General features: G+C 37.5%; 20 protein-coding genes across 28 annotated transcripts; 11 read left to right on the top strand and 9 right to left on the bottom strand.

Annotated features, from left to right (window-relative positions):
- Positions 1-1,643: 1,643 nt before the first annotated feature.
- Positions 1,644-2,235, bottom strand: LOC128864681 (uncharacterized). Its single transcript, XM_054104434.1, has 2 exons — positions 2,013-2,235; positions 1,644-1,934 (listed from the first exon to the last, which is right to left on the bottom strand). The coding sequence occupies exons 1-2, from the start codon at positions 2,049-2,051 to the stop codon at positions 1,644-1,646; spliced, it is 330 nt and encodes a 109-aa protein (XP_053960409.1). The 5' UTR covers positions 2,052-2,235.
- A 1,513-nt stretch (positions 2,236-3,748) lies between these two features.
- On the top strand, positions 3,749-7,803 carry LOC128864683 (uncharacterized). The gene is made up of 3 exons (XM_054104435.1): positions 3,749-3,876; positions 4,453-4,661; positions 7,732-7,803. The coding sequence occupies exons 1-3, from the start codon at positions 3,831-3,833 to the stop codon at positions 7,801-7,803; spliced, it is 327 nt and encodes a 108-aa protein (XP_053960410.1). The 5' UTR covers positions 3,749-3,830.
- On the bottom strand, positions 7,114-18,410 carry LOC128865250 (protein daughterless). Of its 2 annotated transcripts, none has more exons than XM_054105393.1 (2): positions 17,974-18,410; positions 7,114-17,326 (listed from the first exon to the last, which is right to left on the bottom strand). In XM_054105393.1, the coding sequence occupies exon 2, from the start codon at positions 17,231-17,233 to the stop codon at positions 15,077-15,079; it is 2,157 nt and encodes a 718-aa protein (XP_053961368.1). In that variant the 5' UTR covers positions 17,234-17,326; positions 17,974-18,410; the 3' UTR covers positions 7,114-15,076. The 2 variants fall into 2 exon arrangements, with proteins under 2 accessions (XP_053961368.1, XP_053961367.1); XM_054105392.1 differs by having other exon boundaries at positions 17,740-18,410.
- A 2,802-nt stretch (positions 18,411-21,212) lies between these two features.
- On the top strand, positions 21,213-21,971 carry LOC128863124 (active regulator of SIRT1-like). Its single transcript, XM_054102082.1, has 3 exons — positions 21,213-21,386; positions 21,476-21,702; positions 21,756-21,971. Exons 1-3 carry the CDS (start codon positions 21,320-21,322, stop codon positions 21,879-21,881), a joined length of 420 nt encoding a protein of 139 aa, XP_053958057.1. The 5' UTR covers positions 21,213-21,319; the 3' UTR covers positions 21,882-21,971.
- A 135-nt stretch (positions 21,972-22,106) lies between these two features.
- LOC128863123 (uncharacterized) lies at positions 22,107-62,911 on the top strand. The gene is made up of 10 exons (XM_054102081.1): positions 22,107-22,478; positions 31,784-32,287; positions 32,377-32,698; positions 35,630-36,696; positions 37,896-38,655; positions 38,726-38,814; positions 59,922-60,036; positions 60,109-60,494; positions 60,602-60,876; positions 62,129-62,911. Exons 2-10 carry the CDS (start codon positions 31,796-31,798, stop codon positions 62,187-62,189), a joined length of 3,567 nt encoding a protein of 1,188 aa, XP_053958056.1. The 5' UTR covers positions 22,107-22,478; positions 31,784-31,795; the 3' UTR covers positions 62,190-62,911.
- A 4,293-nt stretch (positions 62,912-67,204) lies between these two features.
- On the top strand, positions 67,205-77,932 carry LOC128863791 (tetraspanin-6-like). Its single transcript, XM_054103138.1, has 5 exons — positions 67,205-67,793; positions 67,883-68,071; positions 68,136-68,324; positions 74,920-75,048; positions 77,607-77,932. The coding sequence occupies exons 1-5, from the start codon at positions 67,707-67,709 to the stop codon at positions 77,760-77,762; spliced, it is 750 nt and encodes a 249-aa protein (XP_053959113.1). The 5' UTR covers positions 67,205-67,706; the 3' UTR covers positions 77,763-77,932.
- On the bottom strand, positions 77,806-111,276 carry LOC128863790 (G-protein coupled receptor Mth2). Of its 2 annotated transcripts, none has more exons than XM_054103137.1 (7): positions 109,690-111,276; positions 84,546-84,734; positions 84,213-84,278; positions 84,052-84,130; positions 78,779-78,957; positions 78,321-78,707; positions 77,806-78,252 (listed from the first exon to the last, which is right to left on the bottom strand). In XM_054103137.1, exons 1-7 carry the CDS (start codon positions 110,675-110,677, stop codon positions 78,107-78,109), a joined length of 2,034 nt encoding a protein of 677 aa, XP_053959112.1. In that variant the 5' UTR covers positions 110,678-111,276; the 3' UTR covers positions 77,806-78,106. The 2 variants fall into 2 exon arrangements, with proteins under 2 accessions (XP_053959112.1, XP_053959111.1); XM_054103136.1 differs by having other exon boundaries at positions 84,213-84,468; positions 84,550-84,734; positions 109,690-111,275.
- A 7,932-nt stretch (positions 111,277-119,208) lies between these two features.
- Positions 119,209-122,273, top strand: LOC128862785 (ATP-dependent RNA helicase DHX33). The gene is made up of 4 exons (XM_054101524.1): positions 119,209-120,366; positions 120,436-120,511; positions 120,573-121,358; positions 121,428-122,273. Exons 1-4 carry the CDS (start codon positions 119,447-119,449, stop codon positions 121,827-121,829), a joined length of 2,184 nt encoding a protein of 727 aa, XP_053957499.1. The 5' UTR covers positions 119,209-119,446; the 3' UTR covers positions 121,830-122,273.
- A 439-nt stretch (positions 122,274-122,712) lies between these two features.
- On the bottom strand, positions 122,713-133,596 carry LOC128862786 (uncharacterized). The gene is made up of 4 exons (XM_054101525.1): positions 132,812-133,596; positions 127,537-127,692; positions 123,234-123,531; positions 122,713-123,151 (listed from the first exon to the last, which is right to left on the bottom strand). The coding sequence occupies exons 1-4, from the start codon at positions 133,301-133,303 to the stop codon at positions 122,934-122,936; spliced, it is 1,164 nt and encodes a 387-aa protein (XP_053957500.1). The 5' UTR covers positions 133,304-133,596; the 3' UTR covers positions 122,713-122,933.
- Positions 133,597-144,318: 10,722 nt separating this feature from the next.
- LOC128864239 (uncharacterized) lies at positions 144,319-145,794 on the top strand. Its single transcript, XM_054103805.1, has 5 exons — positions 144,319-144,541; positions 144,599-144,742; positions 144,866-144,994; positions 145,065-145,595; positions 145,665-145,794. Exons 1-4 carry the CDS (start codon positions 144,429-144,431, stop codon positions 145,546-145,548), a joined length of 870 nt encoding a protein of 289 aa, XP_053959780.1. The 5' UTR covers positions 144,319-144,428; the 3' UTR covers positions 145,549-145,595; positions 145,665-145,794.
- Positions 145,795-145,820: 26 nt separating this feature from the next.
- LOC128864240 (translocon-associated protein subunit gamma) lies at positions 145,821-146,900 on the bottom strand. Its single transcript, XM_054103806.1, has 2 exons — positions 146,630-146,900; positions 145,821-146,539 (listed from the first exon to the last, which is right to left on the bottom strand). The coding sequence occupies exons 1-2, from the start codon at positions 146,775-146,777 to the stop codon at positions 146,115-146,117; spliced, it is 573 nt and encodes a 190-aa protein (XP_053959781.1). The 5' UTR covers positions 146,778-146,900; the 3' UTR covers positions 145,821-146,114.
- Positions 146,901-148,923: 2,023 nt separating this feature from the next.
- LOC128865350 (enoyl-CoA delta isomerase 1, mitochondrial-like) lies at positions 148,924-154,945 on the top strand. Its single transcript, XM_054105592.1, has 3 exons — positions 148,924-149,252; positions 149,410-149,556; positions 154,267-154,945. The coding sequence occupies exons 1-3, from the start codon at positions 149,001-149,003 to the stop codon at positions 154,729-154,731; spliced, it is 864 nt and encodes a 287-aa protein (XP_053961567.1). The 5' UTR covers positions 148,924-149,000; the 3' UTR covers positions 154,732-154,945.
- On the bottom strand, positions 154,847-165,169 carry LOC128865349 (dynein regulatory complex subunit 3). 2 transcript variants are annotated; one of them, XM_054105591.1, is made up of 8 exons: positions 165,080-165,157; positions 164,524-165,003; positions 164,187-164,434; positions 161,199-161,482; positions 160,953-161,131; positions 158,311-158,887; positions 157,883-158,217; positions 154,847-155,071 (listed from the first exon to the last, which is right to left on the bottom strand). In XM_054105591.1, exons 3-8 carry the CDS (start codon positions 164,383-164,385, stop codon positions 154,948-154,950), a joined length of 1,698 nt encoding a protein of 565 aa, XP_053961566.1. In that variant the 5' UTR covers positions 164,386-164,434; positions 164,524-165,003; positions 165,080-165,157; the 3' UTR covers positions 154,847-154,947. The 2 variants fall into 2 exon arrangements, with proteins under 2 accessions (XP_053961566.1, XP_053961565.1); XM_054105590.1 differs by lacking the exon at positions 164,524-165,003 and having other exon boundaries at positions 165,080-165,169.
- LOC128865348 (serine/threonine-protein kinase dyf-5) lies at positions 164,947-198,573 on the top strand. Of its 6 annotated transcripts, none has more exons than XM_054105589.1 (9): positions 164,947-164,967; positions 178,254-178,526; positions 178,609-178,776; positions 180,872-181,038; positions 181,102-181,273; positions 181,330-182,615; positions 184,860-185,150; positions 191,461-191,567; positions 194,439-198,573. In XM_054105589.1, exons 2-9 carry the CDS (start codon positions 178,371-178,373, stop codon positions 194,519-194,521), a joined length of 2,430 nt encoding a protein of 809 aa, XP_053961564.1. In that variant the 5' UTR covers positions 164,947-164,967; positions 178,254-178,370; the 3' UTR covers positions 194,522-198,573. The 6 variants fall into 6 exon arrangements, with proteins under 6 accessions (XP_053961564.1, XP_053961559.1, XP_053961560.1 ...); XM_054105584.1 differs by lacking the exon at positions 164,947-164,967 and adding an exon at positions 165,411-165,501; XM_054105585.1 differs by lacking the exon at positions 164,947-164,967 and adding an exon at positions 165,762-165,935.
- Positions 198,574-200,140: 1,567 nt separating this feature from the next.
- On the top strand, positions 200,141-201,529 carry LOC128863925 (cuticle protein 8). Its single transcript, XM_054103347.1, has 2 exons — positions 200,141-200,511; positions 200,590-201,529. Exons 1-2 carry the CDS (start codon positions 200,500-200,502, stop codon positions 200,923-200,925), a joined length of 348 nt encoding a protein of 115 aa, XP_053959322.1. The 5' UTR covers positions 200,141-200,499; the 3' UTR covers positions 200,926-201,529.
- A 1,451-nt stretch (positions 201,530-202,980) lies between these two features.
- LOC128863398 (cuticle protein) lies at positions 202,981-204,417 on the bottom strand. The gene is made up of 2 exons (XM_054102531.1): positions 204,131-204,417; positions 202,981-204,054 (listed from the first exon to the last, which is right to left on the bottom strand). Exons 1-2 carry the CDS (start codon positions 204,137-204,139, stop codon positions 203,656-203,658), a joined length of 408 nt encoding a protein of 135 aa, XP_053958506.1. The 5' UTR covers positions 204,140-204,417; the 3' UTR covers positions 202,981-203,655.
- Positions 204,418-211,408: 6,991 nt separating this feature from the next.
- LOC128864110 (uncharacterized) lies at positions 211,409-212,489 on the top strand. Its single transcript, XM_054103617.1, has one exon. The coding sequence runs from the start codon at positions 211,463-211,465 to the stop codon at positions 212,360-212,362; it is 900 nt and encodes a 299-aa protein (XP_053959592.1). The 5' UTR covers positions 211,409-211,462; the 3' UTR covers positions 212,363-212,489.
- A 5,599-nt stretch (positions 212,490-218,088) lies between these two features.
- On the top strand, positions 218,089-220,139 carry LOC128863220 (putative uncharacterized protein DDB_G0291608). Its single transcript, XM_054102265.1, has 2 exons — positions 218,089-218,439; positions 218,671-220,139. The coding sequence occupies exons 1-2, from the start codon at positions 218,428-218,430 to the stop codon at positions 220,021-220,023; spliced, it is 1,365 nt and encodes a 454-aa protein (XP_053958240.1). The 5' UTR covers positions 218,089-218,427; the 3' UTR covers positions 220,024-220,139.
- Positions 220,140-224,862: 4,723 nt separating this feature from the next.
- LOC128864912 (cuticle protein 8) lies at positions 224,863-226,002 on the bottom strand. Its single transcript, XM_054104678.1, has 2 exons — positions 225,673-226,002; positions 224,863-225,614 (listed from the first exon to the last, which is right to left on the bottom strand). Exons 1-2 carry the CDS (start codon positions 225,682-225,684, stop codon positions 225,264-225,266), a joined length of 363 nt encoding a protein of 120 aa, XP_053960653.1. The 5' UTR covers positions 225,685-226,002; the 3' UTR covers positions 224,863-225,263.
- An 8,688-nt stretch (positions 226,003-234,690) lies between these two features.
- Positions 234,691-240,186, bottom strand: LOC128864456 (uncharacterized). The gene is made up of 5 exons (XM_054104120.1): positions 239,934-240,186; positions 235,741-236,046; positions 235,474-235,586; positions 235,070-235,396; positions 234,691-235,002 (listed from the first exon to the last, which is right to left on the bottom strand). The coding sequence occupies exons 1-5, from the start codon at positions 239,992-239,994 to the stop codon at positions 234,916-234,918; spliced, it is 894 nt and encodes a 297-aa protein (XP_053960095.1). The 5' UTR covers positions 239,995-240,186; the 3' UTR covers positions 234,691-234,915.
- Between the last annotated feature and the right edge of the window lie 1,411 nt (positions 240,187-241,597).

Here is a 241,597-nt window from a genome sequence, read left to right on the forward strand (position 1 = left end):
TATATACCGTTAACTTTTAAATTCACGACTTCCATTTTACCCAAGGATGATAGATTTACCAGGTTTAGCCAATAACTATGGTGAAAAAACAAAAATTGTGAGGGGAACTTCGGCTGCCACGTGACAGAGGCTTCGCCAGCCGAATTCTGCACAATCATTTCACACATATTTACACACTCGTGCAATCAGTTGTTGTTCAGACGGCAACGAAGTGTCATTGTCCGATTTTTTTCGTATTTTACCAACGCAATCTTAGTTTTTTTTGTACACACATCCCAAGTGACGTCAGTCCACCAGCTGATTCTGTCAAATTCGCTCAGAGCCGAATAACGGTTTGCTAAAGAGCACACCTCCAAAAATTTTCTCATCCTGCATTTTACTTACTGCAATAAAGAGCGCGATCTAAAATGCAACCAAAATATACATAAGTATCACATGAAAAATGTGTAACATAGTCGGCGGTCCCGTTAGAGGTCCCACAACCACATATGTAAATCTGCCATAATGCCGTAATCATAACCGCAATCGAGGCGTCTTCCCAAAACAATTACTTCAGATTTCGCGATTTTCACCAGTCTGGCATCAGATCCCTTTCCAATTCAAAACAAACAAAAAGTAGGACTAATTACATGTTTGTGAAAATTCAGTGAATGACTTGGAAATATTGTGATTTGTGTGACTTAAATTAAACCAACTAATGAAAACGAAGTACCGCGTGTTAAATTTGGGAAAGCACCAATGAATATAAAGCCTTCAAATGTTTTTTTTTGCGTTTTTATGCGGAAGACGCTGTGGCAAGAAAGTGTGATGTGTCTGTGTGGGTGTATATATTGTATGTGTATAGTTTCTTGTGTTTACTGGTTTCTATTGCTTGCGCCTACTCCTCCTCAACTTTTGTTTGTTTATTCTTGGGCTCTGATGACAATGTAAAGTCGGAAGGCGCAATCTGGTATTCGATCATCCTTGGCACAGGTCAACTGTATTTAAGTTCTTCGTCGTAATCATAGCCAGCCGATTACTGATTTGCTGCATTGTGAATTTCCACGTCACTGCTCATGTTGTTATCTTTTCTTTAGTTTCTGCACTTTCGAAATGAACAATAAATGACAATAGGCCTGTTCATGTAAAAATTATCCAGTAACTTAATTTCCAAGAATTCTCTCTCAAAGCGAAAAATATAAAAAAAGTACATGACCGCAAAACCAGTAATAATTTCTAAGTTTTACGAACAGCTGATTGAATTGTCGGCAGGAAAAATCATAAAAATTAAAAACAATTTCACCAAATAAAATGCAAACAACGAGCTTCGAATCAGCATGATTTCATTTTGTCCACAATAATTTCTTCAATTTTATCATCGCTGTCAGATAAAGAACATTCCATTAGCAATTGTAATTCGCAAATTTTTATTTGTGTAAAGTAAAAATTTATCCAGTAAAAGCTTGGAATTTCCCCTCCAAATGAAATGTCATTTTGCTCTCTCACTTTCCCCTACAGCGCACCCTCGATAACGTGAACTAATGTGTTCACGTTTTGGAATGCTCAAGAAGACTAACTAAATATATTTTTTCACATTTAAATTCACATTTTATTCTTGTTTTCGTTACATATTAATTGAAAATTAAGTCATACGATGGTTTTATTTAAAAAAAATCAGTCATCTTTGTTTGTATCATCTGTTTTTCTAAAACTTGAAGCACAGCTTTCTCCCTTAACCGTCTTAGCACACTCATATCATTTTGATCGACGTCTTCATGAGTAGCCCATATTAACGCCTTGTTGAAAATTTCAACTGCTTCAGTCGGCTTAATTTTCTCCAGTTGCTCTGGTACGCTGTCATCATCGGATTCGTCCTCTTGTTTATGATCGTCATCTGCATTGCCCTTGTCGATATCTTCGTTCCATTTATGAATGGCTGGTAACGTGAATTCAGTCTGAAATTTTTAATAAAAAAAAGTTTTTTCAATAACCCACAAACATATCTTTGAGCATATCTGCGAACACGAACGAACCTCAGGATTTAAACTACTAAGGAGATCGTCATTGCTCATCAAGGTGCGAAGTTAAGCTTCCCATTTTTCTTTTAAAACCGCCAACGGAATATTATCTTCGGGATCATCATTGTTTACCGCAAAATTTAAAATACTGTTCTAGCACTTAGCTAATGTTGCTTCACCAACTCGAAACCAAGCCGCATCCAAAAGATTTATAGCTGTTTTTAAGTTAATTTTTTTCAACTACTCGAGCAAATCAGACTTTGTCGCTGCTATTGAAGCTAGAAGGCTGTTTCTGTTATGCAACTTAGTGATTTTTATTGCATTCTGATCCATCGGTTCAATGAGGGGAGTAACGTTTGGTGGCATAAACATTGCCGAAATTTGCCCATTCTCCGTTGTCAGTTTAGCTTCATTTGGTTTAATTGGTAAGGCTTTCTCCTTTAAAAACGATGTAACCTTAAAAAACAACCAGTTAACGTTAAAAATCGAACAACACTTAAAATGATTGTTCACCTGTGGAACAAATGACTCATGAAGGCATTGCTTGAAAATAACCGACGTCATCCAGGCGGATTTCGAGCTCTTATAGTCGGTGGGACACTGGACGTTTTTAAAGTAGTGTGGATTCTTCGCTTTTGCAATTACCAAAAGCTTAAGCTTGTGGGATCCAGTGGCGTTTGAACAGCATAAAAACGTGATTCGCTGCTTCTCGGACTTTACCCCTGGGGCTCTTTTTTTCTCTTTTCTCTGGCAAAAGTCTCCAGGATAACCCTGACTCATCAGCATTTTATAACTGATGGTTGCACAACTTCAATTCGGCCATTTTAGCTTTAAGCTTATGTAAGCAAATATAATTGAAAATTTTCTTAACAAATCGTATCGCATGAATCATGCTCTACCATCCAAAGGCTGTTGAATGCTCTCATGGCAACGAACAACTCTCGCTCGGCAATATTTATAAGGCAAAAACACTTTGTATAAAATCTCCAAAGCAACAATCTGAATTTTTAGTCAACTTTTGGAAACAAACAGAAACAAACATTTTTCAATCTTTTTCATTTCGAATGAATGGTTGTTAGCGGAATATTTAAACCAAAAACTGAATTATTTTCATAATGAATAACGAAGTAACGCCAGAAAGTGCTCCACGCAAGGCTAAACAGACATCTCCGACTGATTCCGGACCAGAGCACATACCAGAATCAAAGCAGGATCATGGGAATGATGACCCTTCCGAATGTGATTTTGCACGCATACCAGAGGCTCCTGGAACACTAGAATCTGAGCCCATTCGACTAGCACTTTTGCCACCCGATCATCTTCTCTTGGCAAAGTTTCAATCAAACTTGAAAAAATATCTGTTGCGTACGAAGGAGCAACTAAAGAATGAGATCGCCGAAATCAAATATCAACTCAAATTGAAAGAGGCAACACGCGAGGAGCAGGATGCAAAGCTACATAACAAACAAAAGCTTTAGAATATCCCTTCTTTCCACAGTGCTATGGTCTTCCAGCTCCTTGAAGAACTGTGTATCTAAAACGGCAAATCTTCGTTTCGATAGACCAGAAAGGTGGCACAGAAGGTGCAGAATCGACTCGTCCTCTTCGTCATCTTATCAGCTTCTGCAGAATTTATGGGTCTCCCCGCTTGTGTGTCTACCTTTTTGACAGTGCCTGGTTATAACAGAAATTTGTATGCTAAATTTATGTATATTTGACTCAGAAGGGATTCCTTACGTGTCGCATTAAGATTCGGTCGCAGTTGCCGAGCGATTCTGTTATTAGGCTTCCCAGCATCGGACATTCGACCAAACCGCTCTTAGTTACTCGTTGATGCATCGTATTAACTCTTCACCTCTAACATTGAGCAGCTTAATCGGTATGCCATTGACCCCAGAAACTTTGTTGTTTTCATGTCATATTATTGATGTAAGCTTCGTTTCTAAATATTAGTAAACGATCTCCTACAAAATCGTCACTGGTATCGCCATTCGAAAGTGTTCAGATATATTGCCTCCATATCTCAAGGATTACTCTGTATATTTGTTACCAGATGTCTGCGTTTGCCTTTTTGTGAACCGTTCCCGGACTTCAAATCTTTTGCTTTCAAGTCACTCAAGTTTTTCTTTCTCTCTTCTCTTCGTTTGAAAAGACGTCACTAGCTCCTCTTCTTGGCTTGGTATTCTTCAAATATCTGCCTCATGTTTGACCGAGGGCTGCGCATGCAGGTCTCAACCACCTCTTCCGTAGTGACTCGAAGAGATCGGGCAATCAAACAAATGCACCGTAGTACATATATAAGATTTCCCCCGAATATTTGAAAATTAGATGTAAAAGAGAGTGCGGTTGCGCCCGTAACCTAATTTCATCCTAATTTCATCTCACTCTTTTTAAGTCTAAATGTTGACACTATTTTTTTTACACACTATTAATATTACTTGCCTTGAATTTTCAGAATACGGTATAGTAAAGCAAAAGTCCCTGAAGATCGACATAGATCTAGAAAAGCAAGAAGAAGCCACAAAAGAACTGGAGCGTGACATTCAAATGTTCCTAACCAAATTGGAGCTATTGAATAAAAAGATAAGTAAAGCACGTCTACAGCATGACACTAAAGAAAATGAATGCCAATTGGAGCATACTGAGCTGGTTCTAAAACTGAAGGTAAGTAATTAGAATTCAAAAATTGCTCGCCTTGAACTACATTTGATCCTACGTTGTTAAGATCATGAAATGAACGTTTTGGATATGGAATCCGAAATCGATGAACTATAGGACGAAATCGAGCATTACAAAGATCTGGTCTTAGATAAACATCGTGAATCGCTTTCGTTGGAGACCAAGTATAAACTCATCGAAGAGGCCTTGCGTTGGCACAAGGATGAAATAAGTGATTCGAGTGAAATTGGTAATATGAAGTCAGAGATAATATTATCTTCGGGATCATCATTGTTTACCGCAAAATTTAAAATACTGTTCCAGCACTTAGCTAATGTTGCTTCACCAACTCGAGACCAAGCCGCATCCAAAAGATGTATAGCTGTTTTTAAGTTAGTTTTTTTCATCTACTCGAGCAAATCAGACTTTCTCGCTGCTATTGCAGCTAGAAGGCTGTTTCTGTTATGCAACTTAGTTATTTTTATTGCATTCTGATCCATCGGTTCAATGAGGGGAGTAACGTTTGGTTGCATAAACATTGCCGAAATTTGCCCATTCTCCGTTGTCAGTTTAGCTTCATTTGGGTGAGAAGGAGCGTGGTCGATTAGGAGGAGAGCTTTAATTGGTAAGGCTTTTTCTTTTAACATTAAAAAACAACCAGTTAACGTTAAAAATGGGACAAAACTTAAAATGAATATTCACCTGTGGAACAAATGACTCATGAAACCATTGCTTGAAAATAGCCGACGGCATCCAGGCGGATTTCGAGCTCTTATAGTCGATGGGACACTGGAAGTTTTTAAAGTAGCGTGGATTCTTCGCCTTTCCAATTACCAAAAGCTTAAGCTTGTGACGTGATTCGCTGCTTCTCGGACTTTACCCCTGGGGCTCTCTTTTTTCGCTTTTCTCTGACAAAAGTCTCCAGAATACCCCCGACTCATCAGCATTATATAACTGATCGTTGCACAACTCCAATTCGGCCATTTTAGCTTTAAGTTTTTCTTTAAACGGATCTACTAGCAGAGGTTGCGAAGACAGTTTTTCGCCTGATATTTTCAGAAGGCGAATATCGTACCTCTTCTTGAATCCTTAGAGCCATCCATCGCTAGCGAGGAAGTTTGCTTCATTTTCTTTAAATTTTGCGTGCAATGTTTTTGCGTTTTCTTTCAACATTGGAGCACTTACTGGCCAGTTTTTATCTCGCAATACATGTTATTTACGCATTTTAAAATCACTTACTTTTTCGCTTTAATATTACAAATTGTTGATTTAGCAACATTATATTTCTTTGCTAAAATCGTCACAGATGAGCCTTTTTTTAAAAAGCCTAGAATTTTAGCCTTTTGTTTTAATGTCAAGCACACGGGTTTTTTAGAACTCATTTTCACCAGAAAACATAAGACGAAACATTCTTTGCAAAACCAAAACCGCGACTGAAATTTTTAATCCTTACATGCAATTACGAATAAAATGCCTATTTTATAATTAGGGGATTCCCCAATTTCAAAATTACTTGAGATCAATGTAAACTACATTCAAAAAATTGTAACGTTTATTGTTCATTTTATAGAGCCTTTTGGGTTTGTTCACGTTTTAGAGTAGTCAATGCACAAAAATGTCTGTTCACCTACCTCGTATTAAATAAAAACAAAAAAATAAACCAAATAAAATGCAAACTAACGAGCTTCGGATGGGCATGATTTCATTTCGTCCACAATAATTTCTTCTATTTCATCATCGCTGTCAGATGAAGAACATTGCGTTAGCAATTATAATTCGCAAATTTTATTTCGTGTAAAGTAAAAACTCTTCCAGTAAAAGCTTGCAACTTCCCCTCAAAATGAAATGTCTTTTGCTCTCTCACTTTCGCCTACTTTGCAAGTTTTTTGGGTGCATGAACATCAAACGTGATAATTTGTCCAGAACTACAACTACGTACCAAGGATGATAGATACCAGGTTTGCTCGTTAGGTATGGTGGAAAAAAAAAAAATTTTGAGGCGAACTTTGGATTCTACGTCATTCGTTTTGTGTTTCACAAAATTTAGCCTTAGCTCAGTGAAACACAAAACGAATAAGGTCGGCATATCTGTCAAATTCGCTCAGAGCTGAATAACGGTATGCTAGGTAGTACACCTCTAAGAATCTTTTCACCATGACTACGTACCAGCTGCTTTTGGCTACGGCACCAATAATAGAAGGCCATACATATGTGTCATTATAGTTAAGACTACGGCTAAGGTTATGGCGTTATGGTTTGGCACGTCTAATTTAACCTTTGTGTGCGCATTACTGCAAATCCAGATGCATTTCCGAAGAGACGCTCGTACTGTGAGGAACTCTGTGAACTATGTCAACCGTACGAAGTTCACTTATTGCTAGAAGCCAGTAAGAAGAAATGAGCAAGCAAACAAAAACCCATTTCTTTAGTGCAAGAAAAAATAAATCCAACAACAACATTGAAAAATTAAGTACATATAATATACACATGTGATATATTTTACCATTTTAATAGTATTAATACATAGAATTTCCTTAGTTCTTCATCCAATTTCGTTTGCTATACATATACATATATCTCTCACTTTCTCACTTGCGTTATAACGCATTAACGCGTGGCCCTTTAAGACTTCCACAAACATATAAATCAATGTAAACATATATATTATATAAAAATAAAATTTATCATAGATACACACTTTACGCATATAATCATGATGTAGGTAAACAACTGGATGTACTTGATTAAAATACTCGATCTATATATGTATTTGTAGGTTTTTTTATAGGGTTTCGAAATTATTTAGTTTTATATAAAACCTTAGATTAATTTATTTGTTTAAGTAAATACTTCTTCATGACATTTGTTGTCATTATTTTAAAAAAGTACCATACAAAAGAATATTAAAAAAAATCATAATTAAAATAACAAAAATTAACTATGTATATATAGAATATTAATTAACTTACAGACGATTGTAACTATGAATCTTATTTTCAATTTTGTATTTTGTATTTTTTAATTTTTTTTTTGTTTCTATATAACTGAATGCTTTTTCACCACTTTCCCACGACAGTTGGGTCTACGTTACTGGAACGCGCTGGCCATACCATATCCCATCACTCGTGCAACATTCCCCACAATTTGAGGGGAATGCTTTATGCTGTTACAAAAACAACATAATATCAAAATGTATAATGTCATGTGATGGCGCTTAAGGACAAGAAGGCATTGTTTAGAAAAAAAGGAAACAAACAATATTACACAAGTAATTTTGGCAATGAAAGTAGCTCCTCTAAAATAAAGATAAACTTCGAAAAACTACAAAAAAATTATATTAACCAGAAAATGATAAACTAACACTTGGCATGAGTTCTACCTACAATTAATGCAGTTTATTGTTTTGCGGTTTATTTTAACTAAATTTAAAATTAACTAAAATTTAAATAAAATAGAGCTATGACAATAAAGGGCCAGTAGTTGTAAGCGTTAACAATTGCTTATGAATAAACATTTTTATTTTTTTACATTTAAATTTGGCCAACTTGTTTTGAGCTGCAATCATAGCTTGCAATGGTTTACCGATATTTTGCAGTTAAACGGCAGTCAAAATTATAAATTGCAACATTTCTGTGGCTAACACTGGCAAAAGAACGTTGCAACATAGCAACTTTTGAACAATTATTATTTTTCAAATTTGTACAGCGAGTGCACGCAGAAAGTTATTAGTCACAAAAATATACAATGGAAATAATTTCAAACGCCATTTCGTGTTATGCGTAAGTGTATCGTTTCGAAGAAGTTACAGCAATTGAATACATAAAACTTTTAAGATGGAAGCGAAAGTATTATCGGGTGGTTTTTTAAGAACTTGAGAACTTAAAATGATAATACAACACAGAAATATTGTTGGAATGAATTTGTTTGTAGTCTGCTAAGTTTTATTGTAGTCTGGTAGATAATTTCAGGGTATTTATTTTTTGAATATGATATCTGGCATATATGTATCTGCGTGGCTACGAGTTACATGGTCCATTCGATCAGTCCAATAAATCGATTTTTAAGCGCACTGCATAGCAAGTTGCGCCGTCTTGTCGTCGATGTTTAGCTGATTAATTAAAAAAAAAAATCGGTAAGCATAGCTCGACAGCGCACGCCATGCCCCGTAACGGCAGCTCCTTCCTTATAGTATTTCAAAAGAAATAAGGACCGATGATGCCGCCAGGGTGTAAACCGCACTCAAAATGGACGAAGTGCGCGCAAAGAATCTCTTTTTTTTTCAAAATAAACGACTCATAATGGCTTGCCAAACCTTGCTGAACAGAAATAGCAACACAGTTTGCCATTCTCATCAACTGGCCAACCGTCGTTATTATTATCGATAGTTCTAATGCAACTAAAAAAACACCCGATATATTCATAAAAAATACTCATATCAACTAGTAAAAACTTCTATAATAAAATTATACACCATTCTCGATTTTTGTAATGAAAGCTACAACTTTATATTCCATAGCAACTCGTGCGCCAATCAAGCTTAAAACCCCTACTGACTACACACCATGAATATCACCTGATGTTTTTGGTGTAGATTCAGGCAAACCAGAAATGGTCATTTATTTGCCAGATAAACGCAATTCTAAAATTTTTTTTGAAAGAATCGATTAGTGTGGGACTAAAGAAAGAAGACGTGGCTGGAATGGAAGCTAATGGCTTTTTATGTTACTTAATAAGTGAAACGAGTTACCACCTTGCAGAATATCTATAGCGTATTCAGGATAAATCATCACACCTTGCGATGTGATTGACATCAAAACTGAGACTACTGAATTTTTAAAACTCCAAACTGGATCAGTAGTTGAAGACTTTTCCCGAGGGGGTCCAAAAGGACAGGGTTTAAGGGGGCGGGGCGGTAGGTTTTAGGCCACGTGTGAATAGGTGGTTAGCGTCGGGCGGGGTACCTTTATATGCTAGACAAGTGTTGAGTATATCGGGATGGACTCTGGATAGTTAGAAGTCTAACCTGCTACAAAATCCGGTACGTAATTGGAAGCCCTCAATCACAATAGACCACATCAGAGGCCGCAGTGCACTATGGCTCAATAGAACTAGCTAAACTAATTGTGCCAAAGTATCGAGAAATGGTCCACCCATTGCTGTTGTTTTTGCAACTTATCGCTGCTTCTCCACTACTCTTGCTTCTCGAATGAGATGCATAGAGAGCAAATGTAGTAAACATCTCGGCCTGGTACGGCACGAACAAACGCACATAGGTACACTCAGCTCAGCTCAGCCCAGCTCTATTGAAGGTTTACTGAGGGAACCGGATTTGGATGAGGTATTGTGATGAGTAGAGAGCGCAAAAGATCTTAAGGTTAACCTCCTTTATACTATTATATTATATGTGTGTGGCGCCATGCCATTACGACCGCTTTTGAGTAAGTTATATGAGTATCTGTATAAATAGCTCTTGCCTCCCATCAAAGTAAGTGCATAGATGTTACATGCAACATTTCGTCGAGACGAGCATTTTTCGCTTTTCCATATCAAAGAATACTTCCTTGCTTACTACAAAATTTGTATTTTTAAATGTTTATAGTCTTGCTATGATGCTCTTGATACTTACAACAACAATTTCCATACAATTCTTAGTTACACTTCAAGTTCTCTGTTATATCGTCGTTACACTTTTCGTTAAACGTTCAACTTGTATCATTTGTTTTACGGGCTTACAGGCTATTCTCATTAAATTTAAACCATTTTATATGTATTTATTATATATATAATCGTAATTATTATAACATATGTATTTATGTACCTATGTATATATGCAGCTAATAATTAAGTATTTTAATCTATGAATATATGTAACTTTATTTTTTGTGTGTTTGTTTTGTTTAAGCCCATATCCATGCCTTATTCGCTTCATTCGCGCCATTTTATATTTTTTATATTACAAAACAGTTCTAGTACTTTTTTCTATAACGAAACTCATTGCTCGGCGATCATCAAATCAAGGCAGTTGAAGATTTTCGCAATACTTATGTGAATGTGAAAACTATTTTTGTTGTAATACTATACTACAAATCTATTTACATACAAATTTTGCAATCTAAATAGCTCCTTTAAAATTTTACAGTTGCCAAAAATCAGATTTAACTTGAAATAATTACAAATAACCCGATTAATACAACAAAAAACATTAATAATAATATTAGCGTGTCACGCGGATAAGGTGAGCTTCCTAAGCTTCAATTCATGCGGCATACGTTTTTTGTGGGAAAAGTGAATTCACAACTTTTTCATCAACTCCTACATACGTGGAACGAAAAATTGTTCTTCAATTGTGAGTATTTACCAGAACGAAAAAAATTAAAGTACCCGACCCTCCCTCATGAATTTTGCTTGAAACGTAAATCACGATTATACTACAGCACTTTAAGACATTCGCACCGTATTGTATTTTCGGCAGTCGTGTAGGTGTAGGTGAGATATGCATACGACTCGATTGCCTTTTAACAACAAACCTTCCTTGTCTGCGCCCCGATTAAGAATCGTTTTCCTCTCTTCGCATTTTGGTAAAAGTCACAATGGTGTATGTGAAGAAGAAAAAGGGGCATGACCAGCAAAATGTATGTGTTTGTCAATTCCATTTATCTAGCCAAAGTTGTAAAGTTCAGAAGTAGTTTTTCAAATTAGCACACGTAAAATGCGTGCATAATAACGAAATGAATGGTTGCACACGAACGGATTGCCGAAGCTGTGATAACTACTAAACAAATACATACATGTCTTCAACTATATAACAATGACCAGCCCCCATGTGCTATACAAACGTGCCTGTAAAATAATCAGACATTAAAATGGAAATTTATTGTGTTTGTATCTTTCCGCATTACTGAGAGACAATTGCGATTTGCATGAAAATGTCTATAAAAGCTTCGTGCGTATAATTAGCAAAGCTTACGCATTCCTTAAAGGAAACTTGTGGATTAATTAGTTGGACGTAATTTTCTCTGAAAATTATCATCGATGCTATTTATATTCAATCAATTTAATAACAAAAGTCTATACAAATAGTGGGCAAGAAGAAATGCTGCATTGAATGCACTCGACCCCGTAGTACTACCACGATGCGCCGGCATACTAAGATATCGCAAATTCTCTAAAAAATTCAAAAAGGATAGCGTGTATAAGGTTGTTCGTTATTACAACTAAAACAAAACCCAAAAACAAGCTCAAATGAAGGAAAAAAGCTCAAAGAACTGTGCAGAACTGAACAGGTGAACTGGTTGGGTGGGTGCGAATCGAAACGAAACCGCACAAGGCTACGGTCGAAAACGAAATGCACCGACTGCAAGAAGCATAAAAAAAACGTTTACGCGAAGCAAGACTTTTTGAAAGTTGCCAGCACGAAGGCATTGCTCTCTGAACGAAACGAAAGAAATGGTTCGGCACAGCCAGAAAACAAAGAACACCAACGATGAGTGGAAAGGGATACTGTTTTCTATGGAAACAAAGATGACGTCATGTCATTGCGAGGAGTTCACAGTATTTTAAAAATGCAAGCTCCACTTATAAAAAAAAAAAAAACAAAAAAAAATTCTTAAAGCGCTTGCAATACACGAAGGATAATGGAAACCAATATCCAAATTTAATCTGTGTATGTGGTTGTTGTTGTTGGTGTAGCATAAACACTACCCATACCTTTTTTAGAATGCTGCTGGAGTGACAGTCCTTGGCCGAATATAAATCCGGGTCGTTCGAGTAACGTAAACCGACGGCCTTTTTTCAGCGATGACGTCCGTGAAGAGGAAACTCGCATGTATACTGCCATACCGACATAGCAGTATGCCGAACTTGCAGCCTCACAGATACACCTTTGTACTAAACACCTCTCCACAATCTACCACTCTCCCCGCTGAACTGCCAAAAAGGTATTACCTCACGTGGGACACGGTACACTAGACAGGGCTAGTTTACTGGGGCGGCAGCCCTTGGTCGGGAAAAACCCGAGTCATTCCGGTAACGTAGAACCGGCTGCCATGGGAATGAATGGGGTGCCTCACGTCAGTTTGCTATAAAGCAGTTATACATTAAACCCTTTGCATCACCGCTCGAAATGCGCAATGTACTCAAAATACCTTGCGTCGGTAAGACTTTTACTGTTTATTCCAATGAAAAAGATGTTACAGGATTACCAAAATTATTTATTATCCTTAAACTTTAACAAAAAAATAATTTATTGCGGATTATACCACTCTTGGTGATAAGAGAGAGATTGTGCTCACGGATTCCTCCGTCGAATGATGCAAAAGGGTTGAAAAAAAGAACAAGAAAACGGTAAAACATGGCCGCGGCAGTGTCATGGTATGCGGAACGATGGGCAGAAACGGCGTCGAAAATTCAGTTTTTATAGAAGACATCATGAACAAAATAGACTACTTGAAAATTTCAAACGATAACCAGACACAGTTCATTGTCAAATTATTGTAAATAAATACAATTTTTGCCTAGTACAGAACAATCATACAAAATATTCATCGCAATAGTGAGGTAATGGCTCTCGTACAATGTAAAACAGGTGCTTCCACATCCTCCACAGAGCCCTGACCTCAACCCAATAAAGCTTAGACGTGAGACTTACATGGAAACAAAACGGCACAAGCGTAAAATCAGGAACAAGAGCGGGCTTTAAAGTACACATAAAGATATATGAGAGAGAATATGCCCCAAAATATTACCCGGAACTCAGTTCATCTTCTTAATTGGCGCGATAACCGCTTACGCGATTTTGGCCGGAACTCAGTTCACTCTATGAATAAAAAGCTTATAGCAGAGCTAGATTTGTTTCAAATTATCAACAGGTTAAATTATTATCAGACTAAAAGCTTAAAAATTTTGAACTTAGTGTACAAGGCTTGTTCGGTTTCAAAAAAGTAGTATCATAATATTGTTCAAGTTGCAGTGCTAAGAGTAGTTATTTAAAAAAATCTTTATTACGGCAAGAAACTTAAGTATCTGTATTTTAATTAATTTTGATTTTACCTAAATAGCTTAACTAACAACAAAGATGTTCAACTTTGCAGATGAGTAGCTTCAATGCACATTCTTTTTGGTCCGCAGTAACTTATAAGACTTTCATTTAGAGTTAAAATTGCAAACGTTTGAACACAAACGTAAAAAAGGGTCTGTTTGTGATTAGCTTGCCGGCATTGTTAATTAGTTGCACTGTTCAACATTAGCAATGTTTCCTTTTCTTGAATAACATGCGCTATGAAAAATCGGTCCAGACCTTTTCAAGTTGTATTCGCAATAGAATTATTAATGTTTCAAAGCCAATTATTTCATTCAAAAAACTATGTTCCTTCTGCTGCTGCCTGTTGTGACAAATTCACCGAGCGATTATCTTTTTAACACTTTATTTCAATTACTAACTTTACTGCTTATAAAATAAAATGTAAGGTGTGGAGTGTGGGAATTGAACTGTGTCTCTTTTCATTTGCTCATCTAATATTGGATTGTATTATCTAAGAAATCTAAACATTCTAAACATATAAAAAAATTATGACAATGATTTGTAATGTACGAAAAAATATGCACAACTACGGTCAACAAACGACAAACGAAGCGATACAAAATCTACTTATCATTATTATACTACTTAATTTATAAAGGTTTAGAAAAATATGGCTGTCGTATGTATTGTACATGATTTATGTTTGTACGACAAGTAGAGAATGAAATAAAAATTGTTATAAAATAGATTTTTGATAAAACCTGGACAAATCAGCACAGTACTGAATCGTAAAGCAATAAAAGAAGTGAGCACTAATAAAAACAAATATAAGACGTTAAAAATGCGACTCCCGTGTATGCGAAAGTAGCCGCAGTGAAAATGAAAGGTACGACATACATACATATGCATATGAATTTATGGAGTCATTTTTCTTACTCAATTATCAATTATATACAATTGTGACGCTTCCATGGGCGTGCCTATGTGTGTTCGTGTGTGTGCGTGTGTGGGACATGCGTATGTGTGCGCTCTAGCGAACAACTACCAACACAGACAACCAACCATAACTATTGTTCTTCACCGTGAAAATTTGCAAAAAGGTCTGCATAACTGCCTGATGTCTGCTTGCTTGCCTGTTTGCCTACAGCTGGTGTTGTGCATGTTGGGGCAGCAAATGCGCATGCGTATTGTTTGCGCTGTGTTGTAAGTGTGGTGGCGGTGGATGTCTTCGCCTGAAAAGGTTGTTTAATAGTTGTTGCTCCAGTTCAATGGCGTTGGTTGTGTTGGTGGTGCTAATGTTGATAGCCTCCTGTTGCTGCTGCTGCTGCTGTGTGGTGAAAGGTAGTTGGGAAGTGGGAGGATCAGTCATGAGTGCTGTTGCCGCTGCTATAGCTGCCGCCTGCTATTGCTGTGGATGTTGTGGTTGATTGTGCTGTTGTAAATGTGGTGGCAATTGTACGCCACTTCCTTGTGGCGGTGGTACTGGTAGTCCTGCGCCAGGTGGTACTGATACCTGTGGCAACGGCGGTTGTCCGTAAACTCCACCGCCTGGTGGTTGAGGCAACATATGATGTTGCGCCGCAAGTTTTGGCCCATCTTCTGCTTTTTCTTCTTCTCGACGCTTCAAACAAGCCGCTTTCGGATTCAAATTACGTTCGCGGACTTGTTGCTCCAGCGTCATTATCACCTCGACTGCCATATTTAGTATGCCCAGTTTTGTTTGCGGTTTATCCGACTTTAGGTGTGTCATACACATTCTTCCGAGCTCTTTGAGCGCTTCGTTAATGTCTCGTATGCGTATTCGTTCCCGCGCATTATTGGCTTGGCGTCGTTCTTTTTCTCGCATCGCTTTAACTGCAGGTTCTACATCGTCGTCGTCATCCGCAGACGAGCAATATCGACGAGGTCGTTTTGAGCCTTTACCTGATGCTCCCTGTTGGTTATGTTGCGTAGCCTCCATTGAGCTGGTTGGTTTCGTATCTGGTCCGTCAACTACTCCACCCATGGCACCACTCATCGATGACGTCGATGCGCCTCCCCCGGAGTTAGCTGATGCCGCCGACATTGCGGATGTGGCGGCAGCAGCCGCTGCTTCTTTTCGTTTCTTTGACGATTTTGTCGTGGTTCCAGGTGCGCTAGATGTGGTCGTAGATGTACGTTCCATTTTTATTTGTGTAACAGCAGATTGAGTAGAATTCATTCCACCACCGCCTACCGTATCAACGGAGGGCCCCGCACCAGCTAGAACATCATGTGGCGAGTGTAGAGCTGAAACACCACTTGTGCTGCCTACACCGCCGACCATATGAGAGGGTGGAGAGGTTGGCACAAAGCTAGACAAACCGTCCATATTGTCCATGGCAGAAAGAGCTGCGCCTACGCCGCCCAGCAGCTCAGGCTCGCAGTGGTTACGTAGCACATTCAGCGCGTCATCAAGACGTTCTTCCATGCGCGCACCTTGGAAGACGGCGGCCATTGTGTGCAAGCCCGATGGTCCAACGTCACTAGCATAACTACCTCCTACACCAACTCCCATTCCTCCTCCCCCGACTGAATTCACACTTCCTCCAGTACCGTTTAAGACCGCTCCCCATGGCGGTCCTCCTCCTGTACTGCCCACGACCGACTTATCAAGTAGAGATTGTGTCAAACCACTTTGTGTCAATGGCGGTGGGGAGTTCACCGGCGTCGACGGATTCGAACTAAAACTGCTAATACTCTGATCGGCGGCAGCCGCTGCAGCTGCTGTCATGTACATATGTTGTCGCAAAGAGGCAGTCGCATTACCAGTAGCAGCAGAAGGTCCTTTCGGTCCAAGACCAAGACTCCCAACACCAACACCTACACCGAAGGCATCAGACTGTACCGCCGGACTGTGTTGCTGGTTGTGATGGGTGTGCGAGAGGGGGTGATGACCGTGAGCGTTGGCCGTCGCCAGTGCGTTGTGTTGGGCATTGTGCTGTGGCGAATTATAGAGCGCCGCTGGGGAATGAGCCGCAGGACCACTTATTTGTTGTAAGTTGTTAGTACCGCTTCGAAACGAACTCATGGGTGGTAGAGACGTAGGCACAGGACTGTGCATACCGACATTATCAATGGGAAGACCGCCACCCATACCACCGCCACCACCAATACCATGATGTTGCGCTTCAGCGTTGTGGTGCTGCTGTGCCGTTAGGTGATGAGGTTCAAGCGGACCATTGTTTTGATATGAATTTTGATTCACGTAACCACCTACGGGAGAAGAATACCAGCCACCACCAGATCCGCCAGATCCACTTGGAGGGACACCTCCACCATTTCCAAGATTAGTGTCGAAATACTGATTTACTACAGGTCCTCCATCTCCAAAGCGATTACTACTTCCTGCTGTGTCGTGCATTGGATTAAAGTCGTCGTTGGGGTACATTCCATTCTCCATTCCCAGTCCACCGTAAGGTGATTGGTAGCCACCATTTCGCTCGGCGCCTCCTGTGGACGGTTGTTTGTTGGCGATTTTGTTGAAACAATTTTGGAATACCTCATAAAGGTGCATCGGCTCGTCATCACTGGTTGCCATTGCGAGGATTGGGAAAGATGGAGATTATATTGCCTTTTCGCAATGAGTGATTTATCTCTATTAAATCCGCAAGCCAAACCTTTACCAGTATATCTGCAAAAAATTAAATGTTAAAAATATTTCATCTCTAGATATAAGCATAAAGCATGTCCCCAAATAGTGGTACCAACTAGTTCCAATATAATTAGTCATTATTTAGTTTGTTTATGTGTACATACGTTGATATATATTTTTTAATTGCCTTATAAAAAGAAACAAATTTATTTAAATAGTGCACATCACATTTAGTATTTATGCCAAAAACGGCGACACAATAAAAGTGTAAAATACACCTTTTAGTAGTCATTAAAGGATACGTGGCCTACAACAAGTGTAGACTTCGTCTCCCTGATGCTCATGTAAGTATATCCTTTATTCATTAAAAATTAACAATCGAACTGCTAGCATTAATTGGACTGTTGGGGACAACCACCTTAAAATTTTCACACAATAATCACTCAACTCACGTTTTAGTTCAGATTCACTATTTTAACTCCTGCCTTTGTTGGTTTATTTTCCTATTGTCTTCGTAGTAATTTTATACTTGCCCCTTCGGCACCCCTATTTTACTTTTGAACAGGTATGAACGACTTAGTTCGCAAGAGTAAAGTTCGAGGAGACTTCCTCGGTCTTTGAACGTGCACACAGAAACACAAACAACTTTTAAACAATTCGGGGTATGTTCTAGCTTGAGAACTTACGGAGGCTCACAATGCCTTTGAATTAGGCAGCGTATGCTGCACAATGAGGTAGAGACCCCAATATAAAGTCGCTACTATAATATTTCGTTGATTCTCCTTATGGCTTATAACGTTGCTGGTACAATTTCAGGTTGTGATTTGGACGAATGTTGATGCTGCTGTTGCCGTTGGCCACAGCTCGGCTCGCTCACGCACACGACTCTTATTCAATGGCTTTATTGGCCCCTTCGATGCGTCATTACATAATTCAAATAACATATAAACCTTTTTTCGATATCACACTACTCTTTTTGCACTATTCTATATAATAACTTTTTAATTTTATGGGAAAATTGGGAAATTTACCCCAACAAAACCCCACCAAATTTTGATATTAGTAAACTATTGACATAGAAATGCACAAGAGAAAATGGCGGCGTATTTGTTCACTTCGTTCAGTTTGCTCGAGTTCATTACGTTAAGTATTTCGTTTATTTTCGAGTTTTCTTTCGTTCAGTTGGTATCTGCTTGATTCATCTCTTCGCCACTAGAGCTGCCAAGTCTCAATAAATAGACACGAAACTTTGAATTTCGGGAAAGAGCTTCAATATACAGAACCAATTTAGAAAAAGATTCATGTTGAGCATTTATTTATGACGCAAAATATATAAATTAATACTCTTTTATATCTTTTTATCAAAGAAATAATATTGACTAGCGTTTCAATTACCAACATTACAATATTTGAAGCCGACTTTTTGTTGATTTGTTGCATATGAACGAAGTGTACATTTTGTATGTAAATGCAAACGGATATACTCTAGAGTGGTAACCAAATTTCCCATGGTACCGAACTTCACCTTTCAGTAAATCTGTTTTCTATTTAGAATTCTAAGTTCACTATTGCTTGATAAATTTTGTTACGTACGAAATAGAAAGTAACGAGTGTATTTCCGCCATGAAAAAGCTCCTCATAAAAATATCTGCCGTTCGGAGTCGGCTTGAAACTGTCGGTCCCTGCAATTGTGGAACAACATCAAGACGCACACCACAAAAAGGAGGTGGAGCTCGGCCAAACACTTAACAGAAGTGTACGCGCCAATTATATATGTATATGCATTTATATATAATAATATTAATTAATTAAATATAATTATTATTAATTAATTTATCTTACTGTTTAGTGTGCAATCTAATCTGTAAGATTTTTTAATCTAATCTATAAGATTGAATAAATCTAATTTGATGTACTATTTTAATACCGCTTTAGAATTGGCGCATATTTTCTGGAAAACAACTCAAGTTTATAGGAGATTAAGCAAATTATAATTTTTTGCTCCTCATTCTCAGACATTTGATTGAACTGTCAAATTTTGCGGTGCTGCCACTGGTTAAAAAAAATATTGGAAAGCATTGGTAGTCCGAAAATACCAAAATCAATTTCGGCTCGAATTTGCTATAATGTAACATGAGCAGCTTTAGGCAAACTATAATGACTTATTTAATGAAACTGATGGAGATGTCAGAGAGTAGCTAAGGAACAACCTTCATAACTCCCAATTATTCGGGAAATAATAGTTTGGTAATTATTTGCCTTCAAAGTGCCCTCGGCAACTTCACTATAGTTTGGCACAATATAATAAAGGGTTTTTCAATTGGCGAGGGTCGATTTTGGCGCCCTGTGGCAGCCATTTTGTTTTGGTGACATCTGTCAAATCTTTTGTTTATTATTCAGTTGTTTATGCCAAAGCATCATGGCAAGTTAGACGATTGAACAGCACGTTCAAATGATAAAACTTTATTATCAAAATTAGTGTTCATTAACGCAAACGTTGCGCGCATTGCGTCCATTTTTCGGTAGACGTGGTGGCCCTTCCAATTTCTTATGGCCCATATTGAACCATATGGACCTAGACGACATGTGGTTCCAGCAGGACGGCGCTACGTGCCACACAGCAAACGCCACGACATTCCATTTCAACACCTACCCGCCCTTATTGAAAAACCCTTTATATATTTTTCTACACTTCACTTCGTTCTTATTTCAGGTGTCTGGCAACACCAACTTTTTGCTAAATTATAAAACTTTAACAATAAATTACTTAAAAACTATAGGGTTCCGGAGGGTGCCGTTTTTACAGTTTTAAGATGTAGATACACCCCTCTATCCACCCCTTACAACCTTTTTTTTTTTGAAAGTATGTTATATTATACAAAATCGTTCCCAAAGGATGTTCTGCCAAGTTAGCTAATATAATTTGCCACAGCCACAGCTAATTTGCGGTGACGTCAATGCTTCGAGTAAATAAGCAAAAAGAAGAGAACAGGAAAGCGAAAACAAGTGCAACTGCCAAGCACAAGAAATTATACGCACACACACTTTCTCTCCATGCCGTTTTTAGCACAAAAAGCAAAAATAAATTGCAAAACCTGAAGCGCCATAAGTTATAATACGTTATAATAAGGAGATGATCTACTCTTTCGCACTTAACTCAAAATCCGTATATTAAAAAGCGCGATTTCCCATACAAAATTTCTCTCCCAAAATCTGAGATTATAAAATAATCCTAAATAATAACGATACTTTTGGACATACAATCCTGTGTTTTCTGTGTTATCGATAATTATTATTACGAATGTAAGGAGAAACATTAAAATAAAAACTAAATAAAATATTGCCGGCAAAGAAAACAGGGTTGTAGACATAATTCTAATAAAATGTTTGTTAGGTATTAGTAGTTATGCATTCATACAATAGAAAAAAGCGTGTGTCCATAAATGCTTTGTCCTCTTATTACTTATTATTAAATGTATTATCGAATTTCGAATACGTGTTGCTGCCATAATTTTTTGAAACCTCAGTAAACGTCAGTTATGGATTTCTTCCAACTGTTCATTAGCGGCCAAATGTGATATTAAACTAGCTATTCCTTCTCCTTGACTTTTCTCTATATCTTTAATAATAGTTAATTGAACCAAACACTCCAAAATATTCCACCAAAATAATTTCTATGAAGAAAAACCTTTCACAACAATATTGACAGCTGTTTTTTCAATTTTGCAGGTAATCTGCCATATGTGAACGGGTAGATGAATTTTGTGGATTTATTGGTAATTAATGCACATGTGAACATATTTTAAATTACAAAATCTGAAGTACCATAAGTTACCTTGTATGAACGCGGTCTAAGCAACCCTGCCAGTGCTATTACAAATCTCCAGTCATGGTGAATTGATTATCTATGGTGAATTGTAATGTTCATATAAACACGTGTAATAAGCGATAACGTGGTGAATGAACCGATAAATGTAAACAACTGTGATTTATAATAAATATTTCTATTTCCAACCAAAATTATTGAACGAAATGTCTTTAAAACTATTAAAGCGAAGTTTGGATATATTGGAGGAGGATGCAACAACAGACAAGAAGTGTATGTTGTTATACATATAGAAAACGCGAAACTACATAACAAAATATATACTTTTATTTACTATGAACTACTTATACCTTTTTTTACAGCTGCGGTTAAGCCCAAATCTCTAGCCAAGGATGGGAGAATTAACAAGCCCGGTGGAAATATGCCAACGGAACATAAAAATCTATCATTGAAATTCAATAACAAGGACAAAAGAAATATAGAAGACATACGCAAGGAGATTCTGCCTGACCAAAATAAAACAAATTTAAACCTTAAACGCTTGCTAGCTTTATCACAAAATACGATTGCTACAAACGATGCAAAAAAAGTGAGAAAGACAATAACAAAATATGTTACATTGCTTAATAAAATTAATTTCAGATCTTAAAGAGAAATAACAAAAGCGCGGCCATCAAGGCACCAAAGAAGCGGAAAGCACTGAAATCAATCTTCACAGAGGAAGACTTTTTGGCTTTTGAAAGAGAATATTTTCCAACGAATAGTTAGAGAATATTTTCCTGTGAAATGTCTACCAAAATTATTTATTTAAATATAAATATATATATATACATATATATGTAAATTATTGATCACTATTATATTATTTTTAATATATATATCAGACTCATATATGTATTAGTTAAATTTCATACATATATACATACATATGTATGCATATGTATCATGTAAAGATAGTACATAAATATAAATATTTTGAAATCTACTCAACTACCGAATTTTTTGAAAACCAAGATGATGTATAAATTTGACATGTGTCACTATCATGGACATGCGCTTTGGAAAATGTGGGGTTGAAAATCAAACAAGCGCCTACCGTCCCAATGTGTCATTTCACGAATATCCCTGAAAATATACACGAAAGTCTTAGCGATAGTCGGGCTGTTTGCCACTTAGCTCGCCGATGGAAAACGAAAGTAAAAATCAATTGTTCGGAACGGGTGTGAGTTGTAAAATATCTGAGTTCAGTCATAAAATTAAATAACCAGCATGTGATATTTAAATTATGGACTCAAAGATTGCTTTAAATAAATAGTGTTAAAAAAGCATTTAATAAAAGTGCTACTTGATACAAAAAAAGAAACGGTATGTGTAATTGAAGCGATTGAAACTTAAATTAAGGATGGGTCAAAGGGAACTATTGTCCTGCAAAGGCTTGTTTATTGATTTTTTGATGAAAATATTTTTAACTTTATTTCGAAGCATATAAAAGTTAAAAATTACTCTTCCAGCGAAGTTTCGAACAATTTGAAACTGTCTGTTAAGAAGTTTATGTATTCGTTGCTTTTGAGCTCGAGTATTTATGATTTAAATTCCATAATTATTATCACTTTACTTATAGCAGAACTTGATTAAGCAAGATATGACAAAAAATGTTTTATTGCGAAATATAATATCATAGACATAATGTGAGTAAAGAATATTATGACTAGTTTAAGTGCTTGTGCCAGTAGTTGTTTCTTTTTTAATGCTACTTTATTTTTTAGACTATGGGGCTGGTTACCGCTGCTAGGGTTGCGATTGCAAAATCGATTTGCATATACGAGCTAATAATACAAATGTACATACGTACATTCATATTGTATATTAAAAAAATAAAAGCGGTGTAGGTGTTTGACTACGTAAGCAATTACAAACAATGCCAAAGAATTATTTACAAGAAGAAGTTATGGTACTCGAATCTTTTAGCTTAAAACCATAATTGTTTATCACACATTTTCGGTTAATGCTGACAGTAGAGTCTGACCGGCTCTCAAATTTTGGTCTATGCCGTTGACGATGCGGACTCCTTAAGAAATACCTGAATATAAATTCATTTATGAACCAATGTTTTTGATAAGCAAAAGAAAAACATGAACAAATAACTAAATAAAATTGTAATTGTAAAATAAACAAATGTACATACTTAAATCTGTGTTAATCAAGAGTATATTACTTAGACATTGCATTACAAAAAGGTTCATTCGAAATTACAATGAAAAGTTCATTCGAAATTACATTTCCTACTTGCATGAAAAATAGGTAGCTTCTGCTGATCATACGAAATTTATTAATAAACAGTAAATTTCAAAATAATGATGTTAATTATTATTGCAATACGAACAAAGAACTCAGTTATTAAGTTATTAAGCAAACACAAAGATGTGAGTCACTATTCAGGGTTACAAGGAAAGTGGTTGTTGGGGTTGTTGTAGCAATATAAACATTCCCCATTCATGTACGGGGAATGCTGCTGCAGTGACAGTGCTTGGCCGGCCGTTCCGATAATGTAGAACCGACTGTTGTGTGAACGTTACAGGGAAAGTCATCTTAGATACTTAAGGATATTATTTTGTAGGCAATTTCTGATTAATTTGGTTATGTGGTTGAACATGATGTCCAAAATTAAACCGCTTTAGAGGAATGTTAAATTAAAAATTATTTGAAAAATTTGCTTTTTTTATTATTTATTTATTTATTTTTTTTTCTAAATGTTAGTTCGACGATTTTTTCCTGTTCTAGGTTAAAGGATATGCCACTTAATTAATAAAAATCATCAAACCCTGACAGCTAAAAATGGTTGCTTGATAGTTTTTAATTTTCGATTTTTCATTAAGTGGTTCCTATTTCATATTATTAAAAAAAAAGCGTGGAAATTAATCTGCAAATTATTTAAAAAAATAAATAATAAATAAAATAAATTAATAAAACAAAAATACAAAGAATCGGCCAAAGCTGATGCCGATAGAATTCTAGATGACATTACTGGTCCACTGGATCAGGCAGCCAGACTCTACCTCCCCTTCAATCCCATCTGCAGAAGCTGTCAAGCGGAAGGGGTGCAGGAAAGTCTTTTCCACTACTTATGTGAATGTCCAGGGCTAGCTATGGCACGACTTCGTTCTTTCGGAAAGCCTTCGATGAGGTCTCAGACATCGAGATAAAGAATTTGCTGATATACTTGGAACTCACAAAATGGATCTGACTTAGAAGCAAAACAAAAAAAAAAGCAAGACATCATCACAAGAGGACAGTGGTAGTAAAACTGTGCTGCTCGCTAATTAGGATTATTTCAGTAGAAATACTCAACCACTTCAACAATAACAACAACAACCGGTCTAGATATAAATAGCGTAGATTGTCATGGGAACTTTTTGTATTCGCTCTTATTTTAAAATACAGGGTAAACGTAGTTATTCAATAACTATTACGATGTAGGCAAGTGCGGATTTTGGTTTTTAAAAATTATGCCCTCTAAATTTTCCTTCGGAATCTAGGCTCCGTACTTCGAGAAACTCGTTGGGATGTCATTACTCTCGCGAGCAATATTTTTTTCTTTTAGTGCTGAGATGGTTGTTGTTGTTGTTGTTGTTGTAACAACATAAACATTCCTCATGCATAAAAGAGAATGCCGCTGAAGTGACAGTCCTTGGCCGGATATAAATCCGGGTTGTTGTTGTTGTTGTAGCAGTATCTTCTAGTGTAGTGTAATTACCGGTCGTCTTCGTCTAGCTCATCTAACGGTAGGCCCAGGAAACTGGCAGTTTCGACGGGTTGGGTCCAGAGGGAGAGAGGTGTTAGATGAGTGGGTTTGATGGGGCATGTGAAGAGGTGGTTAGTGTCGTGCGGGGTACCTTCACATGCTGGACATATGTGTAGTATGTCGGGGTCGATTCTGGATAGGTAGGAGTTTAACCTGCTACAATATCCAGAACGTAATTGTGCCAAGATTACGCGGGACTCTCGAGGAAGCTGGAGCTCTTCGTCTGCGATAGGTGGTGGTTGGACTCCGATGACGGCATTCGGGGGTCGGGAGCTTAGGAAGGTGGTAATGGGTCTCCCGATGAATGTCGTTAATTGCCCGTCTGTATATTGTCTGATCCTGGAGTGGTCTGTCCGTTTTGTCCTGGATCTCGTCCACGTAGTTGAGGAAGTGTCTCCTGATGTGCCTGGGAGGTGGCTCAGGCTCGAGCAGGTGTCTGCATAGGTGAGGCCTACGGTGACACCCAAGCAGAAACTGCTTGCCGAGCATTTTGTTATGCTCCTTAACCGGGAGCATGTGCGCCTCGTCATGCAAATGTTGGATAGGGGACATCAGGAGCCATCCTGTCGCGGTCCTGATGGCAGTATTCTGGCAGGTCTGAAGCTTCGTCCACTGCGTATCACTGGTTCCAGGCGACCAGACAGGCGCGGCATAGTTCAGAACCGGTCGGCCTATTGCTTTGAAAGTCGACAGCAACATTTCTTTGTCTTTGCCCCAAGTGCCGCCGGCAAGCGACTTGAGGACCTTGTTGCGATTCTGTACTCTCGTTGCAATAGCGGTTGTGTGCGCCGAGAAGGAGAGCAAGCTGTCAAAGGTGACTCCCAAAATTCTGGGGTTGTTTATCGTCGGTATTGGGGTATCGTCGACGTGTACCTGAAGTGGCAGCTTGACCTCCTTTGCCCAGGTGGTAAAAAGGGTCGCCGTGGATTTAGTGGGAGAAAGTTTTAAGTTTCTCGCAGTGAAGAAGCGAGAAAGGCGGGCGAGGTAGTCGTTTACTTTTGAGCATAGGCCATCAATGTCATTGCCCGACGCCATTATCGTGCAGTCGTCGGCATATGAGACCAGTGAGACTCCCTCTGGTGGCTGGGGGAGTTTCGAAATATAGAAATTAAAAACCAAGGGTGAAAGGACACCACCCTGCGGTACTCCTTGCTTTATTTTTCTCTGTTTTGAGGTTTGGTCTCGAAATACTACCGACGAGTGACGACCACTCAGGTAGTTCGCGGTCCACCTCTTCAGCCCTGGCGGGAGTGTCGACTGTAAAATGTCATCTAGTAGCGTGGCGTGGCTGACTGTGTCGAAAGCCTTTTGTAGGTCCAACGCTACTAGGACAGTCCTCTCGCAGAGGCGGTTTTGGTTTAGTCCGCGGTTTACCTGGGTGATTATGACGGTGAGTGCCGTGGTGGTACTGTGCACTCTACGGAAACCATGCTGGTGTGGGGCTGGAGTCAGGTGTTCAGTGAGGAGTGGGAGTAGAAGGGCTTCAAGTGTCTTCACTACTGGGGAAAGGAGAGTTATCGGACGATAAGACTCCCCTTGGTTGGCGGGTTTCCCAGGCTTCAGCAGTGGGACCACTCTCCCTAATTTGCACTTATCAGGAATGATGAGAGTAGCCATGGACAGGTTGAAGACATTTGTGAGATATTATACTCCCAATGGACCCAGCTTTTTCAGCATCAGCATGTTTAGTCCGTCGGGGCCAATGGCTTTTGATGGTTTCATGTGTTTGATAGCCCCCTGAACCTCGTCGCTGGTGAAAGTAAGCGGTGCACTATTGTAGGGCAGTTTGTGCAGCCGTCTGGTGGCACAACGTTTAGATCTGTCGATCGGAGGATGCAATATAAATTGCCGGCTAAAATAGCTCGCGCATCTCTTCGGGTCCGACGAAGTACGACCGTTGAAGGTGATATCCACCTTGTCATTGTGCTTCGTCGGGTTCGACAGGGACCTTACGGTGGACCAGAGCTTGCTCACACCAGAGGTGAAATTACAGGACTTCAGATGCTCTACCCATTTGGTCCGCTTATGTTGGGTGACCAGTTGCCGGATCTCCAAATTGATATCCTTTATAAGAGGATCCCCGGGATCGGCCTGGCGTAGACGGTCACGCTCGTTTGCCACAACGGCTGCTTCGGCTGGGAAATTGGGACGTAATTCCCGGATCCGTCCAGCAGGTATGAAGCGAGCCGCGGCGGCTGTAATCGCCTTGCGGAATGCGCGTTCGCCTGCGCGCACATCGGTGGGAGTGGGTAGGGCTGCGAAGATGTTCTCAGTAAATTCCGCGAATCTGGTCCAATCAGCTTTGTTGAAGTTGATGTATGACCGGTGATCCGCGGAAACAAAATCGGCGGGTCTCTCGATCGAGATGATAATGGGCAAGTGGTCTGATGCAAGCGATAGCATAGGTCGCCAGGTTATGCTATTTATCAGTCCAGCGCTAGCAATTGTTATATCAGGCGAGCTGCTACAATTGCCCACTACCCTAGTGGGGGCGTCGTCCTTTACAGTGCTGAACGTCGAATCGTCTATCTGCTCTGCAAATAGCTGTCCCCTACGATCATTTGGCAGGCTTGAATGCCAAAGATCGTGATGCGCGTTAAAGTCACCTACTACCAATCGGTTTTCTCCCCTGATGAGCGCACCAATATCGGGGAGATATCCTGCCGGGCAGCAGGTGACAGGGGGTATGTAAATGTTGTAAATTTCGAGCTCGGCATCGCCTGACCGGACAGCTATACCTTGACGTTCTAAGGTGCTGTCAATGCGGTCGATGCCTTCATCAATAAGACGATACTGCACTGAATGGTGTACTATGAACGCTAGGCCACCACCGTTGTCTCGCTCGCGGTCCTTTCGGTGCACGTTGTAGCCGTCCCTGGTAATCAGGGGGGAGCTAGCGTGCAGTTTTGTCTCCTGGACCGCAGCTATCTTGATTCCGAACCGACTCATGAAGTCGACTATCTCGTCAATCTTGCTCGTGAGTCCGTTGCAGTTCAGTTGCAGAAGCTTAAAGCTTCGCGGGAGTGTCGTCGTAATTCGGGGGGTGAGGGATGCGTGATGTTGTCTGCGTTGGTCCTGCTGTGCGTTCCGCAAAATGGGGAGTGGCCTGATGTTGTCAGATGGCCGCGCCACGGGGGGTGGTTGCGGGTACAGAGCTCTGCAGCAGGGGGCAACGTAGTCGCGTGTCCACTCACGGGTGGTGTGCAGGCCGGAGCACCTCCGAAAGTGACACCAGCCACTGCAAGAATTGCATTGGACAGTTGTCAGGTTCCGAGGTACTACGGTCTGGCACACGGAGCAGACTGTGCGGGGGACCAAGAGCTGCTGGTTTGTCCCCGCACTGGGGTAGGAGCAGGAGGGTTGTGGGTTGGAGAGGGAGTCGTGTTGCTCTTGGGGGCTCCTGACCGTTGAGGTGTTGTTAGTGGCGGCAGTGTGATGTGCCGGCACTGAGGGCAGTGTAGCCGTAGAGGCGTTAGGCCCGTTAGGTTGGCTTCATAGACTTTACTTTTGAGGTACCCGCGCAGAAATAATAAATAACGCTGTATCGCCATGGTCTTTCTTACCGAGTGTGGTGTGGCTCTATTTTGCTGAATCTATGTGTGTGTACAGGGCGACCGTCGTAGCCGAATGGGTTGGTGCGCGACTACCATTCGGAATTTACAGAGAGAACGTCGGTTCGAATCTCGGTGAAAACACCAAAATTAAAAAAAACATTTTTCTAATAGCGGTCGCCCCTCGGCAGACAATGGCAAACCTCCGAGTGTATTTCTGCCATGAAAATGCTTCTCATAAAAATATCTGCTGTTCGGAGTCGGCTTGAAACTGTAGGTCCCTCCATTTGTGGAACAACATCAAGGCGCACACCACAAATATGAGGAGGAGCTCGGCCAAACACCCAAAAAGGGTGTACGCGCCAATTATATATATATATATATATATATGTGTGTACTGAAAGAAGGATGCGACGATAAGAGACACCGGAGACACGACAGAAATTGCTTGCCCTCGACGATTTTCAGAAAATATGATCCACTTATTTTACTGCTTGATAATGCACACCAAGGGGGTGAAGCCTAAGCTCCTTCCTCACTATACTTTTCCAGGCTTCTCTATCATTTGTTAGTGACTGCCAGTTTCTAACTCCTATTGATTTCATATCATTTTCGACGCAGTTTAGCCATATTTTGTGCGGTCTTCATCTTTTTTTCTCCGATATCGGCGTTTAGCCCATAATGGAACTTGACTATATCCGCCCGTTCATTAGACTGAGTTCCCAAGTTGCTTCGCAGTATGTACTCGCTTCTCCCATTTCTCATTTTTACTTAAAAATGTATTAAGGGGTTATATACCTTGTGGTCCGGTGAAATTAGCGAAAGTTGGGTTTTTTTTAAAGATATGTAGCAATAATTTTATTGTATAAAAGTTTTTATTATTGGATATTACAATGTTTAAAGAAAAAAAAAAGGCTTTGTTTGTGCAAAAATATTTAAAAATGGCGGAGTTATGGCGTTTTCCCCCAAGACCCTTTTTTTGGAAGAGGCTTGCGGTGGACGCGATTCAAGTCCACCAAGTCAACTGAAATCAAAAAATCGAAAAGATTTCATTAGTATAGGGTTATATCTTCTTAGTGAACGATCAATATATTAAATATTTTGATTTTTGTGAAAATAGGAACATGTTTTTAAAAAACTCCACTTCTACAGTCCTAAAATTGGCATTAAAAAATTCATATCTGCAAAATAAAAATTTATACATAAAAAGTTGATCGTTCACTAAGAGGCGACATCAATTACGAACAATTTAAAAAAAAAATTATAAAAATCGGTTGAATACTTTTTTTGCAATCGCGTCCACCGCAAAAGCATTTTTGGAAAAACACGTTTTTGAGATAATCGCGTTTAAAGTTTCAAGCACCGCATGAGGCCGTACGCTCAGGACGTGACGACGCACAATTTAAAACGCTGTAACTTTCGATCTATTGCTCAGATCTCTATGAAATTTTTGGAAAATGTTCTCAAGGGATTGTACTTTACGATAAAGAAATAAAATTTATTTTGATTTTTTTGAAAAACACAAGGTATATAACCCCTTAACTCGTTGATTGCACTATTTCGTGTTTTTTTTCTAATCCACTTAGTGCATTAAATATTAGAATAAATACTAGAAAATTATTTAAAAATTAAATTTGTACACACCTGAATATGCATATTTATCCTTTCGGAGTCCTGGCGCTGAGCTACTGAAGGTTAGAAATAGCAAATCGCCCCGGCTAGCTGAGAAAATAGATTTTCTTTGATATTAGGCAATCCCTCAAACCGTGATTGGATATTTAGATATCTGTCCTGTAAGCCTTTGCAACTTCTCCTCATCAAAGTATTTATTCTCTTAAGAAATCCCAAAGGACGCTTGGTAGTAGCGAGTAGTAACACTTACGCTGTGGCCATAGCAAGCCAAAGTGTTTTTTCGAGATGGTATGTCGCTGGAGAGACCGACGGAACGGGTGCCCTTATGGTTTTAGATGCGTGCTTTGGATCATTAATAAGCAGAATAATTCAATTAACAGGCGTATATTGAAAATACAGTGGTTTTTACTGAATTTTTAAGAATACTAAAGTTCTTAAATATATCTATCTTTCCATAAGTTTGCTTCAATGCTCCAAGAGAACGTGCTTTCCTATAAAATTTTATATCCTGTGGTTGCTTGCGAAATCTGCAGATACCTTTGAGCTATGGTTTGTACTGACAGTTCAGTAAAGTAGCTAAGAGACATTTTCACCGGCTCATTGGACCAGTTAACTCAGTATTCCCTATTTATTTTTGCTAACGATTGTCGCAGACTTAACTTTTGAAAAAATAAGATTCAAAATAAAATGGAGAATAATTGAAATATTCAAAAATTGACATCCTTAATTTTTTATCATAGAAAGTGTACTTTTGGAAGCAATTAATTAAACAATTAGGCAAATTGCGACTGCTCAACCAAATTTGCAACAAAATGTGCAAAATCGGGTATGTCTATATGTAACGCGAGTAGACGACATACCCGAGGACATTCTGCCTATAGACATAGGTATATTGAAAATGTACTGCAGCTAAGAAGGCTTTAAGACTTAAGGGCGTGTTTCGTACTTCAGATGATGCAGATCAAAAATGGGCATTAGACCACGATCTGGCGTTTTCATCCTACAACTTTCACTGATCATCTCACAGATCGTCTGACAGACTTTTAGAGATCTCTACGACTGACTGCTGGGGCTCACAATGTATCAAACTTAAAAAGTCGCTTTCATAGTATGCAGTTAGGCTGCGTTCAAGGTACATTTATAGGCAACGACTTACTCTAAATGCATCCAAGACTGTTGGAGATCTACAATCTCTGCGGCAATGTAACGTAGATCTGTGTTATGCCATGCGATAAGAGGACTAACACCAGCACATAGGGGAGAGAATTGAGACATGAGTCGAAAACGCGAGGACAATCAATTAAATTCCACTGAGTTTCTGTATTGGTCACATTACCGCTAGTTTCGGAGGCCCGCGTAACGATTCGTGTAGCAGATGCAGGGATAAGGCAGAGCCAGAATACATTTCTATATATTTATGGGACGGAAATGCATTTGCAAAAATTTATCGTAGACCTAGAAAGTTTAGGCACATCTTGTTGGAAGTGCTGACTGGGTTCGCCAAAAGATCGGTATGATTTAAGGACTTGTGCGAATAGGATTGGTGAGCTTCACAATAGATTTTTGTGAACATCAAGTAAACATTTTAAGAGCACCCTGTCTAATATAACTCGAAATGTAACAAGTTATAAGTACATTTAAATTTAGTACACTCACCAAATTAAATGTTTTTATTTTCTCGACAGATTGCAACCGTTATGCGAGTTCCCGACATTACATTAACAGCTGGAAATGCTGCGCAACCAAGGCACATCGTCAACAAATTTAACGAGTCTGACCAACAACAAATAGCAACACCTACAGCAACAGGAGAGTCGTCCAGCTCATTGCAATTGGATCAGAACGAAGTTAATAAGAACGAAAATTGGGCAGTGGATCAACTAAATACTGCTGCAGCTACTGGCCCCTTTGATTTTCTACCAAGTACCCAATTCACCAACACCTCTGCTTACACCTCTTCGGCTGATGAATTCGTTCAAAGGGCACTAAGTTCCTCCCTGGCAGTACCATGCGAATATACGAACTCGACATTAGCCGCTCAAAGCTTTGAAGAGTATTTCCGACGAAATTTACAAAGACAAAGTCGCCTAGAGAACTCCGGTAGCAATAGCAATAGTGCCTATAAGGGATTTCAGGAGGTATACGTCAATCGCGCCGCCATCGCTTTGGACGATTTCGAAGAAACAAATGTTGGTTATCTGCATACAATACATATAAACATACATATGTACATACAATGACACATATTATTTACTTATTACTTTCTTATTATTTTCAGCGGTCGAAAAAATTGAGTAGATGTGAGGCAGACACAAAATCTGGAAAACAGCAATACGATAATTATAACCTTCGTGCCTCAATCGGTGTGAGACCAACTGATTGCCATTACGACTATAACAACGATATGAAAAAAGATGTAAGCAGCACCGTTTATGAAGAAAACTTAAATCATCAGCAGCAAGTAAAGACTAATGCCACCGCAGAGGAATATGTAGAGGATGTAAACGATCCAGAAAAAGACCAAAATGATCAACCTATGCTGGATTTGTGCAATGATCGTTACCATAAATCGGACGTAGAGCTGCACAACGATGAATTAGGTGAGGTGATATTTCATTGCATTACTTATTCATTTAGTATTAACAATAGTTAATAGCGTAGTTGCCAGAGTTTTTAATTGACATTCACCTGAGAGCGATAAGAAACATTATAAATCTTTCGAAATAGTGAATAATTTTGCGCCACTACCAGAAAAAGCTGAGATACAATATTCACTAAAAGTTGTCTTTGACAACACTTTCGACAAGTTTACACGCACAAGTAAGTTTTATAGAGTAGGAGTTTTATAAGACAATTTCTCGGCGTATATACCCTTATAAGTATACCACCTTGATTAAAAAGTTCCCGGAATATATTAAGAAAAGTCAAAATACACTTTTATTTTTCAAAAGTGATATTATCGGCTTCAAAGTACTCTTTAGCAACCGCAACGCATTATTGACAGCGTTTTATCCAGTTCTCGAAACATTTCTGCACTCTATTTTTAGTACACCATAGCCATCTTCGATATTCCCATTCCTTCCTTTCGATTGTTAAAATGCCTTTCCATGGTTTTCTGACTCGATCAAATAGAAATAATCGCAGGGAGCCATATCAGGTGAATTGGATAGCGGTTGGATAGTATTCGATTCGTTCTTGGCCAAAAATTCACGGATATGATGACACTGTACGAGGGTGCGTTATCAATGTGCAAAATCCACGAGTTGTTTTCCCACAAATCCTTTCTTTTTTGGTGAATTGCTTCACGTAAACGTCTCATAGCGCCCAAATAATGGCTTTTCTTTTTTGACTGAAAATGAAATGACGGGTTTTGGTTCATTTGGAGCTTTCCACTCCCTCGCCTGATATCTGGATTGCGTATCTCTCCAATAATGATACGTTTGATGTTTGATGATTGATAGTCTTGGAAATCATGTCATTGGCGGTATCAACACGGTCCATTTTTTTGCTTGAAATTCAGGGTTTTTGGTACCAACTTTACAGCAACACGACGCACGCCCAAATCGTTAACTACAATGTCCTGAACGAATCCATAAACAACGTTTAAGCCCTCTGCCAGTTCACTATTGACTAATTTGCGGTTATTGATCAACTTTTCTTTCACTTTGTTCATATTTTCATCAGTTTTCGATGTCTATGGCCTGCCTCTACGTTGTTGTTGTTGTAGCAGTAACTTTGCCCTGTCAGTGTAGTGTAAATCACCGGTCGCCTTCGTCTAGCTCATCTAACGGTAGGCCCAAGAAACTTGCTGTTTCGACAGGTTGGGTCCAGAGGGAGAGGGGTGTGAGATGAGTGGGTTTGATGGGGCATGTGAAAAGGTGGTTAGTGTCGTGCGGGGTGTCTTCACATGCCCGGCATATGTTTAGTATGTCTTGGTTGATTCTGGATAGGTAGGAGTTTAACCTGTATCAGTTACAGTATCCAGAACGTAATTGTGCCAAGGTTACGCGGAACTCTGGGGGAAGTGGAGCTCTTCTTCTGAAATGGGTGGTGGTTAGGCTCCCATGACGGCATTCGGGGGAGCTTAAGAGAGTCTCTCGATGAATGCCGTTAATTGTCTACCTGTATACTGTCCGATCCAGTAATTGTCGAGGTAGTTATTTACCTTGGCGCACAGGCCATCAATGCCATTGCCCAACGCCATTATCGTGCAGTCATCGGAGTAGAAGACTAGGGATACTCTCTCTGGTGGCTGGGAGCGTTTCGAGATATAGAAGTTAAAAACAAGGATGAAAGAACACCACCCAGCGGAGCCCCTTGCTTTATTTTTTCTGTTCAGAGATTTGGTCTCGAAATAGCACCGACGAATGACGACCACTCAATTAGTTCGCGGTCCACCTCTTCAGCCCAGACGGGAGTGTCGAGTGTAAAATAACATCTAGTAGCGTGCGTGGTTGACTGGGTCGAAAGCCTTTGTAGTTCCAACGCTACTAGGACTGTCCTCTCGCAGGGGCGGTTTTGGTTGAGCCCGCGGCCTATATGAGTGAGAGTGATGGTGAGAGCTGTGGTGGTACTGTGCACTCTTCGGAAGCTATGCTGGTGTGAAGCTGGGGTCAGGTGTTTCATGTAGAGTGGGAGTAGAAGGGCTTCGAGAGTCTTCACTACTGGGGAAAGGTCTGCCACTAGGTTCGTCATCATCGATGGACTCATGATTTCTTCTGAAGCGTTCATGCCACTCGTAGGCGTTTGGAGTATCATAACCGAAATAGTTTCCATACATTTCTAAGGTCTTCGCAGCATTGAATCCATTTTTAATGTAAAATTTAATACAAACTCGTTGTTGCAATTCCATTCTGAAAACTGTAAACAATTGAAAACACGTTTAGAGGTAGATTTACTTAAGACGGCGTAGATTTGACAAAAGTCAAGCAATGGCGTTAAAATACTTAAATACTCAAATCAATTGACTTAAAGCCTCACGTGGCGATTGTTCCGGGAACCTTTTGATCAAGGGGACTGTAGTAATTTATTAAAAATTACAAGTTCTCGAAAAATTTTGCAAATCAATTAGGAGTATTCTTGTGGAAGGGCGCAGACTTTTTATTAAAGAAAACTGTTGATGGCATTGAAAGGCACGCTTTTTTTGATTTTACAAATTTCCAACAAGGCATTGGGGTAGAATTAATATGCACTGTATATTAAATAATATAATTTCAAAATACAAGAATTTATCCAACTAATTAAATTCTTTTAAATAGTTAGATATTTGAAGTAATGAGGGTATAGAAAAACGGGTCGTTAGTAGACCTAAACCTTTTGCCTGAATACTATCGGTGCCCTTTTGGGACCCAGCATAGTTTTTACTCTGCGCATATTTCTTAGTTTCAAGTGATTTCAGTTGTTCAGTATGGATGTGATTTGAAAACTTCCAAACTAACTGCTTTCTTGGTATAAAGATCGGCGCTCATTGGAATTCAAATGCTTTCTAGAAGATTAAAATTTGATGTATCTCATTGTTTTTATTTTTATAGATGAGTATCTAACATCACCTACTTCGTCGAGCGTTTCTTTGGGTACACCACAGCGCTCGTATTTTCCACGAGGTATTATCAATCCAAATTATCCTGGATTCCAACATTTAGCGCACACACTCTCCGAACACTTTATTGGCTGCACACCATCCGATTCGTATGACAGTGACATGTCTGAGTGTGAAATGGAATTGAGTGCCGACAGTTGCGAAGAATTGCCTAGCGAGGAGCAGCAGGTGGAGATGAATGTGAAGATGAATATCTACAACAACAATAGCCACAAGAGGTCCTCATCGGATAGCCGAGATTTACCAACTACTGCACAACAAATACAACAATCAAATCGAATAGCCTACACGGACGCTAATAGTAATAACTCTACAACCAATAAGGTAACCAGCGGAGACCAACAACAACTGCAACAACAACAACAGCATCAGCAGGAGCAGCATAACAAATTGGGCACTCTTATCGCAAATGAATTGCACGACAATTTACGTCAACTACTCACCTTAAATGTGCCAGATAACTACTCGGATGCCTATATTATAAACTCTTCAGACAATTTTGCCTTTCGTTATGATCAAAAATGTCGATTAGTCGCACAAATGTATGGCGAGGGACCACAGGTGCATGGCACTACACCCGACATTTTGTTGAAGAACTGTAATTTACGTCCGGAACAAAATTCGAAAAAAGAGAACCGTCCGGATTTGCTGCGTGGTGTGAGTCCACAGCCGCTGAGAAAACGCGTTGAAACGGCAGATGAGGCAAATATGAATAATAGCAATGATGCCGTTAACAATCAAGCTACAGCCTCAGATGAGAAGGTACGTGTCTTTAAAGAAGAAATTTGCAATGCTGCAACGCCGGTGCGCTCCAGTGAAATTTGTAAGGATGATGCTGTGGGTTTTGGTATAACTCCTGTCGATATAATTGGCGACTTTGAGCAAGAGGTGGAACGTGAATTTGGCCTTCTTGTCAGCGGTTATAGGCGATTGGTCGAAACTAATGATGAAGCTAACGAAGATGAGAATGAGAACGGCGAGCCGCAACCAATTGAAAAGGTATGTGAATATACTTTACGAATACAGTTTCATGATGTATAGTACTATAAGTAATAAAACGCATACATACGCACTAGAGAGGTAATTAGTAATTAATATTTCGTGTTTTCCCATCAATTTGAAGTATGCGCCTTGAAGTTTTTTTTTAAGTCTCAAGGCTCAATCACTTTTTATGAAGAGGTAATTAACCACAACATGCCCTATCTTTTTATTAGTCTATGCTCATTGCCCAAATATCATCAGACTTGTGAAAGAAATAGATCTGAGATCTGCTTGGGCGCGGATCTGCTTGACTTACAACCAAGTGCAGGTGGTAATCTAGGGGCATACAGGTAATCATCTTCCCAGATAGAAAGTGCTCACCCAAGCTATCAAGCTCACATAAATACTTTTTTAAATTTCTGTTCTCCTGCGCCTTTTCCGCCTGTCTAAGAACTTTGATATTTTTACTGTTAAGCAGGTCGCTCGAACCTCAATATGCAGTGCGTTACTTTTATTCGGCATAGCTGATATTTTGCCAGATGATGATCGTAGTCTACACAGTTCACAGTTCGAGCATAGCTTAAATCTTGCGACAACCCTTCTTCTTGACTGGCGGGATAGCCGCTTAAGCGATTTTAGCAGAGTTTCACAAATTACGCTAGTCGTTTCTTTCTCGTGCCAGCTGGCGTGAGTTGGAAACACCAAGTGAAGCCAAATCCTTCTTCACCTGATCTTTTCAACACAGCGTAAACCCCTCAAAGGCGATATCGGGGAAAAATTTTGAGAATGGCAGACATCAAATGCTCGGCTTCGAATTGAGAGAACTTCTATGTTTGATTATCACAGTAGGAGATCTGGTCTGTGAGGCTGTTAGCCAATTGTTTAATACAGATGACTCTTCAAACGCTTCAAAATGATATTGGCTATGGTTGTAAAGGATTCTCTCCTTATATAAATTATGTCCACTCATTTGAACTACTTCCGTTGAACTTCTATTCAACAAAGCTATACAGAAGCTATACGTACCCATGCAGTTATACGGTGCAGATATGCTTTATTTTACTATTCATACGTTTGGATCTGAAGCCGAAATTTCCCATTCGTAAAAATCGTTCTCTGTTTGTGGCGGTGTTTAGAGTTTAGTCCATTTATCACATTCGCAATATCACTCGAGTTTTTGATATAGTATCTAAAATATAAAATTCGCCCTCTTTCAGGTATCGGATGCACTGTTGTCGAGCGCAAAGGATCTTATAGATTCCGATAAATTCATTAATGCACTGCAACAAACGAAAGAAGAACTGTCTTCAAAAGTTGAGACGGAAGCAGAAAACGGAGCGAAAGGTGAAATTCAACATTTCTCGTCAATGGACTATATGGAGGACAATAATGCTGTTGATTGGTCATATGGACGTGGCAGCGATTCTGAAGAAATAAATTCTGGCCAAGTGAAAGAGGCGCATGACAACAAATTGGACGATATAACCGACGTTAGCACCGTTAGCAATACGAGTAGCGCGCAAATGCGACCTAAGTACCATAAGGCTTCGTATGACGAGCGGCAACTACCACCGGTCGCAATTGAATACAAGCGCTGTCAACAAAGCACACGTAACATACGCAAATCTTCTGCACAAACTCATGAGAAATGTGAAAAGGCAACTAAGGCGGCAGGCGGTAGCAAGATTGGACGCAATCACTCGAAATCCGGTTTTACCAATCGATTCTTCAATTCGAAAAGAAGCAATGTCGGCTGTGGTTCGAGAAATGGCGACAAATCGGCTGAGAGCAATGCCAATCGGCGACGTGAAGAAGCTGAAATGCATCAATATCAACAGTTGATAAGCAACAAGGAGCTAATCTTAAGTAATAGTCGTTATGCGAAAATGTCTGCTTGGGCGCAGTATTTGAAGAATTCGGTGAAAAATCATGGCGGCAAGTATGTGAGCACCGATTTGGCTTCACCAAGTGCTTTGGGTAAAAGGAAATATCAACACTTTTGTTTTTGTAGAGTGTATTAAGTACTGAATTACTTTCTGTTTGACAGATTTGTTCGATGCTTATAAAATTGGAGGTGATTTCGATATGGAAACGTTGCAGAAACATTTGAAAATGGCTAAGGAAATTGAGAAAAAGGTGAGTACGTTAAGGCAAATCTCTTAATATTGAATCAATTGTAGGAAAAATGCCAAGAGAAAGGTTGTTTGACAATTTGACAAAGTTCGATCGTGAGAATACACCCAAACTCGTATTAATTTGGTTTGATGTTTCTGACATATTTATCTGCAAGTATTATTCTTAGAACGGGGTAGCACAGCCCTGTTCCAATCGAAAGACCAAGTATGTCGGAGGAAAACATAGCCAACTCATACAACCAGTATCTGGCATTAACAAATTCGGTTTACACCAAATAAACCCAAAGGTTTGGTTGAAAGTGAAAAGGTTCGTTAACAGGGAGAGACCATTTAAGATTACTGTAATTGCAGTTTTCTCAGTTAGTTGGGCCACTTTTCTTGATATATGTATATATATATAATGGGCGCGTACACCCTTTTTGGGTGTTTGGCCGAACTCCTCTTCCTATTTGTGGCGTACGCCTTGATGTTGTTCCACAAATGAAGGGTCCTACAGGTTCAAGCCGACTCCGAACGGCAGATATTTTTATGAGGAGCTTTTTCGTGGCAGAAATACACTCGGAGGTTTGCCATTGCCTGCCGAGGGGCGACTGCTATTGGAAAAAACTTTTTCTTAATTTTGGTGTTTCAACGAGATTCGAACCTACGCTCTCTGAATTCCGAATAGTAGTCACGCACCAACCCATCCGGATACGGCGGCCGCTGAAGCAAATAAAAGAGCTAGAAAAACAATCAGCTCACGGTAGATTTACTTCTTGTAACATCCCCGGAAACAAAGTTGTCTATAAGTTAGCCAAAAATGGGTAACGATAAATCTCGAAACATTCTGAAGTTTAGACTTTGAAAGACTCACGTTAGCCAACCACTGTGGTAAAAGTTGTGTAAAGAAAACGGATGTGTCTCAAATAATCCTTGAAAAAACTTTTCAAAGATACAGTGAGAAACGGGAATGCAGAACCGAATATGGACAAAGTAATTTGGGTTACTTTCCCATGCCTCGTTTGGGGTTAGGGTGCATTATCCGGGAGAATGAATTTCCTATTACTTTTTTGACTGTTACATGTGGATTGGTGTGGCTACAGAAAAGACATTGAAAATCTTGCTCAGATCAGCCACCACCCTAGACCGAAAGGTAACGCGATCTCGTTGGTAGATAGGTCGGTTGGTTGGTTGGTTACAGTGCTGTCCAAGTTACAACCATAGAGCACGTGGACTACTTTTAATTAAAAAATTTAAATTTAACTTACGAATACTTACGTAGTGGCCTCAGCTACAATTATTGTATTATTATTATTGTACAAATTTTAAGTTGGAAATATCATAGTTCTAAAGTTGCGCTATGGAATGGAATGGAGATTATCCAAGCACTCAAGCAATATTACTTGTTACACTTAAGGCCAAAGGGGGAGGATTTAAAGTATAGAGGATGGCGGGATGTGTTTCATTACTGTTCTGTAAACTTCCCAGATTTTTATAAGGACCTTAGCAGTTTGTCGAAGGAAAAGGAATATAGCTCGTCCATTTTCAATACAACCAACTAAAAATGTACCGTCTAAGTATAGGGAAACTCGGACAGTCGCTAGCAAAATGCTCGGTAATACCCTTACCCTCCAAGCAAGATGTAGACAGTGGATCATCGATGATACCTATGATGATATGTAATGAGTCCTATAATGGCTCGCAATTCCCTCCTCTGTCTAAGAAGGAATTAGTTATCACCCTGTAAGGCCTTTTCAGGAAACACTTGGTTGTTTTGCAGGCATCAGCACTACAATGGTCCTCATGAGTCTTACTATTGAAAGCTTTATGTACCTAACTGTTTCTACTAAGCTTGGCCAGAAAATTGGTCCCAATCGAATTGGACGTCCCAAAGAACCGCAGTTCGTCAATTCATCAGCCAGTTTATTGGCTTGGACTCACACAAGTTCAAGCTCATTCCCCTTCCCAGCGGAGTTTAGCCTCAACTTACATCCTTAAACTATTTTTGAAGAAATGCGAGCGGTTTCTAAGGCCTTTAGAGTAGCTTGGTTCTGACTACAGATCATCGCCATCTTTCGCCAATTATCTAGTCTGCTTCTTTATGTATGGCAAAGAGTTCCAATTGAAAGACTCTTGCCATCATATCTAAAACAGCAAAGCATCTGAAGTTACTGTCTATATAGATGCCATCCCACTCCAGTACCATTTTCAGTCTTGGAGCGGTCGACGTAAAAAGTTCTTACCGAGATTCCCGAGTGTCTAGAGCTCTCCATTCCTTGTAGAAAGCAAACGACATACTTTTGTTCAAGATAGACTCCTGGAATCCGTTTGAGATTAGGTGCTCTGAAAATCTATTAAACCTCTTCCTGTGTTCGGATCCCGAGTCGTGCCACGATTTATAGAATGCAGTCGACAACTCGTTTTCATTGCCTCTTTTTGCATCGCTATGCCCAAAGGTATAAAATCCAAGAAAATATTAATGGCTGATCCTGAAGTAGTGCTCATGGCAGCGGTAATGCCTGTTGTTACACTCTTTTGTAGCACGTTTGACCCAGAAACCACAATTTTGACTATATCTTATTAAAGGTTCTCCAACATTATCCCAAAATTTACAGGCTCGATTTACCTTCAACTTAACATGTGTATTACTCTTCAGCTTCAACCTACAGATATTCGCGGCCGCCGTAGCCGAATAGGTTGGTGCGAGATTACCTTTCGGAATTCAGAGAGAACGTAGGTTAGAATCTCGGGCAATGGCAAACTTCCGAGTGTATTTCTGCCATGAAAAAACTGCTCATAAAAAATATCTGCCGTTCAGAGTCGGCTTGAACTGTAGGTTCACCCATTTGTGGAACAAAATTAAAACACACGCCACAAATAGGAGGAGGAGCTCGGACAAATACCCAAAAAAGGGTGTACGTGAAAATTATATATACATATATATATATATGTATATATATATATATATATATATATATATATATATTATATATATATATATATATATATATATATATATATATATATTATATATATATATATATATATATATATATATATATATATATATATATTCGAACCTGGGTACTTCGGAATGGTAGTCACGCACCTACCCATTCAGCTACAGCCCAGGTATTTCACTTCCGTGAAAAAAGCTAGGTTTACATCTCTAAGGACTGGAAGGTTGAGACCCAGCAAATTCCTCTTCCGCTTGAACAAGACAAATACTGTCAAACCCAGCAAAACCCTGTAAACACCATTCATCAATCTCTTTCAGACTCCTCTTCTGCTGAGTTAAAAGGCGTGGAAAAGGCTTGGGATCTTTTGTTCTATAGTTGCGTGGCTTATGAAAGGAAGAGTTAGTTACCGATATAGTTTAGCAAGTTTAAAGCTAGCAGGAGTTGCACGAATTTCACAAACTGTTCGTAAGTGAACAAGTACTTAGGTTAAAAAAAAAACACTTAGATAGTATTTTGCACTCTCTCTCTTAGATACATAGTTGAATAAAAACTTATACCTTACGCTCTTAATAAATTTAGTTAGCCATCGTTCATTTCTGCCAATGCATTTACATACATACATTTACACAGGCATGCACATATAATTTCAATTTTTTTGATATTGTCTTACCTGTTCATTTCTTCCATTGGCTTGTGCACATGATTTGTTTTCATTCAGTGGGCTGCTGCATGGTTGAACGTCACAAAGCCAATATGTCGACTAGCCAGCAGATCAGACAAACTGGCACTCAGTCAGTAGTCAGACAGTTAGTCAACCACCCAACCAGTCAGTGGAAGTAAACAATCAACTAAACCATTCGCAACGATTCACTGCAACAACAGACAAACACACAAATATAAAAATATACAAAAATATAAAATTAAGCTAAAATTATTGCTCGAACGACTACTTCAGTTGCTGTTTCGATTGCTCTGTTGCTTGTGCTAAAGTTACAGCTGAAACAGTTGCTCTCTCTAACTCCGTCGTTGACTCTGGCCTGACATGGCTGTGGCATAACTCAACTTTTGCAACCTGAACTCGTTGTTAACTATGAGTTCAAAATATTGACTTAGAACGCAAGTCGGTCGGTCTGTCGTTTTGTGCGCGATTTGGATGCTCTAAGTAATGGTTAGACAGTTTGGCTATGAGGATCGCGTGAATCATAACTAAATATACTCGTGGTAACAGTGGTAGTGCTTCAAGAAATTATTATCTTGCTATTGCAAAAAAAAAAAAATTTTAAACTACACAAATTTTAGCATTAACTCAAAAGTTTGAAACAAATTGCAAAAGTGCAGCAAATAAGCGAAAGTTAAATATTCATTTGCCAAGTAAGCAAAAACAAAAATAACAGTAACAGTAAAAGTTCAAAAAAAAGATTGTTTATCGTGGAAACCCTTGCTTTTACACACTTAATCATGGATGTTGAAGTCGACAATGCTTTCAATTCACTACCAGTGCCACAAAAGCGGCGACATTACAAAAAGGATTCACGATTTGTATTCGATTTGTACACTTTGTGTTATGACGAAAATGAAAGTGTTGACACAGTTGAATTATTCACATCCATTGTAAATAACACAGCAGCGGATAATTGGTCTGAGAAGGTATTAAATACAAAAACAGAGTATAAGTGCAAAAAAAAAAAAAACAAAGAAAAAAATGGCACAACGAATAAGTGTGCATGTTAAAAAAAATTAAATAATTATAAGAGCAAAAGCAATGCAATTCAACGAAACAAAATAAAAAAGCGAAAGAAACCACGAACTGCTTTAAATATATTCAAGCAGTAAAAATGTTTTAAAAAATAATGAAAAAGTAATAATAATTTAGATATTAGGGTGAGCCAATGCACATTTCAACACAACATCTTTGTTTAATGTGATTGAACTTCCAAGGAGAAGTACTAACCAGTGTAGAACCAAAAGTGATTGAATCGAGAAAAACGTCTAGCGCTAGGGATGGAGTTAGTACAACAGAATATTGCTGCTAGTTAGGTGGCTGACAGGCTATGACTTTTTTTGTAGGTTTTTCTTTAAATCTACCCGTCCTCTGAAGAAATCTGAGTAGATCTTGTGGTGCCAAAGAATCAAAGTGGTTGCTTCTTAACACATCAGTGCCAATGACCTCAAGCCTGATTCGAGCGAAGGCCGGCAGACGCACAGAAAGTGGTCCGTTGTCGCATCCTTCTCTCCACATGCGGGGCGGAGTGCACTGTCTGAGATGTCTACCTTTTCCATATGCATCACCCAAAGAAAGTGGTCCACCATCAGTCCAACCAGCTGCCTACAGTCTCTTCTGCTTAATGACTGGAGGATCTGCGACAGTTGGTCGGACATGTCGGGTAACATCAGTTTTGTCCATATGCAGCCTCTCTTAGCCTGCCAAGATCACTTGTGGGTTAAAGTAACCCGTTTGCTAACCGTGGCTTTGTTGGCTGCAAAAGGGAGTGGCAGAACGGGGTCCGGGCCAAAGAAGTTGGCCTTAGAGCCCATCCTACCTAAAGAGTTAGAGATTTCGTTACCCGCGTTAACCACGGATCCCGGGAACCATGTTAGCATCAGGATATTATGCCTACCGATATAGTTAAGCCTGGATTCACAGGACTCAACTACCCTTGAAGTCGTTGGAGCGCTGTCTAGGGCCATGAGCGCAGCTTTGCTTCTACGTAGACCCCAAAGCCGGAACCGTGCTCGGTCCTAGAGCAATCCATGAAAATGCGAAAACAGTGTTTGTCGGGCTCATTTTTAGAGTTTGACCACAATGGAGCCTCTGGCTGCACCACATTGTATTTCTTTTCAAGTACGACTCTTGACGACATGGAGTCAAGGGGCATGGAGAGGATAATTGGATTAAGGTCCATGCCTTTTCCGTTATTCAATTCCGGAAAGGGACCGTACCAATTCCCAGTGTGTTTCGGCCTGCAGATGGCCTTCAAGGTCTCTCCTTAAATGAAAACATCAAGTGGTTGTAGACTAACCAGAACGTCTTATGACGGGCCTGAAGTAGTCGGGAAAGCTCCGGTGCAACAGATTGGCACAGTGCGTTGATGCATAGGTGATAATACATAATACATACACGTCGCATGTGTCCCGGGTTGCTTCGGCAGCTTTTTTACCGCGATGAAAAGCAGAGAAGCGCAAGTGTTGAAAATGTTGATTTTTGCCTCCTGGGTATTCCATTTCTAAGCCTCAAAAATAATAAAAAATTAAATAACTCGAAAATACAATTAACATAGTTTTGTAGAGCAGAAAGAGTTCTATTGAATGAATATTTACCTTTTGCCAAACCGCAAACAAATCTTGTAAAATAAAAGAAAATATAAAAACTATGAATTCTTTCCCGAACCCAACATTTTAATAATATATACCCTATGATCTGAAAGTACCGGGAATGTTTAAATAAAACAAAACAGAGTTAAATTTTAGGCAAATTTATTTTATCTCCTACAAAATATGGCCCACATGAAGCAACACACATGTGCCAACGTTTAACCCAGTCCTCCATGCACCCTTGGTAGGCCTTCAGCTCCTTCGACGCATTCTCTTTGATCACCTCTGTCGACTGAAATCTCCTTCCTTTCACGAAGTGATAACTTCAACTTGAGAAGCAAAAAGAAGTCGCATGGGGCCATATCAGGTGAATACGGTGCTTGCACGATGGTATTTACTTGGTGTTTGGTCAAATAATCCAGCACAATTTGAGCTCAGTGCGGTGGCGCGTTATCATCATGCAAAATCCAAGAATAGTTTGCCTACATTTTCGGCCGGCCAGGCCAGGCTGACACTAATGATCCGATGGTGCTAAAAAGTGACACATGTGTGCCTTACAGTCCTACCAACATAAGAAAAAAATATGGACCGGTTCCCATGTGCGCGGTTCGTTTAAATTAAACATCTCCGGTACTTTTTGATCATAGAGTATAACTTCGTATACCTCGTATACGAGTACCCTCGGCAATAGTAGTCTATATTTTCAAAATATTCTGAAAAAGTTGTTTAAGCCTCACCACTAAATTTCCTATTTAACTAATTGTTCAACAACGTAAAGTTTGCTTAAGATTTGCCAATTGAACCATCATCTTTATTATTTTTGTAAGTGATTTGTGTAGCGCAGTTGATATTGATTTCCTATGTTCATTGCGGTGGAAATATTTTTTTTGTTCTTTTTTTGTAGCAAAAAAGAAAGAAACCCGCATTTATGTACTTTCCATTTAAAATTGTATGAAGCGCAAACGAGAGTTAAAAGAGTTAATACAACGAAACTTTCATGCAATATTTCGTTTTTAGGTTAATTCAGCATTGCGCTGGCAAGTCAAGCTGAACAAATTTTTCGTTACCAACTAAACAACTATGTAACTGTATATGCACGAGTATGCAAGTGCATGTGTAAGAAAATATTTACAACAGTTTGCAATTAAGTATATTTCACCAAGGTGATGAGGAAAAGCCGTATTGAGCTTTCATGTATCCGTATCACGAACAAAATATGAAACGAACAATAAAAAAAAAAATAGCAGCAACAAATCTCTATAGATTTGCAGCAATTAAGAATTTATTACAAATGTTAGTTTCTCACAAGGTCATTAAGTACTTGCCCTTTAGTTTGCTATAACCCGATACCTGCGAATTAAAAATGCGTATAAATAAACGAATTAAAAAATCGCTACTGTACGAGGTGTGTTCAAAAAGTAAGATGACTTTTAAAATTTTTCCAGCAGCGTACATTCGATTTTCGATATTGTTGTGTTTATATACAAGAGCTGAACTTATGTTTCCAGTTTCGACTATATGGCATATTTGAGGGGTCCTGGTGGTCTAGGTTTTTTCAGGATTTTTTTTTTACAATAAGAAAAATGAAAAACGATATTTAATTTTTTTAGGATTTTTAATTTAACTTCTTTTACACACAAAAATGAAAATGATTTTTTTTATTTTAATAATTTTAAAAATAGAGCTGAAGCTGACCCTCCCGAAAAATTGGGCCTGGACGGCGTTTTTTTATTATATTTATCTGAATAAAAAAAAAATGTCTCAAAATGGCGCGGTTTTGAATTAGACACTCTAGAAATCGGGTTTTTATTTTTCAGTTTTTTAATCAAAAAAATACGGAATAATTTAAACGATAATATGATTCTAGTACGGGCGATAGCCATTGACGTTGTGAAAAACATATTAAAATTTCAGACGATTCGGTTGAATAGAGTTTTTTTGTGACAAAAAGTATATTAGTTTTGAGATAAATGTGGAGTGGCCGCGTGACGAATCTCACTCTACCTACTGAAACGGGTGTAGAATTGAAAATACTGGGAATATCCTTCCAAAAATTTGGCAGTATATTCTTAAAAGTCTTTACTTTTGAAATATCAAAAAAAAAATCGATTTTTTGAGAATTCTAGACCTCCGGGACCCCTTAATTTATTTTTGACAGATTCAAATATTAGATTTGATTTTATAAGGTGGGCCATTTTCCGCTATTGAAAAATGTATAAAAAAATTGATTTTTTTTTGCCAAAAATAACACCGTAACAACAAGTCATGGTACTCTCCGCTCTTGGCCCCTTGCGACTTTTTCTTTTTCTCAAAACAGTAAATACCTATGAAAGGACGGAGATTTACCAAAATTATGGAGATAAAGTCTACATTACAAAGACATATCAAGCGCTTTTTGATTGGAGGTAGTTCAAGGGTTTGAAAAAGCGCTGTGGGGTTCACTTTGAAGGAGACAAATATTGATGAATAATTCAATTTTTTTCGAGAAAAATAAAAAGTCAGTCATGGATTAGCCGATTTGGCTCATTCTTTCTTTATTGTATTTTTGGTTACAAGGACAAGGTTCGTTTTAAAGATATATCCCACCAGGTGGCGCTCGAGTTATTTCTAAAAACCATAGAACGACCGAGTATCAATCTTTAAGGTCGAAACGAATAGAACCGAATCGCACTTCGGCCAAATTTAGCCGAAGCCGGAGCCTAACCGAAGCCGAACCGAACATTTTAAAGCGTCCAAGTAACAAACAAGAAAGGATTGTTTAAAAATCCAGCACTGTTATTGATAAAAGAGCAAAATAAGGGAGATAAGTTTTAATCACATTAATTTTAGCTCATAACATTTGTTTATGTTTGCAAGAATAACAAAAAATGGGATACTAGTTTTCAAAATACGCTACAAAAACTAAAATTTGATACAAGTTTTTCTCACAAATATTCACAGAAATTAACAAAGTTCTTTATTTATACCCTTACATTCCGGTGGCTCCTCGGCAGGCAATGACAAATCTCCGAGAGTATTTCTGCCACGAAAAAGCTTTTCATAAAAAAAAAACCATTTGCCATTCGGAATCGGCTTAAAACTGTAGGTCCCTCCATTTGCAAAACAACATCAAGACGCACAACACAAATAGGAGGAGGAGCTTCGCCAAACAACCAAATCGCAGTGGTTCCCTGTTTGTGAAATTATGCGCTTGTTCGAGTTGCAATCACAATCGGTATGTTGCACGATTGATTGAAGTATCACGTTCGATTTGAAATTCTGGCAACTTTGGGGAAAGAACAGCGCTTTAACTGTCAAAAATTAGGCCATGGATGCGCGCAAAGTCCTTTAAATTGGTATACAAAAAAATTTGCTTACGCGATTGCTTAATTCTTTTCTCAATTTGCTTTGACATTTTCAATAGTAAATTGCCGTTCATATCGAAATTATGAAGGAAAATATTTATAGAGAGCTCCATTATTTTTATTTACCTATCTATGGAAAATAAGTTTCGAACATCATAAAATCATCAGCTCAGCTTTTGCAGCAGGGTTACAAACGTTTATACTGCAGTTTTTCTTACGAGCCTCGTATAAAGCCTATTTTTTTACTTCCATGCGTCTTCAGTCTCCGGAGAGACGAAACGCAAGTACTTATAGAGTGAGCGATATATCCTTAGCACGTATTTTCCTATCTTTATGCAATGCTGCGATGGCGCTTGACCTCAACATATGTTAAATGGTGTTTATAGAAAAAAAACGTGCTGATATTTAATGTCCTACGCCAAGATCCATAATGCACGAAAAAATTATACCAGATCACAAAGCGCGCCCACATATAAACAGAACTTCTTTGAATGAAGAAGGGTTTCAAAGAATTTTTTTTTTGGTTATGTTAGGCTGTCTCTCTAATGTCGAGAATTTGTTATCGAAACCATTACTGCTATAATCAAAAGAGTTTTACATTTATTTTACATCTGTCGTAGCTTTGAAAATTTAATTGCAGTCCTTTCGTGCATTCTCCTTAGTTTATAATTATTTCTTACCCCTTTGTAAAGTTGGTTTGTGGAATGATGCGGTCTTAATTGCCGTTCGAGAGAGCTGAATATTTAAAGTCTTTAAGGAGTAAGTTAAAATATAACATAATTTGATACTTGTTTGCCCTTATGAAAATTATATACAGTCTAATCTTGGTAATTCGGACACTTGATAATTCGGACAGCGCGGTAATACGGACACCAAAACGTTTTCTATTGAAGTCTCTGTAATCCGGACACCACGTATTCATGTACCTCTAAAATTCGGACACTTCTTTATTTTCCAGTGAATATGCTGAAATAAAAAGGAATTCCGTTATTTTTTATTTTATTTTATAAAAGGGACTCCCCTGCTAACTACTTTGCGTGAATAGTGCGTTTAAGTGCTCGTCAGCCTCCTAGTTCATATTCATAAGCATATTTGCGTAACGTGTAGTTCAGTAGCTAATTTCAAACATTAACTCCATAATTTCTTTAACTGTGGGCTGTATAAATTTAACTGTGGCACCAGCAGCTAAGAAAAAACATACGTTTTTAACGATAGACCAGAAAAAAGAAGTTCTTAAGAAACTAAGTGAAGGACAGTCAATTCGACAGCTAGCTGCGCAATACAATGTAGGTAAATCTACAATTTCGGACATAAAATCAATTGGATTAAAGATTGATAGGTAAAAAACGAAAACATTTTGTAAGAAGAGTTTACACTCCTTTGATTATATTTTGCAGTTACATTGCTAGAACATAATGTGGCCTTGGAAAGCGTAACACTATGCGACCTGCGGAGTTTGAAAAGATGGAAGACCACTTGTATAAATGGTTTGTAAACGCAAGACGAAACAATGCACCGATTTCCTCGGAAATCATCAAAGAAAGGCCAAACAATTCTGTTCCCAAATTTACGGACAAAGTGTGGAATTTGTGGCTAGTAATGGTTGGTTTAGTAATTTTCGCTCCCGATATGGAATTAAATTCTTAAAAATATCTGGCGAAAAACTTTCCAATGATTCTACTGCTGTGCAACCCTTTATTGAAAAATTGCGAAAGAAAATTGCAGAAATGGGCATTACGTATGATCAGGTTTATAATGCAGATGAGACTGCTTTGTTTTGGAGAAAACTTCCAGAAAAAACGCAGAAACGGCGCAAAATTGGAAAAGAAAGAGTAACACTTCTAGTTTGCTGTAATGCCACCGGAGAACATAAACTTCCATTGTTCATGATAGGGAAAGCCAAAAACCTCAGAGCGTTTAAAAAAGTAAACCTTCCGCTTGGGTACTCCTATACCAAAAGAGTAAATCTTTAAAAATTGGTTGGAAAACTCATTCGTTAAAGAAGTAAAGCGTTACTTAAAGCAAAAGAATTTACCAGCCAAAGCCATTTTACTGCTAGACAATGCAACTTGCCATCCCCAATCACTGTCGGATGTCGATAAGGACATATATGTTATGTTTTTGCCACCAAACTGCACGGCTCTTATACAGCCAATGGACCAAAATGCTATCCGAATTTTAAAGACAAACTATCGGAAGAGTTTTTTGTCTCTACTTTTGTCCAGCCTAACGAGCAATCTCCCGGAATCTTTAAAAAACTTTACATTAAAAGATGTGGCTTTTTTATCGTCTAATGCTTGGAAAAATGTGGATGAACGCGTGCTCAGAAAATGTTTTAACAAAATTCTTTATGACGAAGAATCGGACTCAGATGATGATTTGTCTCTTGCGATGCTACGGCCCAGCAGCTCAACTATAATAATTGATCTTCTTGTTGAAATATCCCCTGATGTAATATATATAATGATAACGAGATTACTGAGTGGTTGAATGACGACACTGATTTCGATATCAACGAGATTGAGGAAGAAGATAACGAGAACAGCAGTCTTGACGAAAATGAAAGTCAAGATCCTAAAATTTCGCACTCTCAAGCTATTGTCGCATTTGATAGTTGTATTAAATATGCAGAGGAACAGGAATTTTCATCCGGAGACATTTTAAAACTTGTGAGTCTCAGAAATATTGCCTTCAGAAAGAGAAATGAAACAAAATTGCGGCAAACGAATATATTGAATTATTTTACGGCCGAATAAAAACTAATATATGTACATATAACTCATTGAATATTAATCAATTTAAGATTAAATAAAAGTTTTTTTCATTTAATTACTGATCTACTGATTTCTATTAAATTTTTTACCCACTCGATAATCCGGAAAATTCGATATTTCGGACAACCTCTGGTATTTAATTGTCCGAATTATCGAGATTATACTGTATATTGGAATTTCAGAAATATAGAGTCGCCCTTCTGTTTTATTATACTTTTTAGTGTTTAAAAAACATTTTCTAAATGACCTATCTATGGACTATCTATTTCAATATCATAGTAGTGTTTTATAGTAGCTAGCAAATTTTTCGTTTTGACCTCGGGCTATATGAAAGGTCTCCCATCTGGACCAAATACAAGTTTATTTTCATCTCGATTGCAAAAAGTTTGGTCCTCCAAAATGCTGGAGTTCCATTCAGGGCCTCCGCGCACGGGTCGTAACGTCATCGTAGCATATGCGACAAAATTTACGCGAGACATACGCTTCGTTGTCGCACACTTGTGATCCAATATGGTAGAACCGCTCATGAGTCGTCAGCTACTCTTACTCGTCACAGCAAGCATGCAGCATGACGCTTATCATACAGCAGAGTCGTCAAATATCCTGTACGCTTGTAGCAAGGCGATCTATTAAAGGTGGTATCGGTAAATCAGCTGATTTGTTTTTTTTTCGCTGTGCGAGTTCATTCATGATTTGTTTTCTTCTTTGCCAATACTTTACTTTGACAATCAAAGGTACAAAACATCGTTGTTGGTCTAGTGACACCACCTTTAATGAACGTGCCTTGACTTGTAGTTTGTTTTTGATTTTCAGTGTTAGTATATTTTTTTTTGAATAGTCGGCTTCAAAATTTCTACAATCTCCTTAAAAGCATTTTTAGACATGTCTGTCTGAGATTTATAATCATCCTCTTGTAACTCCCTTGTGGCAATGAATAATCTGCTGTTTGAGTTATTCCTATTGTAGGGATGCACCTTGCGCCCCTTTTTCTTTTATTTTCCGATGGAGAAGAAAATACAATAAAATAAATTCCCCTCATCGCTCGTCATACATATTGACAACTCGTACTTGTACGATAGCTTGTGTTGCATTGTGTGTGGACCAGCCGCTGACGATACGATCCGTGTGCGGAGGCCCTTAGATGGTCACGCGCTAACTGCAATCTCTTACTTTTATTCTTTGCACTTACGAAAGGTTTATTACGGGTTATTCTACCATTTAGATTTGCTTCCTTCAGTACAGAACAGTTTCTGGATGGCAAGTCTTACCTAAATCCTTTGTGGACGTTTCAGTTTGAGGCCTGTCGTCCCTACTTTACTACACGTTTTTCATGCATAAATCGTTCAGTAACGTGCTGAACTGTTGACGAACTTAAACATAAAATTTCAGCTATTTTACGATGCGACATTCTTTTTTTTGAAATGCTCCCATAGTTAAAAAAATAAGCGTACATAAAACTTAATATTGCTTTACTAAGTCAAACTCACTCTACAAACTCTCTCACTCTGCATACTAAGAATACAATTTTGTTTGTTGAAACTTGCGCCGGGAATAGCGGTACTTTCAATTATTTGTTTTTTTGTTGCCAAATGTCACCAAAATGAAGAAACAGTTTTTTCCAATAGTGGTCGCCCCTCGACAGGCAATGACAAACCTCCGAGTGTATTTATGCTATATTATAAAAAAGCTCCTCGTAAAAAATATCTGCTGTTCTGAGTCGGCTTGAAACTATAGGTCCCTCCATTTGTGGAACAACATCAAAACGCACACCACAAACCAAACACCCAGAAAGGGTCTACGCGCCAATTATATATTTATAAATATTTTTTTGTTGCATTAAAATGAAATGAGTGGACACTATTTTGTATTTTATATTGACAAATGAAGTAAAACAAAATAAAAAATATCTTTGCCCTACTTTGTTTTTCCATTTTCGCAAAACATTACGAAATATAGAATATTTTACAAAAAAATCTTATCCGTACCAAATAAAGTGTTAGTGACTGTATATGTAAGTTCATATGTATGTATCTTTGTGCATGAACTAACCCTAACCCTTCGAACGAAATTTGTGAGTACCAGTAAAAGTAAAGTCTTAAGTACATTTGGTAAGGAATTAGAGTGCTTCCTCTTACAATTTTCAATTAAAATTTATTTGCCACAACTCTCAATTAGATAGTTTATAAGGTGGCGTAAAATTAATACCCCTATCGGAAGATTTACAATTTTTGCATCGTACGACGTCGTACCACAATCATATTTGACATTTGAGAACTGGACAAATCAAAATCCTTTTTTTTATTTAGTAAAAAAGTTATTTACAAACCAAATTGAATACTTAATATTGCGGCACCTTATACATACTATGTTTGAATACAAAGAAATGAACCGCTGCACGATCTCGATGAAATGCTGCGCGTACAATAAGCAGGGTAGGTGACATCTGTTCTAGACACACCCCTAGATTCGACCTACCTGAACACATAAACATGTGCACATTTCTGAACATACAACATACATATATACGTACATATGTATGTAGTAAGATCAGGGTAGATTTGAGAAGTGTCTTACCCAGATTTGCCTTTCCTTGAATACTTACATGTGGATGAATGCATTGTGGAAAATCTACATACACGCATACATATTAACGTCGGCATGTGTATATCTATGTACATATGTATGTATGTAGCATAATGTGTACCTTTTTTGGCAGGAGGTCTGCACCATCGGTATGCCTGTATGAGAAAATCAGTAATTGAACAAATGAGCGCGCGAGCACTAGAGAGATCCTTAGTGGCACTTAAATTTAATTAAAGCAAATTTTTTTTGTTTCTAAAAATTCAGTGATTTCTTGTTTTTAAATGTTGGATAAAATAATTTTTCATCTTAAATGTAAACTTAAAGGTTCTACAAACTACCAAAAGTGCGCGCAATTCGAAAATGATGAAGTAGATGGGCCAGAATGGATGCTTCCGCGCGTTTACAGACCCACAACGACAACAAAATTCATTGAATTATCGCTACCGACCATAGAAATTGAGCCGGAACATCTGCTTAATGTGTTGGATAAATTTTTGAGAGTAACTGATCCGAATGTGGCGGAGTGCAAGCGTTTTAGTGTAGGTTGACAGATAGAAAACATTTTTTTTATTTATTTAGAGAAAAAGCGAGGCGTGATTTTATATAATTGCGAATATGTACGGTAATTTAGAATTATTGGGAAGTTCGACTAAAGTAAAGTCAAAAGTGCTCAAAGATCAAATAAAATTTTAAATTCATAATAAAAGTGAAACACAAATGCATTTCAAAAGGATTTTTTAAAAATAAGAACAAAAAATGCTTTTTGTTCGCAGTTGGGTAAATATGTTTTGTTGTGAACTGAAACGAAAAAAAATATGCCGGAAATATCAATACGAACATAATAATAATAGGACTATGAATAAGTTCATGCGGTTTTACAACAGATGGCGTAACTTGATTATTATTCCATCGATCCACATTTCCAAACATTCATTGGGGAGCTACTGTCGTAAGGCACAAACGTCAGTATAAGTTTTTTATTTGAAGCGTAAACAACAATATTTTTACCACACTTGAAAATGTCGAATTTCGTGCCAAATAATGTGTTTTTGCGGGGAATTCTTCTTCATTATTTTAATATGAAGAAAAAAGCAGCCGAAAGTCATCGTATCTTGGTGGAAGTTTATGGTGAGCATGCTCTATCTGAGCGAACGTGCCAGAAGTGGTTTGCACGCTTTAAAAGTGGTGATTTTGGCTTGGAAGACGAAGAACGCGAGGGTGCGCCGCCAAAGTTCATGGATACCGAATTGGAGGAATTGCTCGATCAAGATCCGGCTCAAACGCAAGAAGAGGTTGCAAAAACTTTGGGAGTTGATCAATCAACCATTTCCAAACGTTTAAAAGCCATGGGAATGATCCGAAAGGTAGGCCATTGGGTGCCGTATGAATTGAAGCCAAGAGACGTTGAACGCCGTTTTATGGCATGCGAACAACTGCTTCAACGGCACAAAAGAAAGGGTTTTTTGCATCGAATTGTGACTGGCGATGAAAAGTGGGTCCATTACGACAATCCAAAACGTCGGGCAACGTATGGATACCCTGGCCATGCTTCAACATCGACGTCGGCGCAGAATATTCATGGCCTGAAGGTTATGCTGTGTATCTGGTGGGATCAGCTGGGTGTTGTGTATTATGAGCTACTAAAACCGAATGAAACGATTACGGGGGATGTCTACCGACGACAATTGATGCGTTTGAGCCGAGCACTGCGAGAAAAACGGCCGCAATACGCCGATAGACACGACAAAGTTATTTTGCAACATGACAATGCTCGGCCACATGTTGCACAAGTGGTCAAAACATACTTAGAAACGCTCAAATGGGATGTCCTACCCCACCCGCCGTATAGTCCAGACCTTGCGCCATCCGATTACTATCTCTTCCGATCGATGCAACATGGCCTGGCTGACCAGCACTTCCGTAATTACGATGAAGTCAAAAAATGGATCGATTCGTGGATTGCGGCAAAACCGACCGAATTTTTCACAAAGGGAATCCGTGAATTGCCAGAAAGATGGGAAAAAGTAGTAGTAAGCGATGGACAATATTTTGAATATTAAATTTGTAACCATTTTACGTCAATAAAGTTTCAAATTTCGAAAAAAACCCGCACGAACTTATTCATAGTCCATTAAATTACTTACTTACTTCACTTTTTGAAATTTATAATTAAAATTCCCTGTGACAGTTAAATGTCAATTGTCAAGCAATTGATTGTTTTTGCGCTTAGGGGCTTTCGTTGGATTTACAAAAACCAAATATACGTAAAACTGCCAACTAACAAAGCAACGAGCATCCTGTGAGGATCTCTAATAAAAGTATTTGCTCTGTTGTACATTTTATTGTACAAAACATTGCTGTTGCTCGGGTGTCACAACCTTTAATTGATTTGTCTTGGATGCCAAAATGAAAGTGCTGCCGTATACAAGGCGAATCCATTAAAAGCCAACAGCAACAATTTTGTGCTGACATACGAATGTACACGGCTAAAGAAAAAAATTAGCTGTCTTACTGCTACCACCTTTAATAGATTCGCCTTGGCCGTATGCAAACAAATCAGCTGTTCCGTATTGTTAATCTGTTTCTTTACACTTCGAAAATCTGTAGAACTGTCAAACAATAATATTACTCTCTTCAGAGAGAGAGTAACGGGAGAGCAACTATAAATTTGTGAAAACGCCAGACGGCTTATTTATTTGGCTCCAAAATCTATTAACAATTATTAAAATGTATTCAATTAAGATTAATTACTTATAATTTCAAACATTTCGTTGTTTACTTAATTTTTTTTTTAACGAAAGTATAAATTTATTTGGATTCGTCGCTTTTTTGTCGACAAATGCAACACAACTGATCTTTTGACACTTTTCATGAACTTTTCAGCAGAAAAACTTCGGACAAAATCCTGAAAACTCTGACTAGGAAGAATTCCTCAGTTACAAAGTGTTTCCAGGTACAGGATTTTTGAGTAAAGGAACGACTTCCGCCCTATGCTCCGACTAGGAATGATAATATGTTCTTTAGTTCTTCTTAAAAATATTTAATATCTAAAAGTATGTCTTATCAAAAAAAAAAAGACTTCCTATAAGTTCTGACAAAATGCGGGAAAATCGGAATCAATACGTTGCCTACATTGTTGTTGTGTGTGTTGGGTTGAGGTACTGCAAACGTAAAGATTTCGCTGTCTTTTGTTCATTCCGCTGTCTTTTTCATCATACCCCTTCAAGATTTTCCTCAAATGCATTTTTTGCGAAAAGTTAAAAGTTGCACAGCTATGCAAAATGCAACTTTTAGACAAAAATCGGTGCTGATCAATGATTTGACGAATTATTAGACTTCAAACGCCAACTGCCTTCCGCACGGCATGTCAGAAGCTTGAAAAGTTCAAAATAGATGTTCGAGGTGTGTTCAAAAAGTTTCGCGAATTTTGTGTCTTTTCAAAAATTATTTATTTATGAATTAATATCTATTTTGTCCCCTTCAAAGTAATCCCCATGAGATATTATGCACTTGTGCCAACGTTTTTTCTAATCTTCGAAGCATTTCAAAAAATCATTTTTTTTTATCTTGTTCAGTTCCTCCTTCGATGCCGTCTTTATATCGTCATGGGCCTCTTCAGTTTCGGGAACAAGAAAAAGTCACCGGGGGCCAGATCTGGGGAATACGGTGGCTGTGGCATCATTAGTGTGTTGTTTTTGGCCAAAAAGTCGCGCAAAAGCAACTATGTGTGAGCAGGGGCGTTATCGTGATGCAAGAGCCAATTCTTGTTCTCCCACAAATCCGGGCGTTTCTGGCGGATTTCTTCGTGCAAATTGCGCATAACTAGCAGATAATATTCCTTATTGACCGTTTTACCCTGTGTCAAGAACTCATGATGCACAACGCCCCTGTAATCGAAGAAACGGTAAGCAAAACTTTTACATTCGACTGAACTTGGCCCCGCTTTTTTAGTCTTGGTTCGTGCGGCAGCTTTCATTGAGATGATTGAGCTTTGGTTTCCACGTCATAACCATAAACTCACGATTTGTCACCATTTATGACCCTCTGGAGCTCATTTGGGTCGTCGCAGCAATGCTTATGCGATGCTGCTTTTGGTCGAAATTGAGCACTTTTGGTATGAATTTTGCGGCGACTCGTCTCATGCCCAAATCATTGGAAAAAAAATCAAATGGCACGAGCCAATCGATATGTCTAGGTCCTCAGCAACTTCTCTAACGGTGATTCGACGATTGGCCAATACCATTTTCTTCACTTCATACATTTTTTCGACTTTTGTTGAAGTGCTCGGGCGTGGGGCACGCTTTTCATCGTTCAAATCTTCTCGGCCTCCTGAGAACATTTTATACCACCGATAAACGTTGCTTTCCAAAGTAGCTTTCGGTATAACACAGTAAACATTCGGAATGCATCCGCGCACTTTATTTCATTTTTGACACAAAATTTTGTACAGGTTCTTTGATCCATCTTTTTGAATAGGTAAAAATCGAAGACAAGCCGCAACACGTGCAAGCAAAGCAGCAACTAAACATTCAAATGGCCGAACTCGTCGGCATGAGTGAGAGACATGAGTACCAACATATCGCCACAAAAAAATCGAAATTCGAATATACGTAACCTGCGAAAATTCAAAATTCGCGATACTTTTTGAACACACCTCGTGTGTATGAGCATAGCTAATCATAATCATAATCATCAACCAAATTTGTTTGAATATTCCAATTTATTTAGCAAAATTTCAAGCGCTTGCCAGTTTTTTGGTGAAACTCCGTTTTCTCATAGGCTCTAATCAGATCTATATTTTCTTATTTTTGACGAGAATTGATCCGTAATTCCAAGTTATAAGAAAACTCTAGAAACGCAAATTTTAAAATCACTAAAATTTATCTTTTTCCGACGAGATTCTTATGTAATGCCGTAGAATTGCCTTGCTCCAAAACCTGTCATTTAATGAAGATATGAAGCAAGGGTGATAGATTAGATGAAGGTTTGGACATGCGAAGCAGAATTGTAAGAGCAACTTAGGCTGCCACGTCACATGGGACTCGCCAGGATAATTAAATCCGCTCATTTCACATACATATATTCACACTCTCGTCCAATCACCCGCTGTTCAGACGGTAACGAAGAAACGTGAGCGTAGGGTGTGTTGATTGTTTTCGGGCATCACCAACACAATCTCAATTTTTTTTTTAACAAACCGCTGTCATAATCCAGGTTACGCCAGCGAATCAGCTGATTTCATCAAAATCCCTGGTAGCCGGTTACCGGTCTGATGTTGGCTACACCTCTGAATTTTGTACATCGGAGATATCCAAACGACCCCAGCAAGGTAAAACAAATGGCGCGCTGATAATATACAGATATAGTTTTGAAAGGAATATTTGCTTGGTTTTTTTGTTTTTCTCCTTAAATATACTTTATTATTAAAAACGGCATCGGCGGTCGATGAAAGTTATTTTACTAAATCCAAAATTTTTTTCTATTTTCGGCGGATTTAATTGTGTCATGCGCCTTTTTTTTTTGTTTTTTTTTTATGTTGCAATCTATTTTTTAAACATTAAGCAATATTTTTACTTAAAGCTATTTAAATAATTTAAGAGATATGGAATGTACTCAGTGATGCAACCATTTACTACTTTATGATAAATAATAGGTAGTATAGACTAATTTATTATGATATGAGGTCTGTTGTAGACTTTCTCTTGAGTCTGGTGGAGGTTATGGGATTTGCAATTAATTTTACACGAAATCATTAGATTTATTGATTAATGGTCAATTTATATTGCAGTTTAACTCTGCTTTCCAGCTAAACTAAGCTTAAAAGCTCAATTAGATAGAAACAGTTTTTTCTAATAGCAGTCGCTTCTTGGCAAGAAAGGGCAAGCCGCCGGTTGTATTTCTGCTATGAAAAAGCTCGTTCAGAGGCGGCGTAAAACTCTATGCCCCTTCATTTATGGGGAAAATATCAAGACGCTCGCCACAAATTGGAGAAGGAGTTTATTCAAATATCCAACAAAGAAATTGAGATTTAATAAGTGGTGCAATTACTTTGGAATTTTTTTTAAATATTTTCAAAAGCCATTTTGGAACCCTTCTCAATAATTCAGGCATTTTATTTTATTCGTTTCTCACATAATTATTTCGCTTCTCTTTCAGCGTCGTAGTGATCGCGAGGAAATACGTCGCCGTTTGGCTATGGGCGCGGAGGAAACCAGTCAGGAATCGAAAGAGCGAAGTTCTTGGAAGACTGGTATACAGTCAAGACTAGCAAGTAAAAGATCGCATCTAATGTGAAAGTTGTTCTTAATGTTAATAATGGCACTTTTTACTTTTACATATTTAGGTGCACAATTGGGTCGCCTAAATGATCCCTCTTCTGACACGGAAAGCCACAGCTCGGACTCAGAGACGTGCCCGAAGCTTTCCAAAACCAAATGTGTGGATAATGGGAGTGTCCTTAGTATTTCGTTGGCGGATAAGCCCACCTATCCATATAGTGGTAATGGACGTGCCTCGATTTCGTCCCATGGCGCCACAGCTGCGAGCAAGTATCCAACACAACAAAACTTAAAAGTGCAACAAGGCAAAAAACAGAATTTGCAAAAGACGCTGTCAGCGATCAGCAGCGAAGATATGGAATGTGATTTCTTTACCAAGCAAGCCAAATTACAGATTGAAGCACGTATGGCATTGGCGCAAGCCAAAGAGATGGCTCACATGCAAATGGAGGTAAGATAAGGAATTTTTTTTGTATGTATACATATACATATCTACATATACATATATAGTGTATAGCATATATTAATTATTAATAACTCATGCAATGACTCTTGCAGATTGAGCGCCAAAATCGTCGAGTGTCACCAATTACCGATATCATACGGGTGTCGTTGCGAAAAGTGGGCGTGCAAATGACCGCCGATAAGCGTCGGGTCTCACGGCAAATGCTGACCGATATGAATATAGCGCAGTTGCAAGTGCTCGTCAATAGTCTGCATACGCATATTGAAGAGTTGAATGAGTCATTAGTGCATAATTTGTTGGAAAGAGATGATCTTCATGTGTCGCAAGACTCGATGTTGGTTGATATTGAAGAGCTTACGAGATATATGTAAGTCATACACATATGTACTAGGTTGCTCAATAAGTTTTACGGTTCGACAAGAAAACAACAATTTTATGGTTTTAAACACATTTTATTATTCAATATAGTATCTGTGAACATCAAACACTTATTCCAACGCGATTCCAATTTATGAATTCCATCCATGAAGTGAAAATCTGGAAAAACTGCAAAATAAGCTTACACAGCTGTTATGACCTCATCATTTGAGAGAAAACGCTTTCCACGCATGCATTTTTTTCGTCTGGAAACAGATGGACGATGAACCCAACAATTCGAACCTTAATAAATGGATTTTAGCCATTGTCGAAATGCTCTTGTATTGAAATGTGATGATGCTCTTGTCGTGATGAAAAAGAATTAATTCTTCGGCAAACTGGGCCTTTTTTCACGATTTTTTTCCTTCAGATGATATGCAGACATTATTATTTTACTGTGTTTTGCAAGTAATCTACAAACAAAATTCGTTTCGCATTCCAAAAAACTGATACAAACACCCTTCTGGACACGAACTCCTTTCGGAGACGAAGTACCAGGTTCACACAACTCTTCAGCCTTTAGTTTTGATTTAGAAACATGGTGATAGACTTTATCCTTTCGAAAACGCTCTAAATGTTACTGAGAAAGTCGTATTCGAATGTGTTTTTGTTCCATTGTTAGCGAATGCGGCCCTCATTGTGCACACAGCTTTGTGAAACTCAATACTTCAGTCAAAGTATTGCTTACATTGCCCAGTGAGACGCCTAGGGCTTCTACTAAATCACTTTCAGTCACTCGACGATTTTTCAACACGATATCCTGTATTTTTTTCTACGATTTCTGTTTTTGGACGTTCTTGACATGGGTAATCTTCAAGGCTTGTACGACCACGTTTAATTTCAGCAACCCATCTTTCTACTGTACTAATTGATGGCGAAAAGTGCTTTTACACCTTCAACATTTTTTCCTAAACTTCCTTTGCTTTTAATCCTTCTAAAAATAAAAATTCAACACTGCACGATAGTTGATTTATTCCATTGCAGAAAATACTATGACACGTCGATACTAAACGGCTCGAAAACGAAAAGTGAATTGACAGGTTGAAATGAAACGTTCATATGAAGAGTGCACCAACATAACAAAAAAAAAAAGGCTAGTAGCAGCGCCCTCTCTCATCGAACCGCAAAACTTATTGAACAACCTAGTATAAGCATGCTTCTCAATTTTCAGTTAAAATTTATTTACCGATTTCTCTTTGCAGTGGTGCAAACGAGCATCTTGCACAACGGTATAAAAACCCCACTCTATACAAACACAACTAAAGCCATACATACAAACATAATTTCATATTATAATATATACTCCTATTTCGATCTTGGAAGTACATAGCGGAAAAAAACTACAGTGAAGGCAAAAAATAATTTAATAAAAGTTATATTTAATTATATAGTTACATACACACATACTAACAAACATGCTTATATACATAATTATTGAAAAATTTACTTTCCAAATTGTATTTATTAGAAAATATTGAAAATAATTGAAAAATCGAAAAAGTTCGTTCGTGGTTCAAAGTTGATATTTGAATTTAATACAAATTACGCAGACACCAAAACATAGAAATCCATACATTCCACAATAACACCTATACAGCTAAATACATACAATAAAACAATGGATACATAACGGTAGAAAAAGTATTTAAATTATTTTGACCACTTTCCACAATGCTAACACATTCATTCGATTGTAAAACAATAATCATAAAAGTTATGTATCTAAACTGAAAACATAAGCTACATACATATCTTTAATATCTTCTTGTTACTGAAACTTAAAGGGAATTTCTGAAATACTAAAAACAGTTGAAACAAATAAAAGTTAATAAACTAAGGAACATTTAAACTGAAAAAGAAATACAATTACTGGCATCTGTACTGCAACCTGCATTAATGTTATGTAAGCATACAAACATACAAACATAGTTCACTTCAATTCACAATACGATAAAAATCAATAAAGAGTAAATAAAAAAAATTAAAACCAATTCGAGCAGAGCGTTTTTTTAATACGGGGTCCGGGGAAACCAAGTACAAGGTTGCGCCTTCCCAATTCGCTGTGCCGTCAGGCTACATGAATAAACGAATAAATTATGGCGTTAGGGATTTTTTCAGAATTTTCAAAAAATTTGATTATTTTTTGTATTTTCTTAAAGTATAATATCTTAAAAATATTATGTGAAAATAATAACAGCGATAACTTTTACAATTATACATTTTTTTTTTGAAATTTTGCTAAAGTCAAGTCGAAACATAATGTATTAAATCTATGTTTTTATTTTCTAGCAAAAACAAATTATTGAAACCCCTAACCCCTTAAAGGCGAATTACTTGTATGTGAAGAGGAAGAGAAGGCGAAAGCAATAGAGACTACCAAACACAGGAAGTCATTCACACACACACAAACACATTTTTGCTATGCCGTCATCCGTATAAAAGCAAAAAAACTGCATTTGGAGGCTTTATATTCTTTTATGCATTCATAATTTAACAAGCGATATTTCGTTTTCATTAGTTTGATTAGTTTACATTTCACAAATTACAATTTTAGAAGCCATCCACCAAATTTTCACATGTAAGTTCCCTTCTTTTTGTTTGTTTTGTATTGGAAAGGGACCTGACGTCAGACTGGTCAAAACCGCGAAAAATAAAGTAACTGTTCTGGGTAGACGCTACCTTCAGTATTCAATTCGCCTTGGGAGAAACTTCTTTTCTTTTGGTTGGTAAAACCCAAGGGAGCGTTGAAACAAGACTTATATGTCGTTGTTTGTCGTGTCTGAAAAATGGATTTACTGCATGCATTTTGTTTGTGTAATTTGGTGCTTGGCGAATGGCAACATTTCTGTCGCAATGTAAATAAACCACAATACAAAATTTGATACTGTTTGACATTCAAACCACCAAATCGCAAGAAAGAAAAATAAATTAGCTGCTCTAATAGCTTCACCTTAAGCATTGGGAGACGGCGACGTTAATCAGGATTACCGACTCAATTAAATCTAATTAAAATTGCAGTGAGATAGACAATTGTTATGCGGATTAGCGAACAGCTGGTTTGTTTATTGGGTAGTTTTGTCAGTAAAAGATGGACCACAGGCAACAAATACGGGTATTAGCCGCCCTGATACCAAAAAATAATTATTTATTTTAAAAAATCTTAAATTACTATTTCTCCGAAATACCTTAAAAATTAACGCAATTTCGAGCGTTTTAGTGCAACCCAGCATTGTTCTTCTCTTTAAACATTTCATTATTTTTCATTTACAATAGATATTAACTGTCATTTTTGGCAATGTTGCCATCGAAAATTCTCCTAATCCGTTTAAATTATGAGAATTAAGTCTAGCTGTCAATCCGCATTAGTTGCATTTAATTCCTGAGCTAATTCCGAATTGAGTCGTTGATTCCGATTAACGCCACCATCTGTCTAGGCTATAACTGGGCAACAGATGCGATTACTCGCATTATTGAATCACATTTATTTATGTGATGACGCCTGTACTTTGTTGTAGTGGCAAACGTGGTTAGCCCCAAATCTATACCTTCTATTTGGGGCTATCCACGTTTGTCACCGATCATCGATTATGTTGAAGAGTCTCTGTTAAAATGGCAGGAGGAGACCGCGAATTTCACTGTTAAAACATATCTGTCTTACCGATATTCTTGCCATCACTGCCTTAACATGAGCTGTCATTTCATAGTTTGACAATTAAATTTTCATTTCACCGCGTCATTTACATGTGCGAATACAGCTATCCAATTCGCTTGATTCCATTGCGAAAATTAAATGTTAAGACAGAGGTGCCCACATGAGAAAACGAGACAAATTCTCAGCAGAAATTTGATCGAGTTAAGATAAAGTTAGTAGAAGATATAGAGGTGGGGTAAAGAAAAGAGAAATAGTGCTGAAGATGAGTTTGGTGTGGGAGTTGAAAGATAGAAATTACCTACTACTTTAAGTATCGATTCTGAAAATGATTTGAAGCACCCGATTTTGAAAAGCCGAAAAGCACGGCGGAGGGAATCCAAGAAGTTGGCTAACATAGGATCGTTATTAGGCTCTTCGCGATTTTGCAGGAATCGGCTAATTTGCTGACGTAACAGCAAAGAAAGACAATGTTTAGAAACCTTGTGCAATTGAACTTCATATATATAAGAAGCAATTTTCATTTGATACCAACTTGTTTTAAGAAAACATTTTACATTATATCGCTACTCGCTTTCGATAAGGTCTGCTACCGTTGTGAGTTTTAATCGTATTAGAGAAACATTCAGCCGAAGTAAGCTGGATGCTGGATTGCTGACATTATTTTTTATTCGCTGCTTGTGATTACCATAGCTCATTACTTCAATTACACTGTGGAACAAATTCAGGTGAGCAAAAATTAGGTCCATTCTGAGAGTGGCGGGTGAAAATAGAGGCGAAATTAGAAGACCCGTATCGCGCCGTTTTTTTATGTTAGTTCGAATTTGTTTTTAATCGGCTTTCGAAGTATGGTATGCTAAGACCATTAATTCCATAGTATAGCGCGTTTACTATGTTCCGCAGGATTTTGTTTTGCAGACATTAGTTGAAAAAAAAAAACTTAGTCTCCTGCTTCAACTCAGGCCCATAGTGATTAACCCAAATTTCGTCCTCAGTAACAATAAATTTATTCCAATTCAGAAATCTTCTGAGCCCTTGACGTAGTATTACTCTGAAACGGCCATCTCTCTCTAGCCATCTTGCGACAACTTTTGCTCCAAATTGCGCTGACAAAACAAGTTGATCGCCGAGAATGTTCTAAGGGTTGAAAATAGTAATCCATCCATTCCTGCTATTTGTTTCTTTCTTAAAAGTGCGTCTTCTAGAAAAAGTTTCCTTCAATATCTGAGAACAAAATACCAATCGATCACCCTGTACCTAGACCGTCTGCAATTGACTCTATTATCTGACTTAAAGTAGAAGGTACTTAGTGCCTCTAAATTTACAACCATGCAAGGTTCAGTTACCCATTTGGATATATAACGGAATATATTTTTAAATTTGATTGCAAATATTTTTCCTCCTTGAATGCCTACGTATGACGCAGAAGTGTGGACGATGACAATATCCGAAGAAGCGACGCTTGGAGTGCTTGAGAGAATGATTCTGCGTAAGATTTCTGGACCTTTGCACGTTCGCAACGGCGAATATCGCAGGCGATGGAACGATGAGCTGTATGAGCTGTACAACGACTACGTTGGATGGGTCATGTCGTCCGAATGGATACAAACGCTCCAGCTCTGAAAGTATTTGATGCGGTACCGACTGGTGGTAGAAATTGTGATGCAATTTTTCACAGCTTTTATTCTTTAAATGTTTGCAATTTAGGATAAGTTTTGCTTACTACATCTAATTCTAAATATCATAAATAAATACGGGTAAGCTAAAAAATGTAATATGTTTTCTCTCCTAAAAACACTTTCTTAACAAATTGTACGTATATCAACTTTTATACTACAATGTATCAGATTAATTTTAGTGCAATGAATGGGCAGTGAACGATACATACACATCTGCATAGGCATCCATATAAATCTTTGCGCATACATACTTACATGCATATACACCTAACAATAAATAGTTTAGAGCTCGCTTAGAGGTTTCTTCATTTTCAACTGAATACTTTGAAAGGGTGACGCAATTGGTACTCTGTGACAGAGATTAAGTATGTCTTTTGAAACGCCTCCATTTTGGCAGCTCATAACATGAAATTTTGTCAAAGATATATGTGACTTTTGTAAATCTAACTAAATTTTTAGGACTAGGAAGACGGGGCTTCGGATCGGAGGATGAGGATCAAGGAAGGACCGTAGTTATGTGAACAATACATTAACGTTTAACGCCCTTAAGACGAATATCGAGCACGCCATTGTGAGGTAGAGCCAATGACTGTCTTGGGCTAACAGGACACTTGAATGAGATCGCTTTCCATAAATAATGGAAATTCTTGATCTTGCGAATAAATCAATAATATATCAAAACAAAATTTTTTTTGTTAATTTTTTACTTTCTAGTTTTAAATTTAATATCATTTTTTGTTTTTTTTTTAAGAAACCATTAAATGTGGCACCCTGTATAATCGAATTCGAAAAACTTCACCTCTCCCTTCATCTCGTTTCAAAGCACCAAATTGCTTAATCAGAAGCCACTGTTGTGTAGGCGCAGGCACTGTAAGCTACTACAGCAGACCACTAACTACAGCAGTTAGCAGTTCGGAGATAGTCCCGAAATGTTTATACTAGAGAGATGGTGGCTATTTTTTACTACAATGTAGTGATAGATTTGCAGATTCCGTTACACTAAACTACCTGCAATGAAATGCAATGCTTTATTTTTGTGGCCTTCGATGTCTTCTCAGCTTACTTGTTTACTCTTTGCTGATGATGTCAAAGACTTGTGCGCTTATCACTTCCAGCGGCTACTCGCGGTCAGTTGAGAAAAAATAAGAATCACAAATCAATTGATTCTTTGTGAGCCGCATTATTTCCCGTGAGCACTTATGTATGTATGCACTTTTATATGTAAATTTACATATTTACACATGAACTTATACATGCATTGAAACAAAAATCCATTTCTCTCCTATAAGTGCACAAATATACATGCACACATACATTTTATGCGACTTATTTGCTTCACAATATATTTTTGAATTCCCGATGCACCTACTTGTACATATTTGGCATGCGAAGCATCTTTTCGCGTCTTAATATCAATGCTTTAGTACAAATTTGGTGTTTAACTGGTATGGAATGGGCGAAGAAGAACTGCAGCCAAGCGTCATGTTTTCGTTTTACTTCATAAGAGGAATGTTGTTATTGTTCAATTTATTGTTATGGGTGAGTAAGTTGGCGATCAAAAAATTCGTATGTATTTAAAATCGATCTATATATAAAATAAATTAATTTTTTAATTCCTCAAACTTTAGCTCGTCGGTCTTTTAATCATTTTAACCGGCATCTGGTTGCATACCGATTTTCAAAACTATTTAAGAATCAGTGAAGGGTATTCGATTTATGTGCCCTACATTTTGCTCGTTGTTGGTGGTGTCCTGGTGTTTGTTGCTTCGTTAGCTTGTTCATGCATAGTGAAGATCGATCCCACCATGTTAGTCATTGTAAGATACTCGTAAATCCCTCGCAATAGCAAATCTTGTTTATAAATCATTGATCATTTCACAGTATGGCGGTTTTCTCATTGCTGCGATGTTCACTTTAATACTATTGTCCATCTATATTTATGCTTATAAGGATAATGTGATCGCCGGGTTGCCGGACGGTATTGAGACGGAGGTGAAGAACTACAATGCTTATCAGAAGAGTGATACACGTGGAATCAACGCAACTCTAATTGATTTCATTCAAAACAGTGTAAGTGTGTTTGTTCCTTAAAGACTTTTACGACAAAATATTTTTAAATTGTATATAGGTACGGCCGCTCTTAGACGAATGGGTTGGTGGGTGATTACCATTCGGAAGTGCGTAGATTCGAATCTCCGTGCAAAAAACACCAAATGGTAGAAGAAGTTTTTTTCCAATGGTGGTCGCCCCTCGGCAGGCAATGGCAAACCTGCGAGTGTAATTGGCGTTCGGAATTGGCTTGGAACTGTAGGTCCCTTCACTTGTGGAACAGCATTTAGACGCACACCACAAATACGAGGAGGGGAGCTCGGCCAAACACCCAGAAAGGGTGTAAGAGCCAATTATTGTTTTTAATTCACTTGATTAGAGGCAATCATTTTTATGGAAGAAAATAGTTATTAAAACAACTGTAGTTGATCTAGTAATCCAAGGTTTTCCAATAATTCAAGTGAAGACTGTTCTGTGATTCGAATTAAAGCTTTTTTGTCTTCAAATCGTTGCGCATTCTCATAAACCTTACTAGCAAGCCATCCACATTAATTTTCAATAATTCTCAGATCTGGGGAATATGGTGGCCATGCTAATGTTTTAACGTTTTGGGACGCAGTCCAAGTTTTGACCACACTTGAAGTGTTTACAGGCGCATCATTCTGTTGAAAAATCTAATTAATAGGTCGAAATTTTTCACGAATCTTGGAGCTTTACAACTGTTTCCCGCCATTTTGTAGTCTACAATTTTCAATTTGAACGCGCCACAGTACAATATTGCTCCCCATACCATAACACCACCTGCATGGATGTGATTTCAACTCAAGTAGCGTTCCTCCGTTCTTAAATCAGGGAAATAGTAGAAATAGTAATTGCATCCATACAGTCTATCCAGGTTGAACTTCTTTTCTTCACTAAATAATACTTTTTTCCATTTACCGCGATCGTTATCTGTAACAGAGCTCCAAGCGACGTAGTCCGTACTTCTTTGCGGAATTTATTCAAAGGTGTTTTTTTAATCATTTTTTTATGCTTCAAATGTGGTGCTTTTAGAATAGCCTTTCGAACGGTGGATTTGCTGGCTGCAACATTTGCCATTTCTTTAATTTTTGATGCGATCCTAAGAATTTTGCAGACTTCCTTCGGTGTTAAAGGCATCAAACTTCTGCCTTCGTAGTTCTTACCATAGGAGGCACCTTGTTTCACATAAAGATATACATCATTTGAACTTTGACTAATCTCTTTGGCAATTTGGCGATTTGAAAGTCCCTCTGAGGTCAAAATAACAATTTGTAATTTTTCGCTTTCCCATTTCCCTTTCTGCTTTCCGATTTTATTAGAATTAAAAAGTTTTCGACCAAACACAATGAATGCTTAAAAAACGATCCCTTTTCCCTTGTAAAAAAATTCAAATAAGATCAGGTTTAGCAAGTTTATATATCCATACAAATGTGCGTACCTAAAAGAGGAATGCACTTTTGAGCAAATATTGTAATTCAAATACGGCAGTTGACCCTACAGGCCTCTTTGAGGTGGTACTTAATATTTCTTGTTTATAAACAGTGGGAGGTATCACAATGGTGTAACTTCTGACGGGTCCCAACCTTTAGTATATAAGCAACTTTATCTGACATATCTGTGGTCGTTGCGAGGTAGATTTTACCTCTAACAATCACCTTAAAATAATGTGATTTGTAAGCATCGTTGCCGGTATTGGAAACGACGTTGTTACCAGTAAGCCAATCAATATTACTCACAAACAAATTGGATGATTCATTTTTTGCTACCCTGAATAATACTTGTGAGTGGTAGTAAATTATCAAAACCCCACATAGGTCAGTTAATGTCAGCAACCGAGCTGTTTTGATGGAATCTATCCAAAGAGAAATGAATATTAGAGAAGTTGGCTTAAGAGTACAAATACCCAGCTGAATTTCGAGTGCGTCGGTGCTGTTTCTTAATTGGTTACCGAAGAAGTGTAGTACTTCACCCGCTTTATATTCGGTCCCCGAGATTCAGTTCTCCGTCATCACAACGACAAGAAAATCCGGAAAAGGATTATCACCCAACAAATTATGGGAAATGTTTTGCTGTTACAACAACAAATAATCGTTTTGTAAAGGGTATTTTTACACGGTAGAACAACGCCTTAACATTAAAAACAAACAAAATAAATAATTGGCCACCACACTTCTGTTAGGCGTTTGGCCAAGCTTCTTCTTCTATTTGTGGCGTGCGTCTTGATGTTGTTCCAGAGATGGAAATTAAAAACTTGTATTGAAACTTATTTTAACATCGTCCGAATGAGTCGGCTATTCAAAGTTTGGTGAAAAAATTTCAGGAAACTGGTTTTGTTTTGGAAGTAAGAAAAAGGACTGGCAAACCAATAACTGGACTGGATTTTACCTATAGATGTGCTCATCATCATCATAATGAATTCCTTTTGCCCCAAATTGCGATAGGGCCTCCACAAAACGTTTCCATCGCGTACAGTCCTTCGCAACGGTTTTTTTCCTTAAATGACTTTCCGGTAGGACTTATGTATCTCATTTTCGAGCGATCTCTTCCATGTACCCCTAGGCCGACTTTGCCGTCTATGTATCATACCTTGCGGGTGCAAGCACCTGTCTGCAGAATTCAGTTGGATCCTTTCATAAGGTATACCCGATCCATTTCCACTTTCTAGGTCTCATCTCAGACTTGTTAGGTAGTTGCTTGAGTTGATCTAAAAGATATGTATTTTCGATTGTACTAGGCCATCTGATGCGCAGAAGCCGCCGTAGTTGATGAAAACTTGTAGTTTATTGGCGAGCAAGTCCATAATCAACCATGTTTCGCTCCCATACAGAAGAACCGGTTTGATGTTGTAATTAAAAATGCGTTGGTAATAGTGAAAATCGTTGACGAGTTTCAGACTTTGTTAAGTTGCGCAAACACACCTCGGGCTTTTGTGATTCTGAACTGAAGTATAGGGTTTTTCAGTAAGAGCGCTTCAACTTTTGAACTTTTTTGAATAAAACACAAACGGTTTGACTTTTTTAACTAATTTTTTTTTTATTATCGAGTTTGAACATATACATTTAAGTATGAAATTCGATTTCTTTTGCATGACCACCGCGTTCACGTTTTACGAAGTCCAATCGTTGAACTCAATTTTCGACCTTTCTTTTGCATAAATTGGCCGAAATTCCAGCAATATTGGCTCTGATCTCAATTCAATATTGGCTCTGAGCTCACAAATCGTCGCCGGCTTGTTACTGTAGACCAATGACTTCACATAACCCCAAAACGGGACGGCTTGTTAAATGGACCGTAAAATGGCCGTAATGCTCTTAAAGTAGCAGCAACAGAACGATTATTTTCATAAAAAATTTGCACGGTTTGCAATCATTGCTCAAGTGTGTAGCGTTCCATGATGAAATGTATACTAATGAAGTTTACAAATGACAAGCGAAAAATAAAAAAAAATACCAGTCTAACGGTTAGACGCGATAGAAGTGAAACCTTCCGTAAAACAAACTGAGAGAGAATGAGATCAAAAACAACAATTGACGCGGTATTTCAAAGATATGTTGACAACATCGAAAACAAAGCATTTGTATCATATTTTAGCTATCATAAGCCACTCGTATCAATTGTTGAAATTGAAAACATAGAGGATGAATAATAATAAAATGAAGAAAATAAAATATGAACTTTATAGCAATATTATAATGAACTTATAATTATCCCGCTCCTAGTACTGCTTTCGTCTCATTTCTCTCTCAGTTTGTTTTACGGAAGGTTTCACTTCTATCGCGTCTAACCGTTAGACTGGTATTTAACTTTATTTCAGTTTTATTTTCTTTTTGTTTTTTTTTCTGTCGAAATTCACGACACTTTTCTGCATTATTTTTCGGCATAATTGCGGTAAATATTTAAAAATGAAAATATTTACGAATATAAAAATACGGACGCAATACAGCACACGCGGTTGCTATTATGAGCGTCGTAACGCGTATAATACACAGACGTACTAACATACACGCAAACATTCGTAGGACGCTTGGTTTGAATTTTTTATACATATGTATGTATGCTATACTATGGCCTAGCCTATGTACGTACATACATATTTGTGTTCTGAACTTCCAGCAAAACAATGCTTATTAATATACACATATGCATCTACATACAACCGCACACACAGGCAACTCACTTTATTCCTGTAAATGCGTATGTCGTCCAAAGCTAAAATTCTATGCCTAGCGACTACAAGATCAAAATGCATTAATAGGCGCAGGCGTAGCGGCCATCATACTAGTTGCCATAGCGCTGAACAGTCGCGGCGGCGCCGAACAGTTTCAACTATTGTACTGTGCAACAAAAACTCATCATCAAAAAATTGATTTATAAATTCGAGCTCATAGTTCTAAGAGCAAGTACTTTCATTCATAAAACGAGCCGCCCATATGCTAATTTTCTCGACAATTCGAAAATAGTCAATATTGGAATATTTCGCGTAGAATTATTTGCCAATATTCAATTTTTGTCAAGTCGAGTGCCCGCGGCTCCGTAAATATTTTTGCACCAATATATGTATGTAAATATATGTTTCTAAATGCTCGACAACCGCAGCTGCCTGTTCAAGGTTACTGTACATTAGGCCGGGTCGATTTGTGGGAAGGCAAAAAAATCGCCCATTGCTCTGTGAAAATCATATTCTAGGGATCAGAATAAGAAATTTTGCCGAAGGAACCATACCTCTAAAACGATTTCTGATGCCCCCCAATATGGGTCGAACTTTTTAGTTTCTTTTCTATAACTCACATTCATTCATTTACATATGTTCTGACTAAATAAATTTCTTAAGAGAAAAAATAGATAATATTATAAATAAATAAAAATAAAGAAAAAACATAGCCATTTAGCTGATTTTTTCATGTAAAGGCCAAAAATGGTGATATTTTGAAATTGGGGGACATCAGAATTCGTTTTAGAGGTATGGTTCCTTCGGCAAAGTTTCTTATTATGATCCCTAGAATACGATTTTCATAGAGCAATGAGCGATTTTTAAATCGACCCGCCCTACTGTACATGCAATGCTGTGCCTATGAATGTGCGCTGTGCCTATGAATGCGCGCTGGATTTCTTGAGAAATTTTACCGTATGTTTTGCTGTGGCGAGGCACATATGTACATACACACAACATATATACATATATCCGCATATATACATACATATATAAATTCACAAATTTAAATTTGCTTAGGCCATCCTTCTGTGTGCCTGAAGCATTTTCTATACATACATATATATACGTATATCTTTTTTCTTCTTCCTTTTGGTGTCGCTTTTTCGTTTCATCGAGTCTCAAATCACTCGCAACGATTCTAAAGAAGTTTTCACTTCAAAAATATTGCGTCATTCGCCCTCCCTATCGGAAAAAAGTTGAAGCGCACCTATTGAATAACCCTATATTAGACACCCCATTAATTACTGAATTTTTCGTTTTAAAAAGTGAAGTAATATTCTTTTAAGTGAAGTTGACATTTTCAATATTGGTATTTGTCGCGTCCTCTCTCGACGAACAAAACTAACACTCTACAAGACTCTCATCATGCCCGTCCTAACGTATGGCGCAGAAGCGTGGACGATGACAACATCCGATGAAGCGACGCTTGGAGTGTTTGAGAGAAAGATTCTGCGTAAGATTTTTGGAGCTTTGCACGTTGGCAACGGCGAATATCGCAGGCGATGGAACGATGAGCTGTATGAGCTTTACAACGACATAGACATAGCGCAGCGAATAAAGATCCAGCGGCTACGTTGGCTGGGTCATGTCGTCCGAATGGATACAAACGCTCCGGCTCTGAAAGTATTTGATGCGGTACTGACTGGTGGTAGTAGAGGAAGAGGAAGGCCTCCTCTGCGTTGGAAAGATACCTGATACCCCGGAGAAGGACTTGGATTCACTTGGTGTGTCCAATTGGCGCCGGTTAGCACGAGAAAGAAACGACTGGCGCGCTTTGTTGAACTCGGCCAAAATCGGTTATCGCGCCAATTAAGGAGAAGAAGAAGATTTGTCGGCCACATTCACTCTTAGTGATTTCGATTCTTGAACCAAGTCATCGATCTCATTCGGCATGTCCGAATGACATATATCGTCAGCATAATCAAGATCCTCCAGTTGGCCGGTGAAGCTCCAATGTATGCCTCTACGATAACCATCCACCGTGACGTAGTCGTGCTCATGGTCATTTAAATGATGTAATTTTCAAATATAATTGTTAAAAGCCGTATTTTGAATAAAAATTGTGAAGCATGAAAGTGCCTAAATTTTGACATGCTTTATTACAAAAAAAAATATCTAGGCGCGTATTTTGAAACACCTTTTATTTATCAAAGTTTGTGGGAACTCAAGAAGGGCAATCTTCCATCGTTTAGCTTTTTTGCCAAGTGTTGGCAAATGTTCTACTATAATTCAGGGCCGCTTACCTACTTCAAATAATGCTCACAATTTTGTACATTTACTATATATATTCATTAAAAAATAAGTGTAACTGGAAGTTTTCTAAATACCCTCAATTACCACGTCTAGCTAACTTTGACTAATGTAATTTTTACAATCTCTTAGCTGGAATGTTGCGGTGGTCAGAATCATCTTGACTGGGCGAAAAATTCTCTACCCAATTCGTGTTGCTGGAATGAGGGTGCAACTGGAAATTACTGTTCAGCAAATCAAACGGGACTTATGCATGAAGTGGTGAGTTGTTTTATGTTGGGACTCTTATGTTAGGACTCTGATAGCAGTCACTACTCACTATTAGCAAAGCACTTAGCCAAGTCTTTTTATACTTAACTTGGGAATAATCTAGTTTCAAGAATCTTCCTAAAATGTTATGAGTATTGGAATACTTGGAAAATGGTGTGCGAGTCTAGTCCGATACATTAGTGGCGAACGTGGCTTCCGAAACATCGGCCGGAGGATCAATCAGTACTGTAATCAGCATCGACTAAGTGCTGTTTGAATCTCAGAATGAATACCTGGGTATGTTTGAGCCATAAATATTTGGAAAATATACTCAAATGAAAATTACCGCAAATGATAATTATTTTCAATAAAAAAAGAATTAGCAAACCTTTTCGCCAATATTTATGTATGTATAAGTAAAATATAAAAGAAGCCTGCAAAAATGAGCAGTTTGATTGTTAGTGGTGAGGAATTTGTGATAACAATAAAGAGCAGTTTAGTTATCAGCAGTAATTATATTATACATAAGCATAAAAATGATTAGCTGCTTTGGGGAAAATGAAATTCATTATTTAGGCGTAACATTTTTGCGCAAATGGTTTAAAACTGTTTAATGATCGATCTTTAGCTCCGGTCAACTTCGATTATTTCTGTGAATTCATCGACATTATCGGAACTTTTTTAACATCAAAAATATCTAATCGCAATCGACGAAACCAAAATTGCATTTACGAGGGCGGTTCAATAAGTATCCTTGTTTAATGGCAGAGGGCTTCTGAGGCAAGTTGGTATTAGCATCGCCTGCTGCAATCTATCAAACGACGGCAAAACAAATTTCAAACTGATTTATAGGTAAGCTTGAATTTGGCAGCTATTCGTGTAAGATGGGTTCCTTATTTGCGCTAAGATGGAAAAAGAGCAGTATCGTTCGGTAAAAGATAAAACGCAAAGCTTAATGCTGTCTATGGGGACGCTTCGCCACAGTTAGATATTGGTTAAACGAATTTAAACGATTTTGATGAGGACCGACCAGGACGCCCGGGAGACGTGGTTACCGAGGAAATCATTCAAAAAGTACACGACATGATTCCTGCTGATCGACGAACGAAAGTGAGTGAAGTAACAGAGGTCATAGGTGTATCGACCGATACGGAAATTAATATTTAACATGATAAGCTGGCGATGAAAAAATTGTCGGCCCGATGGGTGCCGGGATTGATCATGGGGGACCACAAGCATAGGCGGCTGTTAATTTCGAAGCAGTGTTTGGAGCAATTTAAGCGAGATCTGAAGGATCCATCATTACACACCAGAAACTAAGCAACAATCAAAACTATGGATTTCTTCCGGTGAATCTGCTCCAAAGAAGGCGAAGACTGTCCCATCGGCCGGAAAGGTCATGGCTACGATTTTTTGGGATGCAAACGGCGTCATCCTCATGGACTTCTTAGAAAAAGAAGGTGCTGTTTCACCACGATAACACATCAGCACATTCATTCGGAGTTGTCGTATGAATTGCGTTATGAATTGCTGCCGCAACCCTGGTATTCACCCCATCTGGCTCCTTGCGACTTTTTCTTGTTCCCTAGCATGATAATGGCTCGCGAGAAAAAAATTTAGTTCAAACGAGGAAGTCATCGCCGAGACAGAGGCGTATTTTGGAGAGTTCGACAAATCCCATTTTTTGGAGGGGTTAAAAAATGGCCAGAGCGTTGGGAGAAGCGTATCTTTCTAAAAGAAAGAAAAATAAGCACTTTGTTTTTCGAAAAATGGTGTCTTCATTTTAACACGGGTACTTATTGAATCTCCCTCGTAATTAACTGTTACAGTATCGGCACCATAAACACCACTCACAATTTCAGCGGCCTGGCTTACATTTTCTCCTTTATCAAAGAAAAACTGTAAAATGTACCGAATTTTCTCTTTGTTGACTTCCACTGTTAACACTCTGTAACTCACAACCGGAACAAGCAAAAAACTGCAAAAGAATTTGTTTAGTGTAAAATGTCACCTTGACAACGAGCATAAACTTTAAATTGTCTGATCGATATTTTACGAGATATCGATCACTACAGCCATCTACGGAGAAAATAATGTATTTCTTTTCCCCCAAACTAATATTTTTCACCTATATGAAATTGCTATTAGTAAAAGATAAATGGAATGTCACACCGTCAATGGGGAATAGCTCACTTTTCTTTCTATGGCTGAAATAAAAATGAGTAGTTCACTGAGCACTTTTATAATTAGTGATAATGATAATATGAGCACTTATATGATAGCTGTGTCAAATATTTGATTGCCACATTGCAAGATGTTGTATATGGTATCATCATAATGCTTATGTATTGGAGACTAATCAAATGATTGCAAATATGTTTTAATTTTTACCGAAGGTGCTCAGCATTGTCTTGTAGAGAATTTACAGAGATTCAGGCAGCAACAACTAGTCGCGGTATTGTCTCATAGTAAGAAATAGTGAGTAGTGATTCTATGTATTTAGAGTTCCTGCATTAGTATGACCTCCTCACCCAAATCACAAATATTAAATTTCCTTACATCCGTTTCAGGGTTGCATACCGAAACTGGTACGTTTAATTAATACAAACCTCACTAGTATCGGTGTAATGCTTTCGGTGCTGGCTTTGTTTCCTCTATTTGCAATGGTATTCGCCTACTCATTGGCATCCGCAACCAGACGAATCGGCTATCAAAGTATAGTTTGAGTCCTGCCAATGGCTCAATGGCTCGTCTTGAAAGAAATATTCGTTTTTCATATTTTCTATGTTTTTTTAATCTGAATGTAAATTACATACATATTAAGCTATGAATTTAAATATGGCATTTAATGGTAAATAAATATCCTACAAGCAAGCGTAATGCTAATAAAATAACATCCAAATGTGTATAAAATTGTCAATTCGTAGATTTTCGTGACCAGCAGCAATTTAACACACCTCGAAAGAATATAAATTATATACAAATATTACGAAATCACAATGCACACATGTACATACACACATATGAGTGGGAGGAGAACATCAAAGAATACATTTTATGTATGTCTAAGCTAATTCTTTGCCGCATTACAAAGCAATGACAAATTGCCTTCGATGGCATTTAGGCGCACCATAGATAGGTTTTGTGGCGCATAAGTGGACTGTGTAGCGCAGGTGGCATGAGGTAGCGTTTTCGACCGCTCATTGGAACGGAAACCTGCAAAATATTAAATAACATTACATTTTTAGTTATAGCCAAATAATACAAATAAGATTTAGACCAACCAAGTTTTGTTAATATTGAATGCCAAATGCGTTTCTTGAAAACAAATATGAAGAATACGAAAACACCCAGCAGCACATTGAATGAATCGCTGATCACCCAAAAGAACATTTGTTTGCGATCGTATAAAATAATGCTCAATATTTCCATGAACCAAGTAATGCCCATCACAATGAAAAGTTTGGTATTCATCGCAAAACGAGCTTTGTCTACAAAGAAACGTCGTCTCAATACTGGCTTCTCGGCATTTGAACTTTGCATGCGGAAAATCTCTCGTTTCACGCGATTACAGTAGCGTAGTGTTAGTAGAAACAGTACAAAGTTAATAAGTGAGAGCACACCAATAGGTCCGGAGAAGAAAAGTAAATTTGCTGAGGCAAATGTGCCATCTGTAATGGATAAAGAAGAGTGGTTTAGATAAAGAGGGGAATAAATAAGGAGAAATTACTGCAATACTTACATGTGAACCAGCAACGACCCTGCTTGAAGTTCGGACGCAAATTCTCACTCAGCAAATCAGATTTAGCCAGTGACACTGTAATGACAGTCATTAGAGTCGGCAAGCCCCAGCCATAGAGGGAGTAGAGTAAGAAACGACCCGTTTCGTTTGTCTGAAAACCACGCCTTTTCTTTGCTGACCTAGAAATGAAGATGAGAATGTTTTATTTGTACATGAATAAGTGAATAAATAAATAAATCAACTTTAAATAAATAAATAAACAAATAAAGAAGTATAGTAATTAAAAAATATATATAATGTAATATGAAAGGTCTAAAAAACAGGTGGCGCAAAATTTTGGTTTTGAGTAACATTTTTTACTAGATATGAAAGTGGTTTTGAGTGATGGAAATCTTTATTTTGACCTTTACGCGCCCCATTTATTGTTTGTATATTGCAGCTGTCTAATTTACAAGCCTCAAATATGATTGACGCCATTCCAAAAATTATAAATATTCCGACAGGGTTATTAACTTGTCAATAAGGAAGGAAATAAATTTTTATTTGTTAAAATTGCATAAAATATTTTTCAGCTACGTATTACTGAGCAAAGGTGATCAAAGAAGTATTTTGGCAAAGGTTTTAGTTAAATCTGAGCAAAACATACAAAAAATATTCGGTGATTTGATTCATAACAAAATGCAAATAATTTTTCAAATTGAAATTGGAACCAGGTTTGCAGGAATCCAGAATGTTCCGGTTTGGAACGCTGCGGAGAATATTTTCAGATTCGTCAAAGTATCTGAAAATGATTCACAGGTCTCACTACCTCTATTCCTCTATTCTATCCTATCTTTTTCCTTTTGTTACTTCTCTCCTTTCCTCCTTGACTATCTACTCTTTCACTTTCCAGAACTTTAAGTACAATGGACTTTTTAGTCTGAGTGTTTTAGGAGTTACCAAATCTCTCGGTACTTCTTTCAGTTTTAAATTATAAATTATATTAAATTTATTTTTGATTGAATTATTTAGCACTAATCTATTTTTCTGTAAGAAATACTGCATTTTTAAATTATTAAGTGAATAAATAAAAAATAATAATTATTTATTTAATAGACGAATAAAAAGTAATAATTTATTTATTTATATTAATCCACAGTACGAAGTACCTTGCATAATAAAGCAAACAGGACTGCTTGGATAGTTAAAATACAATATTAAACAATTAAGTTAAAGATCTTTACGAAGTTTCATCAAGATACAGCGAAGCCAATATTAGAATTAAATAACTAATTACGTTTCCGAAGAGTACGAGCAATAGGTGCGTACGAGTATTAGCAAATATAGTCTTAAAGTTTTCCCCATAAAAAGGGGAACATTAAAGCTTATCCGTTCAAGTAACACTGGACAATCCATGATGCCTTTAATTGCACTGAAAGTATAAGAAAGTAAAATGACTGTCCTTCTCCTCTAAAGAGAGTCTACATTAATTAGCTTAAGTCGAAAACCGTAAGAGAGTGTAAAATCTCTAGAACCCACTTGGACAGGTCTTCGTTTTTTGTGGGCTCAAATTTGCGTGATTTTAATAACAACTACCTTGAAACTCGATTTTTCTACGCCATTGTACGTATATCTGTAAACTAATCGCACTCCCCCTTTCATTCAACTGGGTATACAAAAAAGTAGGAGTTTCGTTGAAGATTATGGCGAATAGCAAGTAAACGATAAAAAATGGTAGCATAAATACGACTTTTCGAAATATTTTGATCGCAGCGCTAGTTTTTTTTTTTTGCAAATATTTTTTCTCATTTAACGAATACGAATAAAATCTAAGGTGGGTGGATGTGGCGGAATATGAATATTTACCTTTTCCGCACTAATATTTCTCTTCGTAAAATAAAGGTTTACAGCAAAATTAATGAAAAATCAGACCATATTTAATATTGTGGCTTTATTTTGTGTAAGAGGTGTGGTGGTGCGCAAACCTTCACCATATTTCAGGTATGACAATAAGCCAATTTTTAGCATATTTAATGTTTCTTCTTTTTTTGGTAAAAGTAAAGCATGCAAATATCAAATTTCAGAGAAATTAGACTGCGCTTACTATTATTGACCACATGGGGACGTTACATTGTGTTTCGTAGCTAAGTACAATGGAAACTGTTTCGCCCCTTGAAGCATTCTGGCAATAAATATTGGCTTATTATCCAGACAATAAACTTTCCTCAACGTTGACGTAGTTAAAAATACAATACTCTTCCTTTCGGACTTCGCATTGCCGACTTACTCACTTACGCGTTGTAAAAATTTTATTACAAAAATACTGATGTAGGTACATACATACATATATAAAATCAACTGCTGTATTTCGATATATGTGCATACATTTTTTTCTTTCTGCTTTTATGAGTTATGGTTAGTCAATATTTGCTGCTTGCAGCACTGTTTTACTCATATTTAGCTGCATACATACCTACATACTTATACACATACATATACAGCTACTTAACTACAGGATACTTTGTACAAATATTTCTTTCAGACAATAATTGCTCAATCGTTTATTAGTGACTAATGCCCCTTAATTGCCTGGGGAGGTTTTCAAGTGATTGATGCTGTGATAAGAGAATTGATACACATTTCTTAACTGCAAGAATAACAATTTGGAAAGAATTCGCGCTAATATGTAAAAATTTATTTTATTTTCCATCTTCAACTTTTCATTAGGATCTTTTTTTGTTTGTTTTGTACAGAAGTTTATATACTTGTTACATACTCTATCACCCCAATAATACATACATATAGTAAAAAGCATTTGATGGAAAAGTTTTCGTCTAATAACGGTCGCCCCTCGGCAGGCAACGGAGAGCCTTCGATTGTATTTCTGCCATGAAAAATCTCCTCATAAAAACCATCTGCCGTTCGAAGGCAGCATAAGACTGCAGGCCACTTAATTTACGGAATAACGTCCAGAGGCACACCATAGCTAGAAGGATCTTGAATAAGAAGCAAATGGTTTAGAGTGATGGACATTTTTATTTGGATTTCCAGTGATCCGTTGTTTGTATGTGGGCAAGCGTCATATGATTGACGTACAACGTTATTTTTAAATATTATAACATCTTTCTATAGAGTAAGGAAATTTTGTACATATAGGATGTGTACGGTATTTGAGAACAACTTCAGAGTAAAACTAATTAGCTTTTATTTTGAACAAATTTTAATAAAACTTTACGAATTTTTTACACTATTTTTTCCGGGTCTAACGCAGATTTTCATGTACAGCTCGACGGATAAGACCTTCAGAGAAGTTAAGCTCTCTCCTTTTTTTCCGAAAATTTGGTACAAAATGCTTACAGATCGATATTACTTAATGTGCTCTTTTCATTTCCAAACAATGGCCCTCTCTGCTTAAAAAAAATTAATTTTTACAGTGATGCTGAAAATTAGCCGAAATTAAAATAAAAATTAATAAAATGCTATTAATCTCGTTTCTTTTTATTTTTATAATAATTTTTCGATTGTGAAGAGAAATTAAAAGGGGATCAAATAAAATCGATTTTTAGAGAAAAGGGAATACAATGGCAATTTTCAATGTGCTGACGGTAAATATTAAATAATATATTTTTATTATATAGAATTAGTTCAGAGGGTCCACTGTGGGTCATCCTAATGCATATGCACACTTGTTCATATATACAAAATATATAACGAATGCACGAGTTTTTTTTATTTGGAGAAAATGTGCAATACCGTCAGGAGAAAAAAATATAAGGGATCAATTGAATTTTTCAACTTCTAGCTTCCACTATTGTATGTGCGAAAATTTAATAAGCTGTACAATTGCTTACCAAAAATCTTTCTAAAAGTTCCATTTAAAACCCGTTTTTTTTTCAAAACTAGTTGAGTTGTCGAAATCAAATCTTAATGGTCTTAAATACATTTATTGTAAAAACATACATTTACTATATACATATGTAGTTTCCTAACCAGAAAACAATCGTCAAGTTCTTCCGAGTCGACTTATATAGGTGGCATACAAACATACATACGTATATACATATGTACATACGTACAAAAAACTTAACTTTATTAAGATATTGATTTAAATTTTGTTAGGTAAAATCCCCATTTTGCACGCAATTAATTAATTTTCCTCAATTCATACTGGTGTTACTGCACATCAAACGATAAAGGCGGAGAAATTCAAACAATACGCTAATTTGTCATCACTGTCGGACGTCAACGGCCGATACTGGTGCGGTTAACGGTCTGCATACGAGTGTGCTCATCATAGAATAAATACATGTGGATGTATTTGTTTATGCCAACTTTATGCAGGCGAGCAACATTCGACCGATACCGGCTGTTGTGTGCGTGTTAGGCGCTTTTTATCCCCATCAGGTGAGAGAACGGAGTGCTTTTGTACGGTATATATGTATGTATGCCATTGGGCCTTTGATTTAAAATTCGTTGAGGGCATATTATGATAAGAATATGGTGGCGCAACATTAAGATACACACAACATATTGGAGGAGAAGGATGTAGATATGTATGTATGTATATCAAATAGCATGGCTTCATATTTCCCTTAAATTTTATATCAACCGATAGGACATGTCATACAAAATTTGTTTGATGTAAAAGTGGTAACTTTCATGTGAGAGACAAAAAAGGTCCTGAAGCAACAGAAAAAGTTTGAAGTGGAAGAAGAGCTTAAAGATTTATATCAGTTGTAGAAGAACAACGTGTGAAATTCTGCTTAAATGCCCGAATCGTATACATAAATGTTTTTGCACAGGATTACGATTGGAGACGAAAATTGGATATACTCCGATAATCTCAAAAATTAAAGTTCTCATGTTACGCTTCTAAGACTTTATGTTTACTTTATTTACTTTATGTTTATGTTTACCAATTTTATTATTTTTTTATTTAATTATAAATTTTTAAACTCTGATCAGGTCACATGGTTCTATCGACGTACATATATGTATACATATTATATATGTAAAATGAACAGGAACAATTGTTGATATCTGGGTACCACACGCCAATGTTTTTAATTATTTTTTCAGCCGTTACAATGAGGGAATACGTTAGAAACGGAGATAAGATTATATTAAAACAGCCGAATCTCCCCAACTAACAAATTTCCCTCTTTTAAACACTTATGTGCCATCATATACGTATACATATACATACATGTGTATTTGATCTCATGTATTGTATTTGTACATTACTCTGAACTGAGCACAAGTATTAACAGTATTCAATTGCATCATACACTCACCCAAATGTCTGCCATATATCGAAGCACATTACATTCATCCATGCGAATGCGGCCATGAGGCAAAAGTATATGAAGTATCCTAAAAAGATAGTAGTAAATTGCATTTTAATTAATATCCACCATAAAAACTGCATTTTATTACATGAGGGTATTCCACTCACCTGATACAAAGCATATCTTGTCGTTGTTCGTTGGTATGAGTTGGCCCAATGCAATGCCCAAATAAGCTGCAAATAAATTACTTACTAAGCAGATTAAAATTTTTCCGGGCAAATTACGTAGACGTGAAATGGATAAATACACGCCCAGTGTTAGTGCATAGAAGGAGCATGAAATCAACAGTCCAATTGGGTACATTTTGAAACGAATCTTCTCATTGCTAACCACTTTCGAGTCGAAGCAAAGAAATGAATAGAGCTGATATGGGGAAATGCATAGAATGAAAGACAGATTTGGTCGTAGTCTAATTCGTTATGTTTAAGGGTACTACATACCAACCTTCTGTTCGCCAAACGATGAGTTGCGTATCTTCTCTACGCAATACTGGTTATTGGTGTAATTTTTCATGCCGGCGGGTACATAAAGCGATCCATCGTTGGAGTTAATAGTGTGTGCATCTACGTTGTACATGTCGGGGTTCAGCAGGAATTTTTGGCAATTCAAACCACGTAAAATGCCAAACACTTTAAATAGAATGGTAAATAAAAATAACTTTTATTATTTCTGTGCAAAATATAATTTTTAAAATTTTTCTAAATTTAACTTATAAATCCTCCCCTATGAAATATGCCAATAATAAGATAATGAAATAAGTGCTTAATTTGCTTATAAAAAAGAAACTCAAAGCTTAAAGACCATGCAGGAAACATAAAATTCCGCTACAGGCCACTCAATACACCAAAGCTCAAACTTAACTGAAATCGTAGAAATAAGACAAACCGAAAAACTTTTTAAGTACTATTTTCGTTAGTGTGTATTGAATTTTCCGCATAAGTTACCGTGCAAAAGAGAGCTCCATTATATGTATGTATGTACTATACATACTCGTACATACATACATTATTGGTATGCGAATAAGTTTCCGCCCTCGTGAAATAGGTGTCGATGCTGATAATATTTCTGTGTTCGCTCTAGTAATATACCGGTGATTTGAAGGTGTATATGTATGTGAGGTCTCGACCGCAGTAGTTGACATTCGTTTGAAGCGTAAAGATCTGACATCAGAAATGTCTACGTTTGTCCCGAAAAAACAGCGTTTGCGGGAAGTCATTCTTCATTATTACCTTTTTACGGAAAAGTACAGCTGAAACGTGTCGAATATGGATTAATATTTACGGTAATTTCGACGTGAGTGATAAAAAATTCGAAGATACTCAACTACAACAATTATTGGATTAAGACGCATGTCGAACCCTTGATGATATGTCTCAAGAGTTGGGTGTTGACAGATCAACCGTCGGTAAAGGTTTGGGAATGGTCCAGAAAGCAACTGGGTGCCACATCAATTGACGGAGAGGGATATCGGCAGACGTTTGATGATGTGTGAGATGATTCTTGTTTGGCAGAAAAGAATAGGTTTTCTGCAACTCATCGTCAATGGCGATGAAAAATGGATCCATTATGATAACCCTAAGAGTCGAAAATGTTGGAGCTTGCCAGGCGAACCAGGTCCATCAACAGCGAAAAAAAATATATTCTTCAAAGGTTACGTTGTGCATCTGGTGGGATCAGAAGGGTGTCATCTATTATGAACTCCGTAAACCATCTGAAACCATCTCTGGCGATCGTTACCGACTGCAGTTAATGCGTACGAATCGAGCTCTCAAAGAAAAGCGTCCGGAATGGTAACGGTAGACATGGAATGGAAACGGTAGACATGGCAAACTGATTTTACTGCATGACAACGCCAGGCCACAGTTGCTAAATCGGTCCAGAAATATTTAGAGGGACTGAATTGTTAAATCACTGTTTAACAGTGATAGCTGCGCATGTCACAGAGAATATGAAGATCCTGATACCCCAAGCGTCGACGACGGAATTGACGTTCCGCTACGCGACCATGACGAGGTGAGAATACCGATAACGCGGCTAAATAACAACAAATCCGCGGGCGCCGTCGGACTGCCGGCGGATGTATTCAAACATGGCGGCGAGGAGTTGGTAAGGTGCATGCATCAGCTTCTATGCAAAATATGGTCGGAGGAAAGCATGCCTGCCGATTGGAATTTAAGTGTGCTCTGCCCAATTCATAAGAAGGACGAGCCTGCAATCTGTGCCAATTACCGCGGGATTAGTTTTCTAAATATCGCCTATTGTGTGAAAGGCTGAAGCCCCCCCCCCATGTTTACAATACGCCAAATCTTGGAAAAGACCCCCGAAAGGAGAATCTACACACACCATCTTTTCGTCGATTTCAAAGCAGCATTCGACAGTACGAAAAGGAGTTATCTGTATGTCGCGATGTCTGAATTTGGTATCCCCACAAAACTAATACGGCTTTGCAAGATGACGTTGCTCAACACCAGCAGCGCCGTCAGAATTGGGAAGGACCTCTCCGAGCCGTTTGATACCAAACGAGGTTTCAGACAGCCGCAGAACTTAATCGCTTAGGCACAATATTTTATAAGAGCGTACAATTGTTGGCGTATGTCGATGATATTGACATCATCGGCCTTAACAGCCGCGTTGTTAATTCTGCCTTCTCCAAACTGGATAAAGAGGCAAAGCGAATGGGTCTGGTGGTGAACGAGGACAAAACGAAATACCTTCTGTTTTAAACAAACAGTCGGCGCACTCGCGTATCGGCACCCACGTCACTGTTGACAGTTATAATTTCGAGGTTGTAAAAGGCTTCGTATATTTAGGAACCAGCATTAACACCGATAACAATGCCCGCTTTGAAATCCAACGTAGAATCTCTGCCAACAAGTGCTATTTCGGACTAAGTAGGCAACTGAGCAGTAAAGTCCTCTCTCGACGAACAAAACTAACACTCTACAAGGCTCTCATCATGCCCGTCCTAACGTATGGCGCAGAAGCTTGGCGATGACAACATCTGATGAAGTGACGCTTAGAGTGTTTGAGAGAAAGATTCTGCGTAAGACTTTTGGACCTTTGCACGTTGGCAACGGCGAATATCGCAGGCGATGGAACGATGAGCTTTACGACGACATAGACATAGCGCAGCGAATAAAGATTCATCGGCTACGTGGTTCATGTCGTTCGAATGGTTACAAACGCTCCGGCTCTGAAAGTATTTGATGCGCTATCAGCTGGCTGTAGTAGAGGAAGAGGAAGGCCTCCTCTGCGTTGAAAAGATCAGGTGGAGAAGGACTTGGCTTCACTTGGTGTGTCCAATTGGCGCCGGTTAGCACGAGAAAGAAACGACTGGCGCGCTTTGTTAAACTCGGCCAAAATTGGCAATAAGTGTAAGAGGGAGAGAGCGAGAGAGATAGTGTGAGAAAGAGAGCGAGAGATAGAGAGAGAGCGAGAGAGAGAGAGGGAGAAGACGGTTGGTTGGCAATAAAAACAGCCCTAACCTAATTTGATATGTAAACTTTCTCTCATACTACGAAGGGAAAAATGCAGCAAATTTTGAGTCAAGATTCGAATTCAAAATATAAAAATAGACTGGCTAATCTGAAGCTTACATCCAGCCGCAAAGCAGCTAGACTCGAGTTCGCCAATAATCATAACTACTGGGATGATGAATGGTATTTCATCATTTTTAGCGATTAAATTAAAATTTAAATTATAATTTTTCAAAATTTATTTAAATTTAAATTTAATTTTAATTTAATTTTTAATTGATTGTTGTCAGAAGTATTGAAGAGATATTCGCGAGCGACAGCAAACGCACCCGAAACTTCTACAGTAGCGATCTTATGACCAGGAATGCTTCTAGCTACCGTAGCAAGACCCTAATTTGTTTTATTTGACACAAGATGAACGCAGAAAATCATGTAGAGGTCCTGCACATTATTTTATTGAATTTTATCGAAGAACTTCACGGACGTATCGACAGGACAATGCTCCAATCCACAGCGCTAAGCGTAAAAAGAAGTTTCTCGCTCGAAAAATATTTCGCTGCTGAAGTGGTCCGCATTTAGTCCAGACCTAAATCCAATGGAGAACTCCTGGAGCATTCCTAGCAAGCAAGTTTATAAAAAACGGAAGTTTAATAGCCTATTGCACCTTAAAAGCGCTATTCAAGAGGAATGAGCAAAAATCGATCTTCGTGCCCTTAGTCATTCGCAAATTCGATGCCACGACGAGTAGTATCAATTGCAATAAATAACGGACAACAAACAAGCTTTTATCCTTTTACGCCCTTGAAAATTATGAAATTTTTACAATAAAAGGCTCAAATAAATCTAATTTATTTATTTTGTTTACTTATTTTTGTTTTCTTCTCTTATGCCGAAAGGTAACAAGATTTAATCCCTGATTATTTTATTGCAAAAAAAAAGTTTTGTGCAGAATTGATCTAGGTTGAGATTAGATATCTTAGAAGGTTCTTATTATGTAATATCTTCGAAACCGAACCCTGTTGAAAATCAATACATCGAAGTTTGATTCCTTGAACGTGGCCCCTTCTCAAAATTGCTTCAGTGATTCGCCCTGTCTCTTATATTCGGGTCACAGCAGATGTCAATTGAAAATTTGCTCGTAAAAGCATTATAGCGCTACAGAACATTTCAACCCGATCACTAAACTTGATCTAGGCAACGCCATAAATAAAGTTGACATTTTTTCAAAGAGTACCATGGAATTCGCGGAGGAGCGAGTCGTGAGAGATGTGAAGAAGGTCAATTCAAACTTTTTAAATTTAATAATGATGTAATTGCTGTAGGCCATGATAATATTATGTACATATGTGTGCACTAACATTGTATGAATTCCCCAAGGCACCCTCCAGTTAGCTTTGAAATATTGAAAGCAAACACACCTGGCTAAATACATTCCTAATTCCTGAAAATTTAATGCGACTGTTAACTTACGCTATGCACAAATGTTATATACATAGATATGTATAGGTATATGTGTATGTATGTGCATATATTACGTAAGCATGTATATACATTGAAGAAAAGCTCTTACATGTATATAGTAGGAAGGGTCAATTTATTTCGGAAAAAAGTCGCTAGTCATTCTGAGAAAAAGTTTGCCATTGCCTGCCGAGGGGCGACCGCTATTAAAAAAAAACGTTTGCTATCATTTTGGTGGAATCCCGTCTTTTAGCCTACCAAAATCAAGCTAAAAAGGTGTTGATAGCTGAATTTTTTTGATTTCGTAAATTATTTTCCCAATTCATTCATATTTACATAATTCCATGCACAACTTTAGCTGTAAAAATATATAAGTTTTACGAATTTCGAGAAGGGTGCAAAAGCATCGATTCTGTTTCCAAAATTTTTGGAATAATTTGGTATCTCGAAAATTCGGCTCTTCCATACAGTTTTACTGTTTGGATGAACCATAGTTTAATAGATTATTTAATACTCAAACTGCGTCGTACAAGTAGCATTGTCACTTGAGCCCACATGAGAAGTGTAGTCTGACATGTAATGCTACAGAAATAACTTTGCCAAAATGGAACGTCAGGCACTAGTTAATTAGTCAAGGAAAAACGTATATATGCTAGTTGCTTTGATCGGAGGCCACTGTATCCTAGGTCGACATGCTCAAAGATTGAACGCACCTCATTTCGACTACTGTAGATGCTGCAAGAATGAGCACTAGGAAAAATTTGTCAGATAATTTCTGTGTTACTGTCCCGCGTGGTATGCCATTAGATTTAGATACTTTGGCTCATCGTTCTTGGATTATACTGATGACCTTAGGGATATAAGCCAGACAACCAGATGAATGGGTTTGCACTTAAAACAAAATGGTTTAACGAAGAGTAGCAGGAAAACTGCTACTGCTATCGGTAACGATCCAAGAGATTTAGTTTAAAGACCAAGAAATTTGGTGCAAAGACCGACTGCCACTTCCACCTACCCACCTACCGTGGAGTTGTAAAAGCATTCAACGTTTGGCGCGAAACAAATCGTACGCAGTTTTTAAGTGCTTGCATTAACTGAAAAAAAAGTTTCAGGGCCAGATCAGAGTCGTTTTACATAAGCATGTTGTTATAATATTAAATTAATAAATTGAGATGAAATTTACACCAGTGTGTCGTTAACGTAAAAAAAAGGTACGTCTACCGAAGGCTAAAGAAAACCAACCTCTGAAGACGAATCATCCTTTTCCAAAAATATTCGAGCTCTCATGTATTATTACAGTTTTTGAGTTTTTGAGCACTTAAAAGATCGAATTAAGGGATCGTCTGCCTTACAGCCCTGATTTGGCACCTAATGATTTCTTTTTGTTCCCGAACATCAAAAATAAAATTCGAAGCCAACAGTTTTCATCGTTTGAAGAAACCGTTGAAGCCTTTAAACAGCTCATTTTGGAGGTATCCATTTCTGATTGGCAAAAATTTAAAATTGGTTGAAGCGAATGCAAAGGGTTTTCCAATAACACGTGTTACAGGTGAATGGATTGTGCTACCGAGAGATGATTAACGATTTTTTATGACCGGAATTGGATGGTATTGATGTGGACAACGTTTATTTTAAACAACACGGCGCTACGTGCCACACAAGCAACGAAACCATTGATCTTTTACGGGAAAAGTTTCCGGATCGTGTAATCTCTCGAAGAGGTGATCACAGTTGGCCACCGAGATCTTGTGATTTAACACCTTGCGACCACCAGGGTCGATTCAAGACTTCAAAGATGGAATTCGTGAGGCTATCGAGAACATAGGGCAGCCACTTTGCAATTCGGTTATGAAAAATTTCATGAAAAGGATATTGTCCTGTAAGCGTGGTCGTGGTGGGCATTTGCCTGATGTTATTTCCCACTATTAACGGCATACTTTCCTCTTTAAAATGAAATAAACCTCCAATCATTTATATTAAAAAATAGCATTTTTCTTTGAATATCAAAATAACACCTCTTATTAAAAACCCTTTAGAAATATACTGACTTTTAAGGAGAATATTTTGAAAAACAATAAATCATTTTCATTATTGTTTTACTGTGTTGTCATTATTGGGCGCAATATATAAAATACAGCTCTCGTACAGAACTACACACATAAGTAAAATTTAGACACCGTAAATGTCAACAGAAAGCGAAATATAAAATATAAGTGCAAAAATGAAATACAAAAATAGCTATGCTATAATAATAAAATACGTAAAATATTGCAGTTAAACAAATAATTGCAAATAAAGTGCAATGTAATTATCACATTAAATATATTATATGTTTGTATGTACATATATATATTTTTATTTTTATTTTGTTGTTTTTTTTTTACTTATTATTATGCAACCTATACAATGCGGCGCTCAAACACTAAATGGATTTTATTTCTTTTTGAGACGTTATTTGGGTATATGACGTCGCGATTAAAAGAAACAGTAATCATTTATAATGTGTATGTATGTATTTTTTCACGAAATATGCATATTTATGTCCATATTAATTCGAGTGAATGATGTATTCATACACATTCATATTTTTACACCAATATATATGCATATTTTTAGGCGCCTCCAAATGGTCTTACTTGTAATTAAAACCCGTTATGATTTAGCGAGAAATAGCCACTCTGCAGGCAGTCCGCTACCCCACATCTCCACCTCCTATAGAAAAACAACGGGAATGCCGAGATTTCGCGATATTTGTAAAGTAAACCATTTTGGTACCTATTTTATAATATATAATATTTCATTTCATTAAACGGTTTTTTTTTTTGTTTTCACTTTCTGAAAAAGGCGGAAACCCTTTTACATAATTAAATTAATAAATTAATTATTCTTCTTTATTTGCTATTCATAATCGAATAGCCGACGGACTGCCGGCTGAGCTATTCAAACATGGCGGCGAGGAGCTGGTAAGGTGCATGCATCAGCTCCTATGCAAAATATGGTCGGATGAAAGCATGCCTGTCGATTGGAATTTAAGTGTGCTCTGCCCAATCCATAAGAAGGGCGATCCTGCAAATTGTGCCAATTACCACGGGATTAGTCTTCTAAATATCGCCTATAAGGTTCTAGCGAGCGTATTGTGTGAAAGGCTGAAGCGCACCGTCAACCAACTGATTGGACCTTATCAGTGTGGCTTCAGACCTGGAAAGTCTACCATCGACCAAATATTCACAATACGCCAAATCTTGGAAAAGACCCATGAAAGGAGAATCGACACACACCATCTTTTCGTCGACTTCAAAGCTGCATTCGACAGTACGGAAAGGAGTTACCTGTATGCCGCTATGTCTGAATTTGGTATCCCCGCAAAACTAATACGGCTATGTAAGATGACGTTGCTCAACACCAGCAGCGCCGTCAGAATTGGGAAGGACCTCTCCGAGCCGTTTGATACCAAACGAGGTTTCAGACAGGGTGACTCGCTGTCGTGTGACTTCTTTAACCTGATGTTGGAGAGCATCGTACGAGCCGCAGAACTTAATCGCTTAGGCACAATTTTTTATAAGAGCGTACAATTACTGGCGTATGCCGATGATATTGACATCATCGGCCTTAACAACCGCGCTGTTAGTTCTGCCTTCTCCAAACTGGATAAAGAGGCAAAGCGAATGGGTTTGGTGGTGAACGAGGACAAAACGAAGTACCTCCTGTCTTCAAACAAACAGTCGACGCACTCGCGTATCGGCACCCACGTCACTGTTGACAGTTATAATTTTGAGGTTGTAAAAGACTTCGTTTATTTGGGAACCAGCATTAACACCGATAACAATGTCAGCCTTGAAATCCAACGTAGAATCTCTCTTGCCAACAAGTGCTACTTTGGACTAAGTAGGCAATTGAGCAGTAAAGTCCTCTCCCGACGAACAAAACTAACACTCTACAAGGCTCTCATCATGCCCGTCCTAACGTTTGGCGCAGAAGCTTGGACGATGACAACATCCGATGAAGCGACGCTTGGAGTGTTCGAGAGAAAGATTCTGCGTAAGATTTTTGGACCTTTGCACGTTGGCAACGGCGAATATCGTAGACGATGGAACGATGAGCTGTATGAGCTTTACGACGACATAGACATAGCGCAGCGAATAAAGATCCAGCGGCTTCGTTGGCTGGGTCATGTCGTCCGAATGGATACAAACGCTCCGGCTTTGAAAGTATTCGATGCGGTACCAGCTGGTGGTAGCAGAGAAAGAGGAAGGCCTCCTCTGCGTTGGAAAGATCAGGTGGAGAAGGGCTTGGCTTCACTTGATGTGTTCAATTGGCGCCGGTTAGCACGAGAAAGAAACGACTGGCGCGCTTTGTTAATCTCGGCCAAAATCGCGTAAGCGGTTATCGCGCCAATTAAGAAGAAGAAGAAGAATCGAATGTAAGCGACTATACAATTTAAAAGTAACAAAATTTTTTTTTTACAATTTTTTTTTGGTTTTTTGTTTTTAATTTAAATTCTGAACTATATTTGAAAATTATTCGCGGTCTCTAGCTGCTTCCAAGAGCGGACCCACACGTTGTATACCAGTCCACTGCCTTATGTTCCTCAACCAAGAAAACTGCTTACGCCCGATACCTCTTCTTCCTTCAATCTTGCCCCGCAATATGAGTTGCAACATTTCATATTTCGAGTTTCGTAGAATATGCCCCAAATATGAAGTTTTTCGTCGTTTGATGCTCTTGATTAGTTGTCTGTCGCGGTGCACTCTTCGCAGCACTTCTTCATTAGAAACGTGGTCGGCCATATAGCAAAACTGACCATACGTAGCAATTTATGAAGCGCATTTTTAGTTGAAGTAGCGACATTTTAGGACTTTGCCATATTTAAGAAATGCGGATCGTGCCTTTTCGATACGACACCGTATTTCTGTTGAGGCGTCCAAGTTTTCGTTGAGAAGGCAACCCAGGTATCTAAATTTATTTACTTACAGGAGCATTGTTGATTGTTAAATAAGTGTTGTTGCATGTATTTCTTCTGCTAACAACCATGTATTTAGTTTTGCTGATGTTAATTTTGAGGCCGTGTAGTGTATTACAGCTTTGTCGACAAGTTTTTCAAGGTCAAATAGTAGAGTTGTATCGTCGGCGTACCTGATGTTATTTATAATGACCCCATTTACTTTGAAACCATTCTCAATGTTTTCATATGTTGCTTCCTGAAATATTCCTTCGGAGTAAATATTAAAGAGCAGTGGTATGTCCTCAGTGTGGTCACCATCAACTACAATCTGCTGTTGGTAATATAAATTTTCAATTGCTTGGATTTCCTTTTCATCGATATTCAGAGATCTTAAAATATTGAAAAATTTGTCATGCTGCACAGTGTAAAATGCTTTTTCGTAGTCTACGAAACATAGAAAAACATCATTGGCTATCATTAATTTAATTCGTAGAGTAATACCATCCAAAAACTGTGCAAACAGTTTAACAATAGGCTGCTCATTTTCGCTATACACAATTTTTGAGATTTCATCTACACTCATAGTTTACACTTCGATTAACCTAATCATAAATTATCATATCTTAAATTGTAAATAATAATATCACACTTGGTTATAACAATTTTATTCAATCCGAAGTAGCTATGACGCAAAATTTCATATTTTGCATTCCTTACATTTGAAAAAGTTTGAATTCATTAAAAGTAGATGGCTGAAAAAAGTGGCAAAATTGAAATTATTGTCCAGCATTTAAGTAATATTTACATTTATGTCCACATCCATATGGCCACACCTCTATTTTGCACACTCCGAATAGTCACAAACAAGAAAGAGACTATTCTATTGCTAGACTCACCTTCGACAGACTCTTCAAGACGAGCATACCGTCAAGAAGGGGGGAATTAAATTTCTATACAGATGGTTCCAAGCTAGACGATAAGGTGTACTATGGAGTATTTTCGAAAAAACTAGAACTGGAACCATCCGTACCAGCATCTATCAGGCCAAAGCTATAGCTACAATTTAAAAGAAGTGGCTACATATCTAAATACGTATGCAGTAACAAAAACTACTATAAATATTTTCTCGGATAACCGGACGACCATTAACGGCACGGTAATACCGCGCAGCCCTAAATGATATTAGCGTCGTATTCAAGGTCAGCCTTATGGTCAGCCGATGAGCTGGCCAGGAAAGGTACCGCTCTTCAACTGCTCAGTGACAAAAATACCATTTGCATACCTAACTATGACCACGAGTAAACTAGTAATCAAAAACAACATTATCCAAGAGGCCAATAGAGATGTCTTGGAGACACGAAGAAACATGCGTCACATGCGGATGGGACCAATCCTGCGGTCCAAAAGATCAATCATGAGTCCATCGAGCATGACAAAAGAAGTGGCAGGCCGTCGACATCGAAAACTGACGAAATTACTCAGCAGAGAACTGACAGAAGATTTGAACATTGCTTATGGAGCCGTACAGGATATGGGTTTTACCCGTTTTGCTGCATAGTTGGTCCCTAAGGGTCTGAAACGCATTGCTATAGCCAAAGACATGACTCCAAGCCTGAGTCTGACTAAAAATTCATCAAACGTACCTATCATTACTAGAGCCAAGACGTGTATCCACGTAATCTGGACATCAGACGAGTGAGTGGAGTGCTACGATTGAACCAATACCAAAAACCCACGTCGTTGCTCACGGTTTTTATTGATCACAACCCCACGAGTTTTGGAAAGTTGTGGATAATTAATAAAGACTATTATTAGGCGGTATGGGACGTTTGCGTGCAGCAATTTGCCAAGAAAGAAAGGAATTGTGGGAAAATAATTCTTGGATTTTGCACCATAATAACGCACCGTCGCACAATTCGAATACCATTCCACAGCCATCGAATTCACTTTATATAGCTTCCTGCGATTTCTTTTGATCGAGTCAAAAGGTGTACGTGAAACGCGATTTAACAGCCGAAATAGCCGAAAGGAGGTAATGGAACAATCCAAGGTGGCTCCGATGGCTACACCGAAAATAGAGTTCCAGAAATATTTCGTCATAGAAATGTTTTTGATGGCACCATCTTTTTAATGAGTTAGTGCATTGGAGGTTATATTATATATCTAGTTGACTTCCAGTGAAAACTTGGTAACATTCGGTTCAGTGGAAGCGAAGTTATTGCGTCGAAAGTGTCAGTACATTTGTGTCATCGGTACAAAAATGAGTTTCGAACAAAGAAGTAATATCAAATTTTGTTTTAAATCGGTAAAACGTTTACCGATACATTTGAATTGATGAAAAAAGTTTATGACGATGATTGTCTATCTCGTGCCAGAATTGATGACTGGCTTACACGTTTCAGAGATGGTTGTGAAAACATAAATGACAAGGAACTTACGGGACGCCCAAAATCAGTAATCACCGAAAACTCCATCGAAATTGTTCGTGAATTTAACAAAACTGAACCGAAATCATCATTGAAATTCATGGAATCGGAGTTGAATATCTCCAAAACATCGATTTATCGCATTAACTGATCATTTGGGCTAACGAAAGGTCTGTGCAGATTTCATTCCGCACAATTTAACTGAGGACCTAAAATTGCTCGGAATTCAACATTCGAAAGACCTCATTGAAGAGGCGAGAAAAGACGAGTACTTCCTTTACAACATCGTAACTGGTGATGAAACATGATGTTTCAAACATGAACCTGAAACTAAGCGTCAAAGTGACCCGAAGGCCCCATACGACCCACCACCCAAAAAATCGCGTCGACTTCGCCCTGAATACCGCGAAGGAGAAAGCTGGCGCTTATTGCTTGATAATGCACCATCTCATCGATCCACTCTTGTGACTGATTTTTTGACTAGACTTTTACCTATTCGGAAAATTGCATTTGGCCATGAAAGGAAAACGTTTTGCGTCCGTAGAAGCCATCCAAAAGGCTTGTACCGACATTCTGAAGGACATTCCGGTCAATGACCTGAAACACTCTTTCGAAAAGCTTTTAGATCGCTCAAAACAGTGTATTGAGGCCAGAGGGGGCTATTTTCAATAAATAAACTCGAAGTTATCAGAACAAAGCTTCTGTCAAGTTATCAGAACTTAGCTCAGTCTTGTTTATTTTGGCCTTCACCTTGTACATCACTCTTAAGCTGCCCTATATATTTACCCACATTTTATTATTTCAATTTACCTTGTTAGCCAAAGCAAAGTTTAGTGCCTTCCGAAATTATTGAAAAAATTATACCTAATACAAACAGATAAGTAAAAGTTCTACAGCTACTCAACTTATTTACATTACATACACACATACATGCATACATGTATTAGAAAATGCGTAAAAACTTCTGTAGTGGATATTAAATCAAAAATTATAAATAACCCTTCAAAAATTTAGTTCCAGATAACACATATTTGTATGTACGTATATATAGTACGTGAGAAGATATGTATGTATAGTTCTATCCATAAAAGTGTTGAATGTTGTAATAAGTTGGCATTTCCATAAACATTTCTGTGAATATGTTAGCTCTGAAGGGAAGTAATATAATTAAATTTTCGTGCTCTAATTAAAATTTGATAGCAGCAACTTTTCACACATTGCGATTTCGCGACAAAATCCGGTCAGAGTTATTTTCGACATTAGCAATAATAAGCTTGAAATTTTCAAAATTTATCGTTTGCAATTAGCCAAACCACGCACAAGTGGAAATGCTCATTCACAAGCATCCAATTGTAAATAAAATATATTCTTACACCCCTACATGCAAATGTGCTCATATACTTATATGCGCAAGTAAGAATGAGTGTAAGTGCATGAATTGAGTAGCAGCCACACAATCAGAAATGATATCAACTTATATGTATACGTACATATGTACAAAATATATTTTCAATATCTTTATCACGTACAAAACAATAGGTATACTCAACTTAAACTCGTTGCTCAGTATTTGCACCCGAATACTTTGTTTTCGTGAAATGGTAACTTAACCTAACTTTCTCGGTTGTGCAAACCTTTTCGTAATACTTTTTTATATTCGGCAGTTATCTTAAATAAAAATGTATAATAATAAATAATGTGCGTTCCAGCGACTTTCGAACCAAAATCTGTAGAACTGCCAAATAGCAAATAACTGCCACAAAAGAGAGTAACGGGAGAGCAATCGGAAAAAGTGATGGAATGCAAAAAACCATTTTTCTTGTAAATATATTGTCAGCGGGCGAAATTTCTACGAGCGCTTCTGCCATCAAGCCGAAAATTTGCACGTAGTCCTCCCCAAATAGCGGAGGTGAATAAAGGCTAGCTTTACAAAATAATTTAATTAGTTCTTAAAAACCGATTTATAAGAAATGTTCACTTAAGCAAAGATGTGTAAATATGAAGTTCTCTTCCTAAAAGAAAGGAGCCAGAACTTTGCTAGGCTATCGTCGATGACCTCAGCTTTGTTGATTGGCTTGAGTGTTGGTGCTTCTTGCTGAATCAAGCTACCAGCATGGTGATGACAAAGATGGATGACTAATGGCTCACTCTATATTTCTGGTATTTTGAAGGATGTGTTAGATAGTTTGCAAGCTGGACTCTACCCTGAAGAATAAAAATCGATGTGATGGCAGATAAAATATCTTACAATAAAATAAAATTTTGTAGACAATTAAGGTTACACGAAGCAAATTTTTGTGTGAACGTTGTGATTTCTTCCTTCGAGCAGATCGTACAGCAATAATTACAGGGTTGTGTCAGGATGCGATGGACTGTCACGTTGATTCATGGAATGGGCTTAAGGCAAGCTTTGGCAGTGAAAATTTGGGGAAAAAATGTACAAAATTTGCCTTATGAGAACGAAAATTTTGTTGCAAGTTTAACAATTCTTACGATAGTGGTAACACCGCCATCAACTAATGAACTTTCTTTAAAATTTTCATGAAATTCATCGATAAAATAAAATTTTTGATTTTTTTAATTAAGTCAAAATGGTCTTGAACATTAAAAAATATCGATTATTAAATATATTAGATATATATTGTATAATAAATAAATAATTGGTTCACACACTTCCGTTAGGTGTTTGTGGCGTACGTCTTGACGTTGTTCCCCAAATGGACGGATCTACAGTTTGAAGCCGACTACGAATTCAGATGGTTTCTTATAAGAAGCTTGTTTTTCAGAGCATAAGTTCACTCGGAGGTTTGCCATGGTTTCTGTTAGAAAAACACTTTTTCTATCATTCTATCTACTACCGAATGGTAGTCCCACACCTAACCATTCTCCTACGGCGGTGGCCTCATCGATTATTTCCTGTCGAAAAATAATGAAATCGGTTGCAGGGAGCATCTAAAACAGAAAAGATACAACATATATGCTAAAAATCGAGATGGGCGGACATTCACCACACAAAAAAAAATTGAGACAATGATTCTTATTTGAGAAAATTTTACAAGCTTTTAATTTATACTTTAGTTCCACTTTTTCCATTTTAGACGTTCTTCTGAGGTGTGCTTGTTATTTCACAGCCGAGTATGACTCTTCCTCAAGTCACAAGTCTTAACTTTTGGAATAAATGGTAGCCACAGATTTATGTGTATGTCCTTATATTTATATTAGTCGTTCTTGTGAAACGAATAGACTTGGTGTGTGCTCACAAATCATCTAAGCTCATCTCAGCAAAAGCTCTTTACAAAAATTGATCAGCCGCTTCGAGGCGTCGTAAACACCATCAACATCTAGACGCACATTTATGGGGGAGGAGGAGCTCGGCCAAACACCTAATAAAGGCTGCGCTGACTGCTAGTACATAATGGGCCCTAATAGCATACCCAGGCTCATTAAGGAATCTCTGTATTATACAACAATCGTCATCTGTTCAATTTCTCTGCCTGTGGCAATTATGTTTATTGCATACGGCAGGTATTATTCGTGTATTTCTTATCGATAAAGAAGTGTTTCTGAGAGAGCTTAAATTGTCCAGTAAGCTTATCATAAATACAATTAATTTGGTTACTGATCGTTTTGACAGTTATTTGCAATAATGATCTGATCATTGCGTGTGGATATTCAGAATATGTACCAAGTTTTCACGTAGAATATATGCAATGCTCTTACAAAATCATTTATGTACGTGGCTTGAAAGCCGATAGAAAAATGTACAAATATTATTAAACAGGTGGTTCTTCACTTATTAGGGCTGTTTGTGATGCAGAAAACTGGCTTTTGCCTTAATGTATTAAATGCAAAATATTAAAAGTTCTCCCCTTGTATATCTGAAAATTGTGCCTTAGTGCGCTCGAAGCCGTCTTAATCTGGCAATTGAATTGACAAGAAGCGGCAATTCATATGACTCATAACTGTGTATGTGCAAATATGTAAGCTGTGTTTTTACTTTCAACTTTTTTTTTGTATATTGCTAATTCGTTGCTTATTAGTAGGTTATTTCTATTTCTATTGAAACAAAATATTGTATATCCATTGCTTCAAATAAATTCGCAATACCCAATTGGTAATTTGCATACGCCAATCTGCGTCATTGAATTTGAAAGTACCGGTGAATCACAAGTAAAAATCGTATAATAAAAACATAACATGCGTGCATTTATATAAAAGCATAATTAAATAACAAAAATTAGATCTTCAAGTTAGTTTGAACGTGTTCAGGTGTCGAGATAATAGTAATTATTTATTATACATAGGTGATGGCATAAACGTATTAAAAATACATACATACAATAGTATGAAAATCGCTAAAGTATCAGACGCCTTCAATTCGCGCTTTAAAAATAGTTGGTTTTTCAAACTTCTGCGACCGCTAAACCAGAGAAATAAAGATTTGCTCTTAATGATCTGAGCCCTTACGTCCTTTGATTTTTTTTACAGCTTTTCATGGAGTTTGTTTGTATCTATGTATATAAGTCTACATACATAGAGGAAATATATTCTCACTTACGTTCCTTACTCTCTTTTATTCCCACTTCCCAATCACCTTGTAGCTTCTCCGATAATTTCCACTTTGCCTTTAACAAATTCTCCTTGATGTCTACTTTCTTTTAAATTTTCAGAAATAAACAAAGCTGTTTGTACGTCACTTTACAGTTTTTCTTCACTCTTCTTCTTCCTTCAGACAACATTAAAGAAACAAATTAAAGTAAGTAAGAAAGTACTAAATTCGGCATAAAACCGAACTTTACCGCGCACAATTTAATAAAATTTAATTCGGGCTGGCTTCTAATGTTTGTAATAACAACAATACAGTAGACAGTAGGAGTAGTCGCTGCTAAAATAAGACGGCCTCAAGGAAATTTAGGCTTAACATATAAGAAGTGACTGCAGATTTTATTCGATAATCGAACCGGATCCGGTACTCGAAGTGTAACCAATTAAAAAAAAACTTTTATTCAAGTAAAAAATGTGTGAAAATAATAAAAAATTAAGAATCAATTTACTTTTGCTCGATATTGCCTTGACTATTGCCTTGAGACTGTCCAGAAACAAATCGCACGCTGCCCGATCACGGGCAATAGCCCATTCGCGGACAATGGCTTTTTTTTCAAATAAATATTAACGTTTTGGGATTTTACGAATTGTTTAATTTGAAAAATTTTTTCGTCAAAAAATACAATGTTCGGAAATTTACCGTTTTCGGTCTCAAGTCTGGCTCGTTGCTGCTTTGGTGTGAGATCATGCGCCGTTTGTACATATCATTTTTCAGTATGCGGTGAATGCTACGGTCAGATATTTTCAGTTCTTTCACCATTTGATTGGCAATTCGTCGGAGATCTCGCTCAAGTCGCTTCTTCACTTTTTGAACTATTTCTTCTTTTGATGACCAACTCCATGATGCGCGAACGGTCTGAAATTGGTTACACTTCGAGTGCCGCACCCTGTATTCATCCAAAGCCTCACACACAATCCTAGCACTCTAATTAGCATACTTCTAATAACTTAGCAACTTGATGTTTTGCTATTTATAAAAACATGTAAAATATGTTGAAAATTCTTCTTCTTTGTTTTGTCAACAAAAACACATTGGAAAGCGATAAAGTAGATTTTGTGCGTCGATTGATCACTAAGAATGAGGCTTCCTAAATCAAAACAAGCGGTTAAGGGGTAAAATTTCGATTTTGTTTTCATAAAATGTTAATATAAACCCTTAAGAATATGTCAAACAATTTTTAAAACGTAAATTTAAGTATTTCTTATATTATAGGTCGTCAACCGTGACGGCTCTATTCTTTGACGCATTTTTCTCAAAACTATATTTTTCGAAATGGTGTACACGATAACTCGAAAAGTTATCTGATCTCCCTGACATTTTTCACACATCTTTTATATGACATTACTTTCTATGTGTTTCAAGTTTTCGAAAATTTTTCGAAAAAATAATTTTTTAGAAGCAAAAATAGTAGGAAAATTCGCCCCAAAATTAATTTTTTTAAGCATTTTAATCCGCGATTTTTCTTTCTCATTTTTTTTAATTCATATAGACATTAATAAATAAGTAAAAAAATTTGGTTTCTTGTATTCAGGTCACTGACGCCGATTCTACAATGCCCGCCGATTGAGAAAAAAATTCATATTATTTTAATGTATAAATAAACTGTATGCCAATTTTCAAAAAAATATATTGACTTCTTCATTTTAAATAATTTTAATGAAAATCAGGGAACGTTTACAGCTATCTGCCCCCTTAAAGAGCGCTGTGAACCTGGTTCTTCGGCTTCGAAACGAAGGTTAAGAAGGTATTAGCATCAGTTTTTTGAGATGCGAAAGGAGTTCTGTTTGTGGATTACTTGCAAACTAGTAAAAAAATAAATTCTGAATATTATTGTAACCTTTTAGACTACCTGGAGGAAAAAATTCGTGCAAAAAGGCCCAGTTTGCAAAAGAAAAAAATTATTTTTCGTCAGGACAATGCACCGTGTCTCAAGAGCATTTTAATAATGGCTAAAATCCATGAATTAAAGTTCGAATTGTAGAAACACCCACCATATTCACCAGACTTGGCTCAAGCTTATTCCATAGGTATCCAGACCTAACAAAATGTATGCGTGGAGAACGTTTTTCATCAAATGATGGGGTCATAACAGCTGTGGAAACGTACTTTGCAGCTCTTCCAGATTCTCACTTCAGGGATGGAATTCATAAATTGGAATCTCGTTGGAACAAGTGTTTTGATGGTCAGGGAGACTATACTGAATAATAAAAGTGCATTTCAAACCATAAAATTGTGTTTTTCTTATAGAACCGCAAAATTTATTGAACATTCTCTTGTAATCGTGTTCAAATCTGTGTTTTGATGAGGCCATTCTATTAAACGGATTTGTTGTTATCAAGCCATTGTATCGCAGATTTGGACTTGTGACAAGGCGCGTTATCCTGGCGCGACTATCTCAATACATTTTGCGATAAGCTGGAGCACCTAATATGTCTTTTATCCGGGCAATATAGCCAATACCATGGGAGCTAAGCAAGAAACTGCCTCTCCCGAATTTTACAGTCTTCCCAGTGCACTTTGGATACCAAAAGCTATTTAAATATTCTAGCCTTTTTCTTCTGTTAGCGACTGAAACTTATTTCTGCTGAACATGAGCTGTTATTTGGCAAGAAATTGCTAATGCGCCCTTCAAGGTCTGGTGAACTATTAAATAATCTTTTTGTTCTGAAGTCATGCTTTGCCTGCATCACTTTTTATAAAGGGTAGTTCAGAAAACGCTTGGATGTTGTTTTTAAATAAAACTTAGATGCTAAAAATTTAGATGCTTTCAAGTATTACTATTTTTATTTAAAATACGACTCTTAACAATTATATGTGAAAAATGGCATCATTTAAATGTCCACCATGAACACGTCTAAAGATAAAATCCGCCTAACAGTCGATTCATGAATGCATATTTGTTGAGAACGATGTTGGGATATCGATGTTTAAATTTGTTCAGCAACACTTCCAGCTACAGCCGCAATATTTTCGACAGAACGTCTAGTTTTGGTTTGCCATTCATTTTCCTATCCTCGAGAGAACCGGTTTCTTGAAATTTGCTTGCCAACTTTTAAATTGTCGACTCATTCTGTCGATTCTTTTTTCCTTGTATAGGGCCTCGACAAGACTCTTCCATCGTACTCGGTTCTGTACTGTTATTTTGCACCGTCCCATGAGATGCCGGCATCTGCTAGTTCGCGCAGCATCGACCTTCTCCGACAGGGGTCAATCTTGCCGTGCGCCTGCGTTGGTAGTGAATGAATCGCTGATATCGCCTTTGTGAAGCACTGCCAGTTCGGAGTTCTCATAAAGGGCTTTGATGAGGCGGATTATCTTGGTGGAACTCCCTTTCTACTCAGTGTCAGCCATATTGCGTATCGTTTGATAGTGTCGAACGCCTTTTTAAAGCCTACGAACAGCATGTAGAGCGGGGAGCGCCACTCAACTGAGCTTCGCTTGGTCAACACAGCTTCGGTGAGGGCGAAAACCAGCTTGCTCGTCTCTTAAGGAGCGTTCGATATCTTTGAGCCTGCTTTGTGTGATTGCGGCTTCAATTTTGTAGATGGTGTTAAGTAGGGTTATTCCTCACCAGTTGCCGCAGTCACGCAGGTCGCCTTTCTTGGACAGCTTTTCATTGCTCCAGACGGCGGTGATGTGGGGATAAAGAATTTCCACTGATATTTGCGCCCTCCCGCTTTGTTTAGCTTCAGTTTCTTAATTGCATTCTTAATATCCGCTAGGCTGGGTTAGGATGTTTTTATTTTATTGCTGGTTGTTGCTGTGCTGCCCACTTAAAAGCTAGGTATACTGATAAGAGCAATGTTGCTAGTTGCTTCAAAGTGTTCCTTCCATCTGCGGATTTGGTCATCATTGGAAATCAGCAAAGCACCATTCAGATCTCTGATCGGCTGGTTGCTGTTACTCCGCTGGTTGGTTAGGCGGCCAACTATGCGGTATATGTAGCTGTCTCATGTTGTTTACTCCTGCTGCCGCTTCCGCATCGCTAGCAAGGTCTTCAAAGAACTTTCTCCAATCATCAAGTAAAAACAAAGTTCGGACGATTATTTTGAACAAAAAAATCAAAAATTTTGCCATTAGTTGTTCTTAAAGATCGACCATTTTCATAATTAATTTCAATAATTTTAAGACGTTATTCTATTGTCTGTCTATTTGACGAATGTCAAAGATGGCATAGCAGCCACAATGCAAGTGATGCGCTGACTTTTATGCGAGGGCAAGGATTGGAAGGATAATAAGGTTGTTGGAGTTGAGGAATGATTTTTTTTTTGGTTTTTTTTTTATAGAAACTAGAAAAGTAGGTAAGTTTGGAAAAGTGCGAGGACCGTGCTTTACGTGGGACTCGAACCCACAACCTCTGGGATGGAAGACTAGTGTACTTACGCTAGACTACAGATACCGTTTAGGAATTATTGACTACTGACATCTAAGCGTCACTTTTGAAAGACTCTTTACATTGGTTGTTCAGTTAAAATTTCCATTACCGTTTCAAGGCATTTAGCACTTTTTTCTTGAGCATGGCTGGCATATTATTTTTTTGGAATAATTGTCACATAATCTTCCTTCCGCCAATTTATGAGTACTTTTAGTTTAAAATCGACTTTCGCAATCAAAACAAATATTCCTAATTGCGCTCGCCTCTCGATAAACGGTGACAGATACAAATACAATAAGCACATTTTGCCATCAAAAAACTGCTCGTAAAAACCAAATAGAAATACGATTGAATAACTATTTACCTATTTACAATTAACCAAGTACTATATTACATCTCAAATTTATTTAGGGAAATCTGTATAAATGCCATCACTTGTTACTTCTTCTGATATTGCAATTAGTTTAGCAACAATATTTGTTTGCTTCTTAAATATACATACATACATACAAGAACTAACAAATGCACGTATGTATGTGTGTTTGCATGTGTATATGTTTATGAAGACACAATACTATAAAAGCAGCAACAGATTACAATCAACAACACTTCGATCGTTTATTATTCAAATTGCTTTGATTGTTTACTCGATGATCTTGCACGCCTGCACACACTTCAAAAATCGTACATATTTGTGGGCTGTTGCGGAATTTAAAAAAAAATCATGTGAAAAAATATAATTGATGTAAACAAAGAAAGAGAGAAAAGTGTTAAATTCAAAAAAGTGTATCAATATTGAAATAAAAGCCCCACCAAACCCCGATCATGCCTACATACCAAGAAAGCGGATAGACACCATACGGCTGTCGTGGCTGCGAAGGGTGTTTCGATTCGAAGAAAATACAACACATACATACATATGTATGAGCATATGTGAACTGAGGCCGTAGAGTGGTAGGTAGGTTAGGTAGGTTAGGTTTGGCAGCCGCATCGCACATAGAAACAACGATGCCACTTAGACCACGAAATGGGTCCGTTGTGAGTGGTAGGTAACTATGGAGTATTCAAGCATTTGGAATCTTAAAACATTGTAATTATTATTATTTTACAGATACAAATGCTATGATTGCATCTATGATGTAAAAATTTGCAAATAATTGTGCTCAAAGTGGATTACAAATTGTATTTATTTCCTTTTTGGGAAATTATGTCAGCATCCGTCAAATTAGCGGCAAAACAAAGCGGAAAATAAACTCGCCAGTGTCTTTCCCATTGGGGAGGTTGGGGGTATGGTATATTACTTAAACTTTTTTTATTTAATTTTTTTTTTATGAGTACATAATATCTCAAGAATATAAACATATATACATATGTATATATATAATTGGCGCTTAAGCCCTTATTTGGGTGCTTGACCGAGCTTCTTTTCCTATTTGTTGTATGTGTCTTGATGTTTTTCCACAAATTGAGGGATCTACCGACTCTGAACTATAGATGGTTTTTATGGAGAGCTTTTCCTTGGCAGAAATTCACTCGGAGGCTTGCTATTACCTGCCGAGGGTCGACCGCTCAAGAATATTTTGTTAAAATTTCAAGTCGACCGAAGCGTCCACTGCTTCAGGCTAGGTTTCTATATTTGCTAGTCTTTAAGGCTTTTTCTGAAACCTGTTATGTTTGAAGACCGTGTTTTGAAATTTTGCACAGTACTTATTCACATAACTTACCAAATATCCCTGGGTGCTCTCTTTTTATAATAATTATAATTATTAAACTTACAATAACGAATTTCCGTTTATTGTTTTTTTTTTGTTTTTTGCTAAAATTGCTTTTGCCTTCCAACTGTTCCAAAAAATCGAGAACTCGAAAAAAGGAATTCTCCCACATCACCGTTAACAAATGCATTTTAGTTTTCTTCTTTTTTTTTTTTTTTTGACCGCAAAACCATTTTTTTCGAGGCACCTCCGGTTTCCGGGTGATTCCTTCTCACTTGCTCAATTCTCAATATTTTGAAATGTATTTCATTTTCTAAAAACGAAATGGGAGCACCCTTTGGAAGTAACAAATATTCTTGCCGGCTTGTTTGCGTATGTATGTATGTATGTATGTATGAACGTAGGCAGACGCACATATGGAAGCACTTCAGCGAAAATTCGAGGATCATCGATACGTACATACATATTTAGATCAGTTCAGTACGACTCATTTTTCACACAGATAATGCAAACAGTCCGGATCATATTTTTATTAACAACTTTCGAAAAGCCTAAAATCGCATGGCTGCTACACCGGTTAACTCCTACATAACTTTTCGCAAAAAAAAAAGAAGGCAATAAACCTCATATTTCATATTAGATTAGTAACGAAAAGATAGAATTCTTAATTCTGGGAACAAATCGAACATCTAAAATTATCATCCAATCAGCGAAATTTCAAGTGCTATATATTTAAACTCTCTTCTCTTCGCTCTTCGTTTCATCACCTGCGATATTCGCCGTTGCCAGCGTGCAAAAGTCCAAAAATCTTGCGCAGAATCTTTCTTTCAAACATTCCAAGGGACGCTTAATTGGCTGTTGTCATCGTCTATGCTTCTGCACCATACGATAGGTCGGGCATGATGAGAGTCTTGTAGAGTGTTAGTTTTGTTCGTCGAGAGAGGGCTTTACTACTCAATTGCCTACTTAGTCCAAAGTAGCACTTGTTAGCAAGAGAGATTCTACCAATTCTAACCAATATTGTTAGCCGGAAGTAAGCAAGCGGGACATATACAGAGTCCGGCCTCGAAGTGTAACCAACTTCAGACCGCTCGCGCAAGCGATGCATAAGCTGTCTGTTAGTTGGCTCAATGACAGTCCAGATTAATATTTACAAGCCCCCGGAAGCACTTTGCGAGAGTAAACGCGAAAAAAGAAAATCAGTAATGGATCTCAGACGTAAAAGTGTGATTGCATTATATTTGGCTGGAAAATCACAACCAGCGATTGTTTGAGAGCTCGAGCTCCTTAAAGTAAATAAAGTGTTTGTTTATCGCATCATTACTCGTTACAGTGATACTGGTAGCATCGCGAAATGTCATGGAGGTGGTCATCAAAAGACTGCAACGTCACATGAAATAGTTCCTTGAGCGAAATCCCCGACGAAGTGTCAATCAAATGGCGAAAGAACTGAAAATATCTGACCGTAGCATCCGCCTCATACTAAAAAATAATCTCAAAGTCAAGCTTTACAAGATCCAAAAGGCGCATGATATCACACCAAAGCAGTGACAAGTCAGACTTGAGAGAGCGTAGGATTTCTAAACATTGGGTTTTCTGACGAGAAAATTTTTCAAATGGAGCAATTCGTAAACTACCAAAACGATAGGGTTTATTTGACAGACCGTTCATAGACCGCTCATACAATTGAGTCATCGATTGGCCACCAGGAGGCAACACCCGGCATAGGTAATGATGTACGCCTCTTTAACTGCAAATGGGCGCTCTCCAATCGTTTTCAACGAGCCTGGCGTCAAGGTAAATGCGAAATATCAGCGGGAAAGTATTCTGGAGGTTGCTTTGAAGCCGTGGGCAGACAAACATTTCGGTGGCAGACCATGGACGTTTCAACAGGACTCGCACCATCTCACAAAGCTCGAGTGAACCAAGAATGGCTAAAAACCAACGTTCCGAACTTCATAACGTCCACACAATAGCTCTCAAATTCACCAAACGCGAATCTGATGGATTATTTTCTTTAGGTAATTTTGGAGAACAAGTACTGAACAAAAAGATTTACCAATCACGAGGCGCTGAAAAAAGCCATTGCCCGCGAGTGGGCCAAAATACCTGCAAGCCACATTCGGGCAGCTTGCGATTCGTTTCTGGCCATAGTAAAGGCAAAAGGTGGTCATATCGAGCAAAGTAAATTAATAATAAATAATTCCTAATTTTGTATTATTTTCACATATTTTTTACTTTTTATTGTTAAAGTAATTTTCCAAACTAAATTTATGGCCTTTTTAATTGGTTACACTTCGTGTGCCGGACCCTGTATAAACTTCGGTTTCATCCTTACTAGCGACACCTCTTTCTTTCGAAATTGTTAAAAATGTTAGTTTTCGTATACAAAGTGTTTACTGTCATCCGGTAACTGCAAACAAGCGATCGATAACACAAACGATCACAGACAGCATACTTACATACATACATACGTTCGTACATTGTGAGTCAATACGCACATTATTCCTCTCCCCCATTCATCATAAATTCTCAACTTCCCCAGACAAAAACTCAATGATTTGAGAGCGTAAATATCAAAGTATTTACCTGAAGGTTTTGTGAAGTTTCCGCTTATCTGGAGGCTCTCGAAACTGTGGAAGCCCACATCCGCCTCGTCACGTTTACAATAAGACGTCGCATTGCCCTTTGTGACAATTTCACCATCCGCACAGCAGCGCCGAATGCAAGCCATGCCCTGACACACACGTCTCGGTTGACAGGTACGCACTAAAAAAACTGGCTTGTTTACATAATTCTCATCCGCCGTTTCTTCAATTGCTTCCATGCAGTATTCCTGCAACTTGAACTTTTTCCACTCATTGCCTATGGTAATGGCCACTTTACCATCGATGAATTTCAGCTGGCTTTCACTTAGGTGGTACTCCACTAGGACCATATCACGAGCACATTCCACCATGCCATCCACGAAGATCGTCCACTGTTGCAGCAAACTGCTATAGCGTTGGAAGTTCTGCTCGCCGTCATGTGGTACACATTTTTGATACCCTGCGTCGTATACGTAACGGAGCGGACAACATTTGTGTACGACACTCAGTGATTGTGGCACTTCACCTCTTGTCGGCGTGCAGGAGATGGCGGCAAGTCGTTGATCAATGCTTGTAAGGCAAGTGTTGGGCGGCAACTCCACCTCTTTGTCGCCAATGAGGAAGAGAAATCTATGCCGATTGCACTGTGGGATTTGACCGGTGAAATTGCCGCCTTTATCTAACTCGGCGGGTTGAATACGGTAACCATAAACTGGAGCGGTGCGTTCGAAAATTTCGATGGCGTTTTCTAGATCATTTGGGTTTTTACTGTTCTCATTGTCATCGCCACTGTGAAACACATTACGACATTCGTAGAGTTCGGGTCGAAAAAAGCCCATATTGATTTTGACAAGGGACCAGCCTAAAGGACAGCATATTGGCGCACTGACCAATCGACGTACGGCTGATACGCGTGCCTCAACCTCGCCTAGCACGCCCGTGATGTGACTACCAGCGACGCATAGCAATAACACCAAAGCCAAAGACATGAAGCAAGAATGGACTGTAACGGAGTGAGGAGCGGGTGTGGATCTCAGTAAAAATGAGTTAACTTAAGGGTTTCGTATTTGGAAATTACACTTTACACATATTTTCTTCGATAGAAACTTTTAAAAATTTTGCAAAACCGGCTATTACGTATGAGACACGCTAGATTTTGTAAGAATAAAATAACCGATAGATTGAAGATCAATGCTTTTTAAAAATGTTTTGTGCCATAACAGTCACCATTCTGTAGTCAACAATTAAAACTTCTCAACACAGCACAACCGCGTTAGGGCAATGCTCATTCGCGATCGTTTATCTAATCAATAATTTTTAAGTTGTCAATTGTAAACAAATACAAAATATGCAATTTCTTTCTTCTTTCCTATGCCTTCTTTATGTGCCTTGCCGATATACCAAAATCAACAACAGCCACAACTACACACGCGACGATTTGAACATTTAAAACAACGGCCGGAAGAACTTGGTGGCGCTTTTTGAATTTTGCTGTTCCACCGTCACTGTAGATACGGACACATAGGTAGATACGGACACATCCATTCACGGTCGCGAATCTCAATTAACTGACTGACTTGTTGACTGCACGCTTGTATAGACCGAAGTGTGTCTTATGCCAATGACGCAATGGTTGTACGGCCAGTGAAGAATATTGCTGAGTAGGTAGCAGAGTGACTAGCGTCGCATCGTAAACGTGAGGGAGCAAATAGTTTAGTGTTCACTAACCACTTGAGTAGGTAAGCAGCGTGACCCCAACTGCTAACAACATGAGCGGAATGTTACAGTAGACTCCCAATAAAAATACTATTTTTTTTTAATATCTTTTTATTGACTCCATTATTTATTGCTTCTATCAATTAGCATTTACAATATTTGAAAATGATGTAAAACAATATTATTTCAATCGTAACACAATATATACATATATACAGTCTGTGTCAGAAAAAAAGAACCGAGATATTTCATGAAGTATAAAAGATATACGTTTAAATTTTTTTTACATAAAACTATGTACAAAACTACGAGTCGCAATTACTCAATAAGCTGTGTAGTCTCCATCGTTGTCGAGTATAGCTTGACTTCTTCTCGGCATGCTTTGAAGCTTTTCTGCGTAGCTCCTGAGTTAGCACTGGCGACTAAGCCCGTGAGTGGGTTATTTTCTTCTGACACAGACTGTATATATCTTCTTCTTCTTGAATGACCCGATAACCGCTTACGCGTTTTTGACCGAGTTTAATAAAGCGCGCCAGTCGTTTCTTTCCCGTGCTAACCGACGCCAGTTGGACACACCAAGTGAAGCCAAGCCCTTCTCCACCTGATCTTCCCAACGTAGAGGAGGATTTTTCTCTTCCCCTTCTACCATCAGCTGGTACCGCATCGAAGATGTACATATATATATACAACTGCATTTCTTATGATCTAAATTCCTTGCATCCTTCCTGCGACCGCCATCAAAAATGTAAGGTCAATAGATAAATTCGCGTGGGGTTTTTTACGCCAGATATGACGACTGTCTTCTTTTATTAGACATGATGCCAACATATAATATTTGGGTGGAAGAATAATCTCATTATGTAGCGGGTTACTTTTTTCTTTTTTACTCTTTCACCGTCTGTATTTTGAGATCCCTATGGATTTGGGCATTGAAATAATTTATTATCATCCTGAGCATTGAAGTAATTTATTATCAACAACCTACACAACCCCATAGCTGGATACCATATTCCAAATCAGTTTCAGAATGGTCTTATGAAGGGTGGTTAAGTATCAAGGGCCGGTGTTGAATAAAATACAACTTTTTTAGGAAATTACTGTTATTTCTCTTTATTATGGTAATATTAGTATGGCTCAATTACGCATGGAACAAAATATTGGCCAAATGGCTCCAGCGGCCTCGGCGGCACACCTCCATCCGATGGTCCAAATTTTCGATGACGCTGAGGCATAATTGAAGTTCTATGCCGTTAATGTGCCGAATTATCTCATCCTTTAGCTCTTGAATTAGTGCTGGCTTATCAACGTACACCTTTTCCTTCAAATAACCCCAAAGAAAGAAGTGTTGACGGTGTCGTTGACGTTTAGGTGTAGTTCAGCATCGGTCCTTGAAATTTAACCACCCTTTACAAGAGATGTTTGTTATATAGCGACAATTGGGATTTTTTGTTTAGCAATCAGTAGATGGAAGTAAGTTTTAAACCCAAAGATTTTCTTTTGGTGAAGATTTGAGTTTTCCAAGTGAGTTTTGGGCCCATATGAATGCCTAATTACTTAGTTTCGTTTGATTGTGGGATCTCGATGGCATTAAGCAGTGGGCAGTGTTCACGTCGGGTTGTAAATGTTACTTGAATCCCATTCGCCAATATTGTGGCCACTGCGTAATGTCATCGATTAATAAGTAACTTATAAAACTTTTGGAAGAGACGCACCCGTACCTTCTGTGTCCCTGTCCTGCTCTATCCAGCCGTAGACTAGCCATGTTGGGTAGACAATCCTTTAATGATTTGAAGATCCCGGCTCGGTAGGAATTGAGGCCATGAGCCTGAGTGTGTCCCACAGTGGACAACCTCTTCAACCTAACCCAACCTTGTCTCTCTTTCACAGATACTTTTAAGCTATTATTTACGTCGCTCGTACGCTTCAAGCTAGAATATGCCTCTTTTATCTTTTATCCCTTCCAATTCCCTCATACAAGCTAGATGTGCACGAATTAGCTTAAAATATCTGCAAAGCAAATTATTATTTCACCAACATTTATTTTTGACATTATTAAGGGTGGAATTGAAAATCGCCCCACAGCATCACAAGAATGACTTTAGATTGGAATCCTCAGGGAAGCAGAAGCCGCGGCCGGCCAAGAACACCTAGAAAATATGCATCCTGCATGACTTATCGTCTATAAACAAAAGCTGGGACAACGCTAAGACAATAGACAATAGACATATATACATTGGAGAAGCCTTGCAAAATAGAGGCCCTATGTTCCTCAAAGGAGTAACCAGAAGAGCGCATTTAATTCCATATTGCAATCAGAACCCTCTGATAAGTGTGATATTTTGTACACAGAATATGCGCCAACTCTCTTTACTTCTAATGCTCCTTGAATGAGTATTCTCTCAAATTCTTTAGCCATTGATTTTTCTTTGCCTATGTCTGGTGTGCAGTTTTGTTTTTTATTTAAATCTAATGTGTAATACATTTACCTCTCAACAGTATGTAAATAGTTTTTTTTCATTTAATTTACGCTTTTTCATGACAGGTAAGCTTTTCTTAATAACGATTGATTTTTATCACCTAAATCAAGACGAATTCATACGAGGTGACAGCAGCAGAATAAAAACAGAATTTACATAGATTTTGTTTTTAAATTTGGTGATTTGAATGCCAAAAGTTCAATCAGAATGTACTTACAAGTAAACAAACGAAATAATTACCAAGAGTCCCTTTTTTTTAATTTTTACATTTACTCCGACAATCAAGCGCTGGAAACTAGTCGCGGAATTTCTGACTCCCCTTTCGACCGCATCCGAAGACTTCGATATTAGGCTAATTTGAACAGCTGGTCACATGGGGCATTGCAGGAAACTGCTAGACAGCACACCCGTGAAGTGGTTCCCCCGAAATTAGAGGACTAGGATTCCCTTGAAAGCCTACGGTCTACTGAAATGTGCCTTCGCCTCAGCTCATTGAGCGCTGGGCTAGCATATCAACGTCTAAAAACGCGAGATACTTCTGGCCTCAATTACATTGAGAACAGCTCAAAACTTGTTGGCAGAATAACACACATGACTTATAGCGAATCCTTCTAATTAACCCCACGCGTCGTTGCGTCTTTTATCCTCAAGCTTAAGCCATCAACGAGGCTATATAGCAACGTATCCATGATATTTGGGTCTATGTTATCAGAAAGAATGGAATGTAAAATCTGCTAAGGACCATCAAGTAGCAGCAAACCCCAAAAAAGCCACAACAACTGCTATCGAATAACAGGGGATCAATTCGCTTGGAAGAGATACATACATATATTAATTTATTCAAATTTAATTATTTTACCTATTTCTTCACAAGATGGCTAAAAGAAGCAGACTCCATCTCATTGAGTCATAAACGCTGTACATAAAAACAATCAAGTGAAAGAGGAATCAAAGTTTGACTTGCAGGATTTCCAGTTAAATGAATCTGAAATATTAAATATTATCGGGAGAGATCACAAAGTGTGCACTCTCTCATAAGGGTGGATATTATACCGTCTTCGGAACTCCAATATGACGAACATTCATAAATGCCGGCGGGCAGTGTTGCTGCACAGTTGGTCCAGGGTCCAAAAGACCTGAATTTCATGCAAAAAAAGGGTTCACGTTGATATCGTCTAAGACATGATTTCCAAAGCTGAATCGCACTCAACATTCACCTGCGTGAGTTTATGAGTACGACACACAATTCAGACATCAGGCGCGAGAGTGGATAGCTCCGAATAAACCAATACCAAAAAACCATGCCGTTTTCCGTCAAAAAAGAAAGCGTCACTGTTTTTATGGATTATAACGGTATTATACACCAAGAATTTTCGCCAGAAGGTTAGACATTTAAAAAGGACTATTATATTGGCGTTATGTAACGTTTACGTAAATAAATTCGCCAAAAGGAAAGGATTTGTGGGGAAGCAACTCGTGGATTTTGCACCATGAAAACGCACCCTCGCACAGTGTCGTCATTGAAGTGTAAATTGTTGACCAAAAATGAAGCGAATACCATTCAACAGCCATCGAATTCACCTGATATGGCTCCTTGCGATTATTTCTATTCCTCTGCGAGAAAGGCGTTTTAACAGCCGAAAGGAAGTTATTGGAAAAATCGAATACGGCTCTGATGGCTATAACGAAAACAGAATTCAAGAAATGTTTCGAGAGCTGAATCAAATATTGTTATAAGTGCGTTGCTATTATTTTTTGTAGAAAATGTGTTATTAAAACGGACAAGAGGAGTAGTATAGCCCATATATATATTATCATATCCAAATCTTAAGTTTCTCTATTAGATTTAGAATAATGAGAGATTTGCTCTTCGGCCGAAAGATCTTTTGTATCCTCGCATTTGTTGAGTATTGCGGCATTCAAACCCAGTTCCCTTAATAAGCTCAGTCTTTGATAATATTTTCAGTTCAACCTGGACGTCGCTCACAATAGCATTAGCTTATTCCGAAATTTTCTTTCGAAATGTTATAACCCTCCGCTTAGAAAATGCTGGGAAAACTATCCATCAGTACAGACAGCTTTGCTTTGGGACCATAAATCATAGCGGTTTTAAATAAATAAACAAATATGTAAATAATTGGCGCATACACTCTGTTAGGTGTTTGGCCGAGCTCCTCCTATTTGTGGCCTGCGTTTTGATGTTGTTCCGCAAATGTAGGGATCTACAGTTTTAAGCCGACACCGAACGGCAGATATTTTTTATGAGAAGCTTTTTCCTGACAGAAATACGCCCGGAGGTTTGCTATTGCCTTCCGAGGGGCGACCACTATTAGAAAAAACTATTTCTAAATTTTGGTATTTCATGCACGGAGATTCAAACCTACTTACTCCAAATGTTAGTCACGCACCAATCCATTCGACTACAACGAATGTTTTTCGTATATTTTCGAGCCACCAGTATACCAGTAAAGGGTACACTCCAGGAGTTTCCTGTCAAAGATAGGGGTTTTCCAAATTGCTTTAATATCCAGCTCAATTTCGAACCTCTTCTCAAAAACTAGAACATTACTGATTTCATCTCTGGGGAGTTAGGTAGGAGAGAGCCACAGACTCAACCATTTCATGTTTTTAGATAAGATCACTTTTCGTATGTCAAAACTTTCACTAGTCATGCTAAATAGGAAACGCTTGGCTGACTGTTGAATAAAAAGAAGAACTGGTGCTACCTCGAGAACCACTTCCAACGCAATTGCGGGGCAGGTGAACATCGCCAATAATCCTCCTAATTGTTTTCAATACGAAGGAGGTAAGACTCATCTGCTTGAAGCACTTGACAGTGTAGGCAGTAAGGCTCATGCTCTATCCTCCTCATTCATACCTAGTTCAATATCAACTCTCTCCCTAGCAATAGCTGTGTGGAGCCTCGCTACAACTGGGGTTGAGATGATTTTCTTTTGGCGTGCTGTTTTTGCCTTTTAATATGGTCTCAGTAATAGAACTGCTGAAATTGTTCCTTTTAACTCCATATAGTCAAGGAAGGAAGGCTACCTTTGCTAGATAGATTCACATCTAACAGACTTCTTAGCTTATCCCAGTCAGTGTTCCTGAGATTCCTTCTTGTATTCCCTTGAAAGACTCTGGATATACTTATTGGTACATGAAATCATCTATGACAGCATAGAAAAAACATTTGCATCTTTCTTTTGTGTTCTACGGAGAGTATCCTCATCCTTACAATATGGCTAAGCCAATACAGTCGCCAACACATCATCATCAAAAAGATTATTCGTCTAGAGAAGGCTCTAATTTTCATAAACAAACTTCGAAGTTGTATAGGGTTATTCAATAGGTGCGCATCAACTTTTTTCCGATAGGGAGGGCGAACGACGCAATATTTTTTATTTTTCGCTTGTCATTTGTAAACTTCATTAGTATACATTTCATCATGGAACGCTACACACTTGAGCAACGATTGCAAATCGTGCAAATTTTTTATGAAAGTAATCGTTCTGTTGCTGCTACTTTAAGAGCATTACGGCAATTTTACGGTCCATTTAACAAGCCGTCCCGTTTTGAGGTTATGTGAAGTCATTGGTCTACAGTAACAAGCCGGCGACGAATTGTGAGCTCAGAGCCAATATTGAACGCGAAACTGCTGGAATTTCGGCCGATTTATGCAAAAGAGTGGTCGAAAATTGGATTCAACGATTGGACTTCGTAAAACGTGAACGCGGTGGTCATGCAAAAGAAATCGAATTTCATACTTAAATGTATATGTTCAAACTCTATATAAAAAAAAAAAAAATTAGTTAAAAAAGTCAAATCGTTTGTGTTTTATTCAAAAAAGTTCAAAAGTTGAAGCGCTCTTACTGAAAACCCCTATACGTGCCAAGAGTTGAAATAGGCCTTTTCCGGAAAATTCAAGATAGTCTCACAATCGATACCAATGGATTGTGAAAACTAATCCATCGACGGTTCCATCGAGCTTTTCCTTACGTAGCCGTAGGACAGCTTATATCAGCTTTCAACATGAAGATACTTTGACCAACTCCAGACTCCAGCTTGACTCCCCAGAGGTAACAGTCAAGCAATCTTTTTGCTTTAAATTTACATAAATTTAAATTATTATCAATTTAAATCTTCTTAATTGGTGCGATAACTGCTTACGCGATTTTGGCCGAGTTTCACAATGCGCGCCAGTTGTTTCTTCCGCGTGCTAACCGGCTCCAGCTGGACACACCAATTGAAGCAGAGTCCTTCTGCACCTGATCTTTCCAACGCTGATCTTACCTCTTCCTCTACTACCTCCAGCTGGTACCGCATCGAATACTTTCAGAGCCGGAGCGTTTGTATCTATTCGGACGACGTGACCCAGCCAACGTAGCCGTTGGATCTTTATTCGCTGCGCTATGTCTATCATTCCATCGCCTGCAATATTCGTCGTCACCATTGTGCAAAGGTTCAAAAATCTTCCGCAGAAACTTTCCCTTAAAAACTTCTAGTGTATCTAGTTGATTTATAAATAAACAAGTAAATATGAAATTTCACTCGCCAAATTCCTAAATTTAATGTAATATATTTATATTTTATTTTATTTCCTTTATTATATTATACATTATTTTATTTATTTTCTATTATTCACATATCCCATTTTAGAATTTAAGATTCACCAATAACTAAACCCTTACAATATATTGGGGTTGGCATCCCTACAGTCGGCTGAATAACAGAGAATCCGCATGCAGGTGCTGGCTAAACCACTTTTGTGGTAGACTTACCATTGTTTAGCTAAATTTCATTTCTACCACATCTACCACCATAAGCTTCAAATCCACCACATTTTACAATTTCCAATATTTTTAATAAATATTAACTTCCGCAGATTATTTTAATTTTTTAACTTTTCTACCTAAATCATAAGAAATGATAAAGTTCAAAACTATAATTTAAATATTTCCAACTAAGTTGGCCAAATTGCAGATTATCATCTTCTGTGGTTTCAAAATAAAACATGGAGAGTGCTTTGAATAAAGTTGTTACATATGAAAATTTCCTTATAGAAAAATGCATGTTTTTTATATTTCTTATGAAAGAAGTATCAATGCTTTTACATACCTAAGGAAAATGAGTGTGTTTTTCTTTTTTATTAGTAATACATTTAAATGTGTTGATCTTTTAATGAACTATTAAAGCTTTTAATAACCTATTAAAACTTAAACTTAAAAATTTCTCATTTTATTACTTAAATGTAAATCTACCATATGTTTTGGAATCTACCACAATTTTTGAGGCTTATCTACCATACTGCTCACATGGCGTTGGAATAGGGGTGCCCGCGAATTGTCACTTGCTGTCAACGTGATCCCAGTGAGAAGGGGATACTATCGGTATTATTTTTTTTATTTTTAGTAAAATTACGATAATATTTATAAATTTATTTCCTCGTAATGTAAATCTTTGGAAAGTGGTAATGCTTCGTAAATAAAACCCATATATTAAAAGTGCTGAATATAGTGCCGAAAATTGTCTATTTACAACCTCCAGACTAGGCTAATTTTGTCGGTTATGGAGTCCAAGTATTTGTTGACAAGCAAAGTACCGCATGGAACGAGCGCTAAGAATAGTGTAAACATATCGAGTTTTCCGATTAAGCGAAAATTGCAAAGTCCGGTGAATGGTGTGGAATGCGTTGCATTAAAAACTAATAAATTAAATAACGGCAGCTCAACATCTACCTCAAATGGCAAATCAACGACTACCATACCTGCTTCTAACGGCAATATTGTGCATTTTAATGGCAAAGGCACACCATCGAAACAGCAATTGGATCAACAACGGCAGGCACTGCCTGTATACAAGGTACGCCAAAGGCTTATACAGGAGGCGCGCCGTGCAGAAACTCTACTATTGATGGGCGAGACTGGCTCGGGTAAAACAACCCAAATACCACAGTTCCTGTTTGAAAGTGGTTTCGCGCAAAAAGGTGTGATTGGCATAACACAGCCCCGTCGTGTAGCTGCCATAACTGTAGCACGCCGTGTGGCGCAAGAGCAAGGCTGTCGTCTGGGTGAGACTGTCGGCTATACAGTGCGCTTTGAGGACTGCACCTCACCCCAGACCCGTATACGGTTCCTCACTGATGGTTGTTTACTGCGCGAAGCTATCGCTGATCGGTTGTTGCGGCACTACTCTGTTTTGATATTGGATGAAGCGCATGAACGTACCATAAACACTGATGTGCTTTTCGGCATTGTAAAAGAAGCGCAGAAACAGCGGAGACAGAGAGGACTTGCACCTCTTAAAATTATCGTTCAGTCAGCTACCATGGACGTAGATCATTTTGGAAAATATTTTGGAGTACGTGGCATCTATCTCGAAGGTAAAACGTACCCGGTAAAAGTCATGCACTCAAAGGAGTCGCAACCAGATTATCTGCATGCTGCGTTAGTGACGTTATTCCAATTGCACCGCACAGATCCAACCAAGTAAGAAAACAAATTTTTGGTTTTAATATTATAGTTTTTTTGTAATATAAATATTTTCCGTTTTAACAGCCATGATGTGCTGATATTTTTAACTGGACAAGAAGAAATTGAAGCTATGGCCCACCAAATACGCCAAATTGCTAAGGTAATGCAATCTGATAAGTATTAATATCTTTCTTTTAACTTATTTTTTTTATTATGCACAGACTCACGACGCTGAATTGAGCCCAGTACGGGTGTATCCACTTTATGCGCAGTTACCGCAAAACAAACAACTTGAGTGTTTCCTGCCCGCTCCGACGAATGCACGTAAAATAGTTTTAGCCACCAACATCGCCGAGACTTCAGTCACCATACCCGGCGTAAGGTGTGTAATAGATTGTGGCTTTGTTAAACGTCGTGTCTATAACCATAACAGTGGCTTGGACGCCCTTCGAATTGTGCGCATCTCACAAGCTCAGGCATGGCAACGGTGCGGGCGTGCTGGGCGTGATGCGCCCGGTACTTGCTACCGCACCTATACTCAAGCAGAAATCGAGTCCTTTGAAAATATGCCTAAGCCGGAAATATTACGTAGCAATATATGCTCCACTGTGCTCCAGTTGCTAGCGTTGGGCATCGATTGTCGTACATTTGATTTTCTTGATCGTCCCTCGCCAGAGGCCGTGGATGATGCTTATCGTAAGTTGGAAGCACTGGGAGCTGTAAGAAACTATAAAATCAAACCTGAACTTACTACATTGGGTCAACAAATGTCACAGTTTCCTCTTGATCCACGCTACAGCAAATTGTTACTATCCGCATCTTCTTTCGGCTGCCTAGAAGAAATGTTAAGTTTGGTCGCTGTGTTGTCAGGCGAGAATGTATTTGTTTCTAGCAATGAAAAGCGTGAGCTAGCTGCATTGGCACATGCGAAATTTACTTCCAAATATGGTGACCACTTGACACTGCTCAATGTCTTCAGTGCATTTCTAAAGACGGAAAAAGTGAAGGTAATACATTAACAATTAATGCGTTAGACCGCATTCCATTTACCTGATTTCATTATGTTTTATATTTAGCTGTGGTGCCACGACAACTTTCTAAACACAAGAAATCTCACGTATGCGCGTGAAGTGCGAAAACAATTACAAGAAATTGTTGAGCGTTTGGAATTGCCATTGAACAGCTGCGGCAACAATCAAGATCAAGTATGTAAGTGCCTCTTGATCGGACTTTTCGAAAATATTGCTGAACTGCAGCGAGACAATACCTACCTTACAATAGCAGGACGCCAGCGTGCCAGAATACACCCATCCAGTATCTTCCATGGCAAATACAAACCAGAATATGTAATATTTACAGAGATTGTGCTGACCGAACGTAATTTTCTACGACAAGTCACTGAAATAAACCCCGAGTGGATAGCTGATGTGCTGCCAAATTATGCGCATTTAAATAGAATAAAAAGCGCATTGAAATAACCTTGATTGCATAGCTGCCTAAAAATTATTTTACATTATTTTATACAGTAAAAGTAAGATATTTTCAGCGCATATAAAAGTGCTAAACAATTGTAAAAAAAAATGTAATAGGGTGTTGTAATTAGATCAATGTAATATAATGGATTTTTAAATTATCGATTAGTATGAATCGAAACACATACATACATGTAGCTACGTACGTATGGTAATTAAAGATTTGAAGAGTTCGAATTGGGTCGTGTGTGAATACCTAAATGCATTTATTATCATTTAAATTACCAGCTTTATTTAAATCTGCAATTTTACTTTGTCTTGATTTTCTTAAGTACACTCAATAAAATACAAACATAATTTTTATATGAAGGCATTGAAAAAATTTGGATAAATCGCTGGCTGCTGGACTAAGTGCATGTTTATGTCCTCGAATATAACATGAACTCAAAACAGAAAAACAAAAAAAATTGAGATTATGAATTTTCTATATTCTATTGCAGGTAAATATTCGCTAAATATGTAGCAAGTCGCGTGAAATTATATTACAATAAACAAAACAAAATATTGTAAATATATACATCCATATTTATTTTTTTTCATTTTATACATAATATCGAACGCAATTCAAGCGCATCATTTAGTTGAGCGCACCTCGCTGCGCCTATTTATTTGCAGTGGTGCGCGCTAACTTTTTTATTTTCAATTTCAAACCTCTGTTCACTTTTATATAATATAATAAATTTATGTGTAGTATAGCGTTTCGATAGAATAAGTTGACAATTGTAACACATACATATAAGTTATTGCGTGTAAATAAAGTTGGTGAAAAATCAGCTATTCACTTCGTTGTCAAATTGTATAATAAATCATATAAATACATATATACTAATTTAATGAAAATAATATGAAATTTTTATTGGTTCAATATCTCGTTGCTTATCAGTCTTATCGTACACTAACTACACCTATATTTACAACCATATTCTTATGTTATGTCTTAACATACAAAACTTAATGAAATGTGAATTTCGCAGCATAACGAAATGTTATGAAAAGAATACGAATACGGTATTCGAAAATTATCATCCGTTTCAATTTTGAGTTTCACACTCAGTTTTTGAAATATGCAAAAATTAAAAAAAGCATTAAACTGTTGAGCAAAGTCGCAAACTCTAAATTTGTAGCCTTGTGTGCTCTGCTGACGCTAAGTGGCTGCGGCGAATTTACTTCTGTGGTTCTTGGCATCGCTGTAGCTGTGTTAGTGGTAGTCGTGACTGTTGTTTCCAGCGTTGTTGCTATTGTTGAACCGATTGCCAACAATGTTGACTCTACGGCAAAGGCAATACATAATGAGATTTAGATTTATTACTTCATATTGGAAAATGTGAATTTGAGATTTGTTTCATTTACCTGCTGCTTTGGACACATACATAATGGCGCTATTGCCAATTTGCTGGTAAGGTGCTGAGTTCATGAAATCGTTTTGGGTTAAGGCTAACGCTTCCGCATAAGCGATAATACCGTAAATCCAATCCAAATGTGGTCCCACATCAGTGAAAATGGCCTTCAGGTGTTGCTGATCATGGCAGTTGGTGGTAGTTTGGTTGTTGGCACTGGCAATGACGTGCGAAAACAAGGCCACCAAGTGGCTGCGGATAATCAGTCCTGTGCCATAATCGGAGTTGAATACGGGGAAATCGGCGGGCAACTGGAATGTGCACAATAGAGTACATTGACATGTAGCACATACATACATACATATGTACAAAGTCAGCCTTATCACGAACTCGATGTGAACCCACTATTCGGCATTACACTCGTTGATAGCTAATTTTTGTCGAATTTTTATAGATCTTGACAAGTTTTAAAACTTGATTTATACAATATTTGTTGTAGAATGCACTTATTTTTATAAAAAATTTAAATAAAAGTAGTTGAAATTTGGCATTTCTAATTAGCTGTAAACGGGTGTATGGCGTATAACAGGTTTTTCGGTTTTTTATATTTTTTTCAATGATAATTTACTTGAAACCAAAGCGAGTCTATGTAAGGCAGTAGTACAAAAGCAAAATTTGCATGTATTTACATTTTTAGGGGACTAGGGGAATATTCAGTGGCAAAGTTGCTGAAAAATGGCAGTTGATATCTGTTGTGAAATTTAAATAATGAAAATGAAATGAAAAAATAATGAAACTTTTAAAGAGAAGAACAAGTAGACTAAAAACAGTCATTGTAGCAATAAAATACTGGAACAATATGATGAGTACAACCGGAGTAAGTATTTTACTGTATTTTCGTTTTATTTTCAAGTTTAAAAATGCATTTTCCCAATTTCAGATGAATGGCAAGCAGAAATAAACGTTCAACCTCGACTGAGAGGAATAAGCAGGTGCTCATAACCAAATGGCAAATTAATTGAGATGTTATGGATGTAATGCTAGTTTGCATTAACACGTTCGAAATTTCATTAAAGGGTTATATAAAGTTAGAATTTTCAAAAAATCGATTTTTTTTAATCATATTTTCTTAACCCTTTGAAGCACACATTTTACTTACCAACCGCTTTTATGATTGCATGTAATTTTAAGGGTTTCAGGGGTCGCTGATTACGAATCTGAGGTCAGATTTGAGAAATTCAATATGGCGGATACAAAATGGCGGACCTATTTTTTGAAAACTTGTTGGATACTCACCAAATTTGATATTAGGGGGTTTTTGGGGTCGCTGATTACGAACCTTGAGTCAGATTTGAGAAATTCAATATGGCGGATACAAAATGGCGGACATATTTTTTGAAAACTTGTTGGATACTCACCAAGTTTGATATTAGGGAGTTTTTGGGGTCCGCCATATTGAATTTCTCAAATCTGACCTCAGATTCGTAATCAGCAACCCCAAAAACCTTATAGTATCATGTCCCATCTTTATACATTATGTACTTTGTTGAAAAATGAATTTTTTCCTGAAAATAGACGATTTTTTCAATTTGTTTATCTGTAATTGTTTATAAATTCACGCAAAACAATTTTCTTAGTTTCAGTTACATTCTTTGATATATGGATTATCATATAAATAAATTTTCTCGGTCCCATTTTCATAAATATGAAATCTGTAGAGAAAAGTTGAGAAAAAAGAAGGTGGGAACCTGGCTTCCCACCATGCTCCTAAGGGTTAATGTACACACATTCAAGAATACACACAGAAAATTTAATATCGTTCCGGTGAATATTTTCGAAGTTACACGGAAATTTTAAAAGACGTTTCAGAGTGCTTTAAAGTACAAGGCTGGAGCGGCAGCGCTTTTTTTCAAAATGGTGTTTTCAAAGCCGGTGACCAACATTACTCGAAAACGGCTGAACCGATTAGTCTCAAATTGTAACACGAGCTTCTTAAATATATTTTTTTGTAATTAATCGAAGATCAATTATAAACAATTTAAAGCCGAAATTTTGTCCAAAAATCGATTTTTTTTTTGAGAAACCGCTATTTTGTCAAAAAAATTTATTTTGCTTATTTCTTCCATTAATCAATAGATTTAACATTACTTTAATGAGATCTGTTTGGATTTTTTATTTCAGAGGCTCCAGTTCAGAGATATAGTAGTCAGCGTAAAACGTCTGTTTTGAGAGGAGCTTCCGGAAATCAGCTGTAGCTCTTTTTCAAATAAATATTTTTACTAATACTAAATCTTAAAATAGAGTTAAAAGATAAAATAATATGTGTACAGACTTTTAGATTAATAAATTTAAAAGTTTTCTCAGAAAAAATTCTGGAAAACTCGCTTTTTCGGCTTCTAACTGTATATAACCCCTTAACTGCTTTGATATTTCGGAGCAGTTTGAGGAATAGCAATTTAGAATTTTTTTTTATCATTTGATCGAATTCTTGCTTGCAAGTCTGATCAAGCGTGGGGTTTTTAAATTTTATCGTTGAAGATTCAATAGTAAAAAGTGGATCAAAATTGATCACCCTTTCGGAAGTTTTCAAATGGCGTCATACGTCAATTATTTTTGATAATTGATTTGGTGTTCAAAAGGTTACTCAAAAACAAAATTAGATGATTAATTTTGAGCCACTTTGCATTGAATGGAAAATACAGAAATAGGTACTTATTCATTGGTTGTAATAAAAAAAATATTTATATAAATTAAAAATTTAAAAATTAAAAAGACTTTATGAAAGGCCCGGCTAATTTGAAATAACTTGAAGTGGCTTGCAAGTTTTTTTTTATTTTGATTTTAAGATTTCAAAAAAAAAAAAATTAATAATACTTTTCTTTCTTCTTTATTCTATCAAAAATAGCAGCCTGCTTGAAATTTGGTTGAGAAAATGCTCGAGCGAACAAAAAATGTAAACACGCAGTTGATTAAGGAATGAAGTAAATCGTCGCCGCCGCGGCAAAAGCTGCTAACTCCTTTTCGGCAAAACTGTACTGTGAAGCTGAAACGCGTGAGACTTTAAGAATCCTTATACTAGGAAAACGCACTCTTAAATTATCTTGTGAGCTCTAAGTTGGAACATGCCTCAGTAATTTAGAATACAATTTTAAGGTACTATTTTATCAAAGGATCGAAGGAGTTCAACGCAGCTTTGACCGGTTTGCTATGCAATCTCTTGATTTTAACGAGCCACGCCCGTCTTTTGTCGTCTCTTGTATGTTAATAAATTTAGAATCACGTTCCTCAAGGCGTATAATACACTCAGTGATGTTTAGCTATGACTTTGTCTTATCTGATGAATTAGATAAGCTTAAATATTCCCAAAGGGTTTTGCGTTTTCCTCTTGCACCTGCATGTTAAATTTTTTTAATCAAATTATTTAAATTACCAACTATTTCTAGGTATCTTACTGGAATTAATAGAATGTTTAAAACTCTCGATATCGTTTTCGCTCTTCCTAGATCCTTATTTTTATATCCAATTTGGAATCAAATTACTTTGAAATCTTATCTCTAAGTTATTTTATACCTCCAGTCTGTAAGGTTTTATAACAGTAGACTTAAGGGGACCCGGTGGCCTAGAAATTTGAAAAAATCGATTTTTTGTATCCTCGATATTTCGAAAGTGAAATTTTCATGCGCAAACTTCCAATATTATAGCTTCTACAGCCCATTAACTAGGTAGAGAGCGGTCCGCGCACTCCAGTACCTCGAACTTTAAACTCATTTATTTCGAAACGACTTTTTTGGCCTGGTGTTGCCAATTGTCTGAAATATTGAAATATTGTTCACAACATCAATGGCTATCGCCCGTACTATAATCATATTATTATTTCAATTATTTCGTATTTTTTTGATTAAAGAATAAAAAAAAAAACGAATTTTAGAGTTTCATATTCAAAACCGTGCCATTTTGTCCAATTTTTTTTTATTCTCGTACGGGACTACAGTCATACTCATTAATAATTTTTTGGTTTTTGTGTTTCAGATAAATAGAAGGGCTAAAATGAACAACACCGCCCAGGTCCAATTTTTCGGGGGGTCAACTTCAGTGCCATTTTTTAAATTTATTTTTCATTTTGGTATGTAAAAGACGTTAAATAAAAAACCTAAAAAATTTAAATATCGTTTTTCATTTTTTTTTTTTTTTGTAATATAAAAAATAGTCCTAAAATGTCCCTAAATTTTCGAGCTCCAGCCCACCGGGACCCCTTAATAAATGAAATGGAATGAATGATGTGTGCATATTTTTAATAAATGTAAAACATATTTTACCTCGCAATCTGGTCCAACTAAATTCGCATATGGGTAACGTGTACAAATGTCCTCCTTTCGAATAATTGGTGCTATCACATCCGCTTGTGCGCATTGTTCATTAGGCAATATTCGTAGATTCTCCAACATCATGTAATGTGGATCCACATTTAATGACTAAAAAGCGTAAATATGTACATAAATAATAAAGTTATAAAATAATTACGGCGAAGCATAAGATAAGTAAAAACATGTGCGAAATTGCAGTTAAATACATTTATATGACATCAAACTTGTAAATTTTCGTTGTTTACATCATTTTTATACAGACCTGTTGACAAAAAAGATACAACGGCAAGCACGGACCTAATAAGTTGCCACGTTTTTAGAGAACTTTGTAGAGGCCATAAAGATCATAAAAATAGTTTATCATTGGCAAATAAGTAAATATCACTTGTTTTCCACGAGATCGTCAAAAGTGAACTAAAATGTTAAAGCAACCTTGTTAAAGTTTTTCAGTAGCTGCTACTTCTCAAGGGACGTTGTGATGATAAGTAGAATATTATTCAAGAAGTACGAGTATAATTTCACGAGCAGAACAATGCGATATTGGGAATGGTACAATTTAGCTGGACAGATCCTTGTTTTGAAGCAGTTAAACACTATTCTGTTATTGCGATGTGGGCAAAGCTCATTAATAGTCAGTTGAAAAGTAGTGATACAAGGGAAACTCGTTTTGCAATTGGAACAGGCGGCAAATACCTAGAAGCATGCAGGAAGTGTTATAGGAAGCTCAGAAAGGACGAGAAGCGTATTTTCTAAAATAAAGACACCAGATTGAGTTCTGGTGGAAATAAGGACGATGATCTGCACACGAACGTCCAAATATCTATAACACCTATGTATGCCGATCTTCGATATAGAAATTATCACTATGGAAGGGCTAATATCATTTTCTGCAATTTGCTAGCAACACAGTGTTGTCATTTACCATATATTCTACTTATATACCCAACACCTGGCGAGGGCTGCACAAGGCTTAGTCCCGCGCATCATGAAGTACAAAAAGTTATTTTTAAAATTCTGTATTTATCTATTGTACTATTCTCTACTTTAGCACAACTAAATATAGACATCGGGTCCATTTAAACTAAGTGTCCTGAAATCAGTCCCTCTCTCGGAGGAATTCCGTAATGGTCACACAGGAAGCAAGCGACATACCTAACTTCTGCAAGGAGTGTAAAAGTAATACGGGCTTTTGTCAACAGCTCGTCTGTCTTCTAGGCGGCTATAACAATCAGAATAGTCTGCATATTAGAATGAATTTAATCAAAATAATTGCCGTTTGTTCCAAGTTAAGATCCTTGCTATAGAGAGAGCAGCTAGTTTTTATAAGGTATCAGGATTCGGGCTCCAAACTTTACTGCCTTTGTTGAAAATTAATCTGTACTTAGGTCATATCATTAAACAACAAGCCCTGCGATATTCCGCTGGTACTTGGGAGACTTTGTTTAACTCGAGTGAAGATTGAACGGCGAATTTTCTAAGACAACTCAATAACACATGTGTCAGCAGAAAAATTTCTCAATATCTTCTATTGGGTTATTAAGTATTCACGTTTTTAATATAGATGGAGGAGTGCATTGCATGGAATGCCATATTGGTCAACTCAGTGCATTCAGGGTTTGGTTGAGTTCTAGTTTTTAGGAAGTTACAATTTCTAAATTGCAAGTCCTACGTGTATACACATGATGATGATGACTTTGGTGTGATATGTCACCTCACATTGAAATCACATTAAATACTCATAGTAGAGTATCTTTGTATTATTGTCTTTTCAATCCGATATTTATGTCTAAGCTTGCTAAAGATTTTACGATGCCCTTCATTTTCTGGCAACAAAAAATAAAATATTGGTGTGGTAGTCACCTCACCTCTGCGGAATTGATGCCAACGAAGTCGACAACGAGGCAGTAAGATTACACCTCGTGTACTGCCGCCTCAGATGATATTCATCAAAAGGACTAATAAATGAATGGGTCAACTCAGAAAAACCACCATAGACGAGTGGGTTTGCGTGGAACCCTCATTCGTTTGGTTCCGAACCCGAAATCTACCAAGGAAATCAGACACCAAATGATACATAGAAAAAATGGTTTTTAATAAAGACAAGCAAAGAGTGCATTTCTGGGATCAAAAAGTTTCTCAGAGGCGTTACAAAACTGCAAGTTCCTCCGTTTTTATTTTTCAAATTTCAAAATAGGCGATCTGGGTGGGACCGCCTATGAATAGTTTGCACAACACCTATATGCATACCATATTTATATCTGGTAAACTGGTAAAACTTTAACAGTGTTGTGACAAGATGAAATTTTCGGTGACATTTTGGCTTCTTGTGGGACAATTTTATCAATTGCACATTAGAAAACTTATATCAGGAGAGTGGTAAGTACATTTTCTTTTAATAACCCAAAAGTTTCGCCTTTAAGCAGCTGATATTGGAGGTATCCAGTTCTGAGTGACAAAAGTGCTTTGAAAATTGGTTCAAGCGTATGCAGAAGTTTATTGACTTCCAAGGAGAGTATTTTGAAAAACAATAAAGACATTTTTAATATTATCTTACTGTGTTTTGATTATTGGATGCAAAATGTAAAAGGCAACCCTTGTAAGAGGCTTGTTAGTTGACACTATTGTAAAAATTGTTGTAATTTCTAGCAGGTTGCGTACTCCCCCATTAGCTGTTATGATGACAAGAATTGAGAGGCAATGACCTCACCGGGCAAAAGTCTGCAACAAACAGTGAATTTTGTAGGTCGATGTGCTACTTACAAATTTCAGACATCAGGTTATCTTATCTTTTCAAAAGTGACAACTTGTTTTTTCGTCAATAAACGCCGCCATCGCCGAAGCGTGCAAGGAATGCGACTTGATCCAAACAATAATTTTGAAAGTAAAGTCTAATACGATGTATTTTCATGCCTTTATGCCTTATTCCATAAAGGTGACGTTGCATCTGGCAAGTTTACTGATTGTGGTTGTTAAACCTCTAATTTTTCCAGATGTGACGACAACAACATTACCGCCATATACTGCTAAAGTTTCACCATTTCTTTTGGAAGGAGTGTTTTCTATAAAAAATAATTTTTAAACATTTTTTTTCCAAAAAATGATAGAAACGCTTAAGCTTAAGTGGGAAAACTGCTGATATACATACGAATATATACAAGGTGACGCAAAATTAATCCTCAATTTTAGTTTTGAATAACTTTTTTCTTTTCTTTATTTTGTATGATTGCGGTAATCTTTGTTATTTTGACCTAACGCGCTCTGTTTGTTCTTATATACTACATCTGTCTGAATCACAAGTGTCAAATATTAGCTTGGAGAAAAAGAAATCCATTATTTTCTCGGTAGATGGCTGTAGTGATCGATATCTCGAAGAGACAATTTAAGGTTTATGCTTGACTTTTCACACAATTCTTTTGCTGTTGATTTCGTATATTTCGTTCAAGCATTTTTGATGTTAAAAAAAATGTCGATAATGTCGATGAAATCATAGAAACAATCGAAGTTGATCGGCATGTTAGTAGTCGTAGCATCGCCCAGGAGCTAAAGATCCACAATTAAACAGTTTTAAACCATTTGCGCAAAAAATGCCCGCAAAAATAATGGCCGTTTCCGATTGGTCGATTAGTTTTGTGCCACCTTGTTTGTTTGTCGAAAATTGAGCGTATGAGAATTTTCAATGATGCCTTAAAAGTCTAAATTGGTCGAAATTTGGCTTAGTTATTTACATTTTCTTATAACCGAAAGTCTATAAAAATAGCATCAACAATCTAATTATATTCATTCCGTTGATAAAAGTTTTAAAATTTTTGTTTGCAAATCTTTTAAGCTTAAACTATTACCTGGGGTAGTTTTTTGAAAACCAATTTTTAGAGGTGTTTTCAAATCGGTCGAGCTAGCGCAAATCTCAATACTTATTCCAAGTAATTTGGCGCAAGCCTTAAAATGTGTGAAAATTTAAAATTCCGATCTAAATGGAGTACCGGGTTTGTTTTTGTGTTTGAAGAGTGATGCACACCCAGCTCAAGAAAACGTGACAAAATATGACGTATCCATTATTTTGATCATCAGTGTACTTGTATATCTCACTATTATTTTTTATGTGGAATTTTTCTTGGCAGGAATATACTCGGTAATTAGCCTTTGACCGTTTTGGGATGAATGATTGGATGAAATTTAGATATGCACATGCACCCCACAATCTTCTGTGTATTCTACTCAACACAGTACCTCCACCAAGCCCCGCTCTTTCAATAAACCTAAGATGGAGCTGGTATGGGCTGAGACTTTGTTCTTTTCTTCTGGCCGCATCCGGCCAACATATCTAATCCTTCTTCTCGAATGTGATGCTACAGCGAGAATAAGGTTTGTAGGAGTTTCTGAGGATTGGTCGCTGGAACGACAGCAGTCAGTGGAATGTACCCAAGCCTATGCAGATAGCTGCGCAATCTGTAGTATGAAAATGCCCATGAAATTTCTCAGTTTGTCCTCAGGGCGGGTTATGAGTTGTCTGACCTCTTTTGATTAAACCCCCCAGTAAGGATTTCGCCTAGCGTAACCTCTTAGTTTAGTGCCAGTTCACATCTTGTAGTCTTAGCTCTTCGCTTCTATGGTTCTAAGAAGTGATCAGTTCCTTTTAATAACAAGGCCGCAGTCTATCTAGCCAATGCATTCGCTACTTCGCTCACAGGTCCTGGAACCTACTACACTTCACTTAATTTGAGCCGAATGCGATTGTGCATTTCAAGTAAATTCAGTTTGTCGATGCGCACAAGAACTAATGAGGACTAAATCTCAAAGATTAGCAATGTCTTGAGTGCCGCCTGACTGTCGCTCAGAATGGCAATTCGCTCATTCCGAAAGGTTCTATTTAATTTGGGCAACCGCTATTAGAAAAACGCTTTTCCATCAGTAAGTATTTCATGTCTGGGCCCTACTGAATGGTATTATTTGGTATTACTGGTTTTATTCTCATTATTATTTTCATTTCTTGTTTTGTTATTATTGTCATAAACACAATTATAATTGTACAAATGAAGGAATGAAAACTCCGCTACCGCTGAGTAAAACACGAGTAAAATATTCAAATTGCGCAACAAGTAGAACAAAAAATTATCAGCAAAAATGAGGTTACTGCCTGATTCGCAAATTACGTAACCAAATGGGTAAAATTTTCAACACGATATGCATACTCGTATGCACGCACATACACACTGTGAATATTACTAACCGGAAATGCCGCCATGTATAATCCTTCCGCTTCGTACCCATAACCATCTAATATAATCCATTGGATATCGTCGCGTCGGCCCAACGGCAAGGACGTATCCAAATGGAGAAGCGCCAAGTTATTCGCCAAAGTGCTGCTATTAAAACCTTGCGCAATGTTAACCTCTAACACATTGAAGGTATTCACAACATTATAACTTCCCGCTATGCCTGGTACAACACTGATTTTTTCCACTGGAATACGGAACGCAGGCATACCATCCGCTTCAATCACTGACGACTGATAGTAGGTACAACTGGCGGTGGTTAAGACCAAACGACTATGCACAATTACTCCATTACAATAATGTATTGGCGGTGCGCGAGGATGCAGTGAGACAAAAAGTGACACTTGATACGGCGGCTGAGATGAGCTGCATGTGCCACTAAAGTAAATAAGGATTATTCCCAGTGTAAATAGATACACTCTTGCTTTGTGTTGTGGGCGTAACATTTTAGAACTAAACAATTTCTTGATATGTATTTTTCTTTTTCACAGCACTCGAAGAATTTTTGTATGTGCTTCTGGAATTCAAGTTCACCAACGTTACCACTACCTGAAGTATAGAATTGTTTTTTTGGGTTGCTAATAATCTAGGATGCACTTGCGCGCGAATTTGCTCTTGCTGTTCTTGTCGTTGCAACGTTTAATAATTTATTAGATGCTCGCTGCGGCAGCTTGGCATAATATATGTATGTCCATAAGCATATGGCGCGACAGGCAGTCAAATGGTGAACTGTGAGCCTAAGAATTTACTAGCACTGTTTGTTCATATGGTACACAGACTGGAAGCTTACCGCTTTTCAAGTGATTTCTTATCTTAGCAAGAATTGATATATTATGTAAATATTTAGAGACATAAATATGTATATATGCACTAAAAGTTTACCACGGTTGGCCATTAGATTGACTGATAATTTAATCAGCAGATCAACAGTTGGTGTCGCTAATTTCTACGAAAATTTTAAACTACTTATGTTTTAACATTTGTAAAAACACTTCTATCTAAGTTGTGGTAGTTTTGTAGATAAATAAAGTGAACATTTGTTACTAGCCATAATTTACTCAAATGTGGGTGTAAATATCATAAAGGGGTACGCACAAATATGCATACATACAGAGAAGCAATGTTTTTATACGAAATTTTTCGCAATTTACTTCGTATGTGACAAAAATTAAATATTTAAATGGAGTAGAAGTAAACATTCCAATTCTTCCTACAAAATATTATCTGGAAAAATATGTATTTTGCTTTCGGCAATTGATATTTTCTAAACAAATAACGGTATACTCTGCGAGCGTGGTTTCCATAGAATTTTGTCGAGCTATTTAGCAAACTGGTGATGACGTGTGTTAAGCTTGGTTTAAAATTATTTGATATTAATTACACTCTGCAGCAGCAAAAGGCAAAAAAAGAAGTAGTCATGAAAGTAGTCAAACGGTAAGTAATTTTCAAGTAAGTAATCATGAAAGAAGAAGAGCTGCCTGCCATTTTGTTTATTAACAGTTAGTGTTAAAAGGTAGTACTGCACAGCCGTGAAATTTCGTATGTATGTATGTATTTGGCTTGCCGTGAAATGTTGCTAGCAACATTGTTTGCCAACTGTGAAGAAATGCCAAACAGATAATTGTACCACATAATGGAAAACAAACAAATTTATGAGCATCACAAAATTGTTGTAATAAAAGTTATTTTACCAATAATAATAAAACTAATTGTATTCTTTTTAACAGGTTTTACTATATTTATCAGCACTTTGATACTTTTGGGAGTTTCCGCCACGACCGCCAGCATGGAGTCAACAACGTTAGAAGAAGCGACTTGTATGGCAGGTACCCAAATGATTCTTTGCTTGTGGAATACTAACAAGCAAACATCACTTGGGAATCATTTTAGGCGCAGTTTGCGACGCCATAATTTCGGCATTAGCCAAGGATATTCCACCAAAGAATGGATGCATCCCCATTCAACAAGTGGAATTTTCCCAACTGTGAAGGTGCCCTCAATGGCAAGCATGTTGTCATTAAATCTTCACGAAATTCTGATGTTTTATTTTAACACACATTGTTTTTTTTATATTTAAATCAAAATATAAAATCAACGTTTTCTCTTATTTCGCTTATGTTTAATATATAAAATGCACAACAGGCAGGTTAGAGGAGAACGACCGGTGATATACGCTACACTGATAGGGCTTGTATTACTGCTAAAACAACAACAACCACCAATTGGCTGTGTCACAAGCAAATCAATGATTTTCTGATCGTGCTTTTTCGTGTTTTTTTTTTCTTTCGTCCAAGTTCAAGTCGTCAACGTTTTTAACTTCGGTATATCATTGCACCCCTAGCCTCGGTAGTCTAGCGTAAGTGCACTATCCTGGATTCGAATCCCACGTAAAGCACGGTCCTCGCACTTTTCCAAATTTTCCTACTTTCCCTGTTTCAAAAAAAAAATCCTATTCCATCTCACATGACATTTTCGAGCCTTCAGTGTGTGTACATAGGAACACTGGTTCAAATAGTTTTTCATACGCGCGGATTTCACTTTGTAAAAACAAATGTGGTCTGTGAGGTCTTCGACAGGTCATGTTCTTCAATTCTGATCACATGCTGTAGCCCAATGGTTTCAAATCTGTACTCCCCTTAGAACAACATATTTGTGTCTTTAGAAGTTTTAACATAAATTTTGTCGGTTTGCTTAATAATACTTTCTTCAACAGCGAAAATAATATTCTCATCTGTGAAAAGAATATTTCCATGGCCGTTGACCGCATGCCACCGAAGAAGCTGCTTGCATTTATCAAGTCTAAAGATGATCAGCTGAGCGACGGAAGGCTTTCATGTTGAGATCATCTCTAACTAGTTCTGGTATGGGTTTGGTCGATAGATTCATTTCCCTCGACGTGATTTTCTGCTGCCTAAGGGGATTTCTGCGAATTCTTTCTCGAACGGCTTTTATGACAGCACCGGTTCGAACCACGCGAGGTCGACCACTTCTTTTTCTGTCTCTTACTTCAAACGTTTGGTAAAAACATTCTCAAAATATTACATCTTTTCAACAATTCATAAATTTCACTTGTACTTTTACCGCACTTTGTAATGCAATCACTGCAATGCGATTTTCCTTAGCTCCCCACTCCTTTGTCAAGAAAAGAAATTTGCCAATAAACTGACTATAATTTATTAGTAGATAATACATACAAACAAAAGCAAAAATAGTGGAACTTTTTTCTGCGAACTTGATTTCGCTGTATGCATTGGAAAATTTGTCATAGAATTTATGGCAAGACCAAGTATACTTCACTTTTTTCTCAGATATGCACAATAAAAAAAACAAGTCACCCACCGAAACATCAACATGAATTTGTTTTTATTTTCTCATTGCATCACATCTACTTCTTTTACGCATTTAATTTTATTTTTAGCATACCATGTTTTTATACTCTAGCGAAAGCTTTTTGGCAAAGGCGTGCCCTGTAGGCCATAGCGCTAAAAGTAAGATACGCACCGACAAATTGAACATAAATCTGTAAAGGATGAATGAACCACTTTTTTCTTGTCAAAACTAAATATAAAAGCTTAATACCAGTTTTAATTTTAAACAGATTAAAACAGTAAATATTTGGAGCGATAAAAAAACTGTAGCAAGTTCAGTAAACAACTAAGGGTTATTAACTGCGGCATGGCGTGGAATGTGTAAGTGAGAACGTGAATAAAGTATTCTATGTAGTAAACAGAAATGGCTATACATATAAACATCCAAAAAACTGAACAAAAAAAATGAATAAAAAATTGTTTTGGCACGCTTCGCAGTAGCACTTATTGCTAACCCAGATTTCCAAGGTCACGGTTTCCGGTTCCATCTCACGAATGTTATGGTCGATATTCGCCTTAAGAATCTGATACCACGATTACCGAATTAAGCGCCCAAAAAACCGATCATCCTGCTGTAACCGAAGATCGTCCAAGCTCATGGTTCCAAATTCCGATAACAAAAAATTTGTAGAGCTTACCGTTGAGCGAAATTGCGCTCGAGCAGCATTTTTAGTGAAAAATGGGCCAATGATGACACCGCTTCAAACTGTTACTCTCTGAGGGTGAATTGGCTTCTCGACGATCACGTGATGGTTTCCCGACCTCCATAAGCAACAATTTTGCTTTTTAACATAGCTTCACCAGAAAAGATGATTCTGATTTCTTTCAATAAACACCCTGTTTTACTATAGAACATTGATTTTGGAAATATGTCAGCAATCTTAAGAATATACTGTGAAATTTTCATTAACTAGGTCGAGAGCAATCTGGGCGCTCCTGTACCTCAAACTTTAAACTCGTTTTTTCGAAACTAATTTTTCCGGCACGGTCTGCATGATGAACTCATACAGTTTTTAATATTTTTTGATGCGGTTTTTTTTAAATATTTGAAAGTGTTTTCTCTATAACTTAAAAAAAAACAACGTGCTCACAGAATTCGAAGACGTCTTTTGAAGAAACTATTCAACTGTAGATAATATTTATAATCTTGCGTTTACGCATATTTTGCTGATTTCAAGGCGGCCTTTGACAGGGTGCCGAGGAGACCGTTGATTTATAAACTTCGACAGATGGGAATATCTAGTAAAATAACGAACCTGATAGAAAATATCTACGGGAATACTAGATCTGCGGTTTGGACCGGACGGGTACTTTTTCCCCCGGGCCCGGAGTTTTCAGAGGGGCCCGGACTCGAGGGTAATTCCAAAAAATTTCCTGCTTGAAAAGATATAGTAAATAATACTTCTACCAGAGTTCCGTCACAGACTTTTTTGGTGTCACCATATCGAATGTTATGATCACGATTACGAAGAGTAAATATAAAATGGTGATACAAAACTGTATATTATTGAGCTCTTATTAAAATAGAACATTTTATGCTACTAATTTATAAGGTAATTAATAATTATAATGATGATTAGATTAAATTTAGATAGTTGTATTTTAAATGAAGACCAATTTTGAAACGTAGTTATTCTTTAAAGCAATTTGTCCTTACGTTGATAAATAATTAAATGCAGAGATAGCAATAATACTTTTTATAGACTAGACATTTTTTGATTTTGATAAATAAAAAAAATTTGAAGGGGCCCGCATCTCAAGTTTCTCCCGGGGTCCGAATACTCTCTCCACGGCCCTGCTGGTGTGAAACAAGGATGTCTGTTGTCGCCATTATTGTTCACTTTATACCTAAATGATTTGCACGACTATTTGGAAGGTGGACTATTGGTTGAGGGCATGAATACACGACTTCTTCTTTATGCCGATGATATTGTTCTCCTGGCGGATAACCCTAAAGTCATGCAATCCATGATTAATAACCTGGAGAAATACTGCGCTGAATGGAATATGGAAGTAAACCCAAATAAATCGAAGATGATGGTCTTTATAAGAGGTGGACGACTTTCCCAGGCAGAAAAATGGTGGTACCAAGGTGAGGAAATTAAATTGGTAGTCGAATATAAATATCTTGGTGTCATTCTCACACCCAAAATGGCATTCGGCAAGCACTTAGAAGCCAGAAATACTTCAGCAAAAGTTTTTTTAGCGATTTTTTAGCGAATCCATTCATTTCTTTAAAATCAAAATGGAAGCTGTTCCAAGCGGTATGCAGAGCGATAGAAACCTACGCAGCGCAAGTTTGGGGGTATGCCTTATTCGATGAAGTAAATAAACTTCAAAGTTACTTCATTAAAAGAATCGTCAAACTACCCGAGTTCACTCCGAATTATGCAATAACACTAGAAACTAATTTAGAAGATAGCCACATTTATTCTTTAGAACTACACATGAAGTATATCTGGAAAACCATTTATAAATACAATTGCAACAGATTCCCACACAAACTAGCACAAGGCATCTTAAGTAAAATTGTGTTTTGGCTTAAGCATCAGAATGGCATAGGAGCTCGGTCTGAAGTTTGAAAAAAAAACATCACCGCTATATACTGGCAAGATCGCTGTGTGCAGCTTCTTACCAAAATGAAAATAAAAGATCTCAACATGGCAAGGCAAAAAGCCCAGTTCAACGCGACGCGAATTTATAAACATTTAGACTACTCAAAAGGGAATCATGTATTAAAGGAGATATGCGACTAGCTGACATTACAACAATTTTCAAAGCAAGATGTAGTTTACTAAAGCTAAATGCAACCACGTATGGAAATATACTTAATGGCCACAATTGGAAAATACTAACTTGCTTCATATACTCAGCTTTACGCTATAGAGAACTTCTTATTGCAGAGTTTAATTTTTGATTAATTTAAATTAAAGCACTCAAAAATTTTTGAGCTGTGACAGAGAACATTGTTATTGCCACAAATTTATTATTTCTTTCTTTATGTATTTATATCTTCTTCTTAATTGACGCGAAAGCCGCTTACGCGATTTTGACCGAGTTTAACAAAGCGCGCCAGTTGTTTCTTTCGGTGCTAACCGGCACCAGTTGGACACACCAAGTGAAACCAAGTCCTTCTCCACCTGATCTTCCCCATGTAGAGGAGGGTTTTTCTCTTCCCCTGCTAGCACCAGCTGGTACCACATCGAATGTATTTATATATTGTATTTAAATGAATTATTGTATAAATTATTGAAATGTAAGATGCAATATTTATATGTAAATAAATAAAAAAATACTACTTACTAGATTTGATTTTTCATATTTTTATTAAAAAAATTTTATAAACATCATTGAAGTGTGACATTTATGACCTAAAACGCATACTTTTTTTTAAAATGCCGTAAATTGCAAAATTTTTCCAAATTAAAAAATCCGGCTTGATAACTGTAACTACAACTTTATTTTACAAGGATTTTTTTACTTTTTACAGATCCATCAACATTTCAAGGTGAAATGATGCAGACCGTGGAGTAACTTTTTTTGATTCTACTTTGGGTCACGCGATTTTTTATATACTAATTTTTGTCAAGAAAAATTAAAATCAATTTTTTATAAAGTTTAAGTACTAATAAACAATGTATAAAGATTTTTTATAGTTATTTCTATTGTTATGTTTTTCTTTTAGCGCATTTTTGACGCTGTTGAACTATGTAATGTATTCCCTAACTATGTATGTAACCCCTTAATTTCGTTCCGCGCAGATGTGATACTTACTTAATGCCACTCTACACAAGCGTCTTAGCTGCTGACTGTAATAATACTTTTTGGTAAATTGTATGCATTTAAATTAGCGGTAAACACAAATAAATGGCCAAATCTCTTTCCAGAGATGCTGTCCCAAACATGAAACCAACTATTCACCCAAAAGGAAGATTCAACCGTAAATATAATATTGCGTTTGCCCATTTCAGTTCTGAATTTGCCTTAGCCCATACAAGTATTTTTTTAATGTGTGATAATGAAAGATAAATTGTTTTAAAGTGTCTTCTTAGGTAAACGCCCTCGAATCGTGTATTTGGATACATTAACACCACTTTTCCTTACAACTGCTCAGCTTCACGCAACGATAAGTTCGGCTTTGTTACAAACAAATCACTGATCTTCTGATCTTGCTTTGGAGAGGTATTTTTTTGCCTCGTTCGAGGAAGTCGTCAACGTTTTTAACTTCGGTATTTTTTTTTTGTTTTTGTCGGGACAACTAGCAAGTGCAGCACTCAGACATGGTATACCATTGCATCCATTTATTTATGAAGGTCTTCGACTCTAATATTTTGCTGCCAACTGCACGTGACATTTTGGACCTTTAGGCAGTGTACATTTTAACACTGCTTCAAATTGTTTCTCATATGCGGAGCTTATTTTGTAAAAACAACGTACGCTTTCTAAATTTCTCACAAAACTAACAAATTGCAACCTGTAAAACGCATTAAAATTTCTTCATAACGGAACTCTAAGTCTGAATTTCGGCGGCCACGCTTCTATTAGACCGACTGTATATATAATATTGGCGCTTGTTGTTGTTATTGTTGTAGCAGTTTAATAAACCCTACAGTCACCGGTCGTGACTATCTAACTCATCTAAGGTAGGTCCAGAAAACATGCTGTTTAGGCAGGTTGGGTTATAGTTATATAAAGAAATAGTTAGTTAGTATCGTACAAACAGGGCTAGTTTACTGGGGTGGCATCCCTTGGTCGGGAGGCATTCCAGTAACGTAGAACCGGCTGCCATAAAATTCTATAATTGGGGCTCATACCCTTTGTTGGGGTTTTACCGAGCTCCCCCTCCTATTTGTGGTGTGCCTTTTGATTTATGCCAGATTTATGATGTCTCCCAACGAGAAATCGTTTTATGACAAGCTTTTCATGCTGGATATGTACTCGGAACTACTATACGAAAATACTTTTCCTGCCATTTGGTGTTTCATGCCCAGGGTTTCGAACTCGGGCACTACCGAATGGTAGTCACCCACCAATCCATTCGGCTACGTCGTCGATCAAAAACTTTTCGCCCCTTCTTTTAACTGCTTCAATTCATTAATCTTCACTTTTCCACTTGCGTTATATAGTCCATAAAACAGGACATTTTTTGACATATTTTGTTAAGCAGCATTTTAAGCATACGATTTAAGTAAAGATAAAGATATGTAAATATAAAGAGATAGATAAGATGAAGATAAAGGTGGAGATAAAAATAAATATCTGGTGAGATAAAGATAAAAACCGAGATAGAAATAGGGATGGAAAGAGATGGATATAAAGATAAAGAAACAAAGATTGAGATGAAATTGAAATAAAAATAGAACAACAAAACAACAACTAATTACAATGAGAATTATTATTAGCCGAATTTAAGACTACGGGCGATACTAGTAATAGACACCCTCGATTCGCCAAGCGTTAGCAACTGGTATAAATGAACTGAGAACTTCCTTAAATTACTTGTGTCTGTAAAATAGTGAGTTAAACCAGTTTTATGAGCTAGAACCATATTCGCTAGCGCGAGCCTTGGTCGATAACTTTGTTGCTGCTTTCACACGAAAATTGTTCGTAATGTGAGCCGAGCAGAGAGATTTTGCGAGCAGAGAAGTGGCGAATGGAGAGCGACATAAAATAGGCAAAGAAATGTTTTTTTAATAATGCTCCCCTTGCGTAGTGCTAATTGAACTCAACACAATTACAAAATACGCTCATAAACCTATTGACAGCCCTTGCCCGGATATAAGTCTGGACCGATTTAAATCACATTTGTCCAAGCATACCAGAAACTTGGTTCTGAAGTGTGATTCGTCAAGGGATATTTTAGAGTGCCGGTATGTAACGAGGCTGAGCCTCTTATCTTAAGGGGTTAGGGGTAGTCAGAGGCCCGAAAAAATGATGATTTTCAATATTTTTTTTTTCTAGCCACTTGCTTTATTTTACAAAGAAAAAAACTATTCAGCAATAATACATCATGTTTCGACTTGACTTTAGCAAAATTTAAATGTAAAATTTCGAAAAAAAAATTTTAAGAACGTAAATTTAAGTATTTCTTATATTACAGATCGCCAACCGTGACGACTCTATTTTTTGCGATCGAGTGCTGTTTTTTTGTATTCAGGCCACTGACACCGATGCTACAATGCCCGCTGATTGAGAAGCTGCGACCTTCCTGTAAGAATTGAGTGTACATCCGCCATTTGAAATGGTTAAAATAAAATAAAATTATATTATACAATATTAATGTATAAATAAACTCTATGCCAATTTTGAAAAAAACATATTGACTTCTTCATTTTAAATAATTTTAATGAAAATCTGTGAAAATATGGCCGTTTACAGGTATCTGTCCCCTTAAAACAAAAAATTAATTATTGTAAAAGTTATCGCTGTTTGTGTGGATCCCGTTTCTTCAGAAGTAACTTGCGGTGATCATCACAAGGCTTTGGGCATTCATCTAAAATCAATCGGAGAAGAGAAATTAGTTTTATTAATAGATAATCTTGTGCCTGATTTAAAATTAACAATATGGCGGTCTCAGGAAATATTTTTCAGATTCTCGAGAAAAAAACCGACAATTAGTTGTTAAAAAAAAATCTAAATTTTTGAAAAAAAAAAAATCCTTCGATCAAGCACGAGTTTTTTATATTTTTCAAAAGCAATATAAATTTTATTGAAATCTACCAAGCGGTTTTTAAGTTACAGTGATCACCAGTTGTTTTCGAACGCACCAGAGCGCCGGGCGTTTTGTTAATTGTTGAATAACTCAAAAAGTGTTTGTCGGATTCACCTCAAATTTTCACACAATGTTTTTAAGATATTATACTTCAAGAAAAATCAAAAATCCTTTTTTTAATTCTGCCTACCACTAACCCCCTAAATTACATTTGTCCAAGCATACCAGAAACTTGGTTATGCAGTGTGATTCGTCAAGGAATATTTTAGAGTGCCGGTATGTAACGAGGCTGAGCCTGTTATCTTAAGGTTTCTGCGTTAATAATACACTCCGTAACCGAATGGAAAACAGTTGTTGATGTTGTTGTTATTGTAGCAGCATAAACACTCGCCATGCATGTACGGATATAAATTCGTGTCGTTCCGGTTGCGTAGAAAAAAAAACTGGAAAAAAGTAATTGAACACGCTCAGTGCCTGAAAAAATTCCACAGAAACACATTTATACACCCAATACCAGCTTCAGGTAGGCAATCTATCATTGCAGCGCGATTGAGGGATAACGCATTAAAACTGTCCTCTGAATATTAGCTCAGAAGCTTAGGCGTCTAAGCCACCTCCCCTTTCTGGTGGAGAATTGTCTACAAAGTTTCGGCGCAGGTGCCAAAAGTATTCCCAGGTAGTTGGATTAATGGTTATAGAATGTAATTAAAAAGTTGTGTGGTAATTTACTGTTGAAACGATCGCTATGTCTTCTCAATGCAGCTTTCTTTACATTGGCATTAGTTCTAAAATCAATATCTTCGCTTACCTGACCCTAACTATAGTATGCCTCCGGGTGGTATCAACACGCAAGACTTGCTTACTCTTTTTCGATTGTCGAAAGAGCGACTGCAAAAATTGATTACGGTGTTAATGAAAAAGTGGTCATATCCTATCCTATTCTCCAAGAATGCTCGTGTAGCCTGGCAGTCAAAACAAATTTCTTGCAGATAATTAAGACAAGGCGACATCCTTTGAGCATTAAGATTTTATTTTATTTTTTTTAGCCAACCAATACAGTAACGATTTTTGTACGAAATGCGAGTTGCATGTATTATATATTTATATGATACATACACCAATACATATGTACATACATTTGTATGTATTTAGCAACAAAATATTTCTTTTGCACACAAAAATAGTTTTCTTTTTGAATACATATGCGGAGTGGTGTGGCAGAACAAGTATGATACATAGTAGTATATATGTGCATGTGTAAATGGGTATGCATTGCCTCATCCATATATACGTACACTATTTTGCAGTTCTACAGCTTGCGCTACTATAAATACTCAAAACGCTATCCTATAATTTAAAGAAACAAAACACAGGTAAAGGATGTTTAAGAATTTGCAATTATTCATCGGCCAGGTATGTCTTTTGCTGGTCATGACTGCCTGAGGTCAGTATTAGTTAGTTAGTCATTGGAGGCCCTTCGAAATAACTACTATGGCGGCGCACATTTTTACAATTCTATTTTTACTAATATCTTTTTCTCAAGTGTCGCTAATCTTAACCGCTGCAAGCGAGACAAGCCAAAAACAACAAAATACAAGTTTGAGGTATTTTTGATTTAAACTGTCATAGCTCAAAAAAATTATATTTTCCGATTTTCATAGCATAACTGAAGACTATAAAACACTTCGCAACGATGCTCAGTGGTTTTTTCAAAACGTTGAAGTTATCGCCGATATACTGGTACATATATTACCCGAAATTGATACAGAAGGTAGCAGATCCTTGCAATCTACAACTGAGGATGTGTGAGTAACTAAATATGAGTTCTAACCCTTGCATTTAATAATGTGGATACGAAAAATAATTCGATAGAATATAATATATAAAAAAGTTTAGCAAATATAATTGAAATTAACTTCTTAACACAGCTCCTTCGTCGAAAACACGCGTCTTACATTGCTCATTGGGCTGCGTCATGTGCTGGTAGGCATTAAGGAAATCTCAGTCGCCTTTCAAAGCCACTTATCAGGTGATCACGAGCTGCAACTGCTACAAATGTAAGCTAACTGATGCATTTTTTTTAATTTTGTTCATTGGAAAATTGAATTTTAATATTTTTCTCAACAGACAAACCGTCGCACTGCTATTTCAGGATGTTATTAGTTTTGCTAAATATTGGCTTTCAATGCTGCGCAACAGTGTTTCCGAATTGTTTCGCATTTACAACTACTATATACCCGAAATGCTCCTTGGCAAATGTTTTGTTAAATACATCACAACTACACATCCAGACAGCAGCTTTTACCAGTATCCCTTTATACTAATTAGAGAAATTATCGACTTCGGGCTATTTTACTTACGTAAATTGCAAATATATGAGCGAGTAAAGGAAACGCCACCACCTCCAGCAATAGAAGCAAACGATGAACAAAACGAAATTTGGACAAATGAAATATTAAATAAATATTCAAGAAGTCTTGGTTTTGTTAAGAATTACGATGCACAAAAAACAAGCTTGAAGGGCAGTAAACATCCATTGCAGAAATGCTTCGAAATGTACGCAGCGGAGAGCATTTTGAAGCTGGTGAAAATATTTTTTATAGGAGATTAATTATGAACTTGACTCAAATAATTTTCTGGCAATGTTGCAGCTTCCTGGTATGATTAGTGTACATTGAATTACCTAGCGGAGAGCGTATTTAAACTGATGAAATTATTTTTTTATAGGAGATTAATGATGAACTGTGAATGAAAATATTTCTCTGAAATGAATGAGAATGAAATAGTTCTCTGGCAATGTTGCAGCTTCCTGGTATAAATAGTGTACTTTGTACATGTATATTATATTACATATAATTATATATTAAAGAGACATAAAACAAATAAATTTTATTCTAATCGCGTGTTTTATTTGTTTTTTTTTCCTTAGTTAATATTAATTCTTTTGCACAACATTCCTTGATTTAAGTTGAAAGTAAAAATACTTCCAATGGCTTCTCGTTCACACCATACGTATGTATGTCACATTATGGTTCACATATTTATGCTATGTTAAACATTTTTGGTGTTTAATAAAAAAATAGAAATTAAATAGTAAATCTCATAACTGCGAAACATACAACTTCGACCGTTTTTGCTGCTACCGTTGTAGCTGTAGCACATATTAGCAGCTTCAGTTTAATTTGTTTGAGTGCTTGTGGAGAATAGCGCTAAAGCGCCACTGGCTAAGCCAATTGAGAAAATGTAATTAACCAGAGGCGTTGAGTTTTTCAGCAGGAAAAAGCTAATGAAGATGATGATGGCCAAGAAAAGCGCATTATTATAGAAGATTGAGAATGTAGTGGCTTCATAGTCTGCAACTTCATTTTTCTTCCATAAGATGCGCTCATCTTTCTCCTTACGTGTGATTTTTTTATCATCACCAATTTGACGGTTGATTTCGCGTGTTACTGCGTCTTCGCGACGACTAGCGATTTTATGTTTCAATTGGAATTTGATGTTGCGATAGGCCATTGCCATTAGGTAAGTGCTAGCGCCGGTTAGTAGCAGAAAGAAAAATGCACTTGAGAGCAAATCCATATTGTGCACACGCCAGAAGAGCCCTAAATATTAGATATAAATAAAAGTAAATGCTTTCTTGAATCAACGCCTGCTGCATTCATAAGCAACCGGCTACGTGTCACCATACTCACAAGTAGGTATCGCCGATACGATGAAAGCATTGCCATAGAATATTGCGGAAGATTTTGTGCTTACATTACGGCTGAAATCTTGCAGTAGCAACTCTTCTTCCTTGGTGAATCCAGACGATTGCACTTTCTGTTGCTTTCCTGATCCCATTTTCTTGTTATTGGAGCACGCTTATTTTTAAATTAATCGACCGTACACAAAATTGCTGTAGCAAATAGTCAACTGTCGCCAATTGGAAGAGGTGAAAGTAGTGGGATAAACGAAGCGACGACGAACCACTTTGTGACGTGTAAGCTACAACGTTATTTTGACATCTCGCCGATGTCGCGACATCTATGAGTGAAACTTTAAACCGCATACACAAGGTACTCACTGCGGTACTAAATAACTCAGTATATGTAATCTTATTGCAAATAACAACATATAAAGTTTCTTAACACCGTCTGAAAAGTTAAAACGCTCTGATATCTAGTTATTTGAGAATTAAAAGTTTGAATATTAAAAGTAGTTTTGAAACTTCACCAAGTTCCTTGCCTTGGTAGATTATTATTAAATTCTCTTTAGTATTGAATTCTTTCGTTTCACTTTCATTGATTACAATAACTAAATTTTTGGGCAACATTTTTGCGACAAACGAATGAAAACCTTTAATATACAGTTAGTACGAACGCAACCCTGCGAAAACAGAATTAGCCTGTAGTGTGCCCCACCCCGTGCACCTACAGCCTCTTCTGATCAAATAACTTGCTAACTATTCTTATAAATGTTTCACCTTGTGTCATTTTGTCTTGATCAAAGTCCAATTTCATATATGTCAACAAAATGGTGTAAAATTATTTACAAGCTTATATGATTGAAATTGTGCCAAAAACTAAAAAACGCTAAAATTCAAATAAATCAGCTGTTCTAGCAGCAATGTAGGCATATCCATCACAAAGTTAATCTACCCGTTCACATATGGCAGATTACCTGCAAAATTGACAATCAACTGTCAATACTACTTTGAAAGGTCTTTCTTCATAGATATTGCTTTAGTGGCATATTTTGGAGTTTTTAGTTTGTTTATTTATTAAGAAGAACAGACAAGTAGAAGGAATAGTTAATTTAATTGCGCAATTGGCTGCTAGTAATAAGGACAGAGCGTTTATGGACACAAACTTTATTCTGTAATATGAATGCATAATTAATAATACCTAACAAACATTTTATTAGAATTATGTCTACAAACCTGTTTTCTTTTTTTTCGCTTTTTAATTACGGATTGGGAGTTGAGCACAAAAACTATCTATCTATCTATCTAACTATCTAATGGTAGACCTAGAAAGCGTGCTTTGCCTTGCTATCTGCTGCTGCCATCAAGGCTAACACATATTTTTGCCTTGGCATCTCGTTCGCCACTGTTGCTAATCGGTACTGGCCCAATGCATGCTTCATAACTGTAAGAAAAGAATATAAATGTACCATCCAGAATGAAAGAGTGCAAGATAGTGCCTCCCAAGAGCAGTGATGTCAATATCGAAAAAAAACTTGGAAAAAGAAGAGGAAGAGCAATTGGAAGTAAGTGAAAAGCCAAGAATAATAAAATAAATAGTGCATATGTCTTACATTCATATCATATCATTTTCTTACAAAGGTTCGTTTACATTCTGTACTCAATTGCCAAAATTGCGAAAGTAGCTTGATATACCATGACCCAAATACAGAGAATTTCATGAATTTCATGAATAGGTCTCCTTGGCCATGTAGTTGGTTTTGAAAAAAAAAATAGCCCGAAAGCGGGTTCTTTGTTTACATTTTTCGATTTATTCCTTTTATACAAAGCGGCTTATTTTTAATTTCGTCTAGATTTTTTTTAATTTGAAGTCAAAATTATAATAAAATGAAGTGTGTCGTGACGAGATGCAAAACTGAATTTTGTGAAATGTAGTTTTTCAACACATACGCATGCTGGAGCTTCACATCAACCAGATAAAAGTTATTTTACGACGACTCTACTATTTTACAAGTTCAGCTAACGCAAGTTTAATCTAGAATGACAAGCTTTATAATATTTATATTTCTTGGAGTACTTTACAAAACACGTGTTTTGAAAATCAAATTGGTCCGCTTTTTTACTTTTTGCTCGTTCGTCAACAAAATAAGATGAAATCCGGTGAAAAAATTTATTTTCCTCATTTGCTTCTTCATACGTGATCGGGTGTTATTCGTTCATAAAAATGTATATTAAGTGTGAAAGTTGACCAGAAGCCAGCTTTGCTTTTTTCGATTTCTTTTAAATCGATAACTTTAAGTTTTTGATACTTCAATAATACACATCTTTAAAGTGTTTTTTCGCTTAATACCAAAGATAATCTTTGATAACACTGCAAAATCATGTATATCCTCCGTACAGCGCGAGTTTTTGCTTCTACATCAGCTCCAAGACAATCTTGGGCGTTTTTACGATCTATGTCCTCAGTTGATGCTCAGTACACCAAACTAGAAGTAAACGAGAAAACTGGCATTGCTACATTGACTTTGAACCGGCCGCCGGTGAACAGCCTAAATTTGGAATTGCTGACAGACATACGCAACGCTTTACTAGATGCCGAAAACAATAAATGCAAGGGCCTCATACTGACATCTGTAAGTAAGTTAGTAGAAATTAGTAGTAAGTAGCGTTAGTAGATTTATATCTGGCCAAAGACTTACTACAGCAGCATTTCCTATATATGTATGGGGAATGTTGATGCTGCTACAACAACAACAAAATTAATATAAATTGGTTTAATTTTTCGTTCAGTCATCAAATAGTGTATTTTGTGCCGGACTGGATATCATGGAAATGTACCAGCCTAAAGAAGAGCGTCTGAAAAGTTTCTGGACAGCGCTGCAAAGCACATGGATGACGTTATATGGCTCAAAAATACCAACTGCTGCTGCAATCAATGTAAGTTATACAAGATCGTTTTACTTGTTTATGAATGCCTAACGTAAATAAAACTTTATTAATATATTGATACAAACATACTCATATAGATTCACACATGCATGCATACATAAATACATAGATTCGTTTCATTGTGTTCACATAATTAAGTAACTATCATTTTACAATATTGGGTACGGTTTAGTTAATTACCCTTTGATTCCGGGCTATTGTGTCCAAATGGGTGACCCTATCCAAAAAACACACGCTTGTAGTTGAGAGTCCAGACTTTAATTTTAAACCAAATTTTAAAACTTCTATACCCTCATTTATTAAAATCTCCGTCTGATGAAATATGCATTCTTTTTTTTGTAGATTTCGGAAATAAGCATACATTAACCACTTTTATTCCGCCTTAAAGTAGCAATCAATGCTTGCATCAATTAATTTTTAAGTTCACATTAACTTCTTAAAACTACTATAATACTTTGTAATTACTTTTTGTTATTGCTTTAAAATAATTTAAAAATTTACAATATAATAACAGTTAAAAAGAAAAGTAATGGCTTTTGTTGGCTGGGTTTTTTTTTTGGTCAAGTAACTTTTAATTTTCTCTGCTAAAGTCGTGATTTTACACTATTTTCAAAGGCTTCCTTAGAGGTCTGAATATAAGTCAGTGTGGAGTTGGTGGACTTTTCTCAAAGTTTGAACTGTTCTGTTTCTAATGGCTGGGGCTTTATATGCGACGCTCACTTCACCTCCACCCACCAGCTCGAAATTAGTGGGTAATTAACCGAACATTCCCCAAATTATGTTTCATAGTATAACAAAACCCTTATAGATTAAGGTTCCAAGCATTGTACAAAATTTAATCAGAATCTTATTGAATTCTAACGCTTATTTAATTATAGTTTAATAAAAGGTTAGGTTGAAGTCGCTCAAGAATCGGATTGATTTTTGCCAAGTTTTTGTTAATTCGAAAATTTTCGATGAACATTTGTCTGAAATTTGTTAATTTTGCTTTTTGTAATATTTAATTTGGAAATTTTGATGCATAAGGTTATTGTTATACAATGAACTTTATTTTTATAAAATTTTTACGCTAAAAATTTGCTATAGGAAATATTTCGAAAAAAAATTAAAATGGTAAAGTGACTTAGTTAAGGGGTTATACGCAGTTATGAAGCAAATAAAAGACGGGTTGTCAAGGATTTATCCTGAAGAAACTTCAGAATATTTTAATTTGAAAATTTTTGGCGGTTATAAAAGCATCCTTCAAGAACGTAACAAAATTTTTTATTTATGAAAATGTTGATTATAGAGCGCGCTGCAGGCGATTTCTGGAACCTCCTTTAAAAAAAGACGATTTACGGTGTACATCGTAACTCAGGATTGGATTATCTGAAATCAAAAAACCAAACAAAAATAGTGAATTTTCACAAAATGGCAGCTTTTAAAAGAAATGATTTCGATTTTTACGTTAAAATTTGGCCGTAAATTGATTATAAAATGGAAAATAAGTATCAGATTTACAAAAGGAACGAATAATTACTAGAAAATGTATCTTTAAAGATTGAGTTAAAACGGTTGACCGATCAAACAAGCCGTTTTCGAGATATCGTGTACACCGACTTGAAAAATGCCGTTTTGAAAAAAACACGTTTAAAGTTTCAATACCTACCTTAAAACGTGCCGAGGCATCTCTACATATTTAGGTATAACTCCGAAAGTATTGCTTAGATCTACTTCAAATTTCGTGCGTATACTTTTGAATATATGTACATTACAAAAATGCAATAAAAAATCGATTTTTTTTTTAAGTCAACTGCGTATAACCCCTTAAGTGAGCACAAGTGTTCAAGCCTACCTGCATACATACTTACATATATTCAAATTTACGACATATCGCATTTCATAAATTTAATTGTGGCAAATAACAGAAATGGTCTTCCCGCAGCTGCATAATGCTTACATTTCCGTCACGCTCATGCATTAGAATAAGAATAAAATTAAGCTGGTTGTAAAAGTTTTTGTTTTTTAATAAATGTTAGTCAAATCTGGCTTTTTTGAGCATGTACATGCGAATTTGCATTTGCGATCGTATTAGAAATATGTTGTGATTTTTTGTGTCCCAGGAATTTTTGATTTCACAAAAGCAGATTATTAAAACCTTGCGTGGTATGCACATACATATACGAGGTGTGTTCAAAAAATAAGGTGAATTTCCATTTTTCTAAAAAAATATTTTTTTATTCATCAATTTCTATTTTATCTCCTTCAAAGTAGTCCCCTTCAGATATAATAAACTTTTGCCAGCGTTTTTTCCAATCCTCGAAGCAGTTCTGATAAACAGTTTTTGGTATGTCCTTGAGCTCTCTCAGCGATTCGGTTTTTATCTCCTCAATCGTCCCAAAGCGCCGTCCTTTCATGGGTATCTTCAATCATGGGTATCTTCAAATCGGGTGAATACGGTGGCTGAGGCATGATTACGGCTCTCACAAGCAAAGATGAGTGAGCAGGCACATTACCATGCATTTTTTTCCACAATTCCGGGCATTTTTTTTCGTATTGCTTCTCGCAAAGGTATCTACCCTACGACCTTGTGGTAAAAAGTCCTGATGCACTACGCCATGGTAATCGAAGAAAACGGTGAGCACAACCTTGACATTTGATCGAATTTGGTGTGCTTATTTTGTTCTTGGCTCTCCTAGACTCTCCCATTGGGACGATTGAGCTTTGTCATAACCATATATGAATGATTCGTCACCTTTTAAGATCCTTTTTAAGCAAATCTGGATCATCGTTGACGTCATTCATCACTTTTACACATTTTTTTTGGCTCACAGTACTCTCACCGTATGCCACTGACAACGTTTTAAGTGTTTTTGTGCACTTAATTCCATTTTCTACACAAAATTTGATGCAACTTCTTTGAACACGCAAAACACTTGGCTTATTTATGCCTCTCATAAACAAACTCAACCTAATAATCGAATGTATGTGGCCCGCGAAATTTGAAAATTCACCTTATTTTTTGAACGCACCTCGTATATGTAGTATTTCTTTGTGATTTCTGTACTCTTAGAAATATCACTTTTTGAACCTTCCCAAATTCTCTAAAATTCAAAGGGATCATATTAACATATTTTGTAGCCCTTTAAGCTATTAGTTAGTTGAATTTATCCCTGCATTTATTGTGCATATTCTAAAGCGGAGCGAAATCAGACAATGACTGCATTTTTACGAAATATCCAACAGTCTTACTTACCGCAATGAATTTCATCAGCAGCATAGAGCGGCTAACATAACCGCAAATCAGTCACCGTTCTTAATCCACAAATACTCAACCCTTCCTCCCACCCTCTCCTTTCTCTATTTTCGTCCTATCGGTTTCTTCGCCTCGTTTCCCTTGCAATGGTATCACAAAGGATGAATTTGAATTCTTCGACTAAGTGGGCCCACTTTAACCTACTAATCGCAATCCATTTCCAATTTTTTTGTTTTCCGACAAAAAAAACTTTAGTTTTTTGTAACTAAATATGAGTGTTATTGCTTGTAGGATCAGTTCGGAGCGTTTTATCTAAAAAACCTTTGGAACAGGCGGGAATATTTTATATCCATTTTTAGAAAAATATTTAAAATTGAAGGAGGGACGCCACTGTGGGGGGTAAAAAAATAGTCGATTTTTGGGAATTTTTTTTGTACGTAGGAAGGATTATTCGAGGATCGGACAAAAGGCAATTTATTATATTGTATATTCAGTATTGCCAACGCGATAAAGTGATAAATAGCGCCATCTGTGTGTCACCTTTAAAACTAATTCAACCTCCCAATAACTATTTTTTGGGCCTGTTGAAAATAAAAAAAAAAAATGGTGAAAAACACACATCGAAATTCAAATCACCACCATTTTGTCAAAAAAAAAAAAAAAAAAACGGCTAGATTAATAAAATTTTTGGTTTTTTGATTTCAGATGATTATGATAGATGATTGCTATATCGCTGCCACCAAATGACGTCATTTTTTTAACACGTTACGTTTATTTACATAAATTTGTCAATTTTCAATATTTTGTAATAAAAATTTACATCAACATAGTTTAATACATATGTATATTATACAATATTTTCAAAGTTTTAAAAACCGGCTACGTACATCGATAGTCAATGCGATAACAAAAAATTTGAAAAAAGAAAATTAAAATAGGTTCATTTATCTTCGAGAAATCGTTGGCACCGTATCAAAAAAAGTCGTTTTGAGAAAAACACGTTTGAAATAAAGCATCGGCTGAACCGACGGGCGCTCACTTAAGTGCACATAGAATCGGGGAATAAAGCGAACTTTGCTTTAAAATTTTTTACCACATCTTCTTGAGTAGTTATACTAACAATTTATGCAAAAAAAAATCGATTTTTTTTTAATTTTCACAGTGGCGTCTCCCTTTAGTATTTGATTTAATAATCCGCAAACCTATTGAAACAAATATTTTTGCATAATATTCTACGATTGAAACCAGACTATATTGTTTTTATTGAATTTCCAACACTTCTGAAATGTGAACACTTTCTATATTTCGGAGAATGCTACCAAAGTGATCCTGATCCGGTATAAATCCAGGTAGTACACGTTCTGCGATCTGATTAGTATTCATAAAATAATTGTATGCACCAAATATAAGAGTTGGAAATAGTGAAAAATGAAAATACATTAATAATATTTCTTTTTCGGCAGGGTCATTCACCGGCAGGAGGATGTCTGCTGGCAACATCTTGCGAATATCGTGTTATGTTGCCCAAATTCACGATCGGTTTGAACGAAACTCGTTTGGGCATAATGGCACCTAAATGGTTTATGGCTTCGTTTCTTAATGTACTTCCGCGCCGTGTCGCCGAATTGGCGCTGACACAGGGTAGAATGTTCACTACTGTTGAGGCTCAAGAGGCAGGCCTAATTGATGATGTTGCCAATACAAAGGAAGAAGCTCTGGCTAAATGTGAAGAGTTTATCGCTTCGTTCAAGCAAGTTAATCCATATGCCCGTGCCTTGACCAAACAACAGTTTCGAGTCAAAGAATTGCAGGAGCTCGAAGAACAACGAGAACAAGACTTGCAGGCATTTATCGCCACTATCACTCAGCCGGCTACGCAAAAAGGGCTGGGATTGTATTTGGAAAGTTTGAAGAAGAAATCGAAATAGTGTTACCCAAATAGTGTTACTCTACACTGCGCCTTTTTTTTAATTTTAAGCTAAACGTGGCTTGATTTGTATGTATCATAATATATGCACATATGTGTAAAAGGACCCATTTATTTTTGAACTATATTTGTATGTTTTTAAATTTTGATAATTTTTATTATTATAGTTTTGTATAATGGATTTTTAACTAATAAAACTGATATACTCCCTTGTATTTTACGCTTCTTCATTCATTACTTCATCACGGATCTCACTCTGCAATGATGCCAAAGATTCGGCCATCAGTTCGAGAAAAGAGTTAATTTCAAGAATTTTAGCTCTATTGCGCTCCAATTCGTCACTGAAAGTAAATTTTGAGGGGTTTGAACTTAGTATTTGTATTCTCATATTTATATTTACACTTTTGGAAAATATAATAGAAACAGTGCACCTCGATTTTACTGTAATACTTAGCACATGCAAATTGTTGTTGTTAAGATTGTTTAAAATATGTGATCAGCAATTAACGGGTTTTTTCTGTAACAAATTTTCTTTTTCTATTTTGGACACCCTTGAGTAAAGAAATGAAATTTGTGCTTGGGAAAAAATAGTAGAAAAGGCTTTTTATTTTCGTAATTTGCATTAACTGCTTGAACTTGTAAAAACATGCATAAGCATACTATTTGTTTCTATTATATTTTTAAGCAGTGTATACTCGTATATGTATATGATTGTTTTTGGTTTCATTAACCCTGCCCGAAAATAACGAATTGACGCGCTGTTGCTTTAGAATCAGGATTTAAGGTATGCCAGTCTCGATGCATTTCCGAAGATATCGATATATTTTCGATGGGATCTATAATGCTTAATTTTCTTTACTGTTCATAACTTCTGTTAAATTTGACAAATTTCTGGTTCCCTATGCAGCCTTTTATTGTAAGGGATCTTTTTATCTATCAAAAAACTAACACCATCAACAGAATCAATATCTTTCTTGTTGTTCTTATTAGGAAAATAATAAAAAATTAAGGTTTTTCAAAAAAAATTTAATTATCATTTTTTTGCATAAAAAAAATTTAGCATAAAAACAATTTAAATTAAATATTAATTTGGAACAAAATAGAAATCAAAAAAATCATTATTATTCTTGAGCGTAAAAATATATTTATAAGAAAACAAACCTGAACAAACCAATTAATTAAAAAAAATTGTGAGAAAAAACAATATTTTTTTCGAACTAAAAAAAAAACATTGCATCCAAAATATTGAATCGCCAAGAATCTAGTCCGGGGCTATAAGTTCTGCCATTTCCAAACTGGATAAAGAAGCAAAGCGAATGGGTCTGGTGGTGAACGACGAAAAACAAAGTACTTCCTGTCGTCAAACAAACAGTCGGCTCACTCGCGTATCGGCACCCACATCACTGTTGACAGTTATGATTTCGACGTTGTAAAAGACTTTGTATATTTAGGAACCAGCATTAACACTGAATTAACAATGTCAGCCTTGAAATCCAACGTAGAATCTCTCTTGCCAACAAGTGCTACTTTGGACTAAGTTGGCAACTGAGCAGTAAAGTACACTCTCGACGAACAAAACTAACTCTCTACAAGGCTCTCATCATGCCCAACCTATCGTATGGCGCAGAAGCATGGACGATGACAGCATCCAATGAAGCGTGCCTTGGAATGTTTCAAAGAAAGATTCTGCGGAAGATTTTTGGCAAGTTGGCGACGGCGAATATCGCAGGCGATGGAACGATGAGTTGTATGAGCTTTACGACGACATATACATATCGCAGCGAATAAAGATCCAGCGGCCGTTGGCTGGTCATGTCGTCCAAATGGATACAAACGATCTGGCTCTGAAAGTATTTGTTGTGGTACCAACTGGTAAATGATTTGCGATCTAAATTAAAGGAAATGCTTGTTGTTATTGTAACAGTTTATAAAAACACTGCCAAACGCAGTGAAGTCATCGGCCGTAGTCGTCTTATATCTTATCTAACGGGGAATCCAGTAAACAGGCAAGGTGGGCCCAGAAGAGATAACTTCACATGCCGGACATATGACTGAGTCAATTCTGGATTAGTAGGAGTTAAATCAGGAACAATATTCAAATTATCAATATTCAAATATTCAAATGACGCGAGTTTTTTTCAATCAAAGGCGGTCATTCCAATAAATTACTTTTGTTTGGTACAAAGAAAATGCTGATAGGCTTCAATTATTTTGAAGAACTACGCCTTGGTTCTCCAGGCAAAGGTATGCCCAATCTTGAAGGTGATTGAATATTTCGAGCAGAGTGGGGTATGGAACAGAGGTTTATGCGCCTGCAGGTAAATAATTGGTAATTTTTGTAACTATATATTTCAAAACTATGTAGTTCAATTGTGACTTAAAATTTGGTCACCTAGATAACAGGGCTCATGGTACCTTGACCATGCATACAAAATATTTGGCCACCTAGATGAACAAGGGTGATGGTGTCTTGAAACTGAAAATTTCTTGCTTGGTATTTGCTTACTGTGGAGAAAATTCGGCAGGTGTGGCTAACATTAAATCGTTAATTGGCTCGCAGAGATCTTGAAGGAATCAACTGAGTTTCTGACGTAACCGGAGATGTGACAACGGTTTGTTTACGATAAAACTGAGATTGTTTTGGTGATATAAGAAAAAAATTAACGCAGCCATTGCTCAGTTATTTCGACCGACTGATTGAACGAGCATAATAATACATGTGAAATGAGCAAGCACAATTCTTTTGCATAATCTATTATGATGTGGCAGCCGAAGTTACTCTCATAACTTTGCTTTGAAAGGCTAAATCTAGTCTTGATATTTACTCTTACTGAACAGATGAGGCTGCAGGCAACTTGGCGTATCGCTGGAAGAGAGTTTTTTATTGTTCAAACCTCTATTTGTAGTCGGTAGACGTGACAGCATTTGCTGCGTGCCCTGAATATGGGATAGCAAACAATTTTTTGTGTAAAGGGGGGAAACATCGCAGCTCTCTAACACTCAAAAATCTACTCTAACTTTTTCATAACTCTTCTATTATTTTTTAGGTGGACCTTATAGAAACACTACCATTCCTCGGTTTACTATTTCGGATTTCCTCTGCATATAATCAACCAATCAACAGTTTGTACTGTCTTTATATAGCTACTTACTTGTTCAGCTCATCGATCATGTTTTCTATGAAGTCTCTGCTTCGTACCATCAGTCGATCCTCTCGCTCATCAATACGTTGTATGTGTGAATCTTTCATGCCAGCTATTAAATTTAGTACAGCTTCACGATCTTCCATGCAATGCAATAATTCTGGTGGCACATCATCAAAATCTTGCAGCGCTAATTTGGTGTTGACGTAGTGAGTGGCTACCTCGGCCATATTTTCAGAAAAATGAATGGCAATATCGCGTAGTTGCCCGAAATATGTTTGTACCTGCTCCACAAATTTTGCCATCATTTCTTGTATGCGACGTTGAAAATTCACTGTAGACTCCTGAAGTGAAAATTGTATTGTGTAAAGCCAAACATTAATTAAAGCCTTAAGTAAAAAGGGACTTTTAAAAGGCTGATAATATATAGTACAAACCTCAATGCTTTCATGTAAGTGCAGTTCTTGACTCATTAATTGCTGCCATATTTCATTGATGGTATCATCGAATTGCATTGTAATTTTATCGAACTGTTCCAATAATTCTAAACTCTCGGGGGATTCTTCGTCCTCTCCACGAACGGTTCGTAGTTCTAGTGCTTTTAGTATAGCAGATGCCCGATCAAAAACTCGATCTTTATGGTGTAGAAAGTCCTCGATAACATCTTGGCCCATTTGTTGTATCAACTTCTGACCTTCTTCCAAATTTTCTTTAAACTCATTTATTTCTAATTCACGTTCCTCATATCGTTCCAAACCATATTTATATATCTCTTGAGTCACATCATAGATATCGTTGTCATATTCGTCGGCCAGATCAGTAGCTGCCTGACCAATCTGTAGCAATGCATGTCCATCTTCGTCTCCTTTCCACAAAGATTCGTACAATTGATGCTCGTTGAGGTATTCTACAAAGCTGGAAGCCAAGCGTTGCTCATCATATTCCTCCTTAGCCTTAGCAGCGCGCGCTAGTATCTCTTTCTCTTCATTAGCTTCGATTTCCCGCAGTTCGCGGCTAAAATTAAAAATATTATCAGAGCGGTAAATCACATAAATGGATTGATGCAAAATTTATTATTGTTGTTTTAACTGATCGCTGTTACCTTTCGGGAGTGGTCCGAAACCCACTGAAGGGTTTTTTCTAATAGCGATCGTCCCTCATCAGGTAATGACAAAGGCAGACAGAAGCGGTATAAAACTCGAGGAAAAACACCAAGCCACAGACGACAAATAGGAGAAGGAGCTCGGCCAAACACTCAACAAAGGGTGTAAGCGCCAATTATTTATACATATATGTTGTAGCAGGGTTACTGCATAAATCGTTTAATTCTGGTCATAGAGGGGCTCTAAATGTTCTATTTCCATGGGGCTGGGCTAAGAGGGGTCTGGAATATAATGAGTTGGTTATAGGAGACATTGGAAGGGATGTATGGTAATATGCTCTTTTGACGGGTTGATCCCAAAGGGAGAAGGCTGTTAGGAGAGTGGGTTTAAGGGGGCATGTGAATAGGGGGTTAGTATCGTGCGAGATACCTTCACGTGCCGGATATATAATGAGTATGTCGGGATCGATTCTGGATAGGCAGGAGTTTAACCCGCTACAATATGTATAAGGTAGTTGAGCCAAAGATACGCGGGTCTCACGAGGCTAGTGAAGCTCTTCGTCTGCGATTGGTTGTGGTTGGACTCCGGTGACGGTGTTCGGGACTTGGGAGTCTAGGAAGGTGGTAGCAGCCCAATATTATTTGTCTAAGGGCCGTTTTCTTAAGTAGTTGTAAAAATAAGGGAAACAAAATTTTATGGTTTGAAATACTCTTTATTATTCAGTACAGTCTTCCTGAACATCATTCCACTTGTTCCAACGAGCTTCCAATTTATGAACTCCATCCTTGAAGTTAGAATCTAGAAGAGCTGCAAAATACGTTTCCACAGCTGATATGACCTCATCATTTGGAAACAGATGGATGTTGCTAGGGGCCAAATCCGGTGGATGCTCCAACAAATCGAATTTTAATTTATGGATTTTAGCCATTATCAAAATGCTCCTGTGACAGGGTACATTGTCTTTATGAAAAAAAATTTTTTTTTTTGAAAACTGTGTTTTTTTCACGAATTTTTTCCTTCAGCTGGTCTAGAAGGTTACAATGAATTATAAAGGTTAACAGAATTTATTGTTTTACTAGTTTTCAAGTAATCCACAAACAAAAATCCTTGCGCATCCCAAAAAACTGATGCTAACACCTTCTTGGCTGATTTCTGGACACGAATTCGTTTCGCAGCCGAAGAACAATTTTCAAACCATTCTTTAGCCTCTTGTTTTGATGTAGGATCATGGTGATAGACCTCCATAGTGATGAATCGACGCACAAAATCTACTTTATCATTTCGAAAACACTGTAAATGTTGGTGAGAAAGTTGATTTCGAATGTATTTTTGTTCCTTGCTTTCTGAAACCCAATACTTCAGTCAAAATATTACTTACACCGCCCAATGAGATGCCTAAATCTCTTTCAGTCACTCCACGATTTTTCAATACGATATTCTGTATTTTTTTACGATTTCTGGAGTTGTTGCAGTTTTTGGACGTCCTTGACGTGGAACGCCTTCAAAGCTTGTACGACTACGTTTAAATTTAGCAACCCATCTTTCTACTGTACTAATTAATGGTGAAAATTCTTCATCAACATTCGTTCCTAAATTTCCTGTGCTTTTAAATCTTCCAATAATAAAAATTCAATCACTGTTCGGTACTTAATTTTTTCAATCGATATTAAATGGCGTGTAAAAAAGAATATGTAGGCTAGTAGCAATGTCCTTTGTATCTTGGTCTTGCCACACAAATCGAGGGACTAATAGTTTTATGCCAATTCCTACGGCTGACGGTTGTTTGAGAAACTACATATTTAATGGCAGAAATACACTCGAAGTTTGGCCATTATCAGCTGAGAAGTGACCGCTATTGCAACAAGATTTTTCTCTCATTACCACTGTTTTTTCATTCTATCAAACCCACCAGACTACGGGGGCCAAGATAAATATTCACTTTTTAACCCTTCCCTTATCTGAGTTGTTATACTTACTAATATTTTTCCTTGCCCTTTTGACGCAACTCTTCTGTGATTGTTTTATATTCGTAATATTTTACACTTGGCAGTACGGCCGCAACGTAAAGATTCATTTGGAAATCGGGTTTCTTTCCGACAGGATTACCCTCCAGATTCAGTACGCGGAGGTCTTTCAAGAAGCGAAATCTTTCGATCTTTGAGTGAATCAAAAATGGTTCCAGTTAAGCTTTTTCTACTCATATATTAATCTTTTCCGCTTACCCCTTCAGTGGAGTGGATTTTGTTGTCGCCCAAACTTAGTATGACCAATTTCTCCAAAGTATCCAAGTTTTCAATTTTCGTTATCATATTTCTAAAAAGTGTTAATACTTCGAGGTTTACGAGTTTTTTAATATTTTCAATACGTTCGATGTAATTAAAACTCAAATCGAGTTCTTTTAGGGAAGTCAACATATCGATGTGTTCAATAACCTCGATTTTATTACTATTTAGAGAGAGTTTCGTTAAATTTGGCATTATCCAGAGATGGTCTATTCGTAAGATATCTGAAAAGAATTATATGATTTTAAATACTAGAAAACATACCTATAGACAAATTAATTTTTATACAATAATGCACATTTTCCAATTAGAGCACATAAGTGAGTGATTTACCGGATAGCAGATCAGAGCTTCTATTTTCATTATAGACGTTATTATGAAACTGAAATTATAGTTTTAATAGCTGCTTTGTTTTGTCGCTATAGATCGTACGACATGAAAATTGGCAATCCAAAATTTTGGCCATTTCAGTAGGTTTGTATCGCTCCAAATGCTCTGTCATCGTTTCCTCCTCGTATTAACTGGCGCAAACCGGGCACAGCAAGTGAAGCCAAGTTCCTCATCACCAGTTCTTTTCAACGTAAATAGCCTATAGCTATCACCAGCAGCCGCATTGAATAATTTCGGGGCTGAAGTGCTTACATTCACTTGGACGACATGACCTAGCCAGCGGAGCTGCAGGCTCTTTACTCAGTGCATTCTGTCTATACCGTCGTAAAGCTCAAACAGCTCATTTCTCTATCGTATGCGATATTCACCGCCGCCAACGTGAAATAGTCCACAAATCATCCGTAGAATTTTTCTCTCGAACATTCAAAGGGGCGGTTTTGTCCAAGCTTCTGCGCCATGCAATAGGATGGCCATGATGGGAGTGAGGTTTTTGTTCATCGAGAGAGGACTTGACTGCTCAATTGCCTACTTAGTCCAAAGTAACACTTGTTGTTAAGATAGAATCTCTATTGGATTTCAAGAGCGATATTATTTTCGACGTTAACACGGGTTCGAAAATAAGGGAAACTACGAAATTTCAACTGTCAACAGTGACGCAGGTGTCGATCTCTACCTCTGCCTACTTCTTTGATGACAGGAGGTATCCCGCCTTGTTTTCATACTCGTCAGAATCGACCTTGTTCATTTGTTACAATTTTTGTGGAAGGGGTCGGACTCACCATTTAAAAACTTTGAAGAAAGTATAGGGCAAAAGCAAGAATGATAGTTTACAAAATTGCGCCTTCCCAAGAGTTGTGAAGTTAGTACAGAAAATTTTAGATTTAGATTTAGTTTTATTGGAGATTTGCACTTCGACCTCATGGTGTTTTGTGCCCTCTACTTATCACAGTACCTCATCTAAACTCAGTTTCCTTATTAAACTTAAAATATAGTTGAACTGAGCTTAAGGTACTTGAAGTTTCAAAAAATTAAATTTTTTTTTTTTACATTTTTTCAATCCTTCTACTTTTAAAAATCATCACCTGAAACTGTTTTTTTAAATTCGAATTCTAACAAAGTGAAATCAGTGAAAATGTGCAGGCGCATCCTGCACTCATTACTTGCTGACTCAGCTGAAAGAAAATAGCAAGTTTTAACTTTAAACGCGTTTTTCCAGAAATTACTTTTTTTCGAATGGCGGACACTTTATCTCCGAAACTGCTTAGCCGATTTTAATGATTTTGGTCTTGTTTTATTTGTTAAGATGTTTTGTATGCCAATTTACCACATTTTGCAAAAAAAAAGTTAATAAAGTATTGCTTTTTAAGCATAACATTGTGAAAAACAGGGGTGTTTTCTTAACTTTTTTTCAAACATCCGCCATTTTTTTATTATTTTTTTTTTTTGTCAGTTTGTGGTAAATTCTCACGCAAGGAACCTTCCTTTTGAAAATTTTGTTTCTCTCTTTTGTTTTAGAATTACCATTTCTAAGATTAACTGTCCGCCGCAAGACATGATTTTCTTCAGGCCTCGACTTTGGCGCCTCCTGGATATATGTTAAAAAAAGAAATTTTAATAAATCAATTTTTTTTTGTATTATATAAGCTCTAAATAAAAATTTAAAAAAAAATTTATTTTAATATATTATACAGAACATGAAAAAAAAATTATTGAATATGTTGTACTTTTTAGCTTTCCAAGGTGGTCAAGTACCTTAAATAGCCGAGAAATAAACTAACGAAAAGAAGAGGAAAGACAAGCAAGAATAAGTCGGTAGTCAAGAATGATAATATAGAATAAATAGTGCACACATAGATTTGCACACAAAAGTTCGTTTCTGTGCTCTAATATTTTCTTTACTGTATTATTAAATTGATCAATAACAAAGTAGTGGCTTTTGGAAGGCGCAACCTTCTGTAACCTCTATATCGTACGGCAAATCGATCGAGTGTCTCATTTTGAGCAGAGAGTAAAATCTGAAGAAATGATCCTGAGTATATCTAAGATGACACTTAAATATTCCAGATACATTCGTGATATTTAAGCACAGTTCCTCAGCAATGATTCCCTGCAAAATCTTGAGCTTTTATCAATTTTCTCGACTTTTTCACGAATTTTTCACCACAGCGACATTTACGTTATCAGTCGCAGTTTTTGGGTGATATTCACAAGACTCCCCCTCCGTAGAAAAGTGCTCGGTCTGGAATCTCTGAAGCGACTTTGACACGGCCACTAGCGGTAGTACTTCCCTTCAGAGATTATTTGGCGTTAATAATGAAAGAATGGTCAGTCTGTGATTGGGATGCAATTTCTACTAACTTTCTCTCTGTAGTCTTACGATTTCTACTCTCCACGTTGACTACTTGCAGTGACATTTAAATTGAAATATTGCAATACTTTGTCAAATCCTCTGACAACAGTGCTATCAATTAATTGCTCTCGTATCTATGCACTTTTATATGGGTTTTAAAAAGAATTAAAAAAAAAAAAAATACTTACTTTTAAACTCCAACCTTAAGACGGAAATGCGTTCATATACCACGGGTTCCATTTGATGAAGACGTGCTTCTTCGCCTTGTTTGCCATCCTCCAGATAAGCTTTGTCAATCATTTGTTTGCTAATTATGCCAGGCTCGATTTCTGGATAAATTATTTCATCCAAAGGTTTTACGTTTTCAGTTTTTTTAGACTCAGTCATTGATAAAGATGCGGCTTTCAAAAGGCTAGAGATTAGAGACTACGTTGTGCTGAAAGACAATAAATTGCGTACTCGTAAATATATAAAGTATATAAGTATGTGTTTCTCAAATCAAATATTTTATTATATTTTGTTTACTTTATTTTTATTTATTTTTTTTTGTATGTTTAAATACACGTCAACTTTTGCGATGTCAGGAGTGGATTTTTTAAAATCAAAAAAGAAAGTGAAAGCTTTTTAAACACCACTTCTCTCACGTTTGCATTAACTAGAGCTAGAAGTTTTGTGTGTTAGCGCATCTAACCCCAAATGAATCACTAAACTGAATACAAATGCCGTACTTTTCCAGCCATTTGCTTTATTTTACTATTGTATTTTAATTTACAACCATTTGTATTTTGTTTATTGTTTTGGTTGGAGGTCGTCAACGCGACCAAGGCTTCGGCGTTACTAGGCCTATCAACCACTAAGGCGAACAAGGAGCGCGACACAATCGTATGATTTCCGAGTAGTGCCGGTCGGTCCCGAGGGCTTTGACGCCGTTGCCATCTTTACGCTTTTGCCATTCACCTTTGACTGATTGTGAGTTGTGTTCGTTCATTTTCTTGTACACTCGCGCTAGTTCGTGTTTAGGTTTAAAAGCATTCTATTGTTTTTTTTTTTTTTCTAATGGATATTTGATTTGTATACCAACCACTAGTAGTTCCCACTGGTTTTACCACAAGCTTCGAACAGGTGCAAAAAGTGTCTTCCTCTTCGATGTGGTGACTGATTCAGTGACTGGCTGCTTGCGGACTTCCTTAAAGGTGTTCGTTCGTTATTTTCGGCAATTTATTGTTGTGTGTTGCTTGGTTGGCAGGCGTTTTTTTACTTATTATTTTCGGTGTACTGAATGAATTGAGTCTGCTTGACTAGCGGCTGCTTTCGTCGGTTATTCGTGGCTAACCTTAGAACCTTTAACGTTAACAACGTCAGCGCTAGTTACGGTTGTGATTGTTGTATATTAGATACTCGGAAAATAAGTTATTTTTTCACACAAAAAATATACAAAGCTGCAGAGAATTAAAAAATAAAGTGAAATCAAGTGCCATGAGTTCAATTGAAAAATAAATGCTGGTAAATAATAAACCTGAGAGAAAATGTTGAGCGTAGTCGAGGCAAAAGCAATTGCCCTATTTCATCGAAAATTACACTTTTTAATGCAATTCCGGGCTGAAGTGTAAGATTATAAAAATGTGTAAAAATTACTCAATGCTTCGACATACATCACGTAATAAATAAATGTATGAAAATTAAAAAAAGAAAAAAAAAAAAATGCACTGTTACTCGTAAAATGCAAATGAAAATTCTTGAAATTGCAGTTAATCGATAAACAAGGAGCGCTCACTAATTGCAACGATAGTGTGACAATTGCAAAAGAATTTGTTTAAAAATTTACGAATTTATAATATGTGTATAAGGTAAAGCAAATAACAAAGCAAAATAGTGAAAGTTAATTATCATAGAACAACTAAAACCTACGAGGAGTGAAGGTAAAATTTAATATCCAGGTTCGGGCACATTTACTTTCACACATACTGTGTATTTACATGCATATATAAGTACACATAATATACATACCTATATGTATATGTACACCGGTGATCTATAAAATAGGTACAACCAACTTTGATATGAAAAATCCAGTCTTTGTTTTTAAGAAATGCAAAGAAATCTTATACAATAGTTTTTGTAATCATTAAATTAATTTTTTTACATAATATATAGGGTTCGCTATAGAATAGAACACTGTATTGAGCACAAATCTATATTTACTGTTATAAAATGTATACAATGAAAATGAATATTTAAATTACAAATAAAAATACAATTAATATTTAAATCACTTACAATCAGGATACAGGTGTTAATTTTTTTGTATCAGGATATTTTTTCCGGTACTCTTTTAACCACAAAGGCAACTATTGCTTTTGCTTTTTACAAGTTTTTATTAACTTCTTACAGTCTGTGTCAGAGAAAAGGATCAGCGATTATTTATGAAGTATAAAAATTATATATTTAAAAATTTTTGTACATGAAAGTATGTACAAAACTACGAGTCGCAATTACTCAATAAGCCGTGTAGCCTTCATCGTTGTCGAGTATAGCCTGGCATCTTCTTCATGCTTTGAACCAGTTTTTCTGCGTAGCTCGTCGACAAACAGGACTAGATTTTGGGAACTTGACGCACGAGTTGCTTTAAATTATGGACTGGCCTTCCGGAAAGATGCGTTGTCATAGTTCCCCACACATTTTCAATGGGGTTGATGTCTGGGGACTGGGAAGGCCAGTCTAATACAGTGACGCCATTTTCTTGTTTTGTTGTTTCTCAATGTGTTTTTCTGAGAGCAGTGGTTTCGATGATGTGGGATGCTAGGATATGTTCGCCTCTTTCAGTCGTCATTCGATGGTGTTGCTACTCACATCTATTCCCTTTTTAGCAAGAACTGATCGTGCATGGCGTAGCACCAAAGAACGGTTACGCTTAAAAGTTGACGATCACTTTATCCTGCTTTTTTGTCGTCACTCACTTCAAGCCGCGCTCTGAAAAGTCATCAACAATTTTGGACATCTTAAACCGCTGATTCCTCATCACAACAATTTTTTTTTGATTTTTTAATCTCTTTTGCAGCCGCGGGGTAAGATAATTTCGGCCCTTTCGAATGTGTGCATAAAAATACCGCCTCAAAACGTTTTGCGTACTTCTCACTCTTTTTTGTTTGGTTGAGTTAACGGGAAAGTTTCGAACGACACTAACCTGAGTCTTAGCCTTTGAGTTGGACTATTATGCAGCAAAAATCAGGCCGAAATATATCTTGAAGTTATAAGAAAAAAACCGTTTTTTTTCTTCTGACACAGACTGTATATTTCTCCACTTACTTAACACCACGTTCAGCAACAACGCTCACAGCACGTTTGGAATGGACGATTTTCTTTGCAGCCTTAAAAGCAGGGTCATCTTCCCAAGTTTCAATATCTTTGATCAAAAACGGAGGTTTGTCATTGCCCATTACTGACGTTGGTTTGAGTCTCCGTGAAACACCTAAAGTGAAGAAAAAGTTGTTTCTAATAGCGGTCGCCCCTCGGAAGGCAATGGCAAACCTCCGAGTGTATTTCTGTTATGAAATAGCTCCTCATAAAAAATATAACTGCCGTCCGGAGTCGGCTTAAAACTGTAGGTCCCTCCATTTGTGGAACAACATCAAGACGCACACCACAAATAGGAGGAGGAGCTCGGCCAAACACCTAACAGAAGTATAGGTAGGTAGGTAGGTGAAATGGTTGAAGTGCACCTGGCACTCCTCAAGTAGCACTAAAGCGCCGTTTTGATACCATTATGATACCTTCAGCAGACAGATATCCACAGCCATAAGTATATGATATAATGTAGAAGATTGATTGGATTTAGGTTGGCGCACTGCCCCAGGCTGTCAAAGAAAGGAGCTCCCAGTGACCTTAATCTTCTAGCTGCCAAGCCCGGACATTTACAGAGAAAATGCTCTACAGTCTCCTTCTCTGAAAGGTCACCACAGCTTCTGCAATGGGGGTTAAATGGTAACCCTAGCTTTTCCACGTATGTGCCGATCGTCCAGTGACCGGTAAACACAGCTACGAGCTTGGAAATTGAATGGCAAGGAGTCCAAAGAACTTTCTGAGTCCTTCATATATCGTATTGGGGCCAAAGGGTTCTCGAAATAACACGTGAAGAAATGGAGCTCCAACTTTTCTGCTTTCCTGAGAAATGACAAAAGTATACGCGCCAATTATTTATTTATTATTTTATTTTTATAATTATTTTTAGTGGATTCAGCACTGCGACCCGAAAGATCCATCGTGCCTACTTCATGGCCCAACTTTCTCAATAAATTTTAGTATTTGTGCTATTTTATTGGTAACATATGTAGGTTTACCCAGGTGTTTTTTGCCGCTTATGCTTCAGTGCTGGACACAATGACAGTTATGCTTCATTTTCCTTCCTACAGAACTTACAAATTCTATTGGAGTATATTCCCAAGCTAGTTAGGTAATTGCTTACTCTATTGTGTTGGGGAATAGGTCATAGCGTTTTATATTTTCATTTGCTCTTCATCGAGCTCAAAAAGCTGACGAAGCAGCCCGGGACATTTGCTACGTGTATGGAGAAGGTATCATAGGTGAATCTACATCACGGCTATGGCTTGCAAGGTTCAAAAATAACGACTTTGACGTCGATGATACGTCGCGCACCGGAAGGCCTTCTAAATTCGATGAAGAATGTCTCAAATCACTTTTGAAGGAGGACGGTCGCCAAACCAGTCTTGAATTGGCGGAAAAAATGAATTGCGATCATAAAACGATGAAGGTGATTTATTCGATGGGATTTATCGAAAAATTGGGAGCCTGTGTGTTTCACGAGTTCAACGAAAGGAACAAAAAAAGTCACCTTCAAATTGCTTCTCAGCATCTTCCCCGCCATTGAGCAACACGCGGTCATAAACAGTGCTTTTTGTACCGAATCGTCACGGGAGATGAGAAATGGCGCCTATACATCAATATGAAGTAAAGAAAGGGCTGGGTGGCTCCAGGAGATACGCCAAAGCCGGTAGTAAAGCCGGATCTTCATCCGAAGAAGATCATGATATGTATTTGGTGGGACTGGGAGGGCATGGTGCACTGGGAAATGCTCAAAAAGAATGCCACGGCCAACAAGGAGCTCTACATTGCCCAGCTACAACGCGGGAATGAGGCTATTCGACTAAAAAGACCTGATCGACATGGTCAAACCATACTCCTTCAAGACAACGCCAAGCCCCATGTTGCACAAGTGGTCAAAGCCGCACTCCAAGAGCTCGAATGATAGGTCCTTCTGTATCCGCCGTATTCTTCGGACCTTGCACAGGCAGATTACATTCTTTTCCGCTCTCTGTCAAACCATATGAAGGGCGTTACTTTCGATAACAAAGAGGTTTTCGAAAACTGGCTCAACAACTTCTTTGACACCAGACCATGTGATTTTTGGCAGAACGAGGTTGTAAACAGTAACGGCGAATATATATAATAGATTAACTTATTGATATGATTATTGTTTTTTGTTTAAATAAAAGCCTTCGGAAAAAAGTCCTACCAACTTATTCCCTAACCAATCCCTATCCTAATACAATGCTCTGTCAGAATTTCTCTGCTGCTTCTCAAACTATTCCTCCAAGTTTTACCCCCTGATATCTTTTTTGTGTCATCAAACCCAAGTATAAATATATATATATAATTGGCGCGTACACCCTTTTTGGGTGTTTGGCCGAGCTCCTCCTCGTATTTGTGGTGTGGGCCTTGATGTTGTTCCACATATGGAGGGACCTACAGTTTCAAGCCGACTCCGAATGGCAGATATTTTTATGAGGAGCTTTTTCATGGCAGAAATACATTCGGAGGTTTGCCATTGCCTGCCGAGGGGCGACCGCTATTAGAAAAATGTTTTTCTGAATTTTGGTGTATTTGATTAATGATCTTTTGCCTTCTTTTAGGCAGCATCATAATTTCACGTACATAAAACTTCTGGTTATTATTAGCAAAAAACTGAATTAAGTACTATTAGACATCATCATCATTATTGAAATTTTTACCATTCAAGGAGTTTTGTAAAGATCGAAACAACTAATAATCAGATGGTGCAAGGTCAGGACTACATAAATATATGGTGGATGTGGCCAAACATCCCAACCCAGCTCCAATAATTTTTGCCGAGTGGCCAAAGATGTATGTGGTCTTGCATTTTCATGATGGAACTGCATTGTTTAATTTCGTTAGTTATTCAATGTAGACATCAGGATTGATCGATAATTGATATTATTGTAAACAACCCATTTTTTATCGCCAGTTATCAGTTGTTTTAAAAATGGATCATTTTAATTTCGTTTCTTTAGCAAATCGCAGTTGTGAATGCATTGCGTTAAATGCGTTTCTTTCAATTCGTGAGGAACCCACGGATTGAGTTTTTGAACATAACCAAGTTGTTTTAAGTGGTTTTCTTGAATGTATGTGACACATGAAGCTACTCTGCAATCTCCCCTGTTGTACTGTGACGATCCAATCGATTATTGCCTTGATTAGGGCGTCATCAACTTCAACTGGACGACCAGAGTGTTTTCCATCTTTGTGTGAAAAATCACCAGAACGAAATTTGGCAAACCAGTTTTGACAGTGCCGTTCTTTTAAGGGTTCGTCACCATAAACAGCTCATACATTTTTATGAGCTTGCGATGCGGTTTTCCCTTTTCAGAAATAAAAAACTAAAATATGACGAAAATGTTCCCTTTGATTTTCCATTTTTCAACGACCGCCAAACGAAAATTACGCAACCGATCAAAAAACTTTTTTTACTGATTGACAGCTGAATTGCCAACTATCAAATAACAGAACGTGTTTTTCATTTGTACTACGTCTGCAAACCTAAAAATTCAACTGAAGCCATCTATGAGTGAAATTCGCAATTACTTACTTGCCAACCCAATACATTCTACGCAGAGCGTCGTAGTAGTTTTTCGATTGGTTAATTAAAAACAAAATTTATAAATTTTTTAAATAACTTTAATATATTTCTTAACTTGATATGGTTTCTCTACATCATTTAAAAGGACACGAGCCGCATCTTACTTACCACTTAGACTGCCACAAGTACCAGTTGTTTAATGGACTAGTAGCTACGATATTTTGCACTCTCTTTCACTACCTTATTGGCCAAAGATGCCAACAAGCAAAATGATCTCCGCTAGGAAATAAGACCATTATTGTATCAAACAATGTATTATTTATATTCAAAAACCCTGTCCTTGTGATTGTTAGCGTTTCTACTCCAATTTCCTGCCAATTGACTTGATAAACCTAATCGAATCACTAATCTTTATCTAACCTATTATATAATTTAAAATCAGGAGATAGTTATTAATTCCGGATTGATTATAGTCACTTGTTCCTTGACTAATACTTACTTTTAAAGACTGTGAGACAGTTTGAAAATATCGTTATCTGATATTGCAGCGATGTGAATTCGACTTATTTCTTTTGATTTGGTATGCACAGTGTGTGCAAATAATGTAAGAATATCTAATTGTTTCATTGAAATCCAAAAAGACTATCTTCATATCATTCACATAAGGAAGGAAACTATTCATGATCGAATTAGGGAGTACAAAGATAGGTGTTCCTGAAGAAGCAATACATCTTGCTGTGGTGCTTGACAAAACCCACACCTGGAATGCTCACGAGGGCATTTCTCGTCTGCACACTTCCTTTTTGCTAAAACATGGCGACTTATAGCATATATATAGATATATAATATAATTGGCGCTTACACCCGTTTTGGGTGTTTGGCCGAGCTCCTCATCTTGTTTGTGGGGTGCGTCTTGATGTTGTTTCACAAATGAAGGGACCTACAGTTTTAAGCCGAATCCGAACGGCAAATATTTCACTGAGACTCGAACCTACGTTCCCTGAATCCCGAATGGTAGTCACGCACCAACCCATTCGGCTGCGTTGCGAATTACTGATAATTTATTGCTAACAGTCCCCTATGCTTCCTTAGCATATATCCTAAGGTTCTACGTTGGAACATTTCCATTCGGTTCGGTAGTACGCCAAAGCTTTCACTTCAGTCTAGTTGTTGTTTCCAGTTCTAGAAGTTGTTTCCAGATATTTGCTGGCATTCCTCGTCTACGGGGCAAATCCAACCCCATTTTATTTTTGGTATCTCAAGGGGCACGAACGTTTGTTGAGTTTTGATCCATAAGTCTGTGTGCGTTGGCATAACTGGGGCAACGGGAACCTGCCTGACGCATGCACTCAGTGCACTTGTAGGAATACCTATCGTGATAGAGAAGGAGGCTACCCTAGGAGCACTGGTTTTCAGTTTAAGTTTTGTTAAGCTAAAGGATCTGCGATTTATGATGTGGCCCCTGGTGCTTGATCGCGAGCCTATAAAGGAAGGCTGCAAATGAATTTGAGCACTTAAGTGGGATTTTTGTTCCATAGCACCAATGAAAAGGTGAGTGAGTCTTCCTCTGACAAAAGCTGCACATTCTCAGAGTATCTGCTCTGGTGTTTCATAGCCCAGCTCGTGAAAGCTAAAGATGATTTTATTAGTCGTAGTTTCCCGAAATGATAACGAAAACTACAATGCCCGTTTGGTATCCAGTGAGAGTATTTATGGCCTCTATATCCAGATCTACTTGACGCTTTTTGAGAAGGGAGGATGAGTTGCTTTGCCTGCCTGCCTCTGTTCTAGACTTTCCATCCATATTGCAATTAAATCCATACGAAATCCTGTTGTGTAAATGAATGACTCAAGAGTACCTGCGCTAAACGTTTCTAGAAATGTCAGCTTATCTATTTCTGGCTGAACCTGACAGTTGAACCAGGACAGTCTTCATTACCATTTCAGAGAACTAGGATTAGTAGGAACCCGCACTTGCCATTTTTCCGGGTGGGACAATGAAACGCCAGAGCACATCTTTGAGAATGTATAGCTCTCGCAAGGCGAAGATTTGCACGCCTAGGTGTTGTCTCAAAATCCATTGATCCATATGGAACAAAAAGCCTGAGGAAATACTCAAATTTATTAGAAGCCTCCAAATATAGGCGAACAACCAATCGTGATCTATCGTGGCTTAGAGCCAATCCGCCACTCACCGGGTATTGTGTTCTATATATGTATGTATATGTAAGTACATATATGTATGTCTGTAGAAAAATTTTCCAAATATTAAACGCTTGGTTTTTTTCGATTTAAGAGGACGCTCCATACCGTATTTTTAAGCATCAGTAGACACTTTGAAAGGAAAAAAATAGGAAATTGGGTTGCCTATTTAACTATTAATAGATAGTTTCCTTCACATTGCATAAAATTTAGGACGTATACTTAAACGGGAGTGGGCACTTTATTTATTCATATTTCTAAAGGCTTACGACGTTTGTTAAATAGGCACCCTGACACAATTGTTAGGTCTGTTGTACGCTTTGTTTGAACTGGGTCAATTTTATGACAATCATAATGGTGTGTAGACTTTAATTGGCTTATAGACATTTCTAATGAATATATACATTTATAATGAATACTATGACGAATGAATATAATGAATGTATATATTTACAAATACATATCAACATGCATTTATATAAAACCTACTAACATTGGTGATAATTATTAGTAAAGCCAGGTTGTAAATTTCTGGATCAACTGTGTGAAGGAGTGAAGGAGTTGCTTTCAAGAAATTCTTTTACCTACATATGTAGGTATATGTGCAAGCTTGCCTTAATGTAAATATAATATTGAACGTGTATTCAATATTTATATAACTAACAAGGTTTAGTATGATTGGTACAAAGTATGACGGCTTTGACCTTGGCTGACTGTGGAAAACGTGTCTTGATTACTGCGAGCATTAAAGCTATTAAGTTTAAGAATGAGGATCAACTAGCATATGCTTGTATACGAGTATGTCTGTATTATGGATGTATATTTGTATATTTGCTCGCATCAATATATCGATTTATAATATCGTTATACCTACGTATGTGTGCAATATAATCGAAGGTGATGATGGTAATAAAAATATATTTATCATGTGAAAAATAAATTGTAGCACAGCGTGCAAACTCTAGGGTGCCGGATTTCTGAAAAAAGGGATGTTAGAAGAATCCGATTGCTTTAAATGAAATTTTGTAAATTTTGTAAAAATGGGTTAATAACTGGGTAAAGTGCGTCTGCTGCGGCCGAATGGGTTGACTACCATTTAGAGGTGCACACGTTCGAAACCCCAGGTACAAAACCAATTTGATTGAAAGTTTTTTCTAATGACGGTCGCTCCTTGTCAGAAAATGAGTGTATTTCTTCCATGAACAAGAACCTCATAAAAACCATTCTCTGTTCGGAGGAAGCGAAAAACTGCAGGTCTTTTCATTTGTGTAAAACATCAAGACCGGGGGGCTGGATATAATAGCCATCTTTCCATTCACTGGGAAAAGAGTCTTACCAGGAATGAGGGAGATCAACATGGACGGGGTTGCTAGTGGGTTGGTCATCGAAATTAAGTATCTTCTCCTTGCCCTGGATGTACATCATGACATATGGAGCGGTTGCTTGGGCATCGAGACTCTTCTCTCGACAGTGCGGGCAGCACTAGCTAAGCTTCAGCTTGAACATCATGGGGGCGATGCAAACCTTTCCCAAAACTGCGATGGAGGTGATGCTCGAGCTGACGCCACTTCAGATAGTTATTCAGCAACCAGCCAGGCGTATCCTATTGAATATTACTAGAGAAGGTTTCGGTAAAAGAAAAATGATGACATCTAAGAACATGGAATTGTTGAATCTGCAGCTCCCACTTGCATGGAGCTCGAACTCCATCGACCAATGATTTTAGTTTTGTATAAACATGTTTAGGAAAAACTAGCAAGCAATCCGAGCGAGTTTTTGTGTCGTTTCCTAAAAATGCAGACGAAACATGATGTCATTATCCCAGATCAAAGAACAGAGAAGAGATTAAACTTCTCATAGTGATTGGCAGAGGAAGAGGGCCCATGCGGACGTGCGGTTTCATTAACATCGATTCTGCAAAGAGACAATATTGAAAAATTAAATGCGTTTTTGGTGAAAAGAGGCTGCGTATTTTAATTCTCAGGGGCTTACTGGTCTACCCTTGCTTTACTCGGATCTTTAGAACACAGTAACCACTTGAGCTATTTTGGCTGAACTTTTTTCCGATAAAGCAGTATTTTGGTAAACGGTGAGTGCCACAGAGTTAACTTTTCTTCAGAGCCAACTTTTGATTTCTTTGTATTAAATGTATGAGCTTCAATGATCTTTAGAAATATTGGCCGCGATACAGGCTTGAAAGTGAAAAAATGTCTTTGTTTGCCTCTAAAAGAGGTTTAATTACTTGGACTCTAACGTGGCAAAGAGGGAGAGGTAAATGAATTATTCATAAAAAAATTCTATAGGCGCCTAATAACCAAGCCTGATAGTTCCCCGGACATACTTAAAGAGTGAGCGTCAGCTGAAGAGTAAATGCTGAGCTTATAGTAGCTAACTCTCTTTAGAAAACACGGTCGCAATCCTTATGCCAAACTTGAACTTAATGGCGAGCTCGTAGCTCCAGGCTACTTTATCAACCATTACATCCACCTTTCAACTAACCAATTTTGCAGACCAACCACTACACCCTTTAGGGGCTGCTAATGGCAACTGGATAGTCTTATGTTAAAAAATTGTACCTATTACATCTGGATAGATGTCACACATCGTGGAGAAATATGATATTTTTTATTTTTTTGGGGGAAGATTGATTTGGATAATCAAATTTTAATTTATTTAGAATTGAGAAAAGAGTGAAAAAAGTTTAGATAAAACTATATAATATGAAAAAGAACCGTTTTCTTGCAACAAAAAAAAATTATATAACTTTTGGTTTACCCTAGTAAGTAAATGTACATAGGTATAGCATGTACATATGTTTGGTTATTTGTTATTTTTTGTGAAATACAGGAGACATGCTTTCGAAGAGTAACTACGCCAATAATAATATTATTTATTGTGAGCTATTAAGTCGACACCTTTTGCAATATTGAACACAAACACGATATGAGAAAATGTCAAGCTCCAAGAGGAAGAAGCAATAATGGGAATATGAAAATTGGTATCATGATGAACTAGTTTTTTTGAAGCTAGTTCCACTTTAAGGCTCTTACATAAATATGTCTGTTGGTGGACTTCCCACTGTTAAGAGATTGAACTTGAGGACTTAAACTTTTTGGCGATAGTTCTTCGAGTTTGATGACTGATTGCTGTAATTTTAATAGTAAATGACGTCCTTCTTTGGCATTAGTGGCAATTATTGTATTTAAGAATGAAATGACAAGAGCTCATTAAAAAACCAAACGCATGTCGTAAAAATGTTTGAATGCACACACATTTCTTCTTTTTTCCGCATGCGAACATTTTCTTCTTTTTTTTAACTTCTGTTTTAAAAACGAGTCCTCAGTCTCACAAACAAACAACCAATATATTATATGTATGTCTGAATTATTAATGGGGATTAATTTTATTTGTGTATATACATACAAAAGGTGGCGTAAAATTAATCATCTAAGTTTGCTTTTGAATAAATTATTTAATAAATACAAAAATTATTTTGACTAGGCAACTGTAGTACCAAACAGATAAGCGAAGGCACTACAGTTGCCTAGTACATCGGGTAAAGAAATTAAGTATAGCTTCATATTCCTGCAAATCTATGTTCGGCAAAAAATGGGTACTGCTAGTGGTTCTGCCAAATTTGACATATGGATGGATTTAACTGGTGTTTTGGGAAGCTTTTCGGAAGGGCCATAATATCACTAAACTGGGGAGGGTGCAAAGACTGCATGTATTGGCATGACCGGAGCATGTAGAGCTTGCCCCAGTGTTACCCTGAAAGTCGCTTTGCACTTACCTTCCATCTACTTTTACGTTATTTCCATCGCTGCTCAAAGTACAATCAGGTTAAAGAGGTTGGCCTCTGGAGGCTATCTCTCAAGTGATATGGTAGAATTTTTGGGTAGTTAACACCGTATTTCTATTTCGCAAACTCGAGTTTGAGGGTCGTGCCAGAGTAGTATTTTCAAGTAGGCAGGATTGGAACTACAGAAAAATCTGCACCGAAGGTGGGCCTCTGTCTCCACTGACGGCTGCTAGATGGAATTAGGAGTCGGAGCAGGGATTTTCTCCAAATCCGTCAATTTATCTATTTCCTTAAAATTGGCACACACGCGGAAAAGCTAAGCTTACCATTTAATCCCCATTGCAGATGCTGGGGGGACTTTTCAGAGAAGGAGAGTGTTGAGAACTTTCTCTGTACGTGTCCGAGTTTGGCAGCTAGACGATTAAGGTCACTGGGTGCTCATTTCTTCGACAGTCTAGAGCAGTGCGCCAATCTAAATCCCATCAATCTTCTCTATTACACCAACAGCTCTGATTGGCTGTAGATATCTATCGTTGGTGAGGCGTAATAAGTCTTTCTATGATGAAATGTCAAGAAGTACTGAAAAAAAATGATGTATTTAGTTGTACAGGCGCCTGCCGCGACTACGAGTTACAATAAATCGATTCTTAAGCGCTCTGTATGACAAGTTGTGCCGCTTTGTTGGAATCAAATGTCGTCGATGTTTAGCTGATTCATTTTCGAAATCAAATATTCTGTCAGCATGGCTCGACAACGCACGCCATTCACCGCAACGGCAGCTCCTTCATCACTTCCAACGAAATTAGGACTGATGATGTCGCCAGTGTGTAAACCGCATCAAACAGTAAAATCTATGAATTTTGTGAACAGATTTATTTTTTTCAAAGTAAATTTTCACAATTTGGAAACATTGTTCTGGCGTTAAAGGATTCATGATAGCTTGCCAAACCTTACTGAACAGAAATGCCAACACAGTTTCACAGTTTTCTAAAAAAAACACCCTATATAACAAAGTGTAAATTTGAAGTGTTAGCATAGATGTTTAACAAGTTTAAACTTGCCCTTTATTATACTACAATATAATTTGTAAGCTATACCAAAAATTTTTGTAGAATTTCTAATTAAAAGTGTGATGAAAAGTTTTTTGGAACTTTTGGAATTTTTGCATAAATTTGGAATTTCGATTTATATGGTTTTTGTTAAAAAATAAGAAACATTCAAAAAAGAAAAGAAAAATATTCAGTTTTATAGCGAAATTTCTGAAATATTTTTTTTTTTCAATATTTACATCAATTTCCACTACATAAAAAATAATGTGGCTATTTAATTATTTTTCTGCTTCTTCTATCAATTTCCTAGTAATGCTGTTTAACGGCTCATTGCATACATATGCGTGTATCTTATTGCCTGAAATTTTGACTGAGTGAAACTAATTGCGGCAGTTTTTCATTTACGGGTGCTGCCCGCTTAAGTAATATGAATCGTTACATTACCCTTTCACAATTGGGTGATGGCACATACGGCACCGTGGTGTTGGCTCAACGCAAGGACACTGGCGAAAAATTGGCTATTAAGCGTATGAAGCGCAAATATTACTCCTGGGAGGAGGCGATGAATTTGCGCGAAGTCAAGGTGAGTTCTATTTTATTGTTATTATTATTTTTTGTTATATTCTAATCCGATCAATCTAATTATGTAAAATGTGTGCTTGCAGTCCCTCAAGAAGCTTTCCCATCCGAACATTGTTAAACTGAAGGAAGTCATACGCGAAAATGATACTTTATATTTTGTTTTCGAATACATGAAAGAGAACTTGTATCAAATGATAAAGGATCGAGACACACATTTGCCCGAACCGACTCTGAAAAGCATACTGTTTCAGGTAAAATAATTTAAATCAATTATTTGCAGAACAAAGTCCATATGTATGTATGTCAGTATATACATATGTAACCACCAGTATAAATATGTGCACATTAGATGGTACCACCTTGTCAGAAAAAAAAATTCGCCGAACAACCCACCTTGATCAAAAAGGTTTCGAGAGAATTTAATAGACAAGTTTTCACTCCAAAAGTGATATTATCGCCTTCAAAAAACTCCCCATCAACTGTAACGAGCTCATGCTAACTTCTAATCCAGCTCTCGAAACATTCCTGGAACAATATTTTCGGTATAACCAACAGAGCCATCTTTAAATTTTCCATTACTTCCTTACGGCTGTTAAACGATCAAACAGAAAGAAGTCGCAGCGAGCCATATCAGGTGAATTTGATGGCTGTTAGGTGGTATTCGTTCCGTTCTTGGCCAAAAATTCACGGATAATGATGAGACTGTACGACGGTGCGTTATTATGGTGCAAAATCCACAAGTTGTTTTCCCACAAATTCGTTCTTGTTTGGCGAATTGCTTCACATAAACGTCTCACAATGCTCAAATGATAGTTCATATTAACTGTATAACCTTCTGCAAAAATTTCGTGGTGTACAATACCCTTGTATACGTAGTTTTTGTCATTCGTAGTTTAGTATGTCGTACTCATAAGCCGTACTCATAAGCCTAAGTCTCCAATAATGATACATTTGGTGAATATCGGGTCGTATTCGACCTTGAAAATCATGTCTCTGGCGATATCAACGTGGCCCTCTTTTTGCATGAAATCCAGATCGACCAACTTTGCAGCAATACGGCTCAAACCCAAATCATTAACGATAATGTCCGGAACGGATCCATAAGCAATGTTCAAGTCCTCTGCCAGCTCTTTGATGGTTAACTTGCGGTTATTAATCAACTTTTGCTTCACTTTATTGATATTTTCATCAGTTGTCGACGTCCTGCTACTACGTTCGTTATTCTGGACCATTACTAAAACAGTTCAATATTTCAAGGTTTTCGAATGCTTGAATCGATTTTTAATGCAAAATTGAATGCAAACTCGTTGTCGAAAATTCAATACTCAAGATGGCGTAACTTTTACAAAAGTCAAGCAAAGGCGAAAAATTTTGGTGGGAATGTTAATCACAGATGTGGCAACTTAATATAGCAAAAAAAGAAAACAGAACTAAAATCAGTTAATACCCTCTTAACTTCGCCCTTTATAGTCGGATATTAGAGTATAACATAACGATGCTTTTGTTTCGAGGAAAATATTTTTGTTTGTTCCGAAGGTCATTGACCTCAAGTACCTCATTCTTATCTACGAGAACATCTCAATTTATACAACATGGATTAAAATAAATAAAAGTAAAATCAAAAAAGATTATTTCTTGAGTACTTGAGGGTAATGAAATTTGTAACAAAAAATGGGTTCGCCTTGAGGCAAAACCATTCATATATCACACTTTATGATCCGACTGTAAATGCCTAAGATGTGATGAAAAATGTAAAAGTGGTTGGAGTGGTGATCCACCAATAATCCAAGTTTGTTGCCGTCCAGTTTATTGCCACATCCTTGCTACCAACAAGTTATACGGTTATTTCTTCACGATTAGATTCAACCTGTAAGGCCGTGTACCGGCCAGCTCTTCGAGTTTTCAAAATGCGGTTTGCCAAGGGTTAACATCCTCGCTTTTCATAGTGCAGAGCATTGACAGAGGAAGTGGAGGATAGTTTTCATTTTCTCTGGACGATTACAACTATGGAAGTATATATTATGGGGGATACGCATTTTGACTGTCTTCTCTCCTATGAGCCAGAACCCAGTCATCACTGCCATGAGTCTGCAGGCATTGACGATTGTGGACGATTAGAAAACTCCTATATTCGGATAAAAATAATGTTTTTTTCTAAATCGCCTTGCAAAAAAATACAAACTCACGACTTACGGTGAAATTTTTTCGGTACAATCTAGCGCACATTGACTTTTAACATTTGCCATACAGTTTTACTGCCGAAAGTGAAATTTAAAAAATTTTAATAATCTGCTGGCTACTCGAATATAATTTTTATATTGTAACTCCCGCTTTTTTCATGAAAAGGTACTCACCGGCTTGGCGTTCATGCACCGTCATGGATTTTTTCATCGCGACCTGAAGCCGGAGAATTTGCTTTGCTCAGGACCGGAACTTATAAAAATTGCAGATTTTGGCTTGGCGCGCGAGATACGATCGCGACCGCCGTTTACGGACTATGTTTCCACGAGATGGTGAGTAATTTTGATGTTTTCTAATACAAATGTTTATGACATTTACGTAAAATCTTCCAACAGGTATCGCGCGCCAGAGGTGCTGCTGCATGCCACAAATTATGGCAGTTCCATAGATCTTTGGGCAATGGGCTGCATCATGGCGGAACTGTATACATTTCGGCCACTATTTCCAGGCAGTAGTGAGGTGGATCAGCTATTTAAAGTTTGTTCTGTTTTAGGAACTCCGGAGAAGGTATGTAAAAGTACATATTAGTAATATTTCAAAATATGTGACCACTAACAATTTAGAGCGACTGGCCAGAGGGATATAGGCTCGCTGCCACTATACACTTTCGTTATCCGGAATGCATCAAAGTACCACTCAACACCATTGTGACACGTTGCAGTCAAACCGGATTAGATTTGTTGGAGGACATGTTGCACTATGATCCGGACAAGCGACCCACAGCGCAGCAAAGCCTTAAATATGCCTACTTTCATGCGTTGAAACGCATCTCACCCACTGCGGCTGTCAACGCTAATGTGAAAATTACGGCCAAATATGCCGCAGCGGCTGCTGCCCATGCCAATGTCAATGCTGCTAGAAACGCGGGACAGCTGCAAAATTTATCGAATAACGTGCTTCCGGTGCAAGAGAAACTCCAAGCTGTGACTGAACTGCTGCAGCAGGGTAATAGCATCAATAACAATACCGTAAATGCCAACAATGCATTAAATGCGACAATTAATATCAATCGGGGAGCCAATAATGCTTATGCCAAACGAACAACGATTCCAGTTTCACACAATGCTAATCAAATACAAATGCCAAAGATAAGTTTTTTGGCTATAAATGGTGGAGATACGAACCACTCCACGGTGCCGCTCCAGATGTCTACAGTCACCACAAACTCAAACTCGCTCAAAAACAGTGCGATGCTTACCAATAACTCGAACAACATCGCAAATCTGCAACTGCGTGACCCTATGGAAGATAATACCTCTTTGAAAAGTGGCTCCGTGCGTTATAATGCGATTCTCGCACCAGCTAGTCACGTATACCTTAACGGTGTGGATTCTGCACTCCATAAACGTTCGCAAGAAAATCTGGCATTCACAGAGTCCATAAATGATATATATTTGAACCGAAACACTGGTCAGCTGCAACCGCCGCAGCCTCCAAATGTTTCCTTCAACACTAGCAATACCACAGCAGGAAATATCAAAGCTGGAGTTATCTACTTAGCGAACGGCCACCGGAACTACGCACTTTTCGAGACAGCTTCAAAGAATGCTAAAAACTCTGCGAAAATTAATGGCTATTACCTGCAGGCGCGTCCCAGTTTATTAAATATCGATACGGTGGGCAAGGATGGGAAAGTGTATAATATGTTCTCCAAGGTAGTTCCCAAACAAGCACCTTCGGCTAACCTGATAATGCGTAACGGATTTGAACCCCCTGTGGAGAGAGGCGATCCTAATGAACAAATATCCGTAAGACAGCAATATCAAGGTGTTGCAGATGACAAGAAGCCTGTACCGCCTGCGCGGAATGCTGAGTTGAACAATGGCGATGAACTCGATCTTATATTGGGGTAAGTTTGAAGTATCGGGGGATTAAAAGCCGTACCACAAAGCACACAAGATAAATTAAAAAAAAGCTTCATCTCCCTGTTGAGTGACGTCAAAAGACATTGATTGATGCATGAATTGTGTGGAATTACTTAAAATAAAAATAGTTACGAAGTTCATACATACATACATATACAAGTCCATACATACATATGACATCTCGTTTTTACGATGTATGATGCAATGCATCTTCTGACGTCAAGAACGGTCCGCTGATTACCTAGATTCGCACAATGCGCATCAAATAATGCACAGATTTTTTTAATTCTGAGCCTAGGAGAATTTATAAGTATACCTGGTCCAACACCACAATTCATTCATGAAATATCTGTCTATACTGTTATGTCAAAGGTGTTTAGTAAACCTCCCGTACTCCCGAGATGGAAAGCGAGAGGCAAAATTCTTATTGAATGACACCGTAGGGATGAGTAATCAGTCCTCACCGAGGTTAATTGAGTTTGTCGCAATAATAAACTGCCCATAATGGGATATATCTACATTCATGTGGCTGGTTTGGTAGACTTCGTCGTAGCACATTCCGTTAACATAATTCCAACCCTTTTTTGGAATTGTCTCGATCTATCTCACTACAGTATCCCTTTAGATTTCCCACATAGGTCAATCTTTTAGGTCAATCCACAAAAAAGGAGGACCTGTTCGAATCGCTCCGATGATATATAAATGATAGATAAAACGTTTAACTTGTTAAATTCAAGGATTTTGTTATAGTTATTGGTTCGAACTGAAAACCGAAGTGAAAACGCGTCTCTTTTGCCTTAATTTGCCCTTATCAATTCAGTTCTATATGAATTTACTCTTTTATGATCAATAAGGCCGCAGATTTACTTCTATAAATAAAACACCATGAATTGTCGAAATTATTTTTTTATTTCATTACGTTGGTCGTCATGGTATTTATATATAAAATGTAGTATCCGTTAAAGCCCACCACGTCTCCTCCGGCATCATATCAAAATCTTCCTTTATTTTTTGGCAAAGTTCGGGCTGCATATCATTTCTAACGCGTATGATTTCGTTCTGCAGCTCTGGAATTGTATCGCATTTATTGGTCTATACCATACTTTACACGTGGCTCCAGAGAAAGAAGTCCAATGGTGTCAAATAGGATGCTCTCGGCGGTCATTTGACTTCGTTAATTCGTGAGATAATGTATTATATTATAAGAACTTCGTTCGCAGTAGGGGCATTATTTTATATGCTGTGTGGAAAGTGGCTTTGTTCTGTTGAAACAAAATATGATAATGATCACTCTTCAGCGTAACAGCTATACCGGCATCATTTTCGAAGAAGTACCATCCGATGACTCCATCAGCCCGAAAACCTCAGTTTTGCTTGTTAACATATCCGTTTAGAAAAAAGTCCTAATAATTTTGCACGAAGTGTATTTTTTGCCCGACTTTCAACAACCATTTTCATAAAACGTTGGGGGACTTTTACTCGTTGTTCAACTGAGTATCGCTCCATGACTAAGTTTGCCAAAGCCTGCAGTACTAATTGTCTGAAAAAAATTAACATATCACTAATAATTGCTGAAAAAGATCTATAATATTGTACATCATGTCTGAATCACCCTATAATAAATTAGTTAGAAGTGGAAGGGTAATTTTTTTATCACAATCGCTTTTATTTTGCCTTCTACATTACTTTGGTTTTTATCCGAATGTCTTTAATAATGTAAATACCCAAAGAATACGGGTTTGGCTTCGTTTATTTCTAATGACTGACGCCGTATAACAGATGTGGCAAATTTACGAGATTTTCGTAGCAAGATGTGCAGTAAACCATAGAACTAACCTGCTGCAGGACCGCCGGAATTTTTCTGCGCTCGTACAACATAAAATTCACTAATTATTCTCTGGCGTAGGCAGGCAACTAATTGGGGTACTCACGGATTATCTCAGGCGGCACAATTAGTACTGGTGAAAAGTACAGCATGCGTATTTTTTTTGGATAATATTCAGGATCAGAGGATCAGAAATTTACTAAGATTTGCAAAATATTCCATAGGGAGTCAGACATTTCTATACAATCTCATGACAACACTAGAGACCAATTCTGGTCGATATGAGATGGTTCTTTATCGGCTGGTTAACCTGACCATCCTTTATTCTCCATCATTTAATCCTCGTAGACTGATATTTAACCTAATACTTATTATAAAATTACTCAAATAACATTTCTTTCAGTTCTAAAATCAAAACGTCAGCTAAACGTCAACGCCAACGCAATTCAAAAGCAAATATTTTACTTGAAGATCTCTTCGGTCACCTCTCGCTCGATTCGGATAGCGACACAGCGAAGCTCCCAAATACAGTTCCCTTCACAACATACCAACAACAATCCTTCGTGCAACATAACTCTAGTTTGCCAAATGGTTATTCGAACGAGAACTCGCTGACAGAGAAGAGTAAGGTGAAAATCCCCAGTAGTATTGAAGTGAACAACGGTAGTTATGCTGACTCGCTTTCAACAAATGCGTAAGTAAGCCAGTAATAAAACCAACCAAAGTTAATTATATCGAAGCTTAGGATTTAAAATTAGAAATTTCGTTTTTGAGGTAAAGATTTGAAATCCTAATGCCTTCGGTTAAAAAGCTGATGTATTCTAGGAAATAATAAAAAAAAAGAAGGAAGAGAAGAATGAGAAAAAAGAAAAGATAGAAAAATGTAGCTCCTTTTGTTTTTTTCAAAGAAAAAAGTAAAGGCCTAAGAAAGATAAAGAAATAATTGTTTAGAAATGCGAGTGAAATGTAGTAAGGAATGACATGGAAATAAAATAAAAAGAAATTAGAAGAAGGGACAGCAGAGGAAATTAAAGGAAAGGAAAGAAAATAAATAAAAGGAATGACAATGAAGGTATGTAAAGGAAAAATAAATAAATGTGGTGGAAAGAAGTGGAAATCGAAGTGGTATCTTGACCTCGTTTGCTACCAGTCAGTAGTCTGTATGTTATCTTCAGATAGAATTGATAGAACGTTGTTTCTAAAGATATCGCTCTTCGGCAAACAAGTGTGTATTTCTTCCACGAAAAAGCTCCTCTTAAAAAACCATCTGCCGTTCAGAGACGACGTAAAACCGTTTTCCATTTGTGGAAAAACTGCAAAACGCACACCTACCAAGTCACCTAAAGGGTGTAAGCGCGAATTATAAAGACCCGGGAGATCTTTCCTTGTCTCCCTACGTAGTTGACACAGAATCTGTCTTACAGTAGTTCGAGCATAATTAAATTTCTGTTGACAGACATGTAATTGTGCTTCTTAGCTGTTAACTGCTATCTTGGAAAAAGTTTTGTAAACAGTTATTTGGCCACAGCTTTACTATTGTTACTTTGATGTGATTAGGGAGTGGGGAGTAGTATGCAGAAGGAGGTGCTCTAACTTTTCAGCATTTTCTAAATTTGTACTGTCTTTACCAGAAACAGGAAAGTTCCGCAGATGGATTCTCAGGAATGTTAGTGGAAAGGGAGCATAAATATTACAATTTCTCCCTTGCGGAGGCAATTTAGTTGTGGAAGAATTGATGAGGCAGTAAGAACTTGAAGTAATATTGCATCTAAGCGCATGAATTCCTATACCATCAGTATCGAGAGTGTCAGATTTCTTAAACTTAAAAGCCCTATCCAACTTTGGCTGTGCTGCTTATAGCCCAGCACAAAGATAGTTCGCAGTTGGTTAAAATATGTAACTCCTGTACTTCCTTTGTTCAGTGAAACCGCCTTGAGTACATTAGGCATGTAGAGAAGACAAGTATTCGGTCACTGACTACGGACTCACTGCCATTGAGCCTAAGGTATTCCTAGCCACTTAGCTATCAGGATAATTGTTGATATCTCTAAGCTGAACTACATTAGCGAGCGCTTGTCACCAGCAATACAAACTCTGCTTACCTTATACTACAGAAAGCTCTCTGCCTAAACTTAGGGTTGTTGAATGATTCAAAATGCATCTCCCCCAATTGAAAAGTTCGCTTTTTTTTTTGTTTGAAATGTTACATCGCTGTTAAACCTCTTTAGAAGGAATCTGTATGAAGAAATATCAAAGCCGCCGGTCTGCGTGTGAAGCATTCGATGTTTATACGCATTTCAGAGTGCTCGCAAACTGAGCTAGATATATGTAAATCCAATGCCAATGCCATACGGCTTGGTTAGTAGCCACTTTGTCTGACATGTCTACCTGCACGAGAAGTAATATGGAGGTAGATTAGCTTCAAGCGATTGTCCTGTAGGACATAGTCAGGCTCATAGTCCATTGTGATGACGAGTGGGGAACTAACCTCTATCTCTCCAAAAACCTGTGAGTGCTTTTCAAAAATTTTAGGATATCTCTGATTTCTGCAGAATTGAGATCATCCAGTTTATCAAAAAAGTGTGTACGTAGAATAGTAGACCTACGTATGGATAGAGCAGGGCAATGGCACAGAGGGTGCGAGATCGTTTCTTTCTCTTCCTCATTTAGACAGCTTCTGCAGAAGTCATGTGTTTGCGCACCTAGCCTCTGGGTGTGCCTACCTGCTAGACAGTGTCCCGTTACAACTGAAATCATTGTGCTTAGACTGTACTTATGTCATCTTAGCAGAGATTCTACATTTAGCATTGAGAGTCGGCGGTTTCATTAGGCCGTTTTTCATTCGCTGCTCTTACGATTTCTTCAAGGATAAATAGTTTACTTGTTTGTAAGGGTATTCCTATGCCATTGTCTATTCCTTGTCATGCATTCGCCAGTCAATTTGGTGCCAAGTCTAGCTAGTTCATCGGCTCAGTAGTTACCCTCAATGTTGAAATGGCTAGGAACCCATGTTAACTTTAGGTGAAATGACTCAGCCATCTCGTTAAGAGATTTGCGGCATTTCATGGGTATCTCGGTGGAGGTCGAATAGTCGGATTTTATCGCCGCCTGAGTTCAGCATGAAAGACACTACCGTGGTCGGAGAGTTGAAAAGTGAATGTGTCCTCAAATGTTCGGAATATATACCTCTGCCTTCGTGCTTTGAACCATCTGTGTATACATGGATGGATTCGCTCTGTCTTACAACGTCCCGTTCCCACGCTTCTATTGAGGGTAGGAGGGTCGTGAACGTTGTAATGGCAAGCGTAGGCGGTAGTGCATAGTCCACCAGTCCGGAAAGCTCCGAAATGCTAGCCTAGATTTTACCGTGACCGTAGTCCGTGTTTGACCACTCACTTAAAGTGTTCAACCTTATTGCTGCACTGCGCGCGATATACCCGTATCTTGCCTGCAGATCTTCTGGAAGGAATTTTAATGTCGCATATAATGCTTTCGATGGTGTGGTTGACATCGCTCCTTGTCAATTCTTTTGATGTTCACACTCTTTTCTGCACCATACTACAATCATAATATAGGGGTAAGAGCGAGAATATACTTACAATTGGTTTGAAGGGTCTCATTGGATCTAATAAAGGCAGTTATTTTTACTGTCTGCATCATAGCCTTCTTCAGAAAATTGCATCTAACAAATATGCCATAAAAGAGTAGTGATTCCTCTAAGTTTAATTATGGCTTGGCCTTAGTCACCATTTCATTCTTGGAGCAATGTGCGGCCGTGTTTCATTAGTCACTTTTCCAGTCGGCTAATTTCTCAAGCTTTACATGTGTGTCTTCATGTCTATTAAAGAACAAGCGTTTCACTTCGCTTTAGTTAATGATAAACTAATTTTGCATATTTGGGTATTTTTATTAAAGTTACTAACTACTAATATTGCTATTAGTATATACTGAGTAAAAAAGTGAAACATTCATTTTTTTATATTATAAATATAAGCAAATAAATATTTACATAAAATAAATAATTTAAAATAAAAAAAATATTTACATAAATTCCCCCCCTCTTTTTTTACACGGTACATACGTTCCTTAGAAAATACATGGGACATATGGTAAATTTGGGGATATGTTCCATAACTTTAAAAAATCGCGTAAGATGAAAAAACTCGCAATATTCTCCCAGAAACCGTGCTAAAGAAGTAATAATGAAATCCACTTTACAAAAGAACAAAAACAATTAATTTTTATTACAATAAAAATTAAAATTAGTGTACAGTGAAAATTCAATCCATAAGTCCAAAACATAAAAATTAGGAATAAAAATCAATTTTCTAACTGTTCATCGCTACTTGATAACAAGCGTACACCTTTATTAGGGACTGTTCCATCATGTTGCTCTCATCAGTAGGTAGTGTCGGGTTTGATTCAAATGAAAAATTTCGTTCGTTATTAACGACCTCTGCTGCTTTTTTGGTTGTTATAAATTCTATTATTTTTGGTTTCTCAAGTTGCTTATATAATTCTTGATATCCAACTACATAAAACTTAGATTACGTCTGGATCATGAGTAAGAAAATGTTGTTCCATACGTGTAGCAAATTTTAAGCCCTCGCGAATGAAATCAGCCGTTAATAGCTGAACCTCACCTCCGTTTTCATCATTATCGGCTTCTTTACTATCATAAACTGTCATAAATTGAAATCAAATCGTCGTCATCCAAAGGGCTTTCTCGAATTAATTCATCGATGCTAGCCGTTTGTATGTTGTTGAAACCTTCGCCACCAATTGCATTCGATAGATTTATAATTTCAGAACACACGGCTGAATTTTGTACTACGAAGCTTCCACTTTTGACGCTTACTGGACACAATTTTTTCCAAAAGCATTTAAGGTCGATTTGCGCAACTGTTTGATGGCAAAAGAAGCATGTGTATTACAATCCGCCGCCGTAGCCGAATGGGTTGGTGCGTGATTACCATTCGGAATTCGCAAAGAGAACGTTGGCTCGAATCTCGGTGAAACACCAAAATTAAGAAAAACATTTTCTAATAGCGGTCGCCCCTCGGCAGGCAATGGCAAACCTCGGAGTGTATTTCTGCCATGAAAAAGCTCCCCATAAAAATATCTGCCGTTCGGAGTCGGCTTGAAAATGTAGGTCCCTCCAACATCAAGACGCACACCACAAATAGGAGGAGGAGCTCGGCCAAACACCCAAAAAGGGTGTACGTGCCAATTATATATACATATATACAATACAATCCATAATCATAAACTTTCTCCATGCTTCTTTAACATTCAAATTTCTTTCTTCTACTGAATCTCAAATATCACATGCATATTTAAACGTTTGCTTGATGTAGTACCTACATTTTAAATGCTGCCATAATACCCTGATCGAGTGGCTAAATCAGCGAGGTGGTGTTGGGCGGCAAAAACAGCAATTGAATATTTGAATGATCCCGCACTGGGTGGCTGGGCGCGTTATCAACGAGCAAAAGTATTTTGAATTCCAAACCTTTTTGTTCCATATATTCCTGGACTTCAGGAACAAAGCAGTTGCTGAACCAATTTGTAAACAGATCAGTCGTCATCCATGTCTTTTTATTCACCATCAAATGAACTGGAAGGTGTTTAATGTTCTTACCTCTTAAAGCTCGTGGCATAAATGATTTGTTTATTAAGAGAGGCTTTAACATTTTATCACCAGATGCGTTACTGCAAAACAAAAACGTCACTCGATCTTTGAGCGCTTTAAAACCACCAGCTGATTTTTCAGATTTTGTACGTTTTTTTAGCCATGTTTTCCAGAACAATCCCGTTTCGTCGGCATTATATGGACATACATAAATCGATCGACGGTTTGTTTACTTATGGGTACCGGGGGTTACGGAAATCCTCCAATTGTATTTTGTTGCTGTATAGCTAAGTTTTTACAAGACACTGCCAAAATGAGAATTAAAAAACTTTTTAGGGGTTCGTGCTAGACGAAAAAATTCGCGTAAAAATATGTATTAATTCTTATTGGCGAACCGTGTTATTTCAAAATCGTGGAAAAAATACCGTGTAAAAAAGAGTTGGGTGTACGTACGTTATGTGTTAAATTTTATTTTTATTGTGTTTTTTGTCTCCTGTAAGCCTTATTTATAATACATATGTACATGTACTTATATTTATATTACATTTGTGTTACTCTCTGTACGTCATTTGTCTTACGCTTATCAATATTAATATTATACAATTTTTTTCAAAATTAAACGTGTATTTTGTGCATCAGTTCTAGTATATCTAAGGATTCACTTGACCCGCCCACAGATGATGAGTGCCAATTTTGGCCCATTAGGTAAACTACAGACCATGTTTTAATGAAAATAAAATCCAAGTAAACATACATATGTAGATATGTACTTTTAGTTAAAAGTATTTATTTAGTAGGTAGTGGACGGTAGACAATAGAATGGGATTAAATTATAAGAACACAATCCATGCACCTATCTGGACGGACGGTAATTCTCGTACATATCGAAATTGATTGAATTTCAGCTATCCCACTGGTTTCTGATATTTCGTTACGAGTACTGCATACGCATATATCTATCAACTACTCATACATACAATAAAAATCCACACTCGATTTGGAAATCAGGGGTGAAGTGCGAAAATGTTGTTGTATAATATTATATATTACATTTTAGTGAAATTGGCTCAAGTAGATAGATTTTTGTTGTGACATTCAATGCATATATGTTTGTGTGTTTGTATATGTTTTGTTTTTGTAGCTATGCGTAGCTAGTTTTGTAGCACCGTGTCTCTTAAGCGCAATCTTCAAGTATGTAATATTTGTATGTAGTACTCCTTTGATGGTATGTAGTTTGTTCCTATATCAGTGCAATTTTCCATTTCGCACAAGCATTTCTATTTCTTAATTAATTAATAAATAATATTTTTCTATAAGCGATTTGCAAATTAGCAGAACAAATTAGTAAACACACTGAAAATTATTTTTTCAGAGTTGATCCCCAGTCTGTTGATATGAATAAATCTAAATTCCAACCGTGGGACGGCACCAATAAAACTGAAGATGAAAAGCTAACAGCATGGATGGTCGCTGAGAATGGTAGGTCTTGAAATAGTGAGTTCTAATGCAGTAATTGCTTTTAATTATAGCGTAACAAGGTTTTTTTTTATTTCATTTACTAAACATTTTTGACATTTCCTTTAGAGGGGTACTGAGATTTAAATTATAAAACATATTGAAATATGCAATTTTTAGTAGCTCTTGTACATGTATGCAGGCTCTTTGTATCAAGGACATAAGTCCGCATTCTGCTTTTGATATACAACAACAAAAAAGAATAAAGTTAAATTTCCTAACAGGATTTAAATTTTCAAGTACCATGAAAATGTCCTGCAAAAACATCAACCTTCGTTCTGAAGTGTCCTTCATTTTAGGTAAAAATATTTATTAATTACTTTAATTATTATTATTATTGTTATCATTACGAGGGGGGTTCAGTAGGTACTCGTGTTAGAAATGAAGACACCATTTTTTCAAAAACAAAATTTTTTTTTTCAACATAGTCCCCTTTTACAAAGATACGCTTCTCCCAACGCTCCGGCCAATTTTTTTGACCTCTTCGAAAAGTAGTATTTGTCGAACTCTCCAAAACACGCCTCTGTTTCGGCGATGACTTCCTCTAATGTTTTTTCCCGTGAGCCATTTCTTCATGCTAGAGAACAAGAGCAGGTCGCAAGGAGTCAGATCGGGTGAATACGGGGAGTGCGGCAGCAATTCATAACGCAATTCATGAAGTTTGGCGGCGACAACTCCGAATGAATGTCCTGCTGCATTATCGTGGTGAAACAGTACCTTTTTTCGCCAAATTCAGCCGTAGCTGCTTCAATTTTTGTGAAATCTCCAGTAACTCACTAGTGATCATTCTTCCCTTTTCTAAAAAATCCATTAGGATGATGCCTTTCGCATCCCAAAAAATCGTCGCCATGATCTTTCCGACCGCTGGGGCTGTCTTCGCTTTCTTTGGTGCAGATTCACCGGGAGAAATCCAATGCTTTGATTGTTGCTTAGTTTCTGGAGTGCAATGTTCAATCCAAATTTCATCAACGGTGACAACTCGACGCGAAAACCCCTTCGGATCTCGCTTAAATTACTCCAAACACTGTTTCGAAGTTAACTGCCGCTTTAGCTTGTTGTTGCTTGTGAGCAATTGCGGCACCCATCAGGCCGACAATTTTTCCATCGCCAACTTATTATGTTAAATATTAATTGTCGTACCAGTCGATACACCTATGACCTCTGTTACTTCGCATACTTTCGTTCGTCGATCAGCGCGAATCACGTCCGCCGGGCGTCCTGGTCGGTTCTCATCAAACACGAATGTTCGCCCACATTTAAATTCGTTGAACCAATATCTAATTGCGGTCATAGATGGCGGAGTGCCCCTATAGACAGCATCTAACTTTGCTTTTATCTCCTCGCATTTTTTCCCATCCAAAAAGCGAATTAATGAACGATACGGCTCTTTTTACATCTTAGCGAAAATCACGAAACACGTCTTATTCGAATAGCTGCCAGACCCGAACTAACCTATCAATTAGTCTGAAATTTGTTTTGCCGTCGTTTGATAGATGGCAGCACATGATGCCAATACCAACTTCCCTCAGGAACGCCCTCTGTCGTCAAACTAGGGAACTTAGTGAACCGCCCTCGTACTGTCGTTTTTACTGTTAGATTATTATACAAGGTGGCGCAAAATTATTCAATTATGTATTATTATGTCTTTGAATTAGTTTTTAACTAAATAAAAATAAAAATAAAATGATTTTGCTGCAGTGCTTGCCTGTTTGTATACTGCAACAGCCCATCACTCCAAATTATTTTTTTATTTAGTAAAAAAGTTATTCTAAAACAAACTGGATTATTAATTTTATGGCACCTTTTATATACATATTAATATAATATATATATATATGTATATATTATTATGTATTTAATTTATTTATAAATTGTTTATCGATTTGTACTGATCAATAATAGTTTTTACTAAATCTGTTTAAAATATCATTAATCTATACTTCATATTGTGATATCTTATGTTAAAAAAGATACAATCTTGTAAGAATAATATCAGAGAAGTTGTCAAGAGCTGCTAATGCATGTTGAGGTAACAAACCCTGTGTGCTCAACGCACAGTAACACTGCTAACCCAAAATATGTATAGACTTAGGACCTGGGCACAGTCTTATATGCAGACACGCTCAGGGGCTAGGCGTGCGGACACATGATTTCTGCAGAAGCTGTCTGAACGAAGAAGTAGGCAAGACGTTCTCGCACCTTCTGTGCCACTGTCCTGCTCTTTCCAGATGTAGATTCACCACTTTAGGTAGATAATTTTTAATGAGTTGGAAGATCGTAGTACTATGGAAATCAGGGATCTTCCAAAAAAAAAAAAAAAAAAAAAATTATATAATAACATTTTTGAAAAATTCACATTGGCTTTATTGAGATCAGCACAAGTTCCTCATGCGGTGTGATAATGGGTTATGGGCCTGAGTGTGTCTCATATATAGTAGACAGTCACTACAACCTAACCTAACCTAACGTAGTTAGATCGCATTACAAAGTTTCACGTTTCATGCTCTCTGCTATGAAATGTATTTAATTTATTTTCGTTGGTTAATACTAATTGAGAGCAAAATATTTTAAAAAGTTGCTGAACCTCCCGAATCCTCTGCTGCTGCTCTCGCACACACAATCGGCATCTCACGTCCACAATGAAAAGATCGCCCCGCGTTGGTTGGTAATAGGTAGGCAAAAGCGAGCCTATTCAACGGGATAACTAGCAGTTAAATTAGATTAAGATTCAAAAACTTACTATAAGGCATAACTTTACTTCTAATAAAACCATGTAACTAAAAAAACAAGAAATCCTAATCGAAATGAATTTTTTTTGTTCTCTATATCTTATAGGTTCTTTGCTTGAGAAGAAAATTCTAAATGGACTCAATGACAAAAACTATCCCGAATGGAATACAACGTACCTTAATTATTAGAACAACAACAACAACAAATCAAGATATAAGATAACGGAATGTATTAAATTAATGGAAAGATGTGTGAAGTAAATTTTCATACAAAAGTTTGTGCTGTGATAAACCCAATAAGAATTCTAAAAATATAATAATAATAAATACTTAAGAATCAAACCAAACTAAGGAATCAACACTAAATTAGACACATGTTCATATATACAGGGTGGTCCAAATACAAGTATAAGATCTTTTGTGCAGCAAAGGCGGTTTCCGCTCGGAATCTTGAATTTTAATAAACAACATAAATGTACGGAATGAGCGAAAAGGAAAGCTTTGAAAGCCTGTGTACATATTTCTAAAGCGACCGATCCATGAACTGGTCAAAGTGTCCGTTTATTGAAAATGTATTTTAACTGAGCTACCGCGCTTCCTGTACGCAAATTTGTGAAAAGAAGTCTATGAGAAAATCTTGTTAGTGGTCAATGCTCATAGTTCTCTCTTGCTAGTCATGCCTTGCGTACCAAGGAAAATGTTGCTGCCGTCTCCGGAGGCGTGTAAATTCAATCCACGAACGTGGGACATGAATAATTCATCTTTCATTCAGCCATAGTAATTATGAAGAGTGTTACGAATGTGCGACTAAAGCCGCAATTGTGTAATTTGAGAACTAATACGGCTTTTAATACGGATCGAAGCTCCCTGCATGAAAATCAAATAATAGAAAAAGTGTGGTTAGGCCCTTGGCAGGTAATGGCAATCCTCCGATTGTATTTCTGCCATGAATTGCCACTTCATAAAAAAACCATTTGCCATTTGAAGTCGGCTTAAAGGCTTGTAGGTCCCTCCATTTGTGGGATAATATCGAAACACACGCCACAAATACGCCACTTTTTTTTTAAATAAACTTAAAAATTGATTGATGGAACCGTGCATTAATGAGATACTTGTACTTACAAGTAATTACTTGACAGTCTTTTCCTGAAGCATGCAATTTTTTTACTTAATGATTTTTTCAAGTTTGTTGTTGGTATTGATATTTCTTTCCAGTATTTGCTATATCTATATGACAACTCTATAACTATCAGCTTCGGCTTTCAACAATACAGCTCTTTGTGAGCTTTGGGCTATGGCATACAAAACTTTTAAGCAAATCGGTCGCTTGCGACTTTTTTCCTCATCTTTATCCAAAGTTTTTTGATGTCTTCCTCAAGTTTGTCTACCCATTTTGTTCTCCGACTTCCTCTTGCTTTAGTGTTATTTCTAATCTTTTCTTCTGCGCCCTCGTACCGCTTATTCTTGGTATATGATCCAGTCATCTTAATATTTCGCCATTTATATTCTGGCCTAGTTCGTCGTTTCAACTTATCCGCCATTCGCCGTGATCTTTGTCTGCTCCAAAAAATTTTTTGAGTACTTTTCGTTCGAAGGTTTCCATTTTTGCTTTATTTATTTCTAGCTGCGCCCACGATTCAGCTTCGTATCATAAGACTGGTCTAATTGTTTTTTAGTAAGTTTTTATTACTACTAGTTACAAAATATTTAAAATTAACGAGCAATTTGTAGTGAGTTTGTATAAAACAAATTATGTACAATAGTATTGGGATACTCTACTTTAATATTATGGGAATAAATAAACAAGAACAGTCTTCTTCCCTGAAAGGTCCCTACAGCTTCTGCAATGAAGTTTAAATGGTAACCCTAGCTTTTCCAAGTGTGTGCCGATCGACCAGTGACCGGTAAACACAGCTACGTGCTCGGAAATTTAATGGCGAGGAGTCGAAAGGACTTTCTGAGCCCTTCGTATATCGTATTGGGGCCAAAGAGTTTTCGAAATAGCATATGAATAAATGGAGATCCATCTTTTTTGCGCTTTCCTGAGAAATAATTTATGCAGTTCTCCTTTAACAACTGTCTCGGGGATGCCGATACCCGACCATGCTAGGTCTCTGAGGCCAACTCAGTCCCCTTCCTAGCAAGCTCATCATTTCTCTTTATGTTCCTATGTCCTGGAACCCAAATCAGAGAAATGTTACCTGCACACCCAAAATATTTGATATCCTCCTTACAGGAGTTTGCTAGTTATTTTCTGCAGCATGGCGTTGTCAGAGCCTTGATAGCGGCTTGACTATCGGAGAAAATGTTAACATCTCCCTCGCTCCCACGTTCCCTAAGCATTTTGCATGCCTGCAGGATCGCAAAGACTTTTGCTTGAAAAACACTAGCAGCATTCGCAGTTTAAAGGAGATAGATAAATTGGCTGATTTAGATAATAACCCCTGCTCCGACTCCCGATTCCGTCTTGGAACCGTCAGAGAAGACAGAGGTACAATCTTCGGTGCAGATTTCGAAAGATTGCTCTAGCACGACCCTCAAACTCTAGTTTGCGGATAGAGAGATCTGTTCGAAGTTCGGAAAAATACGGTGGTAACTGGCTGGAAATGCTACCATGTCCCTTGAAAGATTGCCTGCACAGGCCAATATCCTTTAACCTGTTTGCACTTTGAGCTTCGATGGAAATAACGGAAAAGTCGATGGGAAGTAAGTGCAAAAGGACATTCAGAGCAGTACTGGGGTAAGTTTTATGTGCTCCGGTGATGCCAATACATGCAGTTCTTTGCACCCTCCCCAGTTTAGTTTTAGTATAGCCCTTCCGAAGAGCTTCCCACCAAACTAGGCATCCATACGTTAAAATTGTCAAAACCCCTACATCCACTGCACGACCTGTGGCTTGAGTCCCCATTTTTTACTGAACATAGATTTGCAGGAGCAGAAGACTATACTGGCCTTCTTTACCCGATTTTCAATGTGTAGCTTCAAATGGAGTTTGGAGTCAAGTATAACTCCAAGATACCGATGGGAGCGGGAGAACTTGGTTGCTTAATTTGGGAAGTTGAAAGGGTGAAGGTTTATATTTTCTGGTAAATAGCACCAGTTCCGTTTTGTCAGAGTTGACTCGGAGGCAGCAAGTGGCAGCCCAGCGACTGAGTACAGCCAGTGACCTTTCCAAAATTTCAGCCATGACTGAGGGAAACGGTCCCGATACCATTAGGACCAAGTCATCCGCGTATGCATTATCAGAAATTCGTCAATAGCAACTAGCCAAAGTAAGGGCGAGGGGACACCACCTTGCGCCGTCCCAGCAGAAAAAATAAAATTTAACATCAAAGAATGGAAATTTACAAAAGCTGATACGGATTTTTCGAGTGGCGAATATGCTTTCGGAAACGCCATTTCGGCCAATGGTGAGCACCATTCTGGGCCATTCGTAAATTATTGAGGGCTTTAATGTGCGCTCATATCATTTCGTTTTAGTCAAGGAAATCTTAAAAATTCGATCGAAAAGATGCGCTATAGCGTATACAGTTGTGTGAGAGTTATGATTTGGAGCGTGTTTCACAAATTATTCATTATTGCTTGCTTTTTCTAGTAGGACCAATTATGAAATTGAGAAAATTGAAGTTGTTCATTTAGGCCCAGAACAGAATTGTAGCGGGACAGCGTTTAACAAGTTGACGGGTGCTGAGCAGCTGACATAAATCCGTCGAAAAATTCGATAGGTTAAACACTATTGCGACGGGCCGGCTTCATCTGACATTTTGTGGTTACAATAAAATTAATTTTGTGGAGAAATCTTTTCGTTTGCTACTTGTTGAAGCTCATTGTTGCGAAAAAGAACAACTTTTTTCTAAATTATTGATAATTTGCATTGTTTCTTGCGTCAAATCGAATATTTTTTGCTTGTTATTTGCCTGTTGTTGCTTCCAAACACATAAATTGTCAGCAAGTAATCAGAAAAGCAATCCTGAGTCTTCAACCCGTCGGGGAAAATTGAAATGAATCTACCTAAGGGGCCCGGTCGTCTAGAATTTTCAAAAAATCGATTTGATATTTCGAAAGTATAGGTTTTTAAGAATATACCGTTAAATTTTTGGCAGCATATTCCCAGTGTTTTCGATTCTACAGCGTTTTAGCAGGAAGAGTCAGATTCGTCATGCGGACACTTTCAAAACTTTAAATTCATTTTCCTCGAAACGACTTTTTTCGGTCTGGTGTTGTCAAAAAAAAAAACAAAACTATTTAACCGATTTGTCTGAAATTTTAATATGTTGTTCACAACATCAATGGCTATCGCCCGTACTAGAACTACCGTAAAAATTAAAAAAAAACCCGATATTTAGAGTGTCTAATTTAAAACCGCGCCATTTTGTCAAATTTTTCTTTTTTTATTCTAGTACCGGACATAGCTACAGTCATACTGAAATTGTTTTAGTTTTTGTGTTTCAGATAAATAGAGGAGCCGAAATGGACAACACGGTCGTGGTCCAATTTTTCGGGAGGGTCAACTTTAGCGCCTTTTTTTAAATTAATCACATTGAAAAAAAAACATTTTTTTATGCAAAAGAAGTTAAAGAAAATGCTAAAAAATTGAAGTATCGTTTTTAATTTTTTTTTTATTAAAAAACAAAATTCCTAAAAATACCCTAAATTTTCGAGCTCTAGACCACCGGGACCCCTTAAGTAATTATTTTGCTGCCGTAAACATAACCGACGGAAATAAATCCGTCCACGCTGCAATTCTGTGCAATTTTATGTATGAAATGTGTTTTAATTTTGCCAGCGGGTGCCCGTCAACCTGTTACCCGCTGTCCGCTGCATTTTTGTTCAAGCGGTTATTTTTTTTTTAAGAATGAAACTTGTATTTGGACCACCCTTTATTAGTGTACATCTACATATGTGTGGTGTAAAACATTATAATATATTTTAAAACCGAAATATGCACCTACTTTGTATTAAATTTGTACAGAACTACAGACACAACTGCAAATGAAATATTCGTTAAATGTTAATGCAAATGACTTTAAGTAGGTAAACAACAAAATAAATGTATTGTAGGTATTTGTAAATGTGTACTTAATTTAATTTCGAAACGTATGAAGCAGTAAAAAACAATAAAAATAAAAATAAAATTACGAACTAACAAAATATGTAACTCCTATATTTGATAAGTAGACTTGAAAGTAGAGCGTCGAGTCATATGCGTACGTAGAGAAGGCTTAAGTACTAATATAATTTCCTAATTCTCATTTTTACCACTTCACACACTTCGCGTACATAGTTATGCGAAGAAATGTGATATCTTTAAACCAATTCAACTATTTTACTTTGACTTTTAAAAATAAATTCAACGGTAGTTGCAGTACTCGTAAAACCAGCTGATTACCATCTGACCAACACTCGCCACTGCGAACTCTTGACAGTTACCAGCTGACTGACTTTCGGATTGTCTATGAATTTGATATCCCTCGCTGAACTACTGTGCAACATTTCCTTTTTTATGATTATTTTTCATGCAAATATGTAATATGCAGGTGTGCGTGTGTTATTGTTTCGACTTACTTGCGCTTTTATGAATGGCTGGCGGCGCAATAGAAAAAATACTATCCACATACGCACATACACATGTATGTATATATTTCATATAATTGCATAATTTATGTAAGTAAGCATGCATATGTCTATATGTGCATACCAAAAAACCACCAATAAAATTTTTGTTTTTATTTCCCTTTTTATTTGTTTTTACGTAAATTTTTCTTGTTTTTCCATTTTTCGCATACTTACGAGTACCAAATACAAATCCAAAAAAAGAAAACAACGCAGGAGAACAGACCGGCAGTTGGATCCGGTGACAATGGCGCGCCAGCGCGTTGAATGCAGCTCAATAGGACAGCCCGACAACGCCAACAACACGAGCGCGAGCACCAAAGGGCAGTCAACGGCTGTAATGCTGCATACTTTGAGCGGAAGATGTGTCCAACATGCGCGCATGCGTATCATATTCATATGCAGACTATATGCAACAAGTAGGTATAAAAGTACGTTTCGATTGGCCAGACCACATTAGACGCAGTGAAACAATTGAATCAGTCACAACAGCCACTAATCCTCCGCAAACAAGAGCGATTTAAAAAAAAACGCAATTGCAGCAATCAATCATTATGAAAGCTATAGTTAGTGCATACCTCATTTGACATTTATAAAAAAAATATTTTTTGAAAACCGATTTTGAATTTTCATCTAATTTACAGTATGTGCTCACCTTCCTCGCCGCCGTCAGCTCTTTCGCCTGCATCAGTGCTGGTCTCATCGGACATGGAGTACCTGTGCCCATTGAATTGGAGGAGCATAGTCCACCTCAGTATGAGTTCCACTATTCCGTGCACGATAGTCACACTGGTGATGTAAAGGATCAATTTGAGCATCGCCATGGCGACTATGTGACTGGGCGTTATTCGCTTATCGAGCCCGATGGTCAGCGTCGTGTGGTGGAATATAACTCGGATCCCTTGTTGGGTTTCACCGCTCAAGTGCATCGGGAAGTGCCGGTAATACGTCAATTGCCAATACCAGTACATCACCGTTAAATTTGGCAACGCAGGAAAATTAAGCAAAACACACATACTGGTACATTTATTTACATATGTATGTATGTGCATACATTCATATTATAAGATCTGTTCAAAAGCATATTGTATACATCCACATCTGCCTACATACGACATATACATACATACATACTTACATATAATCCATATAGAAAAATTATACACAGTTGTCCACATACGAAATAACTTCACCTGCGAGGAAAGGAAAATTATAGAAGCCCGTATATTTAGTTGTTGTTTTGAAAGAAAAAAAAATACTCTGTACAAAGTCTTTGCTCTATTCATCTTCATTGCTGAAACTGTATATTCTTAACTATTTATTACAAATTTCGTAGTCAGATCCATACGTATGATACTTATGTATCCTTCCGAATATTTTTTATCTGTGTAAGAGAAATCAAATTTCTGAAATGCCAGGATCGCAATTGCAACAGTCTGAAAATGTAATGTGGACGACGTTTTACTCATACAGTTAAATAAATACCTACCTACATTCAAAAACCTTGTTCACGAAATTTAATTTTACGGCTTTGCTTACGAATTCACGAACACTGATAAATAAATAAATATAGTTTTGCAAATTAAACGCTTTCGGAAACCCATAAATGGATTTTGTTTCGAGCATCAAGCATTTCTCTGTGACAGGATATGAATTATGAAAATCCGTTTGCGTACTGGTTATTGCCAAATAAAGAGGAAGACGTATGAAATTAGTTAGTCTTCTGTATGACTCTTGTGAACAAGTCCTGAAAAAATAAAAAATAGACATCGGTCCTATTTTCTTCTTCCATTTTACTTCATTGGATTTCCTTAGATTAAGGGAAAAATAATATAAAACATTTTTTCTAATAGCTGTCGCCCATCGCTGGCAAGCCTCCGAGTGTATTTCTGCCTTGAAAAAATCATTTGCCATTCGGCGTCGGCTTAAAACTGTAGGCCCCTCCGTTTGTGGAACAACATTAAGACGCGCACCACAAATAGGGGGATTAGCTCGGCCAAACACCTAACAGAAGTGTATGTGCCTGTTATTATTTTTTATTAATATCGCAGAAACCAAGGCCATGCGAGTTAGGCGCATAAAATGGCAGTTCATTGTTCCATCGCCTGATACTCGCCGTTGCCAACGTGCAAAAGCCAAAAATCTTGCGCAGAATCTTTCTCTCAAACACTCCAAGCGACGCTTCATCGGATGTTGTCATCGTTCACGCTTCTGCGCCATACGTTAGGACGGGCATGAGGAGAGTCTGGTAGAGTATTAGCTTTGTTCGTCGAGAGAGGACTGCTCAGTTGCCTACTTAGTCCAAAATAACACTTGCATCTTGCAATAGCCGTATTAGTTTTGCGGGGATACCAAATTCAGACATCGCGGCATATAGGTAACACCTTTTCGTACTTTAAATGCAGCTTCAAAATCGACAAAAAGATGGTGTATGTCAATTATCCTTTCATGGGTTTTGCAGGATCACTCTTCTTATAGATTGGGCAGAGCACACTTAAATTCCTGTCGGCAGGCATGCTTTTATCCGACCATATTGTGCATAGAAGCTGATGCATGCACCTTACCAGCTCCTCGCCAGCAGTACGTTGGCGTCTGCGGCTTTGTTATTCTTTGGCCCCGTTATCACTATTCTTCTCTCATCATGGTCGGGTAGCGGAACGACAGACGATTGAGGTATCGGGACCTTCCCATTCTCTGAAATGCGCAGCAGATTCGAGAAGTGTTCCCTCCAAAATTTAAGTATGCTCTGGATGTCAGTCACCAGATCGCCGTTTTTGTTTTGAAAACGCCCCGGTCTTAAAACCTTCTGTAAGCTGACGAACTTTCTGTTATAATTTTCGGGCGTTCGTCTCGTTTCTTCTTTCGGATAATACGCCTCTCTGCTTTTCTTAGCTCTAGGCAGCATATTTTCTTTCTGTGGCAGCATGACAATCCTCATCGTAACAAGCGTAAATAAATCGTTACAAATATTTTTTTCGATGCCCACCATGAGTACCGTTTTCAAGAGTACTATATATCACTCAAATGAATTTAGTTTTATAACTGCATTTCTGATTTATTACAAAATGCTTTAAGTGCTTTCTATACAACAAATTACGATTGTTAATGTTAACATAAACATTTACATAAAATAAAAGTTACAAGCATAAAAGTTTCACCGTTAAAGGAGATGTACGAATAACAATGTTATGTTAGATGAGTGTCAGAATGGCAAAAAATCAAAACGAGATGATCCAGTAAACTGTACTTTAGTATCGCAGAAATTCCCGGAAACAGGGGGAAAAAAAATATTTAAGTCTGTGCGGTGTGCATGTGTATGAAATATTACTGGTATAGAATGTGTTGAGTTAGGTACGAGGTGGTGGCCATAATAGTCTCATGTTTGGTGGCATGCAGTATTTGTAATGTCAGTTATAGTCATTTGTGGATTTTCCATTTTCGTGTGATCAAATACGGTTGTGATTGTATGATTTGTGGCTGTTGAGTGAAAATTAAAATATTTTCATCTTAAAAACAAAAACTCTAAATATAAATGTATGTTTGACTACACGTAAAATCGACTGATTAAAAAAAATATGCATGGCTTAATGATTTATCGATGATTTGGTTATGTGACAATGCGCTGGTCTTTGATTACATCCACCAGCCCACTGCCGCTTTGTTTCTTTTGTGTAGCGCCTGGTTAATGATCCTCATTGATCCAGCTTATTTTAGTGATATCCAGCGAGTAATGGCAACTTTGGTGCTAAGGCTACAGGAGCGAGTACTTTGGCGATTGGTGCAATAGCCTTGACGACCTTCTGACCGAGCGGATCGCGACGTACCACCGCATTAAAACCATTGTGTGCATCTGATGAATAGTCAACGGTGCGCAAGTAACCATCAGCATCGATCAATGAATATTGGCCCTGTACAATGTCGCCTTTGCGCGATTCCGTTTGACTCTTAATATCGCCAGTGTGATCGTCACGCACCGAATAGGAGAACTCGTAATGGGCGGGCGCCTCAACTTCGACGGTCTTGACCAGAGCCGGCTTGAGCAACAAAGGCGCATGACCCAATTCAATTGCGGTAGCGGCGCCCAAACCGATAATAAATAGACTGAATAACTGGAAAAAGGATATTAAATAATGAGCGAATTCTTAAAAATGATCAGTAAGTAATTCGTTTGCCTAACAAACTCACGCTGAACATTTTGGATGTGTTTGTAAAGGATTTTTCTGAGTGACTTCGAATACGCAGTGCTTCTTTCTAACAACTGTACCAACGAATTTTGTTTGTACTCGCGAAACTCTAGAGCTGCACTATGATTCTGACCAATTAATTGCCAACTTTTATATGTGTGACCGATCATGTCTGGTGGTTGAGAAATTTTCATCTGGCTGCGATCGATTTGAGTACAACTAGCGCTAATATTTGATCTTTGCAACAACAATTTCTAGCGTTTATTTGTAAATTCGAATTCAAATCAACCAAAACCTCACCTCCCAAATATTACTCCAAAATCGGTAGTTGCATTTTCAGCGCTCTAACCCACAAACTAAAGCTTTTTCTCTCATTTTCAATATCACATACACATGCATACGTATGTATGTATATATGACCAAGCTCAGTTATTTTTTAATTTCTTTTCATTGCATACATATTACACTTTTTTCTTATGTCCACTTGTAATTTTGTTGTTGTTTTTAAATCAAAATTTTAAATTTTTTATTTTTTTAGGACGCAATTGCGTACATATATGTAAATATCTTTGTGTGTGCATTGATCTAGCATAAAGCTAGTTTTGTTTATCGATTCGCATGCCCATTTATTTATCTCTCGTCTAGGTACCTGAATTTTTTGCAATTTTTTCTTAGAGTTTGGCGCGTGTCTATGCAACTGTCTGCCTCGTCGTTGGTTTTCTTCTTTTTCTTTATTTATTGGTGCGAATAATGTTGTTGTTGCCTATGCGCTGGAACTGTTAATCCTACTTGCCCCAATTTTTTCTTGAAACGCTTGTTTGGAATCGTAAATTCTGCGTTTGTCATTATGGTTTTTTAAATGCTAATGAAACTTGTTCACAAGTACCCTGCAGGGAAGTCTACTATAACCAAGCGTCAGCAAGGCGCTACCCAACAGATGTCCTTTGGCCGAGTTTAACAAAGCGCGCCAGATTTCAAGGCAGAAATTATGGGCGTTAATGCTGGTTTTTAGATAAACGGAATCTCTTACACCCTCGAAATCATAACTGTCAGCAGTGACTTCTTGGGTGCCGATATGCGAGTGCGTCGACTGCGTTTTGTTCCTCTTTCACCACCAGACCTCTTCGTTTTACCTCTTTATCCAGTTTAGAAAAGATAGAACTAACAGCGCAGTCGTTAAGGCGGATGATAGTGCGAATCGAATGACCAAGGTGAAACTATTCAAGGTGGTCGCGTTCGAGCAACAGCAGAATTTTTTTAAAATAGAATTGTCAATGGAATGAGAATAGAAGAATGGAATGAATGACAAATAGATAAAATTAATTTGCCGAACACTCACAACACAACAAAAACTTTCCGTAATTTCGTTTTACTGGCATTTCTAAATAGAAGGCGAATTGAAGAAGAGGAAATCAACTACTCTAATCACACCACCTTCTATAGATACGACTCGTAGTGAAACAATTTTTAGAGGTGTGTTCTTTAGCAGACCGGTATTCGGGTCTGAGCGAATTTGACAAAATCAGCTGATGGGCTGACGTCAATTGGGATGTGTTTGCAAGAAAAACTGAGATTGTGTTGGTGATATCCGAAACAAATCTACCTATGATACTTCGTTGCTGCCTGAGCAACGACTGATTGGACGAGTATGTGTGTGAAATGATTGTGCACAATCCGGCTGATGTAAAAATCTGTTTTTTTTTTGTTTTACGAAATATGTAAATAAAGGTATGAGCTGAAATTAATGCAATTGAAACTATGTACCTTTTTTATTGCTGTTTTATTAATAGAAATATGGATTTTTTAAAAGATCAGAATTTTTGTAATACTTGGGTCCTTAAAAATAATTTGTTCGGTCTTAAAAATTGATGTTCGGTTAAGTAGTGGTACCACCAGGTTCTTCATTGGTTACCTAGTGGGTCATAATCGAGTACAAATAAAAGGCGGCTGGCAAATGCGAATGTAGCATATCCTTCAATAGTATTCTTGAGAGTTAGATTACGCAGAAATTTTATCGATTACTGCTCCAAAATAAAGAACAATTCTCTTTTAGGACTCAGAAAGAAGGCCACCTTTTTATTCGGAGGGCAGCTACCTTACTGTGGGCGTTGAAAGCAGACAGGGATAACAACAAGCCCATAGGCTCCTCTTGTGCTTAACTCAGTGAGTAGGTCTCTGGCTAGGATTCACTTATCATTTTATGTCATAAAATTATGTTAAAATAATTTTATTTAAGCTTTACGCAATTTATTTTGATTTAATATGATATATGCATATATTTACCAAATTTTCAATGAATTGTTAACTTTGCTTTCTTCTCTGTTTGTTTAATTGCGTGAAATCTGCCAAATAGTATTAGACTTGCAACCAAAAATTTTTTTCACTAACTTAGGGTTTTCCTACTGGGTGCTCTTATACGCATTTGTACAGATATTTAGGTGTGCATTCTGTAGAGGTTATGAAATGATGCATTGATAAGGATACACATCAAGATAACATTTCAACATAAAATGTAAATTTAAGATTTTTGTTTACGATACTCTAATATTGACACCAACACCTTAATTGAGCAAAAAATATTAAACCATTACAAAATGTGCTGCCCGCTTCAAAGAGCCTTCTACATATGCAGATACGTCACTAAATACTATTTACTTCACTTAATACTATAAGGTCTCGTTTTATGCGGTGGATACGTTCTACAGAAAAGTGCATATAAAAAATTCGCATTAGAAAGACGTTACTTGCCTTGAAAAAGTAGGGCTACGTTCCGTAATTTTCCAAAATCACATAAAACCAAAAAAAACGAGTTAATTAAAGTCAGAATGATGTAATAGCGACTTGTCTGTGGTAAGTATCATGTACAAGAAAATCTCTGACATCTGGATCAAGCTGTCCTTTATTTCCATAAACGATATATGTCAGTGGAACAAATGGTGTGAGCTCCACGATTTTTGGAGGCTGTCTGTATGCGGGCTTCCTAAACAAGCCTATATGGATAATTTTTGGGTGAAATACAAACCGCATAACTTAAAATCGCATAAAAATAATCCGCATAAAGTAGTATATTATTTATATATTCTGTTGCAAAATTAAAAGAGGTTTGCCGTTTGCCCTATAATGACGAAGCAGCAAAATAATAATGAAAATGGTTTTATTGTTTTTCAAAGTATTCTCTTTTTGAAGTCAATACACTTCGGCATTCGCTTCAACTAATTTTCAAAACATTTTTGCCACTCAGAAGCCGATAGCTCCGAAAGGCTCCAACAGCTTCTTCAAGCGTTGACCTTGCATTTTACAGAAAGGAATCGAATACCAGATTTTCTAAAAAAAAAAAAAAAAGGCTACCATTTCCATTGAGATGCTTTTTTCACGAATAACTCTTGCTATTTTGTCTCCGTCTCACATGCATACATCCAAGATTCGACACCTGTTACTATGTCATAGACGTGCTCGAACCACCGTGACTGAATTTCTTCATATTTCTTTACACCAGTCGATACGAGTCCCTTTTTGGGCATTTGAGCAATTGTCAAATCGCGGAATCCAACGAGAACAAATTTGTCTGCCAATTCTATAATTTCTAATCATTACGTTCAATCTCCTTTTTTAGGTTCTGTGCTCGCTCACTGGTTTTGGGAGGATATCAAGGAAATACGAAATTGCTTCGCTGTTTTATGATACTGTGATGGTTCTAAAAAAAAATGCTAATTCTTTCGCGTTTTTTCTTACTTCAAAATGCGGTAAACTAATATAATAAAAAATATACTACTACCTATTTCCACCCCTGAAATAACAGCTATCGAGCTCGCGAAGCTCGCGAAGCTCAAACCGATAAATCGCAACCTGCTCATATTTAGTCTTCATATAGGCTTCCTACAACTCACGCACTGAAATCTGCGTAAATAGACGACCACCTCATACATTGAAATAAAGAGACTCTTATCCGAGTAAAAATATAAAAAGTTGTATGTACACTAGCCCATATTAACATCGCGTACAAAATGGCAAACCATTTTCACTAACTCGTGAGTTATCAATAATTTCATATAGAAGGTTGTTAAAAATTCTGTAAATAAATTAATTTATATATTGATTTAATTGATAATATTGAGCAATACCACCATTGAGCCTTGCTACAACGAGTATTCAGTCGAAAATTACAGGCTTTTTTAAAACTACTAACTAACGAATACCTACAAGTACAAGGTCACAAGGTGGCACAAATTTATTTACTCTATAGGAAGATTTATAATTTTTTCAAATGAAGTTGTACGACAATCATATTTGACACTTGTGAACTAGACGGTAGAGGTGGAAAACTATCGATCTTTATCATCATTCCTTCGTATCCATTTTATGCTATTCTCGGATATATTTTTCACTTGCTGCCAGGCTATTTTTTTGTCCACGGCTTTGTATTCCTCTTCGATGCAGCATCGACAAGAGCTCCTAGGTCTCCCTCTTCTGCGCTGTCCTTGGCGGTTCCCATGCAGCGCTTGCTTGCTGATTTCTATGCCACCTTTCCGTAGGGTATGACCAAGCTATCTCCGTTTACGTTCTCTTATTTCAGTTGCGATTGGTTTTTGATGGCATCGTCGATGCAATTCGGTGTTAGATATCCAGTTGTCTGCCCCGAGACACGTAGAATTCGTCTCAAGCAGCAGTTCACGAACCCTTGAACCTTCTGTACAATTTCTGCAGATAGACAAAACTATCGATAGTATTGACTATCGATATTTGCCGATAGTACTCGCACCCTCCATTGTGCAGCAACATCAAGGCGCATGCCACAAACAGGAGGAGGAACTCGGCTAAATACCCAAAAAGGGTGTAAGAGTATATATATATATTCGCATCCTCCATCTATATATCGATACCATTTAAACCGACCAAATTTAAACCTACATATTAAGGATTCTAATGCCTTATACTCATTTTATATCATTGTCAATTAACCCGGTCTCTACTTCGACAGATAAAGCTGGAACACAAAGATACGTCTTGGAACAATACGGTTCAAGCAGCAAATCATTACTAACCTTTAAGAGAGAAGATAATAACAATCTGTTCGGGATCTGTTAATTGATCAGAATTGTAGTTGCAGTTGAGCTGCACAATTGTGACTGTGACAATTGCTGCCACTGTTGATGCTTGTTGCCGTAGAAAGCTCTATGTAAGGACTGGATTCCGTACCGATTTATTGTATTTCTTTGTTTTGAATATTTTCATTATTTGCTGGTTTAAAAAAAGCAGATATGTATTAACTTTTCGGACTCCAACGCCTTCGATACTTGTTCAGAATTTTCTTCACTTCCGCCTTCGTTTTACTACTGCTTTTAAAATACGTGCATAAAATGTGTTTCCTTTATTTCACTTTCTTTGAACTAGATAACTGTTGAGTTACATATACCATCAAAAAGCTTCAAAATAATTTCGAGTTCTTTCAAAACCTCAATATCGTCACTTCTAAGAAGCTACGGTGCATTTTTCATTGATCTTTTGATTATTGCACTTTTAAAGGTTTGTCAGTGGATTGTTCTGCGAAAAGTTTTGCGGTAGAAGTGGTGCTAGATTTAAAATATCTTGTAATATATTTATATATTTTTACAGTAAGGAGACTTTGTGTATTTTTGAACAATCCAACTAGTTCTTGGAATGAACTTAGAGCCCTTCCACATAACCGTATTTGATGGCGAAGAGGAGTTATCGACTTCCTATGCTCCAACTAGGAGTTAGAGGGTCCTATATATAAGATTATATATTGCACAACAAAGTTGACTGAATATGTAACACATGGCACATGCCGCTTTTTCAGAAACTCACAAGCCTTCAGCATTGAAGACGCATTATAGGTGACAATATGTACAAATGACTTTTTCCCTCAAGCCCCACTCTTCGAATTTTTCAGACAGCAACCCCTCATTATTTTCAGCTGAATGGTTTGTTTGGTCAAGTAGGGCTGTGGTAGACAAGACCTAATTTCGATGTTTCATTTCGATTTAAAATTAAAATGTTTTTAAGAGTTGTTTTTTAGATGGAAGAAAATATTACAATAATTAAACGATTAAATCGAAAGTGCTGTATCTATTTATTTTTCACGCGTACTTTCGGGTCGTACGTATAAGTAGTATTAAAATTGTTGAAACATTTAATGAAAACCTTTTATCTTTTTGTTGATATCTGATAGCAGTTTACATAGTTAAAGTAGTTCAGATAGTCCTAAATCAGCGATTGTATTATGTGGAAGCGTAGACCATATCGATGTATCGATAGTATCGTCGATATTTTTGCATCTCTAAAGGGTTTTCCAATAACAGGTGTTATTTAAATATATAAAAGGCTATCGAGAGATGATTCACGATTTTTTATGGCCGGAATTGGATGGTATTGTGACTTTTGACCTTGTGACTTTTTTCTTTGGGGCCACGTGAAAGAGAAGGTCTACGCCAACAGCCCATGGTCGATTCAAGACCTCAAAGATGGAATTCTTGAGGCTATCGAGAACATAGGGCGGCCACTTTGCAATTCGGTTATGGGAAATTTCGTTAAAAGGATATTGTCCTGTAATATTAACGGCATACCTTCCTCTTTATAATGAAATAAACATCCGACCATTCATATTAAAAAATGGCATTTTTCTTTGAATATCTATATAACACCTCTTATTGGAAAACCCTTTACTACACAGCTGCAGTATACTCTGCTTGTATGGAGTATAAAGGTCAAAATAAAGATATCCGTCATGAAAAATCCTTTTTTTTTAGTAAAAAAGTTATTCAACCAAATTGATGATGAATTTTGCGCCATCTTATCTAAAAACATACATATGTAGAGCTCAATGAATGAACCAAAATTTTGTATAATTGTTTCTCTGTCTCTGTCTCTGTCTCTGTTGATTTTAAATTTGTTGCGCGTATATAAATAAATGGAATCTCAATTTTTTCAATACATTCAATTAGATGCACCGGTAATGCTTATAACAGCGAATTTGTATACTTACATATGCTCAGTCAGTGCTGTCAAGCGAGATTTTCAAACAAGCACCTCCCTCTAATATTCAGCGGATCTCATATCCGGGAAATACAGTATTTCAAAATCGGCATAGTGTATCAGGTAGATAAAAATGTTTAAAGCAGATTTTTTTTAATTCCGGCAGATTGGCGGAAACGAGTATTATGGATGCGTATTTGCGTGATTGTAGATAATATTTGGTTTCGTTTTACTTATACAGTTTCGGGCATTCTGCACGTTTCTGCACGCAAGCATAAGCGCGCGTATTTGTTTTGTCTTCAATTTTAAAATTTTTGCGAGAAGTCACATCAGTTTAAAGATGATCTCAGACGTATTAGCACTGTTTGTTGTGTCCGTGCTTCTAATCAGCAGCACAAACGGAAGCGCAGCCAACGAAACGAAATTCGTATATGTCGACCATGAGCAATTGAACGATAGCTCATTGATAAGATTGAAGGACTTAAGGAACGGGGTACAGCAGGGTGACGCAGTCACTTTCGAACTTGGCACGCCGCAATATCAAATTTTAAATCCTGATGAGCCACCCGAAATCATCACTTCAGATCAACCCGGCTACTATGAGAGTCTTCAACGTTATGAGGAGGCCATGAAGAGGCAGAAAAGCGATTTGACTAAATCTTCCGCAGAAAAATCATTCAGAGATCAGCAAGTAACGGAGAAGAAAGACAGCCAGGCGTCGCTAAAAGATAAGAAGATTAATTTTATTATTTTGAATTCTAAGAAAAAGGGTAAGGACCCTAAAATTTTTGTTGATGTGTCAAAAACCAAGCAGCAAAAATACGCAACATCAGCTGAAACACGTGACAATGATAGGCAAATTAAAAGTAAAAAGACCAAATATTTCAAGGTGTCTGAAAAATATGGCGTATCACAATCAACTTATTCACTACAATCCTACACCACAGAAAAATCCTTCCCAATGATGCAGGAAGCTGTGTATGATCGCACTACACAATCTACCATTGCCGGAAATCCAAGCAATCAAGCTATAAGTAAGATTCAACAATCAGCACTACAGTCGAAGCCAATGTTCCTTCCATATAAAACTCAATCCTCAGATATGACTTCACCACCTCCACACAGCGATCTTGAAGCGCTTTATGCAGCAGAGGCGAGTGCGAATAACCCATATTATGCAGACCCACCACATATCAGAGACTTTGAGTATTTGTATCGTGAGGCATTGGATATGAAATAGTTCAGATCGATTTCACGTAAAAAAAGCTTAAAATCAAAAACAATTTATTTCCTATTGAACGATTATAAACGAAGAAGAAGGGGATTTTTATTAGAAAATTGTAGTATATGAATACCACATAATTTAAACGAGAAAGAAATATTTTTTGTAAATTTTAATTTTTTATTATATTTTAGCATAATTAAACTATCGTTTATTTTTTGAATGCTTTTTCATTATTTTTAAATAAAAAGCTAATATAAAAAAGAAACAATAATATTTGTTTATTAGAATCTCCGTGCATGAAATGATAGAAAAAGGTTTTTGTATCATAATAGCGGTCGCATCCTCGGCAAACCATGGCAAACCTCTGTGTATTTCTGGCGGCCGATATTAGAAACAACTTTTTCTATGATTTTGGCGTTTCATGGACGGAGATTCGAAACCTACGCACTTACGAATGATAGTCACACACCAATCCATTCGGCTACGGCGTGCGGATTACTTACCTCTTTGTTTATATCGGGTGTTTTTTTAGTTGCATGAGAACTATCGATACCGATAACTAGGGGTTGACAACTCAGAATGGCAAACTGTGTTGACATTTCTGCTCAGTAAGGTTTGGCAAGTCATCGTGAATCACTGAACTTAACGCCAGAACAGTGCCTCAAAATTGTGGAAATTTCATGTTCTTCTTGATTGGCGCGATAACCGCCTAAGCTATTTTGGATGAGTTTAACGAAGTTCGCCATTCCTTTCTTTCTTGTGCTAACCGGCGCCAGTTGGAAACATCAAGTGAAGCCAAATCCTTCTCCACCTGATCTTTCCAACGCAGAGGATACCTTCCTTTTCCTCTGCTACCACCAGCTGAATGCTTTCAGAGCCGGACCTATTCTATCTCAGTTCATCGTTCCATCGCCTGCGATATTCGCTGTCGCCAACGTGCAAAGGTCTAAAAATCTTACGCATAATCTTTCTCTCGAACACTCCAAGTGCCGCTTCAATATCCGATTGTCATTTTCTTTTAGAGTGTTAGTTTTGTTCGTCGAGAGAAGACTTTACTACTCAATTGCCTACTTAGTCCAAAGCAGCACTTGTTGGCAAGAGAGACTCTACGTTGGATTCCAAGGCTGACATTGTTATCGGTGTTAATGCTGGTTCTTAAATAAACGAAATCTCTTACAACCTCGAAATCATAGTTGAATCATAGAAATCACGTTTTTCGATCAGGAGATAGCCACGTAGCTTGGTATATTTTTTATGCTGGAATCTGATGCTGCAGACTAGCATGTTTCGAGCACTGGCGAAGTCGATGCGGCTCTGTCAGCTACCGGGTGTTTCGGTGTATAAGCTGAATTTTCCGACTGTGAGACCAATGCCCTGCTCACCTTGGCATTGAAGTCGACAAGCAGGATTTTTATGTCGTGGCGGGAACAGCACTTTCCATGCGCTCATAGAAAGAATCTTTAGTTGCATCGTCCTTTTCCTTCGCCCGGGGTGAGGGCGGAAATGAGCAAGATGTTAAAATATTTCGCTTTGATGCAAGACGCTCGTCCATCGAAGTTAACGACAGTACTAGGCGACGAAGTCTCTCGCCCACAATAAATCCAATACCTTTTCATGGCAGCGATAGTTGACCTCGCAAGGTCTAATGATCTTCTTGTCTTGCCCCATCCATCGCATCTCTTGAATAGCAGTGATGCCAGCCTTTGATCTTATGAAAACAGCAACCACCCGAACACAGGCACCTTCCCCATTAAGGGACCAGACATTCCAGGTGCATGTCTTCAAATCATAATCCTTAGCTCGTTTGCAGGGGTCGTTATCGGAGTAAACAGTTCTCATCCGAGGTTTTGTATAGTTTTTTATTGGAGGAAATTTTTATGTGGCGGGTCTCAAACCCAGCACGCAACCAGATATCCTGGGATACTTCGCCTTCCCACATTAGCTTGCTGTCAAATGGATGTTCGGGAGCTACCTAGAGGACACTTGTGCGCAGCCGGGAAGGTGTGAGCTGCTTGGACCGTATGCAGAAGAATCGTTCTGGCCACTCCCAAGTGAATGACAATCAGGAACTTTTGCCACTTAGGTGGACTTCTGCACACGGAGCCATCCATGTGAAAATTTACTTTAAAAAAAGAAATAAAAATCTGTTCGCGAAGTTCATAGAGCACTGGCGGCATGATCGGTTCTAATTTCTTTCGAAATGAGGAAGGAGCTACGTTTAGCCGTGTGCCCACTAGCAAATCACTTGCGGAAGAACTTCTGCAAGTATTTGCGGAAGTGTTTCCACTCAAACCGAAACTTGAGAAGTAGTTTGTAGAAGTTATCACGACGAATTTGCTGAAAGAAATTGCAGACGTGTTTCCACACAATGTGAGTACAGCTTGAAGTAGTTTGCTTTTTTTACGAATGACAGTGTAAAAATGTCTTGTGATAAAATAAAATTGGCAGCTGCCATCGCAGCATATTTGATTAAAAAGAAGCAAATTAAAACAAAAACAAAAAGAAGTGTTTGGGTGAGAAATTGGGTCCTGCGGCGCGTAGATTTAAGTTTTCCTTCCATTACTTGAAGAATTACAGTACCGAAGACTCTAAGCAGCTGGAATATTTCTTGATAACGTCTAGTGATGATTTTGAATACATTTTATCTTTAATTCAAACAAGTATTCAAAAGCAGGATACTAAAATGAGATTGGCTATACCTGCCAAAGACAGGATTTTAGTTACTCTTCGATTTTTGGCAACAGGTAAGAAAAATAACAAGACAAAATGTTTTAAATCATTTTATTTTCATAAGTATTTCATTTTAAATGTAAGTTATGATTATTTTGTAGGCGATTCTGTTCATTCGCTTATGTACATATTTGCTTCGAATCCCTGTATGTACGATTGAAAGGATTGTGTTTGAATGTTGCAAGGCCCTGTACCAATGTCTGAAATCAAAATATTTGAAGGTAAATATTAAAATATGTAATTTATATACAACATTTTCCAAAAATACCTTGTACGTTCTCCGAACATATATAAAATTGGGTTGATGTATTATTGATGATTGCTTAGACCTTTCAAGCCCAGTTGCATCTGAACTAAGTAGTTGGGACCCGCAACTTCATCGTCTTCATCGTCTTCTTTCGTCACTTTTAGAATAGCCTGCTGAATTAATCTTTTAAGTTTACCCTTGTTCCCAGATTTTCTCAGACCTCGAAGTTCTTAGACGACAAAGTCACCAAATATTTGGTACTCATCAGACGGTTTTTTTTATTTTCAGGGCATTTTCCAATACGACGTCATGTTCGTCTTTTTCTGAATTGGACTGATCGGTGATGTTTTCATCGTTGTCTAATGTAATTGAAAGATCCTTTAAGAAATTAAGAACAAAAAGAATTTATTAGGAATTCAACTGTTTTTTTTAAGTTCCATCAACGGAAGAAGATTGAATTCAGTATTCCAACGGATTCGACAACAAATGGAATCTTCCTAATCGCCTAGCTGCTATGGACGGGAAACCTGTGGTGATACAGGCACCAAAGAAAGAAGGCAGTGTTTACTTCAATTATAATTATAAAGGCACACATAGCATTGTACTGTTGGTGTTGATTGAAATTACTTTGATATGGGGTGTAATGGTAGAATTTCGGACGGGGGAATATATAACAATTGTGAATTATCGAAATGCCTTGAATAAAATACATTGCATTTGCCATCTCCACGATCACTTCCTTGTAGAAAAGTTCCAATTCCATACGTTATTGTTGCAGATAACGGATTTGCTCTTAAGAAGTATATTATAAAGCCATTCCCTTTCAAGAGCCAACCAGTGCAAAATCGTGTTTTCAATTATCGACTTTCTAGGGCCCGAAATGTGGTTGAAATTTTTTTGGGACAAATTGCAGCTCGTTTTCAAATTTTACGTAAGCCCATTCTTTTAAGTCTGCAAAAAACAAAAAAAAAAATTGTTAAGTCCATTTGCGCTCTGCATAACTGTCTGTTAAGTCGCAATTCTCAATATGCGTCGTCTATGACATTTAATTCTCCTGCATGCGATAATCAAGGAGAGTGCCCTACAGAAGAAATACCAGAAAGAAACATGTTACCACTTGAACCACATAATTCACGCAGTCAAGCACAAGAACCGAAAAATGTTCCCAACGAATTTGCTGAATACTTTATTTCACCAGAAAGAGAAGTGGAGTGGCAATATAGGCATACATATGTATACTATGTATAATAAGTATGTACAAGTGAATATGTAATATAATGGAATTTATAATGAAATAAAAATTAAAACGATTATATATGTGCATTTTCGTATTCTTACCAAATTATCCTCAGTTTCTTTGGGTACATAAGATGACGTCGTGTATTTCATGTCATTATAAAACTCCCACTTGCTAACATATAAATAAATCATCGGCACTTTGGCCACTTTTTTTTCTTTTCTTTGTTTACTTCTTGACCAAACTGCGTTTGGAGGTTATGCAATTTCCTTTTGACCTCTTATTCGGGTGCGTCTATGTCATTGGCTATTGCCTTTAAAGCATTTTTTTTTTTTTATTCTTATAGTCTTTTGAGTACGTGTCCCATAATTTAGGATAACTTTCTTGTTTTTCAATTAACAAATGTGTTTTTTCACTACTCCAAACGAATTTATTTTTGTCCATTTTTATAAATTTTGAAAAGAACTCAAAAAAAAAAAATACACGAAACAAAACCGAAAACAGAAGAGAATACCACAAACCGTTTACTCACGTATACACGACTACTTCTGCCAGTCTTCAAAACACTTTTAGTTGACAGCAAGTGGTTCAAGTTACTTCCAGCAAGCAACAATTGCAAACAGCAAGCAATGACTGAATATTTGTTTTCAAAAATTAATTAGCTAAACATCGACGACATTTGGTTCCAACAAGACGGCAAAACTTGCAATATTGCAATATTCAAGCCACCATTGACGCCATACTGCCAGATTTCTTGGAAAAGGTTGTCGAAAATTGAAATGATCGACAGATCATAGCTGCGGCGAACATATGCCGGATATCATATTCAAAAAATAAATGCCATGAAATTATCAACCATTGATGCTCTTGTAGAAGGTTTTCCATTCAATGTCGTATGAATCCCGTTCTTTCTGAGCCATTAGTCACGACCTGCATTCCTAGCACGTATGGAGGTTGTGATGATTAGTAGCATCTTTTGAAAGAACACCCGCCAAGTTTTAGAAAGATCAGTAGATTCTTGCATTTGCATGTATACATATTCTCAGCTTGGAACATGCGATATTGCGAATGTGCGATCTCATGTCTATTAAGACTTTTTTGCTTCTTTTTGTCCGTGTTATTATCTCCATAAATATTCCCCATTTCTTTTATTACATTCTTTTTTAAACACCTTTCCCATGATTTGACATCACCAGATTATAAAAAAAAGTTCCAACATTATTTCGGTTTTGTATTATCATTCTAAGCTCTGAAGCTCTTAAAAAACCACCCGATATATTATATATTATTGCCTTTGGTGAATTCCCAATCAAGGATTACACTTTTCAGATTTACTAAAAAAAATAAATTTATTGATCCTTTTTTTATTTAAAGGTTAACTCATCATTTCAAAATGGAAATTCATTTAATCATTGCTTCATTCAAACATCTGAGTTAAATTTACCACCTTTGTTTTAATATCCGAAAATTTTAATTAAAAAATTAATACAAAACAGGACTTCCCTAATGTGTCTGCATACATAACAACCTTTAGTTTCGAGGAAAATACTTTCTTATATTTATAAATAATAATTCAAAAATAATTCGACAGTATATACGGCTTTTATTCAATCAACGTGCCACCAATCAAAATATTAGTTTGGTATAACCTTCGAAATGTATTAGTGATCTTCCAAATGCGCGTACTAGAACGTCGCGAAATGTAAATAAAAATAATTCTACTCATGCACGTTCAATTGCACTAATGAAGTCTCGCTTATAAAGCCTAACGCAACAAAAAAAAGTTTTTAAGTACAAATTGAAAATCACTGACGATTACTCGTACAATATAGCAAGTGAAACGCCGGTAGCAAGAAGAAGCAGAAAATGCTGTTAAAGGTAAATTGACACTGACTAGGTCGACACCACAATATTCATACGTCTCCATCAGCGCATACTTGCCAAATGGACAAATGTGGTAGTGCCGATTATTTAACATAACGGCTTTGCCGACGTTGCTGTCACCGCAGTAACCCACATATCGTGGCCCAATTTGCGGTTGATTTCATATGAAATCATGGATTCTTTTACTTTATTTATTTCATTCTTTGCTTTCTCTTCCAATTCCAGTACGAAGAGTTAAATTTTTTATTGCTGATCTGTGCAATAATGATGCCAGTCGCTATGTCATCTAATTGTCGACGCCACTTTTGCCCTCATTGTGAGGAGGAAGTCTGGGAAGAAGTGCCGTGTGATCAAATTTCTAGACGAAGATCCACGACTACAACGGCCACAGAAAGTCCGAAATTGCCAACTTATGCTCCCACAACGCCGATGCCATATACAACAGAGCGTCCATATACTAGAAGAACACCAACCCAAGCACCAGTGACATACAGCAGAACTACCGTTCCTAGTGCTCAATCCACTACTTCTAGCTCCTACCAAAGCTGTTATTGTGAATGCAAAGTGGGCTGCAAGCAGTTTTGCCGCAAAGTAACAGTAAATGGTACAACTCAAAATCATATAACACAAATTACAAAAACTTCGCGTCGCGTTCCAAACGGACATCTCAATACGGAGCACGTACATCAACATATATTTGTGCCCGATACTTATGAACCACCATCTACGAAGTCCACGGACTCAGCAGGAGCTCACCCAATAGAGTTGCCTAATGTCCTAGAAAATTCGTATAGATACCCTAAATTGGCCTACAAAGTTCAGCCATCAATAGAAAACCAACCTAGACCGTATTCGCAAACAGGACATACGCCTTTTACTTATGAAGACTTCAAACTCGTTAACAGCCATTCAGAAGCGCTACTAGACTCAAGCTATTCAGTGGATGACTTGACTCGTCTATTGCAAATGGAAAACGAGAAGGAGGGCAGCAACACCTTGTATCAACCAAATGTACATGCAACGTACGGATCTGCTCCATTTTATCCATCACCTCCTCCAGCATCTAGCTACTCTGACTCAGCGCCAACTACAAAACCAAGAAATGAAGACAATTCATATCGTTCCAAAGTACCTCTCTTAACACCAGGGCGCAGTGCGTCTTCATCAGCCAAAAATGTACATGCAGCGTACGGATCTGCTCCATTTTATCCATCTCCTCCTCCAGCATCTAGCTACTCTGACTCAGCGCCAACTACAAAACCAAGAAATGAAGACAATTCATATCGTTCCAAAGTACCTATCTTAACACCAGGGCGCAGTGCGTCTTCATCAATGCCATTGTCATCCTCGGGCCCGCAGTATGCGAACTACATTAATAAGGGCTCCTCAAGTCATTCACATCAGCACGAATCCGCAAAACCTCTACCTCCTAATTCAAATAACGACCAAAAAAACGCGCCATCTTTGAATAATCATGCGACATATTACAACCCAAACGAAGATTACACGAACTCGATGGCTTACGGCTATTACTATGACATACCAATGTCGGAAAATTATGTGCCTTATGAAATGTAGGATTGATGTTGAGGAATTTCCTTACAATGCTCAATATTCTAGATTGTATTGTAAAATAATTGTAATATAAATATTTGTAAAATATAATAAGTCTTTTCTTAGTTCAGTACTTGTAATTTTCTTTCATTTCATCCAAATTGATGGGCGTGTACAGTCAAAATGCACAATACAAATGAAGCTTTGATTAAAAGTTCCTTCTACATTTTTCAGTTTGAGTGGCGGAATATGAAACTCTTTAAATATGCACAGCCAATTTGTATAAATCAGACATAGAATTAAAGATTCGTTACATAGAGTTTGCCCTAGATTAAGGAAATTTCCTTAGCATCACTATCTTTGAGATTGTTTCCTTAGCCGATCCTTTTCTCTAAAACTCATGTCAGTTCAAGATGGATGGTGACAAGCAGAATGTATATCGGTACTATGTGGATCCCGTCCACCAATCAGCCTTTAGCTTCATTTAGGATCCGACCTGTGATCAGCAATAACAGGATTTGCGTTGAGCAAGACTTGCGTTTTCCTTTTTCCGTTTACCCTTAACGAGATAAATGATGTTTTGAAGTTTAAACTCTTACCAGGCAGTGGTTAGTCCTACCATTTTCATCGCTGTCTCTAAGATTTCACAAATTTTGTCGGTATTCAATACAAGGGTTGCGCATTTTGCGCTAAAGTTTTAGTGATAGTTAAAATGAGAGTTTCATTATCACGAAATCTTCAGTTTTTCAGTATTTTAACTATCCGCTTATTGCATTAATTATTTAGTGTCGAAGATCATCTGTCAAGGGGATTTTCTATTAGATTAACGCATGATCTTCAATTTGAAGTCTAAACGAAAATGAAACAATCTAGGCGATCTTTACAATAATCACTTCGCTGATGCCATTAAAGTTGCCTTTCAAACCTACCCTAATTGCAAACAATCGGACTATGGATTGTTGGAAAATTCAGGAATTCGTTTCAAACGCCTCAAACCCAGTCTCCAAGGCAGGACATACACATATAAGTTATTCCGCTGTCTTATATTCTTGCATGCAGACAGAAAAAATTGTATTGGAATACTTATATATGGCGCATACATTCAAGTATTTGAACTATAAAACACAACAATTCGAGCAGATTCCTAGCTAGACATTGCAAGATTGCATGCACTATGTGTTTGGACATGCTGACTTGAACGAAGTGCTGTAAATGGCAGCGGGCCAAGAAAAGTGAAGGTAGATCTCAATTGTGCCAAATGTTCACCTAGTTCACTTGCAGGTACTCCTTTGTGGTCTGGTACACGCAGTAACACAAATTCGTTATGTTTATAAGCATAGTTAAACCATGACTTGGTTGATTAGTTTTTATTGGGCATTGCGACGTCTTATATGGTCTGTTACGCTTGACCGCGAGTCTCTAATTGGATGTTTCTAATGAATTAGAGCACTTTCTAAGGCTTTTTGTTCTATATCCGTAATGGAATTAAAGCGAGCGAATCTTCGTCCTGCAAGTGGGGATTTACAGCGGATGTGGTCTGGTGTTTCATCGCCCAGCTCGTAATAACGAAAGACGCTTCTTTCTACTAGTTCTACTTTACTGAAATGATAGTGAATACTACAACGTCCAGCAGGAGTTTGTAAGTTCTCTCCATCCGGGTTTAGGAAGCTACTTGATGCTCTTGTAGAAGGAAGGATCAATTGTTTTGCATGTCTCTGTCCTGGTTTTCCATTCAATGTCGTATGAATCCCATTCTTTCTGAGCCATTAGTCACGACCTGCATTCCAGGATCAGCTTTAAAGTATCTAGACAATTAATGCTTTAAGTGCAGCTTTGCTTGACATACAAGGCTTGACTTTAGAAAGATGGGTCTATTTTTTTGAGTTTGGTATTTGTTTGAATCGACGAAGTCGAGTTATTTCCATTTTCCATCACGACAACGCACCAGCTCTCGTCTCAGCAGTTGTGTTCGCTAAATTAAAGAAAATAGGGTTTCAACTTGTTTCACATCCCCCCTACGCTCTAGACTTGGCCCCCTCGGGTCGTTCGGACTACAATTTGTTTTCCAATTTGAAGAAATGGCTGGCGGGAAAAATATTTTATTCAAATGAGGACATGGAAAGGTAAGAAAGGGATGAAAAGCTAGAACAGCGTTGGACGAAGGGTATAAGCTTAAAAGAATACTTTGCCGAAAAATAAAAATGGTTACCCTATATATAAGTATGTATATATATATATAATTATATATATAATTGGCGCTTACACCTTTTTTGGGCGTTGGGCCGATCTCCTCCTCCTATTTGTGGTGTGCGTCTTGACGTTGTTCAACAAATGGATGGATCTACAGTTTTAAGCCGACTCCGAACGGCAACGGTTTTTTATGAGGCGCTTTTTTATGGCAGAAATACACTCGGAGGTTTGCTATTGCTGTCGAGGGGCGACCGCTGTTAGAAAAAACTTTGTCTTCGTTTTTGTGTTTCGCGGAGATGCGATCCTACGTATTCCGAATGGTAATCATGCACTAACCATTCGGCTACGGTGGCCGCCGACGATAAGGTAGTTTTTTTTTGCGAACAGTTTTCAAACAACCCTCGTATATATACCAGTAGACTCTTGCATTTGCATTTATACATATTCTCAGCTTGGAACATGCGATATTGCGAATGTGCGATCTTATGTCTATTAAGCCTTTTTTGCTTCTTTTTGTCCGTGCTAATATATTATCTCCATAAATGTTCTCCATTTCTTTTATTACATTCTTTTTTAAACCCCATCCCATGAGATGTCGGCATCTGCTAGTTCGTACAGCATCGATCTTCTCCTAATATTTTTTGGTCGAACGCGACCTCTGCTCCCTTGTGGGTTCCAGTCCAGTGCCATTCTCGCGATGCTGTCTGCTGGTTTTCTCAATGTATGACCTATCCATCACTACTTTCTGCGTTTGATTTGCCATAGGATGGGTTCCTCTCTCGTTAATTTCCATAACGCGTCGCTGCTGATGGCGTTCGGCCAGAATATTCTACAGATGATGCGGAGGCATTTGTTGACGAAAGATTCTGGCCTATTAGTGATGGTGTTAGAGACCTGTCATGTTTCACTTCCCTACAACAATACGGACTTCACACATGAGCTGAATATTCGCAAATTAGAGCGCCTGGAGATTTGCGAACTCGCCCGTACTATATGCATTCGCCCGAACACCGCCCGCGCTTTATTTAACCTGCAGTTGACATCTTCATCTGTTCCGTCGTCTGCCGTGATAGTGGAGCCGAAGTAGTGAAGTTTTCGACAAATTCTACCGGGAATCCGTCAACCAATATCTGTCTTGCTTTATTGTGGTAAACTCGCAGAGTCTTAGTCTTGAGTCCGACAGTGCGTGTCAGCGCGACTAGTTTGTTCGCCTTCGCTTGCATGTCGGAGAGTTTGTGAGAGAGAAGACAGATGTCATCGGTGAAGTCCAGGTCCTCAAGATGTCTAGTGAAACTCCATACGATGCCTTTTTTATGAAGGGCCAGTTGTCCCATGACGGCATCAAGGACGATGGCGAAGAGAAGGAGCGACAGGCGAGAACCTTGTTTTACGCATGCGTTGGTAGTGAATGGATCGCTGATATCGTCTTTGTGAAGCACTACCAGTTCGGAGTTCTCGTAGAGGGCTTTGATGAGGTGGATTATCTTGGCGGGAACTCCCTTTCTACTCAGTGCCAGCCATATTGCGTCTCGAGTGATAAAGTCTACGAACAGCATGTAGAGCGGGGAGCTCCACTCAACTGATTGTTCTACTATAATCCGAAGTGTGTTGGCTTGGTCAACACAGCTTCGGTGAGGGCGGAAACCAGCATGCTCGTCTCTTAATAGGCGTTCAATTTCTTTGAGCCTGCTGTGTATGATCGCGGCTACAATTGTGTGGATGGTGTTAAGTAGGGTTATTCCTCGCCAGTTGCCACAGTCACGCAGGTCACCTTTCTTGAGCAGCTTCACTATGATGCCTTTTGTCCAGGACGGAGGCAGCATTTCATTGGTTCAGACGGCGGTGATGTGGGGATGAAGAATTTCCGATGATATTTGCGGGTCGGCAATCATTAGTTCATCTTCGACCCCAGCTTTGTTGAGCTCCAGCTTCTTCATTGCATTCTTAATCTCCATTAGGCTGGCGCAGGATGTTGTTATTTTATCGCTGGTTGTTGTGCTGCCCACTGCAAAACTTGGTATACCAGCAAAGCACCATTCAGATCTTGGATCGGCTGGTTGCTGTTACTCCGCTGGTTGGTTAGGCGGCCAAGTATGCGTTACAGCTGTCTCATGTTGTTTACTCCTGCTGCCGCTTCGGCCTCGCTAGCAAGATCTTCAACGAACTTTCTCCTATCGTTTCTGGCCGATTTCTTTACTTGCTTCGCCAACTCTCTGTAGGCTGGCCGAAGGGAGCCATCGCTGATAAGTTGCCTTTAAATTCGTTTCTGCGCTGAATGATGCCCCAAGTGGTGTCAGAGATCCATGGTTTGCGTTGGTGGTCATTATTGTGTCAATTTGTGCCAAGTTGAAATTACATATATGTCTTTATGGGGTTACCGGAAAAGACGATTTTCCACATTATTTTAAAAACAATTTTGTTTGCTTGTACGCCCACCTTTTTAATGTTAGTTCAAGGTTACGACTTGCTTTCGTTTTAGATTAAAGCCCTCGAATGCTTACTTGATAAAGTTTTGAATTCACGATTTTGAGTGCTTCCTGCTTCTTAATTCAATTAATTCAGTAAATTATTTTATAAACTAGAATGTCGTTTTAGCTATGCAATTAATCAGATATTACCTGTGTAAATAATAATGCTCTTAGGTACTTCACACGACTTGCCCGGTCCTCCTGTATGCATAAGTAAATATCTCCATATATTCTATCCCTAGAGGCAAAACTTTCTGCTGTTATTTTCTGTTTACAAGTAAATATTTATACTTTATATATATTTATATGTCTGTACTTTTATGAATATTTACCGGTGATAGGCGAAATATTTATATCATTACAGTTGAATGGCACAAATGGAATTCATTCACATTTTAAAAGTATATTAAAAACTAACTGTACAGATGCAACTTAACTTCTAACAAATGAATGGCTTAAGAAAATATGTGCATATGTGAGTAAATAGCTGTAAATGCAACGAGTTACACGATTTTCCATGACTGACCGAGATTCCTACACTTTCCCATATGACTATCTGTCATATCGGGTACTTCTATGGTGGATTTTTTGTCTCTCTCCTACGTTCTAATGATGCAGCAATGTTGGGGTCAAGATTTTGGTGGCAATTAATTTATGATGCACCTCAGGAATGGGAATTTTAATATTGGTGGGTTCACGAGACACAACTGCCTCGAAGCCGTTATGATCATCCGCTTTGTAATGCACCACGCGACGATGACCATCGGAATCGATCAGTTCATAAACGCCTTCAACACGATCGTCTTTACGCGCTTCCCTCTGCGATTTAATGTCGCCTGTGTGCGGGTCATGTACGGCATACTGGAACTCATAGGCGACAGGGCCGTGCTCTTCATGCAGATCCCTAAGTTCAACTAAGGCATGCACATTCAGTACAGCTATGGCGAGAATAAGCAACTAAAGGATGGAAGATCAGCATTTGAACAGCAATTAGCGGATGACATTTCTAACTTACCTTGGAAAACATTGTCTCAATTGTCTAAATATGGCACAAACTTGGCACAAAGGGTAGTCCGTGAAGTCAACGCTGTAGAATGCGAGCAAAGATTAATTGTGTGTTGGCATCCTGGGCGTATATTTATACATCATCTGCGCGGATGCCAATAAGCTTAGCTTCAGCTGTTTATGCCTGCGTATCTCACATTTCGCAACAGCTTCCTCTAAACCAATTTTTGTGTGTGCGTGTTTTTATTGAATGACTGTTTCGACACATCCAGTTAAGCTGTTGAGAAATCAATTTTCGATTGAGTACCTTAATTACTTGCGCGGCATTATGTGTTGCAACCAAAATTATCACTGCAAACACCAAAACAAATTAAATGATTGACTTAGTAAGATTCTGCAGCGACGCACACCGAATAATGTCAAGAAGGCTGAGACGTTTGCACAAATATGCCGCTGGGAGCTTAGAGTGGTGCGCTTGCGCACACGCATTATGCAAATGCGTCGTCAAGTAGCAACATATCTGCGCCATACTTACATATACATACATATGCATTACAAATTGCATGCGCGCAGAGTGCGGGTATTGCGCTGCGGTGCGACTATTGCCGAACAAGATTGATAGCATCTGGCACCGATGCCGTGCCGCGAACGCAGAGCAACCCAACAACGCCCCAAAACGTATGTATGATAGAAGTGACGAAGTTCTTTTTTTTATTTTTATTTTATATTTATTAATTAGTAATTTACTTTGAAACATTTCAAAAGCAGATCAAGCCTTGGCAGCTGTCGCGGATGCCGCCGAACAAATACATCAAAGTTTACAAATGGAGATCAACCAATTAAAGCCACTTGACAAGTATTCTCAATCATTGCACGTACATAGTTACACGCATACGCACACAAGCATATACATACATGCATGCTTGTAGACATACATACATACATGCATAGCTATTGAATGATTAGGGATCAAATCCATTAAGGCTTAGCGCTAGCCGGTTTTGACAGCGAGTTGTTAATCCTGAGCGCTGCGCCCGCCAACATTGTTGCAGTTGACCTTGTAATTTAACTTAATAATCAAAAAGATTTACATATGCGTAAGTTACATATTAAAAGCCGCACTTAATCAAAAGTAAACGTTTATTTTTTTGGTATTTAAAAAAATTTTAAATAATATATAATATATCTTTTTTTAGCAAAGAAATTCAAGGTGGGCAATAAACAAATGTTGATTTTACTAACGAACGTCTTTTCATATTTGAATGCACAAATAAATATGTGCCTACAAATTATTGATATTAATATTTTGGAAAGCACATCCGTTAGGTATACAAGTGCATACCGACACACCTACATACCACACAGTTATACAGAATAAGAAAAGTCAAGTGATACCAAAGCATTGAGGTACTAAAAGTTTATTGTCATTGTGCAGAACTTTGCGTGGCAATAATACTTCTATATGTTTATTTATTTATCATCAGAATAAATTGGAGCATACGTTATTTAAAACTGTACTTTGTTCTAGTCAAAGCCGAGTTAAAGCCGAGTTTTTTGCTTAGAGAGAGAGAGAGAGAGAGAGAGCTTTAAAAGTACAGTGACAAAATATCACTTAAGCTGCTATTAAATCTGGCAAATTGGCGGAAACTTCAATTTCTTGATTGAAAAAAGCATAAATATGCACCAATTTGAAGAAATTGAGAGTTACTTCGATATCATAAATGATCCACGATTATATTTGAGGAAGGATTTTATTCCTTCAACAACCGCTAGAGGCTACATACAGCCGATGAAAAAATATTTCAGCTTTCTAAAATTTCCATACATATGTACATATACATGTACACAGTATGTACACATTGCACGCGAAGCCATAAGTCATCACACTAGACGTCAAAAATGCGTTCAACTCGGCAAGATGACCTAACGTACTGCAGTCCCTTACAAAACTTCAGGTACCTGGGTACTTTAGCGACAGAGTCCTGCAGTATGATGCAGACGATGGGTAAAAACATCCAAAATTTCCGGTGGCGTTCCACAAGGATCTGTCCGAGGACCTACACTGTGGAATGCTATGAACGATGGATTGCTAGGGATACAATTGCCAGACAAAGCAACATTGGTAGGCGCTAATAGTGAGGGATAAGCGGTTAGATAATATGTAGGAGAAAAGCAATGACGCAGCAGCAAGAGTACAACATTGGTTATGAAATGCGGGACTTAAGGTGGTAGCGCAGAAAACGGAAGCGGTCCTCGTTACTGCACGAAAGAGGATTAAGCAGATGAAATTGCGGATTGCGAAAATCTCAGCGCACTCGAATCCTGGTTCTACGTCACTGATGAAAATTATATGGTTGAAATAGTATAGGGTGGCCAGCGAACCTCTCCGACTAAGATTTTAGACTAAGTAGGCAATTGAGTATTCAAGCTCTCTCTCAGCAAATAAAAATCACACTTTACTCATACATGCCATCATACCCGCCATATTGCATGGCATAGAAGTTTGGACGAAGATAACATTCGATGAGGCTGCCTATGAATATTCAAAATAAAGATTACACGGAAGATTTATAGCGATACCTTCGGCGAATATCACAGACAATAGAACAATGAGTTTTATAGGGATATAGGTATACATAAAGAAGCTAATATTCTATGGTCAAGTCCCGAAAGTATTCGAAGCAAATTGCATAAGATCTTGGCTTCATTTGGGTTTCTAATTGTCGCCGGTTGGCATGAGAAAGAGAGGCTGGCGCGTTTGCTTGATCGTTATCAAAACCACTTTTTCAGTTGCTGTGCCAGTCAAAAAGAAGAATATATCAACAGAAAAAATGAGTGTTATAAGGCAGCCAAATTCTCAGAACTGCCTTCAGAAGGCTTATTTAATGAGTTAGGGGTAGTCAAAATATTAAAAAAAATTGGATGTTTTTTTTTTCAAAATTTTCTCAAAGCATAACATCTTAAAAATATTGTGTGAAAATTTGAAGTGAATCCGACAAATACTTTTCGAGTTATTCAACAATTAACAAAGGGCGGTCGGGCGCTCCGGAGTCGATAGCAAAATTTTAAATGCGTTTTTCTAAAACTATGTTTCTTGAACTGGTGATCACTGTAACTTGAAAACCGCTTCTTAGATTTCAATAAAATTTGCACTGCTTGTGAAAAACATAAAAAACTCGTGCTTGATCGAAGGATTTTTTTTTCAAAAATTTCGATTTTTTTTTAACAATTAATTGTCGGTTTTTTCCCGAGAATCTGAAAAATATTTCCTGAGGCCGCCATATTGATAGTTTTGAAAAAAAAGCTTTGATGAGGATCAAGAATATCTATTAATAAAACTAATTTTTCTTGTCCGATTGATTTTAGATGAGTCTCCAAGACTTGCGATGATCACCGCAAGGGACTTCTGGAGAAACCACACAAACAGCGATAACTTTTACAATTATTAATTTTTTTTTCTAATTTTGCTAAAGTGAAGTCGAATGTATGTATTAATGCTATGTTTTTATTTTTGTAAAATAAAGCAATTGACTAGGAAAAATAATATATTGAAAATCATAATTTTTTCGGGCCTCTGACTGCCCTTAAACTCTTAATCTTCAGAAAGTTTTGCTAACTGCAGCTATTGCATTCCCGTAAATTTCAAGTGAGGATTTTCGCCACATAAAAGCATTTGCTTTTTTATTTAGTAAAAAAAAGTTATTCAAAATCAAAACTGGCTGATTAATTTTGTGCCTCCTTGCACTTACCCATTAACCAAATACCTACAATACTTTGCATTTATATGTATACATAGATAAGTTATTATGGGATATTTACATATCATTAGCCTAGTTTACTTATTAAGTATATGCATTTGGTAATTTACTTAAAGATATTTGTTAATTTGGCTTAGACAAATTTTTGTACGAAATTCAAATCAACTGTCAAATTCGTCGCCGAGACCAGATGAAGCAATTAAGACTGCAAAACAAATATATTTATGTGGGCAGGCCCGAGTACTTGGAATAATGTGGTATTTATGTTGTCCGCGGGAGAGTTCAGAAGCTCGTAGACATCCAGCACTCACTCTTTATCTTAGTGGAGTAGACTAACTTGCAGCCCACACAGCACAGCAGTGTAAATGACACAAAAATAAACCAAGCGACTCTTGTTAGCCAACACGTGCGTATACTTAGGTACATAAATACATATGGAGGTAACACCGCATGCAATTCCCACTCCTGCCCCTGGGTGCGCAGGCATTGACAGTAGCTCATGGCAGCAGTTTCGTGTTATCACTTCATTTTTCTTTAACTTTATTGGCTTTTTCTGTGCGTTTATTAATTTCTACTCGCAATTATTTGAACTGCTTTGCAAAATTTAATCATTCAAATTATTTTATTTCGCGTGTTAACCATAGTCGTGCAATATTTAAGTGGAGTATCTCGTTCTCGTGGTTGATAACTCGTTCGGAATTGGGTCACCAATGCGTTTGAAGCAAGAAGAAGAAAAAGTTACACTTTATGGTAGCATGGAGGTTTAGAAATAGCACATATTCATAAATATGGGGACACATACAAACATATACATACATATGAACACATATACATATCCATTAATCATTGCTTATAGAGTAGGTGTCTACGAGAAAAAAAATACAAAATTATATATTTTTAATTTCGTTTTTTCAGAGGCACAAATAACCAGAGACACAAATGACCCTAATTTGAGTTATTTTGTCTAATGTGACCGTGACAAACGGTGTATAAAGTCAAAGGGAACCATTTCATATGAAATAAATCTGCTTCGCTGAAATTCATTTTAGTTGTCTTAACCTTGCACCAGTGCGGGATCTTTGCCAACATATCTTGTATAAATAACTGTTCTATGTACCAAATTGATAAAAAACTCCCCGGAATATATTTGGTATATCCATCAGAGCCTTCGATTTTTCCATTACTTCCTTTCAGCTCTTAAAACGCATTCCCTGTAGTGGTTCTTCGAGTCGATCAAATAGAAAAAATCGCAGGAAGCCAAATCAAAATCAAATCAAATTTGATGGCTGTTGGTGGTATTCATTTCGTTCTTAGTCAAAAATTCACGGATAATGATGGCACTGTGTGACGGTGCGTTATCGTGGTGCAAAATCCAAAAGTTGTTTTCCCACAAATCCTTTCTTTTTTGACGAATTGGTTATCGTAAAAGTTTCTTAACACCGAAATAATAGTCCTTATTACCTATCTGAGCCATATACATATATCAGGTTGGAGAATAAGTTCGCAGCGTTTTTACGCAGACTTTTATTTAAACAAAAAACAATAATTATATCTCTCTTTCCACCTCTCGACCAATTTTTTTGATTCCGTTCCGCCAAAAATCGCCTGGTATGGTGTTAAAGAAGTTGTTGAGCTATTTTAAGAACCTCTTTGCTATCTTGTTATGTCATATGGATTGACAGAGAATGGAAAAGATGGTAATCGGTCAGTGCAAGGTCCGGAGAATACGGCGGATACAGAAGGACCTCCCATTCGAGCTCTCGCAGTGCGGCTTTGACGACTTGTGCAGGATGGGGCCTGGCGTTGTCGATCCGATCTTTTCCCTTCCTCCTTGCGTTTCCCAGTGCACCATGCCCTCCCAGTCCTACCAAGATGAAGATCCGACTTGACTCTCGGCTTTCTGTGCTTAGTATTGATCGGTATAAAAATCGCTGTTTATGACCGCATGTTGCTCGATGGCGGGCGAGATGCTGAGAAGCAATTTGAAGGCTATTCTCTTTGTTTTTTTGTTGAGCTCGTGAAACACTCAGGATGACAATTTTTCGGTAAATCCCATTGAATGAATCACCTTCATCGTTTTATGATCGCAGTTCATTTTTTTCACCAATTCACGACTGGTTTGGCGACCGTTCTCCTTCAAAAGGGATTTGAGACATTCTTCATCGAATTCAGAAAGCCATTTTTGATCTTTGAAAACCATTTCCGGGCTGTAGACTCGCCTATGACACCTTCTCCATATACGTCGCAAATATCCCGGGCTCCTTCGTTAGCTTTTTTACCTCGATGAAAAGCGAAGAAGTCAGGTGTCGAAAATCTTGATTTTTGCCTTCTAGGTATTCAATTTCTAAGCCTCAAAACTAATAAAAAATTAAATAACTGAAAAATACAATTAACATAGTTTTGTTAGAACGAGTTCTATCGAATGAATACTTACCTTTTGCCAAACAGACAACAAACCGTTGTAAAATAAAAGAAAATTTAAAAACGCAATATTCATCAGCTGCAATAACTTTCTCCAGCCGGTACCTGAAGTGCTTACGAGCTTCTTTGTCCATTGTGAGACTTTGCGCTAACCTTTGCTTCAACTACGTCTCACACACAATAATTAAGAGGTTTGCAGTCCGGCTGTAAATATGGCCACAAATCTGACGACTTTGCCTGTTTCGGCCTCAATGTTGACTATTTTGAAAGTTCACTCGTATGTGCCTAGATGTTGTTTCATTAATTTTATTCCAAATACGGTTCTTAACAAGTATAAGTTTATGTAAAAAATGGCATCATTTAAATGTCCCCCATGAGGAGGCCTACAGGTAAATTCCGCCGAACCGTCGATTCATGAATGCTTAATTGTTGTGAACGTCGAGATATCGATAATGAAGATGGTTCAGCAACACTGTGGGCTACAGTTACAATATTCTCGTATTCGTACGGCTAGTTTTTGGTCCACCAATCCTTTTTCTATCCTCAACAAAATCAGGTGTCTTGAAATTTTTTAAGCAACCTTTGAATTGCCGACAATGTTTTTTCATAAAAAAAATCACGAATTTTGTGATATGTTGTTCTTAAAGATCGACTATTTTCATAATTAATTTCAGTAATTTTAACGCTTTTTTTATCGTGTAAAATTGTAAATCTGTCTACTTGACAAAAAACAAATATGGCATAAAAAAGGCACCGTCTAGGAATTATTCACTATTGAAATGAAGCATTAAAGACCCTATGTGTAAAGGAAAAGAGAAAACAAACAAGTGGCAAATTCAACACTGAGTTCCTTAAGCACTCCAATGTGAGTGCTTGATATTAGTTCTTGAACACAAAACCTTAAACTCGAGTTTTTTATGCAAATCATACTAGCGAATAAATTTCAGCCACAGGATGTTGAATGAAGGAATAAAAATGAGATATTCACTTCGGCCCCACGGTCTTTTGTGTCCTCTACTCATCACATCCCCTCATCCAAACTCAGCTCTCTCAGTGAACTTAAGATAGAGTTGGGTTGGACTGAGCGTACGTAAGGCAAGCGTATGCGACCAAGATATCTAATCCTTCTTCTCGCTATAGCATCACTTTCGAAAAGAAAGTGTTTTGGAGTTTCCGGGGACTTGTGATAGAAATGTTAGGAGTTAGTGGACCATATCCCAATATGCAGTGACTTTTGACAGTTTTTCTTTACAGAGGGTTATGAGTTGCATCGAGTTTTATTATACTTCCCGGTAAGATCTTTGCCTGATGCAGCTCCATAGTTTGGGGCTAGCTTATATCTCGAAACTTTAGCTCTTCGCTTCTAAGCTCCTCATTGATGGAAGGCGCAAGGAAGGGCTTAGGTCTTATTAATAATAATGCCGCAGTCTATCTAGCCAATACATCTGCTACTTCATTTCCAGGCATACCCCTATACCCTGGGAAACTTAAGAGCCGGATATGGAGGCGGGTGTTAATAAAATATTTGTCCTATCAACCAGTGACAGCAGCACGGCTATCTTGATTGTGTTGTCTAATTAGACAGAAATACCTCTACAGCTCTTAAAATATTTCTTGAATAAAAAGATTGTGTCAGATAAGAACGATTGGGAAGAAAACTTGAATAAAGTAACAACGGTGTGAGATATAATTGATGAAGATATACATACATAAGTGATGAGATCATGTATGGAATAGCACATCGTTCAAATTACCACATTAGCTTTCGTGACAGTGCTTCAAGTTGCAGTCCAATTTTTGATGACTTAGTCCAATATGTTTACGCCATTCCAGCAATAGTGTCTCGAATGTTGGCGTCAAGCTCCCCCAAAGTAATTGGCTTGTTAGCGTAGACTAAGTAAGGATAAATTTCGATCCAAACGAGGGCCATGCAGAGGGAAAACAGAGAGGAAAAAACAAAACAAAAACAAAGGAAAAAGATAGAAGAAGGAGGATGATGACCAAACGGTGACTAATTACGTTAACTACTTCAATCTGCCAATGAAATTCATAATATTTGAACCTGCTATATCCGCAGGTGTAAAAAAACTCTAGATACCCTAGATATCTGAATCTTAGCCCGACGAGAGCAGCACACTAACCCAGTGCACACTGAGTTAACGCGAGGTCCATCTTTCCAAGAGCAGATCACTGATTATCAAGGGAATCCCAATCCTCCTGCGATGGAACCGTCTCGAGGGTGCCCTACCTAACCGGCTTATTAGCCCGGCTGTTTCCCGCTATGCCACTGTGAGTGGTGACCCATATGAGTCTAATATCGGCGTATTCGGATATAATCGGGAGAGAGGTCCGGCACTCCCCGACAAATTTTCAACGCACATACAAAAAGCGTGCGAAACCCTAATTGACGCCTGGCTGTCGGAGTAGAAACCTAACCTAGTGCAGATTAAGGTTGACTTACCCTTGACTTAATCCCAGAGAAAATTATCGAGAGGTGTCAAGCGCCATTATTGCGACGGCCAATTGAAGAACCCTTGCCGTGAGATGAATTTATTGTTCAATTTCTCCTTCACAACTTCAAGTATTGCGTCGCTTGTATGGCATCTTGTTAGAACCACAGCTTGGATATATTCATATTGTGAAGCAGTTGGTTTGCATAGCTCATTTCGAAAGAAATTTTGCTTGTTGACATTGGCGCGCATTGAGCTAAAAATGCGCTCCCGAGATGATGATTTTGCAACGCATTTGCGTACATATTTGAGTTTTTAACTACAATTGAGCCTGAATTTTGATAAAATTTTTAATAATTTCTGCACGTTCGGTAAGCATGAAAAGGCAACTTTACTGAATATTTTTACAACTGGATTTTATTGGTAAATTTGACAGTTGCTAAAACAAAACAATTGAAATAACGGCCATTGCTATCTGGTCACCCGTCACAATCTTTTTTATAAGATCAATAATACTTATGCAATTACTGCTTAGGTATGACAATTTATTTCATAATACGTACAGTAAAAACTTTTCATTATTCATAAAAAATAATTTAAATGTAAAGCCGGTAGAATTCTTATTCACTTGGGCCTGAACGTATTATTCAGCCGACATTTTAACAGTTCTCGACGCAATTGATTGCTTTCGACTGCGGCATTCTCGATCAACTGCAATGTAAAGCATTCATATTTAATGAAGAGTATACCGTTAAAACTGTAATAACATTGCACTTACTGTATTTGTCATGGCCGCTCTTTCTAGCGTTTCACTATCAGCATCATCATTAAGCAGGGACTCAGTAGAAGAGGATGCGGTCGATAAGCTAAGCATTTTACTTACATCGCCCACCGCTTTTGCTGTCATATCGGCACTGGCATTGGCACTGGCACCGTCTGCAACATCTTTCTCATAACTTGGTGGTGGCTCATCGTACGCAGCTGACGGTAATGAACTTGGATTGGTGGACGACTTCCCAGCCGGTTGAGAGGCAGCTTGTTTTTTTGACTTTATAGCGAATAACTCTTTGCGCATATATTGATTTTCCTGCTCCAGATAGTCAATCTACATATGGTATATGTAAATATGTAAAGTGACAGCTTATGAAACTCAAATGAGAAAAAAGTTAAAAAAGTGCTTACACTTTCTAGTTCAAATTCAAGTTCATCAATTATATCATATGATTCATCTAGCAACGTTTGCAATTTCGCCACCTGTTTTTCCAGATTTTCCGTCTCAGTCTTCGCAGCCAACTCTGCATGGAATATATTTTTACAGTCCACTTTCGTCCATACCATATGTGTTGTCCACATGTACATACAAACACACATATATGTATACGAGTATATATATGTACATAAATACTACATACGCGTTTGGAATCAACTATTGTATTTACGAGTACTTACCTTGCGCTCGTTGATTGATAGCTGATTTCGACACTAAGCCAGACAGCGTCTTTTGTCGCTTGAAGGTATCTTCCAATGCTTTGCAACGTTGCACTTTCTCCAGATATGCTGCATGCAATTTGTTGTACTTCTTTTTCAATCGTTCGAGATTCTCATACATCTGATCGCGTTCATCCTCCAGTCTGAGTGCTGCAATTTTTGCTTCGACATTAATTGCTGCTACAGACCGATGATCGCCTGTGAGGTGTGTTAGCTTTTGGCGGAGCAAATTATTCTCCTCTTGTAGACGTGTATTTTGTGCAGTTACTGTAATGATATTAAATATTGAGTGGTACAACTGTATGTTAATGAATAATACAATGATGTATGTATGTATGTTGATTTCCGCGAAAAACGGTACAACTTAAATAACAGCAGCAACATGCAGCAGGAGTGGATTAATGTAACTTGCTATGCAGTGTTACTCAAGAAACTTACTATTTCATGGAGTTGAAGCTTAACTGGTGGCTTAACCCTTCCGCCATGGGGGCTCACGAACGAAGAGAGAAGTTTCTTATGGGAATTGGCTGGCTACCCATACAAATATCGACGGAATAGATGTCCATAAAATCATCCATGCGGAGATCAATGTACCTATCATGTTCTCGCCTTTGGTGTAATATTCACTGACTAGGAGTAAGTCCGGAGGAAACGGATCTGATCCTTTTATCAGGTAACAAAATACACCCCTTCTTAAACAAATATCCGTAACCGAGAATGCCCTTAGAGTAACGGACAGGGCAAAATATCTAGGCCTTGTGCTGGATTAAAATAATAATAATTGGCGCGTACACTTCTGTTATGTGTTTGGCCGAGCTCCTCCTCCTATTTGTGGCGTGCGTCTTGATGTGGTTTCACAAATGGAGGGACCTACAGTTTTAAGCCGACTCCGAACGACAAATGGTGACGTCCTCTCTCGACGAACAAAACTAACACTCTACATACATGTCCGTCCTAACGTGTGGCGCAGAAGCATGGACGATGACAAAATCCGATTAGGCGTTGCTTGGAGTATTTGAGAGAAGATTTTTGGACCTTTGCACGTTGGCGACAGCGAATATCGCAAGCGATGGAACGATGAGCTGTATGAGCTTTATAACGGCATAGACATATTTATATAAATATATATATATAATGGCGCATACACCCATTTTGTGTGTTTGGCCGCGCTCCTCCTCCTATTTGTGGGGTGTGTCTTGATGTTATTCCACAAATAGAGGTACCTACGGTTTCAAGCCGACTCCGAATGGCCGATACTTTTTATGAGGAGCTTTTTCATGGCAGAAATACACTCGGAGGTTTGCCATTGCTTGCCGAGGGGCGACCGCTATTAGAAAAAAACTTTTTTTTTTTATTTTGATCTTCTCTAGAGATTCGAACCTACGTTCTCTCTGAATTCCGAATAGTAGTCACGCACCAACCCATTCGACTACGGCGGCCGCCAACATAGACATAGCGCAGCGAATAAAGATCCAGCGGCTACGTTGGCTGGGTCATGTCGTCCGAATGGATACAAACGCTTCGGCTCTGAAAGTAAATATTCGATGCGGTAGCAGCTGGTGGCAGCAAAGGAAGAGGAAGGCCTCCTCTGCGTTGGAAAGATCAGGTGGAGAAGGACTTGGCTTCTATTGGTGTGTCTAACTGAAGAAGAGGAAGAATGCTCCTGAGATGAGTGTGAACATTAAAAGAGCTGACAAGTTTGAAGGATTTGTATCTCTTTCAAAGCTGGTACAATACCAACCACGTCATGGACAATAAGCCTTCTTCCAATAGATCTGCAGTCAAAATATATCGCTAACAGTGCAGCAATAAGGTTGAACACCTTAAGTAAGTAGTCAAACAGGGGCTACGGCTACGATTCTAACTGGTATTTCGGAGCATCTTGGACTAGTGAACTATGGCTCCCACCTATAACTACCATCACAACCTTCACGATTTTCCTATTCTCAAGGGAAGAGTGGGTACGGGGCGATGTAAGTCGGGGCGGGGCCATCCATGTATGCACAAATGGTTTAAAGCTCCAAGGTATAGTGGCGATAAAATCCCTCACAAAGCAGTCGACAGCCTCTAAGGTAGCCATGAAATGCCGCACATCTTTTAACAAGTTGACTGAGTCATTTTACTTAGAAGTAACATGAGTTTCTGGCCATTGCAACATTGATGTGAACTGCGTGGCTGATGACCTAGCGAGACTTGGCAGCAAGCTGACTGATGAGTACACAGCAAATGACGCACACATACCCTTAAAGACATGTTAGCTACTTATTTTTGAGAAAATTGTAAGGACAGCTAACGAAAAATGGCGTTACGAGCCCACCTGCAAAATCGCCCGACAATTGTTTGTCTGCTAAACCAAAATTAGCATAGTTTGAGCACACTGATTTTCATTATAACGGGCACTGCCAAATAGGGAGACACATGACTTCTACCGAAGCTGTCTAAATAAGGAAGATACGAGTTTACGCCTTCTACGTATATTTACCGTCCAGCTATAGATTTACTATTTTAGGTAGACAATTCTTTTAAAGTTTCTGAACGGTTCATATTGGTTTTAAGAGGCACCATATTGGGTTAGCAGCCTAAATGCCCCTTAGGGGCCACTGTTTCAACCGAATCTCACCTAATCTAATTGAAATTTAAAACTTTTTGAACTCTCCTTTTTAATGTTTGGAAGTTATTTATAGTGGACTGCGGAATACCAAACAGTTTAACTGGAGGAACTTCGACAGGCAGGCGTCAATGTTTCCAATATCATAGAATTGCCCTAGACAACTAATCTTCATTTTGTTCGAAAATTTGGAGCACGGCGTTACAGCCAGCATGGATTTCTTGCACATTCGACCCACACGTGGCTATAAAAGTTTCGTAGCCTCGCAAGCTGTTTTCCAGGAGCAGACCACAGGTAGTCAAGAGTATTCCAATTTTCTCGTTTCGCAGGAAAGCGAACAACCAACTCTTTGACCTCCTGCCTAGCTAGCTTATCCGCTCAGCAGTTTTCCGCAATGTCTCTGTGATCAAGTACCTAAATGAGCATGATTTTAAAGAATTTGGATATGGTCTGAGGGGAAGCCAGCTATTCCTCGACCAATTTAGAGCGCACCACCTTCGAGCCCGATACCCTAATTGATATTTGGGTGTCGGAGTTCACTTTCCTGACAGTTGTTACACGAGTTACTTCTTTCACTCAGTTACTTCTTTGGAGCACACACTGCAGGTGTCCGGTAGCCTGAACATGAATTTGATGTGAGTTCCTGGTAAAATACTCCTCCACCAACCATTGAATCCAACTTTGAGGCCTCGGTAAATAGAATCACCACGCTCAAATGATTTAGTCCTGTCACTCTTCCCTTGAGAGATGTGAATGGATCTTAGCCCTTTTTTAAAAACATGGACTAAGGTCTAAAGCACTATATTAAACCAAATATAATATTAGATTGTGGAGCGGGGGTATGCAATTTTTTCGGTAGATGGTACTGATCGATATCTCGTAAAGTAGTAAAGTAATCAAACAATTCCAATTTTATGCTCTTTGTCAAGGTGACATTTCACACTGAAAAAATTATTTTGCTGTGTTTTGATTGTTGCATTCAGTTGTGAGTTATAGGGTGTTAACAGTGGAAGTCAACAAAGAGAAAATTCGGTACAGTTTACAGTTTTTCTTTGATAAAACAGAAAATACAAGCCGGGCAAGTGAAATGGTGAAGGGCGATTATGGTGCCGATACTGTAACAGCTAATTGCGTGCAATTTTGGTTTCATCGATTTCGTTCAGGCATTTGTGATGTTAAAGAAAATGTCGATAAAACTTGTTAGTAGTTGTAATATCGCCCAGGAGCCAAAGATTTATAAACTTCAAACTTTCCACTTTTTAGAACAAATAAATTGAATCCGGGGGTCCTCAAAATACTTTCTCGAAATATTAAAAGAATGAAGAAGATATTCCATATAATACCATATTTTTTAATTCCGCGTCATGGATTTGGTGGGTAGACCAGAGTTCATATAGAACTAAGAATTTAAGCGTTTAAGATCAGTAGTATATTGTTTCACTAATCAAGAACTCACTGTGGTGATTCGCAGTTTTGTTAACTAATTTTTTCTTTTACACACACACATATACACATTCGCGCAATAAATAAACAATTAGTAACTCACAAGCGTCCAATTGTGTTCGCAAAATATGCTCGCTGGTAGTTCTCCGCTGCTGCTCTGCCATTTCCAAAATGTTTGTGAATTGAGTTTCCAGTGTTATAATTGAGCTATTTTTATAATTTATGAATTTTACAAATCGAAATATTTTTTCACTTTTCACGCCGATAAACACAAATAAAAACTGTTATGCTTAATAGCCGTCTCATTTAGTTTTGTAAACTGTAGAGGTGCATACCAACTCGTACCAACGGCAGCGAGAAATATCGCTTATCGATTGGGCTAATTTCAAGCTGATAAGCACGATTATGGGTAATTTTTGGCCCATATTGAGTATTTTGCTTTACTGGCTGGTGGTTTGGGAAAAACTCTTTTCGTTTTTTATACTCGCTGGAGTTTCTTAAGATCTACACCCTCTGTTCAATCGATGCAAGAAGATTTGCTACATCGTTAAACGCAAAATCGGGAGTTGAGAGAAAGTACAGGATTTAAATGTATTTGGTTCGGATCTTTTTGGTTTCATTTGTGGAACAACATCAAGACGCACGCCTCAAATAGGAGGGAGCTTGGCCAAACCCCTAATAAAAGTGTACGCGCCAATTATTTATTTCTTTTAGGTTCCAAAACTTTTTTATCAAGATAAATATTTTACCCAGACACACTTCAAAATTTAAGAAGTCCTTAAAAAAACGGTTTAGGAAATGTATGCAGTTTTCATTATTTGCATTTTGAGAGCGAGCAACCTTTATTCATTCCAGTATCGCACTGTATCGAAAATATGGGCGCCGTCGATTCGCCACATAGCAAGCAGATTTGTTTGGGCCAGCAGAGTCCAAGGCAGAGGACATGATATTATTTACATTCTAGAAAATGGAAAATTTAGTTCTGTATGGGCTGAAACCAAGATAGGTACTCGTATATCGAAAGGCCAGCAAGCCGTTTGAAATGCCATGAGGGTAAAAAAATGAATGGTTTGGTGTTTCAGTTGTTAGCTTTTGGCAAGTGTTTTATGGCAAAGTCGTCTCGGATATTAGGAGGGATCTACAGTTTCAAGCCGACTCCGACCGGCAGATATTTTTTATGAGGAGCTTTTTCATGGCAGAAATTCCTTCGGAGGTTTGCTATTGCCTGCCATTTTGGCCTAAACATCTCTGCTCGCTGGACAAAAAAAAATTGATTGTGAAAGCAACTACATACAAAGCTATCGAGCAAGATTCGCGCTAGGTAGGGGGTATACCTCATAAAACTGCAATAACTCACGATTTTCAATGCTGCCAACTCCATTTCAAGAGGGCTTCATTGCACCACGTTCATACAGGAAGCCGTTTATTGTTTTTACTTTGCGAATTCACTTTCGGTGTTGCTAGTCGTGCCCATATATCTTGCAATTATATTCAACAACAACAATGAGAAGATGGAAAACACAAAGGGTGTTCACAAAGCACGAGCAACATATGCTTATCTGTACGAACGCGGTCTTACTAATACTCATTAAGTGCTTCCAAACAAATGCAATATTTCCACTTGCTGCTAACGCTGTGCGAATCGAAGACACCTCATATTAAATTTAAACGCGCACAACCCGTCAGGCCATTGAGTACGTTTACATATGCAGGGATTAGCAATAAATCCACGAAAATAAATGTACCCGTATTACAGGCCAACTCATG

The sequence above is a fragment of the Anastrepha ludens genome, chromosome 5 (genome assembly GCF_028408465.1).
Source record: "Anastrepha ludens isolate Willacy chromosome 5, idAnaLude1.1, whole genome shotgun sequence".
NCBI lineage: Eukaryota > Metazoa > Arthropoda > Insecta > Diptera > Tephritidae > Anastrepha > Anastrepha ludens.

Coding starts and splice junctions, on each gene's coding strand:
- LOC128862785 (XM_054101524.1), top strand. CDS start 119,447: ATGGAGTCCAAGTATTTGTTGACAAGCAAAGTACCGCATGGAACGAGC. Junction 120,367..120,435: donor CACCGCACAGATCCAACCAA/GTAAGAAAACAA, acceptor CCGTTTTAACAG/CCATGATGTGCTGATATTTT. Junction 120,512..120,572: donor AAATACGCCAAATTGCTAAG/GTAATGCAATCT, acceptor TATTATGCACAG/ACTCACGACGCTGAATTGAG.
- LOC128864683 (XM_054104435.1), top strand. CDS start 3,831: ATGCATCGTATTAACTCTTCACCTCTAACATTGAGCAGCTTAATCG. Junction 3,877..4,452: donor AACATTGAGCAGCTTAATCG/GTATGCCATTGA, acceptor TTGAATTTTCAG/AATACGGTATAGTAAAGCAA. Junction 4,662..7,731: donor AGCTGGTTCTAAAACTGAAG/GTAAGTAATTAG, acceptor TTCCCACGACAG/TTGGGTCTACGTTACTGGAA.
- LOC128864456 (XM_054104120.1), bottom strand. CDS start 239,994: ATGGCAGAGCAGCAGCGGAGAACTACCAGCGAGCATATTTTGCGAACA. Junction 235,397..235,473: donor TTGAATTTGAACTAGAAAGT/GTAAGCACTTTT, acceptor TACCATATGTAG/ATTGACTATCTGGAGCAGGA. Junction 235,003..235,069: donor GAGCGGCCATGACAAATACA/GTAAGTGCAATG, acceptor TTTACATTGCAG/TTGATCGAGAATGCCGCAGT.
- LOC128863124 (XM_054102082.1), top strand. CDS start 21,320: ATGTCTTTAAAACTATTAAAGCGAAGTTTGGATATATTGGAGGAGGAT. Junction 21,387..21,475: donor TGCAACAACAGACAAGAAGT/GTATGTTGTTAT, acceptor CTTTTTTTACAG/CTGCGGTTAAGCCCAAATCT. Junction 21,703..21,755: donor CTACAAACGATGCAAAAAAA/GTGAGAAAGACA, acceptor AATTAATTTCAG/ATCTTAAAGAGAAATAACAA.
- LOC128863791 (XM_054103138.1), top strand. CDS start 67,707: ATGGGCGAAGAAGAACTGCAGCCAAGCGTCATGTTTTCGTTTTACTTC. Junction 67,794..67,882: donor TGTTCAATTTATTGTTATGG/GTGAGTAAGTTG, acceptor CTCAAACTTTAG/CTCGTCGGTCTTTTAATCAT. Junction 75,049..77,606: donor CGGGACTTATGCATGAAGTG/GTGAGTTGTTTT, acceptor CATCCGTTTCAG/GGTTGCATACCGAAACTGGT.
- LOC128865348 (XM_054105589.1), top strand. CDS start 178,371: ATGAATCGTTACATTACCCTTTCACAATTGGGTGATGGCACATACGGC. Junction 178,527..178,608: donor TGAATTTGCGCGAAGTCAAG/GTGAGTTCTATT, acceptor GTGTGCTTGCAG/TCCCTCAAGAAGCTTTCCCA. Junction 191,568..194,438: donor ATGGATGGTCGCTGAGAATG/GTAGGTCTTGAA, acceptor TATATCTTATAG/GTTCTTTGCTTGAGAAGAAA.
- LOC128864110 (XM_054103617.1), top strand. CDS start 211,463: ATGATCTCAGACGTATTAGCACTGTTTGTTGTGTCCGTGCTTCTAATC.
- LOC128863790 (XM_054103136.1), bottom strand. CDS start 110,677: ATGTCTTTGGCTTTGGTGTTATTGCTATGCGTCGCTGGTAGTCACATC. Junction 84,469..84,549: donor CATCGTTTGGCGAACAGAAG/GTTGGTATGTAG, acceptor TCCCCATATCAG/CTCTATTCATTTCTTTGCTT. Junction 78,958..84,051: donor GATATATGGCAGACATTTGG/GTGAGTGTATGA, acceptor CTTCATTTCTAG/GTCAGCAAAGAAAAGGCGTG.
- LOC128865349 (XM_054105590.1), bottom strand. CDS start 164,385: ATGACTGAGTCTAAAAAAACTGAAAACGTAAAACCTTTGGATGAAATA. Junction 161,483..164,186: donor CTTAAGGTTGGAGTTTAAAA/GTAAGTATTTTT, acceptor AATTCTTTTCAG/ATATCTTACGAATAGACCAT. Junction 158,888..160,952: donor AAGGGCAAGGAAAAATATTA/GTAAGTATAACA, acceptor TTTTAATTTTAG/CCGCGAACTGCGGGAAATCG.
- LOC128865250 (XM_054105393.1), bottom strand. CDS start 17,233: ATGGCAACCAGTGATGACGAGCCGATGCACCTTTATGAGGTATTCCAA.
- LOC128862786 (XM_054101525.1), bottom strand. CDS start 133,303: ATGTTACGCCCACAACACAAAGCAAGAGTGTATCTATTTACACTGGGA. Junction 127,693..132,811: donor TATACATGGCGGCATTTCCG/GTTAGTAATATT, acceptor TACGCTTTTTAG/TCATTAAATGTGGATCCACA. Junction 123,152..123,233: donor GTATGTGTCCAAAGCAGCAG/GTAAATGAAACA, acceptor CCTTTGCCGTAG/AGTCAACATTGTTGGCAATC.
- LOC128864681 (XM_054104434.1), bottom strand. CDS start 2,051: ATGAGCAATGACGATCTCCTTAGTAGTTTAAATCCTGAG. Junction 1,935..2,012: donor TTAGTAGTTTAAATCCTGAG/GTTCGTTCGTGT, acceptor TAAAAATTTCAG/ACTGAATTCACGTTACCAGC.
- LOC128864239 (XM_054103805.1), top strand. CDS start 144,429: ATGGCGGCGCACATTTTTACAATTCTATTTTTACTAATATCTTTTTCT. Junction 144,542..144,598: donor CAACAAAATACAAGTTTGAG/GTATTTTTGATT, acceptor CGATTTTCATAG/CATAACTGAAGACTATAAAA. Junction 144,743..144,865: donor CAATCTACAACTGAGGATGT/GTGAGTAACTAA, acceptor TTCTTAACACAG/CTCCTTCGTCGAAAACACGC.
- LOC128865350 (XM_054105592.1), top strand. CDS start 149,001: ATGTATATCCTCCGTACAGCGCGAGTTTTTGCTTCTACATCAGCTCCA. Junction 149,253..149,409: donor AGGGCCTCATACTGACATCT/GTAAGTAAGTTA, acceptor TTTTTCGTTCAG/TCATCAAATAGTGTATTTTG. Junction 149,557..154,266: donor CAACTGCTGCTGCAATCAAT/GTAAGTTATACA, acceptor CTTTTTCGGCAG/GGTCATTCACCGGCAGGAGG.
- LOC128864240 (XM_054103806.1), bottom strand. CDS start 146,777: ATGGGATCAGGAAAGCAACAGAAAGTGCAATCGTCTGGATTCACCAAG. Junction 146,540..146,629: donor CGTATCGGCGATACCTACTT/GTGAGTATGGTG, acceptor TCTAATATTTAG/GGCTCTTCTGGCGTGTGCAC.
- LOC128863123 (XM_054102081.1), top strand. CDS start 31,796: ATGCGAGTTCCCGACATTACATTAACAGCTGGAAATGCTGCGCAACCA. Junction 60,037..60,108: donor TATACAGTCAAGACTAGCAA/GTAAAAGATCGC, acceptor TTACATATTTAG/GTGCACAATTGGGTCGCCTA. Junction 60,495..60,601: donor TGGCTCACATGCAAATGGAG/GTAAGATAAGGA, acceptor TGACTCTTGCAG/ATTGAGCGCCAAAATCGTCG.